We start from the raw sequence: 216981 nt of genomic DNA, 5'->3' as shown, positions 1-216981 counted from the left end.
CTTAAAGCAGAGCGTTTTAGGGTCTAGGAGTAATGACGTTTCAGAGATATCTCTGCTGCCAGCACAGTGTAGGAATGTGCTTTATCAGCCGCTTCCTGATCTCCCATTGTAATAATTGTGAAAGTCTTATCTTGTTCCATGAGAGAGGAATATCCCTCTTAAGATCCATTTTAATGCCTCCCATTGGATGGAAGTGGAACTGGAATCTGACTGGTGATCTGTTGCAAACTTAAATTAGTTTTTTTTTTTTTTAATCAGCCATACGGGCTGCGTTTTTAACTTAATTGTCTTTAAGACGTCACTTCAAGTGTCTTAATCTTTGGCCTCTACATCCAAATGACCCATATACCGGGGTATAATCGAATCATAGGAAATTATCTAGAGAGCATCTTGAAGTAGCATCTTAAAGGTTGTGGGAATGAATAGGTGATCTAATCTGCTATAAAGAAGTTGTGCGTTAGAGCGTGGAAACTACAGCCCTTGGTATTAAAGGGGTTGTCCCGCGCCGAAACGGTTTTTTTTTTTTCAACCCCCCCCCCCCCCCCGTTCGGCGCGAGACAACCCCGATGCAGGGGTTAAAAAAGAACACCGGACAGCGCTTACCTTAATCCCCGCGCTCCGGTGACTTCTTACTTACCCGGTGAAGATGGCCGCCGGGATCTTCTACCTCCGTGGACCGCAGCTCTTCTGTGCGGTCCATTGCCGATTCCAGCCTCCTGATTGGCTGGAATCGGCACGTGACGGGGCGGAGCTACACCGAGCCCCATTGAGAAGAGAAGAAGACCCGGACTGCGCAAGCGCGGCTAATTTGGCCATTAGACGGCGAAAATTAGTCGGCTCCATGGGAACGAGGACGCTAGCAACGGAGCAGGTAAATGAAAAACTTCTTATAACTTCTGTATGGCTCATAATTAATGCACAATGTACATTACAAAGTGCATTAATATGGCCATACAGAAGTCTATAGACCCACTTGCTGCCGCGGGACAACCCCTTTAAGGTGTAATACCCACCAGAGATCTACCAGCCTTAGATGTACCAGGGCTTTCTTCAGTCTACGAACCAACGATCTGCTGGTGTCCATGTCGGGGTCAAATACGAGGTTGAAATCAGCACCTAGTATAATACTAGAGCCCTCACAAACTTTGAGTTCCTGGAGAACTCTGGACCCAAAAGATCTGCCCTATTGGAAAATTCAATGTTAGCACTTGAATATATGCAAACTGAAAGCGTAGTTTTTAGAAAATATATATCTCCCCTCTATCGGCCTATGAGTCTAATATTGTAGGGTTAATCCTTTCCACTCCACTGTCTGACCTCTGAAGACATTATGATTTAAGGCTGTACAGCTCTGATGTTGGAAGACGTCCGTCGGGTTCTCTTACTGTATATTGCCAGCCTCCCTGCTGTCGGAGCCTATCCAACGTGTCACCTTATGTAGTACTGGCTTTAGCCAGCATATAGCGCCGTTGTATAACAGCAGAAAAAGAGTAAGCCCCCTAGGAAAACCAGGATACAAATTGGATTGGAAAGGGTTAAAGGATTTGAGGAATGCCATCGATACTCCACAAGCTTTATAGCATGGATGAGGAGCATGGTGCCAAGACATAGTATTTATTATTGCAAAAGGCAATCCCAGAAGACACAAAATGAGTTTTTTGGAACATAACTAACTTAATTTAATTTATTTCTGTGGAATCTATATAAAATTTGGTTTAATTTTTCTGGTTTATTAAGGCCTGTGGCATTGTATGGACAAAATGTCAGAGGCTCCATTTAATCCTAGTTAAAGAATGGATTATATAGTAAATCGAAGTCTCCAAAAAAAAACAAAAAAAAAAACAAGGCTGTAAACAACCTTACGAAGAGGCAAATATGCAGATACTCAAGTATAGGTGCGCCATCGTAATCATCTCAGAATAGGAGAGCAACTTATTATGGCTGAGGAATTAACATTTTTGATCAGGACAACTTAGCCTAGGAGAATATATATAAATAATGTAGGACCATTCCCGGGCATAGGTTGGAGGCTATTACGTGAAAGGAGAATAGACTTTTAGGGTTCTGCTTTATAGAGGAATTTGTAGGATGCCATAATTCCCTAGGTCGCAGAGAAGGAGGAACCCAGCCAGGAGATCATGGGTAATTCAAGTGTAGTTAGAAACGTAGGTCAAGTTCTTAAGAGTAGCTGATTAGTTGAAAAGGGATAACCCCATTCATAGAGGATCTTTTTCGCTTTTAGAGTGGTGAGCAATGGACAAAGGGCCCTACATAACTAGAGAATCATAGAGTCCAAATCAGGGAGGATGACAAGTTTTGTTCCTTTGAATATAATAGGCCCTTAATCTTTCTCAATATGGCTTCTTTTTCTCTATAAATGTGGATTCTACAGATCCCATTGCGCATCTGGTCAGGATCCCCAGACTTCGGGCCCATGACCCATGGATCCCATCTACCGCCACTGGGTTTTCCACAAGGCGCTGTAAAAGTTAGTTCCCTAAAGCACTTTTGTGTTTTATGCCCAGTCCTCCAGATGTGCAGACTCCACCTTCTCACTCGGCCCTCTAATAGATTTCACCTATTTCGGTTTTCAATGGCATCCAGATGTGTTAATGTCAACGATCATTACCGGTCAACGTTTGAGTGCTCTTGCCGAATATTATGAACATTAGTATGTTCCAAAATCTGGTCTTGGGCGTCTTCAACCTCTGCCATCTGGTAGCCTCTATGTTTGATCTCCTTCTGTAGGGACGACATGGCTTGTTTATGAGAAGTTTCAATCAAAGTGAGTGAATAGGCTGTTTAATTCGGATTTAGTAGGTATGGCCCTTAAATGAGCCTTACAGTTCCAATCCTCCGCGGATGATGAGAGGGGACTTTCCTGGGAGTGATTAAAGCATGGTGGGTTCATGCTTACCGCCTCCATTGCAGTAGGCCCTGGCGTTCCTGGTGGTGGAGTCCCCTGAGCTGTAGACCACTCTGCAGAATGTGATGAGGCTGTAGCTGCCAGCGCCACACCTGGATTTGGACAGACAATATCTTTCAGGTGAGGAGGTCGGTGGCTGTGCTGACAGATTTAAGCGCTGCAAAACTGCGCTATACCAAAGGGATCCTTGCCTAACCTCAGCCGCTGCGGCAGAGGATCTCTTTCGCTGTCCCTTCTCTCCAGGTGAGAGGAAAACAATGGCGAACTGTATAGTTATTTGCCAGGGTGTTCAGAAGAGCAAAATCCTGTGGCTTATTCCACCTTTGGCTAGACCATCCCCCACCCACCCAAACATGCACTTTAGCCAGTGGACCTCGGGGAGAGCTGCTGGAACCTTCTGTTTTATACGACTTAAATCAGATACTCTAAGGGTCAGATTGACTCTTCTACGAGTCTAGTTATATTTCCCATATAGTAACTAGGGAGTTGGGCATCTCTGGAAGTTCGACTCCCATAAACGCGACACAACAGGCACGTTGCAGCATGCATAAAGCATCCTGATGCACCTGGAGGCTCCTGAATTCTTGCCCAGCTACATCATGCAAAGATGGCAGACCAGAATGCTGGCTATAGTGTCAAGTAGGAGGGGGGTGCTCACACAACCATTTCAAGGTTTAAAAGGCATGTATCAAAGACGTAGGGTATGATCACTTGTGGTAGATTTACTGCTGATTTTCCACAGCAGCAAATCTACACGATTGTGTGGATTTTGGTGCAGTTTGCATATGGATTTCACACTCAGTTGAAGGAATTGCCTGAAAACAAGTTCTTTAACCCCCAGAAAAATCAGGTATGCATGCGTCCACGAATTTCCAGACAGCCACCATTACAGGGAAAATGTAGCATGACATGGCTGTTCAAATGAATAGCCAATACATGGACAGCTCGAGTGCGCCACGGTAAAAGCCATTCTACAATGGCACATGGACTACATTGAATATAGTTTATTTAAATCCCAGGCCCACACAGTACATGTATGAATAGTCCCCTCAAAAACAGCTGGAAACTATGAGCTTCAGTCTTTCCTCTGTATTCTGTAGGACTACATGCAGTGGATGATCCAGTGGTCAATCACAGAACAGATTCCAAGCTCATAAATGACCATTTAATGCTCCATTTTTAAATATTTTTTTTATTTAATTTATCAGCTTCCCCAGGTAGGGATTGTAATGGACACCGAGTGTTTGTGTAGATCTCTCCTGCAGTCCCTTTTGCTCTCATGTGGACGATACTGATCAGCAAGCAAAAGATAAAATGAAAAAACATAAAATGACCAAATCCTGTGAGACAGGAGCCCAGCAATAAAACAATGGAGTTTTCTGTCCAAGTGCAGCTTCCACCGTCAGGAAAGGGACTGACACCAGAATCCGGATCTCATTGCCGAGGCCGCTGACATAGAAGAGGAGGGTCCGATGAAAATACAATCATCCGTTTACTTTGGTGGTTTATAGACTATCTTTCTAGACTTGAGCACAGTCCACCGGTGTCTCTTCATGTAGTAGAGAACAGGTAAGATGATGGACGACATCAAGATGATCTGAAGAAAGAAAGGAAGAAGTGAGGAGAAATCCAACTAGAGCCAAGCACTGAAGCAAATCTCAGGGCTGCTGTGAGTGAATTTAAAGGGGTTGTACCAAAATGACAAGTTACCCTTTATCCACAGGATAGAGGATAACTTGCTGATCAGTAGGTGTCCCACTGCAGAGACCCCTGCCGATCCGCAGAATGCGGCTTGTGTGGTTTGATCTGCCTGTTACTCTGGGGGTAGTTTCTGCTCCCACAGTGACGTCAGCATGAAGGGAGAGCTAGCCGAGCATACGTGATCAGTGCTCGATTCGTTTCAATGGGGCTGACAAACAGAGCGGGTGCCGCTCTGGTATCTCCGGAGTCTCACTGAAAGTCAATGAAACGCTTGTGCGACCAGCACTCCCATTCAGTCTCCTACTCACTGCGCGGGTTCAGTAAACCTGCAGTGAGGACGACAAGGAAAAAAAAAAAAAAAAGGGACTGGCATGGGTCTCCATGGTGAGACCAACAAAACAGCAAGTTATCCCCTATTCTATAGATAAGGGATAACTTGTAATGCTGGTATAACCCCTTTAAAATCAGTCAGGAAAATCCATATTCACATACCCTAATAAAGTCTGGCCTAGTCCTGATCATACCACTAAGGGCTTTGTTACACTATCAGTGCAGACAATTCTCAGTACAAGCTCATTTACGGCCCATTTAGACAACGATTATCGCTCAAAAACCATCTTTTGAGCAGTAATTGTTGTGTCTAAACATGCAGCCATCGTGCACTTTTCGCTCATCCTTAACTTTTAGCAAGTTAAAAATCAACGATGAGCCTCATCAGTGCCGCGTGCCGAGTTCTCAGCGGGATACCAGCTGATAGCTCAGAGAACAAAGCAGCTGTATGCAGAAGACAGCGCTCCCACTGTCCTCTGCATACAGCGGGAGCCTTCATTTACACACTAATAAGCTCTTAAGTAGCTTATTAGCTACATAAGAGTTTATGCAAAGTGATTGCTCAAAACTGTCACTCAAACTGCCGTTTGAGCGATCGTTCCGTGTAAAAAGGCCCTAAGACTACCGTTTGTTTCCCCTTTAAATGAAGATTTACCTTCATTAATAAAGGCTCACTCCCCTGGGCGTATGGCTGCTGCGTATTATGTGCATAATATTCACAGACGCAATACACATGCAGACCCAAAAGCCCAATGATTAACATTGGAGCATTCAGGCATGCAGGTTTTTTTTTTTTTAAACACATGTGAAAAAAAATTACAGCACAAGTATGTTCTATGTATATCCAACCATATACTGCATATTACATGCCTGAAAAAAATATAAACCCATACTATGCAGCCCCCAAACGCTACAAAGAGTGAAAGGGGTCAGATCTGCTGCCTCCACTTATGACAATGCCTACATCCATCTCCACACAGAACACTCACTTTAAGGCCCATGCGCTTGCGGTCATCATGTTCTGGCTCGGAAGCCCATCGCAGGAACGTGCAGACATCTTTAGCCACTTGAGACATTGTTGCTGGAGTCCCTGGAGAAGAATACACAAAATCACCACTGGACCCTAATTTTAAAGATTTTCTCCACTGCCAGAATAGCGAGCGCAGCTCTGGAGTACAATACAGGATGTAACCCGGGTCTCCCCACATTACTGTGCTGTAAAAGTAATCACACCTACCATCCTCAAATTCCAGAACCTCATTGTAGATTGGAGGAGCCATAGCGATGGCCTGGCCAGGGAAGTATGGGTGGAAGTACAGTCCTTCCTTTATGTCGACGCCGGCTGGAGGGTCACAGTATCCAGTGAGCAGAGAAAAGATATAATCCTCTCCACCATGCCTAGAAACAGAACAAACAGATCATAGAGAAAGGTCTGTGGCGTGGCTCTGAAAGACTGCCTGTCAGTATAATACTATTGTCTTACATTATACTGAATGAGCAATCAAACGAATTCCCTACGGTGACTACAAAAAAGAAAGAAACGTTTACAAATATAAAAAAGGCAAACCCCACAAACACATTTGGCATCGCTCCATCCGTAAAGGTCTGATCTATCAAATTAATGCATTATTTATCTTTCACAAGTGAACGTTGTCAGAACAAAAGGGGGGGGGGGGGGGCAATCGGAGATGCGCCCCCCGTTGTTAACCACCCTAACTGCCTTGATCTATGTAGATTGCGGCATGGGAAGGGTTCACAGAGGGAGAGCTCTCCCTCTATGAAGTTTCCGGGCTCTTGCGATATAATTGCAGAGAGCCCAGCTAGTTGCTATGGCAACAGGACGCCAGATACCGGCGTCCTGTATTGCCAGAGCCTGTGATCGCTGTATAAGCTATAAGGCATGGCAGGACAGCTCTGCCATGCCTTATCACAGCAATCATCAGTGTGGTGCTTTAAGTCCCCCAGAGGGACACCAATAGTGTAAGAAGAAAAAAAAAAATGTTCAAAAAAAGAAAATGGTAAAAAAAAAAAACCAAAAAAACCACACGTCCTTTTTAGGCGCTTTCTCATATTAGCACAAAAAAAGGTAAAAAAAATCCCACATATTTGGTATTGACGCGTACAATAAGTTGAACACGCTTTTTTATTTGAACACGGAAAAAACAAATAAATACTTAAAAAAAAAACTGAGGCACAATGCTAATTCTTAGCATTTTGCCTCCCAAAAAATGCAATAAGGGATCAAAAAAGCCATATGTTCCCTAAATTGGTACCAATAAGAACTACAGCTCATCCCGCAAAAAATAAGCTCTTACAGAGCAGGACTTTGTAGTGATTTAGAAAAAAAAAAATAGATTTACAAAAAGTTTTTAATCGCAAAAAAGTGGAAAAACCTACAAAAAAAAAAAAGAAGAATTTTGGTATCGTAATCGTATTGTGTCATTTATGATGCATGATTAATGCTGTGTAAAAAAATAAATAAATCTATGGCAGAATTGATGCGTTTTCTCTCCCTATTATCATAAAAAAAATAAACGTTTTCCAATATAGTCTATGTACCCAAAAATGGCACCATCAAAAACTACAGATTGCCACGCAAAAAACAAGCCCTTATACGGCCGCGTCGACGAAAAAGTAAAAAAGTTATGGCTTTTGAAAAATGGAGATGAAAATCCGCCAAAAATCGTTGCGTCCTTAAAGGGGTTGTCCCGCAGCAGCAAGTGGGTCTATACACTTCTGTATGGCCATAATAATGCACTTTGTAATGTACATCGTGCATTAATTATGAGCCATACAGAAGTTTTTCACTTACCTGCTCCGTTGCTGGCGTCCTCGTCTCCATGGTTGCCGTCTAATTTTCGCCGTCTAATGGCCAAATTAGACGCGCTTGCGCAGTCCGGGTCTTCTTATCTTCTCAATGGGGCTCCGTGTAGCTCCGCCCCGTCACGTGCCGATTCCAGCCAATCAGGAGGCTGGAATCGGCAATGGACCGCACAGAAGAGCTGCGGTCCACGGAGGGAGAAGATACCAGCGGCCATCTTCAACCGGTAAGTAAGAAGTCACCGGAGCGTGGGGATTCAGGTAAGCGCTGTGCTGTTTTTTTTTTAAGTCCCTGCATCGGGGTTGTCTCGCGCCGAACGGGGGGGGGGGGGGGGGTTTGAAAAAAAAAAACCCGTTTCGGCGCGGGACAACCCCTTTAAGCCCAAAATAGGCCATGTCATTAAGGGGTTCTCCAGTGACACGACATTCTATAAGACCTCGCTCAGCTTAAAAAGGACAGAATACATAATCACCCTACTGCGCTTCCCCGCTGCTGCTGCAATCTCACCGGTCTCCACTTCCATGAGGGCAGTGATGAGAACCCAAAAAGGGGTCACATTAGCACTGCAGCTATTTACTGGCAGAAGAGAGCTGGCGATTGGCTGCAGTGGTCACATGGCTCTTGTTGGGATGCAATCGCTGGCTCCCTGCACCCAGTAGTGAAGACCAGAGCGCACCGGAAAGCTGGCAGCGGTGGAGAAGCGTGGCAGGGCGAGTATGTACTTTGTTTTAATACTGCAGGCTGAGCAAAGTTTTACAGATTATGTCCTCGGATGACCCCTTTAACCCCTTAAGGACACGGCCTATTTCGGGCTTAAGGACGCAATGATTTTCATCTCCATTTTTCAAAAGCCATAACTTTTATTTTTCCGTCGACGCGGCCGTATAAGGGCTTGTTTTTTGCGTGGTGAACTGAAGTTTTTATTGGTGCCATTTTTGGGTGCACTGACTATATTGGAAAAACTTATTTTTTTTTAATATTAGCGGGGAGAGAAAACGCCTCAAGTCTGTCATGGATTTTTTTGGGCTTTGTTTTTTTACAGCGTTAATCATGCAGCATAAATGACTCAATACATTTTTTTTCTGCGGGCCGGTACGATTAAGATACCAAAATTCCTATATTTTTTAGGTTTTTCTACCTTTCCACAATAAAAACCTTTTTTTGGGAAATTACAATTTATTTCTAAATCGCTGCATTCAAAGTCCTATATTTTATTTTCCATGGACGGAGCTGTAGCTGTGGACTACAGATGAGCTGTAGTTTTCATTGGTACCATTTTTAGGTACATGCAGCTTTTTGCTTTTTTTAAATCACTTTTATTACGTTTTTTTGTATTAATAAAATTAAATAAGCATTTTACCTCAGCTTTTTAAAAGCTTTTTGCCGTGCAAGATAAAAAGCATGTTCAATTTAATTACCAAATTTGTGGGATTTTAATTTGTTTTTTTTGATTATGCTAATATGGGGGGGGGGGGGGGGGGGGGGGAGGGGAAGAGCACAAAAAGGGCTTTTTTTGTGTCCCTGTGGGGGACTTGCACCATAGCACCTATAATCGCTATACTCTGTCCTGCAATGCCTTATTGCTTGTTATAGCGATAATAAACACTGGCTATACAGGACGCCCGTGGCTGGCGTCCTGTTGCCCATGGCAACCAGTCGTGCTTTCTGCAATTACATCGCGAGAGTCTGACGACATCACATCGGTGACAGCCGGCTCCTGCTGCCGGATAGCGCGAGATCAGAAGAGATCCCGCACTATCCTAAGGACATAAATGTACCTCCCGTTGCGTTAAATACCCCTCTGCCAGGACGTACATTTACGTCCTGTGGCGGGAAGGGGTTAATAGTACCAATGAAAAATACAATTTAAACCGCAAAAAACAAGCCCTCGCACAGCTGCGTTGATGGATAAATAAGAGTTGTGATTCTGTGAAAACGGAAAGGAAAAGCGAAAAAGAAAAAAAAAGTTGCGTCTTTAAGGATCCATATTATGGAGGTTCATCTGAAAGCGCCCAAAGACTATGTAGAGACAGATAAAACTGTATTAAGAACTGCCTAGTGGCTGTGCGGTACCTGGCATTGGCGATGTAGCTGAGATCTGGGGGCAGGGCGCCATTATTGGCTGCTCTAGCTGCTTCAGGGTTGGGATACGGCTTTGGAAAGCGATCAGACAGCTTACCAGGACGGGTGAACATCTCGCCATCATCATCGGGGCCATCCGGGATCTGAAACTGTAAATAAAAAGTGGCTTCTGTAAGTCCAATAAAGAGGGGAGCTAGGAAGTACACCGGATGTTGCGCCCCCCAAACTCCCTCAGAAACAGGAAACACACTTACCTCCTCGGCAATAGCCTTGGCTTCAGCTTCTGTATGAGAAACTCCAACCAGGTTCCTGAAGGCGAGGTAGTCCATACTGTGACAGGCGGCACATACCTGTTTATACACCTGATAGCCGCGGCGGACGCTGCAGAGGGCAGAACAAGCGTTATCTCACACCCAATTACATACATGAATGGCATGCTGGGCTATATTTCCAAAGGTACAGTTAACATGGAGCAGCTGCCGCCTACCCTGGTCCTCATTATGTCCAAGCATGCACTGGGAGGGAAGGACCGACATTACATGCAAGGACATACATGGGACAAATCCATCATGTGGCTGCTGTCTGAACTACCCCTTTAAATATCTAGCAGTGCCACCACGAGTCACATGATACACAGAGCTGTAAAAGGAGACGGGGTGTCCAGCCGTAGGGTGTTACCTGGCGTGATCCAGGGAGGAGAGTGGGCCGCCATGGCTCCAGGGGTAGCTCGGAGCATGAAGTTCCATTTCGGTGGCTTTAACAGAATTGTGGAGACCGAAAACCAACCCGACTCCACCGACGACGACACCACCGATGGTGGACAGCGCCAGTTTCCTGCCTCGGGACAGAGAGGCGAAAGACATGTTGGCCTGAAGCGAGAGGGAAGAAAGGGTTAAATAAGTGACACCAGAATACGGACATTTTCCTGTGCGAGGGTACACTCATGGCGGAAATGATTGCAACAAGGTAGATATATCTATTATCTGGTGTGTCATACATGCCGTCTACATCATGTTATACAGTATATATAACTGAAGTAGGGTCAGTATATGTCACCCCTTTAACCCCTTGAGTGGCGGGTTTCCTACCACCCTGTCGTGCCCACCAGGGCAGGTTTTTTAAAATGGTCTAATCATTGAATTTCAACTAATTTTGCAGTTGCGTCTCAAGAGCCATAACTTTTTCATTTTTCCATTGACATGGCCGTATAAGGGCTTGTTTTTTGCGGGACAAGTTATTTTTTTTTAAACGGGGGAGGGAAAAAAAGAAATGGGGAAAAAAGAAAAAAAGGGGCCATGTCATTAAGGGGTTAAATAATGTATTAAGTTCCTTCTCTGGGTCATTACGACGCATGGATACCACATGTGTGATTGTATTTTTGATTTTTTACAAAGTAAAGGGAGACAAGTGTTTTTATTATTTTTTTAAATAATTTTTTACCTTTTTAAAAATTTTTTTGTCCCTTTAGGGGACTTCCACAGGGACTCATCAGGACCCCCTGATCACATTCCAGGGGTCCGATGGTGACAGCCCTTTACATGCTGCAGTGACAGCCCTTTACATGCTGCAGTCACATAGGCTGCAGCATGTAAAGGGTTAACACAGCAGAGATCGGAGGTTTTCTCTGATCTCTGCTGTAAGAGCTAGTACCTAGCTGTCCTCTGACAGCTAACAACCAGCTCTCCCTGCCACAGAGACCATCGGCTTGCTTCTGACAAGCCGATGGTTTTTTCAGAGCCCTTGCTTTGTTCTCTGTGGGTCTGTGCAGGCAGAGCACATTGTCACAGCTTGTGGCATTGTGCTCTGCAGCTCCCATAGTGATACATAGCCCGGAAATCTTCCGGGCTATGTCACTATGAGCAGTGGAGCTGGTCCCGGAAAATTTCCGGGCGTGCCACTCAAGGGGTTAATGGAAAAAGTGAAATCTGATGCGGATTCATGGCAAAAAGTAAATCGCATGCTGAACCTCATTTTCTGCAGTGGAACATCCACATTTTCGCTCCGTGTAACTTTAAGCCTGTAAATCTACTAATCTGTACTTTTCAGACATACTTAGCAACTCAGCTTTCCACAAAACCCGAGATGCAGCACTTTAGTTACACGGTCTCACCTCCCATCGCCGCATCTATGGACCACACCTCTACCACCTATACCCCACCCCATCTACAGCCAGCAAGGGGGACATGCAGGCGCTGAGGACGCATCGCACAAAAACCTGACTTTTCAGAGTGCCGTGTGCGCTCTCCCATAGACATAGGAGAGAGTGCGCAGGACGCTGAAAAGGGTCAGATTTTCATCTGTCATGTGGACTCCAGGGGTGGGCACTAGTAAGTGGAAGGGTAAAGAAGAAAAGGAAAAAAACCTCACCCGGCTCTGTCGCCTCCCCCAACAGCACCATAACTTAGTTTATGGTGTTTTAAGCAGGTTCCCTTTAACGCTCCAGGACGAACAGTTCTGTCCTGCATGTTTGGGGTATGTATGAAGGGAGACTGCGGGGCGACCCCCCCCCCTCCATACATCGCGGGCGCCAGCTGTTTATTACAGCTGACACCTTCCAGCTCCGATCAGCTGTGCCGCTGATCGGAGCTGTTAACCCTTTAAATGCCACCAATTCTGACAGCAGCATTTAAATACCCCCACCAATGTTTGGGGGTCCCACACTGCCCCCTTGGGTTGCCATGGAAAACGGGTGCCTTCTGAAAGGCCCGAGGGCTGTCATTGCAAATTGCCTATTAAATCATGCCTGTGGGGTGGCTTGATAGAATGCTTGTCAGATCGCGGTATGATGTAGTGCTATGGCATTACATCATACTGCTGGAGCGATCAAATCATCGCAAGTTATCCCCTCTGGCGGCTAAAAAAAAGTTTTAAAAAGTATTACTAATTATTAGAAAAATAAAATAATAAAAGTTGGAAAAAAAAAAACAATTTTGCCATATTTATAATAAAATCATATATACAAAACAAAAAAAAAAAACATATTTGCAAACACTGCGTCCGTAAAAGTCAGACCTATCGAAGTAATGCATGATTTACCCCACACAATAAACGTCATAAGAAGAAAAAAAAAAAAAATGCCAGAATTGTGCTTTTTTTGGTCACCATGTCTCCAAGAAAAAAATGCAATAAGAAGCGATCAAAAAAGTCGTATGTATTCAGACATGGTACCAACATAAACTACAGGACGTCCCGCATGGAATGAGCCCCGCACGGTTATGTCGACAGAAAAATAATTATAGTTGTCAGAAGATGGCGGCAGAAAATGTAAAAAAATGTAAATATCTGAAAAAATATATAAAAGTAGTGCAGCAAAAAAACCCAAAAAAACCAACTATATAGGTTTGTATTGCAGTAATCGTACGGACCCAGAGAATAAAGTTATCAGGTCACTTTTGGGGCAGTTTGTGCGCCGTAGAAACGCACCCAAAAATGGCAGAATATTTTTTTTCATTTCACTCCAGTTAAAATTAAAAAAAAATAAAAAATGTTTTTCAATACGTTATATGGTACATTAAATGCCACTGGGAAATGCAACTCGTCCCGCGAAAAACATACAGCCCTCAGACAGCGACAGGGACGGGTAAATAGGAGTTATGATTTTAAAAAAAACAAAACAAAAAGAGGTTGGGGGTGGGAGCCGAAAAGGGGGAGAGAAAAAAAAAAAGTAGTGTCTTTAAGGGGTTAATGATGCATATTCCGTGGTGTGAACACAGATTCATGTCTGTTTCATGTCAAATGTTCTGTACGGGGACCCAACAGTTGAACCCACAGCGCCATTCGGAGATCTGCTGCGGATTGTCACGTGGATCCCCACCCGGATTCAGTCCCGGTCAATGGCACTAACAAGCGCTCGGCCGCCCGCCGCGGCTTCCCCACCAAGGGCTGACACGATTCAGCTTTTATTCCCGCCATGCGGATTTCAAACCCCGTCCCGTATAACCTGCAGCGCCTGCTACTACAACATGTGATAAAAGGCTACGGCCCCGGTTACATTGGGCGATAGTGTGCGAGTCCGGTGCGGCAGAGGGGCGCGTGCCTTTAAAGAACCGTTATTTTCAATGGGTTAATTTACATGAGCGATTTTTCCCTCGCTCCGAATCGCCACTTGTGCCAATTCGGCTGCGAGAATCGCCAATTCTTATGAGTGCGAGAGAATACATCGTCCTGCGCTCACACACCATACAACTAAATAAAATAATAAATGAAATAATCAGAAACGCTTGCGATGGTTTCACGTGTAAAACGCAATTAAATATGATGCATTTTACGCAAAAAAGTGAGCAGGATCCGTCGCAGGCACTTGTCATCTGCGTGTTAAATTGAAGGTAACTGAGCGCAGTATAAATCCGATTTTCTCAGAATAGAAACGGCATCACAATCACCCGTATAAATGACGCCTGAGGGCTCACGTGGGCGTGTGGGCATACGGGCGCCGCGTTTTATGTGCGTATGGGTTACACGCATAATACGCACTTACATGTTAATGCGCCCCAAAATACGCCATGCCGCATTATACACGTGTGAATAAAAGCGCAGGTGTGAGCGCCCAATAGGAATCATTGCGATTTTAGCGCCACGTAATACGCAATGACAATTTTTCCGCATATTATATATGCGCAAATGTGAACGGAACAATGATATTCAGCGTACTTTTGCGCCATTTATCGCTTTATTAAGCATGTAATACACAATGCAAATATGTTCGTATGCGCCAGGCCGGAGCCGTTGGGGTACTTGCAGATGTACCCGAGATTCTCAGGTGCAACTCACATTGGACAGCCCGTCCGCACCTTGGCGTGCGCTATTGTCTGAAAAATCGGACGTGCTGCGATTGTCTTCCCCTCGGGCTTACAGCCGCACACGGACGGGTCGCATCTCTATCCGATTTGGTGCAAAAATTGGATGGAAAACCGTCGGTGTGCGGTCAGCCAAGATGGCGAGCTTTCTGCCACAGATTTGGTCCCAACGACATCCCCCTGTGCCCCTGCGGTCGCGTCCTCCAAGGGCAGACTTACCAGAGATTCGCCGCTACTGCGGGTTTTCCTTGCAGAAATGTCCAAAATCTTGTTGGCAGCAAAAAAAGATTTACACCAAGACCGGCGTAATACGAGGGCCGCAGTGCGTTTGCACAGTGAACATTGCTTTTTTGCGTGCTGTAGCTTACTGTACTCTTTGGCGCACGCAGGGCATCTTTATTTACGTGCGGCAGACAGAAGCACTGATTTAATTGGCTAATTGAGCTCCAGACACGTTTTGCATCACACATCTCGTTGCATGTTGCAGCACATTTGCGCACCCACCATTGGCTTCTATGGGGAGCTTTTTATGCGCAAATGTGCAGGACAATAGCGCCCGCTGCGTTACCTTGTGCGCGCGACCGAAGTGTGCAGAAAAGATAATGGCGAGAAAAAAAAAAAAAAATTGAGATCAATGGATTTCGTAATGCGCAAATCCGCCCGTGTGAAGGGCGCCTAAATCAGCGCAGAAATTGTCCTGCCACGCGGAACCGAAATCCACATCGCACCTACTGTACAATCTGCCTCGTTGCAGGGCGCCGGCAGATGTCGGCCATAGACTTCAACGGAAACCCCAAGATTCACCCCAAGATCTGCACCAGCGCCGCGGATTCAGATCGTTCACGGAAAAAATACCGATACCACGAGGCGGCGGACGCAAATGTTTTTACCAGGCTGCAGATCTTCTGCACAAAAAACCTGCAGTAAACCCCACGGCCGGCGGGTGGCAACGGTACCCAGCTCAGTCCTGGGAGACGAACGGTACAAATAAACGTACGCGGTGGATGTGAGCAGCGCCGGTCACTACAGCGGGGTGTAGGACCTCCAGCATCTTACTGGGCAGAATGGCGCTGCGGGATCATCTTATACACCGTCTGGTGGCAAACTGGCATGAACTGGGCATCAGAAATAGCAAAAGCTCTGACGGGCAGCGGATGGCGCCAATGTGAATAGTGCCATATTACATAGCCCCTCTAGCCCATTATATCAGTATTACACACCACTGGGGGTGACCCTGCGTCGGGGGTCGCTCTAACCCCTCGTTATCAGCCCCCTATTGTGCCCACCGGGCAGACACTGCAGCCCTACCCCCGGTGCCCCTCACGCCCCCCGGACACTTCCTCTCCCAGGCCCCGGACTCCTCCTCTCCCCCATTGACCTTCATTCACCGCCCGGTCACCGGCTCCGCGCTCTACCCACCACCACTTCCGGTCCCCGACTCTCCCCTTCCCCTCTTCAGCTTCCCGCTCACCTGAGGAGCAACGGGCCAGGCCGCCCGTCCTCCCAGCAGCTGACCCGCCCGCAGCGACCTCCGAAGTACTAGACACGCCGCCGCCATCTTTCCCGGCTAGAAGGGAAGTCCCAATAGCAGTGTCCGCCCTCCATGTCAGCTATGACGTGCCTTCCGGTTGCCATCTTACTAGTCTCATTGGAAGGACACCACGCTCAGTGCGGTCATGCTGGGTGTAGCAAGATGGCTGAGACAACCTTGGGTTGTGCGCAGGCGCGGGACGTGTACACTTCTGCTCTATTCAACCCAAACAACCAATCACTGTGAATCAGCCAACCCAAGCAACCAATCACTGTGAATCAGCCAACCCAAACAACCAATCAGGTTGTGAATCGAGCAGAAGTGCTGTGGAATATAGATATATGGGTCCGAATGGAGGTGACCTGCGTGTAGAGAAGGCGGCTGATCACGTGACCCCTTGTAGGCGGGAAACATGTCGGTTTAGATTCTCCACACAGACGAAGCTGCTAGATTTCCTTTTCTGTCAGAGACACATTTTAATATCATTTATTAGAAGGACTAGACCCAGTAGCAGTCGCCATTGATACGTAAGCGGACAAAAAAGTCAAATGAGATGGGCTTATGGCGGCGAAAGGTGAAAGAAACACTCTGTGAGGTAAAATAATGTGAGCCATGAGAGGGGTGAGGCTATAGCGACAACGATTGCAACTGGACATGGAGTAAAAACATTTCTTCACACAAGATATTGCTGACCGCCGTATAGAAGAGTCTTATATTTCAGGACTTGCGCAAATGTCTACGCCTGAGGCCTCTTTCACAGGGACGTCATTTTAACGCTCATCTGCGCTAAAACATTGCAGCTATCTGAGCGTTAAATCGTGAGCGAATAGCAGCCATGAGCGCGTCCGGCTAGTATTCCGAGTACACCGCTCCCCCTCCCGACCGTCCCTTTGCCGTCCGGCTCCCATAGGAGCCTATGGGAGCCGCCGGTGTTATGCCGTGAAAGGCTTGGACATCCTATTTATTGACGGAGAAAAATCTCAGCGTCCAAAAAATGCGCCCGTTGCAATGTCTTCTAACGTGCGTCAAAAATCGTTCATAGGTTTTGTTAGACGCAATTTTTTGAATGTGCTTACTCTGCGTCAAAATGACGCTCATGTGAAAGAGGCCTCTGTAGGGCGCAGGAGGCGCGAATTTACTATTTGGTAAAAGTTGTAAAAATTGTGCAAAACTTGTTGCGCGGGGTATGATAGATTTGGCGCAGCTCTCCGTGTAAGACGTGTTTTTCCGCCGTACATCACTATATGGCAGATTTACATTTACATAAATGATCATCTACAATAACCGGTGAATGTTGCTAATTAATTTGGCGCAGTTTACGGGTTAGCCATAAACTCTTGCCATTTAAAAAAAATGGCAAGGTCCGTAACAAAAGCATCAGAAATCATCTTTGTGACATATTTTGTTCTGTGAACATCCCCCGGCCCCCCGTGACTCTGTTATGTAATATTAAAACTGGGACGTGGTGTCTGACAAGTTTATAAAAGTAGCGCCTGATGCGTAACACTAGTCTGCACTAATACAAACTTTTTCACGCAAATATAAGCAAAGGTGTACGGCGCATGACCGCCTGTGTGAGTAGGCAGTTATGTGCAGTACATTACACGTCCGTCCGTACGCAGGGCCACGGCCGGGCTCACAGCTGGGATCTGCTGCAGGCCTCTGCAAACGGATACCACTTACGACTGTGTGAGCGCCGGCGTTATTCAGATCGCTACTTGTAATACGTAATTAAACAGAAGCCCCGGGAACGCTCGCCTTCATGCAGTTCCAGGAGCAGCTTGTTGAGCGTCTTCTGTGTGAGACCGCCGCACTGCAGCAAGCTTACGGAGACTCACAGAGCGCCACTTTTTACACCCCATCCCTACCGCTGAGGTCAATCAAGCTGAGGAGGAGGAGGGATACCCAGTTTTATAACCAATCCGAACCAGTCTCTGTAATTACCTGTTTGAGACATACCTCAGTTTTACATTATTACTTTTATCTAAGATTTAGGAAATGCTAAAAGAGAGGGGTGGGGGGTGGGGGGGATTATTGTTAGGTAGTCAACTTTTTTGCACAAGGGAGTAATTGGGCCTGGAATTTATACAGTTGTGTCCTGAAATCCAATGGGTGTTCCCTCCATTATAGGCCTAGCCATGTGTCGTGTAAGAAGATTGGGTCTATAATGGGGGTATTGCTGAACACAGAAGTACTAGTGCTCCAAATTTGTGGTTTGTCTCTCCAGTCAGTGTTCCCTGCTTGAAACAAATAAAAGTGACATTTGTGAAAAAAAATGAAATTTTATTTATTTTTCACCTGCTTTATAATAATACTGCTCAACAGCATTTTTACATCTGGTGTGCGATATAGCAATTCTTATAGATTTTTGGGTGTAGAATCCGAATTTACCTTTCCTGGTCATCATCCCAACAGCCCCATTACATATGGGGGTTGCCCTCTGACCTCGGTAGGGACAGGAAGAGCCCTTAAAGCACCTCCCCTTCCACCATCTCCTCAGTGTCTTCCTGTCCCTACGGTGGACAGATGCAAGCTCCAGGGGATAGTACTTACATGGGCACATTGTGCCGAAGATCCCCTGGATGGAAGAGGCTGGGTCTGCACACCGCTCCTGTTCCTGCATTCCTGGCCTGCGCCGCCATGGAGCCGTCAGTCGCCGTGCAGCACAGGTCTCCATGGGCGGGTCAGCTTCTCCATGTCGTCAGCTTCTCCTGGACGGTTGCCGCTGCTGCAGAAAGTCCAGCCTCAGCTGGTTCCTCCTGGCTGCGGGGAAACAGCAGCGTCCTTCTCAGCCGCACGGGGCGCATAGCGATGACGTCATCCGGTGCGGTGACGTCACGCGCACGACGTAGGGGGCATGGCTACCGGACAAACCCGGAAATGGTGCTAGATTTAAATCCTGCCTTCACTGACAGGCTCTGCTCCTGCTGGAGATTACCCTGCAGACCCAAGGAAGTGCTCCAGCATGTCAGCATGCAACAGCTCAGCACGGGAAGGAGAGGCAGATGCCCTACAAACCCTGAGTGGCTATTTGCCAAAAAAGGAATATGCAATGTCACTATGCTTGATTTGAATGCATATTGTTCCGTTCTTTTCTCCTTTCCCCCATTCTTTGCATGGTTTCCTCAGACTCATAAGGACTGATATGGACCCTAAAAATCGGGCTAAGAAGTGCGTTATCTGCAATAAAAAATTGGAAGATAATTATAAAAAGTCGCTATGCGAAGAATGTACGGGGAAAATACTGGCAGGGTGACTTTCTAAGGCACATATTAGGGGTATGATAAGGGAAGAATTAAAAGCTTCTATGGCATCCCTTCCCCATCCGCAGCCTGGTCCGTCCAGACCCTCCAAAAGGTCAAGACCAGCAAGGTCACTGAGTTCTAGCTCAGAGGAGTCCCTGGAACCCCTGTCAGAAGGGGAATTAGAGGACCCGCTGCCACAAGCCGAGGATGAGAAAAAGTATTACTTCTTTTCCGATGCTATGGAACATCTCCTCAAAGCAGTGAGAAAGACTATGCAAGTTGAAGAAGACCGTACGCCCAGAACAGTCCAGGATGAAATGTGCGGGTGGCTCTGGTCCAGGAGGAAAACTGTTTTCCCAATAAACCAGACCCTGCAGCAAGTCATATCTGACGAATGGCAAGAGCCAGAAAAAAGACTCTCAGTCTCAAAAGAAATTGAAAACAGACTGGCATTTACGCCAGAAGATGTCCGCGTATACAGAGAAACCCCGAAGGTTGACATGCAGATAGCCAAAAACCTTGCTACCCTTCAAGGATGCATCGCAACTTTTAGATGCTATGGATAAGAAGGTCGACAGACTAATGAAGAAAGCGTGGGAAGTAACTTCCTTTAACATTGAAGCCAACATTGCGGCAACGTCCGTAGCCAGGTCTATGGTTCTGTGGCTAAACCGAATGGAGACCTCAATAAAAGAACAAGCTCCCAGAGAGGAGTTAGCTAGCTACCTTCCCCTCCTAAAGATGGCTATGGGTTTCCTAGCAGACGCATGAGCGGAATCCGTCAGATATGGCGCAAAAAACGTAGTCCTTAGTAATACTGGAAGATGAGCACTATGGTTAAAATCATGGTTGGCAGACGTGACATCGAAGAACAACATCTGCGCAATCCCCTTCCAGGGGGAATACATGTTCGGACGTGTCCCGGACAATATCCTCGAGAAAGCGGGGGACAAAAATGAAATCCTTCCGGATAGAGGGTCATATAAAAAAACCACCTTTCTCAAGGAAGACGCAGCAGCCACCTCCAGAGACCAAAGGGGAAACGGAGGTGGTTGGACCCCAAAGGAGGTCGGGGTAAGGAACTCCAGCGAATTTCTACCCCCCAAGAGATTCTTCCTAACCTCTCCGGGGTCCCCGCAAGAACAGAAAAATCAGGAACTAAAAGATCTATGTGTCATTATGCAGGTTCCCGAACAGGAAAGGGGTGAGGGCTTCTATTCCCCACTCTTTTTAATCAAAAAATCTATCGGCTCTATAAGAACTATCTTTAATCTCAAGGCCCTAAACAAATTCATTTCCTACAGGAAATTCAAAATTAAAGTTGTTAGATCCATCATATCTCTAATACATCCAGAAAGCGTCATGGGCACCCTAGATCTTAAAGATGTGTACTATCACATCCCAATAACTGCCGCCCACCACAAATACCTAAGGTTTGCTTTGCAAATAGGCAATGCAATTTATCACTACCACTTTAGGGCTTACCATTCGGTATCTCTACTGCCCCTAGAGTCTTCAGGAAAATAGTGATAGAGATAATAGCCTACTTCAGGAGGAATCAAATCCTTATTTTCCTTATCTTGTTGATTTCCTGCTGGTGTCAAAATCAGCAGATATCATACACACAGACTTGTCCGTAGTCTTGTCTACATTAAACAACTTGGGGTGGATAATAAATAGACAAAAGTCAGACTTGATCCCGGGTACGCAGAAGATATATCTAGGAGTACTTCTAGATTTCCACACGCAGGAATCACAGTTTCCCCCGTCCAAAGGGAAGGACTCAATCCAGTCAGTTCCATCCCTATGTCAAAAAACGACAGTATCCATTAGAGATACAGTGAAACTTCTGGGCCAACTAACAGCTTGTATACAGATAGTCCCATTGGCTCAAGCGCATATCCGACAGCTGCAACGCTTTATTCTTGCCCGCTGGGACAAACAGCAAATCTCCCTAGACAAAAAAGTGAGCCTGTCCGTTCAAGTTAAACAGTCCCTGCGCTAGTGGACTTCTCAGAGTAACCTTAGCAAAGGTACCCCTTGGTCACGAGAACCCTCTGTGTCCATCATGACAGATGCAAGCAAGAGGGGGTGGGGAGCGTAAGTAGCTGACCTAACTTTTCAGGGAACCTGGGACTCCCGAATAGCTACATGCTCGTCCAATTACAGGGAGTTAAGGGCAATATGGGAGGCCCTTTGCGCAGCAGAACCCCACCTTAGGGGAAGGCATGTCAAAATCCTAACAGATAATATGACAGCCTTGTTGTTTACCAGGGGGGAACACGACACCTGCACCTTCAACAGCTGGCGGTAAGGATACTACGCTGGACAGAATCCACGGTGCTATCCCTCTCAACGATCCACCTGAAGGGGTCTACAAATACTGTTGCAGATTTCCTCAGCAGACAAAGCATTCTCCCAGGAGAATGGTGTCTGAAACAACAGACCTTCAATCTCCTAACACGTTGGTGGGGGCAACCACTGATTGACTTTTTTACTACAAGGACAAATACCAAATGCCAGGACTTCTATTCCCTCAATCCAAGTTACAATCCATGTAGAGTAGATGCCCTGTCTCAGAACTGGGACGTAAATCGGGAATATGGATTTCCCCCCCTTTCTGCTGATCCCTCATATCCTCAAAAAGGTCCAGGTCATCCGAGCAGCGGTAATCCTAGTTTCTCCTATGTGGGACAAGAGACCTTGGTATCCCCTACTGAAGACCCTAAAAATTCAGGGCCCGCTCCAGCTACCAGTCAGGCAGGATCTCCTATTCCAGGGTCCACTAACTTACTCGGGAGTCTAGGAACTGAAGTTAGCAGCCTTGATGCTGAAGGCATAATACTTCGGAGAAAAATGCTCTCACAGAAAGTAATTACTAATTTAGGCAAAAGCCGTAAACCTGTAACCACAGCTATTTACAACAAGGTGTGGAAGAAATTCTCATAATACTGTAAACTAGATCTGAGTAAGGCCTCAAACATAGATATACCCATAATTCTGGAGTTTCTGCAGGCAGGCCTAAAAAAAGGCTTAAGCCCGAGGACCATTAAAGTACAGGTGGCAGCATTAGGATCCTGTTTGGACTTTCCCTTGGCTGAGCATCACTGAGTCCGCAGGTTCCTTAACCCCTTGAGTGGCGGGTTTCCTACCACCCTGTCGTGCCCACCAGGGCAGGTTTTTTAAAATGGTCTAATCATGGAATTTCAACTAATTTTGCAGTTGTGTCTCAAGAGCTATAACTTTTTCATTTTTTCCTTTGACATGGCCATGTGAGGGCTTGTTTTTTGCGGGACAAGTTGTGATTTTTTAAACAGGGGGGAGGAAAAAAAGAAATGGGAAAAAAAGAAAAAAAGGGGCCATGTCATTAAGGGGTTAAATAATGCATTAACTTCCTTCTCTGGGTCATTACGACGCATGGATACCACATGTGTGATTGTATTTTTGATTTTTTTACAAAGTAAAGGGAGACAAGTGTTTTTATTATTTTTTGTATAATTTTTTAAACTTTTTTTTTTTTTTTGTCCCTTTAGGGGACTTCCACAGGGACCCATCAGGACCCCTGATCACATTCCGGGGGTCCGATGGTGACAGCCCTTTACATGCTGCAGTCACATAGACTGCAGCATGTAAGGGGTTAACAGCAGAGATCGGAGGTTTTCTCTGATCTCTGCTGTAAGAGCTAGTACCTAGCTGTCCTCTGACAGCTAACAACCAGCTCTCCCTGCCACAGAGACCATCGGCTTGCTTCTGACAAGTGGATGGTCTCTATGGCAACCTGTAAACAAAGCAGGAGATTGCCGGCATATCGGCAATATCTTCTACTGGTTTTTCAAAGTCCTGCACTGCTCTGTGTGGGTCTGTGCAGGCAGAGCACAATGTCACAGCTTGTGGCATTGTGCTCTGCAGCTCCCATAGTGATACATAGCCCGGAAATCTTCCGGGCTATGTTGCTATGAGCAGTGGAGCTCCTCCCGGAAAATTTCCGGGCGTGCCACTCAAGGGGTTAAAGGGGCTGGCAGACTCCGGCCCTTTATCAGAGAAACCTTTCCAACATGGGACCTAAACAGCTTTTGTAAGCCACCCTTTGAACCCCTCTTCTAACTCCCCATAAGGTTGCTTACGCTTAAAGTCAGTCTCCTAGTCGCCATAACCTCGGCATGGAGAGTGGGGGAATTACAGGCATTATGTTGTGTTGAGCCACATATGATAGTGTGAGACGATAGAATTATCTTTAACCTAGATCCTGCCTTTCTCCCGAAGATAGTTTCTAAATTCCACTGAGAGCAGGCAATTACCATACCCTCTTTATGCCAGGACCCCCGTAATGACAAAGAGAATTCCATAGCTTAGACGTCAGGAGCGCTCTTTGTCCAATTTCGGAGGCTGGGCAAAGGAAAGACAGCGTCTAAAAGTACCATTGCAAGATGGATCAGGATGGCCATCCAGGAGGCATACAAAGCCAGGGGTCTTGATCCCCCGGTAAATATCAAAGCCCACTCTACACGATCCCTCTCCTCCTCATGGGCAGAGAAAGCCCAGGCCTCCGCTGAACAAATCTGTAAAGCGGCTACCTAGTCCAGTCTGCACACATTTATTAAGCACTACAGGGTTAATGTACAGTTTGACAAAGACCTGGGATATGGACGGAAAGTCCTCCAGGCAGTAGTCCCACCCTAAGTTACTTATAATTTGGTATTGCTCCATATGTAATGGGGCCGTCGGGATGACGACCGGGAAAAGAATGGATTACTTACCAGTAGTCCTTTTTTTCGGGAGTCATCACAACGGCCCATAGTTCCCTCCCCTATAGAATATGTATGTTCTTTTATCAATGTAAGATGTGATCGAATAAAGGGAAATTTTGGTCCAGTATACATTTTCCGCCATGATAATTTAAAAGTCACTGAGGAGATGGTGGAGGGGAAGATGCTTTAAAGGCTCTTCCTGTCCCTACCGAGGTCAGAGGGCATCCTCCATATATAATGGGGCCGTCGTGATGACTCCTGGAAAAAGGACTACCGGTAAGTAATTCTTTCTTTTAGAAATCATGTATCACATAAGGTTTTGATGTAATTTTGATTTTTTTCAATTTTTATAAAAGGATTTTTGCATTAGTGCTCATTTTCTGGTGAATTATTTATATAAAATGAAATCAGTGACTAAGCTAAACTCTGTATTTGAATGTAATACACAGTGGATGAATTTCTAAAAATGGTCACTAGATGGCAGAACAATGTAGCTGAGCAATAAGGTTACCAATATAAGCCTATCTGTACTGCTGTTTAGTGTTTGTTGTAATCTGTATGAAGCACTTCTCTTCATTCACCTCAGCATTTCAGTATTTTTTGAGTTTCATTCACAAATAAATTACCAGAAAAACATTATTGCGTTCTGAGTGTTATTTTTTTTTTGTATTTAAAACCAGACAATATTTGGCAATACCGTATTATTGTCTATGTAATAGTGCTGTGTATCTCAGAGCTGTGATGTGACAGATAGAATCTGATTCTTCCACTGAATTCAGCACCTCAAAATTAGTTAAACCAACCTGTTTTTAAACCAGATACAGAATTTTTTGTAAAATTTGTTGACCAGTGTAATATTTTGCAAATATCTGTGGGTTCAGAATGCTCAGTACACATCTAGATAAATGGGCTAAGGGGTCTAGATTTCAAAATGGGATCACTTGTGGTCGGCGTTCTATCGTTTTGGCGCGTTGATGGCTCTACAAGTGGGCAATGGGGCCTGGAAATTATTCAGTTGTGCCTTGAAAGCCAAAGGGTGTTCCCACCATTATAGGCCTAGCCATGTGTCCAGTAAGCAGATTGAGGCTACAACAGATATGTTTCTGAACATGGGACAAACAGGGGTATCCATTTTAGGGTGCAAGTCTTCATTCATATGAGTGCTGTACAAAAAAAAAACAGGCCTCATATCCACTTGCACGCACGGATTCTACTGCTGAATCCCGCAGCGGAATCCAGCCGTGCCCGCAGACATAGACAGGAAAATACATATTCTTACCTGTCAAGATGAAGCGCGGGTCTCTTCCGTGCTGTCTGGATGTTCCTTCTTCAGCATAGCGGATGCGTCCGGACGCATGCTCAGTGCAATTTTTAAAAAAAAAAATCTGCTTTGCCGCGGATCCACGGCATGTCCACAGTGATAGCTGCTGCGGATTGAATGGTTTCCATTGAATTCAATGGAAGCCGTTCCACGGTATTTGCAGAAAAACGGAGCATGTTGCGATTTCTTCCCATACGTGCAATCCGCATGCCAGGAAAAAATCATATCCACATGCTTTTAACTGTTTTGCAGATGCTAATGCATCCCTATGGGTGGCTTGATTTGGCACTTTTAATAAATATACACAAATTCTATCAGACTATTTTTACCGCCTAAATGAAGTACAATATGTGACGAAAAAACAATGTCAGAATCACTTGGATATGCAAAGCCTTAACGGAGTTATTCTATGTTAAAGTGACACGTCAGATTTCCAAAATTTGGCTTGGTCATTAAGACGCAAACAGGCTTGGTCACTAAGGGGTTAATATTAGTCCAGGTTCTAAGTGAACCCAAAAGGAGGTTTCGGGCAAGTTTTTTTGCCATGCGCCCACTAAGGAGAGCAGATAACGTTGAGTGGGACCCTCTTTTCTACTTCACAAAACAGAGAGATAGAAAAAATAAAAGATTAGATGAATGAAAAAAATTAGGCCACTGTGAGACAAACTTGTTATGGGGTAAACTAAAAGTTCAGCTCTGTGAGTATTTGCACCAAGGATTTTCCAGGACTCTCTTATTTTAAATAGGTGACATTGAAGGCTTGTTTCGGGACACTTTATTCCAGGATCGACTGATTGAAGAAGGCCTTTTTGTTGGCGAATAAAGCAGGTCTTCTTGTGGTAGACTGAGGGACCATTTGGCAAAGCTGTCATCTATCTTCTTAGGGGAGGAAATGCTGTGGGTGATTCCATTCTTGAAGATGAGTATTAGGCTGTGCTGCTGGGATCTGTTGTAGTACAGGGTTCCAGGAGCACACCTTCACGGGTGTGGGATAATTGAGCTGTCTGGGTGTGGAGTTCCTCCTGCCAGCCAATCCCCACAGGTCTGCTGCATATATATTTAGAATACCCTCTGCAAGAGGTAGCTGGTATCCCTTCTCTCTAGGGTTTGTAGTCTTGTATGCCTGTAGATGTGTTAGGTGTGTGAACAGTGTCTTGTCCAGTGTCTGTGCATGTGGCCAGAATCAGGTGTGGACAGTCCTGTTCAGTGCTCATTCTGTCTCTGTTTGTGGTGTGAGTAGGTTCTGTGTGTGGTGGCTGCAAGAAAGTTTTGTGTCGTTGGACTCCTGGTTAGTGTAGGGACTAGCGGTATAGCCAAGAACCGTGAAGTGGCCTGCTAGCTTCCATATTTTGAACAAATGTCAACTAATACCTGGCATTTATAGCTTAACACCTGCTACTAGCATTTGGCTTTTGGCTGCTGTATGGTGTGATTCCGGCTCTGTGTGTCAGCTTACTCTGTCCAGTTGTCCCTGTCGTGGCGGCTTGTTTATGTGTCCTATCCTGGGTGCGTGGTTCCTAGGAGCAGCAAGGGCCCAGATCCGAAGACCGCTGGGCTGCCTTTTATAGGGGCGATGTCCTCGCTCACCTAGGTCTGTGTCACTAAACGTAGTAGTAGAAAGGGAGAGGTGTATATCTGTGGTAGTTCACCTGGTGTTTCCTTAAACCCGTGCTTTCGGGTCACGTTCGAGTGGGCCCGGTGCTTAGTTGGTCACATGAACATAACAAAAATAAATAAATAAATAAATCTTGGTATTTGTATAGCGCCAACTTATTCCGCAGCGCTTTCAGGTAATTATTACTTATTACAATGAGTAGCTTCACTGGAAAACCCCATTTATAAGGGATTCTCTCCTCTCAGTATCCTAGTGTATCTCATGAACTCCCTCCTTGCTAAAGTTGCCGGAGATAGATCAGAGAACAAAGATATCCTTTGAAAGCAATCCAGAAGGTTTTCGGCTTTGAAGGTTGTTTTAAGGAGAGCCTCTTTAAAATGGTAGAAGTAGAGTCTGGCTAGTACATCTCTTGGTGTTCCTGGAGGTAGATATTTTGGCTTGGGCATTCTGTGAGCTTTGTCTGTTAAGAGATCTCATTCAGCTGTTTCAGGAAGAATTGCCACAAAAAGGTCAGTAAGAAATTCCACCAGAGTCGTGGATACCTTCTAGGATGTTTCGGAATCTAATATTATTTCTCCTTGACCTATCCTCCAATCAGCTAGTTTGAGTTTCACAAATGTGATATCGTCTTCCATCGTGTTGTGGGCGTTCACTAGAGAGTTGTGAGCTGCTGCAAATTCCTCAATTTTTTCCTCTAGGTGAGCCGTGCGTTCTCCAATCACTCTGATATCTGTATTATGGCTGAGACGTCATCTCTTATATCTTTTTCTATGGATTCTTTTAAGTCTTGAAACATGGATTTAATCATGTTGGTTAAAATAGGGTCTGATGCAGAGAAGGAAGTCAGGGGTGGGTAGGATTCGCTTGAGAGAGTCTTTTATTGGTCATTTTAAGTAGAATTCCTACAATGTGGGGAGGAATGTGTTACTGTAATGGAGGTAGACAGTGCCTCTTGAGGTAGGACAACTAGTCATTTTTTGTGGAGAGTCAGGCTTGGGTACATTTGCCCTGTCCGGGAGTGGTGGAGTAATAGCTGAAAAGTAGGCTGTCAGTTTTGGTGGGCTATCTCCTTTCTTCTTGCCCCATGTCATTGTGGCCAGTGTACCTTTGAAAATTAATAGACACTGAAAGAGGAGAGAAGGACAAATCGCGCAGGTAGTGTAGTGATTGAGCTTGCTGTGAACACGTCAACTCTGTTGTATGCAACCTGGTCATAATATAGTGTTATATATAAAGCATTGGAAGAGGAGTTAGAAACTTAGAATCTTATTCATATTCAATCTTGCATGACTGCCAAGGAAAAGAAAAAAGAATATGGAAGTAAGTTTGAACACTAGGTGGCAGGCAAGGTCAGTTTCTATCACTGTATTTAAAGCTCCACATTTGTTGCTTTGAGCTGAGCGTGGATCAGAATAATTTTTACAATTCTGTAGCTGCTTATGTAAATGCAAATATGTCTAGCTTTGTTCTCCTGTAAGATACCGCCTCCGTGTGCAGGCTGTGTTCGGTATCAAGCTCACCTTTCAGGATGGAAGGTACAAGAGACCTCCTGTCCGGATGCGACACAAATGCAAAGAATAGAGAACCAACTCTGTGCAAGAATTGTCTCATAAATGGTTACTGTGGCTTTAAATCTTTTCTCGCACCATTCTTTGCTGTTATTGAGGAAGCAAGTACAACAGTGAACAGCTGAGTGGGAGTTAGGGGGACCCTCAGGTATCACGGGCTCCACTAACTATTAGGGCCCAGATAGAACACTTTTATTCTACCGTCTTGCAGTATCTTCAGCTTCACTCACCCCTTCTTAATGCCACTGGGTCTCTGCAGAGTCCTCTGGTAGTGAAGTGAGGTATCCACTTTGCATAGGTCGCCTTGTAAATCAAGGCCTCAGTTTTTCCAACAGGCCGCGGGGGCAAATCTGCATTGCACCGATCTCGTAGAGGTCTTCCACCGCCTCTCCCAGGCTGCAGGAGGCTTCGCGGGTCTCCGTAAAGCCTTTTGCCAGTGGCACGAAGTCTTTGCTTCAACGGTGCAGGTTGTCTCGCAAATTGAGGCTGCGGTTTTAGTTTTCGCGGTAGGCTGCAAGTGAAGTCTATCTTGCAGCAACCTCAGAAAGGTCTTCCTCTTTTTCTCCCAGGATGCAGGGATCACCACCCGGCGGATTTTTAATGACCAAAGGTGTGGAGGCAGTAGATGATCCTTGATGGAGTTCTTGTTTGCCGGAGCTCAAAGAAACTCTGTCTACTCACTTCTATGGTTCGGCCACACCCCCTCAGGGTAGGTTTTACTCTCCTTCTCAATAAGTCTCCACCTTTGATGTTTTTATCTGCTTTTACATAATATATTTTTTTCCTTATAGATTTTTGGTGCTTCTTTGCTGCCTTCTTGTTTTAGTAGCTTAAACGCTTTCCGTTGGTTGTTGATTGTTCCCTTTACATCTTTATTGAGCCACATTGGTTTTCTCCTATTCCCAACCCTTTTATTCCTGTAAGGTATGAACCGCTTGTAAGGAGAATTTATGTGTTTATCAAAGAGAAGACGATCCCAGATCTCGTGCAGAAGTCTGGGCCCAGGAGAAATACAAATCACACCAGTCTGTGCGGTATCAGATGATTTCTAATTTATTCTAAGATGTTCACAGCTTATGTACCATAAATGACATCACAGCAAAAGTATATACCTCCAAGATTAATAAGAATACATAATAGGCTGAAACTAAAATGATTAACATAAGTTACACCTCCTAAGGTGTATCTATTACATACAATAAAACCGTTATGAATTCAGGAGAAAGGAATGCAAGGGAGGGGGTCTTTTAGTCTATCCCATTTCCTGTGGGCCTCATGCATACATGGGTGGTCTAGTAGACTGTCTTATCTCTTATCTGTCTACCTTAGAAGACATGCAGGCCTATAGAAGGGTTTCGTTTAACCCCTTCACTACTTATACTAGTATCATGCTATATATTTCTAGTCTACAATGCAATATAGAATAATTAACTGATACATTGATCTACAATTTTCTTAACATTCCCCACTTTAGATCAATACATCAACACAGTATAATAGTAAATACACATATAAAATGACTCTACCACAGACCCCCTGGTTTCATCAGGCCCAAAGCTTTATTGCCAGGAGATCCGGGTTCACACTTCAAAACTAAGTATGTAATTATTTCATATAAAAATATTTCATTGATGCAAATATATCTATATAAAGTTCTTCCCCCAATTGTATCCACAATTAGGCCCGCCTCCAAAAGAAGCTTGGCCTTGATTTATTATGAGATTGATGCTTCTTTCTTCATATATAAATCATTGTCCATTCTGATATAAAATCTTACTTATTGAAGTATCAATCAGTTATTTAGAGCAATCCTCCGGTACAATGAGGACACACTGGAATCAAAGTGTCACATTTTAGAATCATCAAAGTAAAATGGCGCTTTCTTTGTAGAACTTTTACCCATTACTTGTCATACAGAGGTGGTCACCTGACCCAGTAAGTCATCTTGTTCTTCGTCATCTTGTATATTTTGGAACATCGTTTTGGTGATGGAAGTGTTAATAAGGTTTTGTGGCAGCCCTCGGATACATGGAATACAGCAGCAACCACAGAGTACTAGAATGGAGGCAAATACTGACATAGAGACTAACGTGGAGTATATGACTTGTGACCAGTGTCCGAACAAGTTTTCCAACCAGTCTGCGAATGAATTGTCTATACCAGAGTTCTCAGCTAGTTCATTTGATAATGCATTTAACCCTTCCAGTGCTCGAGTAACACTACCAGGTGCTGTGTTATTAGGAATGAAAGTACAACAATATCCTCCAATCATTTTACAAACTCCTCCTTTTTCTGCTAGTAACATATCAAGAGCCATTCTATTTGCCATGCAATGAGTGAGGTAGGTCCTAGTTGTTCCGCTAGGCCCTTGATTGCATCTCTTGTATAATTAACAAATCTCTGTTGGTTATAATATATATAATTAATCCAGTCTACATTTTTATTTACCATTACCCACCATGCAAGAAGAGACTCAAACCCCGCAGCTACCTGATTCCCTGCCTTATACACGTCCCGTACCCCCCTTGGGACCCCGATAGTGTCAATGTAAACATTGGCGTCAAAGGAACCTTTGGGAGAGGTGTTCCTAGTTCTCCGGCCACGGCCCTTGCTGTTGTCCTCGGAGGTCATGAGGTGCATAGGCATTATCAGTTGTACCAAAGCACAATCCAGTTAGGGGCTGTACCTGGAACCTGTTCTAGGCCCGGTCACCACACAACCATCACACGTCTGTGCATGCTCTCTGTAGCTCAGGCCATATCCCAGAGACAACGTGCCCTTATGATTCTCCTCTCCGCACAGTATCCCTCAGGCAGTCTCCCGTAGTCTGCCTTGGTCCCATTACCAGGTAGCGCGAAGCAAGTATAATCCCAGGATCGGAGACAACAGCAGGTATTTGGTCCATGCCCACAGGTGGAAACAGCAAACTCAATGTATAACATGGATCACTTATCTGTGGGGGGGGGTAAGTGCAGTTAAGAAGCTTAATCACACATTTTACGTTCATCACAGCTTGAAGACTTGTCATTAACTTTTATCTATCGTGGGGTCAAGTCTTTCTATCTCATATAATTATTAACATACAATTCTCTATACACAATATTTACTGCATAACATAAAGATTCACACAACTACTACTACTCTGATCATCTGCAGAGTCGCTTTATCCTCCAACCTTAACAACCCGCCCTCGGGAATTTCTCTTATCAAGGAGAGGTGATGGAGTAAGATAAACAAAGCTTTAACTGTGTCTGGACTCCTACAGATAACTGCAGCATCCTTGGGATATCCTTCCATTAATAGGCACACTCAGGTCTCACATTATCAACAACTTCATTATTATTTTTCTCTTACATGACATTATCACATTGAAAACACCATTTAACAATCAAACTCACTGCAAACCAATTACAGAACTGACATGTACACAAATAACAGCAAGATTGTACGTTCCCTATTCACACAGGTTTATACTAAACTTCATTCCTGATCATCTTCATTACAGGTCTATTCATATCAAGCAAGCAGAGCATCGCTAGAGTCAGTCACACTCCCCCTCCCTTCTTCTCACTGAACTCTAAAGCTGAAAGGTGGGGGTGAGGGTGAAACAAGCATTCCAATGTAACAGATGATTTAACCATTTGTGAGCTGCCCCCACTGCACAGAGCAGCACTCAAGCCATTGTCATCTTCATCTAATACTACTGTAAACTTTCATTCCTCCACTGTCTGATCCCAGGACTATCTGCATCATGTAATCATCCCTTCTGTCCTGCTGCCTACTATCCCTGATCCTTGTCAGCACTACCGTCACCCATAGCACCCCGTGCCTCACTACTTGACACTTATCTGAAGGAGACCATACATATTCCTCTGCTATGACTTATTATCCCGCAGTATCATTCTGGGCCTATCTTATAGCGCACACTTAAGACAGACAACATATCATCAAGACACAGAGGACAGTGATGGAGGCTTCTGACTATTCCTGCACAATTCAGAGAAGGCACTAATCACTGGTGTTGTGTACTACAAGTACAAGCATTGGGATGCTAGGTAAAAGGTACATCTATGGGAGGTAAGAAACCAAGATGGTGCCTGGGCGGCGGCTGAAGGTCTTACAGCAGGTACTAAAATGGCTGCAGGCCATGACTAGCACTAAGATAGCCGCCAGGGACGTGGCCTGACTAAGAGTATGATCAAGCCAGGCAAGCAGCCAGCCACGCCTTACTCCTTTGTGTACAATGCCAACTAGTCCCTCATCTGACACACATCTATAATAATCGTTGTGTATAATGCCAACATATTCCGCAGCGCTTACATAGACAGGGAGATACAAAGACAAAAGTACAAACATTACAGAACCACGGTTACATAGTAATCAGCTGATGGAGACAATAGGGGTGCGGGTCCTGCTCCAACGAGCTTACATACTACAAGTAATGGGGTGATACAGAAGGTAAAGGGGCTGGAGATGGGCACGGTATGGCGAGGTGGAGATGTGCCCGGTATGGTGAGGTGGGAGTGAGGGATGCTATACACATAGACAATGGTCAGACATTTAGCCGTGTGATGGCAGAATCAGTATGACTGCAGGAGCGGTTTATAACGACTAGCAGGGATTGCAGTCAGTAGGTCAGGGAGCAGATCTACCAGTATGGTGCTCGTCACTTCTTCTATAGAAGTTACACTCAGAGCTCTCCCAGTATCCCCCATGTGTAGGATCAGGTATATATGATGATCACCTGACAGTTTCAGGGCTGTCATCAATAGCGTTCCCCAGACTCACCAATCCACCAAAAATAAATGCTATTGCTATCATTTTTGTCCTTACCGAGGGGGCCCTCGGGGAAGGGGTGTGGATTTCTTCACCGGTTTGAGACGAAGACCACCTAATGTGGCCCCCCCCTTTGTAGTGGGCTTTTAAACCAGACCCCCTCGGCACACTGTCCCTGCTCTGCCTGTGTTACCTTATTACAGGTAGATTGGTGAATCTAGATCTGCCATTCATAGTAACATAGTAACATAGTATGTAAGGCTTAATGAAGACAATGTCCATCTAGTCCAGCCTGTCTATCCTCCTGTGTTGATCCAGAGGAAGGCAAAAAACCCCAAGGCCAGAAACCAATTAGCCCTTTTGGGGAAAAAATTCCTTCCCGACTCCCTAATGGCAATCAGACTGTTCCCTGGATCAACCCCTAATAGTTCCTACCTGCCTATATACCAGGATTGACACTTAACCTAATATTTATATCCTGTAATATCCTTCTTCTCCAGAAAGACATCAAGTCCCCTTTTAAACTCCTCTATGGATTTTGCCATCACCACTTCCTCCGGTAGAGAGTTCCACAGTCTCACTGCTCTTACAGTAAAGAACCTCCTTCTATGTTGGTGATGAAACCTACTTTCCTCCAATCGTAGCGGGTGTCCTCGTTACCGTCGTGGTCCTTGGTGTAAACAGATCGCAGGAGAGATCCATGTGTTGTCCCCTCATGTACTTATACATGGTTATTTGGTCGCCTCTTAACCTTCTTTTTTCAAGAGTAAATAGTCCCAATTTGGATAGCCTCTCTGGGTATTCCAGTCCCGTCATTCCATGTATTAGTTTAGTTGCCCTTCTTTGAACCCCCTCAAGCACTGTGACATCTTTCCTGAGCACCGGTGACCAGAATTGTACGCAGTATTCCATGTGAGGCCTGACAAGTGCCTTATATAATGGAAGGATGATGTTCTCGTCCTTCGCCCCTATACCTTTTTTAATGCATCCCAAAACTTTATTTGCCTTTGCAGCAGTTGACTGGCATTGGTTACTCCAGTTTAGTCTATTATCCACTAATACCCCCAGATCCTTTTCCATATCACTTTTCCCCAGCGGTACCCCATTAAGTGAATATTGGTGACATCCGTTTCTCCTGCCCATGTGCATAGTCTTACACTTTTCAACATTGAACTTCATTTGCCATTTTTCTGCCCAAGCCCCCAGCTTGTCCAGGTCCGTTTGTAGCTGTACATTGTCCTTCGTTGCATTAATTATATTGTATAGTTTTGTGTCATCTGCAAATATTGGTATTTTGCTGTGCAGCCCCTCTATCAGGTCGTTGATAAATATGTTGAACAGAGTGGGGCCTAATACTGAACCCTGTGGCACCCCGCTAGCGACTGTGGTCCAATCAGAGTACGCACCATTTATTACCACCCTCTGCTTTCTATCATTGAGCCAATTTTTTACCCACTTACACACGTTTTCGCCCAGTCCGAGCTGCCTCATTTTGTATATTAGCCTATTATGTGGCACGGTGTCAAAGGCTTTAGAGAAGTCCAGATATACAAGATCAATAGATTCAGCAATCCTTATTGCAGTAAGAGTGGTTAGGAGTACCTGGTAAGTACAAGTGGTACCTGGTAAGGTCTTTCTCACTTTGGGGTCTTCCAGTTCTTTTTCTTTATCCCTTGATGAGGACCCAATCACCTGGTATTACTTCCCTTAGTGATGCTTTAGCTAGTGTGGCTTCATCCGCTCACCTGTGGGAAACACTTCTATCCACTTGGCTAAAGCATCCATGATAACTAAGCAGTATTTCCTACCTTCACATTTGTATAATTCTATGTAGTCCATACAAATGTGTTGGAAGGGATACTGAGGTGTAGGACGGCGCCCCCTCCTGGTCTTATACTCCCTTCTGCATTGTGTTTAGCACAAATAATACAAGACAAAAAATTTTTTTTTTTAGAGTAGTTTGTAAACCCCTAGGCTGTGAATACTTTCCATATGAGTGCTACCATCCCCCCTGTTGAGACATGACACAGGCCATGGCTCAAAACTGCTGCACATCTGAAGAACGATTTAGGTAAGATAGTTTTTTTTCTCTTTTTTTCTCTACGGAGATGTACAGCCCATCTACAAAGAGTGTATTCAGCATCCACAAGAGATACATCCTGCAGACCTTATGTGCCATCTCTCCTAGACAGTTGTATGGAGGACCGTCTGAAGAAATAGGCAGTAAGGTAGATGGATGGAGCGTAGTACATCTTTCAGTTGGCAGGTGTGGCTGTGAGCAGTAGTGTCATGCAGGAGGGATGTCTACAAGGACTGAGCTATAGAGTATAACTAACTGCGTTATAATTACTTTCAGTGTGAGTGGGGGGAACAGCACTATAGTGGCAGAAGGTCTGACTACCACTTGTACACAGGGTGGAAGCGCTCGGCCACTGGATCTAGTCTGCAGAGTAGTATGCCAGCGGTCTGTTTCCCACCGTGTTCCAGAGTTAACACAGAGGTGATATATCCTTCTCCTGAGTCAACAGTTAGCACAAAGGGCTTGTTGTAGTTCAGCAGCCCCCCAGACTGATGTGCCCACCAGAGTCTGTTTTAACCTGATAAAGACTTCCTCAGAGGGTGCATCTGACTGGATCCGGTCAGCTGCAGCCAGAGGGTCATCATAGATGAGTCTGGTAAAAAGCGCTGTCAGAGATGCAGAATTTGGGATCCAGGAGCTGCAGAAGTTTGTCTGTTACGATCGTGTGGGCAGGCAAAGCACGGAACCCACACGATCGTGACCAAAGGGGACGCACACGGGTATCACCAGGGTCACACGGGACTCACACCGGTTTCAGGCAACTGACTCTGTGCTAACAAGGGAGGATGACAGTGGCCCTACCTAAGCGGGTACATTGCCCCAATAAGGGCAGCCCAGCGGTCTTCGGATCTGGGCCCTAGCTGATCCTAGGAGCCACGCACCAGAACAGGATGCATTCACATGCCACATGACAGACCCAGAATACACTGCACATAACATGCAACCACTAGTACCAGATTGGAAGCTGAATATAAATACCAGGTATTAGTTGAGATGTTGTACAATATGTTGAAAGCTAGCGGGCCACTTCACGGCTCCTGGTTATACTGCTAGTCCCTACACTAACCAGGAGTCCAGCAGAACCGGACACCGTTCACACCGCACGCTGCAACAGGATAGGACACAGATTGCAGGACACATAGCAAACTAACATAAAACTGACAGAATTTAAACGTACAAACGGACATGAACCTGATCACACTGCAACCCTCACCAGACAAGCATTCATGACTGCTCACCTGAGGGGCCATACAGACTGACCAGGGGCTGGGTTTATATGTGAGCACAGATCCAGGGGATTGGCTAGCAGGAAGTACCACACCCATCCAGCTCAATCATTAACCCTGAGAGTGCTGTGCTGCTGGAAACACAATAGAACAACATATCTCAGCAGCACACGTAACATTGTCATTCCCAAAGAGGACATCATTTGCTCATAGTTTTGGGACCTCCAGAATTGCTTACCTACCTTCATCTGACAGGTTATACCCCAAATATTTAACCGTTTTCTGACCGTATTGGAGTTTCTACCTGTTTACTTTATGGCCTTGCTCATAAAGAAACCTCAAGAGTGCGACTGTGTCCCCCCCACACACACAATTCTCCCCACAGTCTGCTGCTGGCTACCAACATACAGTAGTAGCTGACTACCTCTAAGAGGCTGGAACTGGGCTAAGTGTGCTGACATAGCCTGGGAGAAAATTGTTGGAGGTTCACAGCAGCCCTGAGGTACACTGGTGAAGGTATACCTAATTTTATCATAATATCTCATCTCAACAATTTTACTGTACATATTCGAGACTACATAATTTGACATTTCACAGGCTTATTTGTCTCTAGGTCTGTTATAACTGGTTCAGAGAGGGATTCCCTGTGGGTCCGGCCATTAACCCCTCTTACCAGGATATGACTATTTCTACATTTTACATTGGCTACATATTGGGATGTATTAATGTCCTGGTGGCTCCTGAGCCCACCAGGCAAGTAATCATCCGCCCATTTACCTGGAGATCTATCTCAGGCAGTAGAAATTGCCAAGAGATCCTCTAAGTGTTGTACATCCACCCCTTCTGGTCATTTTTCCCCAAGGTGCCTGAGAACATTGTTTCTCAGGGCACTCTCAGGCAAAATCACTAGACTTCCCATAATTCAAACACACATTTAAATCCCTGAGCTGCATCCCACCTCTGCTTCTATCTCTGCCTCTACTTTCACATCCTCTCGCTGTCCAATGACCTCTCTGACTTTCCTGAACCATCATATCACATTCCTCTCCCCGTCTAAAAACCTCACTTTCTCACCCTTTTCTTTGTAACACTTTTCTGCATGTTTTGCATATTGCAAAACATCCTGCAACGATCCCATCCTCAGGGTAACCATGTACCTCCTATTCCCTTCTTTACTTCACTTACAAACGCATTCTTTAATGGCTGATTATATGCTGCATTAGGATCATCTCTAGAGATGAGCGAACACCAAAATGTTCGGGTGTTCGTTATTCGGAACGAACTTCCCGCGATGCTCGAGGGTTCGTTTCGAACAACGAACCCCATTGAAGTCAATGGGCGACCAGAGCATTTTTGTATTTCGCCGATGCTCGCTAAGGTTTTCATGTGTGAAAATCTGGGCAATTCAAGAAAGTGATGGGAATGACACAGAAACGGATAGGGCAGGCGAGGGGCTACATGTTGGGCTGCATCTCAAGTTCACAGGTCCCACTATTAAGCCACAATACCGGCAAGAGTGGCCCCCCCCCCCCAACAACTTTTACTTCTGAAAAGCCCTCATTAGCATGGCATACCTTTGCTAAGCACCACACTACCTCCAACAAAGCACAATCACTGCCTGCATGACACTCCACTGACACTTCTCCTGGGTTACATGCTGCCCAACCGCACCCCCTCCCCCCCACAGCGCACACCAAAGTGTCCCTGGGCAGCCTTCAGCTGCCCTCATGCCACACCACGCTCATGTCTATTTAGAATTGCGTCTGCCATGACGAGGGACCGCAGGCACACACTGCAGAGGTTGGCACGGCTAGGCAGCGACCCTCTTTAAAAGTGGCGGAGCGATAGCCCACAATGCTGTACAGAAGCAATGAGAAATAGAATCCTGTGCCACCGCCATCAGGAGCTGCACACGTGGGCATAGCAATGGGGAACCTATGTGCCACACACTATTCATTCTGTCAAGGTGTCTGCATCCCCCAGTCAGACCGGGCTTTTTAATTCATAGACACAGGCAGGTACAACTCCCTATTATGAAGCCCCTGTCGACCCACAGCATGGGTGGCTCCCTGGAACCCACCGGCGGTACACAGAAATATCCCATTGCATTGCCCAACACAGCTGAGGTAGTAATGTCGTGCTTAATGCAGGTGGGCTTCGGCCCACACTGCATGCCCCAGTCTGACTGGGGTTCTTTATAAGTGTACAGATGTAGTAAAAACTCCGTGTGCACCTACAGCATGGGTGGGTGCCAGGAAGCCACCGGCGGTACATAGAAATATCCCATTGTATTGCCCAACACAGCTGAGGTAGTAATGTTGTGCTTAACCCTTTCCAATCCAATTTGTATATGGTTTTCCTAGGGGGCTTACTCTTTTTCTGCCGTTATACAACGGCGCTATATGCTGGCTAAAGCCAGTACTGCATGAGCTGACACGTAGGATAGGCTCTGACAGCAGAGAGGCTGGCAATATACAGTAAGAGAACCCCGACGGACGTCTACCAACAACGGAGCTGTACAGCCTTAAACCCTAATGTCTTCACAGGTCACACAGTGGACTGGAAAGGGTTAATGCAGGTGGGTTTCGGCCCACACTGCATGCCCCAGTCAGACTGGGTTTCTTTATAAGTGGAAACAGATGCATTTATAATTCCCTGTGGACCCACAGCATGGGTGGGTGCCAGGAAGCCACCGGCGGTACACAGAAATATCCCATTGCATTGCCCAACACAGCTGAGGTAGTAATGTCGTGCTTAATGCAGGTGGGCTTCGGCCCACACTGCATGCCCCAGTCTGACTGGGGTTCTTTATAAGTGTACAGATGTAGTAAAAACTCCGTGTGCACCTACAGCATGGGTGGGTGCCAGGAAGCCACCGGCGGTACATAGAAATATCCCATTGTATTGCCCAACACAGCTGAGGTAGTAATGTTGTGCTTAACCCTTTCCAATCCAATTTGTATATGGTTTTCCTAGGGGGCTTACTCTTTTTCTGCCGTTATACAACGGCGCTATATGCTGGCTAAAGCCAGTACTGCATGAGCTGACACGTAGGATAGGCTCCGACAGCAGAGAGGCTGGCAATATACAGTAAGAGAACCCCGACGGACGTCTACCAACAACGGAGCTGTACAGCCTTAAACCCTAATGTCTTCACAGGTCACACAGTGGACTGGAAAGGGTTAATGCAGGTGGGTTTCGGCCCACACTGCATGCCCCAGTCAGACTGGGTTTCTTTATAAGTGGAAACAGATGCATTTATAATTCCCTGTGGACCCACAGCATGGGTGGGTGCCAGGAAGCCACCGGCGGTACACAGAAATATCCCATTGCATTGCCCAACACAGCTGAGGTAGTAATGTCGTGCATAATACAGGTGGGCTTCGGCCCACACTGCATGCCCCAGTCAGACTGGGGTTCTTTAGAAGTGTACAGATGTATTAAAAACTCTGTGTGCACCTACAGCATGGGTGGCTCCCTGGAACCCACCGGCGGTACATAAAAATATCCCATTGCATTGCCCAACACAGCTGAGGTAACGTCAGCTGTAATGCAGGTGGGCTAAAAATTAATTTGATTACACTGTAGGCGAGGGCCCACAAAAATTGCTGTATCAACAGTACTAATGTACATCCCAAAAATTGGCCATGGCCAGCCAAGAGGGCAGGTGAAACCCATTAATCGCTTTGGTTAATGTGGCTTAAGTGGTAACTAGGCCTGGAGGCAGCCCAGTGTAACGAAAAATTGGTTCAAGTTAAAGTTCCAATGCTTTTAAGCGCATTGAAACTTATAAAAATTGTTCAGAAAAATTATTTGAGTGAGCCTTGTGGCCCTAAGAAAAATTGCCCGTTCAGCGTGATTACGTGAGGTTTCAGGAGGAGGAGCAGGAGGAGGAGGAGGAGGAGGAGGAATATTAGACACAGATTGATGAAGCAGAAATGTCCCCGTTTTGGATGGTGAGAGAGAACGTAGCTTCCATCCGCGGGTGCAGCCTACGTATTGCTTACGTATCGCTGCTGTCCGCTGGTGGAGAACAGAAGTCTGGGGAAATCCAGCCTTTGTTCATCTTGATGAGTGTTAGCCTGTCGGCACTGTCGGTTGACAAGCGGCTACGCTTATCTGTGATGATTCCCCCAGCCGCACTAAACACCCTCTCCGACAAGACGCTAGCCGCAGGACAAGCAAGCACCTCCAGGGCATACAGCGCTAGTTCAGGCCACGTGTCCAGCTTCGACACCCAGTAGTTGTAGGGGGCAGAGGCGTCACCAAGGATGGTCGTGCGATCCGCTACGTACTCCCTCACCATCCTTTTACAGTGCTCCCGCCGACTCAGCCGTGACTGGGGAGCAGTGACACAGTCTTGGTGGGGAGCCATAAAGCTGTCCAGGCCCTTAAAGACTGTTGCACTGCCTGGGATGTACATGCTGCTCGATCTACGCACATCCCCTGCTACCTTGCCCTCGGTACTGCGCCTTCTGCCACTAGCGCTGTCGGCTGGGAATTTTACCATCAGCTTGTCCGCAAGGGTCCTGTGGTATAGCAACACTCTCGAACCCCTTTCCTCTTCGGGAATCAGAGTGGGCAGGTTCTCCTTATACCGTGGATCGAGCAGTGTGTACACCCAGTAATCCGTCGTGGCCAGAATGCGTGCAACGCGAGGGTCACGAGAAAGGCATCCTAACATGAAGTCAGCCATGTGTGCCAGGGTACCTGTACGCAACACATGGCTGTCGTCACTAGGAAGATCACTTTCAGGATCCTCCTCCTCCTCCTCCTCCTCAGGCCATACACGCTGAAAGGATGACAGGCAATCAGCCGGTGTACCGTCAGCAGCGGCCCAAGCTGTCTCTTCCCCCTCCTCCTCATCCTCCTCATGCTCCTCCTCCTCCTGTACGCGCTGAGAAATAGACAGGAGGGTGCCCTGACTATCCAGCGGCATACTGTCTTCCCCCGTCCCCGTTTCCGAGCGCAAAGCAGCTGCCTTTATGGTTTGCAGGGAATTTCTCAAGATGCATAGCAGAGGAATGGTGACGCTAATGATTGTAGCATCGCCGCTCACCACCTGGGTAGACTCCTCAAAATTACCAAGGACATGGCAGATGTCTGCCAACCAGGCCCACTCTTCTGAAAGGAATTGAGGAGGCTGACTCCCACTGCGCCGCCCATGTTGGAGTTGGTATTCGACTATAGCTCTACGTTGTTCATAGAGCCTGGCCAACATGTGGAGCGTAGAGTTCCACCGTGTGGGCACGTCGCACAGCAGTCGGTGCACTGGCAGCTTAAAGTGATGTTGCAGGGTGCGCAGGGTGGCAGCGTCCGTGTGGGACTTGCGAAAATGTGCACAGAGCCGGCGCGCCTTTACGAGCAGGTCTGACAAGCGTGGGTAGCTTTTCAGAAAGCGCTGAACCACCAAATTAAAGACGTGGGCCAGGCATGGCACGTGCGTGAGGCTGCCGAGCTGCAGAGCCGCCACCAGGTTACGGCCGTTGTCACACACGACCATGCCCGGTTGGAGGCTCAGCGGCGCAAGCCAGCGGTCGGTCTGCTGTGTCAGACCCTGCAGCAGTTCGTGGGCCGTGTGCCTCTTATCGCCTAAGCTGAGTAGTTTCAGCACGGCCTGCTGACGCTTGCCCACCGCTGTGCTGCCACACCGCGCGACACCGACTGCTGGCGACATGCTGCTGCTAACACATCTTGATTGCGAGACAGAGGAGGAGGAGGAGGAGGAGGAGGGTGCTTTAGTGGAGGAAGCATACACCTCCGCAGATACCACCACCGAGCTGGGGCCCGCAATTCTGGGGGTGGGTAGGACGTGAGCGGTCCCAGGCTCTGACTCTGTCCCAGCCTCCACTAAATTCACCCAATGTGCCGTCAGGGAGATGTAGTGGCCCTGCCCGCCTGTGCTTGTCCACGTGTCCGTAGTTAAGTGGACCGTGGCAGTAACCGCGTTGGTGAGGGCGCGTACAATGTTGCGGGAGACGTGGTCGTGCAGGGCTGGGACGGCACATCGGGAAAAGTAGTGGCGACTGGGAACTGAGTAGCGCGGGGCTGCCGCCTCCATGATACTTTTGAAGGACTCCGTTTCCACAACCCTATACGGCAGCATCTCAAGGCTGATGAATTTTGCTATGCGGACGGTTAACGTTTGAGCGTGCGGGTGCGTGGCGGCGTACTTGCGCTTGCGCTTCAACAGTTGCGCAAGCGACGGCTGGACGGTGCGCTGAACTACACTGCTGGATGGGGCCGAGGACAGCGGAGGTGAGGGTGTGGGTGCAGGCCAGGAGACGGTAGTGCCTGTGTCCTGAGAGGGGGGTTGCATCTCAGTGGCAGGTTGGGGCACAGGGGGAGAGGCAGGGGTGCAAACCGGAGGCGCTGAACGGCCTTCGTCCCACCTTGCGGGGTGCTTGGCCATCATATGTCTGCGCATGGTGGTGGTGGTGAGGCTGTTGGTGTTGGCTCCCCGGTTGAGCTTTGCGCGACAAAGGTTGCACACCACTGTTCGTCGGTCGTCAGGCGTCTCTGTGAAAAACTGCCAGACCTTAGAGCACCTCGGCCTCTGCAGGGTGGCATGGCGCGAGGGGGCGCTTTGGGAAACACTTGGTGGATTATTCGGTCTGGCCCTGCCTCTACCCCTGGCCACCGCACTGCCTCTTGCAACCTGCCCTGCTGATGCCCTTGACTCCCCCTCTGAAGACCTGTCCTCCTGAGTAAGCGTTGCACACCAGGTGGGGTCAGTCACCTCATCGTCCTGCTGCTCTTCCTCCGAATCCTCTGTGCGCTGCTCCCTCGGACTTACTGCCCTTACTACTACCTCACTGCAAGACAACTGTGTCTGATCGTCATCGTCCTCCTCACCCACAGAAAGTTGTTGAGACAGTTGGCGGAAGTCCCCAGCCTCTTCCCCCGGACCCCGGGAACTTTCGAATGGTTGGGCATCAGTGACGATAAACTCCTCTGGTGGGAGAGGAACCGCTGCTGCCCAATCTAAGCAGGGGCCCGAGAACAGTTCCTGGGAGTGCTCCCGCTCCTGAGCAGGTGTTATTGTAGTGGAGTGAGGAGGCTGGGAGGAAGGAGGAGCAGCAGACAGAGGATTCGGATTGGCAGCAGTGGACGGCGCAGAACTGCGGGTAGACGATAGGTTGCTCGAAGCACTTTCTGCCATCCAGGACAGGACCTGCTCACACTGCTCATTTTCTAATAACCGTCTCCCGCGTGGACCCATTAATTGGGCGATGAATGTGGGGACGCCAGAAACGTGCCTCTCTCCTAATCGCGCAGCAGTCGGCTGCGACGCACCTGGATCAGGAGCTTGGCCTGTGCCCACACCCTGACTTGGCCCTCCGCGTCCTCGGCCGCGTCCACGTCCTCTAGGCCTACCCCTACCCCTCAGCATGCTGTATTACCAGTGATTTGATTTCACAGGCAGGAAATAAATTGGCGCAAGACTGCAGGCCAAATATAATTTTTTCCCTTTTTTGAAAACGAAAGGCCCCACTGCCTCTAGTGAATGAATAATCTAAGTTTAATAACTGTGCTGTTTTCCTGCTAATGTGTCACAGAACGTGAGGGTAGCAGAGTTATTAACTGTGGCAGAGCAGGTATTTTTTTTCCCAATTAAGGAAAGCAAATGGCGAAGCCAGGAGTAAAACGTAGCTGGGTGCGTATGATTTTTAAAGGTGTCACACGCAGCCGACACGTGTCCACCGCCCTTAGGACGGACAGAGGCCGGACAAATAGAATTATTTTCCGTTTTTTGGCACCAAAAGGCAGCACTGCGTATATTCTATGAACATGAGAAGTTTAATAACTGTGCTGTGTCCCTGCTAATGTGTCACAGAACGTGAGGGTAGCAGAGTTATTAACTGTGGCAGAGCAGGTATTTTTTTTCCCAATTAAGGAAAGCAAATGGCGAAGCCAGGAGTAAAACGTAGCTGGGTGCGTATGATTTTTAAAGGTGTCACACGCAGCCGACACGTGTCCACCGCCCTTAGGATGGACAGAGGCCGGACAAATAGAATTATTTTCCGTTTTTTGGCACCAAAAGGCAGCACTGCGTGTATTCTATGAACATGAGAAGTTTAATAACTGTGCTGTGTCCCTGCTAATGTGTCACAGAACGTGAGGGTAGCAGAGTTATTAACTGTGGCAGAGCAGGTATTTTTTTTCCCAATTAAGGAAAGCAAATGGCGAAGCCAGGAGTAAAACGTAGCTGGGTGCGTATGATTTTTAAAGGTGTCACACGCAGCCGACACGTGTCCACCGCCCTTAGGACGGACAGAGGCCGGACAAATAGAATTATTTTCCGTTTTTTGGCACCAAAAGGCAGCACTGCGTATATTCTATGAACATGAGAAGTTTAATAACTGTGCTGTGTCCCTGCTAATGTGTCACAGAACGTGAGGGTAGCAGAGTTATTAACTGTGGCAGAGCAGGTATTTTTTTTCCGAACGTGAGGGTAGCAGAGTTATTAACTGTGGCAGAGCAGGTATTTTTTTTCCCAATTAAGGAAAGCAAATGGCGAAGCCAGGAGTAAAACGTAGCTGGGTGCGTATGATTTTTAAAGGTGTCACACGCAGCCGACACGTGTCCACCGCCCTTAGGACGGACAGAGGCCGGACAAATAGAATTATTTTCCGTTTTTTGGCACCAAAAGGCAGCACTGCGTATATTCTATGAACATGAGAAGTTTAATAACTGTGCTGTGTCCCTGCTAATGTGTCACAGAACGTGAGGGTAGCAGAGTTATTAACTGTGGCAGAGCAGGTATTTTTTTTCCCAATTAAGGAAAGCAAATGGCGAAGCCAGGAGTAAAACGTAGCTGGGTGCGTATGATTTTTAAAGGTGTCACACGCAGCCGACACGTGTCCACCGCCCTTAGGACGGACAGAGGCCGGACAAATAGAATTATTTTCAGTTTTTTGGCACCAAAAGGCAGCACTGCGTATATTCTATGAACATGAGAAGTTTAATAACTGTGCTGTGTCCCTGCTAATGTGTCACAGAACGTGAGGGTAGCAGAGTTATTAACTGTGGCAGAGCAGGTATTTTTTTTCCCAATTAAGGAAAGCAAATGGCGAAGCCAGGAGTAAAACGTAGCTGGGTGCGTACGATTTTTAAAGGTGTCACACGCAGCCGACACGTGTCCACCGCCCTTAGGACGGACAGAGGCCGGACAAATAGAATTATTTTCTGTTTTTTGGCACCAAAAGGCAGCACTGCGTATATTCTATGAACATGAGAAGTTTAATAACTGTGCTGTGTCCCTGCTAATGTGTCACAGAACGTGAGGGTAGCAGAGTTATTAACTGTGGCAGAGCAGGTATTTTTTTTCCCAATTAAGGAAAGCAAATGGCGAAGCCAGGAGTAAAACGTAGCTGGGTGCGTATGATTTTTAAAGGTGTCACACGCAGCCGACACGTGTCCACTGTCCTTAGGACGGACAGAGGCCGGACAAATAGAATTATTTTCACTTGTTTTACAAGCAAAAGGCAGCACTGCATATATTCAATGAATAATAACTGTGTTGTGGCCCTGCCTATACAATTCTTTCCCTGCAGTATCAATGGAGGGTGCAATGCTCTGCAGAAGCGATTTTGAGAAGCAAAAAAAAAATGCAGCACAGCTAACAGCAGCCTGGACAGTACTGCACACGGATAAATATGGCCCTAGAAAGGACCGTTGAGGTTCTTGAAGGCTACACTCACTCCTAACACTCTCCCTGCCTATGCAGCACTTCTGTCCCTAATGCCAGGTGCAACGGTCTGCAGAGGCGATTTTGAGAAAAAAAAAATTGCCACTGCTAACAGCAGCCAACACACAGCTATCAGTGGCCCTAATAAGGACCTTTGGGGGGTCTTGAAGCCTACACTAACTACCAATTCTTTCCCTACAGCAGCTCCGGTACAAACAGCACTGTCCCTCATCTAAATCACACGGCATCTGAGGCGAACCGCGGGAGGGGCCGACTTTTATGTTCGGGTGACACCTGATCTTCCCAGCCACTCACAGCAGGGGGGGTGGTATAGGGCTTGAACGTCACAGGGGGAAGTTGTAATGCCTTCCCTGTCTTTCAATTGGCCAGAAAAGCGCGCTAGCGTCTCAGGGAAGGAAGTGAAAATAACCAGAACACCGCATGGTGTTCGTTACGAATAACGAACATCCCGAACACCCTAATATTCGCACGAATATCAAGCTCGGAAGAACACGTTCGCTCATCTCTAATCATCTCTCATTCCCCCTGATTATACTATGGAAGGGGTCTACCATCTCCTCCCCTCCCATTCTAAATTCTGTCTACAGAACTCCAATCTGGCCATAGAATTCTTCTATCTGCTCTCTCTATTTTTCATTCAATTGGAACTCCTCATTAACCCTTTGAATTGTTCATCAAACTGTCGGGGGTCTATTTTTATATGGGCATGACAGTTTGGGGCTTCTTTTAACCAGACTTCAGCGGCGGATAATCCGTATTTCTGCTGATCTTTTAAGCTGATTTTGTCCATATTTTATCACATAATTCTTTACAACTAGGAACTTTAATTTATTTATTTATTATTATTTTTTTTAAATCCATATTTTTCCCACTTCTGTCACCATATTTGACATAGTCAGGATCTAACTTGTACTTCTTATCCCCTTGAAGGACTTCCTGTCATTGGCAACAACAACAGAGACATGCGCAGGAGAATGCCTTACAGTTTATATTTCCCATTGTTAGTAATTATGTTCTTGGTGCCGATTTACAAGACAAACAACATAAAACAAGCCTCTGGCCACTAAAATGTTTAGTGAAAACGCAAAGGTCCCTTACCAGAATCGCTGCTTCGCTATATACACGAAGACCCCTTTTAGTTTCACCGAGTAGGGCCTGTGAACATCGAACACAATAAGGGGCTTGTCCGAAAACAACCTGCACAGCGAGGTTGGTCCTTAATGTGTCCTAGAGGTCAATGCCCACGTATCGGATCCACTCATCTCAATCACTCACACATTCGCTTCATGCAATATAAGACAGCAATACAAATATTACATTATGTTACTAGGTGGCCGCCCTCTTTATATTCTTAGTTACACTATAACATAATATCAAAGAGAAAGTAATAGAAAGATAAGAAGTAAAGTTCCTGGACACCCCTGTGTCCCATGACGTCATCTAACCGCTTCTTTTTACGTGTCGCACGGAGTTAATTCTTTCCTGTAGCCTTCTCACAATGGCTATGGTCTCACATAGACTACTGCTATTGCCCCTTGGCAACCCATTCGTCTATACTTCTCATTTACCTTACACATTTCACATAGACTACTGCTATTGTCCCTTGACAACCCATTCGTCTATACTTGCCTCTCATTTACAATACACATTGTAAATTCTACTAACACTAAAGTATACAGAAGAAGAAGAGAGAAGAAAAGTTTAACCATTGTTATACTTACTACACGTTATCTGGGAGGCTTCTAAATTCTCCGGCTAGTTCGGAAAAACGTCACTGTTTCAGACAGGATGCCCGACTGGCCTCTAATGACCTCTAAGCAAGACGGAGGTCTTTTAATGATCGGAGAATACTTCAGACCCACCTTTTCACAGCCAGGCTGTCCTCTCCCTCTGCAGTGAGTCTTTCCGGCTCGAAGGACCAAAAATGTAAGGAGAATTTATGTGTTTATCAAAGAGAAGACGATCCCAGATCTCGTGCAGAAGTCTGGGCCCAGGAGAAATACAAATCACACCAGTCTGTGCGGTATCAGATGATTTCTAATTTATTCTAAGATGTTCACAGCTTATGTACCATAAATGACATCACAGCAAAAGTATATACCTCCAAGATTAATAAGAATACATAATAGGCTGAAACTAAAATGATTAACATAAGTTACACCTCCTAAGGTGTATCTATTACATACAATAAAACCGTTATGAATTCAGGAGAAAGGAATGCAAGGGAGGGGGTCTTTTAGTCTATCCCATTTCCTGTGGGCCTCATGCATACATGGGTGGTCTAGTAGACTGTCTTATCTCTTATCTGTCTACCTCAGAAGACATGCAGGCCTATAGAAGGGTTTCGTTTAACCCCTTCACTACTTATACTAGTATCATGCTATATATTTCTAGTCTACAATGCAATATAGAATAATTAACTGATACATTGATCTACAATTTTCTTAACACCGCTCACAGTAAGTAATCTCCCACTGCCTTTCTGGTGTGGTACATGGTACTGGTAGTATTTCAGAAAATACTACTTTGGATGTCCTTGGCCTAAGGTTACAGCCTAGTTCCCTGAAATTGTTTCTAAGAACCTTCCACCTAACTCTTAACTTTGTCATTGGTACCAATGTGTTCCATGATTGCTGGGTCCTCCCAGCCCTTCCCAGTAATCTGTCAATGTGGTTCGCGATGTGTCAAACTCGAGCACCAGGAAGACAACACAACTGTTAGGTCCGCTGGGCACACCACGCCTCTGCATGGAAGCACTAGTTCAGAGACTGGAAATACTGCGCACACATGGAACACCAAGGAACAATGAATTGTGAACTGGGAACAGGACTCATGGACAGACATAACACAAAGACTGACAAAGGCTCAAGACAGTCACCACCACAATATCTGCTGTTAGGTCTGCTACCTGTGTCTGCTGCCATCTTGCTGTTTCGGGCAGACTCAGGCATCAATCTGCTCCTTCTGTATAAATGTACTTGTTTCTTCTACTTTCTATCAGCACTGCAGTAGTAAGAGTACACACCTTATGTCAAGCCGCCCACTTTTGGAAAGTGACAGGTGCCACGCCCCTTTCCCAGGACCTTTGACCCTCCAGCCCTTCGTCACAGCAGCTGTCCGCCTGTGACGTGTATCAGGGGCCCCCACCCGTATTCTAAGCCTGTGACGCATCACGAGACACACTTTAGAATACAGTGTGTGTCATGATAATCATGGGCTTTTTTATATGTATAGTTTTGTCTTGGTTGTTATTTACCAACCAGCTCGACTTATGAGTATAATGGGTTAATATATAGAATGCATTTCAAGCCGCTAACAGATTTTTTCAGCACCGCAACCCGTCAGCCTAGACAGCTGTTATCTACCATGCAAATCATCCCCTATGAATGGGTTATTATATGTACCATTCATGTAATCCGCAACGAATGGGTTATTAAGTTTATAGGATGAGCTAATGTTAAGTGTAGCCTGCTAGGTTAACCTGCTGTTATATATCAATCATGTAAATAAAGAAGTTAATATATTGAAAGAAAAAAACAGACTAATGTATAGTTTTATAAAAGCTTTATTGAGAGCGCCGAATATATAAACTTGCGCTGTAAGAAAGAAGAAAAAAAATATAGAATATAGTTATTACATAAAGGAATGCATAAGAATGATTACATAGATGTGTATAACACTGTATAATGTTAAAAGAAATATAGTTACATTTTTACAATCTTTTACAAAGGTAGCCACGACATAGGGAGCATTGGTGTCAGTCGCTTTTTTGGCAATAGGCTCCCCTGGGTTATTCCGTGTGGAGATGGGGAGAAAGTCAGGATTTTGTTTTTGGGGGTACCAGTCGCAAAGCCGGGAGCCGAGCCTGTTTTCAAATCCTGGAGAATTTCTCTAGTACTGTGGCTGCCAATGACCGTAGAAGGCATATTAACTTCGGCCAACGCTCGCATAAAAATGTCCCAACCCAGAGGGTGATTTTTCTTGGTAGCGCTACGGCTCTGCGTAGCATGGCGGATCAAGTCCAAAATGTTTTGTTTGAGGGAAGTAACAGTTCAAAAGTCTCTCCGAGTTAAAGTTTTAGATCCATCATGGACTTTATTAAAAAATCCATCTTCAAAGAATCCACCAACTCGCGAGTACTGGCGTCTCCAGCGACATCGCTAGGTACATTAGCCTCCGCTATTGCATGCATAAAAATGTTCCATCCCAAAGGTATACTTCTTCTCACGAAGGTGTGACTCTGCGTCGTATGTCTGATCAACGCTGGGAAATTAGTTCCGTGAATTACGGTATTTTTATATACCAATTCGTGCTTATCGTTCCATGTGATAATATTCCGGTGATTGAGTAGAGCGGCCAGCAATCGCTCCGTGTTTTTCTTGCACGAGTGCGGAAGGTCCCAACGGCGAATGACATCAGCTATTTCAGCTTCATAACGCGAACGGTCGGCAGCATACACGGATGGAATAGCGTAGTCTGACTCCATATTAAAGTCTTTACCACCTCGGTTTAGCCACGAGCTGAGTCTTGGTATGATTCCTCTCGCTGAGTTCAATAGGTCGCTTTAGTGTAACACGCAACTTTGAACTAGATGGGGCATCCGTCAATGATTTCTGTATGCTGACTTCGAGAAGCTCACATTAGTGTGATCAGCTGACTATCACTTATGTCTAGGCCCCACCGGATGTGGGTGTGTGACAATGAACGGGATGTGGCTTGAATTAGTTACGCCTTTTTTACAATCAGTAGCTAATTAGTTCCAACTCGGGAAGTGTGTCAGTATAGTGATGAAAGATGATGTCTATTATTACACACTAAGAATCAAAGATTACGCTGTTAACAGTTAACACAGGTGTCTATCTCTCTATTTTATTATACTCCATGTAATTAACGATTATATAAAGATGCACAGATCATATTGAAAACACACGGTATCCGACATCTGTAATGACGGTCACAAAACTTATCTTTTATAAATTGGTTTACAAAATTATCATTTTTTTTAAAATCTGGCGTAAAGAAACGTAAAACACTCTCATAAGATAACCCACGGGCTATGTAATATAATACAAACACACAGTAATGCCCACAAAATACACTGTCGGTATCCTGAATTTGGTTATCCTGATATATGTACCTAGAGCAGTTTCTTTTTAAAAACTCTATAAAAGCCTCGGGAAAAATGGGACTATCCGGTGCTAGGCCATAACTATCAAAAAAGACCGCTCTCTCCGAGTCATATAGTACAATTAACACCCAGTGTCGTCCTCGCTGAGTTGAATCATCAGTATTAATTATATAAGCCGATGGTCTTTTATCCACAGCGAATTGGGGTAGGAAGTCACTCGGGTATACGCCAGCAAAAATTTGCGAAGTATAACGATCGGATTTAAGGAGATTCGTGAGTTGAAGTGTGTTCATAATTTAATTGTAATCGTACAGAACTTCTCTTCTGTGATTTATTTCCAGAATAGCGGGACTTGACGCGTAGACAAGCATGTTAACCGTGTGAGGGGTAGGGACTGAGAAGCGTACTTCCGCACGCAGGTTCCCGGTTTTAACGAGCGAGAAGTGCGTCCCGGGCTCCATGTCCGGTGACAGATCGAATGCAAAAAATGTGTATCCGCTAACGAACTCATTTCTGTCAATCGAAATCGAGTTGTCTGCTCGCTGCTTTCCAGAGATATGCACGAGAGCCATATATTCCCTAATAGCTAATTCGGCCTCAAAATCAGGCTGAAAAGGCCTGGCCGGAATCTGTTGACCATCCAGATACAAGGCCGCGTGGTTTACGGAATAATGGTGAAAACAGAGAGGATTTTTTTGGAAGCTACCGCTAAAGGCTTCATTGTCCACAAAGGCTAATATCACAGTTTTAGGTATTTGACCCAGGAACAAATTTTCATGGGTTGCTATACGGCTTCCGATTGCTATGCTGAAGACTTTGAGATTCGTCCTATCCAAAGTATATTTAGCGGTGGTTGCTAGTAGCGCCTGGCTGTGGCCTATGCGGACGGCTGGGGATACTTGTACTCTCTTGATGAAAATTGAAGCATGAAGGATTTGAACTTTAAATCCATCAGGGTCTGCTGCCATCAAGCAGAACGAGTCTTTATTCCTTGTCAGTTTTATCTTTAAATCCAGACCGTTCAAGATAAGTTTCGGTTGGTTAAATATATCACCATAAATAGGCCCCAGAAGCTCCACAGTTTTAGAGCGATGTGTTGCTGCAGCTCTTTTAGCGAAGCCTACATTTAGACCGTCGAGTGTCCTTTCATGGTGGTGACCCGCCGAATCCTTGTAAAACAGGCCTGCTGTAAATTGGGATGCGAGCGTTTGACCACTATAATTTAAAATTGTCTCGATGAACGCTCTATAGCTATAAAGATTATCGGATTGTGAGATTAGTCGATCCCCCAATGTGATGTCCACTTGGTTAAAAAGTGTGGCTATTGGGTAATTAATAAAGCCCACACGTGCACCATCGGCGATGGGTGTGTTATCTTGTTTAACTATACGACAGGTTAAGTGCAGGAGGGTGTTATTTAAGTCGTAGTAATATTCGCCGCTACCCGATATGAAGAATTCCAACGGCGTGTTGTCAGTGAGGGCAGCGATAGGCAGGACTTCAACAAATAAAGATTTTTCAATACTTGTCTGCGTTGGCGGTATGGTGAAAATATCCAACTCAGATTTAGTGCACTCTACAGATCCGTCGTGTATGAACGCCATGTTAGAGAATTAAAAGATGTCGTCTGCTGCGCGTCTAGCGGGTTTCTGACGGCGTCGTCTTTTGCGTGAAGGAGTCTTATCCATGAGGAGCGGGTGAAATCGTGCAACGATTCGCCTTTTTCTTTTACGGGGGTTTTTTACAACAGAAACAAGTCCGGAGCCTTGCTGTTCTTGACGCGACTGATTGAGTCTGTCCAAAACAGCCGAGGAAACAGAAGTGACTGCATCTGTAGCGATATTTTTGACAGCCGTCTTTACATGAGGCTTTACTAATTCTAGACCTTTTCTGAAAAGAGGCAAGGCCCTCCGGAAGAGTGACCTGAAGACACCGCCAATTCCAGCGCCATTCATATACTCGTCTCCGTGAAATCCGTCTATTTTTCCATTTCCACTCTGTGCCAAATAATGTTTCACGTAGAGCGTAGGATCACCGTACACCCGCTGAGACAACATGTTTTAATGCTGCGAACCGTTACGCGGTCTAAAGTGTAATCGCACTATACTTTTCCCGTACTTGAATTTAACAGGCGTGTTCTGGTCTGATAAAATCGAGATTGTAATCGTGTCAAAATGTTGTTTACACACCGACACGTAATCAGGGCGATTGTAGTGAATTGTGACAATGTCGCTGTTTTTACCGGTGATTTCGACCGTTCGTAGTAATTGGACGTAATTATTTCCTACAATCTGGTGATCAATTATATCACTATAGATATACAATGTATAAAATCCACCTTTTATGTCCGCAAAATGCCGCTTCTTGTCCGCGATATCCCCAGGTAAAGCAGGGTTATATTCAGGCAGGCCTAGCAGAACGGACAACTTATGACCCGGAGCAAAGTGTAGCGTTGGAGAGTCGGTAACTGTAACAATTCTTTTTACTTCATCATAGCGTAGCTTGAAGAGCTCGTTTGTTAGCCTTAAACCCTCAATTCTGTCATTTATCGTGCGCGTCAAATCTGTTAACGAGGCGTAAAAACCCGATTTGATAAAATACTCATTGTAAGTACTTCCATTTTTAGCCACGAAAAAGTTTCCCTCAGTTGGCGCAATCGTGTCCCATGTGTGCGGGTACTGAATTTCAGTTAGCGCCACATCGTAAGCGCCCGAGAGGTGAATCGGCTTCGCTAGTTTCGTAGTGTAATTAGAAATTGAGTTTTCGGGGTAGATTCTGGACGACGCATTACTAGGAAGAGTTATATAAAAAGAGCCAGACTCCATGCTCTATGCGGGTGACAGTTGATTTTCAGCGACCCAGCTGTTAAATTTTGTAGGGTACCCGAGCCACTTCACAAAATAATGCACCGTTCCGCGGATGCGCCTCTTCTTTAATATTTTCTCGATCCTATAGACACGGTTCTCGTCAGCGGGTACCTGCTGTATTTCCTCTTTATAAAACGACCCCTCTATAGCTTCGCCGTTCAGATCGATTAATTTATATAGCGGTTTTTGAAATCGCGTATTAATAGACTCTATGACGAAAATTTCATCAGTGTAAGTTTGCTCATAGCCTTTCGTAAATGTTCCTTTATGTTGAGAAATCCTCACATGATCGCCTATTTGTAAAGAAGTCTTTTCATGCTTTGAGTTCAGAATATCGCTGTAGATATTTCGCCAAATTGTTAAGGAGTTCTTTTTAGTGACATCCACAGGTCGACATCGGATAATACGGTGGTAAGTTCGGTTATAACTGTATACCAGGGCTGGTAAAATATCGATATAGCGAAATGTGTTATGATGGGTGAGATAACGCCACATTCGTGATTTTAAAGTGCGGTTAAAACGTTCAACCACCGCAGCCTTTACGTTGTTGCTTGTAAAGTAATGGTGTATGTTGTATCTTTTACAAAGGCGCTTCATGTGTTGATTCATGAATTCTTTCCCGCGATCGGTGCGTATTTTTCGAGGTACGCGATCGCTATTCTCAAATATCAGCTCGAAGGCTCTGGCGACGCTTGATCCCGATTTAGATGATAATCCGACGCACCAAGCATATTTTGATAAAACATCTATAACCGTTAAAATGTATTTTATGCCGTCATTTTCTTTAGAGTATTGCATTAAACACACGAGGTCAGATTCCCAGAGCGAATCTATATCAGCAGCGATTATTTTGTTTCTAGCAAATTTCTTTCTGATCGGCTTGTGAAGGGTATAACAATTAATCTTTTGCAGCCATTCTGTAATTTTGCGTTGGTTTATCCCCTTAAGTGCCTTATGCAATTTTTGAATTCCGGCATAAGAACCGGCGCTGGATGGTGTAAAATATTGGCGCTGTAACCGACGTGCATCCCCTGAAGCGACCATAGTGGTAATTATGCATCAAGAGTGGGGATGCAGCGGTTTAATTAGCTCCTAACTTTTTATAAATCTAGTCCGCTTTGATTCTACCATTCGTAGATTTTAAATCAACTGATTACAGCACGTAGAAACCTGGACACTTTAATCACTTTCTGCTTTTTTTTATTTTTAAATAAAGTATCTCGTATATTTAACTTAGCATAGCATTTACAAAGTTTCATTGTGTTGACGAATGAAGGATTTAGGATATTAGATATATGGCTAATTTACCGTGACACCAGCTGAAGTATGACACATTATGACCGGCTGTCTCATACATCCTGATACTTATAGGATCAATAAAATCAAGAGGCTATGTCACAGAACTAATTATTTACCCTGTGAAAAAAGAGGCTATTGAGAGATTAAATCCGTTAGACATATGGCTAATTTACCGTGACACTAGCTAAGTAAGTTTAAGCCTTCTGCCAGCTGAATGGTCTAACGTAACACTAACTGAAGTTTGACACATTATGACCGATTGTCTCATACATCCTGATACTTATAGGATCAATAAAACCAAGAGGCTGTGTCTCAGAAGTGATTATTTACCCTGTGAAAAAAAAAAAAAAGAAAAGTGCCTATTGAGACGTGTGGGACAAGGGGGGATTTGTAAACAACTAGAAACACCTGTTGAGGAATTTGTCTGGACTTGCCCGCCGGGCTGCTGAGAGCCGCGCATATAACTGTCCTTAACTCAGTTAAGGCAGCTCACGAGCCAGTCAGCCCCGTCTTCTTTACAGAGCCAGAAAACATCTGTGTCCATCTACTGAACTCGGGTTCATCGCCTCCAGCCCTTCACAAAGCATTGCAATAAAGGTAATACATTGTTTTTATCTTTTTATTTTGCATTAGTGTATAAGGATAAACATTGTTTTTATTACCGTATTATATTAACGTATTAGCATAATTATTAATATTCACGTATTTGATATACGTACGGTTAATAAAATGCATGCATAAATTAGTGCATTACAATAGATCTATGTTTAATTAGTATAGGTGATTATATATATATTTTTTTAATACAGCCTGACTTTAATTATGCATATAGCGTAATATTGAAAACATTGTTTTATTATCGTATTATATTGACGTATTAACGTAATTATTAATATTCATGTATTTGATATACGTACGTTTAATAACTGCATACATAAATTAGTGCATTACAATAGATCTATGTTTAATTAGTATAGTTGATTACATATATTTTGAATACATACTGTCTTTAATTATGTATATAGCGTAATATTAGTCTTACTGTGTGCGCATTTTACTAATATGTCACTTTGTTTTTAACTATTAGAATGCTTATTAATACCGTATATTTTTAATGTCCGTACCCATTAATTGTTTTATGATGTACTATCGCGTTACATTAGATGTGTTTTATTTTTAATTATAGCAGATTATTAATATTGTTGTATTAAACATTATATATATATATATATATATATGTTTATAATTTTGCTAACCTTACTATGTGTGCAATATACTAGTCTTTTGCTATAGTTTTAATCATTATAATGCTTATTAATAACGTAATAATATTACTGTATCAAATTAATATATTATATGTGTGTATTTAATATACGGATCAGTAATATTTCTACGACACCTTAGTCTATCAGTAAAGATGCATGACCAATATTTTTAAATGACGAACCTTCTAACGAACAGCAGCGGTGCTAGAAATCAGTTTTTATTTTTTATTTATTTTTTTATTTTTTTTATTTTTTATTTTTTTTATTTATTTATTTATTTATTTATTTTTTTGCTGTAGTAATTCTCTATGCATTTTCAGATGGAAAGTCAGGGTGTCGATCATTCCCCCCTTGGATTTACTACCACCCAAATCGGTAGGTGTGCGGCGTTTACGCACTTGATTTCGTATAGCTATCCGTTAAGGCTACATTTTTTAAAAATACGTTAATTTTACCCTTTTTTTTTTTTTTTTTTTTTTTTTTTTTTTTATCATTTGCTGTATAAAGTAGAGAACTGGGATGACATCAGCGAAACTTTTGACCCAGCGCTATTCGATTGTTTCTCACAGTCTGCCAACGGTAGGATTTATCACACCGTATGCGTTGTTTTGTTTACGCAATTGTTGTTATGTGTTATGCTAAATAAACGTTGTCTCAATACAGATGCTACAGATGTAAATGAATCCGTAAATCACGAAAGACCAGCGCAGTCGCTGGGACACGCCAATCACCCATGGAGTCCACTAAGACAGCAAAACGGATGCGTGAGAATGGTGGTGCTATCACCTATATCGGTTGCGCATGGGAGCCAGTCGGGGGACTCCGGTCAAAGCGTCATCGGTAAGATGCTTGCAACAATTTGAGCGAATGTTCAATTATAGTACGGATGTTACATGCGTAAATCCCGCGTAATTCATCAACAGCGTTACACATTTTTTTATTGTGTTTTTTCTTTTCTTCCTTCCAGAGAATACTTGTGTCATCGCTGGGGAAAACACAACATTAGAGATGGCAAACCTGACGCTAAACCCTGTGGAAAATGCGAGTGTATCAGCGGATGCATCTAGCCCTGTGTTACAGACACACAGCGAATCCGTGAGATACCCGATGCCGCTAGAACCACACATAACCATCAACCGCGTCGCCACACCAACTGCTGTCAAACATCGCCGCAACTTATTGAAGCGTGAGAGATACTGTGTGAGAAAAACACCGCTATCCCCTGTTTTGGAAGAGCCCGAAAAGCCTGGGGACAGCAACACTGGTTCCGCTAATGGTAAGCCGCATGCCGTAATGTCAAATGATATTCGGGTTTGTCATAATGCAACACAAACTGATACACAACACCAACTAGACAGTGCTAGTATTAGCGCAGTAACATGTGTTGATACTCAGCAGTCGCTAGTTACCTCACCACACACAACTTCATCTCACAGAAAGAGAAAATCATCTGATGAGTATCAAGTTTCAAAAAGATCGCCAACACTGAGAAACCTTAACGATCCTGTTTACCGTCACTTTGTGACGCGACAGATACAGATGAAAAATACGATACAGATTCTATGTGACGGCGTTATCGCTAAGGCATCAGAATGTAGCGCTAAGGCATCAGAATGGGCCGCTAAAGCATCAGAATGTCTCACTATAGTTTCCCAAGTGAGGACGAGGCAATCAGAACTAGAGCACGCACCTGTAGAGCCCCTTAGTAACGATGAACTTTTAAAACTAGTTGTAAAGTTGCGAAAGATTTCCAACGCGCTCGCTATTACGGAGCCCCACCAGCCCCCCACCTTATGACTATCTATGGTCGGAGGAGGTCTGAAGAAACAGTGTTCTAACAGAGGTTGTGTTTGGCGTAGAGCAAAGTCTGTTAAAAAAGCCATAAAAATGTTGTATATGGCCGCAAGAAGGGAATCCGTCAGAAGACGCAGAAAGAGACAAACCAGAGTTTCCCCACAAAACCCTGACGCACCCCCAGATAGATCTGATTCAGCTCCACATACCGCACAGATTCCAGACATGCCCAATCCATCTGTAAATAATGAACCCTCACCGCTGATCCCCCCGCAGGAACAAGAGCGTATACCGTTTGATCGTGTTGAGCAACCTGCTGACGCTTCTGTGTTTTTACAGCATTTATTCCATATACGGCGTGAAGTTGGTCACTTCAATGCCGTGGAGCACATTGATCATTTCAGCTTTGCAAATCTGCATAGGATACAATCTTTTATTGGTGCGATTAATGCTGTTCACGGTGTCGTTCAGTCTTTGCTCGACAGAATCAGACGAGATATACAACCCGGTGATTTTATACAGCTGAGGATCGATGGCGGTCGATGGTTGGATCCTATTTATTCCCTAAAACAGGCTCGGGATGATTTTAACGCTGAGAGTTTCTTAAATGCTGTGGCCAATGCATTACAGAGTAATGCGGAGTGTTTAGCTGGTGAATTTCTGACTCTCAGAGTGCTAATAGTGCGGAATAGGCGCGGCGGTGGAAGACATCGCAGACGGTTAAAATCAATACTTTACACACAGATCATCAAGCAGAAAAAACGATGGCTGTTTGATTTTAACAATTACGACTCTAACCTCTGCTTAGCCGCCAGCCTATTCGCACTGTTAGAGAAGGGGTCTCCCGATGATAGTGTTTTATTGGCGCGTGCTAGAGAATTACATCGCGAATTGGACATTCCCGACAATCAGTTAGTGAGTTTTAGCGATATCGAGGCATTCGAGAAACACCTGGGGATAACCATAAGGGTTTTATACCACAATCGCGGTGATTGGCGTTATTTTCACACCGGCAAAACATCTGGTGGGAATGTTGTATACATTCTTCACCATGATGATCATTATTACGGGATTACGAATATAAAAGCCTTTATCGGTGCAAATTACTTTTGTGATCATTGTAGTTCTGTTTTCCACCACAAAAATAATCACTCGTGTCAGTATTTTTGCAAGGCTTGTCAATCAGAATCGTGTGTCGAGACCGCAGAATCGATATACCGTTGTTCCAGTTGTCGCGTGTTTTGTCGCTCATCCGATTGTTTAGACCGACACAGGGTCCTTGCTGCGGCGAATAAAGCGTTTTGCAAGACTAAAATCTTTTGTGATAGTTGTTACCGCTATGTGGTTAAAGGCTCTGAGCCTCACGAATGCAAGGGGCTCCGCTGTAACATCTGTAAAGCCAACGTGGTGAAATTTGACAAACATGAGTGTTACATGCAGCCTTACCAAGGGGGACCAGATGAAGATGCGTCGACGTATATTATCTACGACTTTGAGTGCCAACAGGATACAGGTAAACACATTCCAAATTTTATTTTTGCCACCCCGCTGCACGGGTCAGTGTCTTGGGAGTTTAAGGGCGATTTTTGTACTCGCGATTTTGTTAATTTTTTTCTCAGCGGCGCTTTTGAAGATTGCACATTTATTGCCCACAATGCCGGGCGATATGATTCGTATTTCATAGTCAAACAATTGATAATTGAGAAGATTCAAATAGATATGATCACTCAAGGCGGCCGCCTTCTGTGTGTGACGGTACCGTCGATGAACTTGCGGTTCATAGACTCGCTTAACTTCATTCCCATGAAGCTTAGCAAGCTGCCTCAGGCTATGGGTTTTTCAGGGGGCAAGGGACATTTCCCTCACTTTTTCAATACTAAAGAAAACCAGAATTATGTCGGCCCCATACCTGATGCTAAATATTACGGCCCAGAGTATATGATGCCTGATGACCGAAAAGAGTTCATGGAGTGGTATGAATCGCAAAAGGATTGTACTTTTGATTTTAATGCAGAGTTGAAGGCCTATTGTAAGCAGGATGTTGAAGTATTGCGGAAATCCTGTGAGCGTTATAGAGACCGGATAATGGACATGGCCAAGAAAAAGGTTAGAAGGTATTGTACAGAAAAAAGGAAAAACGTTACTGTGACTTATTGCGTTGACCCGTTCCAACACATCACTCTCGCGTCTGTCTGTATGGCTATATAGTGGGTTATCTTATGAGAGTGTTTTACGTTTCTTTACGCCAGATTTTAAAAAAAATGATAATTTTGTAAACCAATTTATAAAAGATAAGTTTTGTGACCGTCATTACAGATGTCGGATACCGTGTGTTTTCAATATGATCTGTGCATCTTTATATAATCGTTAATTACATGGAGTATAATAAAATAGAGAGATAGACACCTGTGTTAACTGTTAACAGCGTAATCTTTGATTCTTAGTGTGTAATAATAGACATCATCTTTCATCACTATACTGACACACTTCCCGAGTTGGAACTAATTAGCTACTGATTGTAAAAAAGGCGTAACTAATTCAAGCCACATCCCGTTCATTGTCACACACCCACATCCGGTGGGGCCTAGACATAAGTGATAGTCAGCTGATCACACTAATGTGAGCTTCTCGAAGTCAGCATACAGAAATCATTGACGGATGCCCCATCTAGTTCAAAGTTGCGTGTTACACTAAAGCGACCTATTGAACTCAGCGAGAGGAATCATACCAAGACTCAGCTCGTGGCTAAACCGAGGTGGTAAAGACTTTAATATGGAGTCAGACTACGCTATTCCATCCGTGTATGCTGCCGACCGTTCGCGTTATGAAGCTGAAATAGCTGATGTCATTCGCCGTTGGGACCTTCCGCACTCGTGCAAGAAAAACACGGAGCGATTGCTGGCCGCTCTACTCAATCACCGGAATATTATCACATGGAACGATAAGCACGAATTGGTATATAAAAATACCGTAATTCACGGAACTAATTTCCCAGCGTTGATCAGACATACGACGCAGAGTCACACCTTCGTGAGAAGAAGTATACCTTTGGGATGGAACATTTTTATGCATGCAATAGCGGAGGCTAATGTACCTAGCGATGTCGCTGGAGACGCCAGTACTCGCGAGTTGGTGGATTCTTTGAAGATGGATTTTTTAATAAAGTCCATGATGGATCTAAAACTTTAACTCGGAGAGACTTTTGAACTGTTACTTCCCTCAAACAAAACATTTTGGACTTGATCCGCCATGCTACGCAGAGCCGTAGCGCTACCAAGAAAAATCACCCTCTGGGTTGGGACATTTTTATGCGAGCGTTGGCCGAAGTTAATATGCCTTCTACGGTCATTGGCAGCCACAGTACTAGAGAAATTCTCCAGGATTTGAAAACAGGCTCGGCTCCCGGCTTTGCGACTGGTACCCCCAAAAACAAAATCCTGACTTTCTCCCCATCTCCACACGGAATAACCCAGGGGAGCCTATTGCCAAAAAAGCGACTGACACCAATGCTCCCTATGTCGTGGCTACCTTTGTAAAAGATTGTAAAAATGTAACTATATTTCTTTTAACATTATACAGTGTTATACACATCTATGTAATCATTCTTATGCATTCCTTTATGTAATAACTATATTCTATATTTTTTTTCTTCTTTCTTACAGCGCAAGTTTATATATTCGGCGCTCTCAATAAAGCTTTTATAAAACTATACATTAGTCTGTTTTTTTCTTTCAATATATTAACTTCTTTATTTACATGATTGATATATAACAGCAGGTTAACCTAGCAGGCTACACTTAACATTAGCTCATCCTATAAACTTAATAACCCATTCGTTGCGGATTACATGAATGGTACATATAATAACCCATTCATAGGGGATGATTTGCATGGTAGATAACAGCTGTCTAGGCTGACGGGTTGCGGTGCTGAAAAAATCTGTTAGCGGCTTGAAATGCATTCTATATATTAACCCATTATACTCATAAGTCGAGCTGGTTGGTAAATAACAACCAAGACAAAACTATACATATAAAAAAGCCCATGATTATCATGACACACACTGTATTCTAAAGTGTGTCTCGTGATGCGTCACAGGCTTAGAATACGGGTGGGGGCCCCTGATACACGTCACAGGCGGACAGCTGCTGTGACGAAGGGCTGGAGGGTCAAAGGTCCTGGGAAAGGGGCGTGGCACCTGTCACTTTCCAAAAGTGGGCGGCTTGACATAAGGTGTGTACTCTTACTACTCACTGCACTAGTTAACCCTGCTCAGTGCTCACAGCACAGCTGCAGCTTAAATGGAAATCATCTTCCTATTTTAGGGAGCTGGGAATCCTCCATCTTGGCCTCAGTATTGATGTGTTTTTGCTTCAGACACCCAGCACATCTAGGTCACCTGTTGCAAGACTGTTTTGTCTGTTTGATCCAATTTCCTATATCAGTTTATCATGTATGTTATTTGCCTTGTGTTTTTGCCTCCGTGTGTTTGTCCATTTCCTTCCAGTCTGTGCATCGTTCACATCTCTGTGGTAAGTCAGTCCTGTTCTGTCTGCCCTATGCTCAGTACATCGTCCCTGTGTTCTGTCAGGGATAGATAGCCCCGAGGTTCCAGCGCGGGGCCTTTCTTATCAGGACTATCACCCTGCTTGAAGGCTGGGGTCTTCCCATTTTCCTAAGTAGCTGAGGGCAAGTTTCCCATCTAAGATTGCCCTGCAGCGGTACATCTGACCACTGGGGTCAACTGCCAGCCCCACCAGGTCTTATCCAAAAGCCAGGCTGGTTGGTGAGCACAGTGGTTCCACACTCAGAGTCCCTAACACCTGCGCCAGATGGAATAACTATCGAATGTCTGAGGTATTGGTTCGTGAATTGGACAAGTCACTTACGCCCGCGAGCCCGCTTCAAGGGCCCTCGTTGTCTCGCGGTTCCCTATTCTAATAAGACAACTAATCCCAGGAAACCTGCCTGCATGCACGATGATCGTCCCGATAAGAACGTCCCACACTGGAACCTAAGGACCTAACTTGCCCAGAAATAGTAAATATTTCACAGCAGGACAGGACACAGTTCACACCAACACACTAGGGATAGCATGCAACGCAGAACACGACAGTTCATACTTAATGTCTGGCCACCTGTGCAGACCCACAGTTCACATAGCTGAGTGCTGTGGGGCCTCAACTCATGGCCACTGCAACAGCATGCGCCCACTCAGCTGATCGGTCGGGGTCCCAAGCAATGGACCCCAGCCAATCAACTATTGATGACCTATCCTGAGGATAGATTATCAGTAGTATTCTCCCTGGAAAACCCCTTTAATTTGGACACATGACACAACTTAGATCCCAGTAGCCTTATTTCCAATTCTAAATTTAAAGGAATACTCCAATATTAAGTACTAATATACAAACTCAAAGTAGCTCAGATAAAATATTTCTTATAAGTCATCAGAGCTGAACCGTGTGATATTTGCAAGCAATCCAAATACTCCATTTGTTCATAAAAACCTGTGTATTATTTAAAGAGGCAGCAATTGGGGATTCATACCAACACTTACTAATGCAATTACATCAGATTTTTACAAACGCAATGATACCAATTTTTTTATTTTATTTTTAATGGTAGAAATAAGGACTTGGACTTCTGTTTATCTGATCGCTTGCATGACATACTGCAGTACTTCAATACTGCAATATGTTATACATTTAACATCAGTCTATTAAGTCACAGGCAGTGATTAACCCTTTCCAATCTAATTTGTATCCTGGTTTTCCTAGGGGGGCTTACTCTTTTTCTGCCGTTATACAACGGCGCAATATGCTGGCTAAAGGCACTACTGCATGAGGTGACACGTTGGATAGGCTCCAAAAGCAGAGAGGCTGGCAATATACAGTAAGACAACCCCGACGGATGCCTTCCAACGTCGAAACTGTACAGCCTTAAATCATAATGTCTTCACAGGTAAGACAATGGATTGGAAAGAGTGAATAGGCTGAAATCCATGGCAGACCCGCAAACTTTTACAAGGCCCCAGGCTGCCACAGAAATTAAACAGCACCCAAGCTGAGTATTAAATGTGTATAAGGATCTCCTGACTCTTTCCCAAAGGCAGATGTCGGGGAAGATAGGGATTGCACATTTGGACTTTGTTAAGTTCGTCCTGCACTGCCAACAAAACCCTGAGATCACTTGGTACAAGAGCAGTCAGGACGGGCGTGTCAGCTTGATATACAGGTGGCTAGATGCTGGAACATACAGACAAAAAAGGCCCTAACATCTGCCTACCAACGGACGAAGGGGACAGGAAATGCTCGGGCGTCTGCCCACCCACCAACAGATGGGTAGGACAAACAAATAAGAACCGGGCATCCAACTACTAACGGACAGGTGGATCAGACATAGAATGAAAAACAGACATAAGCCAGCGACTTACAAACAGCCAAAACACTCACCTAGCATACCTGCACGCATAAACAGATAGAATAGATGTGGTACGAGGTATTTGTTCGTATTTTGTCAAAGATACTTAAGCCCACGAGCCCACCAATAAGGGTCGTCATTGTCTTATGGGTCCCTATTCTCACAAGACCAACTTCCACATGAAACCTGCGTGCATGAGGGACTATCATCCCAATAGGGACGGGCCCACACTGGAACCTATGGACCTAACTCGCCCTAGATGGTAAAATGATCCAAGCAGCACAGGACACAGTTCACACCAGGGAATGCATGCAACATAGAATGGGCCTGTTCACACCACATATACGGCCAACTGCACAGACACAGAACACGTCACTGTTCACACATACAGAACAACATGCATGAAAGCAAAACCCCAGGGTGAAGGGAAACCAGCATCCTCTAGTCAGAGGGGCTGGTATATATGAGCAGCACACCAGTGGGTATTGGGGATCCACTCCCAGCCAGCTCAATTATCTCACCCTGTGAAGGTGTGCGCCTAGAAACTCGTAGAAAAACAGGCTCCAGCAGCACAACCTAACAGACTTTTAAGTAGACCCTTTCGTTCTCAAGCTGTCACATGAACAAGCTTTTAGTCAACAGTTATCTACTGTGTATGGCCACCCTAAAGGTTCGCAGATGCAGCCAAATATATATTAATCCATACCAGCAATTAAGGTGCCCAAACACATTAGAGTGAAATTGATCAAAATGCTCAACATCAACTAAAACGGTTGTTTATCAAGTCAAATTTAAAAACGAACAGTCTGCTATTGACACACCATCATTGTTTGGAAAGAAATTGGGGGTCTTTAAATTTTCTGTCTGATAGTTGGAGGATGGATCCTTTGTCCATCATCGCACGCTCCCAGAAATAGTTTGAACGACTGTAGTGCCGATATGGACTAAAATGTTTATGACTGCATCTGTAAAGTGATAATTGACCAACCATTGAACGAGCGATTGTCTGGTTAATGGTCAACCTACTTCTAGCTAATGTTTATATAGTTCCTGTTTACATGGATTCTACACCAAAATGCGCATCAGAATCTGTGTCCTTTTGCTATCTCATTGATTTCAATGGGAATCCGCTGCACAGCTCATACAGTGTGGATTTTTCTGTGAACAGATTTGAAATCCACTTTGTGGGAAAAAATTGACATCTGCTCATTCTTGATGCGGAAAACTGAATTGGGCTACTCTGCGTGTGGATGCATGTTATGTTGAAATGAAAGTTCACATCACAAATCTGTAGATTTTTTTACATGCATTTGCATTGAAGTCTGCATTAGTTTTTCCTGGGCAGATTTGTAGTAGTGTAAATGGGCTTTAGGAATTCAGAGATCTGGAACTATTAGGGAACGACCACATGGAATGGATTTTTGGCCGCTGATCCTCAATAAAATTTGCATGTGTTAAATGTGGACTTTCCATGAATGTTGCTGTGGATATCACTCCGCTCATGGGAAGGGGTGAAACCCACAGTGAAAATCCACAGCATGAATTGACAAGCCTTAGATTTACAATCTGCACCGCAGATGTAGAAGAGTTTTTGTATGTAAGACATCATAGAAGAAGCTTATGTAGTCACAATTTAACCTGAGATATTCTGACGTCTCATTCAACCCATTTTTTTTGCCTGTACATGTTATAATATTTTTTCCTGATTGTGTTTTTGCTGCATTTACTGTGATATTATATTTTATTATGATTTGCTTTTCAATGTGCGGGCAGCTGGACAGCGGGGATCACTTGGATGAGGAACGAGGTACAGCACATATCTGGCCTGATGCAATTATTTCAGTCTTGTTTAGGTTCAGATATTTCGAGTCCTGACATTCTGTTCCCGGCGGGAGGGTTAAGGTGAATTTCTGGAGCAGAGCGGAGAAGAGCAGGAAGAGCTCCATACGGGCCAGGTTCTCTCCGAGACAAACTCTCTTCCCTAGAAGAATAACACAGCTGGATGTAATAACCAGGTTATTATTATTATCTCTGGGTGTGACTTTGTGCTATTATTCCAGGTTGGCTGGAGATGGTTAACAAAAATGTTCCTACAGCAAGCAAAGGTTGTAAAAAGGTCTGGAATTGAAACACAAAGTCTATGAGAAAGTTGCATAACTTACTATACAATGATTAAAGGAGTTATTGCACATTTTGGTCCTTTTTTTACTGATGGCCTAACTACTGAATATATTCCCCTAGTGACAGGCCTATTTTGTGCTTTAACCCCTTAGTGACCACTGATATGCTTTTTGACGGCCTGTATCAGAGGTCTATGTATGAAGAGAGCTCGTGGTGTGATCTCTCTTCATACAATGCGGGCGCCCGCTGTTTCTTACAGCCGACACCCAATGACAACAGCTCCGATCAGCTGTGTGGCTGATCGGGGCTGTTGAACCTTTAAATGCCTCTGTCAATTCTGACAGTGGCACTTAAGTCCCCCAAACATCCCTTGCTGAATGCTTATCAAGCCATCCCTGTGGGACAGTTGTATTTTTTTATTGGCACCACTCTCGGGTATATATAATGTGTTGTATAACGTTTATCACATTTTTTAGGGGGTTGGGAGTAGAGGGAAAGTGCGTGGAAAAAAACCAAATTCTGCCATTGTCTTTATTTTTATGGTGTTCATCAATTGGTAAAAACAACATGATCATTTTTGGTCCTTTTACATTTGAGAAAATGGTCCCAGTAACAATTGCTAATCGATAAAATTGAGATTCATCTGTCTAGGCTTTACACAGTCCGATTCTGTGGGGTATGAATCATTGGTCATTAAGGGGTTGTGCCATGTTTGAGAATTATGCCTAATCCACCAGATAGAGAATAACTTTCAGATCAATTGGGACTCTACTGATCCCAAAAATGGGGCTCCAGCACGTTCTGAAGTGAAGGAAGCAGCAGCTACACATGTGCACTAGTGTGCAATGCATTTCAGTGGGACTCCCGGTGACAGCCGATTGCTTGAACTCAATCATGGCTGAGCCCTTTTATGAAAAAGCTCTGCTGAAGTAAAATAGCAGTACTTTACTGCACATGTTCAACCGACTAAGAGCAGGACTACAGAAGTCGTAACTTGGCATTTTTTTCAATAATCCACCTTGTAACAGGCAATTGTTTATATAGTACCATCTGATATTCCTAAGTAAGATCTCTCTTCTTCTGGTTACATCTGTGCATCCCCAATTCTTACCTGCTGAGAAAGGCATGAATGCCAATCTGGTGCGGAACTGCCCCTCCTCATCCAAGAAATGCCCGGGGTTGAAAACTTCCGGAGTCTCCCACTGAGATGGGTCAGACAGGACAGATGAGAGGAAAGGGATCACAGCCGCCCCCTGATAATGGGAAATTACACGTTATACAAATGTATCTAGTTTATGAGGGCTGTATTATAGTCAAGGATTCCCTACTCATCACATTTTCTATCACTGGTCGGGTATTATACGTGGCCTATGTCACTGTATGTAACTAGAGTTCAGCTTATATGCCCCCATTATTATATGGCTATTCCCGTCAAGTGACTCGCTATTAATAGGATATTCCGTCATTTTGTGATTAGTGGGACCCCCACCAAACATACAAATGAAGGGGACTCAGTACCACTTAGGGCTCCCACACACTTACGTTTTTTTAATGCTGCGTTTTTTTAACGCGAATGTGAATGGGGCTTTCTAATGTTAAAAACGCATTGCACAAAAATCGCAAAGCACCAACTTGTGATGCGTTTTTAACATGAGAAAGTCCCATTGACATTCGCGTTAAAACAATGCAGTGTTAAAAAGACACAAGTATGTGGGAGCCCTTAGGCACCGCAGCCCAAAGTTATCTATACAATGATATTGAGTCGAAGTGGCATCCTGGTCCTGAGAGATTAAAAATTTTGTCAACCGCTCAGCTGGTTTTCTTTTTTGTCTTTTTTTTGTTGCAATGGGGCCAGCGGCAGGACAGGGAGAATGTGTAGAGAAACGTTGTGGCTGGTAGAAGCTGTCATGACGGTCTGGGCCTGGATAGAGAAGAACATGGACTATTCTAGTCAGGGAAGACAAAACTTGTGATCACTGGAGGTAATAGGTTTGCACTGTAATCACTATCACTGAAGGTAACTGCACTGTATTATTAAGAGGCATAGATTCTTTTTCTTATAAATTAATATATGTATACATTTTATATTCTGTGTAATGTAGAAAGTTCTCATACCTTTGGGATTGTATAACCTCTGAAATTGACGTCTTCAGTGACGGCGTGAAAAAGTGCTGTTGGCGTGAGGTCAAGAACTCTCTGTATTTCGTGGATGACAGCATTTGTATATGGCAGCTGGGGCTTGTCCATGATCTCAGGGGGACGCAACGAGTTAGTCGTCTTGTCTATCTCCTGCTGAACTTTAGCTGTGAAACAATGATTAGGTCAGCTGAGCGAGTAGTCAGAGCTGTAGGAGACATAGGGCCCCTCCATTTGTGGATACACTTATTGACTGTAGTATCAAAGGAATTCAACCTATGTTCATGACCCTGCAAATGATTGAGTGTAGGAATAGCTGGAGTAAGCTGTGGTGTTCACTGTGGCCATTACAGTGTGAGTCACTCTTAATGGCTACATTACAGTGAAATATTGGAATGATGGAAAAGTGCAGGTCTCTGCTCCCCGATATGATGATATGCTTGAGTGCAAACCCCAATACCAGAGTCCAAGGAGACGGGTAAACAGTTCAACTCACGTTATAAGCCCTAAAATATAAGCCCTTCCCCCAAAATAAGCCCTGGCTGCATAAAAAAACCAAAACATCACCTTAGAGGTGCTGTCAGCTCCGACACGCGTCTCCTCTTAAGCTCCCACACTTGTCATAAGTCTTCTGCCAGCCCTTCTTGGATTGGAGGTTTAAAATGCTTGCCTCCTGGAAGCACAGGCTGTGATTGGTTCTCGAGTGCCGCTGCTCTGCCAATCAGAGCCAGTGCTCGATGAACCAATCACAGGCATTCAATGAGTGGCTGTGATTGGTTCATTGAGTGCTGGCTCTGATTGGCTGAGCCGTGGCTTTTGAGAACCAATCACAGCCAGCGTTTCCTGGAGGCGGGGATTTTAAACCTCCAATCAAGGGGGGGGGGGGGTTGGCAGAAGACTAAAGACAAGTGCTGGAGCTGAAGAGGACATGTGTGTCGGACAATGCCTTCTAGGTGATGTTTTTTTTTGGGGGGGGGGTGCAGCTGGGTTTATTTTAGGGCTATTACAGTAGGATTTCCTTCTGTAAAAGTTGCATCGCACCGCACGAAGACCTCGTTTTCATGCGATGCAGCACAAAGGAAGGCTCCATAGGGAAATATGGGCTACAGAGCCTCGGAAATCGCGGCTGTGTAGAGCATGCTGCGATTTTGTATTCTTGTAATATCGCAGGCTAAAAGCATCGCTCATGTGAAACAACTAGAGATGAGCGAGCACCCAAATGCTCGGGTCCTCGTTATTCAAGTCGAGCTTTTTGTAAAATTCGAGAGCTCTACTCGAGTAACGAACCCTATTGACTACAATGGGAGATTCTAGCATTTTAGTATGTGGGATGCTGGGTGCCGAGCTTTTTTTTTTGGGGGGGGGGGGTCGTTCTTTCCCTCTCTCTTTCCCCCTCTCTTTCCCTCCAAGCATTAAGCTGGGAAGAGTACGTTAGCTCAACTCTAGAAAGAACCCATTGCAAAGCATGGGCTCTACATACATACAATTTGTAGCACTGTTACATCGCAAGAAAATCACGCAATTTTGTCACCCGTGTGGAAGTGGCCTTAAAGACATATACACACTCTCCCAGAAATGTCAATAGCATTATGTAGTGACAGTTCTAGGTCATTACATAGCTAACATATTTAATTGGTGTTCTAGGTGTACCTCCTGTTCACTCTGAGTACAGCTCTAGAGTGTAATACAGCTTGTTATTGAGAATGAATACAGGATAAGTCATGTATGTACACAGTGACTCCACAAGCAGAATAGTGAGTGCAGCCTCGGAGTATAATACATGATGTAACTGTGGATCAGTACAGGATAAATAACGTACAGATAGTTCCCGACTTGCGAACATTCGACTTACGAATTTCGCTAGATACGAACTATCTCTTCTGCACAGTACGATGTAATGCTATGGCATTACATCATACTGTGCAGGGACCGGACAAGCTTCTATCAAGCCTGATAGAAGCCTGTCCGGTCACATCGCGGTTGCTGGGCAGCCGGGGCCTTCTGAAAGGCCCTAGGGCTGTCTATGCAGAGCGCCTATCAAGCCGTGCGCTTGATGGGCACTCTGCATAGGCAGCCATGGGGCCTTTCAGGAGGTCCCCGGCTGCCTAGCAACCACACAGCGTCCCGCGATCTCATCGTGGGACGCTGTACGGGTCCCCTGAACGTCGGGTGCAGGCTGTTTCTTACAGCGGGCACCCGGCGGCAGCAGTTCCGACGAGCCGCGCCGCTCGTCAGAACTGTTAACACTTTAAATACCGCTGTCAGAGCGGTATTTAAAGTGTTAACAGTTCCGACAAGCGCCACGGCTCGTCGGAACTGCTGCCGCCGGGTGCCCGCTGTAAGAACAGCCGGCACCCGACTTGTATGGAGCGGGATCCACCCGCGATCCCCTCCATACAACCATTTGTTCGACTTGCGAACAAAACGGACTTGCGAACAGGCTCCCGGAACGGAACCTGTTCACAAGTCGGGGACTAACTGTATGTACACAGCAACTTTAGCAGCAGAATAGTGAGTGCAGCTCTGAAGTATAATACATGATGTAACTGTGGATCAGTACAGGATAAATAACGTATGTACACAACGACTTCACCAGCAGAATAGTGAGTGCAGCTCTGAAGTATAATATCAGTATGTAACTCAAGATCAGTAGAGAATAAGTAATGTAAAGTATTGAATACAGTGACTCTGCTGTTTATGTGGAGTAACTCTACTATATAACCGGTGATATGGTGTTGATCAGGTGCGTTGTTCTGTATTATTGGTCTGCAAAATCAGTAAGATTCATACCTTGCACATCTGGATAATGGGCCATTAGCATTAGGCTGAATTTTAGGGTGGAAGCCGTAGTGTCAGTTCCCGCTATTAACAGGCCAATAACAACCATGAGGAGGCTGGTGTCACAGAAATCTGGATCCATCTCATGTTCCACCTGAGGAAACACAGAACATCAGTTGAGTATGTGAAGATTATACTGCAAGGCTTCATTATGGTGTTACTGACAGATTGGATATGCTTTTTTTCTAAAACTGGGACCAACATGGGATAATCCTGGACAGATACCCGGATTCACTCACCATAACCATGCTCTACCCTTGTCCAGCAGAGGGCTTGTGATTTAGCCATTCTTAGAATAGCTTCACATGAGCGTATGCACAAATACACTTGCCTCAGCACAACATATTTGCATATTAATGAGGTTGGATGAGGCAGATTTGCACTCGTGTTTGTGCATAGTACTATACTTTTAGTGCACACAGGGCCAATTCACACGCACGCGCAACATACCCGTTACGTGGTTTAAAAGGCTGCTTAGCCTAATCAGTTCCAGATTTGCTCTTTTCCTCGTGGTTTTGCACAAATTTTTTCAAGCATCCCCTTGCATATTTGCACACCGCCCATAGACTTCGATGGGCGCCTTTGCTGCGCAAAACTCAGAAAGATAGGGCAGGTTTTTTTCTTAAGTAAAATATACCCCTGCAATGCGCAGACAATAGAACCTATTGATCTCAATGGGTTCAATTTCATAAACTTTTTTGTGCACTCATTTCGGAAGCACGCAGAAAAATAGGCCCTGCTCTATCTTTCTGCATATTGTACAGCAAAGGCTCCCATAGAAGTCTATGGGAGGTGCGTAAATGCAGGCGCAAAACGCAGGAACATGCACAGTATGCTGCGCAATTCAGTGAAAAACAGAACACATCTGTTGGAAGATGTCCGCTCTGAAGCTCATACAATTGTGAATGCGGCAACAGAGCCTGTTTGCAATGGGCGGGGTGGGGGCGGAGCTAATCTCCCACCCCCTATCCACAGCCAGAGATGGGAAGGGTGGAGCTTAGCTCCGCTCCCTTCTATTGCAAACACCCGGAGGGGAGGAGAGAAGCAGAGAGATGACGGGGGGGGGGGGGGGAGGAGGAGGAAAACAGCTCAGATTGTAGCGTATATCGGCCAGACATGAAAACGTCAGCTGGTATATGCTCCTGTGGCACTCAAACTTATTTTTATAACGTTCACCAAGCCATTGAAATAACAAATTTTTTCAATGTTTGGGTCATTACAAAACTTTTATGTGTTGATTTTTTAAACATTGGTATTTTGGGGGTTTTGTGGGGAAAAATTGCTTATTTTTTAACTCGTTTATTTCTTTTTTAATTAAACTTCATTGAAAAGTTTTGACACAGTTTTTTAGTCCCTGGAGAGGTCATGAAAATGTGATCATTCGATTGCTAGGATAGTACACTGTATTACTTGTCATGCATTCTACAGTGCCTATGACATCAGCCTATTAAACTCTGTAGGAGGCGGGGTCTAATAGGCTAAGTTACATGACAGAGATGAAGGCCTTTTCAGGCTTCCAGCTGCCACGAGAACCCAATGATACCTTACAATTGCACTATGGGGTGCCGATGGTTGATGGAGCCCCCTGTCATCTGTGGTATTATTGTATCGTGACGCCACCAGAAGCTAGGGGTTTGACAGGGAGAACGCCCCTCTCATACCCCAAGCTCCCGGTTGGCTCAAGACGGGAAAGTCCTAACTGCATAGTGTGCATTAATTAGTGCTTGGCTGCTGCTGCAGTAACCTTAGCCTGAGGCTGCATTCCCACGAACGTATATCGGCTCGGTTTTGACGCCGAGCCGATATACGTTGTCTCTCTCTCTGCAGGGGGGGGGGGAGGATGGAAGAGCCAGGAGCAGGAACTGAGCTCCCGCCCCCTCTCTGCCTCCTCTCCGCCCCTCTGCACTATTTGCAATGAAAGGAGGCAGGACGGAGGCAGGGCTAAGAATTAGCCCCACCCCCAGCCCGCCTCTCCCCATTGCAAATAGTGCAGAGGGGCGGAGAGGAGGCAGAGAGGGGGCGAGAGCTCAGTTCCTGCTCCTGGCTCTTCCATCCCCCCCCCCCAGCCCATGAGGACGACGTATATCGGCTCGGCGTCAAAACCGAGCCGATTTAGGTTCGTGTGAATGCACCTTGAGGGTTAGTTGTCTTCGCAGGCGTACATTATTAGATGTTAATGTTGCCATTTTTGGCCTGCATTAACATCTAATAATGTAAGGCTCTGAAGGAAAATAACCCTCGGGCTGAAGCTGCAGCCCAGGCACTAATCAATACACACACAGAAGCCGCATGGATGTCTGTCTGTCTGTCCGCTGTGTCCCGGCATCCGCCTGTCACCTCCGTGCGGAGCGCCGCCTCAGGGCTCCATTACGTCAGCTCCCCCGCTCTCCGGTCCCAATTTCTGCGGACGCAGGATGCGCTTCGCCGCCGATCCAGCCGGTCTGTGCTGCGTCCCACTAGCCATCCTAACACCTTCGTGCTGTCTGCTGCCGGCTCGGGCCTCCATTATGTCGGCTCCCCCCGCTCTGCGCTGCTGCCAATCTTTTAGTGTCCTTCCAGGACCTACAGGGCAAGCAGCCATGCAGCCAATCACATTCTGGGGGCGTCACCCCCTGTCAATCTTGACTCCACCAGCAGTGCCTGGTGGCGTCAAGATACATTAATACCGTCATTTGCTTACATGCTGCAGTTGCTATTGATTGTGGCTTATAAAGGGTTAAACTGTCCGGATCTGAGGTTTTTCTGTTCCTGGCAGTTACAACAGGATCCTGGCTGTCAGTAGTCGGCCAAGCAACTGCCTTAGATGTATGTGGAAGTTTAAAGTCTATTAGTGACCACCATATAAAGGCATATTGCTTGTTACTAAGGGGTGAAATTCCATGTTTCATTCTCTTGTATACGTTAGGACGCGGTCACACTGGTCTTCGCCCACATTAACCATTTCCGCTTTTCTGTTTCATTTGTGAAGCAGAGAAATGGAAATAAAATGGAATTGAATCAAAATGTAACAGAGAAATGGAAATGGTTACCGGAGACTAACACCAGTGTGAGCAAGCCCTTATATGGCTACCTATGTGAGTGAGGGGTGAGGATTTGATTGTGATGAGCTACTACTTTGTTACATGGTCAGATATCAAGGGCTCATTCACATGGGCGTATGCACCGATATCACTGCATGTGTATGTGCGCGTTGCATGCATATTTTGTTGCGTATGTGTGCTTTTTTTTAGATTTTTGTGTAATCATTTTTTTACATGCGCAAAAAAAAGGCCCTATTGATGTCACTTTTTTTGTCTTTTGGCAACATATGTAAAAAATATAGTGAATATGCATGTAATGATCTGTGTTCGCTGGATTTTTTTAAATTCACATTCTGTCCGTATTTTTACTGAATACAGATAGTACACGGACCTATTAAAGTAAACTGGTGTATACACAGGTACGTTTTGTATGCGGACTAATGTCGCGTGTAACAAGAAGTGGAATATGTCCTATTTTGGTTCATGTTCAAAGAGTAAAATCGCCTATGAAAGTCTACGGGAGCATTAAAAAGAACGCAGTGAACACAGATATTATGCATGTGTGCACTGTGCTTTTTATGCATGTTGCAAGGGGACAGTGAAAAAACAATGACATCAGTTGGAGCTTCTTGCGTTCCCTTTCTTTAGCGCCTGTGAAAAACGGATGGCATATGGATGGCACACAATTGTAAAAAATATATGCAAGAAAAGCACACACAACACGCATGTGGATACGCATGCAGTGAAATAAGTGTGTTTTTCATGGACTAATATTGCATATGTACGTATGAATGAGCCCTAATAACGCTATCTTTTCTCCTTAGAGAGAGCACCTAGACGGTGAGTGAGAGGACTCAAATGGCCATTCATGCTCCTCTGGGTAATATGCAAATAAGGGAGTGCCACCAGACTCCTAGTGTACAATGATGAAAGGCAAATACCCTGAAACAGCTGTCTGTACATGGAGTCTGGCTTTGCTTTTAATTCCCAGTCATTGTTACAAGGCTAGTATAAAGAGTCTGACTTTGGCTTGAAGGAATGCTGCCTTCCGATAGGTGGCACTGTGGAAGTATTATTCCATCTCCCTTATGAGCCCTAATAGTAATGCGCATCAGATTACTAGAAGGGAGGTCCTGGTGTCCGTTTCTGAATAAAGAATCTAATCCCTAATCACACCAGAGATAACTCATCATGTGTGTCATATAGGGGGCCAGAGAAACAGATTAAGCAGCAGGTACAGAACGTAGGTGATGTCTACGGCTACTCTTCTCAGAAGACCTTTGTGAACGCCATTACCTCCTTTATCTTCAGCAGGTAGTAGTCTATGAAATCCCGCGGTGATTCCGGCTTCAGTGTCTCTTTATGATGCTTTATGTATTTCATCACAAAGTTCTGGAGAATTTGTTTTTCTTTCAAGACTTCCTGGCTGATGACCGAGAACCTCAGAAGAACTGGCACGATATTGCAGAGCTGTAGAAGGGAGGGGGGGGGGGGGGGGGGGGCAGGAAGAAAAGATGACCATGAGGATGAAATATAAGAATAAGCCAACTAAGGAAACAAGAAGAACAGTGAGACTATGGAACTTTATGGCTGAGGACGTGGTGATGGTGAACTCTCTAAAAGAGTACCAAAGGCGCCTGGATGCCTTTCTTGAATGTAACAATATTACATTTTCTAGTCACTGATGACTTCAGAAAGGTTGGTGATCCGGGGATTATTCTGATTGCCAGATTTGGAATCGGGAATTAATTTTCCCCCTAAAACAAGGAAAATTGTCTTCTACCTCAAGGTATTTTTTTTCCCTTCCTCTGGATCAACATTGTGGAATAATAGGCTGAACTGGATGGACAGAGGGTTTTTGTTCAGACTTGCATACTATATTAGTAAGAATACATGAAAGCAGCACAGAAGGATATCTTCAAGAAGAGCAGTAGGAGGCTGATGTGTGTACAGGATGGATATCGGAGTCTGTCTGGCTGGACAACTATGAACATTGGGCTTCTGTTTTCATACCCCATAATAGGTCTTTGAAGAATACCTGTTAGTACTGCAGAGGTGGCCTGGTTAGAACAACCATAATACCTATAAAGGCATATAACAGGAGATGTCTGATAAGAAACATTGGGGTATAGTTCTCCAGAGGCTGTATCGTCAGGACATTATAAACCATAGCAGACCATGTGGTTACCATGAAAAAGCCAAGGAAATCCATAGGCCAATGTAACCCCTTCCACCCTTGTACCATGTAGAGTTGTGAGTATGACAGCCATAATATGGGATATAAATTTGTTGCAGATGCAGAGATCTCACTCTCAGTCACCATCCACACAAAGTTCTTTCATGTTGAGATGAAGGGTTGATGCATTAAGGCCCCACGTTGTGAAAATGTTTTAGTAAGCAATTTCGTTAACAAAATAATTACAAAGATTTCATGTACACGGGGTTCTTATCACCTTTTAATGCAAATCGCAAAAAAAGGTGACAAAACTGCAATATGCAATGATATCTGAAGGCAAAAATGTGTACAGGACCTGATACTATAGAAGGATCTGCACAGAAATGGTTGCTTTATCATACGTGTGCAGATCTAGAACCTGGAAGAAAGGTGGTAGTGTTAGTTGCTATGTGTGATTGTCTGAGACTTGTATTTATTTAGGGCTCTTGTCTGTAATTGTTTACGGGGTCGAGTATGAGGATTATAAAAATCTTGGAGGTCTGGAATCTTATGCCCTGGTTGTGAGGCAGATGTGGATGCACCTTGCCACACATCCGTTTGTCTTTAAGCCATCTGTGGAGGCAGCACCCGAGGAACCCTGGTTTTCACTCTTAAACCCTTCAAGTGGAATACGGTCTTTGCTGTGGGGTCCCCAAACCATTACTCTTTCCAGTAGTGTGGCTGCTGATGCTGTATTGGACTGATGTGCGGTACCTGATGATCTAAACAGGTGAGTAACCAGAAGACTATCTGTGCTCAGGGCTGGCAACTGAAATAACAAGGTCCAAGCTGAAGGTCAAGACAGGCAGGAGGCAATTATGAAGTCTAGAATACAGAGCCGAGGTCAAGGACCACAGAAGTCAGGAATACAAGCAAGGGTCATAACCAGAATATACAACTCATTGGGACTTTACTATAATGGCTAATGGGACCAATAGCTTACGTGTCCTCCATGGAGGGAAGATGCCTAATACAGTAAGAAGTTGCTAGTGGTTAGTGAGAGAACTGATAGGAACATATGCAATGGCACTTTAAGAGGAGGGTTTAGAGTAGGGAGGCAGGCTATGGAGGATGGCAGTGCTTGACCAGGGACCTCAGTAGCAGTCAGTATGAGTACACCCTTAGTTCCATGCTAGAAAGTGGAGAGTTGTTTTCCGACGGGCAACGGGTACTAGTTACGATTAATACCTTTACTACAAGAGGGCATCCGCTATGTTTAGAGGAAAGCAGGTTTCATCACCAACATAGAAGGAGATTCTTTACTGTTAGAGCAGCTAGACTGTAGAACTCTCTGCCTGAGGACGTAGTGATGGCAAAATCCTTAGAGAAGTTTAAAAGGGGACTTGATGTCTTTCTGGAGAGGAAGGATATTATAGGCTATAAATCTAAGATTATTTGTTAATCCGGGTATACAGGCAGGTAGGAACTATTAGGGGTTGATCCAGGGAACAGTCTGATTGCCATTAGGGAGTTGGGAAGGAATTTTTTCCCCAAAAGGGCTAATTGGCTTCTGCTCTTGGTTTTTTTTGCCTTCCTCTGGATCAACAAAACAGGAGGCTAGACAGGCTGGACTAGATGGACATTGTCTTCATTCAGCCTTACGAACTATGTTACTATGTTACCCACCACTCAGTCGCTACCATTCTGGATTCATTCTATGGCTAGGTGTGATAGACGCATGTAGTTATCTGCCTAGGGCACCATAATGCCTCCTCCCAGCCCTGGCCGGCACATCACTTTTCTTTCCATATTAATCATTGCGGATCTCAGCATTCAGACCCCCACTTATCGGAAATTAGTGTCATATCGTAATAGCACATCTTATTCTTTGGTACTGCCTCTCAGTGCTGTGAATGCTGCAATTACATGCCGTCCATAGTGACATCACTGGTGACCCACTGCTATTTATGTACCAACTCGGATTATCCCTTTAAGCAATCCACTCGGTGTCCTACTCTACGAGCTAGTGCTATCATTTATGGTACGTCAATATCAGAGTAAGTTGCTTATCGATGAGCATCTCAAGTGTTCAAGAATAAAATAATGATAGACAACCGTAGATAGTGGAGAAGATAAGATGCGTTTAACATGTCTGGATGTGGTCGAGAGAAGTTCCTGCAGCTGCTTGTCCTGGTAATCAAAGTGCTCCCCAAACAGTACAGAACTGATGATGTTTCCCACAGCCATGGCAAGGGACATCATCGGGTTGAAGGGTTTACCTGCAGAGAGAGAAAGAGAGTCATAATATGGCCTCCAGTCACTGACCAATCTCTGCTGCAGGTCAGATACACCCATGGTAGTGATGGAGTAGGAGGACAGGAGCACATCTGATGTAGTTATACCAAGTAGTATTCATCCTTTATGATGGTACATATGGAATGGTATCTTAAAGGCGTTTTCCAGGGAGAACACTACTTGACTTTAATGGAAAGTATGAACTATGGAGCAAATTATTCTACGGATTTGAAATCCCTGCTGTGGCTAAAAAATGATTAACATGTCAATTCCTGAGGCATAATCTGCATTGGAAAATCTATAGACAGATTAACTCCATTGAATCGGGTTAATCTGCATGTGGATCCATGGTACCCATATGAATGCAGATTTTCTCAGCTGTTTTACCAAGTCAGGATGTTTCAGACACTTTTATTATTATATCATTACTGTCTTTTACTGTTGGACTCGTACAATGAATATAGACTTAGTAAAATATAATAAAATACATCATCGATTAAACATAATCTTCTCTACATCCTAGCCAGCACATCATATGAGGGAAATCCCTAATTTCTGTCAAGACAGGAGTCACGTCTACAGGTCCAGGACATCGTCACATCGTTATTGTTTTTGGTATTAAAAACCATATTTATCCTCTATAAAATGGGGTTTGGGGTGTTTTTTTTGGAATGTCTAGAACTAATTAATAGGATTTATATTGATTTTTATGGAAATAATTACCTTGAGTTTCATTGGTTTTAAGTTTGGCTGATTGCTTTCGGACGAATTACCAATGAATCTAGAGGTTTGACTGTACTATTTTTAAAAAGTGTCTGCATACCTTTGTGCACAGACATTCTATTTTTTATTTGTGCTTACTCATCTTAATATTTTTGTCTATGTTGTCTCATCTTCAAATATTGGCCAGATACCTGGAGAAGTCGCAAACCTTAATAGTCATTGGTCTAGATAGGGCCTGTCTTAGATACACTGAAAATAGACTAAAGCCACTTTCACATGAGATATTTCTCGTTTGAACAAGCGAGCGAGTGTCGTCAACGCTAACTCGTTGGCACTTGTTTGCGCTCTTGCAGCTTATGTAGACATTAATAATACTCTTTATTTGTATAGCGCCAGCTTATTCCGCAGCACTTAAAGGGGTTGTCTCGCGGCAGCAAGTGGGGTTATACACTTCTGTATGGCCATATTAATGCACTTTGTAATGTACATTGTGCATTAAATATTGGCCATACAGAAGTTATTCACTTACCTGCTCCGTTGCTGGCGTCCCCGTCACCATGGATCCGTCTAATTCTGATGTCTTCTTGCTTTTTTAGACGCGCTTGCGCTGTGCGGTCTTCTCCCCTTCTGCTCGGTCCAGGCACGAGCGGCGTTCTGGCTCCGCCCCTTCTACGTGTCATTGCATAGCTCCGCCCCATCACGTGTGCCGATTCCAGCCAATCAGGAGGCTGGAATCGGCAATGGAACGCACAGAGCCCATGGTGCACCATGGGAGAAGACCCACGGTGCACCATGGGAGAAAACCGCAGTGCATCCCTGGGAAAGGACCGGCGGCCATCTTGGGAGAAGATTTTTTAAAGTCCTTATTTCGTCGGATCGGTAAGTAGCAAGTGGCTTAAAAACCGCTTTACTTTGCTATTTTATGCCAGTGGGGTTACAGGCGGAATGGGGTAAGGTAAAATTTTGAGGTTTGCCGCGAGACAACCCCTTTAATTTAATGTGAAACACGGAGTGGGTAGTGCGAACGGTAAGTGAACAAATCAACAATGATTTTTAATTCTGCTGAAAATGAATGAATGACGAGACGTGCATGATTCTCGCTAGTCGTTAGCTCGCATTTAGATGTAACGATAATTGTTTACTTTCGTTTATTTGATCGACAATCATTATATGTAAACGGGCGTTAATGCCTTTTACAAACCGAAACGGTTACACTAAATGTCACAATGGCACCCAAAATACAATATGGAGGACATACAGAGAAAGTCCCCAATAAATCTGCGTAGTACTACATCAGTGTGTCACTGAAGCCTTAGGGTATTTTCACTTGTAGCAAATTTAGCAAATTTTGATACAGATTTCACTTCTTATTTGAAGAGTTGAAATCCATGCTGAAAATAGGCAGCATTAATTCACATGCTTCGGATTTAAAATCTGCACCATTTGTCGTTTCCTCTGTGGATTCCGCATGGATTTTTTCTGCACCATGTGGATGAGAATTGTTTAGATCTCATCCACATGGCTTCTACTGTAAATGCTACAGACTTTTCATTGGAAAATAAACATATGAATATATTGTCCTATTAAAGTCTGGGTGTATTTTTAGCTGAACACTTCGTGTAACTGGTAATTCACACATTGGAATGTTTTCCAACATCAAATCTGTATTTCATGTCCAATCACAGCATCTCTATTGGGCTTAGTTTCAGACTGTGACTTGGGCAATGTAAAACCTTCATGTTGTTTCTCCTGAGACATTTACATGCAGACTTCCTCTTGTTTTGGATGATTTTGCAATAACAACATTTCAGATGCAGTTTATGACTAAATGTTTTTCTCATCTTGTGCAAAATTCTTGGTGTAGCTTCAGATTGTCTAACTGGGGCAATCTGGTATCAATCATGATGTTATATGATGGTCTTAATGGGGAAAGATGAACTTACAGCAGATATAATGGGATCAATGTAGACAACAGAGTTCCACTTCTGACCCTTCCGTCCATTTTCCATATCACATGATGTTCTTTTTCAATATCAGCGCTCTTTTCCAACCATCACTACCCTTGTTGTGCGGTCTCATTCTTATGGTGGATAACTGAGCTCTGACCTATGATGAGGTTGGAAAGGGTGCAGATATGTAGATTTTTCTGAGATGTTCTGTGATTTCATGGATGCATTATTTCTGCATCCAATATTTTTGTCAACTGGTTGCTAAATGTCTCCTCTGAAGTCGGAGATAATTATTCCCATTCAATGACTTGTCTTGTGCATTAAATTTTGCCCCTTGGTTGACTGTTATTTATGTGGAATTTGCATGGATAATGAGTGTTGTGACTCTGGTCTTTAAATAAAAGAGGTGGTTACATCCAATAACTGTTGGCAATGAGAGCCAAAGAGAAATCGATCATTATCATCAAGAAAAGATCACACAAAAGAACCAACTGGCTGCGTTGATGGTGTCATCAGCAAAGATTTGGATTTCTAGATCATGGAGTGAATTACCTATACGATGGACTGCTTGCTAGAGATGGGTTGCCCCGTACAAAAACAGGTAAGCATATATTTGGGGGGCACCTTGCTTCACTCATTAGGAAAGCTTTAAACTAGAACAATATGGGAAGGGAAGTGAAAGTCTAGGGAAAAAATATACAGCTAATTAATACATTTGAGAACCTCACTATTAGAAGTAGAAAGAAAGAACAAAGAAAAGTCCCGAGGGAAATTAGAGGAGCAAGAGACACCAATCACAAACTAAAATGTTTCTATACAAATGCCCAGAGCATGGGAAACAAACAAGAAGAATTGGAGCTCCTAACACAGGAAGAGAAATATGATGTCATGGGTATCACGGAAACTTGATGGAATGATACACATGATTGGAATACAAGGCTTGAAGGATATAATTTATTTATAAGAAACAGACCTAAAAAAGGGGAGGAGGTGTTGTGTTGTATGTTAGGAAAACATTCATCTCCACAGAGATTCAAGCTTCAGAGCTGGGAGTTCTGTAGAAACTGTTTGGGTAAGAATACAAGGAGAGAACAACAGAAAGGACACCATTGTAAGCATTTACTATAGGCCACCTGGACAGGCAGGAGATATGGATGAACTCTTTCTACATCAGATGGCCAAGCTCTCAAAAAAGCACAACATAGTGATCATGGGAGATTTTAACTATCCAGACATTTGTTGGGAATCTCTCTCAGGTAAAAGTAATGGATCTAACAAATTCTTATCCGCTCTTGCTGACAAGTTTATCTTGTAGAAGAGAAAACAAGGAGATCTACTATCTTGGTCCTAATTCTTACCAACAGGGAGGGAATGGTTGAGGAAGTAAGGGTGGCTGCAAACTTAGGAGGCAGTGATCATGTTATCCTTGAATTTTGGATAAAAAGCAGAGGAAGACCTGAGAAGACTCAGACCTCAAGGTTGGATTTCAGAAAGTCAGATTTTAATAAACTCAGAAAGAGGGTAGGAAGAATCCAATGGCTGGATGTTCTTAATGACAGAAATGTCCAAGAAGGTTGGGAAATATTGGGAAATGAGATTCTCAAAGTACAATCGTTAACAATCCCTAAAAGAAGTAAAAATGGGAAGCATTTAAAGAGACCAGGATGGATGAACACAGAACTTGCACACATTTAAAAACGAAGAAAAATATGTTTATCAAATGGAAAGAGGGGGAATATCTAAAGAAAAATATAATGCAGTCTGCAGAAGCTGTACGGCAAGTGTCAGAAAAGCTAATAATGAATTGAGGATTGCAACAGAGGCCAAAAGCAATAAAGGATTTGGGGATATGTCAAAAGAAAAGTCAAAGATGCTATTGGATGCTTACAAGATGAAAATGGTGAATTCGTTAAAAATGATGTTGAGAAGGCCGAACTTTTAAATTCCTATTTTTGTACCTGTTTTCTCTCAGAAGGTAGATAGAACATCAACTTATCTTCCCTGTGCTATTGCGGGAATAAAAGAATGCAGGCTATCTATAAGCAGAGAGATGGTGAGAGAACACTTAGCTAACTTAAATGAATTCAAGTCTCATGGTCCTAGGATATTAAAGGAAGCAGCAGAGGTAATTGCTGAACCATTCGCCTTAGGCCTCATGTCCACGGGCATGCACGGTGGAATCCCGCAGCGGTTTTCACCCGTGCCTGCAGCCATGAGGCCAAAAATGACAGCATACTCGCCTGTCCGGACGCTGCGGGTTTCCCCTCTGTTGTAGCCGGATCTTCTTTCTTCTGCTTGGCAGATGTGCTAGGCACGCCGGCAGTGTGCCGTGCCCATGCCCCGTGCACACTTTTAAAAAAAAAATCTCCTGCTCTCCCACGGATCCATAGCACAAAAACAGTTGCGGATTTTCTGCAGGTCCAGACGGGCTTCCATGGACTTCAATGGGAGCCGTCCGTGTGGGAGATCTGTGGGAAAATGAAGCATGCTGTGATGACTTACCGTGCGTGCGACCCGCACGCCGGGAAAAAAAATCACATCTGCATGCATTTATTTAACCTGTGGATGCTAATACATCCCTATGGGCTTTTGGAGGTGCGGATCCCCCGCGCAGGAGACACGTGTGGATTTTATATTTAAAATCTGCATGTGGACATTGGGCCATAATCTTTGAAAATTTCTGAAGAACAGCAGAAGTCCCAGAAGATTGGAAAAGGACAAATGTTGTCCCTATCTTCAAAAAAAGGAAGAAGGTGAATCCAGGAAACTACAGGCCTGTGAGCCTGACTTCTGTACTGGGAAAGATCTTTGAACAAATTATTAAACAGCATGTATGCAAGTACTTGGATAAAAATAGATTAATTAACCAGAGCCGGCATGGGTTTGTAACAAACAAGTCATGCCAGACTAATCTAATTGGTGGATATAGTTTATCTTGACCTTAGTGAAGCATTTGACAAAGTATCTCATACCATACTTATGCAAAAAATGACCAAATATTGGATTGACAAGGCAACTGTTGGGTGGATTCACAACTGGCTGAGTGATCGGACTCAAAGAGTGGTCATAAATAGCTGCATATCCAAGTGGAAGAATGTATCAAATGGGGTACTACAAAGCTCTGTCCTAGGCCCAGTGTTGTTCAACATTTTTATAAATGATCTGGAGGAGGGAATTGATGGGAAACTGATGAAATTTGCTGGCCACACAAAGCTAAGAGGGATAGCTAACACTAGGGAAGAGAGAGAGAGAGTATTCAAAAAGATCTAGAAAAGTTTGAACAGTGGGCGTCGACTAACAGAATGGTATTTAACAAGATGAAATGTGAAGTCCTACATCTGGCCAAGAAAAATGAAAAAAGCACATACAGAATAGGAGGAATTGGGCCAAGCAGCTGCACATGTGAAAAAGACTTGGGTATACTAATAGATCATAGACTGAACATGAGTCAACAATGTGATGCAGCAGCCAAAAAGGCAAACACAATTGTGGGATGTATTAAGAGAAGCATAGAGTCTAGATCACATGAGGTAATTATCCCCCTCTACTCTTCCTTAGTCAGACCTCATCTGGAATACTGTGTCCAGTTCTGGGCACCCCACTTTAAAAAAAGACATAGACAAACTGGAGCAAGTTCAGAGAAGAGTTACGAAGATGGTAAGTGGTCTGCAAATCATGTTCTATGAGGAACGGTTAAAGGATCTGGGAATGTTTAGCTTGCAAAAAAGAAGGCTGGGAGGAGACTTAATAGCAGTCTACAAATATCTTAAGGACTGTCACAGTGCAGAGGGATCAGCCTGTTGGTGAAATTTAGTTTAGTTCTGTAGTTTGGTTCGAATGGCCATTGCCTTTAAGCAAACAGAGAAGATTAGCTTGCCTCTCCATGTGCCTTGAGTTAATTATAATTATGTGCTTTTGTTAGAATTTTGAAGGCATGTAATGGCGCCAGTTTATTTCAGAAATGGTCCCAGAATCTGTCTGGGTTGATTTAGTAAATCCTGCACTGAGCAGAGGGTTGGACCCAATGACCCTGGAGGTCCCTTCCAACTCTACCACTCTATGATTCTAACATGTTTCCAAAAAACCTTGAGAACTCACTCATTGGATGACAGTCGATTTTTAAATGTGACGAGTATACTCACCTCCTGTCTCTGATACAGCCTGAATGAGATACTTGGACTCTGCTAATGCTCTCTTCTCCATGGTCGTTTTTCCCATCCCAAAATTCCTAAGAGATGTCATCGTGAAGCGGCGGAGTGGACGCCATCGTCGTCCTTCAAAACCTGGAGAGAGAAGAACATTGTTAATGGCTGGATACATCACAATATATTGTTCTAACCCACATGTGTCAAACACAAGGCCCGCGGGCCGAATCCGGCCCGCTGCCTCATGTTATGTGGCCTGCGGCATGCCGACGGCCGCTCACCACTGTAGTGATTTCCAGCTGGGGTGCCGCAGCTCCCCACTTGTAATCACACTGACAGCGCTGCTCCTAGCGCACACTCTGACATCAGAATCCTTCTCCCCTGAGTCCCCTGCTCTTCAGTTCCGCAGGAGAGGACTCAGGGAGGAAGCGTGCTGTGCTGCACACTGTGCACCCGGGCGCATAGGAACTTTTTCCACAAGACTTTTGCACTATTGAGCAATTCCAGCAACGTGATTGGTTGTCTGGGTTGGCTGATTCACAGTGATTGGTTGTCTGGGTTGGCTTATTCACAGTGATTGGTTGTCTGGGTTGGCTGATTCACAGTGATTGGTTGTTTGGGTTCGCTGATTCACCAAGCAACCAATCAGGTTGCTGGAATTCCTCAATAGTGCAGAAGTCTTGTGGAAAAAGATAATATGCCACCCGGGCTCAGCACGATTCGAGGAGGAGCGGCGCTGACCGCAAGGAGGAGGTAAGCATATGGCTGGGGAAGGGGGAAGTCAATATTGCTGCTGGGGGTGGGGGGTTAATATTGTTGTTGCTGGGAGGAGGTTAATATTGCTGATTGCTGCCGGGGGTGAGAGGGTTAATATTGCTGGTGTGTTGGGGGGGGGGGGTATTTTGCTGCTGGGAGGGGTTAATATTGCTGTGGAGGTGGGGTGGTAATATTGCTGGCGGGGTGGGGGTTAATATTGCTGCTGGGTGGGGGTTAAAATTTCTGCGGGGGGGAGGGGTTAATATATATTGTTGCTGGGTGTGGGGGAATAATATTGTTGCTGGCAGGGGGTTAATATTGCTGCGGGGGTGGGGTGGTAATATTGCTGGTGGGGGTTAATATTGCTGCTGGGTGGGTGGGGGTTAATACTGTTGCTGGGAGGGGGTTAATATTGGTGCGGGGGGAAGGGGTTAATATTGCTGGTGGGGGTGAATATTGTTGCTGGGTGGGGGGGGTTATATTGCTGCTGGGAGGAGGTTAATATTACTGTGGGGGTCGCTATTGCTACTGGGGCCACTGTGGGGTACCCTGTTACTACTGGGGCCACTGTGGGGTACCCTGTTAATACTGGGGCCACTGTGGGGGTCAATATTTTTACTGGGGCCACTATGAGAGTCACTATGACTATGTGACCACTATAGGGGTCACTATTTTCACTGGGGCCACTATAGGGGTCACTATGACTACTGCGACCACTATAGGGGTCACTATGACTACTGCGACCACTATAGGGGTCACTATGACTACTGCGACCACTATAGGGGTCACTATGACTACTGCGACCACTATAGGGGTCACTATGACTACTGCGACCACTATAGGGGTCACTATTAGGGTTCGTTCACACGGACGTAATTGCATTTCGGTCGCACAAATGCGCTACGTATTTGCGCAATCGAAAATCGCTTATACCTACGTATTTGGGCATGCAAAAAAGAACCCAGACGGGCCCACTGAGATGGTGCGCTAATATGCAGTGAATACATCGGCTTCCTGCGCGGCCCATTCACTTCAATGGCCTATTGCGGAGCATAGTACGCAACAACATAGGTCCTGCTGTGTGACAATATACATCATGTGAATGAAATCACTGAGACCAATGTCTTCTATTCACTGCATATTATGTACGCAAATACGCTTGTGTGAGCGAGCCCTTACTGTGCTGTCTTACAATCGGCCCTTTGAAGGTCACCATAAGCCCGATGTGGCCCTCGGTGAAAATGAGTTTGACACCCCTGTTCTAACCCCTCAGCTGTCTCCTAGGATGAGTAGAAAATTGTTCCTCTCACAAATGAGTTGTATCAGGTGTGCTCGATCATTTGATACGACACTCGAAGTTTAACTCTGGGAGCCTCCCATTTCTCTTGGTCATCCTTGAGATATTTCTACACACTGAAACCTGTCCACCCGTGGTAAATTCAGTTCATTGGACATCATTTTAAAATACGCAAACCTGTATATGTAAGGTCTCACAGCTAGTCCACAGTGCATATCAGAGCCAAAACCAAGCTATGAGGAGAAGGGAACTGGCTGTAGAGCTTAGAGACAGGGTTGTGTGGGTGCACAGAACTGGAGAAGGCTGCAAAAAATTTGTGCTGCACTGAAAGTACCCAAGAGCGAAGTAGCGTCCATAATTCTTAAATGAAAGAAGTGTAGAATAACCAGGACTCTTCCTAGAGCTGACCAACTGAGCAAGTTTAGAGTACATTCACATGGGCGAGAAAATTCTATGAGTTTTGAGTGTTATAAGATGCACAAAACTTACATCCAAATAAAACCCATTATTAGCAATGGGTGTATTTATATACGGTAGGTGATTTTTCTCTCGTCGTGATGCTGCAAGAAGGAAAAATCATAGCATACAGCCAAGACAACACAGGAGTTGCAAAGTTAAAGAAACACTGGCTACATTACCTGCACCTGGCAAAAAAGCTTTGGGGGGCAGCAGGCACTGAGGTTTTTATTTGCACAGTAAGGGCTAATGCCCACGGCCGGATTTCTGCTGCGTTTTACGTGGCGGAAATCCGCGGCGTTGTCCCGCAGCGATTAGGTTTTATTGAGCCTAAAAGCTCAAAGCTCGTGCTGTGGAATTCTGCAACGTGAAATAAACCGCGGCATGTGCTAAATGCTGTGGAAATACACACGGCCAGCTTCCATTGTAGTCAATGGAAGCCGTCCATCAAGCTATATTTCCGCTGTAGCACAGCAGAAGTATAGCGTGAATACACTTCCCCGTCCACCGCTGGCTGCTTCATAGAACAGTGCTGGCGCGTCATGCGCTGTACTGCGCATGCACGCCGGCGCGTCATGCAGAACTCACACAGTGGATCCGGGAGGTGAGTATGGGGTCTTTGGGGGGGCGCCGTGACGAACTCCGCTGTGGTAGTCCGCTGCGGGGTCTGTCACGGCCGTGGGAATGAGGCCTTAGGTGCATATTAAACACTGAAGATCTGTATGGCAAAACAAGGTTGTACACATCTATTGACTCAAAATCACAAGAACATTTGGCTTCGATATGCTTAAAACCATAAAAATAATCCAAACCAGTTTTTGGATTCTGGTCTGTGGAGCAAAACTGGAACTTCTGGCCTATGATTTGTTTTGTTTTTGTCTGCTTCCCCCAGCACTAGAAAACTGCAGCGTGGAGAAAATGTCATGACTTCTGGGAGGAAGCTGGCCTTTAGGCTAGGGTCACACGGGTCTAGAATGACCCCCACATGTAAAATCTTTATTGGGATCCTTTGTGGGCTGCAGTATACAAACCCAAGAATATTAGTGAACTGGAGGTCATTGCCATGAGGAATGGGCTAAGATTCCTCAGGAACGCTGTCGGAAGCTGCTATCTGGCTGCATGTTTTCAGCAGGTCATAATAGCAAAGGTGCTCTGCTAAGTAGTAAAGACTCTAATCATGAAAAGGTGAATAATTTTGAGACTGCAGTCATTAGGAATGGCATTTTGTGTTGTGTTATATTAGTTGTGTTGAGCTATTTAAATTGTTCTTTGATTGTTTTTTTTTGTAAAAAGCTAAAAGTTTGAGGTTGAAGAATTTTTATTGCTGTTATAGAGCAGATACAATAATGTGTAACCTGCAGATTTTGGGTCTTTTCCCTTATATTTACTGGTTTCAGAAAATGTGTCATTTCTATCAATTCGGTGTGATGTTAGACCTGTGCTGTGTGTACTGTGACCAATTGTATGTCTTCCTTGCTGCCGCCCCCTCTCTCGCGCTCTTATGCTTCTTTTACCATGAGCGTATATCAGCTGTCCATTTTCACGGCCGGACGCTATATGCTGTGATCTGATGCATTGGATTCCAGTGCATCAGATCACATGGCTGTATTCCTGAGACGTAAAAGCGCCGGTCCAGCCTAATATAGCGCCGGGCGTTTTTTCTTTCGGGCCCAAAAGATAGTCCTGGAACTATCTTTTGGGCCGGAATATGTCGGCCACTACATGGGCTCCTTTAGGTGCCCATGGCAGCGGCTGCAGGTGGGAGGCAGTTTAGCAGCGTGTCTGCTAAACACCCTCCCTCTGCTTTTCTCCCCCCCCCCGTGCAGGCTCACCTGTCTTCTCCGCCCCACTGGCTCTCTGCAATGGGATGGGGTGTGAAGGGGGCAAAAATAAGTGTCGTCCCGCCTCCTCACATTGCTGGCTGTAGACAAGGGGCAGGACATGGATGGAGCCAAGCTCCTGCCCTCTCCCCACCCCTTGTCCATAGCCATCAATGGAAGGAGACGGGACATGACTGTGCTTAGCTCCGCCCCCTTACATTGCAGAGAGTCAGTGGGGAGGAGAAGACAGGGGAGCTTGCGATGGTGAGGGAAGGAAAAGTGGCCACGGCATGGTAGTCTCGGCACATATGTGCCTGGACCCATGCCGTCTGAACGGGTGCACAAGCGTTTTATTTGTGCGCCCGTTCACCAATTTTATCTCTCCCAACATAGCGTATATCGGCCGGCTGATATACGCGCGTATGAAAGAAGCTTTACGATGTTTCCCTACAGCTCCGTGCCCCTCCTCCCTGTCTAGTATGTACTGTATTACTCTAGACCAGTGGTTCCCAAACTTTTTCAGCAATGGAGCCCTTTTTAAAGCAAAAGTTTCTTGTGGAGCCCCAAAGCGGGACAGTGGGTGTGGTCGAGGGAGAGGTTAGGGGCATGGCTTATCACAACATATGTTTTTTTTACCTCCATTGTTATAAAAAGGACAGGGGCTTTAAAAAGAAAACAGGGAGGAATGCTGGAGCACTGCAAGAACTATTGATATACATTATATTTAAAATGATCCCCTTAAGGCCTATTTACACTGAAAGATGATTGCTAAAGAATCGCTCAAATGACAGTTTGAGTGAAAGTTTTAAGCGATCATCTTTGCGTAACTCTTAAGTAGCTAATTAGCTACTTAAAGAGTTAAATGCAGGTGGAAAGGGACACTGCTGAAATCTCAGAGAACAACAGCTGCTTTGTATATGCAAACAGCTGCTTTGTTCTCGGAGCTGTCCGCTGGTATCCCACTGAGCTGATAGCGCCGAGAACAGCTGTAGCTTGAAAAAGACATTATATGTCGAAACGCATAGCTTAAACAATAAAAAAGGATTTTCTTTATGGCACGGGAATTTTTTCATTTTATACTATAATATTTATCCTGCTGACTGTGCCTGCAAGCACGAGACCTGGAACTCCCTGGACGCCGCTCCTGGTATACACAGCCAAAGGAGAAAAAGAAACCCTGATACCGCAGACCAGGACAACAGGTGCCGAAGGGTTAACTCCTTAAACTACGGTTTAACCCTTCGTGCACCAGGTAAGTCTTGCATATTATGCTATTTTAGCAAGTTTTTATAAAGCATGAGAGGTGCATCGATAATACTAATTACATTTTTTAAGAGCTCCGTGCAGGATACCAGCTGAAAGAATACTATCAGCTGGTATCCCACCGAGAACTCAGCGTGCGGCGCTGATAAGTGACATCACTGACTTTTAGCTTGCTAAAAATCAGTGATGACCGAATTGTTCATGATAAATGCACGATGGCCACGCGTTGTGGACCTAAAATGGACCTTTAGTGACGGCCTTAGTGTTTTTACAGCCTACAGCTGAAGGTCGTGTATGGAATGAGATCGTGGGGCTATCTCCCTTCATACATTGTGGGTGTCAGCTGTTTCTTATAGCCCCAGTAATATTAACCCCATAGTAGCCCCAGTAGTAATTTTAACCCCACAGTAGCCCTTGTAATAAAATTAAGCCCACAGTAGCTCCAGCAGTAATATTAACTCCCTAGTAGCCCCAGTAGTCATATTAACCCCACATTAGCCCCAGTAGTAATATTAACCCCACATTAGCCCCAGTAATATTAACCCCACATTAGCCCCAGGAATAATATTAACCCCACAGTAGCCCCAGTAGTAATATTAACCCTACAGTAGCCCCAGTAATGTTAACCCCATAGTAGCCCCAGTAGTAATTTTAACCCCACAGTAGCAACGGTAGTAATATTAACCCCACAGTGGCCCCAGTAATATTAACAACACAGTGGCCCCAGTAATAATATTACCCCCACAGTAGCCCGAGTAATAATATTGCCCCCACAGTAGCCCCAACTAGTAACAGTGACCCCCACAGTGGCCTTAGTAGTAATAGGGACCTCACAGTGGCCAAAGTAATAATATTAACCCCACAGTAGCCTCAGCAGTAATATAGCCCCTACCCCTGTAGCCCCAGTAACAATGTTAACCTCTCAGTTGCCCTAGTAGAAATGTTAACCCCCCAGTAGTAATATTAACCCCACAGTGGCCCCAGTAGAAATATTAACCCCATAGTAGCCCCAGTAGTAATTTTAACCCCACAGTAGCTCTTGTAATAAAATTAAGCCCACAGTAGCTCCAGCAGTAATATTAACTCCCCAGTAGCCCCAGTAGTCATATTAACCCCACAGTAGCTCCAGTAGTAATATTAACCCCACATTAGCCCCAGTAATATAAACCCGACATTAGCCCCAGTAATAATATTAACCCCACAGCAGCCCCAATAGTAATATTAACCCTACAGTAGCCCCAGTAATGTTAACCTCATAGTAGCCCCATAGTAATTTTAACCCCACAGTAGCAACGGTAGTAATATTAACCCCACAGTGGCCCCAGTAATATTAACAACACAGTGGCCCCAGTAATAATATTACCCCCACAGTAGCCCGAGTAATAATATTGCCCCCACAGTAGCCCCAACTAGTAACAGTGACCCCCACAGTGGCCTTAGTAGTAATAGGGACCTCACAGTGGCCAAAGTAATAATATTAACCCCACAGTAGCCTCAGCAGTAATATAGCCCCTACCCCTGTAGCCCCAGTAACAATGTTAACCTCTCAGTTGCCCTAGTAGAAATGTTAACCCCCCAGTAGTAATATTAACCCCACAGTGGCCCCAGTAGAAATATTAACCCCACAGTAGCCCCAGTAATATTAACCCCATAGTAGCCCCAGTAGTAATTTTAACCCCACAGTAGCCCTTGTAATAAAATTAAGCCCACAGTAGCTCCAGCAGTAATATTAACTCCCCAGTAGCCCCAGTAGTCATATTAACCCCACATTAGCCCCAGTAGTACTTTTAACCCCACAGTAGCAACGGTAGTAATATTAACCCCACAGTGGCCCCAGTAATAATATTACCCCCACAGTAGCCTGAGTAATAATATTGCCCCCACAGTAGCCCCAACTAGTAACAGTGACCCCCACAGTGGCCTTAGTAGTAATAGGGACCTCACAGTGGCCAAAGTAATAATATTAACCCCACAGTAGCCACAGCAGTAATATACCCATACGCCAGTAGCCCCAGTAACAATGTTAACCCCTCAGTTGCCCTAGTAGAAATGTTAACCCCCCCCAGTTGCCCCAGTAGTAATATTAACCCCACAGTGGCCCCAGTAGTAATATTAACCCCACGGTAGCCCCAGTAATAATATTAAGCCCACAGTAGCTCCAGTAGTAATGTTAACCCCACAGTAGCTCCAGTAGTAATATTAACCCCACATTAGCCATAGTAATATTAACCCCACAGTAGCCCCAGTAATAATATTAACCCCACAGTAGCCCCAGTAGTAATATTAACCCTACAGTAAACCCAGTAGTAATATTAACCCCACAGTAGCCCCAGTATTAACAGCACCCCCCCCCAAACCATATACTTACCCCCTCCTTGTAGTCAGCATTACTCCTTCTCCTATTCTTGGTACTAATCCCGGGTGCTCACTGGTGGAAGTGTGTGAGCGTGGAACTTTTCCTCCCTTGGCCTCTCCTGCGGAGCTAAGAAGGAGATGTCAGGGGAGGAGACATCAGAGTGTGCAATGGAATCGGCGTCACTGCGTGATTACCGGCCCGGGAAGCTGCAGCACCCCGGACGGTAATCACTACCATGGTGAACAGCTGTTGGCACGCATGCCATAGGCTTGCCACCATTGACCCAGACCCTTTGTCGGAGCCCCTGACTATAGTTTTGGGAACTACTGCTCTAGACTTATTTGTGGGAGGAGGTTTGTGGACATTTATTTTATAGATCTTGCATGATTTGTTAATCTTACCATATCCCTTGTTAGAGAGGTGCATCACTGGGATCATGGGGCGCTCACTGAACTGCTCGGCATGATTTACTAGGGCCTCTTTTACTGTCTCATATCCGCACAGAACAATCACAGGTTCCGACATTTTCCAGATGGTGAATACTGAGCCGTATTTCTGGCTGAGCTGATGGAGAAAAGATAAATGTGAGAAAATAACAAATCATAGTAACAGTTCGTAATATAGTTTGTAAGGCCGAATGAAGACAATGTCCATCCAGTTCAGCCTGTCTATCCTCCTGTGTTGTTGATCCAGAGGAAGGCAAAAAACCCCAAGAGCAGAAGCCAAATAGCCCTTTTGGGGAAAAAATTCCTTCTCGACTCCCTAATGGCAATCAGACTGTTCTCTGGATCAACCCCTAATAGTTCCTACCTGCCTGTAAACCCGGATTAACAATTAACCTAAGATTTATATCCTGTAATATCCTTCCTCTCCCGAAAGACATCAAGTCCCCTTTTAAACTCCTCTATGGATTTTGCCATCACCACGTCCTCAGGCCGAGAGTTCCACAGTCTCACTGCTCTTACAATAAAGAACCCTTTTCTGTGTTGGTGATGAAACCTGCTTTCTTCTAGACGTAGCGGATGCCCTCTCATTACCGACGCAGTCCTGGGTATAAACAGATCCTGAGAGAGATCCTTGTATTGTCCCCTCATGTATTTATACATAGTTATTTGATCACCCCTTAGCCGTCTTTTTTCCAGGGTAAATAATCCCAGTTTTGATGCCTCTCTGGGTATTCCAGTCCCTTCATTCTGTTTATTAGTTTAGTTGCTCTTCTTTGAACCCCCTCCAGTACTGTAACATCTTTCCTGAACACTGGTGACCAGAACTGTGCGCAGTATTCCATGTGGGGCCTGACAAGTGCCTTATATAGTGGAAGGATAATGTTCTCGTCCTTCGCCCCTATACCTCTTTTAATGCACCCCAAGACTTTATTTGCCTTTGCAGCAGCTGACTGGCATTGGTTACTCCAGTTTTGTCTACAATCCACTAGTACCCCCAGGTCTTTTTCCATATCACTTTTCCCTAGTGGTACCCCATTAAGTGTATATTGGTGACATCTGTTTTTGCTGCCCATGTGCATCACCTTACATTTATCAACATTGAACTCCATTTGCCATTTTTCTGCCCAAGCCCCCAGCTTATCCAGGTCTGCTAAATCAGCTAACGTACGTTTATTTTAAAGGAAAAAACTAACCATCTGCAACAGTAAATGTTGTTCTACACAGAATAACTGGATGCATTATCTTTAGTAGCAAACATTATAGTTGATTCTTTTCCTATAATTCAGTGTCATAGAGATAATGGGGTTTATTTACTCATACATTTTTTTAAATTTACTAATCTATCTATCTCCTATCTATCTATCTATCTATCTATCTATCTATCTATCTATCTATCTATCTATCTATCTATCTATCTATCTATCTATCTATCTATCTATCTATCTATCTATCTATCTATCTATCTATCTATCTATCTATCTATCTATCTATCTATCTATCTATCTATCTATATCTATCTATGTGTGTATGTGCCACCATAACTCATGAACGCCTGGAGCAATTTCAACCAAACTTGGTACATATATAACTCATCCCATGGGGACACATTTGGTGGAGATAAGACAGCCCCACTACCTCTGGGGGAAAGGAGGGGAATGCCAGAATTGCACTTGAGCAGATGGTTTTTATTTCACAGTCTTATTATTTTGTGGTGGACACAGTGGGGGAATTATTACTTAGTGGTGGCACTGAGAGGAGCATTGGGAGTAGCGGCAGAATGGGGAGAGTATGCAGAGGTAAGTCATGGCTGGAAGAAATAATCATGGTGATCTGGGTCAGATGGAGAGTGGGGCTTGTTCAGAGTATTGGGGTGAACAGCTGGATAACAGTGGAGCAGACTAACAGCAAATAAGGGAGTCCTGTGAGGCATAGGGCAGTTCCACTGAAGGAAACAGCAGCTGCATCCAGAGAGACGGACTATCAGCATTGGATCACGTCAGGAGAGCACAATAGCAGGTGAGCATAACTGTATGCAGGGGTATGTTGTAATAATTTTTTTAAGGCACAGAAAAATTCCTTTACACTGTGCCAACCAAGGTGTTAAAAAGGCACTGGGTGATATACCTACTGAATCTAAATATGGCACACATAGCAGGTGAGAAGCCCTGGATGTCTACATCTCATGGCAAACAGGCTATACAGCCGCTGATCTCTATGTCCATGATGTATGAGCAGCAGAATTCAGGATATCTGCATTATCCAGCGTGCACTGCACCATTTTTACCTGTAGACACTTACTTTTGGGAAGTTCTTGGTGGAGGCTCTCAGGTCCATGTATTTGGGGGTTCCCAGCACAGGAATTGGAGTAGGTCCTGGAGGTAATGACTGGTTCTGATGTTGTTTGGACCATGAGAGGAGAATGTAGATGGTAAGGAGAAGGATGAAAGAAAGAGCGAGGATGGTGAACAGATCCATTGCTCCTAGGATTAGAAGCAGACAAGGGGTCAGACTATTGTTTCTACCATGTACTCCCTGAACTCTAAACTCAGTTTTTAGGATGAAAAAAGACATTTGTCCATCAAGTTGAGCCTATTGCCTGCCCCCCCCTCCCCCAATGCTAACCCTTTGCAATCCAATTTTGGATTCAGGGTTTCCTAGGGGGCTTTCTCTTTCTGCCATTATACAATGGCGCCATCTGCTGGCTAGAGCCAGTACTGCGGTATGAGACATGTTGTAGAGGCCCCTGACAACAGAGTGGCCAGTAATATACAGTAAGAATACCCTGCCGGACGTCTTCCGACATCAGAGCTGTACAGCCTTCAATCAGAATGTCTTCGGACGTCCTCTGCACCCCCTCTCTGCCCCTCGCCACTATTTTCAATGGGAGCGGAACGGGGGTGGTGCTACGCCTGGGAACTTAGCTCCGCCCCCCCATTGCAAATAGTGACGAGGGGCGGAGAGGAGGCAGAGAGGGGGCGGGAGCTCAGAGCACTGCTCCCGGCTCTTCCAGCTTCCTCCCCCTGCAGAGAGAGACGCCGTATATTGGCTGGTCGTCTGAATGCGCCCTAACCCTGTAAGTTGACCTCCCAATCACAGCTTTTGCCTATTATCATCCTTTAACTCCACCTTGACTACACATTTCCCTCTGCGACATGGAATTTGTTGTTCAGATATAGAGTAATGTGTTAACGTGAAATAATACACCTGTCACCATTACATAACTTAATCTGTCCCTAAGAAAGGAGCAACTTACGCATGAGTCACCGATAAATAGTCCAAATACAGAAGTCATGATATATAAGTCACTTATAGAGGAGTCATCGATAGAGTAGTCAGCAATTTAGGATTCACCGGTACTGGACTCGCCAATATATGAATCACTGATATAAATGTCCAGAAACAGGAGTTACTGTTAAAGGAAGCCACCAATACGGGGGTCACTAACATGGGCGTCTTTTAGGGGGACCAAATTTTGGAGCCCTTCTAAACCTTTTTTTAAGGCGCCATTAGACACAGCTGGGGCACAGTTGGACTTGAGGCTCACCAGTGGATGGAGTTGGAGTTGTTTGCGCCTAATGTATGAAAAGTCTTTTAATAAATTTGCCACATTTAAAAATAATACAAAATTAAATCTACGTTGACATTTAGCTGGTATAGATTTCTTCCAGAATTTGTGCCCCTTTTAGCCTTTTGACTTAATAAACTTTGCTAAAATCTCTCTCACTCGACATCACGACAACTGTTCTCGTCGGTATTTTAACTGAGCGAGTGACGAGAAAAGTCATACATTCTTCCTAAAATGTCACCTTTTTACCAGTGTAGGCATCATTCACATCAGCATTATTTATCACTTTCTAACATATCCGTTATAAAATTAAAGCAAACGGATGAGAATTTGGTGCATTTTCTAAGTGTCCATTTTTAACGGACCCTTTGCTTTATGTTTTTTTGTGTTATCCTTCCGTTTCTCATCACTCTCACTCAGCCTCCACATGTGCAATTGAGGAAAATAAGAGAGTTAATTGGAATAAATATTGCACAGAAACCATTCTGTTTGCATCCATTTCCCATTGACTTCAGTGAAAAAAAACTAAATCAACCATTCCATCATGGTTACGTGATTTTGAATGGAATAAACAGTGCTGAAGACTGCATTCTTTTTTCCTGTCCAAAAATGGGACCATGATGGAACGAATGCATATTGAAGTGAACAGAAGAGATTTTTGTCCCGATTAAAATTAATGGGACTTTTAACATTCCATTCCAGTTTTTGTGGTCTAAAAAAACAAAAAAAAAAAACAAGTGCTGATGTATATTGAGTCTTACAACAAAAATTGTCATAAACTACTTAATAAATTCAGTTTCACATAAGCGGATTACAGTCTATGGACGAGTGTCTGAGCCTGACCGTGGGTCTACTCTTCCGAACTCTGAACATCATAGGATTGTGATGCTCCGTGTTAAGGTCAGTCTACCAGTGGTTGGGCTAGGACACTTCAATTAGTCAGTTATACTCCCGTGTGAAAACTGCCTAACTCTGATCCACTTGAGAGCAGGCAGCCTCATCTTATATGAATTTAAAGCCCTATAATGGTGTATTCATATGCCGCAGGTCTTGGATGCAGTTTTAACCCCATCTCAACCACACCATGAGAATATTACCTGCCTGTATCCTTCCAGTCCAAGCTTCTCACTGACCTGTGGCAATCAGCACCTCTGCTCCGGTGAACCGCAGAAGACTTCTCTTTGGTCAATGTGTCAAGAACAGAATGTATTCTACAAGCTAATGATTAGCCCCTCTGCATGGAATCTAAATGTGACATATTTCAGTGTCTGCGTTTATCTAACAGCAGCCCCTTCACTGCAGACATTCTTGTTTTTTTTTTGCTCTTCAATGCTTGCAATATAATTATATACACACTGTCCTATCACGATTGGCGCTTCCCTGTATGAAAATTGGAGCCGTGACCCTGTAGTGCAGCATAAAATTATGTGACAAGTTTTCCGTGGATCAGTTTGAATGTGAATTCACATTAAATGGAAAAAATCCAGCAATCTGAGTAACTTCCAGTGAGGCCTGGTCATCGGTACTGGACCAGTTGAGGCCAGGACTTCACTGCCAGCTTTGTGGGGTTTTCTTGTGCAGCAATGTGTAGAGTACACCGAGAATGGCATGATCGAAGAAAACATTCAGGGAAAGGGGATCCTGTGGATGTAAACAACTCATCACTGAAAGGGGTCAGAGGGGGATGTCAAGAATCATTCTGATGAACAGGCACTGCACAGTCAAGAGCAGCCAAACACAATGCTACTGATCGAACGAATGTGTTTAAAGCACAACTCCTTGTTCCTTAGCACAGATGGGCTATATCAGCAGATGACCAGTTCCATCAACATTCCATCTCCAGAAATCTAATGTGCATATTATATTACAAGTTTAGTTTCAGGAAAGGCATCCAAATTCCTCCTTAACCTATTCAATCTTTAAGGGAAAAGTTGAAAAGTTGATTTTTGTTCTGTCCAACTTGGACATGCTGGATCTGTCACCCGCAGATATCCCATAACTGCAAACAAACAGTGATAAAACAAAACAGAATCAAAATACGGGAAACTCTGTCCCTATATAACTAAACACAGAGGATAAACCTGCCTGAAAGCAAGCCGATTGTCCCTTTGGGTGTCCTTCAGCCCCTAGTTGACCCCACGTGGGAAAGGGAAACAACACAAGAAACCAAAAATAAGAATGCAAAAAGCACAGTACTTAGCTCTGAGATGCACAGGCAACAGAGATCCAGGACCAAGCTCTGACAACTAGCCTAGCCAGAGAGAGCCTAAAAAGCAACAGCAATTCAGCTCAGTATTAGGCCAAGCTAAATAGCCCTGATAATTACCCACAAGTGCGACTAAGCACGTCACACCTAATACCACACCCACCTGAGCCAGAAGATGTAGAAACATTTCCAAAACCAGTGTGAGACTAGCAGCAAAGCAGCAATTCCAGAATAACCACAACAATTTTATTTCTCTTTACAGCAGTGATAGAAATGAACTGCTTGATAATTGGCATTATAACCTTGATGTTACGTTGTGCTCCTGGGACCTGTAGTTCTATGGCAGCACACTGCCACAGATGTGGGATGTTTGCGCTGGCTTGCTGTGGAGTTCTCAAGCAAGCCAATCACCACCGGTCTGCTGCACATAAATACCAGCCCCTCTGGCTTGAGGGTGCTGGTTTCCTCATTTCCCTCTCAGTACCCTTGTGTTTGCAGTCATGCATATTGTTCTGTTGTTGTGAACCGTGATATGTTCTGTGTGACTGTGCAGGGGGCTGAACATGAGGTGGGGAATATAGTAGGGGATTGGGAAGAAACGGGAAAAGGCGACTGCTCAGCAGAGGTGCCTGGAGGTGTGCAGATGGAGCAGGGAGCTGACAGGAGTTCACGCTGGCAGAAGGGCCAATGATGGCCCTGTTCCAGAAGAGAATTTTGTGGCTGAGCCTTTAAAGGACAGTGAGTTAGATGTAGAGGACAGGAGGGTCAAGAGGGAGGAGGATGAGACCAACTATTCAGATTACTCCAGCTACAAAAGTGTGGATGAGGAAGGTAAGGGGTGGCTAGAGAAAAGCTGTAAACTAGGTGTCACAAGGAGGAAATAAAAGGGGGATTAAAGATCCTCTCCTACCCTGTAGCAGGTGCTGGAAGGAGAAACTTGTTTGCCTCCAACTGGACTCTCCAATGGGTTCCAGGCCCTCTGAGACATCTCTTCCTACAGTAACTTTGACTGTAGGAAATCCTACTGTCAAAGCCATAACCTAAGCCCTAGCTGCAGGGAAAAAAAAGTATACATCACCTTAGAAACGCTGTCCGGCGCCGCTACATCTTCCTCCCGGGTCCCGGCACTATTCTTCATCTCTTCTGGCCGGGGATTGAAAAATCCCCGCCTCCTGGAAGTGCTGCCTCTGATTGGCTGATGCTTAGCCAATTGTAGTCAGTGTTTGATGAACCAATTACAGTCATCCATCGAGTGCTGGCTCTGGTTCTAAGCATCAGTTAATCACAGTCAGCACTTCCAAGAGGCAGGAATTTTTCAATCCCCGGCCAAAAGAGATGAAGAACAGTGTTGGGGACTGGGAAGAAGCTGTGTCGCTCGTGTGAGCACGGCCTTAATAGCATAGCTAGTCAAGCTCACCTTGTGGATGTCCACATGCTGTACATGAGGCCACAAGGAATTCACATTTTCTATAGGCAATAGCAGGTCTAGAATAGGCAGGCTTTATTTGAAGGAGGAAGCCATCTCTTCGCCAGTCTCCGTGGTTAGGTGGAATTCTCATACCACTGTCTAATATTGTTTTTTCTGAATGTTGCAGAAAAGCTGTAAACTAGGTGTCACGAGGAAAAAAAAGGGGATTCAAGATCCTCTCCTAGCCTGTATCAGGTGCTGGAAGGAGAAACTTCCTTGCCTCCAGATGGACTCTCCAGTGGATTAATCTTTTCTGGAGGTAGCAGCAGGTCTAGAATAGACAGGTTTTATTTGAAGGAGGAAGCATCTCTTCGCCAGTCTCCATTGTTAGGTGGAGTTCTTTCTACCACTGTCTAATATTGTTTTCTTTGAATGTTGCAGAGACCTTTCGGATGAGCAGAGGCACAATTGTGTTCACTTAATTCATCACTCCTGGAGGAATCAGAGACTGGACGGTCCTTTGAGGATTTTCTGCAGAACCAGGTACCATTAATGGATCTATGTAGTAGTAAGTCAGAGTGGTGGGAGATGTTCACGAGGAGGGCAACGAGGTTCTTCTGAGAGCTCTCCAACCACAGGTTCCTGGACAGGGCATGAGGAGGAAACTCAAACATCTCGCTTTGACTGGGATAGCCATGAGAAGATCTCCAGGGTGAAATCTTTACTCAATAAGTGCCAGTACGATAGACACACATCTGTGGTTTTTGAGAGGGATTTTGGGGAGTACCCCTTGCCTGACCCTTACAGAAACAGTAGGATGTCAGTGGATAGTAAAGTGGTCACTGGACTGAATGATATCATGGGGTCCCTGAATCGATCCAGATTAGTGATTCCAGAGATCATGAAATCTTACTACTCACAACTCTTGGGAAAGAGGAATCTTAATTCAAATCGGATGTTGGCTTTCCTGTCGGAAACTGTCCCTGACCCAGGGGTAGATACCTCTCTTGATGTTTTTACAGAAGAGATTAGGGAAAAGAAAGATAGACTGGTGATTGATGTGCACCAGCGCCAGGTCCAGATGGCTTAACATCTGAGTATTATAAGACCTTCAAGGACCTCTTGAGTCTCCTCTTGATGAAGGTATTAAATGAGTGTCTTTCCTTGATCACTCTGCTTAGGTCAATGAGGTGGTCAGCCTTGAACATTCATTCAAAGGGTAAAGATTCAAAGCATATTGAAAATTGGCATCCCATAGTGCTTCTTAATATGAACAGGAAGGTTCTGGCAAAAGTGCTGTTTAATCAGCTGGTGGAGTTTGCACCCCAGCTCCTCTCGAGGGCCTAGCATTGTTATTCCAGGCCATAGAACTTTTAGTGCTGTTATTGGTGTCTGGGAGGCAGTGGAATAGGGTAGGGCTGGTCATTGGGAGGAGTACTTGTTGTCTCTGAATCAGGCAATAGCATTTGATCATGTTAATCACAATTACCTATGGTCAGTCCTTTTGAGATACCACCTGCCAGGGGGTTTGTTTTTTGGCTTTGAACACAGTATTGTTGGAGCTGAGGCTCTCCCACTGGTTAACAGTTAGCTTGGCCACCCTTTTCAGGTGGGGTCTGGTGTCCATCGGGGCGGTACTCTAAGTCCCCTGTTGTATGTGTTTATGATAGATCCCTTCCTTAGGAGGATTGATCGTGGACTTGTAGCTAGAATCAGAATGGACCGGGTGGTGTCTGGGGCCACTCTGATGGGGGGAGCATATGCCAACATCATGTTCTTCATGTCCTACAGTGGGGATGTGGTGTGCTGAATTGTGCCACTCAGAAGTTGAATTAGTGGATGTGTTAGTCTTTGACTCTCCGGGAAAGAGTTACCCTGATCAAAACATATCTACCCCCTTTATTCATCTACCTGCATTTTGCCAGAATTTCTCTGGACCCAGGTATACAACCTGTTCTTCCCAATGTTGTGGGGAATAAGTTGAACATAATCAGGAGAGATGTTACATACCACATGAGACGACTAGGAGTTCCTACCTCCCTGTCTTAGGCACACCTAGCCACAAATTGGGACTTCCTATAAAAGCCTGTCCATGACACTCCTTCTCTTCATGATTATTGTGCTCCACTAGTCGTTGTTCAAGCTCCACTTCGACCTGCTCCTCTGCTATTCAACTCAGACCTTCTGATACTAATCTTTGGCCTTCCTTCTGACAACGCTACCCGCCTCCTTCATTTGATCCGACCATCAAGAAACAATAAGCTTCTATCTCTCTATCAACTGGGAATCAAGGACCATTACCTTCCATTCAGAGTACTGTAAAAAGAACTGCAAGATGACATCATCCGCCCCTAAACCAATGACATTAACAGACGTTCAGGAATGTCTGCAGCAAGAAGAAAGCTGATCAGCTGTCACCTCATTGGCCATATTATTGCCCTGTGGAGTTGCTCCCCGATGCTTCAATTCTGTTCGGGTGGATCTACAATTAGAGATAAGCGAGCACCAAAATGCTCTGGTGCTCGTTGCTCGAGTCGAGCTTTCCGCGATGCTCGAGAGTTCGTTTCGAGTAATGAACCCCATTGAAGTCAATGGGCAACTCGAGCATTTTTGTATATTGCCGATGCTTGCTATGGTTTTCAATTGTGCAAATCTTCAAAACCTACGAAAGTGATGGAAACGACACAGATACAGATAGGGCAGGCGAGGGGCAACATGCAGGGCTGCATCTCAGGTTCCCAGGTCTCACTATTAATTCACAATAGCAGCAAGAGTGGACCCCCCCCTAACAATTTTCACTTCGGACAAACCCTCATTAGCAAGGCACACTTTAGCTAAGCACCACACTACCTCCAACCAAGCACAATTACTGCCTGCGGGACACACCGCTGCCTCTTCTCCTGGGGTATATGCTGCCCAACCCCCCCCCCCCCCGCATGACCCTGCGTCCGCAGCGCACACAAAAGTGCCCCTGCGCAGCCTTCAGCTGCCCTCATGCCACACGCTGGACTCATAGCCACACCAACCTCATGTCTATTTATAAGTGCATCTGCCATGAGGAGGAACGCACTGCAGAGGGTTGGCAGGGCCAGGCAGCGACCCTCTTTAAAAAGGGGAAGGGGGGCGATAGCCCACAATGCTGTAGAGAATTGATGAGAAATTGACATTCGATCTTCATTCCAATCCTGTGCCACCTCCGTCAGGACCTGCAAACGTGGGCATAAAGGGGACTCAGCTGCCAACCCAGCACTTCTACACATCTCCACAATGCAGCAATACTCGGTGTGGGAAGTATGTGAGCGGGCCCTGGGTCAGCCTCTGTCACAGCAAACACCTTGTGTGGCCCAAGGTGCTGCGAGTGACATAGTAATGGGGACTCCATGTGTCCACACACTACTCATTCTATTTGGGTGTCGGATACCTCATCGACAACGCAAGGGGTAAACCATCTGCACTCTGCACCCTACCTAAGTCTGTCAGTGTTTTGGCGACAGACAGGTAAAACACCTCAATAGGAAGTCTGTGTGCACCCATAGCATGGGTGGCTAGCAGGAACACACAGACAGTACATAAAGAAATCCCATTGCAGTTCCCCCGGATAGCTGACCTTACATGAGAGGAAACACATGTTGGCTGCGGCCCACAGTCCATGCCCTAGACATTCTGGGTTTTTTAAAAAAGTGCCAGGCAGGTACAACTCCGCTGTGGCAAGTCTGTGTGCACCCACAGCATGGGTGGCTAGCAGGAACACACAGATGGTAGATAAAGAAATCCCATTGCAGTGCCCCGGATAGCTGAGCTTATGTGAGAGGAAACACATGTTGGCCTCGGCCCACAATCCATGCCCTAGTCAGTCGGGTATTTTGGGGGGCCAGATAAGTAGAACACCGCGATGGAAAGACTTAGTGCACTCATCGTATGCACAGACCCCTGTAATATTCCTGTAGCAAAGGTATAAACAGACCCCAGTAACAGTTATGTTGCAGAAGTCTAGGGAGACCCCAGTAACATTTCTGTAGTAACAGTATAGACAGACCCCAGTAACATTTCATTAGCAGAAGTTTAGGCAGACCCCTGTAACATTTATGTAGCAGCAGTATTGGCAGACCCCTGTAACATTTGTGTAGCAGCAGTATATGCAGACCCCTTAACATTTCAGTAGCAGCAGTACAGGCAGAGCCCAGTATTTGTAACATTTCAGTAGTAACAGTCAAGACGGATCCCAGTAACATTTCTGTTGTAACAGTATAGACAGAGCCGAGTAACATTTCTGTAGTAACAGTATAGGCAGACCCCAGTAACATTTATGTAGCAGCAGTATAGGCAGACCCCTGTAACATTTGTGTAGCAGCAGTATAAGCAGACCCCTGTAACATTTATGTTGCAGAAACATAGGCAGACCCCTGTAACATGTCTGTAGTAGAAGTATAGGCAGACCCCAGTAACATTTCTGTAGCAGCCGTATAAGCAGACCCCCTGTAACATTTACGTGGCAGAAGTATGAGCAGACCCCAGTAGCATTCTTGTAGCAGAAGTATAGGCGGACTCCTGTAACATTTATGTGGCAGAAGTATAGAAAGGGAAAAAGGGGTCAGCACTACCCATTGGAAATATATCCCAATAGAAATGTATAGGTGCACGTTAAACCATGGCTGCAACACACAGTAGAAGCAGAAACCAAAAATGGCAACAGCACGCAAAATAAATTTACTATCAGAGGTATACATACCTATAATCTAACCACATTAAATAATGCAAGGTTCTTAGTATATAATTTGATCAAATTACATTGGCCCATCTACCAACGTCCAGGTGACCAAGCTCTCAGATGGATCCTAACTAGACATGAGCGAACGTACTTGTCCGAGCTTGATACTCGTTCGAGTATTAGCGTGTTCGAGATGCTCGTTACTCGAGACGAGTACCACGCGATGTTCGAGTTACTTTCACTTTCATCTCTGAGACGTTAGCGCGCTTTTCTGGCCAATTGAAAGACAGGGAAGGCATTACAACTTCCCCCTGCGACGTTCAAGCCCTATACCACCCCCCTGCAGTGAGTGGCTGGCGAGATCAGGTGTCACCCGAGTATATAAATCGGCCCCTCCCGCGGCTCGCCACAGATGCATTCTGACATAGTTCAGGGAAAGTGCTGTCTTGCTGGAGTTGCTATAGGGAGAGTGTTAGGAGTTATTTTAGGCTTCAAGAACCCCAACGGTCCTTCTTAGGGCCACATCTGACCGTGTGCAGTACTGTTGAGGCTGCTTTTTGCAGTGTTGCACATTTTTTTTTGTATATCGGCCGTGCAGAGCATTGCGTCCTCAGTCTGCAGTAATTTTACATAGTATAGGGCCAGTAGTGCTGAGGCAGGGACAGTGAAAAAGGTGAAAGACGTATACTGTCTATATAGGCAGTGGGCTTTTCCAAAAAAATTTGGGACAAAAAATATATTTGGGCTGCCTGTGACCGTCCTGACTGTACTGCATCTCTGCTGGGCGTAGTAGTCCTAATTAATACGCAGCCAGCTAAGTGTTACAGCAGGCTTGCGCAAAATTCTTTCCTGGCTTTGCTGTGCGTTCCGTAAGCGAAGTCAGCCTCCAACCACAGGCCAATAAGCGGCACATTTAATTACAGCGTTCTGTTTCTGCACTACTGGTAATACACCATGCTGAGGGGTAGGGGTAGGCCTAGAGGATGTGGACGCGGGCGAGGACGCGGAGGCCCAAGTCAGGGTGTGGGCACAGGCCGAGCTCCTGATCCAGGTGTATCGCAGCTGACTGCTGCGGGATTAGGAGAGAGGCACGTTTCTGGCGTCCCCAGATCTCACAATTAATGGGTCCACGCGGTAGACCTTTATTAGAAAATGAGCAGTGTGAGCAGGTCCTGTCGTGGATGGCAGAAAGTGCATCCAGCAATCTATCGACCGCCAAGAGTTCTGCGCCGTCCACTGCTGCAACTCTGAATCCTCTGGCTGCTGCTCCTCCTTTCTCCCAGCCTCCTCACTCCATTACAATGACACATTCTGAGGAGCAGGCAGACTCCCAGGAACTGTTCTCGGGCCCCTACCCAGAATGGGCAGCAATGGTTCCGAATCCTCTCCCACTGGAGGAGTTTGTCGTGACCGATGCCCAACCTTTGGAAAGTTCCCGGGGTCCGGGGGATGAGGCTGGGGTCTTCCGGCAACTGTCTCAAGAGCATTCAGTGGGTGAGGAGGACGATGATGATGAGACACAGTTGTCTATCACTCAGGTAGTAGTAATTGGAGTAAGTCCGAGGGAGGAGCGCACAGAGGATTCGGAGGAAGAGCAGCAGGACGATGAGGTGACTGACCCCACCTGGTTTGCTAAGCCTACTGAAGACAGGTCTTCAGAGGGGGAGGCAAGTGCAGCAGCAGGGCAGGTTGGAAGAGCCAGTGCGGTGGCCAGGGGTAGAGGCAGGGCCAGACCGAATAATCCACCAACTGTTTCCCAAAGCGCCCCCTCGCGCCATGCCACCCTGCAGAGGCCGAGGTGCTCAAAGGTCTGGCAGTTTTTCACTGAGAGTGCAGACGACCGACGAACAGTGGTGTGCAACCTTTGTCGCGCCAAGATCAGCCGGGGAGCCACCACCACCAGCCTCACCACAACCAGCATGCGCAGACATATGATGGCCAAGCACCCCACAAGGTGGGACAAAGGCCGTTCACTGCCTCCGGTTTGCACCACTGCCTCTCCCCCTGTGCCCCAACCTGCCACTGAGATCCAACCCCCCTCTCAGGACACAGGCACTACCGTCTCCTGGCCTGCACCCACACCCTCACCTCTACTGTACTCGGCCCCATCCACCAATGTCTCTCAGCGCAGCGTCCAGGCATCGCTAGCGCAAGTGTTTGAGCGCAAGCGCAAGTACGCCGCCCCGCACGTGCACGCTTAAGCGTTAAACGTGCACATAGCCAAATTGATTAGCCTGGAGATGCTGCCGTATAGGCTTGTGCAAACGGAGGCTTTCAAAAGCATGATGGCGGCGGCGGCCCCGCGCTACTCGGTTCCCAGTCGCCACTACTTTTCCTGATGTGCCGTCCCAGCCCTGCACGACCACGTCTCCCGCAACATTGTACGCGCCCTCACCAACGCGGTTACTGCCAAGGTCCACTTAACAACAGACACGTGGACAAGCACAGGCGGGCAGGGCCACTATATCTCCCTGACGGCACATTGGGTGAATTTAGTGGAGGCTGGGACAGAGTCAGAGCCTGGGACCGCTCACGTCCTACCCACCCCCAGAATTGCGGGCCCCAGCTCGGTGGTGGTATCTGTGGCAGTGTATGCTTCCTCCACTAAACCACCCTCCTCCTCCTCCTACGCAACCTCTGTCTCGCAATCAAGATGTGTCAGCAGCAGTACGTCACCAGCAGTCGATGTCGCGCGGCGTGGCAGCACAGCGGTGGGCAAGCGTCAGCAGGCCGTGCTGAAACTACTCAGCTTAGGAGAGAAGAGGCACATGGCCCACGAACTGCTGCAGGGTCTGACAGAGCAGACTGACCGCTGGCTGGCGCCGCTGAGCCTCCAACCGGGCATGGTCGTGTGTGACAACGGCCGTAACCTGGTGGCAGCTCTGCAGCTCGGCAGCCTCACGCACGTGCCATGCCTGGCCCACGTCTTTAATTTGGTGATTCAGCGCTTTCTGAAAAGCTACCCACGCTTGTCAGACCTGCTTGGAAAGGTGCGCCGGCTCTGCGCACATTTCCGCAAGTCCCACACAGACGCTGCCACCCTGCGCACCCTGCAACATCCGTTTAATCTGCCAGTGCACCGACTGCTGTGCGACATGCCCACACGGTGGAACTCTACGCTCCACACGTTGGCCAGGCTCTATGAGCAGCGTAGAGCTATAGTGGAATACCAACTCCAACATGGGCGGCGCAGTGGGAGTCAGCCTCCTCAATTCTTTACAGAAGAGTGGGCCTGGTTGGCAGACATCTGCCAGGTCCTTGGAAACTTTGAGGAGTCTACCCAGATGGTGAGCGGCGATGCTGCAATCATTAGCGTCACCATACCTCTGCTATGCCTCTTGAGAAGTTCCCTGCAAAGCATAAAGGCAGACGCTTTGCGCTCGGAAACGGAGGCGGGGGAAGACAGTATGTCGCTGGATAGTCAGAGCACCCTCCTGTCTATATCTCAGCGCGTTGAGGAGGAGGAGGAGGAGGTGGAGGAGCATGAGGAGGAGGGGGAAGAGACAGCTTGGCCCACTGCTGAGGGTACCCATGCTGCTTGTCTGTCATCCTTTCAGCGTGTATGGCCTGAGGAGGAGGAGGAGTTGGAGGATCCTGAAAGTGATCTTCCTAGTGAGGACAGTCATGTGTTGCGTACAGGTACCCTGGCACACATGGCTGACTTCATGTCAGGATGCCTTTCTCGTGACCCTCACGTTACACGCATTCTGGCCACTACGGATTACTGGGTGTACACACTGCTCGACCCACGGTATAAGGAGAACCTTTCCACTCTCATACCCAAAGAGGAAAGGGGTTCGAGAGTGATGCTATACCACAGGACCCTGGCGGACAAGCTGATGGTAAAATTCCCATCCGACAGCGCTAGTGGCAGAAGGCGCAGTTCCGAGGGCCAGGTAGCAGGGGAGGCGTGGAGATTAGGCAGCATGTACAGTACAGGCAGGGGAACACTCTCTAAGGCCTTTGACAGCTTTCTGGCTCCCCAGCAAGACTGTGTCACTGCTCCCCAGTCAAGGCTGAGTCGGCGGGAGCACTGTAAAAGGATGGTGAGGGAGTACGTAGCCGATCGCACGACCGTCCTCCGTGACGCCTCTGCCCCCTACAACTACTGGGTGTCGAAGCTGGACACGTGGCCTGAACTCGCGCTGTATGCCCTGGAGGTGCTTGCTTGTCCTGCGACTAGCGTCTTGTCAGAGAGGGTGTTTAGTGCGGCTGGGGGAATCATCACGGATAAGCGTACCCGCCTGACAACCGACAGTGCCGACAGGCTTACACTCATAAAGATGAACAAAGCCTGGATTTCCCCAGACTTTTCTTCTCCACCAGCAGACAGCAGCGATACCTAAACAATACGTAGGCTGCACCCGCGGATGAAAGCATCGTTCTCTATCACCATCAAAAACGGGGACCTTTTAGCTTCATCAATCTGTGTACAGATAGTCCCCGACTTGCGAACATTCGAGTTACGAATTTCGCTAGATACGAACTATCTGTCCTGCACAGTATGATGTAATGCTATGGCATTACATCGTACTGTGCAGGGACCGGACAAGCTTCTATCAAGCCTGATAGACGCCTGTCCAGTCACATCGCGGTTGCTGGGCAGCCGGGGGCCTTCTGAAAGGCCCTAGGGCTGTCTATGCAGAGCGCCTATCAAGCCGTGCGCTTGATGGGCACTCTGCATAGGCAGCCCTGGGGCCTTTCAGGAGGTCCCCGGCTGCCTAGCAACCACACAGCGTCCCGCGATCTCATCGTGGGACGCTGTACGGGCCCCCTGAACGTCGGGTGCAGGCTGTTTCTTACAGCGGGCACCCGGCGGCAGCAGTTCCGACGAGCCGCGCCGCTCGGCGGAACTGTTAACACTTTAAATACCGCTGTCAGAGCGGTATTTAAAGTGTTAACAGTTCCGACAAGCGGCGCGGCTCGTCGGAACTGCTGCCGCCGGGTGCCCGCTGTAAGAACAGCCTGCACCCGACGTTGTATGGAGCGGGATCCACCCGCGATCCCGCTCCATACTACCATTTGTTCGACTTGCGAACAAAACGGACTTGCGAACAGGCTCCCGGAACGGAACCTGTTCGCAAGTCGGGGAGCACCTGTATTATATTCATCCTCCTCCTCCTGCTCCTCCTCCTGAAACCTGACGTAATCACGCCGAACGGGCAATTTTTCTTAGGCCCACAAGGCTCAGTCATATAATTTTTGTAAACAATTTTTATACGTTTCAATGCTCATTAAAGCGTTGAAACTTGCGCCTGAACCAATTTTTATTTTAACTGGGCTGCCTCCAGGCCTAGTTACAAATTAAGCCACATTAACCAAAGCGATTAATGGGTTTCACCTGCCTTCTTGGTTGGGCATGGGCAATGTACTGTTGGTACACCAATTTTTGGGGGCCCTCGCCTATAGTGTAATCCAATTAATTTTTTGCCCACCCGCATTAAAGCTGAGGTTACATCAGCTGTGCTGAGCACTGCAATGGGATATATTTATGTACCGCCGGTGGGTTCCAGGGAGCCACCCATGCTGTCGGTCCACACGGAGTTGTAACTGCATGTGTCCACTTCTAAAGAACCCCAGTCTGACTGGGGCATGCAGTGTGGGCCGAAGCCCACCTGCATTAAACATGACATTACCTCAGCTGTGATGGGCAATGCAATGGGATATATTTATGTACCGCCGGTGGCTTCTTGGCACCCACCCATGCTGTCGGTCCACACGGAGTTGTAACTGCATGTGTCTACTTCTAAAGAACCCCAGTCTGACTGGGGCATGCAGTGTGGGCCGAAGCCCACCTGCATTTAATCTGACATTAGCTCTGCTGTCCAGGGCACTGCAATGGGATACATTTATGTACAGCCGGTGGGTTCCAGGGAGCCACCCATGCTGTGGGTGCACACGGAATTCCCATTGCGGAGTTGTACCTGCCTGTGACTATTTATAAAAAACCGCGGTCTGACTGGGGCATGCAGACACCTTGACAGAATGAATAGTGTGTGGCACATAGGTTCCCCATTGCTATGCCCACGTGTGCAGCTCCAGATGGAGGTGGCACAGGGTTGGATTTCTCATTGCTTCTGTACAGCATTGTGGGCTATCGCCCCGCCCATTTTAAAGAGGGTCGCTGCCTAGCCGTGTCAACCCTCTGCAGTGTGTGCCTGCGGTTTCTCCTCATGGCAGACGCACTTATAAATAGACATGAGGGTGGTGTGGCATGAGGGCAGCTGAAGGCTGCGCAGGGACAATTTGGTGCGCGCTGAGGACACTGGGCTGTGCAGGGGGGGGGGGGGGGGGGGTTGGGCAGCATGTAACCCAGGAGAAGTGGCAGCAGAGTGTCATGCAGGCAGTGATTGTGCTTTGTTGGAGGTAGTGTGGTGCTTAGCTAAGGTATGCATTGCTAATGAGGGCTTTTCAGAAGTAACAATTGTTGGGAGGGGGGGGGGCACTCTTGCCGCTATTGTGGCTTAATAGTGGGACCTGGGAACTTGAGATACAGCCCAACATGTAGCCCCTCGCCTGCCCTATCCGTTTCTGTGTCGTTCCCGTCACATTCTTGAATTGCCCAGATTTTCACAAATGGAAACCTTAGCGAGCATCAGCGATATACAAAAATGCCCATTGACTTGAATAGGGTTCGTTACTCGAAACGAACCCTCGAGCATCGCGAAAATTTCATCCCGAGTAACGAGCGCCCGAGCATTTTGGTGCTCGCTCATCTCTAATCCTAACATTAATACCAAGTGGATATCTTAACCTGGGAAAGCTGAGTTCCTACCTTTATAAATACTCCTCTCTTGGGACTAAGCCTGCAAATAAAACCAGGGAGGGTAGGATACCATATAGATGTTCCAATAGGAGGGACAGGAGGTAAATGGGCGGCAGGTGTGCACGACCCAGTGAAGGCAGCCAAAACTTCACAATATTTGTACAGAAAGGAAAAAAGGGGTCTGCACTACCCATTGGAAATATATCCCAATAGAAATGTATAGGTGCACGTTAAACCATGGCTGCAACACACAGTAGAAGCAGAAGTATAGGCAGACCCCAGTAACATTTATGTGGCAGAAGTATAGGCAGACCCCAGTATATATATGTAGCATCAGTATAGGCAGACCCCTGTATCAGTTCTGTAACAGCAGTATAGGCAGACCCCAGCACCATTTCTGTAGTAGAAGTATATGCAGACCCCTGTAACATTTTTGTAGTAACACTATAGACAGATCCCAGTGACATTTCTGTAGCAGAAGTATAGGCAGACCCCTGTAGCATTAACGTGGCAGCAGTATTGGCAGACCCCAGTAACATCCTTGTGGCAGCCATATAGGAAGACCCCTGTAAGATTTACGTGGCAGAAGTATAGGCAGACCCCTGTAACGTGTAAGTGGCAGCAGTATAGACAGACCCCTGTAACCTTCTTGTAGCATAAGTATAGGCAGGCAGGCAGACCCCAGTAAAATTTCTGTAGCAATAGTATAAGCCAACCTCTGAAACATTGGGATACCATGAGCGTAGGCGAAGGCCGAAAAAATTAGATGGATAAGAGCGTAGGCGTGGGCCCCGAAAATTTGTGTACCAATAGTACAAGTGTACCTCTGAAAAATTTATCAACCGAGGGGGCAGGTGAAACCTATAAAAAAAATTTTAAGATACAGCTCACTGTTGCTTAATTTGTAACAGAGCCTGGAGACAGCCCTGTTGGAAAAATTGGTTCATGTTACAGTCCCAATACTTTTGAAACTTAGAAAAATTGTAAAAACATTGGTAGATGTAGATGAGCCTTTTGAGGCTGCAGAAAAATTGGCCGTTCAGCGCAATGACATGTTGTTTCTGGAGGAGGAGTAGCAGGAGGAGGACTAATGTCAGAGACAGATTGACAAAGCTAAATGCCCCGTTTTACCGGTGACAGAGAAGAGTGCTTTTATCTGCGGTTGCAGCGAAAAGAATCTTTAGGTTCCGCTGCTCTCCGCCGGTGGAGAAGAGAAGTCTGGGGAAATCCAGGCTTTGTTCATCTTTATGAGTGTAAGCCTGTCGGCACTGTCAGTTGACAGGTGGGTATGCTTGTCCGTGATGATTCCCCCAGCTGCACTAAACACCCTCTCTGACAAGACGCTAGCGGCAGGGCAAGCCAGCACTTCCAGGGCATACGGCGCAAGTTCGTGCCACGTGTCCAGCTTTGACACCCAATAGTTGTATGGAGCAGAGGCATCACGGAGGACGGCGGTACGATCGGCTGCGTACTCCCTCACCATCTTTTTACAGTGCTCCCTCCAACTCAGCCTTGACTGGGGAGTGGTGACGGAGTCTTGCTGGGGAGCCATAAAGCTGGCAAAGGCCTTGCACAGTGTTCCCCTGCCTGCGCTGAACATGCTGCCTGATCTCCGCGCCTCCCCTGCTACTTGGCCCTCGGAACTGCGCCTTCTGCCGCTAGCGCTGTCAGATGAGAAGTTTACCATCAGTTTGTCCACCAGGGCCCTGTGGTATTGCATCACTCTCGAACCCCTTTCCTCTTCGGGAATAAGAGTGGAAAGGTTCTCCTTATATCGGGGGTCGGCTGAATGCTTCAGCTAGGAATAATGGAATAGGACCCCGGTTCTATTTTGTTGGTTTTCGGAACTGGGGCCATGATTAAGAGGGACGGCCGGGGGCATTCGTATTGTACCACTAGAGGTAAAATTCTTGGACCGGCGCAAGACTGACCAAAGCGAAAGCATTTGCCAAGAATGTTTTCATTGTTGGAGGAGGAGGGGGAGGGTTTAGAGGAGGTGGCATAGACCGCCACAGATACCAGAACCGAGGAAGGACCCACAATTCTGGGTGTGGGTAGGACGTGTGAGGTCCCAGGCTCTGACTCGGTCCCAGCCTCCACCAAAATCCCCCAATGTGCCGTCAGGGAGATATAGTGGCCCTGCCGGCCAGTACTTGTCCACGTGTCCATGGTTAAGTGGACCTTCCCAGTAACCGCGTTGGTGAGGGCACGATTGATGTTGCGGGAGACGTGCTGGTGTAGGGCTGGGATGGCACACTGGGAAAAATAGTGGCAACTGGGGACCGAGTAGCGCGGGACCGCTGCTGCCATCATGTTTTTGAAAGCCGCCGTTTCCACAAGCCTGTACAGCTGCATCTCCAGGCTGATCAATTTGGCAATGTGCACATTTAATGCTTGAGCGTGCACGTGCGGGGCGGCGTATTTGCACCTGCGCTCCAATGCTTGCTCTAGCGACAGCTGAACGCTGCGCTGAGAGACATTGCTGGATGGGGCCGAGGACAGCGGAGGTGAGGGTGTGAGTGCAGACTGCGAGGCGCTCGTGCCTGTGTCCTGAGAGGGGGCATGGATCTGAGTGGCAGGTTGGGGCACAGGGGGAGAGGCAGTGGTGCAACCCGAAGGCGGTGAACGGCCTTTGTCCCACCTTGTGGGGTGCTTGGCCATCATATGCCTGCGCATGCTGGTGGTGGTGAGGCTGGTAGTGGTGGCTCCCCGGCTGATCTTGGCGCGACACAGGTTGCACACCACTGTTCGTCGGTCATCCGCGCTCTTACTGAAAAACATCCACACCTTTGAAGTCCTAGGCCTCTGCAGGGTGGCTTGGCGCGAGGGAGTGCTTTGGGAAACAGTTGGGGGAGTCTTCGCTCTGGCCCTGCCTCTACCCCTGCCCACCCCACTGCCTCTTCTAACTTGTCCTGCTGCTGCACTTGCCCCCCCCTCTGAATACCTGTCCTCAGTTGGCTTAGCGAACCAGGTAGGGTCAGTCACCGTCCAGCGGTTCGTCCACCATCCTCATCGTCCAGCGGTTCTTCCTCCGAATCCTCTGTGCGCTCCTCCCTCAGACTTACTGTCCTTACTACTACCTCACAGATAGACAACTGTGTCTCATCATCATCAACCTTCTCACCCACCGAAAGCTCTTGAGACAGTTGCCGGAAGTCCCCAGCCTCCTCACCCGGACCCCGGGAGCATTCCAAAGGTTGGGTATCGGTCACGACAAACTCCTCAGGTGGGAGAGGAACCATTTTTTCCCAATCACGGCAGGGGCCCGAGAACAGTTCCTGGGAGTCTGCCTGCTCATTAGAATGTGTCATTTTCATGGAGTGAGGAGGCTGGGAGAAAGGAGGAACAGCAGCGAGAGGATTCAGAGTTGCAGCAGTGGATGGCATAGAAGACTGGGTGGTCGATACATTGCTGGATGCATTTTCTGCCATCCACGACAGGACCTGCTCACTCTGCTCATTTTGTAATAAAGGTCTACCACGTGGACCCATAAATTGTGATATGAAGCTGGGGAGCCCAGAAACTTGCCTCTCTCCTAATCCCGCAGCAGCCGGCTGCGGTTCACCTGGACCAGGAACTCAGCCTGTGCCCACACCCTCACTTGGACCTCCATGTCCTCGCCCGCGTCCACGGCCACGTCCTCTAGGCTTACGCCTACCTCTCAGCATGGTGTATTTCGAATAGAGCAGACAGAGCGGTGTAGAAAATTAGGCAATTATTGGCCTGCACTTGAAGGCTGACAGTGGTACTATAACGCACACTGTAGGCCGAAAAAATTATACCCTTGCCTGCAGAAAGGCCAAGCTGGCTATTAGTGAGCCACTACAACTCACAGCAGCCACAACAGTAATGCACACGGTCACAGGTAGCCCTAAGGAGAATTTCTTTTCAGTTAAAAAAAAAAAATCAGCAGTCTACATAGCGTGTATATGTCTTTACCTCTATCAACGGCTGTGGCCGTACGCTGTGCGGGAAGTTGACGGGACACACAGAGCGGTGTAAAAAATTAGGCAATTATTTGCCTGCACTTGGAGGCTGACACCGGTTATGTTACACACACTGTAGGCCAAAAAAGTTATACGCTTGCCTGCAGAAAGGCCTAGCTGGCTAATAGTGAGCCACTACAACTCCCAGCAGCCAGAACAGTAATGCACACAGTCACAGGTAGCCCTAAGGAGGATTTTTTTTTCAGTTTTTTTAAAAAAAAACAGCAGCCCAGATAGCGTGTATATGTCTTTCCCTCTATCAGCGGCTGTGGTCGTACGCTGTGCAGAACGTTGACGGGACGCACAGAGCGGTGTAAAAAATTAGGCAATTATTGGCCTGCACTTGGAGGCTGACAGCGGTACTGTAACGCACACTGTAGGCCGAAAAAATTATACGCTTGCCTGCAGAAAGGCCAAGCTGGCTAATAGTGAGCCACTACAACTCACAGCAGCCACAACAGTAATGCACACGGTCACAGGTAGCCCTAAGCAGGAGCTTTTTGGGGGTACTTGTTGACAGGATTCTACACTAGCACTGTCCTTGCCTCACCAATACTTCCCCTATACTCTGTATAATTGGCTGCAGACTGAGAACGCAATAGTCTGCAGAGCCCAAGATGAAAAAAAAAGTGGTGCAAAACTGCTCCTAGCAGCCACAACAGTAATGCACACGGTAAGATATGGCCCAAAGAAGGACCGTTGGGGTTCTTGCAGACGCAAACAGTAGCCTAACACTCTCCCTATAGCACCAGCAGCACTCTCCCTAATCTCTGCCAGCGTGTGTCCAAGGCGAGCCATGGGCAGGACTGCTTTAAATACTCGGCGGTCACTTGATCTCACCAGCCACTCACTGCAGGGGGGTGGGATAGGGCTGGAACGTCACATGAGGAAGTTGTAATGCCTTCCCTGCATGTCTATTGGCCAGAAAATGGCGCAAAACATGCAGGGAAGGAAATGGAATTGACTCGAGTAACCGTGTGGTGCATGTCTCGAGTAACGAGCATCTGGAGTAGCCTAATACTCGAGCGAGCATCAAGCTCGGACGAGTACGTTCGCTCATCTCTATCTAAAATCCTTCAGAACGGGAGTTGAATGTACTCCGAGAATACCTGGACTAAAATTTATATATCGATTATAGGGAGTTAAGTAAGATTATGCTCAAGAATCTCTACCCCCTATTCCAGAATTATCAGAGAGACTCTGCTCTGAAGACCTACTAAAAAGTTTAAGGGAGGATACGAAAATTACCCTTTCTTGAGTTGTCTTTCTAAGGATGTGAAGCTTTATTTCAAAAATGGACTTTGGAGATGAGAATGCCAACTATGTGTTCCTAAGGCATGTCGACTCGAAGTGCTTAAACTAGAGAGTCGCTAGGGCAGAGGAATCAGACATATTCTCATTTATTTCACTGAAATTACTCCTAAATTTTAATTATCTTAAAACTGGTAGACTCCAAAAACAAACATAACTCAAACAAAATTAGTGATGAAAACACCAAAACACCCCCTTTTCGGTATCTGCAGTTATATAGACCCTGAAACTGCAGAGCCGAAAAGTACACCTATTAAAGTGTATATTAAAAATTACAGATGGGTCCTAGTCCGTAAGAAAAAAATGAGGATTACAACAGCCAGGATATGGTATCTTATCAGGGTCGTCAACAATAATGTGTTGAGGTACTGGACTCTGGACAAGAGAGGTAAATTATAGTACCTCGTGAAGTGGCAGGGATATGGTCCAGAGAAGAACTCCTGGGAGCCGGAGAAAAATGTACATGCTCTAAGGCTCACAGGAGTTTCACAGGAAATACCCAGAGAAGAGGGCACCTAGCATGGAGGAAAAAGAGAGGTTCCCTGAGAGTGTATGTTCCAGAGATGAAAAAGGAGTGAGCCCTAATTGAAAAAAGAGAGCGTGAGGAAGAAGCAGGTGCCATTTCCAAGGCCGAGTGCAGAGGTACTCTTTATTCATCTTTTCCTACACGTCCGTCCTGAAGTCTGGGATTACTGCGTAGGGGTATACCCATTTGCTTTTCAAATCCGGACGCCCTGAAGTCTTGGATCACCAGGTAGAGGTACTGTCAAGTCTGTCTGATACCTGCACTGCAAATCATTGTCATTTGTGCCTTGTATACAAGAAGTTGTTCCAGTAAAGTTTTTGCCAGGCCTTGACTGTTCCCAGGGACCTGAGGTACGTTACTTCGGTTTGCGCCTCCATTTATTTACCTCCGAGGGTTATAGCGGTGGGTAACGGAATGGTGGCGTCACCCGTGACATCCGCTATCCCTGTTCTCTAGTTTATTGAAAATAATATATATATCAGGACAGCGCAGGCGCCGTAATTAGGTGCTGTGAAGCGTGATGACGTCATCGCGCTTTAACAATATGCCGTTTAGTCAGGTATGGCAGTAAGCAAGGACAACTCTTTCTCCTGTGCGTTCCGCCGGCCGTAACGGAGCGCCGCGAGCGTAATGACATCATCGCGCTACGTAAGCACACGTGATACGTCACGTAAGCGACCCGGACCAGGACGCCGGCACAACAGCAGAATGACCCGCATGTTAGGAGGAGGGAGGAGTAATAAGGTAAATGACATAAGGAGATATGATTATATGTGTGTATATATATGTTAAATTAGTGTGTTTTTTAAAACTGTAATTGAGAAAGTCGCTATATGCGATGAAACGCGTTGCACTTGATTATATGGAATAAAGGAGGACTTTTATATCTATCTTTGCGTTGGTAACTCCATTCCCTGATGAAATTGGATCCAAAAAGGAGCGCAGGAACTTTTTTATTTTACTATATAGTGCTCTAGTTTATTGGGCATCCCTATCGTAGGGGCTCAGTGCTGCTCTGGCCGAGGCTATGTGTGTCCCTCCGGGAGGGAGCCTGGTAAGTGCCACCGTGACAAGTGACCACTCCACCCTTCCAGCTCCTCAACGTGTGCCTTGTGTCTGGGGTCACCCTACGGAACGCTGCACTCGCATGTTTTTCATTTTTATTTTTAACAGTATTCACTATGCAGTATAAATAATATGGTTAATTCTGCAGGCCAGTTCAATTACACCAATAACAAATTTATATAGGTTTTTTGTGTGCAACACTTTCACACTTTTTATTAAGAAATAATTTGTTCACTGTTGCATTCAAAGAACCCTAACATTTTTTTCGTCAATGGTGTTATGTGAGGTTTTTATGTTTTTGCGAGTATGATTTTTAATAGTACCACTGGTTGATCCATGCCATGTTTTGATCACATTCTATTCTGTTTTTTATGAGGCAAGATAGGCAAAAGTGACTATTTTTAGCCATTTTTTTTCATGGCATGCACTGTGCGGGTTAAATATACAAACGTTTCTTTCTGGGTCATTACGAATACATCAATACCACATTAGTTTAGAGGTCTGGTTTTGGCTCAGCATTTATTTTGGGGGTCTGGTGTGTGTTGACTCCAAGTTTAGGATTTGTGGTATCTTTATTTCGTCTAGGCTGGGGTCTATATAAGTTTAGGGTGTAGTATCATAGAATCGTAGAGTTGGAAGGGACCTCCATGGTCATCGGGTCCAACCCCCTGCTCAGTGCCGGATTCACTAAATAATCCCAGACAGATATTTGTCCAGCCTTTGTTTGAACACTTTCATTGAAGAAGAACTCACCACCTCCCATGATAACCTGTTCCACTCATTGATCCCCCTCACTGTCAGAAAGTTTTTTCTAATATCTAATCTGTGTCTTCTCCCTTTCAGTTTTATCCCATTGCTTCTCATCCATCCTCCCAGTGTATGGCTATTGAATAAAAAGATGGAACAGGAGTCTTGAGTTGAACAACTGGCTACGTCAGTGGTGCCATAAGCAAAGATTTAGATTTCTAAACCATGGAGTGAATGACCTATATTATGGACTGTTTTCTGGAGATGGGTTGCATCTTAAAAAAACAGGTAAGCATATACACCATATGGACAAAAGTATTTGGACACTGCAGGAAATCAGCAAATATGCAAATACTGAGTTTGACAAATGGTATGCTGGGAAGGGCATAGGTAAAATAAAGGGCTGCTCATTTTGTAATAACCATTCATCCAATCGAGCACTTGTGGGACGAACTGGAGCGACGGATACGACACCGCCATCCACACCCATCTTCACAATAATATCTTCTCATAGCCTTGCACAAGGAATGGCGGCTATTCCTGCCCAGACTTACAGAGAACTTGTGGAAAGTCTGCCTCGACGTGTTACCATTGTAATACAAGCAAAAGGAGGGCATGCACGTTACTAAATGGAATAATGAAGCACTTTTTCTGAAAAACATGCAGTGTCCAAATACTTTTGTAAATATAGTATATTTGGCAGGCGCCTTGCTACACTCATCAGAAGATCGTTAAACAAGAACAATATGGGAATGGAAGTGAAAGTCCAGGCAAAAAAATATATAGCTAATTAATACATTTGAGAACCTTGCTATTAGACGTGAAAAAGAAAGACAAAAGAAATCAGATTTAAAGTAGAGGTACAAGAGACACTGATCACAAACTAAAATGTTTCAATACAAATGCTTAGAGCATGGGAAACAAACAAGGGGAATTGGGGCCCCTAACACAGGAAGAGAAATATGATGTCATAAGCATCATGGAAATTTGGTGGGATGATACACAACATTAAAATACAAGGCTTGAAGGATACAACATATTTTCGCTCAGAACTCGGACACAGCGTCATTGTCCTGATCAAGAGAAACAAAGTAATCTTGTACCACCTGTCATCTTGTAAATAGAAAAGGCTGGATCCTTCTGATCGCACTAACTATGGGGCCTCCAGATGTTAGGGGACCTCTTGTCCCTTAATGAGAACATCTAAGATCAGGCACATCCCCATTTCTAATTTGATCACTTTTCTGCATTCAACCTGTAAAGTCTTAAAAAGGACTGCTACTAAGCTATACAGCTTGGCTGCAAGGGACCAATAGGAAGACCCGTGCCTCCATTACTGCTTTACCTTCTGCATGGGCACCAAATGTGGCAGCTTGGTCTCTTGCAAAAATAAAATGGTGGTTTAAATGTGGCCTAAAAAAATCAAAGGTCGTAAATCTATCTGCAACTAACCTAATGCTAGTACCATTAATGGTCCCTAGTGTCAACGGGAGGAGTGACGCCATCATGAGTGATCACATTAAATGACTTTTTTCCTATTATGCCTATTAGCCTACTTCTGATGAATAATTTGCCCTCTTAAGCAGAATAGTTGTATCCATTGTAACTTTATTGAGGTCATTGTCTGCTGACACTGGGCTTGCCTCCCCCCTTCCTCTTGAGGGCTTTGCAACCCCCAAAGACAGAGGATCAGAACCTTCCTTAGACCCTGCCACCACCTCAGGCACCTCACCTCCCCTTCCAAAGAAAGGGGTCGGGTTACAACAAGTACCTGTTGGAGAGATTGACCAAAGGGGAGCTAGCAGGGCCTTCCTCAGATACTAGGATCAGGGTGAGTGAGAGAGAGTGATCTTCTACTGTGCTGCAATTTGAGATGTGTAGTGGCCCATAAATGTGTCCTACAAAGCACTTTGCCCAATATGGCGACATTTCTAAATTGTCCTGGGCAAGCAGGGTTAACCACTAAGTTAACCTGCCCTGCAACCAAGCTAATAATGGTCTGCCGGACAACCAGCTATTTCTAATTGGTTGCCGCAGACTCAGCTCCAATTGGTCAGCTTAGCTACAGGATTGAGCCTAGCACACTGAAAGGCTGACAAAGCTGTGGGGTGACAGGTTTAAGGGCTTCTGCTATTGGTGCGCTCTGCACAACCGAGGAGCCGGCACGGAAAGTGAAATGGAATGTTGATGGAACTGTGCCTGTTCATCAGAACAATTCTTGACATCCACCTCTGACCCCGACTAGAGTGGTACAGATGACCAGGCCTCATTGAAATGCACTCAGATCACTGGATTTTTTCCATCTATTATGAATTCACAGCAAACGTGTTACATAATCTTATGCTGCACTGCTGGGTGATGGCTCATTGAAAAACAAAAATGTTTGCAGCGAAGGGGCTGCTATTACATAAACACACAGAGACTGGACACACAGAGATAATATGTCATATTAAGATTACAGGCCAAGGGGTTAATCATTAGCTTGTAGAATACATTCTGTTCTAGACACACTGAGTAAAGAGAAGTATTCTGCAGTTCACCGGAGCCGAGGTGCCGATTGCTACAGGTCAGTGAGAAGCTTGGACTGGATGTTTTTTTTAATTGTCTTGGTCACAGAAGCAGTAATCTATTCTCAATTACTAAGCCCTTCACAGTCTAGGCTATTCGAAAATATTTATATTTTATTGAAGATTCATTAAAAAGCATATAACACCACTGCTTATATATTGTGTAGATTGATGTGCATATTTCAACTTCTTTTCAACTTGGACTTAGACCCATTTCCCCGTGAATTTTCAAAAATTTGTTGACAGGTGTGTTAGCAGCCTTTATTGCCTTATGGCAGCCTATTGGTCTCAGGAAATTTGCTGGCAGGTGTGTTAGCAGCCTTTATTGCCTTATGGCAGCCTATTGGCCTCAGGCACATTTGCTGGCAGGTGTGTTAGCAGCCTTTATTGCCTTATGGCAGCCTATTGGCCTCAGGCACATTTGCTGACAGGTGTGTTAGCAGCCTTTATTGCCTTATGGCAGCCTATTGGTCTCAGGAAATTTGCTGGCAGGTGTGTTAGCAGCCTTTATCGCCTTTTGGCAGCCTATTGACCTCAGGCACATTTGCTGGCTGGTGTGTTAGCAGCCTTTATTGCCTTATGGTAGCCTATTGGCCTCAGGCACATTTGCTGACAGGTGTGTTAGCAGCCTTTATTGCCTTATGGCAGCCTATTGGTCTCAGGAAATTTGCTGACAGGTGTGTTAGCAGCCTTTATTGCCTTATGGCAGCCTATTGGCCTCAGGCACATTTGCTGACAGGTGTGTTAGCAGCCTTTATCGCCTTTTGGCAGCCTATTGAGTTGTAGATACTTCACGAACGATTACTTCTTGATGATCCGTGTCATTCACGGGACAACGTGTCGAAGTCCAAGTTGAAAAGAAGTTGAAATATGCACATCAATCTACACAATATATAAGCAATGATCTTTGTCGCTAATTAGACTTTAGGATGTAATCCAAAGTTTAAACTGTAAGGCTGGGTTCTTACATGCCGGATTCCCTGTGGAAATCTCGCGGTTTGGCCGCAGCGAAAAACTGCAAAATTTCCGCCGGGAAAAGCGCTGCTTCCAAACCCGCGGCACTTGAAGCGGCCTGGCCGCTCGCTCTTCCACTGCAGCCGACACTCCCATAGAGAAGAGCACGGCAGCAGTGGAAGAAGAAACAAAATGAACATGATGCGGCCGCCGAAGCCGTGCCGGCTTCTGTCGGCTTTGCCGCGGCGAATTCGCCGTCCCATGTGGCCGAGATTTCTGAGAAATCTCGTCCACATGGCTGGCTAACCCCGGGATTAGTGGCCGCAGGCGGATTTGCCGTAGCGAAATCCCAGATGGAATTTCCGTGGCAAATCCGCCCCGTGTGAACCCAGCCCAAAGAAGTCTCAATACGCATATCAGTTTGGAAAGCAAAAAGGTTACAAGCAATCATTACCTTTGCTGCTCCTTGTATGCCTGACCCAATGTATGAGGAGAGGTGCTTGGTTTAACATTGAGCCCGCCTCACTAGGGGGCTAGGGTAACATACTAGTCAAAACATCTGAGCTGCTACAATAAGCTTTCGAAAACCAATGTTGGCGACTCACTAGTTGGACACTTAAGTGACGGCCAACGATTTCAGTTCAAAATACATCAGTCAAAACATTTGAGCTGCGATATCAAGTCTTTGAAATCTATGGTTAGTTACTCACTAATGAGATACATTAAGTGACAGCCAACGATTCTAGTTCATTTTTTGATTTGTGTTTTGGTTTGTTAGGTGTGCCCTATGGTGCTATATGTTTTTAACGAATCTTCAATAAAATATAAATATTTTAGAATAGTCTAGACTGCGAAGGTTTTTTTTAATTGTCAGGTGAAATGCAGATTTATAAAGTAAGCTCTCCACAAAATGCAATCAGTTTAACCCAGGAATAAGTACAGAGCCGCCTTAAAAAGATTAAAATAGACAAATCGCCAGGTCCCGATGGGTTTTAAGGGAATTCAGTGATATGTTAGACAGACCATTGTTTCTTACATTAAAAGACTCTATATTAATGGGTCTGTTCCACTGAATTAGGGCACAGCAAATGTGGTGCCAAAATTCAAAAAGGGGTCAAAAAGTGAACCTGGAAACTACAGGCCGGTAAGTCTTATATTGTGGGTGAAATGTTTAAGGGGTTTCTAAGAGCTGCTGAGTACCTCAATGAAAATATGTGTATAACTCCATATCAGCATGGGTTTATGAGAGATCGCTCCTGTCAAACCAATCTGATCAGTCTCTACAAGGATTGAAGTTCTAGACTGGACTGGGGAAAGCTATTGGATCCGGTATATCTTGAATTTTCCAAAGCGTATGATACTGTACCACATAAAATATTGCATATAAAATGGTTTGGTCTGGGTGAGAATGCGTGTGAGGAAGTAAGTAAGTGGCTCAGTGATAGAAAGCAGAGGGGGGTTATTAATCATACATACTCTGACTTGGTCACCATTATAGTGGGATACCACAGGGGGTCCTATTCTTTTTAATATAGTTATTAATGGCCTGGTAGAAGAATTGCACAGTAAAATATCAATATTTGCAGATAATACTAAACTGTAACTAAAGTAACTAAATTAAGAGAGGACAGAATGCGATTGCAAATGGATCTTAATAAGTTGGGGCCTTGGGCACAAATTAGTTTTACACTAATAAATGTGCGGTTCTGCACATGGGCAGGGAAATACACATCACCATTACACACTAAATAGGAAACCACTGGGGAACACTGACATGGAAAAAGACTTGGGGGTTCTAGTTTATTGTAAGCTTAACTGGAGCAACCAGTGTCAGGCAGCTGCTCCCAAGGCAAATCAGATCATGGGGTGCATCAAAAGTGGTCTGGGGACATGACGAGAACATTGTTCTTCCTATTTACAAATCACCGGTCAGATCACTCATGGAATATTGTGTATTGGGCACCGGTACTCAGGAAGGACATACCAGAGCTGGAGCCGGTGCAAATACAGGTAACTAAAGTAATAAATGGAATGGGCGGATTGCAAAACCCAGAGAGGTTATCAAAATTGGAATTATTCACTTTAGAAAAGATAGCTGAGGGGTGACCTAATAACTGTATATACACTACCGTTCAAAAGTTTGGGGTCACCCAAACAATTTTGTGTTTTCCATGAAAAGTCACACTTATTCACCACCATGCGTTGTGAAATGAATAGAAAATAGAGTCAAGACATTGACAAGGTTAGAAATAATGATTTGTATTTGAAATAACATTGTTTTTACATCAAACTTTGCTTTCGTCAAAGAATCCTCCTTTTGCAGCAATTACAGCATTGCACACCTTTGACATTCTAGCTATTAATTTGTTGAGGTAAGCTTGAGAAATTGCACCCCACGCTTCTAGAAGCATCTCCCACAAGTTGGATTGGTTGGATGGGCACTTCTGGCGTACCATACGGTCAAGCTGCTCCCACAACAGCTCAATGGGGTTCAGATCTGGTGACTGCGCTGGCCACTCCATTAACGATAGAATACCAGCTGCCTGCTTCTGCTGTAAATAGTTCTTGCACAATTTGGAGGTGTGTTTAGGGTCATTGTCCTGTTGTAGGATGAAATTGGTTCCAATCAAGCGCTGTCCACTGGGTATGGCATGGCGTTGCAAAATGGAGTGATAGCCTTCCTTATTCAGAATCCCTTTTACCCTGTACAAATCTCCCACCTTACCAGCACCAAAGCAACCCCAGACCATCACATTACCTCCACCATGCTTAACAGATGGCGTCAGGCATTCTTCCAGCATCTTTTCATTTGTTCTGCGTCTCACAAACGTTCTTCTTTGTGATCCAAACACCTCAAACTTGGATTCATCCGTCCACAACACTTTTTTCCAGTCTTCCTCTGTCCAATGTCTGTGTTCTTTTGCCCATCTTAATCTTTTTCTTTTATTGGCCAGTCTCAGATATGGCTTTTTCTTTGCCACTCTGCCCTGAAGCCCAAAATCCCGCAGCCGCCTCTTCACTGTAGATGTTGACACTGGTGTTTTGCGGGTACTATTTAATGAAGATGCCAGTTGGGTACCTGTGAGGCGTCTGTTTCTCAAACTAGAGACTCTAATGTGCTTATCTTCTTGCTTAGTTGTGCAACGCGGCCTCCCACTTCTTATTCTACTCTGGTTAGAGCCTGTTTGTGCTGTCCTCTGAAGGGAGTAGTACACACCGTTGTAGGAAATCTTCAATTTCTTAGCAATTTCTCGCATGGAATAGCCTTCATTTCTAAGAACAAGAATAGACTGTCGACTTTCAGATGAAAGTTCTCTTTTTCTGGCCATTTTGAACGTTTAATTGACCCCACAAATGTGATGCTCCAGAAACTCAATCTGCTCACAGGAAGGTCAGTTTTGTAGCTTCTGTAACGAGCTAGACTGTTTTCAGATGTGTGAACATGATTGCACAAGGGTTTTCTAATCATCAATTAGCCTTCTGAGCCAATGAGCAAACACATTGTACCATTAGAACACTGGAGTGATAGTTGCTGGAAATGGGCCTCTATACACCTTTGTAGATATTGCACAAAAAACCAGACATTTGCAGCTAGAATAGTCATTTACCACATTAGCAATGTATAGAGTGCATTTGTTTAAAGTTAGGGGTAGTTTAAAGTTATCTTCATTGAAAAGTACAGTGCTTTTCCTTCAAAAATAAAGACATTTCAATGTGACCCCAAACTTTTGAACGGTAGTGTAAATATTTCATCTATTTATACACAGGACTGTGACTATATCATGGGGGCGCCCTCTACGTCTAGAGGAGAGAAGCTTTCTACTCCAACACAGAAAGGGGTTCTTTACTGTAAAAGCAGTGAAACTATGGAACTCTTTGCCTGATGATGTGGTGATGGTGAACTCACCAAAAAAGTACAAGAGGGGCCTGGACGCCTTTCTTGTGTGATACAATATTGCGTGTTATAGTCATTAATTACTTCAGAAGGGTCGGTGATCTGGGGATTATTCTGATTGCCAGGCTTGGAGTTGGGAAGGAAATATTTTCCCTTAAATTATGAAAATGTGGCTTCTACTGCATAATTTATTTTGCCTTTCTCTGGATCAACATTGGGGTGTAATAGGCTGAAAAAAACACATGTCCATCTAGTTCAGCCTAACATAATATGCTACTGTGTTACGATGATCAACTTCAGAGTTCAGGGAGTACATTGTAGAAACAATAGTCTAACCCCTTGTCTGCTTCTAATCCTAGGAGCAATGGATCTGTTCACCATCCTCACTCTTTCTTTAGTCCTTCTCCTCACCATCTGCATTTTCCTCTCATGGTCCAAACAACATGGAAACCAGTCATTACCTCCAGGGCCTACCCCAATTCCTGTGCTGGGAACCCCCAAATACATGGACCTGAGCGCCTCCACCAAGAACTTCCCAAAGGTAAGTGTCTACAGGTAGAAATGATGCAGTGCACGCTGGGTAGAGCACATATCCTGATGTCCTGCTGCTCATACATCATAAACATAGAGATCAGCGGATGTATGGGCTGCTCCAAGGGTGTAGCTAGAGGCTCATGGGCCCGGACGCTTCTTGTACATAACTTTTAGCTACATTACTGATCTTTAAAAAGACCCATAAGGCCAGTTTCACATGGGCGACAAAAATCACATGATCTTTTGGCGATGTGATAGCGTAAGAAAACGCATGTTTGTGAAACCCATGCTTTCCAATGGTTTCCTTCACATTAGCTATGTTTTCACTGATGCAATGCAAGAAAGAAAAACGGCGCATGCTCTATCTTTCTGCGATGTGCTATTTTTTAACCCCCATGTTTCCCTATGGAGCCTCCTTGTTTATCGTATCGCATTGCACGAACTTGCAATTTTTCATGCGATGCAATGTGTTTTTAACATTAGCAAATCCTGTTGACTTTCGCAATAAAAAATCACGTGATTCTATTGCGGGCGGCAGTAATGTAAGGTTATTCTCAAGAAAAAGCATTGCTGACCCTGTAAAATCACGTGAACAAAGAATCAATTTTGCGGCGATTTTCTCACGGTAAAATCGCGATCACCTGTATGAAATCGGCCTCAATGCACAATTTGTAATCAGGAGCTTTGCCAGAGTCGTAGGCTGGGTTCTCACAGAACGGAAATCTTGCGTAATGTCCACAGTAAGAAATTCAGTGAGATTCCCGCAGCGGAAAGGCCGCTTCAAAACCCGCGCCATTTGGCACGGGTTTTGAGGTGGCTTTTCAGCCTGTTTTCTGCTGCGGAAATCTCACCTTATAGAGATAAGAGAGTTCGCAGCACCATAACTGACATGTGGCGGATTTGAATTCCACGCCACATATTAGCTTTTTCGCTCTGTGGGAACGAGACTTTTGTAAATCTCGTCTGTCAGGGTAATTCTAAGTACAGCACCAATCAGGCCCACCCCACTTGCCCCGCTGCCGGCGATAAGAAGAAAACACCACACGGAGGTCTGGTATAGTTTCTCACACGGGAACATGGCTGCGCTTCGCTGTATTTCTCTGCATACCACGTAGCATGAACCCTATACACTTGTATAGGCTACATATGATACGCTGCCCATACACAATACATTGTGTATGGGCAGCGTTTTCATATGCACTGCCACTCTGAACAGAGTGGGGAATTACAAAAAATATAATATATTGTGCATACACGGGCTTGCGCTGTGCCATACGCAGTCAAACGTGATCTCTCTTGGCATAGACTCGCAGTGCTGTTCTCATATGCCCATGTAAATGAGTCCTAAGGGCTAATGTCCATGGACGTTTTTTCACCGCATATTATGCACACATGATATGCGGTGAATAGAATCAATCAAAGTCAGTGGACTTTCATTCTACCATGCACACCAGCGTGTACATACGGCAGAGAAATAAATCGCAGCATGCTCTTTTTCTCTACATATGATACGCCGCCCTTCTATGGGCTCTATATGAAACGTTGTCCCTACGCAGGCATTGCGAGAGGGCAGTGTTTCGTAACAAATTTGAAAAAAAAGAATCACACTGCGCATGTCTGTGACGTCAGATTCCTGGACATGCGCAGTGCATACTCAGCCCATACGCGGTCTCTGCTAGGTCTCTGCCAGCAGAGAGCTAGGGCTGTGTATACACGAGTGGGAATGAGCCCTTAGGCCACTTTCACACATGGCGTCGGCAAAACTCTGCGATTTTGATGGCGGTGTTTTTTACCGGTTTTCAAACGCATGTCACAGCATTCACAGCACTTTTTAACGCACCCCATCATTGTGATGGGCAATAAGGTGTGTTAAAAAGCGCAAAAACAGCCACAATAAAGCAGAAAGCGCTTGAATTGTGGCATTAGAAAACACTTTGTTCGAGCACAGGTCTGCGAGGCCTCATTGAAATCAATGGAAGCGTTGTACCATGATGCCAGACTAATCTAATTTCCTTCTATGATAATATCACTGACTGGGTTGATCAGGGAAATGCAGTAGATATGGTTTTCTTGACCTTAGTAAAGCATTTGACAAAGTATCTTATACTATACTTATTGAAAAAATGACCAAATATGGGATTGACAAAGCAACTGTTAGGTGGATTCAGAACTGGCTGAGGGATCGTACTCAAAGAGAGGTCATAAATGGCTGCACATCCAAATGGAAGAATGTATCAAGTAGGGCACCACAAGGCTCTGTTCTAGGCTCAGTGTTGTTGAACACAAATGATCTGGAGAAGGGAATTGATGGGAAACTGATCAAATTTGCTGATGACACAAAGCTAGGAGGATTAGCTAACACTAGGGAAGAGAGAGAGAGAGAGAAAAATAGTATTCAAAAAGATCTAGAAAAGCTTGCACAGTGGGCAGCGACTAACAGAATGGTATTTAACAAGAAGAAATGCAAAGTCCTACATCTGGGCAAGAAAAATGAAAAAAACACATACAGAATGGGAGGAATTGGGCTAAGCAGCAGCACATGTGAAAAAGACTTGAGTATACTAATAGATCATAGACTGAACATGAGTCAACAATGTGATGCAGCAGCCAAAAAGGCAAACACAATTCTGGGATGTATTAAGAGAAGCATAGAGTCTAGATCACGTGAGGTAATGATCCCCTCTACTCTTCCTTAGTCAGACCTCATCTGGAATACTGGGTCCAGTTCTGGGCACCCCACTTTAAAAAAGACATAGACAAACTGGAGCAAGTTCATAGAAGAGTTACCAAGATGGTAAGCGGTCTGCAAATCATGTCCTATGAAGAACGGTTAAAGGATCTGGGACTGTTTAGCTTGCAGAAAAGAAGGCTGATAGGATACTTAATAGCTGTCTGCAGATATCTGAAGGGTTGTCACACTGCAGAAGGTTCAGCCCTATTCTCATTTGCACAAGGAAAGACTACAAGCAATGGGATGAAACTGAAAAGGAGGAGACACAGATTAGATATTAGAAAAAACAGATTAGATATTAGAAAAAACTTTCTAATATGATGGTGAGGGTGATCAATGAGTGAAACAGGTTACCACAGGAGGTGGTAAGTTCTCCTTTAATGGAAGTGTTCAAACAAAGGCTGGCCAAATATCTGTCTGGGATGATTTAGTAAATCCTGCACTGAGCAGGGGGTTGGACCAGATGACCCTGGAGGTCCCTTCCAACTCTACCATTCTATGATTCTATGTTTGTATTGTCTTTTTGCAAAGAGTCTGTTGTAACCACTGTTTAGTTTAAGCACTCTATGCTCTGGCACTGGGTGTGGCACTCTGTGTCCTGTTTCCCTGGAGCCCAGAAAATAATATAAAAGCTGGGATGGTGCCCACCCCCTCTCAGATTAGGAGTGTGCTAGTCCAAACTGGTGTGTAGTGAGTACTGCGAGAGTAAATCCAATATCTACCAGTAGCGAAAAAGGTGCGGACGTCTTCCTGACTCCATTGAGTGTGTCACCCCTGGGCCCATTGAGAAAAGCCACATATCATTGAATAAAATACTATTAAGAGTTACTAATAAATGTGGACTCAGTTACTACCCACGGTGATGAGGGACAGAAGGTAAACTGGTTATCAAAAGCAGAGGGCAAAATGGTTGCTGAAAAAATGGTGGTGAGCTGGGCGGATAAAGTGGATACTAGGTACCCAGAGGAGGACATTGCATCATCTGACTCAGGTATGCCCCTGACCCCGATGCCTACAACACCTGTCGGCCAATCTGGAGGACTCTGCTGTAGCGCCCTATTCCACATTTGGCATCATGAACAGGAACATTCACAGCAACACTTGTCCTGTCTCACCTTTCTATGTGCCATCCTTGGACATAGAAGTTGTTGTACGTCTGAGAAACTCTGTTTCTTCCTCTCTTCTATGCCTTGAGTTTAGCCTGATGTCAGCTGGTGTCCTATTGGCTGAAAGTCAGCTTCAAACTCACTAGTGCAGAGTCCAAGGGCGTTAAAGAAGACATAAGTCCCTATGCAGCAGAGGGAGGAGTTAAGAAAGTGTGGGAAGAATAGGTTACAAAAGGAGGATAGAATGAGCAGTTAGAGGAGAGAGTTGGAGGTCATGTCCGAGTAGGAGGAGGTACTCATGCCAGAGAGAGAAAACAGTTATCTTTACATTCTTCCCAAGGTAGAGCAAGGATTCATTCTGCTCTCTTGGTGTTTCACAGCAGAGAGGAGGAGGATCTTTCAGAGGTCAGTCTTCCACCAAAACAGTGAGTCTGAAAGCTACCCGGTGAACTCAAAGCCAGGATTAGTCTAACAGCTACCTTACACTCTGCTTCATCAATACTTTATTTAATTTAATCATCCCTTTAGCCAAAGCAAATGGTGGGAAAATTGTATTTCAGAATCGGTTTCAGTTCTGTGTCAGTGAAATAGAACAGGAAAGGAAAGGGCGTTGAAGTTAGTTTCTACACAACTAAATATTGCTTTATTCTACAACATGTTGAATCTGCATACTGCTGTTTAGCCCTGTAACACCAAGTACTGTATTGGAGATTTTGCACTGTTCACCTGTTTCCAATTTCAGCTTAGTAAATCTGCATACTCCCAGTTTACTGCCACAAGCTACCAGACTCATCTCATTTATTTCGTCAGCATTCCATCCCGAGAGTCCTGGTTGGAGTACTGCTGTCAAGAGTGACAAAACAGGCCTTCCTGTAAGTGTATCACAGTATGTTCCTTGGGTCGCTGCACAACCCCCGAGCACAGCATTTTTAGCATCACTGTCTGGAGGGACCACAGAGCCACCTGACAACCCTTCTGCAAACCTCATAGTCTCACTCACTTTGGCGCGCTTGACTCGGTCATTGCAATTATGTTTATTCAAAAGCTGGAAACTATTTCTCTTTGTTCTGCTCACACAACTGAGGGCTTATTTACGTGAGCAAATGCACATCTGTGTGCTGTCTGTATTTACCACTGACTGTATGTGAACAGCACACTGTTACAGTCCCACCAGTCATTGTTACATGTCCTATTACAGTCATCGGGGGTATACAAACATGCATTTTTCATATGGACTGTAAAAAAAAAACACAGCATGTCGATATTCTTGTCCAACTTCTCAGATGATGGTCACTCATGAAAGTCAATGGGTGCACAAAAAAGTGGAGAGCATCAGCTGTTTTTCTAGAAAAAATATTAAGCCTCCTTCTGTGTTTGTTTGCACATGAGAAACACATGACACAAGATCACACACTCACTTTAGTCTGCATCTTCTAGTTGCTGGGGTCTGCAGACCCTCTTTCTTCCACTCACTGAGGTCTGCAGCCCATCTCCATCACTCACTGGGGTCTGCAGCCCCTCTCCATCACTCACTGGGGTCTGCAGCCCCTCTCCATCGCTCACTGGGGTCTGCAGCCCCTCTCCTCTGCTCACTAGGTCTGCTCACTAGGGTCTGCAGCCCCTCTCCATCGCTCACTGGGGTCTGCAGCCCCTCTCCTCTGCTCACTAGGGTCTGCTCACTAGGGTCTGCAGCCCCCTCCTCTGCTCACTAGGGGCTGCAGTCCCTTTCCACTTCTCACTAGGGTCTGCAGCCCTCTCCTCTGCTCACTAGGGTCTGCAGCCCCTCTCCTTTAATCACCGGGGTCTGCAGCTGTTCTCTCAATGGGGACTGCAGCTCCTATCCTCTGCTTACTGGTGGCTTGAGCTGCTCTTTTCTCACTGGGGTCTGCAGCCACTCTTCTCCTCTCACTGGGATCTGTATCACGTCTCCTCTGCACATTGGGGTATGTAGCTCCTCTCCTCTCACTGGGATCTGCAACCACTCTCCTCTAATGTTCAGACTTCCTCAGTCACTACATGCAGCTTGGTTTTGCTTGTCTCTGCTCCAGCTATTCACACATTCTTGCATTTTTTTTACCAAGTAGTATTAACACATGTTTCGTATTATTGTTAATTTCAATGTCCAGATATTACATAATTTGGCTCTACTGTAAATCCTGGGGGTATCTGAGTGCCAAGAGACACTATTATACCAAGAAAAGGCGACTGCTATAAGCGAAGTCCAGTTCTCTAATCTTTTGTCCAGCTGGCCTTGTTACACTTCCAGCTGGACACAAGATTGGCTTTATTTGCCAAGTGAAGGCCAGGCGGAATTAGGATTAGGGAATGTCTATCCTTTAACATGAAGTCAGTTGACAGCTACCTATTGTCTTTGCTTGTTCTGTATCTACACTGCATGAGTTAGGTTTAACTGGAAGCACTTGCTTGTCTTTACATTGTTAATAGAGATGAGCGAACGTACTCGGATAGGCACTACTCGTCCGAGTAATGTGCCTTATCCGAGTACCGCTGTACTCGTGCAGAAAGATTCGGGACGCGCTGCGGAGCGGGGAGCTGCAGGGGAGAGCGGGGAGGAACGGAGGGGAGATCTTTCTCTCCTTCTCTCCCGGCCGCTCTGCCCCGCTCCCCGCTGCGACTCACCTGTCAGCAGCGGAGCGCCCCGAATCTTTCTGCACGAGTACAGCGGTACTCGGATAAGGCACATTACTCGGACGAGTAGTGCCTATCCGAGTACGTTCGCTCATCTCTAATTGTTAACAACAATTGGTCTTATTTACTATTCCAAATACGACAGTTTTCTAGCACAAATTATGCCAGAAAACTGTTTTATATGCTTGTGGCGTATTTCTCATGTGCTTTTAGACACTTTTAGGCAGTTTTTCCAACTTGAACAAAAAATGGGCGCAGCTAACTAATAAGTGGTCTAAACTTAGACTAAATAGTCTTAAAATTCAACAGATTTATCATTCAGTCTAAGTGTGCACTGTCTAAATTTTAGACAGTATTAGTAGATAAGCCCCATTGTCTCTATATAATCAAATTATAGGAAGGAGTCTATTATAATTTTTGCTACTAAAGATGATGCATCCAGTTATTCTGTGTAGGACAACACTGTTGGAAATGGTTAGTTTTCTGTAAAAAAAAATGTACGTCAGCTGATTTGTTAATTTCTCACATTTTTTTCTTCCATCAGCTCAGCCAGAAATACGGCTCAGTATTCACCATCTGGAAAATGTCAGAACCTGTGATTGTTTTGTGCGGATATGAGACAGTAAAAGAGGCCCTAGTAAATAATGCCGAGCAGTTCAGTGAGCGCCCCATAATCCCAGTCATGGACCTCTCCAACGAGGGATATGGTAAGATTAACAACTCATGCAAGATCTATAAAAGAAATGTCCACAAACCTCCTCCCACAAATAAGTCTACAGTAGAGATGAGCGAACACCAAAATGTTCGGGTGTTCGTTATTCGGAACGAACTTCCCGTGATGCTCGAGGGTTCGTTTCGAACAACGAACCCCATTGAAGTCAATGGGCGACCAGAACATTTTTGTATTTCGCCGATGCTCGCTAAGGTTTTCATGTGTGAAAATCTGGGCAATTCAGGAAAGTGATGGGAATGACACAGTGACGGATAGGGCAGGCGAGGGGCTACGTGTTGGGCTGCATCTCAAGTTCACAGGTCCCACTATTAAGCCACAATACCGGCAAGAGTGGGCCCCCCCCCCCTCCCAACAACTTTTACTTCTGAAAAGCCCTCATTAGCATGGCATACCTTTGCTAAGCACCACACTACCTCCAACAAAGCACAATCACTGCCTGCATGACACTCCACTGACACTTCTCCTGGGTTACATGCTGCCCAACCGCCCCCCCTCCCCCCCACAGCGCACACCAAAGTGTCCCTGGGCAGCCTTCAGCTGCCCTCATGCCACACCACGCTCATGTCTATTTAGAATTGCGTCTGCCATGACGAGGGACCGCAGGCACACACTGCAGAGGTTGGCACGGCTAGGCAGCGACCCTCTTTAAAAGTGGCGGAGCGATAGCCCACAATGCTGTACAGAAGCAATGAGAAATAGAATCCTGTGCCACCGCCATCAGGAGCTGCACACGTGGGCATAGCAATGGGGAACCTATGTGCCACACACTATTCATTCTGTCAAGGTGTCTGCATGCCCCAGTCAGACCGGGCTTTTTAATTCATAGACACAGGCAGGTACAACTCCCTATTGTGAAGTCCCTGTCGACCCACAGCATGGGTGGCTCCCTGGAACCCACCGGCGGTACACAGAAATATCCCATTGCATTGCCCAACACAGCTGAGGTAGTAATGTCGTGCTTAATGCAGGTGGGCTTCGGCCCACACTGCATGCCCCAGTCTGACTGGGGTTCTTTATAAGTGTACAGATGTAGTAAAAACTCCGTGTGCACCTACAGCATGGGTGGGTGCCAGGAAGCCACCGGCGGTACATAGAAATATCCCATTGCATTGCCCAACACAGCTGAGGTAGTAATGTTGTGCTTAACCCTTTCCAATCCAATTTGTATATGGTTTTCCTAGGGGGCTTACTCTTTTTCTGCTGTTATACAACGGCGCTATATGCTGGCTAAAGCCAGTACTGCATGAGCTGACACGTAGGATAGGCTCCGACAGCAGAGAGGCTGGCAATATACAGTAAGAGAACCCCGACGGACGTCTACCAACAACGGAGCTGTACAGCCTTAAACCCTAATGTCTTCACAGGTCACACAGTGGACTGGAAAGGGTTAATGCAGGTGGGTTTCGGCCCACACTGCATGCCCCAGTCAGACTGGGGTTCTTTACAAGTGGACACATGTAGGTTAAACTCCCTGTGGACCCACTGCCTGGGTGGGTGCCAGGAAGCCACCGGCGGTACATAGAAATATCCCATTGCATTGCCCAACACAGCTGAGGTAGTAATGTCGTGCGTAATACAGGTGGGCTTCGGCCCACACTGCATGCCCCAGTCAGACGGGTTCTTTAGAAGTGTACAGATGTATTAAAAACTCAGTGTGCACCTACAGCATGGGTGGCTCCCTGGAACCCACCGGCGGTACACAAAAATATCCCATTGCATTGCCCAACACAGCTGAGGTAACGTCAGCTGTAATGCAGGTGGCCTAAAAATTAATTTGATTACACTGTAGGCGAGGGCCCACAAAAATTGCTGTATCAACAGTACTAATGTACATCCCAAAAATTGGCCATGGCCAGCCAAGAGGGCAGGTGAAACCCATTAATCGCTTTGGTTAATGTGGCTTAAGTGGTAACTAGGCCTGGAGGCAGCCCAGTGTAACGAAAAATTGGTTCAAGTTAAAGTTCCAATGCTTTTAAGCGCATTGAAACTTATAAAAATTGTTCTGAAAAATTATTTGAGTGAGCCTTGTGGCCCTAAGAAAAATTGCCCGTTCAGCGTGATTACGTGAGGTTTCAGGAGGAGGAGCAGGAGGAGGAGGAGGAGGAGGAATATTAGACACAGATTGATGAAGCAGAAATGTCCCCGTTTTGGATGGTGAGAGAGAACGTAGCTTCCATCCGCGGGTGCAGCCTACGTATTGCTTATGTATCGCTGCTGTCCGCTGGTGGAGAACAGAAGTCTGGGGAAATCCAGCCTTTGTTCATCTTGATGAGTGTTAGCCTGTCGGCACTGTCGGTTGACAAGCGGCTACGCTTATCTGTGTTGATTCCCCCAGCCGCACTAAACACCCTCTCCGACAACACGCTAGCCGCAGGACAAGCAAGCACCTCCAGGGCATACAGCGCTAGTTCAGGCCACATGTCCAGCTTCGACACCCAGTAGTTGTAGGGGGCAGAGGCGTCACCAAGGATGGTCGTGCGATCCGCTACGTACTCCCTCACCATCCTTTTACAGTGCTCCCGCCGACTCAGCCGTGACTGGGGAGCGGTGACACAGTCTTGGTGGGGAGCCATAAAGCTGGCCAGGCCCTTAAAGACTGTTGCACTGCCTGGGATGTACATGCTGCTCGATCTACGCACATCCCCTGCTACCTTGCCCTCGGTACTGCGCCTTCTGCCACTAGCGCTGTCGGCTGGGAATTTTACCATCAGCTTGTCCGCAAGGGTCCTGTGGTATAGCAACACTCTCGAACCCCTTTCCTCTTCGGGAATCAGAGTGGGCAGGTTCTCCTTATACCGTGGATCGAGCAGTGTGTACACCCAGTAATCCGTAGTGGCCAGAATGCGTGCAACGCGAGGGTCACGAGAAAGGCATCCTAACATGAAGTCAGCCATGTGTGCCAGGGTACCTGTACGCAACACATGGCTGTCTTCACTAGGAAGATCACTTTCAGGATCCTCCTCCTCCTCCTCCTCCTCCTCCTCAGGCCATACACGCTGAAAGGATGACAGGCAATCAGCCGGTGTACCGTCAGCAGCGGCCCAAGCTGTCTCTTCCCCCTCCTCCTCATCCTCCTCATGCTCCTCCTCCTCCTCCTGTACGCGCTGAGAAATAGACAGGAGGGTGCCCTGACTATCCAGCGGCATACTGTCTTCCCCCGCCCCCGTTTCCGAGCGCAAAGCAGCTGCCTTTATGGTTTGCAGGGAATTTCTCAAGATGCATAGCAGAGGAATGGTGACGCTAATGATTGTAGCATCGCCGCTCACCACCTGGGTAGACTCCTCAAAATTACCAAGGACATGGCAGATGTCTGCCAACCAGGCCCACTCTTCTGAAAGGAATTGAGGAGGCTGACTCCCACTGCGCCGCCCATGTTGGAGTTGGTATTCGACTATAGCTCTACGTTGTTCATAGAGCCTGGCCAACATGTGGAGCGTAGAGTTCCACCGTGTGGGCACGTCGCACAGCAGTCGGTGCACTGGCAGCTTAAAGTGATGTTGCAGGGTGCGCAGGGTGGCAGCGTCCGTGTGGGACTTGCGGAAATGTGCGCAGAGCCGGCGCGCCTTTACGAGCAGGTCTGACAAGCGTGGGTAGCTTTTCAGAAAGCGCTGAACCACCAAATTAAAGACGTGGGCCAGGCATGGCACGTGCGTGAGGCTGCCGAGCTGCAGAGCCGCCACCAGGTTACGGCCGTTGTCACACACGACCATGCCCGGTTGGAGGCTCAGCGGCGCAAGCCAGCGGTCGGTCTGCTGTGTCAGACCCTGCAGCAGTTCGTGGGCCGTGTGCCTCTTATCGCCTAAGCTGAGTAGTTTCAGCACGGCCTGCTGACGCTTGCCCACCGCTGTGCTGCCACACCGCGCGACACCGACTGCTGGCGACATGCTGCTGCTAACACATCTTGATTGCGAGACAGAGGAGGAGGAGGAGGAGGAGGAGGGTGCTTTAGTGGAGGAAGCATACACCTCCGCAGATACCACCACCGAGCTGGGGCCCGCAATTCTGGGGGTGGGTAGGACGTGAGCGGTCCCGGGCTCTGACTCTGTCCCAGCCTCCACTAAATTCACCCAATGTGCCGTCAGGGAGATGTAGTGGCCCTGCCCGCCTGTGCTTGTCCACGTGTCCGTAGTTAAGTGGACCGTGGCAGTAACCGCGTTGGTGAGGGCGCGCACAATGTTGCGGGAGACGTGGTCGTGCAGGGCTGGGACGGCACATCGGGAAAAGTAGTGGCGACTGGGAACTGAGTAGCGCGGGGCCGCCGCCTCCATGATACTTTTGAAGGACTCAGTTTCCACAACCCTATACGGCAGCATCTCAAGGCTGATGAATTTTGCTATGCGGACGGTTAACGTTTGAGCGTGCGGGTGCGTGGCGGCGTACTTGCGCTTGCGCTCGAACACTTGCGCAAGCGACGGCTGAACGGTGCGCTGAACTACACTGCTGGATGGGGCCGAGGACAGCGGAGATGAGGGTGTGGGTGCAGGCCATGAGGCGGTAGTGCCTGTGTCCTGAGAGGGGGGTTGCATCTCAGTGGCAGGTTGGGGCACAGGGGGAGAGGCAGGGGTGCAAACCAGAGGCGGTGAACGGCCTTCGTCCCACCTTGTGGGGTGCTTGGCCATCATATGTCTGCGCATGGTGGTGGTGGTGAGGCTGTTGGTGTTGGCTCCCCGGCTGAGCTTTGCGCAACAAAGGTTGCACACCACTGTTCGTCGGTCGTCAGGCGTCTCTGTGAAAAACTGCCAGACCTTAGAGCACCTCGGCCTCTGCAGGGTGGCATGGCGCGAGGGGGTGCTTTGGGAAACACTTGGTGGATTATTCGGTCTGGCCCTGCCTCTACCCCTGGCCCTGGCCACCGCACTGCCTCTTGCAACCTGCCCTGCTGATGCCCTTGACTCCCCCTCTGAAGACCTGTCCTCCTGAGTAAGCGTTGCACACCAGGTGGGGTCAGTCACCTCATCGTCCTGCTGCTCTTCCTCCGAATCCTCTGTGCGCTGCTCCCTTGGACTTACTGCCCTTACTACTACCTCACTGCAAGACAACTGTGTCTGATCGTCATCGTCGTCCTCACCCACAGAAAGTTGTTGAGACAGTTGGCGGAAGTCCCCAGCCTCTTCCCTTGGACCCCGGGAACTTTCGAATGGTTGGGCATCAGTGACGATAAACTCCTCTGGTGGGAGAGGAACCGCTGCTGCCCAATCTAAGCAGGGGCCCGAGAACAGTTCCTGGGAGTGTTCCCGCTCCTGAGCAGGTGTCATTGTAGTGGAGTGAGGAGGCTGGGAGGAAGGAGGAGCAGCAGACAGAGGATTCGGATTTGCAGCAGTGGACGGCGCAGAACTGCGTGTTGACGATAGGTTGCTCGAAGCACTTTCTGCCATCCAGGACAGGACCTGCTCACACTGCTCATTTTCTAATAACCGTCTCCCGCGTGGACCCATTAATTGGGCGATGAATGTGGGGACGCCAGAAACGTGCCTCTCTCCTAATCGCGCAGCAGTCGGCTGCGACACACCGGGATCAGGAGCTCGGCCTGTGCCCACACCCTGACTTGGCCCTCCGCGTCCTCGGCCGCGTCCACGTCCTCTAGGCCTACCCCTACCCCTCAGCATGCTGTATTACCAGTGATTTGATTTCACAGGCAGGAAATAAATTGGCGCAAGACTGCAGGCCAAATATAATTTTTTCCCTTTTTGGAAAACGAAAGGCCCCACTGCCTCTAGTGAATGAATAATCTAAGTTTAATAACTGTGCTGTGTCCCTGCTAATGTGTCACAGAACGTGAGGGTAGCAGAGTTATTATAACTCTGGCAGAGCAGGTATTTTTTTTCCCAATTAAGGAAAGCAAATGGCGAAGCCAGCAGTAAAGCGTAGCTGGGTGCGTATGATTTAGCAATGTTTTTCACGCAGCTCACACGTGTCCACCGCCCGTAAGGACGGACAGAGGCTGGACAAATAGATTTGTTTTCACTTGTTTTTCCACCAAAAGGCAGCACTGCGTATATTCAATGAACATGAGAAGTTTAATAACTGTGCTGTGTCCCTGCTAATGTGTCACAGAACGTGAGGGTAGCAGAGTTATTATAACTCTGGCAGAGCAGGTATTTTTTTTCCCAATTAAGGAAAGCAAATGGCGAAGCCAGCAGTAAAGCGTAGCTGGGTGCGTATGATTTAGCAATGTTTTTCACGCAGCTCACACGTGTCCACCGCCCGTAAGGACGGACAGAGGCTGGACAAATAGATTTGTTTCCACTTGTTTTTCCACCAAAAGGCAGCACTGCGTATATTCAATGAACATGAGAAGTTTAATAACTGTGCTGTGTCCCTGCTAATGTGTCACAGAACGTGAGGGTAGCAGAGTTATTATAACTCTGGCAGAGCAGGTATTTTTTTTCCCAATTAAGGAAAGCAAATGGCGAAGCCAGCAGTAAAGCGTAGCTGGGTGCGTATGATTTAGCAATGTTTTTCACGCAGCTCACACGTGTCCACCGCCCGTAAGGACGGACAGAGGCTGGACAAATAGATTTGTTTTCACTTGTTTTTCCACCAAAAGGCAGCACTGCGTATATTCAATGAACATGAGAAGTTTAATAACTGTGCTGTGTCCCTGCTAATGTGTCACAGAACGTGAGGGTAGCAGAGTTATTATAACTCTGGCAGAGCAGGTATTTTTTTTCCCAATTAAGGAAAGCAAATGGCGAAGCCAGCAGTAAAGCGTAGCTGGGTGCGTATGATTTAGCAATGTTTTTCACGCAGCTCACACGTGTCCACCGCCCGTAAGGACGGACAGAGGCTGGACAAATAGATTTGTTTCCACTTGTTTTTCCACCAAAAGGCAGCACTGCGTATATTCAATGAACATGAGAAGTTTAATAACTGTGCTGTGTCCCTGCTAATGTGTCACAGAACGTGAGGGTAGCAGAGTTATTATAACTCTGGCAGAGCAGGTATTTTTTTTCCCAATTAAGGAAAGCAAATGACGAAGCCAGCAGTAAAGCGTAGCTGGGTGCGTATGATTTAGCAATGTTTTTCACGCAGCTCACACGTGTCCACCGCCCGTAAGGACGGACAGAGGCTGGACAAATAGATTTGTTTTCACTTGTTTTTCCACCAAAAGGCAGCACTGCGTATATTCAATGAACATGAGAAGTTTAATAACTGTGCTGTGTCCCTGCTAATGTGTCACAGAACGTGAGGGTAGCAGAGTTATTATAACTCTGGCAGAGCAGGTATTTTTTTTCCCAATTAAGGAAAGCAAATGGCGAAGCCAGCAGTAAAGCGTAGCTGGGTGCGTATGATTTAGCACTGTTCTTCACGCAGCTCACACGTCTCCACCGCCCGTAAGGACGGACAGAGGCTGGACAAATAGATTTGTTTTCACTTGTTTTTCCACCAAAAGGCAGCACTGCGTATATTCTATGAATAATAACTGTGTTGTGGCCCTGCCTATACAATTCTTTCCCTGCAGTATCAATGGAGGGTGGAATGCTCTGCAGAGGCGATTTTGAGAAGCCCAAAAAAAATGCAGCACAGCTAACAGCAGCCTGGACAGTACTGCACACGGATAAATATGGCCCTAGAAAGGACCGTTGAGGTTCTTGAAGGCTACACTCACTCCTAACACTCTCCCTGCCTATGCAGCACTTCTGTCCCTAATGCCAGGTGCAACGCTCTGCAGAGCCGATTTTGAGAAAAAAAAAATGCCACTGCTAACAGCAGCCAACACACAGCTATCAGTGGCCCTAATAAGGACCTTTGGGGGGTCTTGAAGCCTACACTAACTACCAATTCTTTCCCTACGGCAGCTCCGGTATAAACAGCACTGTCCCTCATCTAACTCACCAGGCATCTGAGGCGAGCCGCGGGAGGGGCCGACTTTTATATTAGGCGAACACCTGATCTCGCCAGCCACTCACAGCAGGGGGGTGGTATAGGGCTTGAATGTCACAGGGGGAAGTTGTAATGCCTTCCCTGTCTTTCAATTGGCCAGAAAAGCGCGCTAACGTCTCAGGGAAGGAAGTGAAAGTAACCAGAACACCGCATGGTGTTTGTTACGAATAACGAACATCCCGAACACCCTAATATTCGCACGAATATCAAGCTCGGACGAACGCGTTCGCTCATCTCTAGTCTACAGTAATAAGTACATACTAGACAGGGAGGAGGGGCATGGAGCTGCAGGGAAACCGCGTAAGAGTGTGAGGGAGGGGAGGCCGCAGCGGAGAATACATATAACTGGTCACAGTACACGCAGCACAGTTCTGACATCACACCAGGAAGAGCCCGTCCACTTAGATGGAATTGGGAAAAAGTTAAACTTTTCTGAAACTAGCAGATTTAAGGGAAAGACCCAAAATCTGCTGGTTACACGATATTTTGTATGCTCTACAGCTGCAATCAAAATTCTTCAACCCCCATTACAAATTACGTTTATTTGCCAAATGAACAAACTTTCAGCTGTTTACAAAAAAAAGCAAATCCAACAAGAACAATTTAAAAAGCTCAACACAACTAATATAACAAGAGGTTTCTCCAGATCTTACGCAAAATTCCATTTCTAATGATTCAGAATTATTCAGCCCATTCATGATAAGAGGCTTTAGTAGGCCGGTCTCACACGAGCAGATTTGAATTGGGTATTGCACAATCGCCGTCCGCACATATAATACGTGGGCATTGAAAGGCATTCATTTTTGAAGTTTTGCTAACACTTGCGGGTAGGAATTGTTGATTCCACTAGAAAATGAGAAATCACAACATACTATATTTTACAGCATATTCCGTGCCTATGAGCTCCGTTAAGCATGTACGCAGATTTGTATGCAAGTTGCTAGAAGACCCGATACAAATGGAATAAAGCAGGAATTTGTGGGCAGACAGTGCAGAGTCTAAGGAGCTGTCTGCAACCTCCACTTATTCTTCTGGGCACTTCCTCCAGAAGAATGTGTGTGTTTTTTTTTTAATGCTTTATACTACTTTCAAAAAGAGTAGTATAAAATCAGCCCCTTGGGAAAGCAGATGTGAAACATGCATTAGGGCTCAGGATACAGGTCTTGACTAGCATGTGGTAACATTTGCATTTATATTTTGTGTGATCTGACAGTCTTCATTTATTGCCTTGCTTGTATTATATATGACTATTATATATGATCCACTATTGTATTTATTGCTATCCTATTTATATCATGAATATATTTTTATTCCATTGTTCAAGTCCTGTTCCTGCAATCCAGATACTCATTTTCTCCCACTATATATATGTTTTAACTAGTATTTTGTTTTGTAATGAAGGTTATCTATTTTAATTATTCTAAACCCTATGTGTGGATCCCTTTTTGTGTTCTAAATTCAGTCAAGCCTAGAGATCAGTATCCCATCTTGAAGGCTCTTAGAACAGCTCTCACCACGTCAGCATAAGAAAATGTCGCCTGGGCGGTTGCCTGAGCGATAGAAGGGTGTTTCCAGGGCGGTTGGTCAAGTTCCTGATGTCATTCCCTGCTTGCGTTCGATCTTCTGCACAGACTATATGCTTTCATGCATGGAAAACCGCGCGTATATGTGACCATACGCAATTCACTTCAGCGATAATTCGTAGGTCTTCCGTTGTGAGCCGAGCCGTACTTAGAGCATGTTTTTCTGTTATGACCTTCTGCAAACACAATGCACAGCATTCCTGAGGAATCTTAGCCCATTCCTCATGGCAATGGCCTCCAGTTTATGAATATTCTAGGGTTTGTGTGCTGCAGTTACTTCTTCACATCCCTTTAAAGATTTTCTATGAGGGTCAAGCCAAGCGACTGTGTCACAGTCTGGTTCGGAGCCTCTTGTTGCAATCAGTCCGGGCCAATAGCATAGTTAGATAAAGCCAGATGTCAATACACAGGAGTAGCAGTATCAGTTCAGAGGAGCAGGTCGATAGAGAAGCTTGACTACAGGTGGAAGGCACAATAATCTTGCAAGGAACTGGAGGAAGGGCTAGGTTTAATAGGATATCCAATTAGGCAAGCAGGGTGGAGCCAAACCAGGAACTGGATCAGAAGCAATGAAATGGTTATGCCGGGGAGCTATTCAGAGCGCTAGATAGCTCAACAGGAAAAGCTGCCTGGAGCACAGGAGCTCTTGAGTTTGAGTAGCCCCCTCTTCCCAGGATGGGCTCTGGACATCTCAGGGGCCAGTTTCCCTGAATATATCTGATGGAACTTCCCTGTGAGCCAAGAGACATGAATGTTGCAGTCTGTTTTCCACAAATTTGTCCATACCCCTTCCATTGCACCAGATATAGCAATTTCCCTCTGAACATTCTGGAGTCCAGAATTTTCTCAACAAGGTATTCCTCTCCAGCACAGTAGTTCCTGAGTTCGCGTCCTGTGACTCCATTCCAGACTCCTTCAGCAACCAAGTCTCTGTGGACTCTGAGAAATGCTTGGGATTATTGTCCTGTTGGAAGGCCCAATGATGCCCAAGCTTCAGCTTCCTCACAGAAGACATGACATTTTCTCCTTGAATGTCCTGATACTTGATTGAATCCATCTTGCCCTCCACATGGTACAGTTTTTCAGTGTCAGAGGAAGCAAACCGTCCCAGAGCATCACTGAGCCACAGCCAGGTTTCACTCTAGGCAGGGCTATTTTTCAGCATATACTTCATTCTTCCCCCCGGTATACGCTACTATCTGATGGACCAGCTCTGCGAAGCTGTCTTCCCCTTCCCTCCCCCTCACTGGCTCTTTGCAAGGGGAGGAGGTGGGACAGGGCAGGAGCTAGTGTTAGTTGCACTGCTAAAATCCCTCCCACCTCCCTTCTCCAGCCGCTGCCATTGGCTCCCATAGGTGTCAATGGCAGTGGCCGTAGTCAGATAGATAGTTCTAGGATTATTTTTCCTGGTCGACGTAAAAGTGCCCAGCGCTATATATTGCCTGTCCGGGCACTTTTACATCACACTAATACACCTGTGTGATCTGATGCATTGGATTTCAATGCATCAGATGGGAGCGTATATCGGCCAGCCGTGAAAACGCCGGCCAATATACGCTCATGTGAATAAGCCCTGAGAGTCCTTTAGCTGCTTTTTGGAAAACTCCAGACTGGCTTTCATGCATATTTTACGAAGATGTTGTGTTGTGCACCTGGGACCTATAGTTCTATGGGTTTCCAGGAGCTCACTTCCACAGGTGTAGGGTGATTTGAGCTGGCTGGGTGTGTATTGCTCCAGTTAGTGTAGCAGGGTTAGAGGTGAAGTGAAGGATGGACGATATATATCACGCAGGTTACTAGCATCCGTGATGTAGATCCGGTCAATTCCTCAGAGCGGTACAGAATTCCACCTCAGCAGGACAGGTGGGGGGGGGGGGGGAATAAATTGGTGCAGCTGACCAGTGCAAGAGAGACATGTCCTGTGTGAGCAGCAGAGGCTGACAGAGAGTGCTTCGCTGTAGACACTGCACCACGCTGCAGGGAAGGTCTGCTGGAACTTTGCCGAACTGGAATTTAAAAAGACTGTTGTGTTTGCTAATACTGAACTGCTGATTTAAAAGGCCTTTCCTTAAACTTTACATTATCCCGAGAATGCCAGTGTTGTTTTGGTATGTTATGCAAGCATGAATAAAAGAAAAGACTTTCAGCCTTTAGTTGTGGCCTGGTGTGTTTCCCCATGCACGGCTACATTAGCCTATCATCTCATAACTGGAAGTGTGCTCCTGTAAACCTATAGAACTACAATTCCGAAAACACAACACAACAGAATAGTCTTCTTTCTAGCCACTCTGCCATAAAGCCCAGATTGGTGGAGGCTGCAGTGATGGTTGACCTACTGGACGTTTCTCCTATCTGCACAAGGATCTTTGGAGCTCAGACCTTCTCCCCTGATTACTTAGGATGCATTCACATGGGCAACACCCCATCCGTGTGCTGTGTGAGGTGCAGGAGACATCTGCATGTGCTATTCTCGTACGAGACTTAGATGAAAACATAAGATGTTATGGGTTGCATTTTCATGCGAGTTCTGTGGATCTTGCAATACTCACACGAGTTTGTTCCAAACTTCTTCCATGTAAGAACAGTGGAGGCCGCTGTGCTCTTGGGATTTTTTGCAACCTTCTCCAGTTCTGTGCCTTCACACAATCCTGTCTCTGAGCTCTACAGCCAGTTCTTTCCTCTCATAACTTGGTTTTGGCTCTGATATGCACTGCGAGCTGTGAGACCTTATATAGACCTGGGGGATGTCTTTTAAATTTATGTCCAATGAACTGATTTTACAACAAGTGGACTCCAATCAGGTTGTATAACTTTTATTAAACAGATACTAAAATATTTGTCAAATGCGAAAAAGCAGTATGTAGAGAAAACGTTATTCACACACGTTCTAGGTAAAGGCAGAAACACATCGCACCTGAACAAATAAAAATTATTTTTACAAATTTAGTCTCTCTCTGATTTAAAAAAATAATTTTTATTTGTTTAGGTATGATGTGTTTCCGCCTTTACTAAGAACGTGTGTGAATAATGTCTTCTCCACATACTGTTCACTTTTTGTATTTGCCCAACCTTATTTCACCGAAAATAAGACAAGCTCTTATATTAATTTTTGCTCCAAAAGATTTTACTTTTTTACACGTATAGCTGCCTGGACACTATTTAAATTGACTTTTTTTACTAACTGTAACTAGGGCTTAATTTTGGGGTAGCACTTACAAACATCCTCAAAAATCCTGAAAATCACGCTAGACCTTATTTTCAGGGTAGGCCTTATTTTCAAGGAAACAGGGTAATATCTGTTTAATTAAAGTTATAGTTTAATAGGGAACTTTTCCAGTGAATTTGAGGTTTCTTACTGTCTTCAGTGATTTCCAATCAGGATCTAGAAACATCTCAAAGGTGATCAAGTGAAATGGGAGGCCCCTGGAGCTGGAGATTTCAAGTGTCATACCAAAGGGTCTGAATATTTACGTCAATGCAAAATGTTAGAAATCTTATTATTTCATTTTAAAAAATGTACAAACATCCTGTTTTCATTTTGCCATTTTGTGGTATTGAGTGCCGAGTGATGGAATACTTGATTTTTTTTTTAATTTGCACAAATGTAAAAAAAAAAAAAAAGGGGGAGGAAAGGTATGAAAACAAGCAGTCAAATGTCACAGGCAACAAAGCCATCGCCAGTTCAGGTATTTAATGTTGTATCTCAAACAAGCCTGATACAATTTTCTACTCCTCCTGGGAGACAGCTGAGGGGTTAGAACAACATATTGTGATGTACCCAGCCATTAACCATATTCTTCTCTCTCCAGGTTTCAATGGACGACGATGGCGTCCACTCCGCCGCTTCACGATGACATCTCTTAGAAATTTTGGGATGGGAAAAATGACCATGGAAAAGAGAGTATTGACAGAGTCCAAGTATCTCATCCAGGCTGTATCAGAGACAGGAGGTGCGTGTACTCCTCATATTCAAAAATCAACTGTTAGCCAATGTGTGAGATTAGAGTTCTCAAGGTTTATTGGGAACATATTGGTTCTTCCATTTGATCTTTTCTTGGTAATGATGATTCATTTCTCCTTAGTTTCCATTGCCATCAGTTGTTGGGTGTATCCACCTCATTTATTTAAAGACCAGAGTCACAACACTCATCATCCATGTGCAAATCACCCATAAATAACAAAGTCAACTAAGGAGCAAAATTTGATGGATAAGACAAATCAGTGAATAGGAACCATTATCTCCAACTTCAGAGGAGACTTTTTGCAACTAGATGAGAAAAATATTGGATGTAGAAATAATGCATCCATGAAATCACAGAAAATCCACAGATCTGCAGCCTTTCCAACCTTATCAGAGGCCAATGCTCAGTACTCTACCGTTAGAACCAGACTGTACAACAATGGGAGTGATGGTAAGGAAAGAGCACTGATACTGAAAAAGAACATCATGGCATTTGGAGAATAGATGGATGGGTCAGAAGTGGAGCTCTGTGGACAACATGGTATATTTGATGTAAGTCCAACACTCCCCAGTAAGACCATCGTATAACATCATGATTAATTACCAATTGCCCCAGATAGACAACGTGATTCTATACCAAGAATTTTGCACAAGATGTGGAAATCGTTTAGTCATGAAGTGTTGTTGGATTATAAAATCAACCAAAAAAAAAATCAACTGAAATCATCTAAAACGAAAGGAAGTCTTCATGTAAATAGGTCAGGAGAAATAACACGAAGGTTCTGCATTGTCCGAGTTAGTCTGAAACTGAGCCCAATGGAGATGCCGTGGTTGGACATACAATACAAAGTTCATGTAGGAAAACCTTCCAGGGCTTGAATTGCCACAGTTACAGGAACTGTTCAGCTGAAAATACCCATAGACTTAAGTAGAGAAAATGCTGCAGAACTCCAACGGAGGAAATGATAAATGATGTAGATTTGAAATCCAAAGCATATGAATTTATGCTGCGTTTTTTCAACATGGATTTCAGCTCTTCAAAAAAAGAGTGGTTAAATCTCTGTCACAGTTTGCACCAAAATACGTGTCAAAATATGCTTTTAATGCAGGGAGATTTGGACATGAATTTGCACCAAATCTGTTTTGCATTTTTCAACAGCAGAAAACTTGCTACAAGTGAACTTATTCTAAGGCCTCATTGACACACCGATGTAGTACTAAGGAGATTTATTGGTGACTTTCTCTGTATGTCCTCCATATTGCATTTTGGAAGCCATAGTGACATTTGGTGTAACTTTTTCTGCTTGTAAAAAGTCTTAACAATGTACACTCTTTGTCAAAAAAAAATCAAGCACTTAGAAGTTGCATTTTGCTGCAAAACTCGGCATGCAGTTACATCTCAGAGGCTACTTGTGTTTAGTAGACCTCTTTTTCCTCTTTTGTAGAGCTTGTAGACCACTAAACACCTCTACAACGCAATTGAAGAGATTGTGCCCATTATTGGGTCGCATTATTGGAATGTGAGAAGCTGGATGGTCGTATCAATAAATTGCCCTTCACCTGGGCCGTTCTGATCAAACTGTTAGGAGGTGTTGGGACCAGTGGATGTGTGAGATTACACACACAAGGCGACCGTGCTCAGGACTCACTGCACAGACCACCAGTTGAGAGGATAGTCTGATCATCTGCCAAGCACGAGCAGCTCCAACTGCTTCTTTGTTTGCCACCCAGAGACAGGTGGTGCCATTGTTACTGTCTCCTGTGTTTGTCAGAACCATTATTAGGTGCTTGGCTGAAAGACATTTGGTCTCATGGTGCCAATATACATACTGCCGTAGACACCCACTCATCGTTCCCTCTGTTTGCAGTGATGTTGTGAACGACAAAACTGGATTGCTATGGAGTGGAACAGAGTTGTCTTCAGTGATGAATCCAGGTAGAAACCCCACTGAGGACTTCATGCATGTATAAATAAAGCAAGAGCTAGTTCAAGTGTCCGCACACTAAGAAAGGGGAAAAAGATTAAGACTAGAGATGAGCGAGCACCAAAATGCTCGGGTGCTCGTTACTCGAGACGAACTTTTCGCGATGCTCGAGGGTTCGTTTCGAGTAACGAACCCCATTGAAGTCAATGGGCGACCCGAGCATTTTTGTATATCGCCGATGCTCGCTAAGGTTTTCATTTGTGAAAATCTGGGCAATTCAAGAAAGTGATGGGAACGACACAGAAACGGATAGAGCAGGCGAGGGGCTACATGTTGGGCTGCATCTCAAGTTCACAGGTCCCACTTTTAAGCCACAATAGCGGCAAGAGTGCCCCCCCCCCTCCAACAACTTTTACTTCTGAAAAGCCCTCATTAGCAATGGATACCTTAGCTAAGCACCACACTACCTCCAACAAAGCACAATCACTGCCTGCATGACACTCCGCTGCCACTTCTCCTGGGTTACATGCTGACCAACCACCCCCCCCCACGACCCAGTGTCCACAGCGCACACCAAACTGTCCCTGCCCAGCCTTCAGCTGCCCTCATGCCACGCCACCCTCATGTCTATTTATAAGTGCGTCTGCCATGAGGAGGAACCGCAGGCACACACTGCAGAGGGTTGGCACGGCTAGGCAGCGACCCTCTTTAAAAGGGGCGGGGCGATAGCCCACAATGCTGTACAGAAGCAATGAGAAATCCAATCCTGTGCCACCTCCATCTGGAGCTGCACACGTGGGCATAGCAATGGGGAACCTATGTGCCACACACTATTCATTCTGTCAAGGTGTCTGCATGCCCCAGTCAGACCGCGGTTTTTTATAAATAGTCACAGGCAGGTACAATTGGGAATCCCCAACTCCGCAATGGGAATTCCGTGTGCACCCACAGCATGGGTGGGTGCCAGGAAGCCACCGGCGGTACATAAATATATCCCATTGCATTGCCCATCACAGCTGAGGTAATAATGTCATGTTTAATGCAGGTGGGCTTCGGCCCACACTGCATGCCCCAGTCAGACTGGGGTTCTTTAGAAGTGGACACAGATGCATTTACAACTCCGTGTGGACCCACAGCATGGGTGGCTCCCTGGAACCCACCGGCGGTACATAAAAATATCCCATTGCATTGCCCATCACAGCTGAGGTAATAATGTCATGTTTAATGCAGGTGGGCTTCGGCCCACACTGCATGCCCCAGTCAGACTGGGGTTCTTTAGAAGTGGACACAGATGCATTTACAACTCCCTGTGGACCCACAGCATGGGTGGGTGCCAGGAAGCCACCGGAGGTACATAAATATATCCCATTGCATTGCCCATCACAGCTGAGGTAATAATGTCATGTTTAATGCAGGTGGGCTTCGGCCCACACTGCATGCCCCAGCCAGACTGGGGTTCTTTAGAAGTGGACACAGGTACATTTACAACTCCCTGTGGACCCACAGCATGGGTGGGTGCCTGGAAGCCACCGGCGGTACATAAATATATCCCATTGCATTGCCCATCACAGCTGAGGTAATAATGTCATGTTTAATGCAGGTGGGCTTCGGCCCACACTGCATGCCCCAGTCAGACTGGGGTTCTTTAGAAGTGGACACAGATGCATTTACAACTCCGTGTGGACCCACAGCATGGGTGGGTGCCAGGAAGCCACCGGCGGTACATAAAAATATCCCATTGCATTGCCCATCACAGCTGAGGTAATAATATCATGTTTAATGCAGGTGGGCTTCGGCCCACACTGCATACCCCAGTCAGACTGGGGTTCTTTAGAAGTGGACACATGTAGTTACAACTCCGTGTGGACCCACAGCATGGGTGGCTCCCTGGAACCCACTGGCGGTACATAAAAATATCCCATTGCATTGTCCATCACAGCTGATGTTACGTCAGCTGTAATGCAGGTGGGCAAAAAATTAATTGGATTACAGTGTAGGCGAGGGCCCCAAAAATTGGTGTACCAACAGTACTAATGTACCTGAGAAAAATTGCCCATGCCCAACCGAGAGGGCAGGTGAAACCCATTAATCGCTTTGGTTAATGTGGCTTAATTGGTAACTAGGCCTGGAGGCAGCCCAGTTAAAATAAAAATTGGTTCAGGTGAAAGTTTCAACGCTTTAATGAGCATTGAAACGAATACAAATTGTTTAGAAAAATTATATGACTGAGCCTTGTGGGCCTAAGAAAAATTGCACGTTCGGCGTGACTACATCAGGTTTCAGGAGGAGGAGCAGGAGGAGGAGGATGAATATTATACACAGATTGATGAAGCAAAAAGGTCCCCGTTTTGGATGGTGATAGAGAAGGATGCTTCCATCCGCGGGTGCAGCCTACGTATTGTTTATGTATCGCTGCTGTCCGCTGGTGGAGAAGAGAAGTCTGGGGAAATCCAGGCTTTGTTCATCTTGATGAGTGTAAGCCTGTCGGCACTGTCGGTTGACAGGTGGGTACGCTTATCCGTGATGATTCCCCCAGCCACACTAAACACACTCTCTGACAAGACGCTAGCTACAGGACAAGCAAGCACCTCCAGGGCATACAGCGCGAGTTCAGGCCACGCGTCCAGCTTCAACACCCAGTAGTTGTAGGGGGCAGAGGCGTCACCGAGGACGGTCGTGCAATCGGCTACGTACTCCCTCACCATCCTTTTACAGTGCTCCCGCCAACTCAGCCTTGACTGGGGACCGGTGACACAGTCTTGCTGGGGAGCCATAAAGCTGTCAAAGGCCTTAGAGAGTGTTCCCCTGCCTGGGCTGTACATACTGCCTGATCTCTGCGCCTCCCCTGCTACCTGGGCCACGGAAATGCGCCTTCGGCCACTAGCGCTGTCGGATGGGAAGTTTACCATCAGTTTGTCCACTAGCGCCCTGTGGTATAGCATCATTCTCAAACCCCTTTCCTCTTCGGGAATGAGAGTGGAAAGACTCTCCTTATACCGTGGGTCGAGCAGTGTGTACACCCAGTAATCCGTAGTGGCCAGAATGCGTGTAACGCGAGAGTCACGAGAAAGGCATCCTAACATGAAGTCAGCCATGTGTGCCGGGGTACCTGTACGCAACACATGGCTGTCCTCACTAGGAAGATCACTTTCAGCATCCTCCTCCTCCTTCTCCTCTGGCCATACACGCTGAAAGGATGACAGGCAAGCTGCATCTGTACCCTCAGCAGTGGGCCAAGCTGTTTCTTCCCCCTCCTCCTCATGCTCCTCCCCCTCCTCCTCAACACGCTGAGATATAGACATGAGGTTGCTCTGACTATCCAGCGACATACTGTCTTCCCCCGCCTCCGTTTCTGATTCCAAAGCGTCTGCCTTTATGCTTTGCAGGGAACTTCTCAAGAGGCATAGCAGAGGAATGGTGACGCTAATGATTGCAGCATCCCCGCTCACCATCTGGGTAGACTCCTCAAAGTTTCCAAGGACCTGGCAGATGGCTGCCAACCAGGCCCACTCTTCTGTAAATAATTGAGGAGGCTGACTCCCACTGCGCCGCCCATGTTGGAGTTGGTATTCCACTATAGCTCTACGCTGCTCATAGAGTCTGGCCAACATGTGGAGCGTAGAGTTCCACTGTGTGGGCACGTCGCACAGCAGTCGGTGCACTGGCAGATTAAACCGATGTTGCAGTGTCCGCATGGTGGCAGCGTGCGTGTGGGATTTGCGGAAATGTGCGCAGAGATGGCGCACCTTTCCGAGCAGGTATGACAAGTGGGGGTAGCTTTTCAGAAAGCGCTGAACCACCAAATTAAAGACATGGGCCAGGCATGGCACGTGCGTGAGGCTGCCGAGCTGCAGAGCCGCCACCAGGTTACGGCCGTTGTCACACACGACCATGCCCGGTTGGAGGCTCAGCGGCACAAGCCAGCGGTCGGTCTGCTCTGTCAGACCCTGCAGCAGTTCGTGGGCCGTGTGCCTCTTCTCTCCTAAGCTGAGTAGTTTCAGCACGGCCTGCTGACGCTTGCCCACCGCTGTGCTGCCACGCCGCGTGACACCGACTGCTGGCGACGTGCTGCTGCTGACACATCTTGATTGCGAGACAGAGGTTGCGTAGGAGGAGGAGGAGGGTGGTTTAGTGGAGGAAGCATACACCCCCGCAGATACCACCACCGAGCTGGGGCACGCAATTCGGGGGGTGGGTAGGACGTGAGCGGTCCCAGGCTCTGACTCTGTCCCAGCCTCCACTAAATTCACCCAATGTGCTGTCAGGGAGATATAGTGGCCCTGCCCGCCTGTGCTTGTCCACGTGTCTGTTGTTAAGTGGACCTTGCCAGTAACCGCGTTGGTGAGGGCGCGTACAATGTTGCGGGAGACGTGGTCGTGCAGGGCTGGGACGGCACATCGGGAAAAGTAGCGGCGACTGGGAACCGAGTAGCACGGGGCCGCCGCCGCCATCATGCTTTTGAAAGCCTCCGTTTCCACAAGCCTATACGGCAGCATCTCTAGGCTGATCAATTTTGCAATGTGCATGTTTAACGCTTGAGCGTGCGGGTGCGTGGCATCGTACTTGCGCTTGCGCTCAAACAGTGGCGCTAGCGACGTCTGGACGCTACGCTGAGAGACATTGCTGGATGGGGCCGAGGATAGCGGAGGTGAGGTTGTGGGTGCAGGCCAGGAGACGGTACTGCTTGTGTCCTCAGAGGGGGGTTGGATCTCAGTGGCAGGTTGGGGCACAGGGGGAGAGGCAGTGGTGCAAACCGGAGGCGGTGAACGGGCATCGTCCCACCTTGTGGGGTGCTTGGCCATCATATGCCTGCGCATGCTGGTGGTGGTGCCTCCCCAGCTGATCTTGGCGCGACAAAGGTTGCACACCACAGTTCGTCGGTCGTCAGGCGTCTCTGTGAAAAACTGCCACACCGTAGAGCACCTTGATCTCTGCAGGGTGGCATGGCGTGAGGGGGCGCTTTGGGAAACAGTTGGTGGATTATTCGGTCTGGCCCCGCCTCTACCCCTGGCCACCGCACTGGCTCGGCCTGTGCGCACACCCTGACTTGGGCCTCCGCGTCCTCGCCCGCGTCCATGTCCTATAGGCCTACCCCTACCTCTCAGCATGGTGTATTACCAGTAGTGCAGAAAGAGAACGCTGTAATTAAATGTGCCGCTTATTGGCCTGTGGTTGGAGGCTGACTTCGTTTACGGAACGCCAGGAAATAATTTGGCGCAAGCCTGCTGTAACACTTAGCTGGCTGCATATGATTTTGTAGAACTACTACACCCAGCACACACGGATCCAGAACACTGAGCACAGTGGCAGGCAGGCCAAATAATTTTTTTTCCAATATTTTTTAGAAAAGGCCCACTGCCACTGCCTATATTTAATCAATAATATATGTCTTCTGTCCCTGGAGTGTGTCACAGAACTGCAGAGTGTTGCACTGTTATTAACTGCAACAGAGCGGTGATTTCAGAGCCAGGAAATAATTTGGCGCAAGCCTGCTGTAACACTTAGCTGGCTGCGTATGATTTTGTAGAACTACTACACCCAGCACACACGGACCCAGAACACTGAGCACAGTGACAGGCAGGCCAAATAGATTTTTTGCCCAATATTTTTTAGAAAAGGCCCACTGCGTATATTCAATCAATAATATATGTCTTCTGTCCCTGGAGTGTGTCACAGAACTGCAGAGTGTTGCACTGTTATTAACTGCAACAGAGCGGTGATTTCAGAGCCAGGAAATAATTTGGCGCAAGCCTGCTGCAACACTTAGCTGGCTGCGTATGATTTTGTAGAACTACTACACCCAGCACACACGGACCCAGAACACTGAGCACAGTGACAGGCAGGCCAAATAGATTTTTTGCCCAATATTTTTTAGAAAAGGCCCACTGCGTATATTCAATCAATAATATATGTCTTCTGTCCCTGCCTACACACTTCAGTCCCTGGAGTATTACTGCAGTGCGCAATGCTCTGCACGGCTGATATACCAAAAAAAAAATGTGCAACACTGCTAAAAGCAGCCTCCACACTACTGCACACGGTTAGATGTGGCCCTAAGAAGGACCGTTGGGGTTCTTGAAGCCTAAAATACTCCTAACACTCTCCCTACAGCAGCTCCGGCACCAACAGCACTGTCCCTCAGCTATGTCACAACGCATCTGAGGCGAGCCGCGGGAGGGGCCGATTTTTATACTCGGGTGACACCTGATCTCGCCAGCCACTCACTGCAGGGGGGTGGTATAGGGCTTGAACGTCGCAGGGGGAAGTTGTAATGCCTTCCCTGTCTTTCAATTGGCCAGAAAAGCGCGCTAACGTCTCAGAGATGAAAGTGAAAGTAAATCGAACATCGCGTGGTACTCGTTACGAGTAACGAGCATCTCGAACACGCTAATACTCGAACGAGTATCAAGCTCGGACGAGTACGTTCGCTCATCTCTAATTAAGACGCAAAAGCTGACATAGAAGGCACAGTGTAAGATATCACCCACCCGACAACATGCAAGACATCAGATGACTAGAGGCCGCACCTGATAAAAGGGAAGGGGAAAAGGCCCACAGAACATGCAGATTATAGGTGTGCAGACCATCTTCAGGGAAGGCGGTGTCTTGCATGCTACTAGTGTTAGTTGCTTTCCCCCAAGTACGAACAGGAAAAGGAATAAAGGACAGATGACCAGCACCATCTAGTAAGAGGCACTAAAATTTATATGCACAGGGCGATGGTGATTGGCTGGCTGGAGAACTCCACACTACCAGCCATCCAAATCAGCCACACCTGCAGGAGCGTGATCCTGGAAAACCACAGGTCCTAGGAGCAAAAACATGACAAAATGCAGCAGGCTTTTTGTTGATTTCTTTCATTTTTCATGAAAAAAAATAAAAAATGAGGAAGTATTTACAGTATGATGATCTTCTCAGGGCAAGAGATGTGGACTCTTTTACATGCATCAATTGTATACAACTATTTAAAGATCCGTCATCTATATTGAAAGATTTCTTCAACTTGGGCATCATTGCCCTCTGTAGGGCGTTTTTACTTCTCAAGGGGGTGGTGAAACGAAAAAAGGGCAGCAGGGAGGCATTCTGTTTGCTTCGTAGACTTTTTTGATCTAGTAACTACATTTTTCAAAAAATTTTTAGTGATACCTCGATTTCTTTGATAATCTGTCTGAAATCAATCTATGAAATCCAAAGCTGATGAAGACCAAGGCAATTATTTCCATATGAATCACCCTTCATATAATGGGAGCTGTGTGCAGCCTGTGCACCTTTTATATACATTACATGACTTTTATAATTCCATGACTTCACTACAGATCAATCACTCTTCATAATCCTGGATAACCTACAGAACATCCTATCTCACTGTATTCCATAATGCCACTGATTGGCTGGAACTGCTTCAAACTTTCACTTGTGTGGGTCTCTGGGAGTTGTAGTCTTAATGGACGCCAAGTGTCTTTTCAGAACACTGATATAAACTACAACTACCAGAGACCCACACAATTGAAAGTTACAGCCAATCAGCAACATTATGGAATACAGCGGGTTAGGTTATTCTTCAGGTTATCTATTGTGATTGATCTGTAGCGGAGTCATGGAATTATAAAAGTCATTATTGAAGCATACTTTATAAAAATGTCTGAGAAGAAGAAATGCTGTCAATATACAAATGAATACTTGAAATATGGCTTCATCCTTTCTACAAAATGGACAGCTTCCCTTGTGCCAGTTAAAAGGTATATTCAAATGAAGCTATAAAGTCTTCAAGAGTGGGCGATCACCTTGCAAAAATGCATTCAGACAAAGTGGGTAAGCCCATTTCATTTTTCCAAGGTTTAAAGTTAAAGTTTGAGAACCACGGCACTGTAGGCAAGCTATTTGGAAAATCTGCTCTCAATGCTGACAAAGGCCTCTTTGCTTCCTATAAAGTTTCTTTATTAATAGCGCAATGTGGCAAATCACATACTATTGGGAAAACACTTGTGTTACCCGCAGTTAAAGAGATTGTCAGTACTATGCTGGGGCTTGATACGTGTCCCATGGTGAAATCGATTCCTTTGAGTAATGACACCATTTCAAGAAGAATTGAAAAGATAGCTGCTGATGTGGAAGAAACATTTTTGGATGTGTTAAAGAACACTGAATTTGTAATGCAAATTGACGAGTCAATGGTTAGACAATGAAGCATTACTGCTTGCTTACAATCATTTCATTAATCAGAATGAAGAGGTAGTGGAGGAACTGCTGTTTACCAGAAATTTAACCACCGACACAAAAGGCTCCTCTATATACAAAACAGTGGAAGAATTTTTCCAAGAAAAGAACATCCCTTTACCAAATGTACTTGCTTGTGCAACCAACGTAGCTGCATTCATGATGGTCCAATATCGTGGATTTAAAGCCCATTTAAAATCTGCTATACCTGGCATTATGGCAGTCCACTGTGTGATCCATCAGCAGCACCTTGCTGCTGAACATTTATGTGAGAGCTTGCATGATTCTCTGCGCTATGTAATTAATGCTAACAAGATAAAAGCACACTCTTTGAACGAACATCTTTTCCCCAAGGTCTGTCAAGACCATGACGAAGAATTTGAACGTCTATTCCTACACCCCAAAGTGAGGTGGCTTGTAGATGCTTCTACAAACTTTTCAACACAGTAGTCGAGTTTCTTTGGCCAACTGACCCACTCCTTTGTGATGCAATCGAACTACGACGTCTTGACGTTGCCTATCTGGCAGACATATTTGACAAACTCAACACAAAGCTACATGGAGATAAAATTAATTTCATTAAGGCTAACTGGACCTTCATACCAATAACCTGAGTTGACAAAAGCTCTGCCAATTTCCGAGTCTTCAAGAAATCGCACGTGAAGACAGAGACAAACTTCAAGATGCAGACTTATACGTTTTTTGCTTACACCTCAAAGAAGATATGCAAACTAGGTTTCATGATCTATGTACCCTTGAAATACTAATCTTGGTACTTGATCTATTTTTAGTAGACACAGGAGAATTTTATCCCACATTGCAAGAGCAATTGATGGACTTGAAACATGATAGCAAAGCCCAAGCACTTTTCCAACAATGTGGCTATGAATGTTTTTGGGTGAAAGTGAAGGATTCCTATCCTATCCTGTGGCAGGAAGTTAAGTTGCTTTTGTTAGCTTTTCCATTTATGTACTTAGTGAAGAGGGGCTTCAGTGCAGTTCAGCAGCTCCTGACAAAAGCGAGAAACAAATTTTAGATATGTGTAAGGGACAAAGATAGAACCAGATATCGCGAAATTGGCGTCTGCTAATCAGACCCAAGGCAGCCATTAATGACACAGATTGATTGTGGCAAACATTATTACTAGAATTTTATTGTTCTTGCGTTTTAATTAGTCTTTTGACCATTAAGGATTAAGATGTATCTTGCATTTTCTTTATACATTGTATGTTTCAATCAAATGATAATTCAAGATGGTGTTGCTTGCTTCCCCCAAAAAATTATCTTCTGCAATGAAACCTATTCATTATTGTATCAACAATTAACCTGTTTTTAAATATTTGGCACCTACATTTTAGCAGCTAAAATTAAGCTGACTAAAATACTTCTTCGGTAATTTTTACAGACATGTTTTCACAATTAATGTTAAACTATTACTATCAAATTTTCCAAAAAAGTATTCCATATTTTAATTTGTACTTTTAACTTTGACTGAGTTTAAACTAGTAAGGCTCAGGGGGCGCTGGCCACCATCCCAATATCTAAGGGGGTGCTGGGCTGAAAAAGGTTGAGAATCACTGCTTTACATCATCAAAGCATACTTTTCTGGGGCATGTACATTTCTGGGAGGGAGCATATAAGTTTGGGGGGCACCTAGTTTTTAAGAAGTGAGTTCTCTGCAACATGCCTTGCCTTTTATTTATAAAGGATATTTGTATAATTTGAGATAACATTAGGTGTGTGTAATATGCCACAATAAAGGATGAATACTACTTGATATGTTCATATTGGATGTGCTCCTGTCCTCCTACTCCATCACTACCATGGGTGTATCTGACCTGCAGCAGAGATTGGTCAGTGACTGGAGGCCATATTATGACTCTCTTTCTCTCTCTGCAGGTGAACCCTTCAACCCAACAATATTTCTGGCCATGGCTGCGGGAAACATCATCATTTCTGTGCTGTTTGGGGAGCACTTTGATTACCAGGACAAGCAGCTAGAGGAACTTGTCTTGTCCTCATCCAGACACGTTAAAAACATCTTTTTTTCTCCACTATCTATGGTTGTTAATCATTATTTTATTCTTGAACACTTGAGATGCTCATCGATAAGCAACTTACTCTGAAATCGACGTACCATAAATGATAGCACTAGCTCGTAGAGTAGGACACCGAGTGGATTACTTAAAGGGATAATCCAAATTTGTATATAAACAGCAGTCACTATGGACGGCATGTAATTGCAGCATTCACAGCACTAAGATGCAGTACCAAAGAATGAGATGTGCTATTATGATATGACACTAATTTCCGATAAGTGGGGGGTCTGAATGCTGAGATCCACAATGATTATTATGGAAAGAAAAATGATGTGCCGGCCAGGGCTGGGAGAAGGCATTATGGTGCCCTAGACAGATAACTACACGCCTCTCTCACAACCAGCCATAGAATAAATTCAAATTGGTAGTGACTGACTGGTTGGCATGCAAGGTAGTAATAGTAATTAGTACCCATTGTCCAGCAGATGACTCAACTCTCCACTTGTCAACACTCTTCACAAATAGGCTGGCAGGAGCTGAAGCTGAGAGTGTACCCATACTGACTGCACAACAGACTGGTACTAGTGCAATATGTCACCACCAGAACTATGGGTCGTGACATGGGTTGGCCGGCCAAACAGACAGGGAATGCCCAAATAGCAGCTTAGTAGTGATCAACACGGCCTCTGGCACTATGGTGGACGGGCCTCCCGAGGACTGACAGCCCGTGTTCTGACACCCCCTCACCTGGAATGTGCCTTCCCCATGTGCTGCTTCCACAGATTTGCCAAAGTGCACTGACAGCCAGGGCATAAAATCTTAGACCTCTAAGATCTTTATAATCCTCATACTTGACCCCCTAAACAAATATAGAGAAGAGCCTTAAATAAATACAAGCCTCAGACAATCACACAGCAACGAACACTACCACCCTTTCTTCTAGGTCCTGTACACGTATGATAATTCGACCATTTCTGTGCAGATCCTTCTATAGTATCAGGTCCTTTACACATTTTTGCCTTCAGATATAATTGCATATTGCAGTTTTGTCACCTTTTTTTCATTAGTACACAAATCTTTGTAATTATTTTGTTAACACATCTCCAGCTGGCCAAGTCTCCTTCCTGCCCAGCAATGTACGTTATGTCACAGTTCACAGCCTGTCTCTGCAATAGATCAGCATTCAGGGACGTGACCTTCATAGGAGGAGAAGATCAGCCTTAAGAAGACTGTTTGTGGAGTATAGATTTTTTTATGACCTTTTTAAAACCCCTTTAATGTGTCAACTCTTAATCCTGGGTCTGGCTGTCAGGACTTGAAGCTGGGAGCTCCCGTACTCCAGGCGGCACCTCTTCTGATTGAGCTATCAGTCGTCTGGATAGCTTCCAAGCAAAACCTTGCCCTTGTCCCTGTGTTTCCCTGATGATCCACCCTGTGTTTTCCCTATATAAACCTGTCCCTCCCTCCTTTCGAGATTATTGTGCTTCCAGCCTCTAATCAAGCTCCTCCACTTGCCTGCTCCTCTTACTAAAGATAACTGCTCCTGTGTACTGACCTCTGGCTTAGCTGACTACTCACCTTGCCTGCTCCTTTTGTACTGCAAGTGATACTACCTGTGTACCGACCTCTGGCTTGCCTACGTTACCCACCTGCACCAGCTACAACTAGGGACTCCGAACCCCAACACTACACTGGCTCTCATTGACTTTTTAATGGCAACCACATGGTCAGGTATTGTTTATAATGGCCTGATGATACAGCCTCTGAAGAAAATCATGCAGAGCTAACATAGGGACAATATGGAGCCCTATACCTCAATGTTTTTTATGAGACATCTCTTGTTACATGCCTTGATAGTTGTTATGACTGTCTAAACCAGGCCACCCCTGTAATGCTAACAGGTATTCTTTTAGACCTATTATGCGGTATGAAAACAGAAGCCCAATGTTCATAGTTGTCCAGCCAGACAGACTCATATATCCATCCTGTACCCACATCAGCCTCCTACTGCTTTTCTTGATGATTTCCTTCAATGCTGCTTTTATGTATTCTTAGTAACACAATATGTTAGGCTGAAAAAAGACCTATGTGCTTTCAGTTCAGCCTATTATTCAACGATGTTAATCCAAAGGAAAGAGAAAAAAACGAAGTAGAAGTCAATTTTAGTTCCTGATTCCAAACTGGCAATCAAAATAATCCCTGGATCACCGACCCTTCTGAAGTCATCAGTGACTATAACATGTAATATTGTTACATTCAAAAAAGGCGTCCAGGCGCCTCTGGTACTCTTTTAGAGAGTTCACCATCACCACATCCTCAGCCATAGAGTTCCATAGTTTCACTGTTCTTCTTGTTTCCTTAGTTGGCTTATTCTTATATTTCATCCTCATGGTTCTCTTTTCTTCCTGCCCCCCTTCTACAGCTTTACAATATCGTGCCAGTTCTTCTGAGGTTCTCGTTCATCAGGCAGAAAGTCTTGAAAGAAAAACAATTTCTCCAGAACTTTTTGATGAAATACATAAAGCATCATAAAGAGACACTGAAGCCGGAATCACCACGGGATTTCATAGACGTCTACCTGCTGAAGATAAAGGAGGTAATGGCATTCACAAAGGTCTGCTGAGTAGAGTAGCCATAGACATCACCTACGTTCTGTACCTGCTGCTTAATTCGTTTCTCTGGACTCCTTATGTGGCACACATGATGATTTATCTCTGGTGTGATTGGGGATTAGATTCTATATGCCGTTTCACACGTGTGACAAAATCGCATGATTTTCTTGCGATGTGACAGCACTACAAAATGCTTGTATGTGAAGACCCTGCTTTCCAATGGGTTCTTTTACATACATGATGTTTTGTAGCATGCGACTGTCAGGAGGGGACTTGCGGAATTTTGTAAATTCTGAGTTTGTCAAATAAACAGCTTCTGAATTGCTGGACTTAAGTCCCAATGTACAGGTCTCTGGAATTGATGCCACCCCGCTAGCTGCAGGTCTGATAAAAAAGATTACACCGGAACTAAGGTTTATGGTGGGAGCTTTACATACTGAGATCTGTACATTTTTGGCGATGGAGGGTCTATCGGTCGATGTCGTGTTGGGGCTACTGTGGTTGCAACTTCATAATCCCGTTATCGATTGGGCTGCTTCCGAGTTGATACAGTGGGGTACAGGATGCCAGGACCATTTGACAACTGTCCAGTTGCATTCCTCTGGTTGTAAGGCGGTCGGCCTACCTAAGTATTTGGAAGGATTTGCAGATGTCTTTTCCAAACAACTTTCAGAAGCTTTGCCCCCTTATAGGGAGTGGGATTGTAACATTGATCTCCTTCCCGGAAGTAAGATTCCAAAAGGGGGTATCTACAATGTTACTGTGCCAGAACGGGAGGCTATGGAAGAGTATGAAACTGAGAGTTTAGCCAAGGGCCATATACACCATTCTGAATCTCCTGCTGGGGCCGGTTTGTTCTTCGTGGAGAAGAAGGATGGTAGCCTCCGGCCTTGTACTGATTATCGAGCGTTGAATAGGATTACTGTAAAAAAATCAATACTCTCTTCCATTGATTACCGATTTACTTAATCAGGTCGTGGGGGCTAGATGGTTCTTCAAGCTCGATTTGAGGGGAGCTTACAACCTGATTAGAATCCGTGAAGGGGATGAATGGAAGACCGCATTCAATACCCCATTTAGGCATTGTGAATGTTTGGTAATGCCGTTTGGATTATGCAACGCTCTGGCTGTTTTCCAGGGCTTCATGAATGCCATTTTTCACAATATCACAGGGGAAATCAATATCAATGGTATCTTCTTTATTTTAGCATGGTGACAGGCATGTATTGCTCGCGTTGTATTGAATTTCCCTTCCCATCCTTGGACAAAACCCACTCGGTCGGGTCAATCAATTTAGGGAGGTGGGGGGCTATTCTCTGGGCGATCAGTTTCACCCATAGTTTGATATCTTAATTTAGTAAAGAAATAGGGCGGTAATTGCTGCATTGGGTCGGGTCTTTACCCTCTTTGGGGATTAATGTGATATGAGCCTCGAGAGATTGTTTAGGTAGGTGGGAACCTGTGAGGAGGGAATTGCAGAGTCTCGTAAGGTATGGGACGAGGGTTTTCGCAAACTTTTTATAGTATAAGATTGGAAGCCCGTCTTGGCCCGGGCTTTTCCCGTTGGGGATGGAGGTGAGGACCCTAGTCACTTCCTCCTCTGTGACTTGTTGTAATATTGATGAGACGTCTTCTTCGGACAAGCTTGGGAGTTCTAAGGCGTTAAGGAATGCTAGGGTATCCTCGGGTGTCGTGTTTGACTCCCCCTGTAAATTGTACAGTTTGGCGTAATATTTCTCTAACTCCTCAGTCACTTCTTGATTAGACATCACCGCGTCTCCCGTGGGGGTTTTTATCTCTGAGATAAAGGCTTTTTCTTTCTGTTTTTGAATAAGTCTCGTCATCGTTTTTGAGCCTCTGTCTCAGTGTATGTAGATTTTGTATTTAGAAGTGGAGAGAGTTTTTGCTGCTTTTATATTCAGGACATCTTTAAGTTTTACCTCAGGCTCTTTAGTTTCTTGAAAGTGTCGTTGTTGGGTCTATCTTTGTGTTGGGTTTCAATGTCGGATATTTGGGTTAGGAGTTTGTTGGTTTCCTCGTTTCTTTGTCGTTTGACTCTAGTTCCTAGAGATATTAATTCCCCCCTAATGAAGGCTTTATGAGCCTCCCACAGGATAGGAGTGGATACCTCCTGGGAGTCGTTGATTTTGAAGAATTCATCTAGTTTCTCTGTCAAGAGGGAGCAATTTTCGCTACCGTTTATAAGCGTACAGTTGAGGTGCCAGCTCCAGTCCCTCCTCGACAGGCTGTCTACTATCAGTGTAGCAGAGACGGGGGTGTGGTCTGAGATTGTAATTGAGCCGATGTCTGTTGAAGTGATTGAGTGGATATGCTTGCCTGATACCAGTATGTAGTCAATTCTGTGATATGTGGAGTGTATATGAGAGTAATATGTGTATTCTCTCACTCCTGGATTCAGAATCCTCCAGGCGTCCTGTAAATTTAGTTCTGATAGGAGACTTCGTACCCTGTTGATTTGCTTTCGCTTGAACGGCTCAGAGTTCGAGGTGGTGTCTAATGAGTGGTTCAGTGCTAGGTTGAAGTCTCCGCCAACCACACACAAGCCCTCTGCAAATTCGCTGAATTTGGTTAGGACTCGTATTAGCCATGGGATTTTATTTGGGGCATATAGGTTGGCAAAGGATATTTTACTGTGTGCCACCATGCCCTTTAAGAAGATGTATGTACCTTGCGGGTCTAATTCCGTCTGTTCATGGGCAAAGGGGACTTTTTTATCTATTGCAAGAGAGACCCCTCTGGAGGCTGAGAAATGGGTGCTGTGGTACCATTGGTTGAAATTAAATGTTGGGAGGATGGGGACTCGATTATGTCGGAAGTGGGTTTCTTGGATGAACACCACCTCAGTTTTAAATTTTTTCAGTAGGGTGAGGGACTGGGTTCTCTTTTGTGGACTATTCCAGCCTCTTACATTGAATGAGGTCATTTTAAATTCCGCCATGGATCGGTTCTGGGTCATTTTCTACTATTTACCGAGCTGCTCTCTCTCTACCTACATTTTTGCTTACACTCTTGCCATATAAACATTTACAAAAACATTTGTGAACAATAAACACCACATAAAGTGGTAAAGTGAGGAAACTTAATTTGCACTGGGCAGAGAGAGGGTCATGCCAGTAAGGGTCTTGCGTCCGTTCCTCAATTGGGCCCAAGAGTGGGGAGGGGCCCCCATGGTTCCTCTCTCTCCCCGCGTGGGTGGGGGGTGGTTGGGCGCACACCTCTAGAGGTGGGAGCAACCAACGAGACCTCTATTAACGAACATTGCTATGATTTTTTTCTAGGGCCACTTTTTGTGGTCCTGGTTCAGCAGTTAAATGGCAAGTAACAGACCAAACGTAAACTCGATCCCCAAAGATGGGGCATCGTCTAAACTAGCACAGAAACTTTTGCATAACAGTTTTGTACCTATCTGCGTTTATATGGGTTGGTATCCGGTCCAACGTGGACTCGATTCCCAGAAGTATAGGGTTGTTGGGACGGACACAACACCATTCACATAAATAGTGACGATTCTGTGTCCATGCAACGGGTTTCTTGAAATAGTAAAATAAAAAAAGGAATATGGGAGGGGGTGGGAAGAGAGTGGTGGTGAGGGAGTAGCCCCACAACCAGGTCTCCTGTTCTCAAAATAGGTTATTTGTGTCCTCCCAGCCTCTCTCCTCTTGCCCGTTACCTGGTCAGGGCGTCCCGTCAGCGAAGCTGCGAATCGTGCTCTCCGGCCTCCTACCCCCTTCCCGTCTCCCCCTCCACGACCGTCAGCATCAAACTGTATTCTATAAAGGAGGGAAGAGGAGAGGAGGGTGCAGAAGGGGGAGGGCAAAAACAAAAGTGGGGTGACAAAGTCCCTCAAGATGTCCTTCTACTCAATGGTGGTGGTGGTGGTGGGGGGGGGGCGGAGTCCATTTTCTCGGTATCAGTCAGCAACCTCTTCTTGTGTCTTGGTGTTTTTGGGATTCGGCCCAGTATCCAGGTCTCAGCTTTCTTCAGTGGTGGTAGCTGGTGTTTGATATGGACAGGTAGCCACGAAGGGATGTCTAATGGAGGCATCTCGAGCTTCTCCCATGGTTTTTCAAGGTCGTCTGGAGTCCTAATAATTATCTGTTGACCGTCTTTGTATGTGGATAAGCCAAACGGAAAGAGCCATCGCACAGGCAATTTTTTCAGGCGCAGAGCCTCTGTCAAAGGTTTGAGTAATCGCCTTTTTGCCAGAGTACTAGGTGCAAGGTCTTGGAACAAAAGGATACTGTTGTCTTCAAAGATTATTTCATTTGCTTCTCTGGCTCGTTGTAGAATAGCAGCAGTGTCTATGTAACTTAACAGTCCACGGATTACGTCCCTGGGTGGTTCTGCTGGCGAGGGTCGGAGTCGCAGAGCTCTATGAATGTGTTCTATGACTATTTTATCCGCTTTGTCTTTATCCAGCAGGGATTGGAAAATCTGTGTAGCGGTTGAGTTTAATGCTTTGGTAGCTATAGACTCTGGCAGGCCTCTGAAGCGGATATTTTTTCGTCGGCTTCTATTCTCTTGATCTTCTATTAAGAACATGGCTTGGTTCAGGTGGTCTTGTTGTGCCATCATGTTGGATCGGAGAGCTAAATTGTGTTGTATTAATTCCTGTTGTGCACTCTCCAGATCCTCCACTCTATGGCCGATTTGTTTAACTTCTGATTTAATGTCCGCCAATTCTTTCATGACTGGGGAGATGGAGTGAGCCAGCAGTTTCTTGAGGAAAGCTCGTGATATCGGGCCTCTAGCTGTTTCCTTGTTATGTTCTGAGGTGACTGAGGCGCTGTCTATATCCGAGTCTTCTGAGATATGTTTGGTATAGTTTTCTTGAGGTGCTCTCTGTTTTTGCGCCGCTGGAGAGTTGTGTTTTTTCTTTAGGTATTTATCCATCTCCGCCTAGTTTTTATTGGTTCTTGGTGTGTCTGCGTGTTCTCTGTTCTTATTCTTTCCAATCTTCACCATTTTCCAATTGTAGGCCTGTGGCGCTTCGTTCTGTGCTGTTATCTTAAAATTAAGCGATTTCTCGTTGGTATGTTTGGTCCGCTATTTTAAGAACGGGGGTCTCGGCGTCGCCCCTTACATTGTGACTATTCAGTTTTCCATCTCTGGTCTCCCACTCTCCGTTCTCTTATCAGTTTGATGTAGCAAGGGTGGGTCTGTCAGGCGGCGTAGCGCAGCCTTCTGCTTGCCCTGTTTCACCTTGTTAGTTGAGGTTGTTGGAGCTCCAAAAGAGGGGATCCGGAAAAATTAGAGCCATGCTCTTAATATTGTCTCTTTTCAGCAGTGGGCAGCTTGCACGATAGTGGTTGGGGGAGGGGTGATTGTTGTGACCCTCTGTGTATCTGCTGCTTATCCTCTTGCAGCCTGTAATCTAGGGTCTGTAGCCTACTGTCTGTAGCCTGTAGTGGGGCCAGTGGCTGAGTGTCTCTGGGTAGGTGATATCCCCCTCTTCTGGCACAGGGGTCTTTTAGGTGCTCTGCCAGGTTCTGGTGTCTCTGCACTTGTGGGCCCCCCTCCTTGGGTGTCTCTCACCTCTTGCCCGATGCTGCCTCTTCCTCCGCTCTTCTGCTGCCTCCGGCAGGTAAGCCCCGTCTTCCGCTGCCCCCCGGCCGAGTATCGCTGCAGTCAGCTGTCGATTCTGGCTGCTGGGAACGGCTGTGCATGGGTCGTCTCACCTGCTTCCGGTCGGCCGGGCCCAGCACTTTAGCCCGAGGATTCTGCTGGAGGAGTAGGCCGCGGTGCTGTTAATGTGGCTAGAGACCTCCGGTTGGACTCTTTCAAGAGCTCTCTCTCCTGCAGTGTCAGCGATGTGCTTTCCGCCCTTGGGTATCGCCTCTGGCAGGTACGATCTCCTCTAGAAGAGCATCCAGCTCAGGAGCTTCTGAGATGGCGCCTGTTCCCACTGCTGGCCAGGCCACCTTTGGGCTATGTTATAATCCAGTCCACTATACAGATGGATTCCGATAAGGTTCGCGCCATAACTGAATGGTGCCAACCGACCAGTCTAAAGGCACTGCAGCGCTTTCTTGGTTTCGCAAATTTTTACCGTAAGTTTATCAGGAATTTTTCTGTCATGGCCAAACCATTGATGGATCTAACCAAGAAGGGCGCTGATTTAGTGAGCTGGTCACCTGAGGCAATAGAGGCTTTTGTAGGTCTGAAGAAGGCATTCTTGGCAGCTCCTGTATTGATACAACCTGATCTTAACCTGCCTTTTGTGGTGGAGGTAGATGCATCAGAGCAGGGGGTGGGTGCATTTTTTTCACAAGGCTCCACCTCTCTTGCCAAATTACAGCCATATGCTTTTTTTTCTAGGAAGTTCGGTCTGGCAGAAAGAAGCTATGATGTTGGCAATAGAGAATTATTGGCCATCAAATTGGCGTTTGAGGAGTGGAGACATTTTCTGGAGGGGGCTAAACATCAAGTGACAGTATTGACTGATCATAAAAATTTGACATACCTAGAGTGTGCCAAACGTCTTAATGCGTGACAGGCCCGATGGGCCCTGTTCTTTTCGCGATTTAATTTTGTTGTGACATATATCCCAGGGTCTAAGAACGTCAGGGCTGATGCTTTATCGCGTGGTTGTGGAGCGCCTGAATAGGAGGGTTCCCACTCTGAGGGCATCTTGCCACCCAGGATAGTGGTGGCAGCCTTGACATCAGACATATCCAGACAGATTTTGGTGGCTCAGGCGGACGCACCAGTTTCTCTTCCTGAAGGGAAGCTTTTTGTACCAGGTGCCTGGTGGTTGCAGGTACAGAAGGAGGTCCATACTTCAGTTTTTAGCAGGTCACCCGGGAATCCGTAGAACGTTAAAATTAGGCAGACGTTCTTACTGGTGGCCACGGATGGCCCGGGATGTCAGGAGTTTTGTAGAGGCCTGTTCCATCTGCGCTCGTGGGAAGAGTGTGAGCAGATGCCCTGAGGGACACATACTGCCACTGCCAGTTCCATCCAGACCATGGTCGCACTTATCCATGGATTTCATTACCGATTTGCTGGTTTCTCAAGGATATTCGGTATATGGGTGGTAGTTGACCTTTTTTCTAAGATGGCACATTTTGTTCCATTGAAGAAATTACCGTCAGCCTTGGAATTGGCGTCCATTTTCATTAAGGAAGTGGTACAGTTGCATGGCATCCCCGATGATGTAATGTCTGATCGGGGGGTACAATTTGTGGCCCGGTTTTAGCGTGCGTTCTGTAAGAACCTGCGGGTGGGGTTGTCTTACTCTACAGCCTTTCACCCCAAATCCAATGGACAGACAGAACGCATGAACCAAGAACTTATTAAGTATCTCAGGCTCTACGTGAGCGTTCAGCAACAACAGTGGGCATAGTTTTTGGCGTTGACTGAATTTGCTATTAACAATCATTGCAATTCTGCATCTGGTACCACGCTGTTTTTCTGTAATTTGGGTTATCACCCCAGATATGTTTGTTGGGGGTTGCTTCTGTTTCTGAGAACCCTGCAGCTGATGCTAGAATTGCTAAGCTACAAGAGATTTGGGATGAGGTCTGACAGAATTTGGAGCAGGCCAGGAGAGTCATACTGAAGGGTGTTGCTAATAAACGCACCATCTCGGATTCTTTCTCCGTTGGTCAGTTGGTGTATCTATCCTTCAAGAACTTGAGATTGAAGGTCCCCGCATTCAAGTTAGCCCCACGTTTCGTGGGACATTTTCCTGTTACTAGAGTCATCAATCCGGTGGCGTTTGAGCTGGTGCTTCCGGAGTCATGAAGGATTTACAATGTGTTTCATAAATCTTTGTTTAAGAGATACGTTCCTCCTGTGGTTGGTTGGTCTCTCCTGTCCCGGTCCCCGGGGTCCCTTCAGTGCAGAGTAGAGACTGCCGCCCAGTCGTCACCCTAGGGTTCAGCCCAGGGGGGCAAGTAGGTAGGGACAGGGGAGAGGGTTGGTTGTAGGGACTTCCTGTCATCTGTTCCTAAACCTGTCCTGACAGCGACATTGCGAGACCAAAAAAAAACGCAGTTTGCTAAAGACGCCTGTGACTTGCAATGTTTTATAGCCCATATTTCCCTATGGAGCCTTTCTCTCACGCGGTTTTCGTGCGGAGCGATACAACCTTTACAGTAGGAAATCCCATTGTAAAAGCCCCAAAATAAGCCCTAGCTGCATAAAAAAAACACATACATCACCTAAGAAGTGCTGTCCGGCTCTGCTGCATCTTTCCCTATGGCACTCAGCCAATCAGAGGCAGCGCTTCATGGGGGCAGGAGAGAAGAGGCGGCAGCGCTTCTTAGGTGAAGTATGTGTTTTTTTTTTCATGCAGCTAGAGCTTATTTTTGGGGTAAGGCTTATATTACAAGGTCCCCTTCCCGAAAATCCTTGCACATGGTGCTACAAAATCGCGATATCGCTGCAATTTTCTCACGGCAATATCGTTGCGGATGTGAAACAGGCCTTATTCAGATATGGAGACCAGGAATATCTTGTAACAATCTGATGTGCATTACAATTAGGGCTTATTTATACGGACGCATGCAATAAAAGTCCGTGAAAAATACATTGATTTCACTGCATGTGTATCCACATGCATGCAGCAGGCGCGTACACATGCAGTAAAATCAGCGCATTTATCACAAACCAAAATTGCATATGTCCCTATGGTGAATGAGCCCTAAACATCTGACCATGTAACTTAGATAGGTAACTGTATACGGGCTCGCACACACTGCCGTCAGCCCCCGGTAACCAATTCTGTTTCTCTTTTACATTTTAATCGAATTCCATTTCTCTCCCCCAAAAATGGAACAATGATGCAGAAATGGTTAACGGGGGCAAATGCCAGTGTGAACGCGTCCTAAGAAGAGAATAAAGCATGAAATGTCACCCAAGTAACCACTAAAATGCCTTTTTACGGCGGTCACTAATCCCTGTGTGACATGGGAGTATTTACACACAAAAATTTTGCGCACATATTATGCATATAATAGAACTTGGTGATTTCACTGGGTTCCTTCGAATGCGCATATTTTGCGTGCGCAATTACATCGACCAAAAAAGAAAATGCAGCGCGCTCGATCTTGAAGTCATTAATCTAATTGGACATTTCAATTGCAACTGCTCTTTTTGTTTTTGCACATTTGCGCACCAAAAGGTCCCCATAGAATTCTATGGGAGGTGCGCAAATCCATGTAAAAAAATATTACATTATGGCCATTTAAATCAGGATGTGTTCGTGGGCCGCACGCAAATAAACATGCCTGCGTGCAGAAAACGTACATTAAAATGTGCCGATACGCACGCAAATCTATCTCGTTCATAGCACAAATATATTTTGAATAGAGTTGAACGAACGTACTCTGCCGAGCTTGATGCTCGTTCAAGTATTAGCGTACTCGATGGTGCTCGTTACTCGAACAAGCATCACGCTGTGTTCGACCCCGCCGTTTTTGGCTCCTCCCCACTGTCACATGCCTATTTTGGCTCCTCCCCGCCGCGACGCAGCACGCGCGTCAATGGCAATTTTTTGGGAGAGAGAGAGAGACACACGAACCAACAACAACAAAAAAATGGCTCGTGACCCGGCGTCCCACATACAAAAATGCTCGAGTCTCCCATTGTAGCCAATGGGGTTCGTTACTCGAGTAGAGCTCTCGAATTTTACGAAAAGCTTGACTCGAATAACGCGGACCCAAACATTTGGGTGCTCGCTCATCTTTAGTCCTGAAGGCTCACAATAGGCCGGTCACTGAGGGGTTAACAATATCCTGACTTTAGCAATGGCTCCCATACCTGTGATAAGTTATAAACATGAATCTAACATAGAGGACTGGCCTCCTTCTTCTAGTCACCTGGTGTGCATTCTAATAAGTGTCCTCCCAGAAACACTGCACTGAGGTAGATGGTTCCCCTCTGGTGTCACATGACACAATCTGTATACTGTTGTGTTATCACATATTACCATGCATGTTAATGGGGTATGGTGTGGGGTCTCTCTACATACCTCACACTTAGGCCGAATGCACACGACCGGGTCAGATCCCGCAGCAGAATCTGACCCTGTTCCCGGCCGGTGACTCCCATGTACCCATCCGGATTCTTCATAATCTGTAGTGGGGATGTGCCAGCCGGCGCACATGCGCTGTACAAGTTATGCAGCAACGGCACTAGGCAATGGCGCGGATTCCGTGACCTTTCCGCAATGATGATTGCTGAAGGGACGCCGATCGGACGGCTTTCTTGGACGTCAATGGTAGCCGTCCACACAGAATCCGCAATGGAATGGAATCTGCCGCGATTTTCCCTCAGCGAGCGGAAAATCACAATCGATTTCCGCTCGTGGACAGGAAAAAGTGATTTTTATTGCATGTTTATGGGCAGTATTTGCTGCGGTATCCGTAGGCAGACGCCCACTCCGGATATCGCAATGCAAATACGCTCATGTGCATTCGGCCTTGGTTGCAGGCTCTGTTGCCGCATTCACAATTGTAGGAGCTTCAGAGCCGACATCTCCCAGCAGGCTCTCCTTGTGGTTTTCTCCTTTCACTGGTTAGCTGGATTCTGGAAAGTGTCATCTTCACCCCAGGATCTGTAAAGTCATCGGATGTAGATAAAATGACCTGCCGGCATTATATTCCAGAGCTGCATTCGCATTCTGCGGGTTTTCAACAGCCACCCCCTAAGGGCCAATTCACACAGCCGTATTTTCTGTCAGCGTTCAGTCTATATATTTTACTGACCGCGGCCGGCGACCCTGCGTAACAGGCATTTCTTTACTGCAGATTACCGTGGACGCTTACCGTCAGTCATGAGCAGTACACTTTTTTTAATGTATCCTTTTCCTGCGCCGTCGCTAGGCGATGATGCGGGTACCTGCAGCCTATCCGTATCGTCAATTGCGGACGGGCTGCGGATCGGACAGCTTCCATTGACTTCAATGGAGGCTGTTTGCGCAGAATCCGCAGCAAAATAGAGCATGCTGCGTTTTTTCCTCCACTCATGGAAATCATAATTTGTTTTCACAAGTGTGAAGGAAAAAGCAAGTTTACGTACCTTTCAGTGCATGCTATTTGCTGCGGATCACTTCCGCCTTCTTGCATCGTTTTATTACATGTGTGATAAACAATGAACACAGACATAAAAAACTCCACGCACACCAAACACACACTAAAATGTACATGCACCGAGAAAAGGGTATGTTTTTCACAAACTAATATTGCATTCTCCTGTGGGAATGGAGAGAGAATTGCTGCTATAATAAGGGCTTGCTCACACGGGCGTAAACGTATTTCAGCCACGCAAATATGCTGCGTGTTTGTGAAGTTAATATGTGCTTACGCCTGCGTATTTCGCCTGCTCAGTCGTATATTTGTGTGCACAAATGCTCCGCATGTTTGTTATTTTATGTTTTTTTTGTGTGCGCATTGATTTTGTGCGTATATACAGGTGTCATGCATATTTGCGCACACCCATTGATTTTGGTAAGCTCTTGTGGTGAATAAAAACACACAAAGACTGGTCAGGCAACGTATTTTTCACTCGATCGCTCATCCCGTGAAAAAATAAGCTCATGTAAAACGAACCTATTGACGTCAATGGGTTCTATTCATTGCGTATAACATGCTGCGCAAATACATTCATGTAAACAAGTCAGGGTGTATTTACATGAATGATTTTACGGAGCGAGTGCTATATGTTACCATGCGGCGGTTGCTGGTCCCCCCGGCTTGGTATCCGGTTGGCGGGGGCGCGGGTGCCTGGCCGGCATGGTGCTGGTGGCATGCGGCGCTGTGCGCGTGCACCTGTGAGTGCAGCTGCTATGCATGAGCTCCCTTTCATTATGATCTGTTGGGAGTAGGCTGTCTCCCTCTCTCCGCCCCTGGGCGGAGGCTTTTGTTTAAAGGTCTGGCAGGGACTTGCAGTGCGCTAGCTAGTCTGCCTCTGTAGGTCTCCTGTCTGCCTCTGTTGCTACCATCTGCCAGGTTTTTCCATCTGCCTCGGTTGTGATTAGTTTGTTCATGTTGGTTGCTTTTTATCTGCCTTTTCTGTCAGTATTGTACCCTTCCATCAGGTACGCCAGCATCCCTTCTCAGTCCCTAGTGAGAGTAGGGACCGCCGCCCAGTTGCCCGCCTGGGGTTAGCCAGGAATGGAGGCAAGCAGGCATAGACAGGGGTTGTGGGTGAGATCAAGGGCAACCCGGGCTGGCGTATCAGGAGTGGTATACCGTAACATAATAACTGGCCCTTAAAAATTGCTCAGTGGGTTTTTTTGCTCTCCAATGGAGGCCATGAGTACCCTCGCAAGTCAGTTGCAGGATTTGGTAGTTGTAATCCCAGACCTGTCTGGTCGTATGGTGGCCTAGGAGCAGCGGGGGTTAGTGCATGTTTCTGCCGCCCCTTCCATTCCTGAGCCCAAGTGTCCTTTTCCTGAGGTGTTTTCAGGGGAGAGGAGCAAGTTTTTTGTTTTTCAGCAGGCATGTAGATAGTTTTTTTTTGGATGCGGCCCCGCTCATCTAGCTCAGAATCCCAGAAAGTTGGATTGATTATGTTCTTACTTCGGGTCCCCCCCCCAGACATGGGCCTACTCCTTACCCAAGAGTTTGGCTTGCCTGCACTCAGTTGATTTGTTTTTTGGGGAACTTTAAGGTATTTTGATGAGACGGACCATGCGGGGTTGGGGGTATCTCATCTCATGTCTCTACGTGAGTGACAGCAGTGGGTAGAGGACTATTGCTCTAAATTTAGACTGTATGCAGGTGAAACCTCTTGGAACGATAGCGCCCTTGAAGACGTGTTTTTGTTGGGTCTTGCTGACGCTGTCAAAGATCTACTTATTTCTCATCCCGCCCCCCGTGACACTCAGTGATGCAATGGAATTGGCAGTCAAAGCTGACAGGAGGCTGAGATCTAGAAAAGAGGAACGTCAGGCCCGTAAAGCTAGGGAATCAAGCAGACCCATGCCCACTTCTCCTATGCCAACTTCTGGTGCCGTCCCCATGGAAGTGGACCACCTAAGTCCCGAGGAACGGCGGCAGTTCCGGATGACTCATCGTCTCTGCCTCTATTGTGGGAAAGTCGGACATTGTGTAGCGACCTGTCCTCAGAAGCATCTGCAACATCAGTCTGAACTGGCGCAAAACTTCAGATCCTAGGCGATTTTTGGAAGGATCGCCTAGGATCAAGGTACTCCCTAAGTTGTTGGCGCCTTGTCAGATTGGCTTCCAGAATTTCACTCGGACCGGTCAAGCTTTTATTGATTCGGGTGCGGCCGCCAATTTGATTAATTTAAGTTTTGTCAGACCTCCCATACACTTCACTAGTATTGATTCTACCCCTCTGTCTGCAGGGGTTGTACAATGGAAGACTCCCATTTTACAGTTAACTGTGCGTGTTCTCCATTCTAAGAATCTGTCGTTCTTGGTAATGGAAAGGATGTCCGTTGATGTAGTGCTTGGCATGCCCTGGTTGGCACTTTACAATCCCGGTTTGATTGGTCCACTCAGGAATTGACACATTGGGGATTGTCCTGTCATAGTCTGATTTTCATGATGTATTTTCCAAAAAACTGTTTGAGACTTTGCCTCTCCATAGAGAGTGGGACTGTGATATTGATTTGATCCCCGACAATCCCATCCCTAAGGAAGCCATTTTCAATTTGTCTGGGCGTGAGCACGAAGCCCTTAAGTCCTACATCTCAGAGTCTCTGGCCAAATGTCATATCAGGCTGTCCAGGTCCCCTGCCGGGGCAGGTCTCTTCTTTGTAAAGAAGAAGGATGGGACATTGAGGACTTGTGTGGATTATCGGGCTTTGAATAAAATTACAGTGAACAACCAGTGCTCTTTGCCCCTGATTCCTGACTTATTAAATCAGGTGATAGGGGCCCACTGGTTTTCCAAATTGGACTTAAGGGGGGTTTACAATTTAATTCGCATCCGAGAGGGAGATGAGTGGAAGACCCCGTTCAACACCCTGTTAGGACATTTTGAATGTCTTGTCATGCCCTTCGAACTTTGTAATGCCCCCGCTGTGTTCCAGGGATTTATTAACGCAGTCTTCCACGACTTCCTGTGGGTATTTTTGGTGATATCTCGACGACATTCTGGTGTACTCCCCAGACTGGGATTCCCATGTGCGGCACCTGAGGCTGGTCCTGACCCGTTTGCGTGAGTACCAACTTTTTGTCAAGTTGGAGAAATGCATTTTTGTCCTTCCTTGGTTATCTGACTTCTCCCATGGAGATTCAAAGGGAGTCTGATAAAGTAGCAGCAATCTCTCAATGGGTCAGACCAGATAACCTGAAAGCTCTCCAGCGGTTTCGCAAATTTTTACCGTAAATTCCTTAAGAATTATTCTGTTATTGCTCAACCCCTGACTGATCTTACCAAGAAGGGGGCCGACTTGGTAAGATGGTCGCCAGAGGCTCTAGAGGCTTTCAGTCGTCTCAAAAGGGCATTTACTGCAGCCCTGGTGCTTGTACAGCCTGACGTGCGGCGAACGTTCTTTATTGACGTTGATGCGTCTGAAGTGGGGGTGGGGGCTGTATTGTCTCAGAAAGTCAACGGGAGATCTGGGTATAGCCCATGTGCGTTCTTCCTGTGGAAGTTCAGTTCGGCGGAACGTAACTACGACGTGGGTAATCGTGTTAGTGGTCTCTGGAAGAGTAGCGTCACCATCTTGAGGGGGCAAGGCATCCCATTACCGTGTATACTGATCATAAAAACTTGGTATATCTCACCAATGCTAAGAGACTCACAGCTCGTCAAGCCAGGTGGGCGTTGTTTTTCGCCAGGTTTAACTACGTCGTTACATATATTCCAGGGGAGAAGAACATGAAGGCAGAAGCCCTTTCACTGAGTTTCGGTTCGCCGGAAAATGAGACAGTGGCTCCCGAGAATATCTTGGCACCTGGGGTGGTGGTAGCAGCTGTAGAATCTGATCTTGTTTCTCATCTACAAAATTGTCAGCAGGACGCTCCCTTGGGGGTGCCAGAGGGCAGATGGTTTGTGCCATAGACCTTGCGTCTCAGAGTCATTGAAGAGTCTCACTCATCTGTTCACGCAGGCCATCCGGGAGTTTAGGGGACTCTGGATCTTTGTACTAGACACTACTGGTGGCCAGGCATATCTCGGGAGATCTGCGACTTTGTTAAGGGATGCTCTGTCTGTGCACGCAGTGAAAGTCGTTGTCGTCTGGCGGGGCCTCTGAGACCGTTACCGGTGCCTTCTCGTCCATGGTCGCATTTATCTGTAGATTTTATCACCGATCTACCTAGTCTCAGAAGTTCACCACTATCCTAGTTGTTGTAGACCGTTTCTCAAAAATGGCACATTTCGTGGCACTAAAGAAGCTACCTTCTGCTACAGAGTTTGCCAAGATTTTTGTGAAATAAATCATTCGTCTACATGGGGTTCCCGAGAACATTGTATCTGATCGCGGGGGTTCAGTTTGTTGTGCAATTTTGGCGAGCTTTCTGTAGAAACCTGGGAACGTCGTTTTCCTTCTCGTCTGCATTTCACCTGCAAACTAGTGGTCAGATTGAGCGGAAGAACCAGGATTTAGTGCAATATTTACGGTTGTTTGCTAGCGAAAAGGCTCATCAGTGGGCAGAATTCCTGCTCTTGGCAGAGTTTGTGCTAAACAACCGTACTTGTTCTTTCACTGGGGTATCTCCATTAATTTGCGTATATGGTCAGCATTCTCGCTTTCTTACAGCTATTTCTACTCAGTCTGCCTGTCCTGCAGGGCCACAGATGTGCTGCAGGGGGTATGGAAAGAAATACAGAAGAACCTGTAAGCAACGGGGGCTCGTATGCAATTGAGTAGTGGAAGGAGTGTGTCAGTATCTGAATCTTACAGGGTGGGACAGAAGGTATATTTGTCTTCTAGAAATCTAAAATTGAAGGCTCAGTTTTTGAAAATGGCGCCGCGTTATGTGCGTCCCTTTGTCACCATGCGTGTAGTAAATCCGCTTATGAACTTGATTTGCCAGCTACATGGAGGGTTCATAGGGTTTTTCATAAGTCATTATTGAAACCTTTTGTCCCTTACCATTGCAGGAAAAAAACCTGCAGGTTTACAAGTACGATATTGGTCCAAGATTCTTGGATTGATATCGCAGTCCCATGTGTAAATACTGCCTAAGGGCTTAAACAGACGAATGTGATTTTGTCATATTTGGCAGGCGTGATTTTCGCAACCCGTAAAATGTGATGAAATGAAACCATTGATTTCAATCATTTAATTTTGATTAATGGGATTCTCATGCGATATTACTAAATATGAGAAAAGACAGGCCTTGCCCTACCTAGGACAGGACCTAGCTTTTTGGATTTTTTTTTTCATTAAATCACGCAATAGCGCAAAATTTAAATGGTGAAAAGAAAAAATTATTTTGACTGATTTATGCGCTAATGTGCTCCGTAGCCCGTCTGTTTAAGCTCCAAGAATGACTCAATTACAAGCCCTGTGCTGGACAAGCCTAGAGCATGGTTACCCAGATCACCATGGTCCGAGTGCATCTGGGTATCTGCCCAGGATTGTCCCATGTTGGTCCCAGTTTTGGAATAGAAACATATTCATAATGAAGCCTTCCAGTATAATCATCACATACTCAACTGATGTTCTGTGTTTCCTCAGGTGGAACATGAGATTGATCCAGATTTCTGTGACACCAGCCTCTCCATCATGGTTATTAGCCTGTTAATAGCAGGAGTTGACACCACGGCTTCCACCCTAAAATTCAGCCTGGTACTAATGGCCCATTATCCAGATGTACAAGGTATGACACTCACTGACCTCCCCTTTAGAAACACTCAAAGTAGTATTCAAAGAAAGATCAGAACCCTGATTTTGCAGACCAATAATACTGAATAAAGTGCCTGATCAACACCATATCACTGGATATAGGGTAGAATTACTCTACATAAACAGTGGAGTTAATGTGTACATACATTGCTTTACTTATTCTGATATTATTCTCCAGAGCTGCACTCACTGTTCTGCTGGTGAAGTCACTGCGTACATACATTACTTATCCTATATTCATCCTCAATACCAGGCTGTATTACACTCCAGAGCTGCACTGAGAGTGATGAAACAGGAGATGCACCTAGAACATTAATTAAATATGTTGGTTATGTACTGACCCAGAACTGTCACTACATAATAATATTGATATTCCTGGGAGAGTGTGTATATGTATGCAGTGTATTGATGTCTTGCCTTGAAGGTGGTGGCTTGGTAGAGTACAGTACAGAGAGGGATAGAAGAGCCCAGTGATTCAGCTTCTCACAGTTACAACCAATGAATCTTGAACAATGGGAGGAGCAAAAGTTATAAAACGTTCTTTCAATTATCTAGAAAGTTTAGAAGAGAAGAGAGTGCAGTGTAAACAAGTAATCTGGTGGATTTAGTTCTTAAGGAGTAGTAGTGACTCTGAAAGCTGTAGACTCTAGGGCTGTGGTGTGAAACCCACGACAGGCGGTACAGAGATACAGGGAGGCTACAGACTCCAGAGCTGTGGTGTGAAAACCCACAAGTGACAAGGTAGCAGGTACGAAAGCCACTACGCATAGGACCAGATGTTGGACTGGACTGAAAAGCTTGTGCCTTCGATAATTGGAGATTGAACTGATAAGATTCAAAGTCAAGTAAATGTGAGTTAAATCATTTCTTCCTGTCTCCTTGGACTCTTTTATTGGGGTATGCACTCAACCATATCACCCCAATATTTCACTGTAGTGTATCTATTTGGGGAGTGACTTACATTGTTATGGCTACAGTGAACAACTTCCCTATCCTGGCTTACTCCAGCTATAACTAACAATCAATCATCTTGCAGGCCGACGAACAGAGGTTTAATTCCTTTGATGCTACAGTCAATAACAACTGTAGCACTAAAGGGTGTTTGCAACTTCAGGGCCCCTATGCCTCCTCCTACAGCTCTGACTACTCGCTTAGCTCATCTGATCTTTGTTTCACAGCTAAGGTTCAGCAGGAGATAGACAAGACGACTAACTCCTTGCGTCCCCCTGAGATCATGGACAAGCCCCAGCTGCCATATACAAATGCTGTCATCCATGAAATACAGAGAGTTCTCGACCTGTCGCCAGCCGCACTTTTCCACGCAGTCACTGAAGACATCAAGTTCAGAGGTTATACCATCCCAAAGGTATGAGAACTTTCTATGTTAAACATATATAAGGTATATTTTATATATTTATACATTCTTATATTTTGTGTAAGACAGAATCTATAAAACTTGTATAGGCGGACTTGGATGCAGTGGCTCAGTTCTGGTATACCTCTAAATAATACAGACACCATATAATAGAAACAAGTTTTACATAGTGATAGTGAATACAGTTACCTTCACTTATAGAGATTTCAGTGCAAAACCTGCTACCTGCCGTGATCACAGGTGATGTCTTCTCTGACTGGAATAGTCAATTTTCTTCTCTATCCAGGCCCAGACCGCCATAATAGCTTCTTTTTCTCTACACATTCTCTTTATCCTGCTGCTGCCCCCATTACAACAAAAAAGAAAACTAGCTGAACAGTTGATATAGTCTTTCAACTCCCAGTAAAAGGATACCACGTCAACCCAATATCATGATACATGATCAAGCACATCTCCAGTGCTCAGCATAAAAGACCATCTAAATTTTACTAGTACAAAATAAAACAACATAGAACAGCTATTAAAATAACGGCACCTGCACATTTCAAAAGTACAGTTGTGCCATGGCTAAGGATGCTTGCGGTCCCTGAAACACGTAGGTTCTGCCATTTTTCTAGATGCTCAATGCTTTTTCATTTGAAGTAAAGATTAATCCTGAGCGTTGGCTAAAGTTCTGCTTTTTATACTACGCTTGTAAGGCCCCTCTCCGTGTTCGCTGCACAATAAGAGTGCCCCATTTATAACCCCTACACTATTGCTGACTTTCGTGCCTCACAAAAATGCCTTCACAAGGTAATGCCCCTATTATGCCCAGTACAAAATATATTGTGGATAGGAGATAATTTTCATTCACAGTACAACCCCTTTCTGTAAATGATTCCAGTTTCAGTTCTCTGCACAGCTGATTGCCACAAACACCACTTTACTGGGAGAGACTTTGGGCTGAAGTGCCTAAGTGGTACTGAGTCCCCTTAATTCGTAGGTTTGGTGGGGTCCTACTAAGAAAGGATGGCATATTTTATTGAAGTGGAGTCACTTGTTGGTAATAGGCATATAATAACTGGGGGTATATAAGCTGAACTCTAGTTACATACAGTGACATAGGCCACATATAATACCCGACCAGTGGTAGAACGCGTGATAAATAGGGAATCCTTGACTATGTTACAGCCCTCATAAACTAGATATATTTGTATAACACTTTATTTTTTCATTATCAGGGAACGACCGTGATTCCCTTTCTCTCATCTGTCCTGTCTGACCCATCTGAGTGGGAGACTCCAGAGGTTTTCAACCCCGGGCATTTCTTGGATGAGGAGGGGCAGTTCCGCGTTAGATCGGCGTTCATGCCTTTCTCAGCAGGTAAGAACTAAAGATACAAAGATGTTACCAGAAGCAGAGGGAATACAGACATTACTTTGGGATATTCGACCTGCGGTCAGGTCAGAACTTCCAAAATGCATGTTGATGGTACTATATAAATAATCACCTGTTACATGGTGGATTATTGGAAAAATGCTAAGTTGTGACTTCTGTAGTCCTGATTTTAGCTGGTTGAGCAGGTGCAGTAAAGTACTTTATTAAAGTGGAGCTCCTTTGTAAAGGGGCTCAGCCATGATTGAGTTCAAGCAATCGTCTGTCACCAGAAGTCCCACTAAAATGAATTGGACACTAGTGCGCATGAGCAACTGTTGCTGCCGTTATTTCAGAACATGCTGGAGCCCTATTCTTGGGATCAGTAGAGTCCTAGTGGCCAGACCCCCACCGATCTAAAAGTTATTCCCTATCTGTGGACAGTTAGTAAAGCAAATAGGACAGAGCCTGCAGTTGGATGTCTAATCACAAAAAAATATATATATATGTGAATACACACATATATATATACATATACATATATATACAGAAGGAAAGGGACTTGCCTGACATAAACGTGAGCTCCTGGGGGAGGACTGACCCGCTAGTGCCTGAAATCCTGATGTGCTCTGTAGTGGATGGCCTTACATCCCACAGGACATCCACAAATATATGTGCAGCACGGAGAAACAGACCCCACATTCAAAAGGGGCCAGAAGCAAGGAGACTTTAAATTTCCCAGACTCTCCCCAGTTTCTGCTCTTGCGTCCACCACTTTGCCGCTGGCACATGCGCTGTAGTTGGGGAAAGGTCCACAGATAAAGATATCGGCGGGGAACATCGCCAGAGGTCTTAGGTAAGTAATTTCACCCCCCTCAAAAATTGGATCTGCTACGGGAGGTGAAATTTTAACTTTTTTTTAACTTTTACGTGATCGCCAATAATAATAATAATAATCTTTATTTGTATAGCGGCAACATATTCCGCAGCGCTAACAAAGACGGGAATACAGAAAGACAAAAGTACAATAGCAAAACCACGGTTATATGTAGTAATCAGTTGATGGAAACAATAAGGGTGCGGGTCCTGCTCCAACGAGCTTACATACTACAAATAATGGAGTAATACAGTAGGTAAAGGGGCTGGAGATGTGCGCGGTATGGCCAGGTGGAGAGTGAGGGGTGCCATGCGCATAGACAATGGTTAGACATTTAGCCGTGTGACGGCAGAATTGGTATGACTGCTGGGGCAGTTGATGATGGCTAGTAGAGATTGCAGTCAATAGGTCAGGGAGCATGTTATCAGGTGCCGTACAGAGGCGTTTGTTTAGGGAATGCGGTATGCCTCCCTGAAGAGGTGCGTTTTTAGAGCCTTTATCTATTGAATTAGGTCAACGGATAAATCCGGGGGCCTTGGGTACATAATTTCATCTTCCCTCATGGATATGATCCGTAAGGGGAAATGAAACGTAAATATTAGAGATGAGCGAGCACCAAAATGCTCGGGTGCTCGCTGCTTGAGTTGAACTTTTCGTAATGCTCAAGAGTTAGTTTCGAGTAACGAACCCCATTGAAGTCAATGGGGGACTCGAGCATTTCTATATGGGACCGATGCTCCGCATAGCTGATGACTTGTCAAACATCAGAAAGTCATGGAAACACCACAGAAACGGATAGGGAAGGGCAGGGGCAGCATGCATGGCTGCATCTGAGGCTCCCAGGTCCCACTATTAAGCCACAATGGGGGCAAGAGTCTGGCGGTCACCCCCTAACAATTTACTTAGGACAAACCCTCATTAGCAAGGCACACGCACTGGCACATCTTAGCTAAGCACCACACTACCTCCAACCAAACACAATCACTGTCTGCGGGTGACACCGCTGCCTCTTCTCCTGGGTTACATGCTGGCATTGCTGTCCAACCCCCCCGCACGACCCTGCGTCCACAGCGCACGCAAAAGTTTCCCTGCACAGCATTCATCTGGCCTCATGCCACACGCTCACTTCATAGCCACACCACCCTCATGTCTATTTATAAGTGCGTACTGGATGAGGAGGAACCGGAGGCACACACTGCAGAGGATTGGCAGGGCCAGGCAGCACCCCTCTTTGAAAGTGTGGACGATAGCTGTTGAGAATTGATGATAAATTGACGTTCGATCATCATTCCAATCCCGTGCCACCTCCGTCACAAAAGTGTTAGGAGCCGCAAATGTGGGCATAAAGGGGACTCAGGTGCCAGCACTTCTACACATCTCCACAATGCAGCAATACTCCGTGTGGGAAGCACGTGAGCAGGCCCAGGGTCAGGCTCGGTCCCAGCTCCCACCTTGTGTGACCCAAGGTGTCGCGAGTTACATAGCAATGGGAAATCCATGTGTCCCCACACAATTCATTTTGTGTAGGTGTCACATAGCTCAACACCTCAATGAGAAGTCTTTGAATTCTTTGGGCTTGCCTATGGCATAGTTTCACCCAACCAAGGACCTCGGCCCACATTTCTACCCTAGTCAGTCAGTGTATTTGTGCCAGACCGGTAAAACACCGCTATGGGAAGTCTTTGGGCATCCACAGCATAGGCGAGCCCAAGGAACTTAAAGAGGGTATTACACATAAAGAAATCACAGCACACAAACATGGCAGAGTTTTACCCCACCAAGGACCTTGGGCCACATTTCTATCCTAGTCAGTCAGTGTATTTGTGCCAGACTGGTAAAACACCGCAATGGGAAGTCTTTGTGCACCCACAGCATAGGCGAGCCCAAGGAACTTAAAGATGGTATTACGCCTAAAGAAATCACAGCGCCCAAACATGGCAGAGTTTCACCCCACCAAGGACCTCGGCCCACAAGCCTGTATGGCAGCATCTCCAGGCTGATTAATTTGGCAATGTGCACGTTTAAAGCTTGTGCATGCGGGTGGGTTGTGGCGTATTTGCGCTTTCGCTGCAACGCTTGTGTTAGTGACAACTGAGCGCTGAGAGACATTGCTGCATGGAGTGTAGGACAGTGGAGGTGAGGGAGTGGGTGCAGGTCGGATGGTGCTCGTGTCTGTCCTGGGAGGGGGATTGGATTTGTGTGGCAGGTTGGGGTACTGGGGAAGAGGCAGTGGTGTGACTCGGAGGTAATGAATGGCCTTCGTCCCAGCTTGTGGGGTGCTTGGCCGTCATATGCCTGCGCATGCTGGTGGTGGTGAGGCTGGTAGTGGTGGCTCCCCGGCTGATCTTGGTGCGGCACAGGTTGCACACCACTGTTCGTTGGTCATCCGCGCTCTCACTAAAAAACATCCACACCTTTGAACACCTAACCCTCTGCATGGGGGCTTGCCGCGAGGGGGTTCTTTGGGAAACAGTTGGGGGATTCTTCGCTCTGGCCCTGCCTCTACCCCTGTCCACCCCACTGCCTCTTCCAACCTGTCCTGCTGCTGCACTTGCCTCCCCCTCTGAAGACCTGTCCTCAGTAGGCTTAGAAAACCAGGTAGGGTCAGTCACCTCATCGTCCAGCTGCACTTCCCCTGAATCCTCTGTCCGCTCCTCCCTTGGACTTACTGCACTTACTACTACCTCACTGACAGACAACTGTGTCTCATCATCCTCACCCACAAAAAGCTCTTGAGACAGTTGCCGGAAGTCCCCAGTCTCATCACCCGGACTCCGGGAACTTTCCAAACGTTGGGCATCGGTTATGACAAACTCCTCAAGTGAGAGAGGAACAGTTTTTCCCACTCATGGGAGGTACCCGAGAACAGTTCCTGGGAGTCTGCCTGCTCAGAATATGTCATTTTCATGGAGTGACGAGGCTGGGAGGAAGGAGAAGCAGCCAGAGGATTCAGAGTTGCAGTCCCTAGGCCGGGAGTAGTGGACTGCGTAGAAGACTGGGTGGTCGATACATTGCCGGTGGTGTTTTCTGCCATCCACGACAGGACCTGCACGCACTGCTCTGTTTGTAATAAAGGTCTACCACGCGGACCTGTAAATTGTGATATGAAGCTGGGGAGCCCAGAAACTTGCCTCTCTCCTAATCCCGCAGCAACTGGCTGTGATTCACCACGACCAGGAACTCAGCCTGTGCCTACACCCCCACTTGGACGTCCGCATCCTCGACCCTTACCCCTACTCCTCATCATGGCGGATTACGAATAGAGCAGGGGCCAAATAAATTACCCCACTGTACAGCGCTGACAACTGTGGCTTAATTCACCGCACACAGAGACTTGTAAATAGCGGAGGCTCTATGCTGTGACTTGAAAAAATTAACCCGCTGTCTTGTGCTGATACCTAGGGGTAATTTACTGCTCACAGAGACTTGTAGATAAGAGAGGCTGTATGGAGTGGGAGAAGACGCTAAAGCCAGTGGATAGTGCTGGTAACTGCGGCTATCTCAACCCCAACAAGCAAAGGGTATTGTGAGACGCTCTGCACAGTGGCAGAGCTGAAATACTTTGCAGTGGCCCAGGAAATGGCTGTGCCCCAACACTCTGTGTTATGCACTGCAGACACAGGATGGTATAACTGAAGTAATTTGCAGTAGGCTAGGAAATATTAGACAACAATTTCACGGTGAGAGCTGGTTGTACGGCACTGCAGGCTGAGAAGGCTATTGGTGAAAGGTTGGGAACAGGCCTAGATGCGTAATACAAAAATTGATGAACTACTACTACCAGCAAGCCACAACTATAATGCACACGGTCAGATGTAGCCCTAAGAAGGACCGTTGGGGTTCTTGAAGACAGGACCCTATTCTAACACTTTCCCTATATAAGCAGTTCTTTCTCTTAACTTTGCCTACAGAACTGCAGACACAGAACAGTATAGCTGAAATGGCCTGCACAGCCCAAGATGCTTAAAAAATAAAAAAATAAAAAAAAATTGGTGCACTACTGCTCCCAGCCAGCCACAACAGTAATGCACACTATGAAGAGTAGCCCTAAGAAGGACCGTTGAGGTTCTTGAAGATCGGATCCTACTCTAACACTAGGATGGCGGTCACCTGATCGGCCCAGCCACTCACTACTGTGGGGGAGGGGGGGGGAGGGCTGGCACGTCACAGCAGGAAGTGGTAATGCCTTCCCCGCCTGTCTATTGGCTAGAAAATGGCGCTAAACATGCAGGGAAGGAAATGCAATTGACTCAAGTACCGCGTGGTATTCGTCTTGAGTAACGAGCATCTCGAGTACCCTAATGCTCGAACGGGCATCAAGCTCGGACGAGTGTGCTCGCTCATCTCTAGTAAATATTTTAAACTTCTTTTTTTTATTTTTTACTTTACATGATTGCCGTTATCCAATGAGTAACGGCAATCATGTGACCAGGAACCACATACTGTAGTCACTATAACAAAAATAAACAAACGCTCACCCTCTTTCCTGCATACACTTGATCCTTGTGGCTCGGCTATGCATCCATCCATTCGTGTAGTCCTTTACGATATCCAATAGGAATTTTAGTAAAAAGAAAGCCCGCCTTCATAGGGATGGAAAAAAAATCTTCAGCCTTTAATAATAATCAGTATCACAGCATAATAAAAACTAGGAATGCGTTTTTGGTCAGCGTTCAACCTTGTTCACCCTATGCTATACAAGAAAACACTGAATCTATTTATTATACATATACAATTAAAAACATTAGAAACATGTGAGATGAAAATACAGCGGTCCATGGTGATATCTCTCTGCTTTTGGCTACACATGCTAGCCAGGAGCACAGAGATTTTAAATCTCCCGGGCCGCGAGCCATTCTGTGCACACGCCCCACGTTTACATCTTCTGCGTGGGATCTTGGAAGGGCCAGAACATAACAGAGGGTGGGGGTGAATACTCTCAGCTCCCCTCATGGATAAGATCTGTGAGGGGAGCTGCATCTTTAACTTTTTTAACTTTGTGTTTAAATTGGATAACGACGATCGAATGACTGGGGGTCGCTCCCTGCCGCCACCCCATGACAGCTCCAGGTTGTTGGCAGCTGACAGCATGGAGCTGTCACGTCCACAGGCATTTCGGCTTTAATCCTCAGGGCCTGCGGGTTTTTACAACCCTGAGAATTAAGACCCACTTTCCTGGTTATTACATCCAGTTGTGTTATTCTTCTAGGGAAGAGAGTTTGTCTTGGAGAGAACCTGGCCCGCGTGGAGCTCTTCCTGCTCTTCTCTGCTCTGCTCCAGAAATTCACCTTCACCCTCCCACCGGGGACAGAACGTCAGGACTCGAAATATCTCAACCTAAACAAGAATAAAATCCTTGCATCAGGCCAGATATGTGCTGTACCTCGTTCCCTGTCCAAGTGATCCCCGCTGTCCAGCTGCCCGCACGTTAAAGAGGAAATCATAATAAGATATAACATCACAGAAAATACAGCAAAGAGCACAATCAGCAAAAAATGTTATAACATGTACAAGCAATAAAAATGGGTTGAATGTGATGATGGGAAACGGCAGCTGAGACGTCAGAATATCTCATGCCTCAGTGTGACTACAGGAGCTTCTTCTATCATGTCCTATGCACAAAAGTTCTTCTACATCTGCAGTGCTGTCTGTTAATCTGAGGCATGTTGATTCATGCGGTGGATTTTCACTGCAGATTTCACCCCTTCACATGAGCGGAGTGATATTCACAGCAACATGCATGGCTAATCCACATGTAACACATGACAATTTTATTTTGGATCAGCGGCCGAAAATGCAGTCCTTATGGTCCTTCCCTAAAGGATCCAGATCTCTGAATTCCCAAGGACCCATTTACACTATAAGAAACATGCACAGGAAAATTGCAGTGCAGACTTCATTGAAAATCTATATAAAAAATGAAAGCAGACCAATTCATTTTTCCGCATCAAGAATGAGCAGATGTCAGTTTTTTTCCTGTTCACAGAAAAATCCACACCGTATGAGCTGTGCAGCGGATTCCCATGGAAATCAATGAGATAGCAAAAGGACACAAATTCTGATGCGGATTTTGGTGCAGAATCCACACCCAAAAGCTCCATGTGAACAGGGACTACAAAATTAGCTAGAAGTAGGTTGATGACAGAAGAACCATTGAACGAGCGATTGGTGAATGATCACTTTACAGATGCAGTCATATACATTTTAGTCTATATTGGCCACTACAGTCGTTCAAACTGGCCGTACGTGTTCACTGAGATCGGGCGACTGATATTTCTGGGAACATTCGATGATGGACAAAGGATCCATGCTCCAACTACTGGACAGAAAATTCAACACACCCAATTTCTTTCCAACCATTGATGGTGTGTCTGTGGTAGAATGTTCATTGTTAAATTTGACTTGACAAACAACTGTTTTGGCTGATGTCAGTCATTTTGATCAATTTGACTCTTATGTATATAGGCAGCTTAACAGCTGGTATGGATTTAAATATGTTTGGCTGCATTGGTGAAACTAGGCTTGTCATACACAATAGATATCTGTTGCATGAATAAGCTTTTAGTCGACAACTATCCAGTCCCTCACGTACTTATGCATGTTTGACTCCGTTGGTCGTGCATACAGTAGGAAGAGGAGAGGAGACCACTGTCAGTGTCCTCTCGCAACTGCTTAATTTGAGAATGAAAGGGACCAATTAAAGTCCAACTGCCCAATCACTATCTCCCCAACAACTGACTCTGGGGAAGAGTCAGGAAACCCTCATATACATTTTAATAGTTAGCTTGTGGCCTTGTGAAAGCCTGAAGGCCTGCCACAGATTTGAACATATTCTTAATCACTGCCTGTGACTTAATAGACTGATGTTAAATGTACAACGTATTGCAGTACCACAGTATGTCATACAAGTGATCAAATCATCGAAAGTTCAAGTACCCCATTGGGATTTTTTTTAAAAGCAAAAATAAGTTTAATAAAGTTTAAAAATAAATATTTTCCTATTTCTAACATTAAAAAATAAACATTATTGTTATCATTGTATTTGTAAAAGTCCAATGTAATAAATTATTGCATTAGTAATTGTTGGTATGAATCCCCAATCGCTGCCTCTTTAAATAATACACTTTTATGTAGTTTTATGAGTTTTATGAACAAATGAACTATTTGGATTACTTGTAAGCATCATACGCTTCAGCTCTGAGGTCTTATAACAAATATTTTATCTGAGCTACTTTAATATTCAATAATTTTTTATTAAAGATATCAGCTTTATAACTATACAATCACATTAAATGTTATTCCTTTAAATGTTGAATTGAATGCAAAACACGAAACAGTTCTAGGAATTACGGCTCGTGTGTCCTATGCCGATTCTTCGTAAACATAGAAAATTCTCAATTTTCAATTAAACATAAGGGAGGGAGTGGGTAGGTGAAAAGGAAAAGGGGGGGAAGGAAGGGAAGGGGGGGGGGGTAGGAAGGGGAAGGGGAAGAAGTGAAATAGGGATGCATACTGTTCATTATATACGTCCACCAGTAATAGTTTCGTTCATTCCGAAATCCTGCTCATCCAGAGTTATTGAACAAACTGCCACTTCGTCGACTGCTTCTGGGTTCCATGGGGTGACCCTAAGGCCAGGTACTTGGTTGAATAAAGTTCTATATTTTCAGATTTAGCGTGGCCTGTTGAGGGTGAAAATGTTTTATCCATGGGTCCCAGGTCTCCGCAAACCCGGGAATGTTGTTTCCTCTTATAGCATAGATTTTTTCCATGCCCATGTGGTCTGTCATCATTTGTATGATATCCGATAGGGAGGGTACATGGGGGGTCTTCCAGTTCCTTGCTAACAAGAGTTTGTAAGACATTAGGCTGTGGAGAATAAGTTTCCTTACTGTGTGGGGTATGTGTTCTGTGTCCAACAAGAATATGACTCTGTCTGGGGTCGGGGGGATCTTATCTGAGCTACTTTGAGTTTGTATATTTAACCTTCCTAGTAGTTAAAATGGGAATATTCCTTTAAATTTAGAATCGGCAATATACCTGCCAGGATCAGAGTTCTCTCATGTGTTCAAATTAATTAACAATGATCATCTGAAAAAAAACAAGAGACACCAACTGTGTAAATTTTTGGTACTACTTGCCTGTAAACCTATTTAGTTTTCTTTTTGTAATACTTTCAAAATGTAACAAATAGCAATGGTAAAAGAAATATTGCATTATTTATCCTACACAGCAAAAGTCATCAATAAAATATACACAATGCCAGAAATACTTTTCTTGATCACCCGTCCCTTTAAAAAATGAATTAAAAAGTGATCAAAAAGTCACATGTACTGGAAAATAATAGTAGCAAAAACTGCAACTCGCCTCACAAAAAAACAAGTCTTTATATCGGCTAATTGACAGAAAACTAAAAATGTTATATGTTTCACTACATGGTGACTGAAAGCGATTTTTCAAAGGGTACATTTCAAAATCTAAGAGCAATGTGGTCAACTTGGATCACCGGACCAGGACCCCAACATTTTGTGAGTTCGTAGTTCTATGGGAATGAAGTTGGGTACTGCAAGTGAAATTAATATGACTCCATGTTCTGTCCTATGCGTAGCCATTTTGTGAACATGTAGCCATCTTGTATGCCTCTTTTCATCATATTCATTTGTCCTCTTTCTTGAGGATTTATAGATATTAAAAAGTTACTCAAAAAGCCTTGAGTGAAGAACTGAGGCCAGAGCTGCAACAGATAGTTATATAGCATTCAGACTGACTGGCGGGTAAAGATGACATGTTGCTAGCTGTTTACATGTGTTCCAAAACATTCTCTCTAAACAACTTATTGTTTATAATTACTGTACTTTTACGTTCTGAGAAGTTAATCACATATGATTCTTCTGCACCTGCACTGCGCTTGTTTGGCATTTTGGATGTTAAATTCCTTATCTTGTATATTCATATTGTGTTTATGTTTCATCAACCTATTGTAATAAATTAATTATAATACATTTGAATTACTGTAATTGAAGCTCCTATAAAAACTGCTGCCTGTTAATCAATAAACAGATAGCGTGATCAAAGTTAAGTGGTGTTGTGGTGAGTTATTTCCCAAGCTCGGCCATCCTCTAACTAAAGATTTAGGCATCAAGTAATATAACCTGTCATGCAGACGTATGTCAATTCGCTTTGCCATACACCAGTTTGGCTGTGGGCTATTTGAGATGGCAGCACCTTGGGGACCCTGGTTTTCATGCTTAACCCCTCCAAATGGAATACTGGCTATCTTGTGGGTTTTCCAAATATTGCACACAGAAGAATAGTCAGGTGGGATAGCCAAAGTCTGGTACATAAGATGGCAGTTGCAGTACAGCAGGCTTAGGCAGAAGAATAGTCAGGTGGGATAGCTGAGGTCTGGGACACAGAGTAGGGAGTAGGTAAAGATAGGAAAAGTTTATAGGCTGAGGTACTGATTGTCTCGTAGCAGGGCGAGGGAAAGGAAGAAAGGCTCTTAGATTATGGAGTGACTGGTACCCAACTTACCGAGACTCTGCTCGTTAACCAGACAAGCGACCATGAGACACAGCCATAATTCTACAGCAATCCGCCTGGCCCTGTACTGTAAACCAATTTGTCCTTCACTGGGCAAGAGGTGAGAGGAAAAGGGACGATACCTATCGATCCTGGCTCCGTCCTCCAACACTCTGCAGTATTGCAAGCTGGCAGTCGCTAGAATACAGGCTGATTTGTATCCAGCTTTTCCAGACTTCTGTGCACATGCGAAGCGAAAGCTCAAATCACCCAACTACAATATGCATACAAAATGCTGCCACCACCAATTTCGTAATGGTAAATTGGAACTCGATTTATGAATACAATCTTCAGAAAATATGTTTTCGTGTAACACAGACGAGGCTAATTATTTTAAAGTTTAATTCTGAAAGAAAAGAGCCGTGCTTATTTACAGAAAAATTACAAAAATTATGTTACAAGATAATTGGCAAGAGACATACATTTGATATTACAGACAGTAAAATAACAGGGATTAAAATAGGAGTGTTACCATTCTTTGGCGTGGAGTCGCCCCAGAACATCGGACACAGACCTCCAAGGGGCTGACGCCGAGCACACGTGTGCGACTTTTAAACTCTCACTGGGCTAGCTCCCATTTAGTTCCTTCCAGCCCCCGTGGGGGCTGGCTTATCTTGAGCACATAATCCCTGAAATACATAATTCTTTCATAACTCCGTGTGGGTGTGACCCACCATGAAAATAGGACGAGGATGTTTCCTCATTATTTTACGCACGTTTTAAGCCCACACATGAGCAGTTTCAGACATATCTGGTCCGAGATACGCAATTCTCGGTTCCTGAGTATTGTGCAAATATGCGAGACCCTGCATCTTATTCGCGGCGATGCAACATCTCACAAACTATCCTTGTTAGCGGGCTGCAACGTACAGATCTTTCATAACTTCTAAATTACATTTTTTTCGTTGTCTTGAGGGATTGTCCTTTGTTAACTTTGCCTCCAAAAGTTATCAGCTCTGGCTTTTAGCCTTCAGGAAATGGGGCGGGAAGTTCCCAGTCCTTATCATTTAATATAAACAGTTTCTGCTCTGGCTTCAGAAGGGCTGTAGGACATCAGAAACCCCCTGGGGGGGAGTGTAACAGCCTTTGCTGAAGTCTACTTCAAAGGTATTTCAGCACTCAGCTTTCCGATATGCGGAAAGGCATCTAACTCTTCTCTCTACAAACTATACAAAATGACTGGCAGACTACTGCCTCCATATCACAATACATATCTATCCGTCTCATATATTTATCTATCTACCTGTCTAATATCTAACTAGTAAGGGTAAAGGATGTCAACTCAACTTTACTAGTGTTCTGAACAGCAGCTGATTGATACTAAACAGCTGGGGGGACACTCTATTTGTCTCCTTATATTACACTGATCACAATAAACATGCAAGGAAAGAGGGAAAAGGGCCAGGTTTATATAGAAGACTAATTGGGGAAGATACAAGACACGGGGTGGCCTAGACAGAGAAGAAACGGAGCTAAGACATGGAACAGGAGACATGGAACGAGGAACACAATACTAGAATTCCAGGGAACTATCCAGCATGCTGAATAGCTAAGTATGAAGGCCTGCTGCTCAGGGTGCAAGAGGTCACAGGTTTGAATCCTGACAGTGCACCAGCCCTACAGGCAGATCCCAGAGCAGGAGAACGTTAGTGACCCCTCACGGCAACAAGAGTAGGTGAGCAGTAACGGACGTGTACTATGACATAACTTCTCCACCTCCAGATGTGTCATTCTAATAGCTGCAGCTTTCAAGTACTTGATAGTTGCAACCATTAAAGTTATTATGCCATCCTGTGTGTTTGTAACCATCATGCATTAGTGTCACTGCTGTAAAGGAAAATAAAATCAACTTTTTAGCAACTCTATTCTTTAATTACTCTTAAAGGGGAACCCACTAACTACCCCTAATAGATTGAAGAGAAGAGTCTGCATGCATTTCTTGAAAGTAATGATATGACAAGCTATAGGTACTACATTTTTGGAGATAAAATGTTAATTTATTCCGATTTGCTAATTTTGTCAAGTGTTCAAAATGATCCATTAGTACAATTTTATATACAAAAGTATATCCATCAATAATCAAAGTACAACATAATTACAATTCATTAAAACGCCTGTAGTGCAACAAATCACAAAACATCTTTCATCTTGGCAATAAAATTATCAATCCCCACAGTCCATCCTAGCAGCAAACTGTGCTCTACCTCCATCTCCTTGGCTTTCTGGTATATCCAAGGTGCCAGCACACCTGTCTTCATGCCAGTCTTCCAGTACTTGATGACATCACTTCTGGTTCTTCTCAATACATTATATCCAACTACTTCCCATACAATAACAATATAATATTGTTAAAGCGCATGCTCACATTCGCCTAATCACAAGTAGAGCTCTGTCTCCTCCCCTATACCTACATCACCGCAACAAGCCGAGCAGCAGCTGGCATGCTACCACAGCAACCAGCTGTCAGAATAACTGACACTGCAAAAGGAAAACACTCGCCTGTCGGAAGTGATCACCAGCATGCAGCAGTGTTGAGCATTCAACTTTGGGGCACCATAGAAACCATGAATCATGTATTATACATTTTTACGCACTAATCTTAACAATTCAGGGAAGTGCCATGTCAGAGAATGAGAAGGAGACCTCGATCGATCCCGTCTTTGTCACCAATTTGTCATGGATCGACTACTTTGAGCGCTCTGGCCAATAACAATTGTCACGGCAGAGTTTCGATTGATTACTCTAGCGGGGTTGCAAGTGCAGAGTCACTAAAATACAGGTGGATTTGTACCCAGCTTTCCCAGATTTTCTGCACGCCTGCAGAACGAAAAGTCAAAGCACCCCCTGGGTGGTCTAACGTCTCCAACACTCTACAGTATCCACACACACTTGCTGCCACCACCAGCTTTTAAGGGTAAGCTGGAATCCAGAATTTGAAGTATGAACACAATTTTTGGAGTTCTGGTTTGTTTTCAAACAGACAAATACATTTTAGATTTATTCTAAACAAGACTAGCAGTGCTAAATATTTATAAGTATACAAAACTATAGAGAAAAAGATATTACAATGCAGGTATGGTTTACAGGCATACACAACAGACAGTACGTAAAATAAACAAGGGAGAAAATAACAGAAAGGTACCAGATTTGAGGTGCTCGGCCCAAGGTTCTGATTTGTGTGAAGTCACCGAAGCAAATGGGAAAGCCTTACGTCGTAGCATATCTCTGAAGTCTGACGATAGGGGTTAGTCGAGGCCGAGTTACAGAAGATTCCCCAGAACACACCTCCCCCCCCGCCCACTCTGAGGTCATTTAGGGAGGGATGGGTAAGATGTCTATGACTTCTGAAAAACTATAATTCCCCATTTGGCCATATCTCCATAAGACATCCTTGCCCAGTATATTTGTGATCATGATTTTATCTATTCAACAATATCAAGCATGACACGTAAATTATAACCAGGTATGCGGATATGCCATTTGGGGGGGGTACCTCAATGTGAGTAGGTATGCTTTAATCGCCTGGTCCGCCCCCTATTCCGAAAATATAGTTCATATTGGGCTAGGAGCTTCGCACAATCAGTAATCCTTATTAAAATATTTTCTTCTGGTTTGAATCTTGGAGCTAGGATGTCTGTGGGAAATACCTGAGCTGTCAAACCTCCCTGGCAGGGGGTAATTAATATTCCCCTGTCCCTGGCTAATTTTATTGCTATCATGATCAAAAACATATTGAAGCCAAATGCATATCAGAGACCTCTCAGATGTTAGGGAAGAAGGGGAGATTAAAAATATTGAGGAGTTGAGCTTTCCCAGTATCCTGTGGGGCAGCTGTTAGACAGTTGGGTGATACTTTATCAATATCATTATATCACATGCCATAATAGCATCTATGAATGACATAATTACAAAGTAATTCAACATAAATGAATATTTCGGATCCAAAACAGGCCTCCTGGTCACAGGACAACCTAAGGAAAGGACACAGAAAAAGACCCTTTTTAACATAATGTTACCCAGTTCCAATATCACTAGTAGTAAAAATAGTTTATTGGAATTAAAAAAAAAATCACATTAAAAACTGGAATATGCATAAAGAATATCCAAAGCCTAAATTATCTAATACAGAGAGGACAAATACAGATAAATAAATTAGACAGGCTAAATTCCAAGTTCAAACTCCAAAGCTGCATAGAATCATAGAATGGTAGAGCTGGATGGGACCTCCAGGGTCATCAGGTCCAACCCCCTGCTCAGTGCAGGATCACTAAATCATCCCAGGAAGATATTTGTCCAACCTTTATTTGAACACTTCCATTGAAGGAGAACTCCCCACCTCCCGAGGTAACCTGTTCCACTCATTGATCACCCTCAAGGTTAAAAAGTTTTCTCTAATATCTAATCTGTGTCTCCTCTCCTTCAGTTTTATCCCATTGCTGCTAGTTTCTTCTTGTTCAGATGAGAATAGGGCTGATCCTCTGCACTGTGACAGACCTTCAGATATTTGTAGACGACTATTAAGTCTCCTCTCAGCCTTCTTTTTTGAAAGCTAAACATTCCCAGATCCTTTAACTGTTCCTCATAGGACATGATTTGCAGACCGCTCACCATCCTGGTAGCTTTTCTCTGAACTTGCTCCAGTTTGTCGATTGTCTTTTTCAAACTGGGGTGCCCAGAACTGGACACAGTATTCCAGATGAGGTCTGACTAAGGAAGGGCAGAGGGAAATAATTACTTCACATGATCTAGACTCTATGCTTCTCTTAATACATCCCAGAATTGTGTTTGCGTTTTTTGCTACTGCATCACATTGTTGACTCATGTTCAGTCTGCGATCTATTAGTATACCCAAGTCTTTTTCACATATACTGCTGCTTAGCTCAATTCCTCCTATTCTGTATGTGCTTTTTTAGTTGTCTTGCCCAGATGTAGGACTTTGCATTTTTCCCTGTTAAATACTGCAGCGTTTGTAAGGTATGAATCCACCTTAATTCCTTTTCTACAGTGACCCATTGACAGACTGGAGATCTTCTGGCATTGTACATTCTCCAATTCCTTGGCAAGTTTGCCCCTGTTTCCAAGGGATTTGTAACACTTAGTGGCTGCACCCACGAAGCAGTTGATAAAGTTATGTCTATTCCTAGCATGACTTAAGAAGGTGAGTGAACAGGAATTTGATTTATGTACTTACCCCACGAGCGCCTTTTCGCTTCTTTTTCCACCAATCACTTTTAGAAGTTTATTGAGAGGGAGTAGGGTGAGAAGGGTGTAAAAATGGCACAAAAGCCGCGAAGTAGGACTTACACAAAAAGTTGTGACTTTTTAACTCCAGAAAACTGATCTAAAAGGGTCTCTGAATTTCTCCCATCTTTAACCCCTTAAGAATGTGTCCTAATTTGGTACTTAATAAGTGACGATTTTGTTTTTTTCCATCTCCTCTTTTAAAAAGCCATAACTTTTTTACCTGTCAATATAGCTTTACGAGGCATTTTTGCATGATGTTATATTTTTTAATGGAACCATATTGCGGTTAATCTTAATAATGTATTATATTACTTGAATTGATTTTTTTGAGCAGGGTGAAAAACACAGTAATTCCACAATTGTTTTTTGGGTTTGGAATTTACAGCATTCAGTGTGCGATATAAAAGACTTGATAACTTTAGTCAGCAGGTTATTATGATTCCAGAGATGCCAAGATTATGTTTTTAAATACATTTTTATACTTATGCACAATAAAAACATTATTTTTTAAAATAAGATATTTTTGGTGCCGCTGTATTTAAAGACCCAGAACTTTTCATTTTTCCATTCATGGAGCTGTGTGAGCGCTTGTTTTTTGCAAGGCAACTTTTGATTCTCCTTGATGTCTTTTTGCAATACACATGACTTTTTTGGGGGGAAAGCTGATGAACTAAAAAAAAAAAAAATGCATTTTGGGGGGCGTGGCCTAGCAGTCAAAGGGAGAAGTCGCAGGGCTCCGTCAATCCTGCTATCCACGCCAGAAAATGGAGTTGCAGCACCTCTACTGACCCTAAAAGAGAACATTTCAAGTCAACCTAACCCTCTTCAGCCTGGGTGAGTGTCCGCAGAGCTGCACCTTCTACCAGCCTGTGGCACTGGCTTGTGGTCTGTTCTGGCCTGCTGTAAACCAGGAGCCTCCTGCCTACAACCACAGCCCTCCCTCACAACCCGACAGAGCCCGGACCCTCCCACATACCGGTCTGCAGGGGGCGCCGCTTCTGCTCCTCTCCGCCGGAGTGAAGGGCATTCCGCTGTGACACTGGAGGCCTGTGCAACGTCTGGGGCCTCTGCCCACAATGCCACTGACTGCCAGTGCTGAAGAGGAGGCTCCTCCACACAACATTCTGCTGCCAAGCGTGCCCTTGCAGGCACCAGAGACGGGGTGAGGGATTGCCTCCCACGACACCCCCCCACCTCCACCGAGACTGGGACACTGATAAGGGGCTCTGTAGCTGTCCCGGGGTGAGGAGGCTCCCTGCACACTAGGCAGCCGCCACCCTGTGTGGGGGCACTGATCAGCAGGTTCTCTCCTGTAGCAGCAGAGGAGAATAGTGATAACAGGAGGGGAGAGAAACTTTAAAATAAGGTTAAAAAAGTGAACAAAAACAATAGAAGAGTAAGGGGAGAAGTAAAAATAAGAGGGGAGAAGGAGATAAAACTGAAGAAGAAGATAGCCCCAAGCACCAGTGGCCTGGGAGCCCCCACAGCCCCCACTCTCCTGTGACAACGGCGGCCATCCTGCAGGGAAGGAGAAGAATAGCAGTCAAGACCCCAAATACTGGAGAGGACTGCAGCAGCCCCTGGGGAAAAGAAGAATATCTGCTCCCAGAGAGCCCATCTCAGCAGCATCACACATACTCCCAACACCCCAGAAGCTCCTCCACCAACATACCTCTACATTCTCCCTGCCTTGTGCTCCACTATCCCATGCCACAGACCACTGGCTGGAATAAATGGAAGACTTCCACTGCAGTCCATTACATATTTCCCTTCTGATTAGGATTACTTTTAGAGATGAGCGAACGCGTTCGTCCGAGCTTGATATTCGTGCGAATATTAGGGTGTTCGGGATGTTCGTTATTCGTAACGAACACCATGCGGTGTTCTGGTTATTTTCACTTCCTTCCCTGAGACGTTAGCGCGCTTTTCTGGCCAATTGAAAGACAGGGAAGGCATTACAACTTCCCCCTGTGACGTTCAAGCCCTATACCACCCCCCTGCTGTGAGTGGCTGGGAAGATCAGGTGTCACCCGAACATAAAAGTCGGCCCCTCCCGCGGTTCGCCTCAGATGCCTTGTGAGTTAGATGAGGGACAGTGCTGTTTGTACCGGAGCTGCTGTAGGGAAAGAATTGGTAGTTAGTGTAGGCTTCAAGACCCCCCAAAGGTCCTTATTAGGGCCACTGATAGCTGTGTGTTGGCTGCTGTTAGCAGTGGCAAATTTTTTTTTCTCAAAATCGCCTCTGCAGACCGTTGCACCTGGCATTAGGGACAGAAGTGCTGCATAGGCAGGGAGAGTGTTAGGAGTGAGTGTAGCCTTCAAGAACCTCAACGGTCCTTTCTAGGGCCATATTTATCCGTGTGCAGTACTGTCCAGGCTGCTGTTAGCTGTGCTGCATTTTTTTTTGCTTCTCAAAATCGCCTCTGCAGACCATTCCACCCTCCATTGATACTGCAGGGAAAGAATTGTATAGGCAGGGCCACAACACAGTTATTATTCATAGAATATACGCAGTGCTGCCTTTTGGTGGAAAAAAACTGAAAACAAATCTATTTGTCCAGCCTCTGTCCGTCCTAAGGGCGGTGGACACGTGTGAGCTGCTTGAACAACATTGCTAAATCAGACGCACCCAGCTACGCTTTACTGCTGGCTTCGCCATTTGCTTTCCTTAATTGGGAAAAAAATACCTGCTCTCCAAGAGTTATAATAACTCTGCTACCCTCACGTTCTGTGACACATAAGCAGGGACACAGCACAGTTATTAAACTTCTCATGTTCATTGAATATACGCAGTGCTGCCTTTTGGTGGAAAAAAACTGAAAACAAATCTATTTGTCCAGCCTCTGTCCGTCCTAAGGGCGGTGGACACGTGTGAGCTGCTTGAACAACATTGCTAAATCAGACGCACCCAGCTACGCTTTACTGCTGGCTTCGCCATTTGCTTTCCTTAATTGGGAAAAAAATACCTGCTCTCCAAGAGTTATAATAACTCTGCTACCCTCACGTTCTGTGACACATAAGCAGGGACACAGCACAGTTATTAAACTTCTCATGTTCATTGAATATACGCAGTGCTGCCTTTTGGTGGAAAAAAACTGAAAACAAATCTATTTGTCCAGCCTCTGTCCGTCCTAAGGGCGGTGGACACGTGTGAGCTGCTTGAACAACATTGCTAAATCAGACGCACCCAGCTACGCTTTACTGCTGGCTTCGCCATTTGCTTTCCTTAATTGGGAAAAAAATACCTGCTCTCCAAGAGTTATAATAACTCTGCTACCCTCACGTTCTGTGACACATTAGCAGGGACACAGCACAGTTATTAAACTTAGATTATTCATTCACTAGAGGCAGTGGGGCCTTTCGTTTTCCAAAAAGGGAAAAAATTATATTTGGCCTGCAGTCTTGCGCCAATTTATTTCCTGCCTGTGAAATCAAATCACTGGTAATACAGCATGCTGAGGGGTAGGGGTAGGCCTAGAGGACGTGGACGCGGCCGAGGACGCGGAGGGCCAAGTCAGGGTGTGGGCACAGGCCGAGCTCCTGATCCCGGTGTGTCGCAGCCGACTGCTGCGCGATTAGGAGAGAGGCACGTTTCTGGCGTCCCCACATTCATCGCCCAATTAATGGGTCCACGCGGGAGACGGTTATTAGAAAATGAGCAGTGTGAGCAGGTCCTGTCCTGGATGGCAGAAAGTGCTTCGAGCAACCTATCGTCAACACGCAGTTCTGCGCCGTCCACTGCTGCAAATCCGAATCCTCTGTCTGCTGCTCCTCCTTCCTCCCAGCCTCCTCACTCCACTACAATGACACCTGCTCAGGAGCGGGAACACTCCCAGGAACTGTTCCCGGGCCCCTGCTTAGATTGGGCAGCAGCGGTTCCTCTCCCACCAGAGGAGTTTATCGTCACTGATGCCCAACCATTCGAAAGTTCCCGGGGTCCGAGGGAAGAGGCTGGGGACTTCCGCCAACTGTCTCAACAACTTTCTGTGGGTGAGGAGGATGATGACGATCAGACACAGTTGTCTTGCAGTGAGGTAGTAGTAAGGGCAGTAAGTCCAAGGGAGCAGCGCACAGAGGATTCGGAGGAAGAGCAGCAGGACGATGAGGTGACTGACCCCACCTGGTGTGCAACGCTTACTCAGGAGGACAGGTCTTCAGAGGGGGAGTCAAGGGCATCAGCAGGGCAGGTTGCAAGAGGCAGTGCGGTGGCCAGGGCCAGGGGTAGAGGCAGGGCCAGACCGAATAATCCACCAAGTGTTTCCCAAAGCACCCCCTCGCGCCATGCCACCATGCAGAGGCCGAGGTGCTCTAAGGTCTGGCAGTTTTTCACAGAGACGCCTGACGACCGACGAACAGTGGTGTGCAACCTTTGTTGCGCAAAGCTCAGCCGGGGAGCCAACACCAACAGCCTCACCACCACCACCATGCGCAGACATATGATGGCCAAGCACCCCACAAGGTGGGACGAAGGCCGTTCACCGCCTCCGGTTTGCACCCCTGCCTCTCCCCCTGTGCCCCAACCTGCCACTGAGATGCAACCCCCCTCTCAGGACACAGGCACTACCGCCTCATGGCCTGCACCCACACCCTCATCTCCGCTGTCCTCGGCCCCATCCAGCAGTGTAGTTCAGCGCACCGTTCAGCCGTCGCTTGCGCAAGTGTTCGAGCGCAAGCGCAAGTACGCCGCCACGCACCCGCACGCTCAAACGTTAACCGTCCGCATAGCAAAATTCATCAGCCTTGAGATGCTGCCGTATAGGGTTGTGGAAACTGAGTCCTTCAAAAGTATCATGGAGGCGGCGGCCCCGCGCTACTCAGTTCCCAGTCGCCACTACTTTTCCCGATGTGCCGTCCCAGCCCTGCACGACCACGTCTCCCGCAACATTGTGCGCGCCCTCACCAACGCGGTTACTGCCACGGTCCACTTAACTACGGACACGTGGACAAGCACAGGCGGGCAGGGCCACTACATCTCCCTGACGGCACATTGGGTGAATTTAGTGGAGGCTGGGACAGAGTCAGAGCCTGGGACCGCTCACGTCCTACCCACCCCCAGAATTGCGGGCCCCAGCTCGGTGGTGGTATCTGCGGAGGTGTATGCTTCCTCCACTAAAGCACCCTCCTCCTCCTCCTCCTCCTCCTCTGTCTCGCAATCAAGATGTGTTAGCAGCAGCATGTCGCCAGCAGTCGGTGTCGCGCGGTGTGGCAGCACAGCGGTGGGCAAGCGTCAGCAGGCCGTGCTGAAACTACTCCGCTTAGGCGATAAGAGGCATACGGCCCACGAACTGCTGCAGGGTCTGACACAGCAGACCGACCACTGGCTTGCGCCGCTGAGCCTCCAACCGGGCATGGTCGTGTGTGACAACGGGCGTAACCTGGTGGCGGCTCTGCAGCTTGGCAGCCTCACGCACGTGCCATGCCTGGCCCACGTCTTTAATTTGGTGGTTCAGCGCTTTCTGAAAAGCTACCCACGCTTGTCAGACCTGCTCGTAAAGGCGCGCCGGCTCTGCGCACATTTCCGCAAGTCCCACACGGACGCTGCCACCCTGCGCACCCTGCAACATCACTTTAAGCTGCCAGTGCACCGACTGCTGTGCGACGTGCCCACACGGTGGAACTCTACGCTCCACATGTTGGCCAGGCTCTATGAACAACGTAGAGCTATAGTCGAATACCAACTCCAACATGGGCGGCGCAGTGGGAGTCAGCCTCCTCAATTCCTTTCAGAAGAGTGGGCCTGGTTGGCAGACATCTGCCATGTCCTTGGTAATTTTGAGGAGTCTACCCAGGTGGTGAGCGGCGATGCTACAATCATTAGCGTCACCATTCCTCTGCTATGCATCTTGAGAAATTCCCTGCAAACCATAAAGGCAGCTGCTTTGCGCTCGGAAACGGGGGCGGGGGAAGACAGTATGCCGCTGGATAGTCAGGGCACCCTCCTGTCTATTTCTCAGCGCATACAGGAGGAGGAGGAGGAGCATGAGGAGGATGAGGAGGAGGGGGAAGAGACAGCTTGGGCCGCTGCTGACGGTACACCGGCTGATTGCCTGTCATCCTTTCAGCGTGTATGGCCTGAGGAGGAGGAGGAGGAGGAGGAGGAGGATCCTGAAAGTGATCTTCCTAGTGAGGACAGCCATGTGTTGCGTACTGGTACCCTGGCACACATGGCTGACTTCATGTTAGGATGCCTTTCTCGTGACCCTCGCGTTGCACGCATTCTGGCCACGACGGATTACTGGGTGTACACACTGCTCGATCCACGGTATAAGGAGAACCTGCCCACTCTGATTCCCGAAGAGGAAAGGGGTTCGAGAGTGTTGCTATACCACAGGACCCTTGCGGACAAGCTGATGGTCAAATTCCCAGCCGACAGCGCTATTGGCAGAAGGCGCAGTACCGAGGGCAAGGTAGCAGGGGATGTGCGTAGATCGAGCAGCATGTACATCCCAGGCAGTGCAACAGTCTTTAAGGGCCTGGCCAGCTTTATGGCTCCCCACCAAGACTGTGTCACCGCTCCCCAGTCACGGCTGAGTCGGCGGGAGCACTGTAAAAGGATGGTGAGGGAGTACGTAGCGGATCGCACGACCATCCTTGGTGACGCCTCTGCCCCCTACAACTACTGGGTGTCGAAGCTGGACACGTGGCCTGAACTAGCCCTGTATGCCCTTGAGGTGCTTGCTTGTCCTGCGGCTAGCGTCTTGTCGGAAAGGGTGTTTAGTGCGGCTGGGGGAATCATCACAGATAAGCGTAGCCGCTTGTCAACCGACAGTGCCGACAGGCTAACACTCATCAAGATGAACAAAGGCTGGATTTCCCCAGACTTCTGTTCTCCACCAGCGGACAGCAGCGATACGTAAGCAATACGTAGGCTGCACCCACGGATGGAAGCTACGTTCTTTCTCACCATCCAAAACGGGGACATTTCTGCTTCATCAATCTGTGTCTAATATTCCTCCTCCTCCTCCTCCTGCTCCTCCTCCTGAAACCTCACGTAATCACGCTGAACGGGCAATTTTTCTTAGGGCCACAAGGCTCACTCAAATAATTTTTCTGAACAATTTTTATAAGTTTCAATGCGCTTAAAAGCGTTGGAACTTTAACTTGAACCAATTTTTCGTTACACTGTGCTGCCTCCAGGCCTAGTTACCACTTAAGCCACATTAACCAAAGCGATTCACCTGCCATCTTGGTTGGGCATGGCCAATTTTTACTGAGGTACATTAGTACTGTTGGTACACCAATTTTTTGGGGCCCTCACCTACAGTGTAATCATAGTAATTTCTATGTTCTTCGCCTGCACTCATGGTACAGAAAGGTGTGTGGGGTTGGCCTACACTTTAGCTACATAAATGTCACTTGTGCCTTGGCTATACTAAGGCTACTGAAATGGAACTAAGACTGCGCTCCCGCTATACTGCTGCTTCAGAATTGTTACTGGGGCCTGTCTTGAGTGCTACTATTGCTTACATGGAACGAAGACTGCGCTCCCGCTATACTGCTGCTTCGGAATTGTTACTGGGGCCTGTCTTGAGTGCTACTATTGCTTACATGGAACGAAGACTGCGTTCCCGCTATACTGCTGCTTCAGAATTGTTACTGGGGCCTGTCTTGAGTGCTACTATTGCTTACATGGAACGAAGACTGCGCTCCCGCTATACTGCTGCTTCGGAATTGTTACTGGGGCCTGTCTTGAGTGCTACTATTGCTTACATGGAACGAAGACTGCGCTCCCGCTATACTGCTGCTTCAGAATTGTTACTGGGGCCTGTCTTGAGTGCTACTATTGCTTACATGGAACGAAGACTGCGCTCCCGCTATACTGCTGCTTCAGAATTGTTACTGGGGCCTGTCTTGAGTGCTACTATTGCTTACATGGAACGAAGACTGCGCTCCCGCTATACTGCTGCTTCAGAATTGTTACTGGGGCCTGTCTTGAGTGCTACTATTGCTTACATGGAACGAAGACTGCGCTCCCGCTATACTGCTGCTTCAGAATTGTTACTGGGGCCTGTCTTGAGTGCTACTATTGCTGACATGGAACGGACACGTGGAGAGGACACGTAGTGCCTCAAAAACATCCCCCTCCTCCTCCAACAGGGAAAACATTGTTGGCAAATGCCTTTGCATTGGTTCGTCTGGTGGCAGTCCAAGAATTTCACCTTTACCGACACTACAAGAGAGCCCCCCCACCATCCCCCCGCCACGGCCCACTTAATCCTGGCCACATTCCGAAAACCAACAAAATACAACCGTGCTACTAGGTCCGCAGTCACCACCACATTACCACCAACGCGGTTACTGTTAAGGTGCATATAACCACGGACACGTGGAGAGGACACGTAGTGCCTCAAAAACATCCCCCTCCTCCTCCAACAGGGAAAACATTGTTGGCAAATGCCTTTGCATTGGTTCGTCTGGTGGCAGTCCAAGAATTTCACCTTTACCGACACTACAAGAGAGCCCCCCCACCATCCCCCCGCCACGGCCTACTTAATCCTGGCCACATTCCGAAAACCAACAAAATACAACCGTGCTACTAGGTCCGCAGTCACCACCACATTACCACCAACGCGGTTACTGTTAAGGTGCATATTACCAGTCTGACTGGGGCATGCAGACACCTTGACAGAATGAATAGTGTGTGGCACATAGGTTCCCCATTGCTATGCCCACGTGTGCAGCTCCTGATGGCGGTGGCACAGGATTCTATTTCTCATTGCTTCTGTACAGCATTGTGGGCTATCGCCCCGCCCCTTTTAAAGAGGGTCGCTGCCTAGCCGTGCCAACCTCTGCAGTGTGTGCCTGCGGTCCCTCGTCATGGCAGACGCAATTCTAAATAGACATGAGCGTGGTGTGGCATGAGGGCAGCTGAAGGCTGCCCAGGGACACTTTGGTGTGCGCTGTGGGGGGGAGGGGGTGCGGTTGGGCAGCATGTAACCCAGGAGAAGTGTCAGTGGAGTGTCATGCAGGCAGTGATTGTGCTTTGTTGGAGGTAGTGTGGTGCTTAGCAAAGGTATGCCATGCTAATGAGGGCTTTTCAGAAGTAAAAGTTGTTGGGGGGGGGTGGGCCCACTCTTGCCGCTATTGTGGCTTAATAGTGGGACCTGTGAACTTGAGATGCAGCCCAACATGTAGCCCCTCGCCTGCCCTATCCGTCACTGTGTCATTCCCATCACTTTCCTGAATTGCCCAGATTTTCACACATGAAAACCTTAGCGAGCATCGGCGAAATACAAAAATGTTCTGGTCGCCCATTGACTTCAATGGGGTTCGTTGTTCGAAACGAACCCTCGAGCATCACGGGAAGTTCGTTCCGAATAACGAACACCCGAACATTTTGGTGTTCGCTCATCTCTAATTACTTTCTTACTTTGAAATACTATAGGGAAGCTCTAGTGCCACCTAGTGGTGGAAAAGCAGTATAGCAATTTATAATTACCTATAGAGGCAGCGATGATAATGATTATCCTTTCAGTCGCATCCGATCCTCGGTCACTCTATGGATCACTGTTCTTCATGCATTGCTGTCTTTCATGGCTTCTTTCAGTTCAGTGATTGACATGTGCATGGTTCAAGCACATCAATTTTCCTTCTGTCTGTTTTTCTTAGTGTCCAACTTTTGCAACTATATGTCATTATGGGAAAGACGATTGCATTGACTAGTCTGGTTTTTGTTGCAATACGAATATTCTTGCTTTTCCAGATCTTCTCCATTCCTTGCATTGCAATCCTACCAAGTGTAATCCGTCTCTTGATCTCAGGTGCAGATTGCCCGTTGCAATCGATTTTGGATCGAAGGCAGATGAAATCTTGGCCCGTCTCAACTTCTTCATTGTTAATTTTTATGTTCACTGTCCCGTTGCCTACCGCGGTCATGACTTTCGTTTTCTTGCTGTTGAGATACAGTCCCATGTGTTCGCTTTCCTTTTGCACTTGTTGGATAAGGTATTGCAGGCCCCTTTCCCTTTCTGCACGCAGGGTGGAGGCACTAGACCTGAAGAATCTGCTATAATAAAACTCAGTATGTGAACACAATTCATTCCCTTCTCTCCCAGTGTAACGTTATCCAGACAGGCAATATGGGAAAGCTAACAAAAACAGCAAATACTGAAAACACCAGAGAATCTAAGACACCAAAAAGACCCCAGGATCCTGTGAAAAACTGGAGAAAACCCTCTCACAATATCCTTTATATAAACCAGCCCAAACAGATGCCACCTGAAGAGGATAATAAAATCTACTCCACCTCCTCTCCAGGCTCAGAAAGCAAATCTGAAAATGACTCGCTGATATCTTCAGACGCAGATATAGAAAAATAGATCAAAGCCCTGCTTACCAAAGATTGTATCAAAGATCTTGTTAAAGAATTTAGGCAAACAGTTAGGTAAGAGATGTTAGATCTAAAAAAAAAAGACATAAAAAAACCATTCTAAAATCAGTACCCTCGAGGTTAAGGAGATCTTGATCGACAAGCATAAATAACTCTACCTCCAAAAAATCCACATGGATATTCTGGAGAACCACTCCAGACAGAACAACATACGCATATGAGGAATCCCCGCAAGTGTACCTGACAAAGAGATCTCTACTACCCTTTGCAGATTTTTAATTGCATATTGGAGAGAGACAAAGACATGGATCTTGGCCTGGAAAGGGCTCATAGGGTTTTTAGGCCTAGGTCTGTGGAATCTGACAGGCCAAGCAACGTTCTCTGTTGCCCCCAAAGTTGCAAAACTAAAGAAGAAATTTTATATAAAGCCAGGATAGCCAAAAGAATATAATACAATGATAAAGAAACCTAGATCTTCCAAGACCTCTCTAAATTTACAGTAGATCTAAGAAGGCAACTTCAACCCCGTACAAGAGCACTGAGAGAAAACGAAATACCCTATAAATGGCTCTTCCCTGATGTGAACAAATTTGATTTTGCCCAATCAGTTGATCCCATCAAAATTTGACAATATAGGAGTGTAAACGTTCCTACCTTTTTTGCGGCACCCCTCGCCCACAAACTTTAATTACTTGCTTTGGAAACTGAGCAGGAAAGAACATTGTCCATAATCTCCTGCCCAGCTGCAAAATGTTTCCAATCGTTGTTTCTCTCAAATTATTCTCATGTTAATGATGAATCTTTTCCCTGTTGTCCTTCATCTTCGCCCCCTCACACGTGGGCTGCATTCACGCCGAGCCAATATACGTCCTCCTCATCTGCAGGGGGGGGGAGGATGGAAGAGCCAGGAGCAGGAACTGAGCTCCCGCCCCCTCTCCGCCCCTCTGCACTATTTGCAATGAAAGGAGGTGGGACGGGGGCAGGGCTAAGTTCCGAGAATTAGCCCCACCCCCGTTCCGCCTCTCCCCATTGCAAATAGTGCAGAGGGGCGGAGAGGAAGCAGAGAGGGGCCGGGAGCTCAGTTCCTGCTCCTGGCTCTTCCCTCCTCCCCCCCCCCTGCACATGAGGACGACGTATATCGGTTTGGCATGAAAACCGAGCCGATATACATTCGTGGGAATGCACCCTTAGCAAGCGCTGCTGATCCTAAAATACAACAAAACTAGTGATGAGCGAGCATACTCGCTTACAAGAACCCCTCAGTCAAAATTTAAGTTAATGGAAACCTTTCCCCCTCCTTCAATATTAAGAACGGCACAAGGCAGGGCTGTCCACTTTCTCCCCTTCTATTTGTTCTTTCGATGAAAGTCCTCTTGGAAAGAATTAGCCAAAAGCAACATATCACAGGTTTAAAATGTGGGCGAGCAGAACACAAAACAGCATCCTTCGCAGATGATGTTCTGTTATTTATATCCAACCCCTTCTCCATTCTCAAACCACTCCTAAGAGAATTTGAGCTTTTTGGTCAAATCTCAAATTTTTTTGGTCAAATCTTAATTTCTCAAAAACAGAGCTTCTCAATAAAAATATATAGACTATGTGGGCCCATCTATCAAAAAAATCCCCTTTGAAAAACACCTGCTCCCACATAACATATTTAGGAACCAAAATCCCCTCAGACTTGTCCGACCTATACAATCGGAACTTTATTCCGCTATTAGATAAAATTAAAAAAAGATTTAACTGCATGGATAACGCTCCTGACCCCATGGCTAGGAAGAAAGAATCTAATTAAAATAATAGTTTTACCAAAAGTCCTCTACTTGCTACAAGTCCTTCCTATAGAAATACGCTAATCCTTCTTTATTAAGCTGAAACATCTGATTACTAAATTTATCTGGCAGGATAAAGGGCACAGAGTTTCTAACTAAACACAGAAATCTTGGGAGCATTGACTTACCTGATTTTGAATCCTACAACAACGCTGTTCATTTAACCCGAATAATTAAGCTAACACACCTCTCTAACAACAAACTTTGGACTGAACTAGAATGCCAACCCTAGGGACCAAGCTCCACTTATTATCCTGGTTAACCCGGCATAATAATCCCTTGCTGAAAGAAATCTCTAACCCTCTCACCGCAACCTCCTTTAAAATCCTGCATAAATTAAACAAAAAACACAGATTTATACCATACTAGCTGATATACCCGGCCTCCCCCGAGTTAATATGATACAGGTGTTTACGTGTTGTTTGCACAGACAATTTTATGAAGTCAAAGTTACTTTGAAATAACCAAGGAATAAAATATGTATACACATAGAGGAGCATTAGATTCTCCTCGGGCAGCATGCACCAATGTCCCTCTGCTGAATGTGCCACCCCTCCACTCTCATCTTTTAGGGCCTAAAGACTGCTCGCGCCAAAATTTCACGCTTGTATGACACAGAGAAGTTATATTACATAAGGGTGCACTTACTTTTGCACTTAGCATTGAATAATCGAGTTGTGACCCCTTTACTTTACCTATTTAGGACCTAAAGAATGGTCATGCCAAATTTCATGTTTGTACGACACCAGGAAGTTACATTACATAGGGGTGCCAATACTTTTGCACGTAGCAGTAAATAATCAAGTTGTGACTATTACTTTTTTCACTTAGCATTAAATAATCAAGTATTGACCCCTTTACTTTTTCTATTTAGGACCTAAAAAATGCTCGTGCCAAATTTCATGTTTGTACGACACCGGGAAGTTACATTATATTGGGGTGCCAGTACTTTTGCACTTAGCATTGAATAATCAAGTTGTGACCCCTTTACTTTTCCTATTTAGGACCTAAAGAATGCTTGTGCCAAATTTCATGCTTGCACGACACCGGGAAGTTAAATAATTAGATTAGGTACATTACATAGGTGTGCCAATACTTTTGCACTTAGCATTGAATTTTGAAGTTGAGACCTCTTTACTTTTCTTATTTAAGACCTAAAAATGGTCATGCCAAATTTCATGATTGTAGGACACCGGTAAATTACATTATAAAGGAGAGCCAAACCTTTTGCAATTAGCATTGAATAATCAAGTTGTGACCCTTTTACTTTTCCTATTTAGGACCTAAAGAATGCTCAAGCTAAATTTCATGTTTATACAACACCAGGAAGTTACATTTCAAAGGGGTGCCAATACTTTTACACTAAACATTGAATAATAGAGTTGTGACCCTTTTACTTTTCTTATTTAGGATCAAAAGAATGCTCCTGCCAATTTTCATGTTTGTACGACATCGGGAAGTTAGCTAATTAGATTTGGTACATTACACAGGGGCGCCAATAATTGAAAGAGCTTTCAAGCTGATATTTGAGCATGGCAATCGCGTATCACGAAAAATTTGTACAGATCTCGGCAGAAAATTTTCGAATCAACACATGAAATGACTTTGTAAAAGCTAAAACATACAACATTACTTTACAACTAACAGTGTAAAGGCTGCATTAGTTGAACGTTTTAATCGCACTTTATAATCAGGACTGTGGAGTTATCTCACGCATCATAACACATTTGCTATATTGACATTTTAGCAGCGCTTGTATCCAGTTATACCCAATCTTACTATTGTACTATTCAGTGTCGTCCTGTGAATGTGACGAAAAAGAACTCCTGAAGAATATGGCGGAATATCTAAAGTGATATTCTGAACTCAAACCTGCCAAGCCTTCTTTAAAAATCGGGGATCATGTAAGGATTTCACAGTATAAAGGAACATTTGCGAAAGGCTACGATCAGACATACACTGACAACATTTTTGTCATAGCGTCTATTAATACACAATTTCAGAAACCGCTCTATAAATTAATCGACCTGAGCGGTGAGGCTATAGGGGGTTAATTTTATAAAGCGGAAATACAGCTGGTACCCACGGATGAGGACCGTGTCTACAGGATCAAAAAAATACTGAAGAAAACACGCGTCCACGGAGCGATGCATTATCTTGTAAAGTGGCTCGGGTACCCTACAAAATTGAACAGCTGGATCGATGAAAATCAGTTGACAATCACATAGGCCATGGAATTGGGGTCATTTTATATAACGTATCTTCCAAAATCTACCCTGAAAACACAATTTCTACTTACACCATGAAACTAGCAAAGCCGATTCACCTCTCGGTCGATTACGATGTTGCGCTAACCGAGATACCGGATTTCCATACGTGGGACACGATCGGTCCAAGCGATGGCAACTTTTTCATCACTAAACATGGCGATGTGTTTAAGGAATATTATGTGAAGGCTGGTTTTTATTCTAACGCCAGGGAGCTCACGAGAGCCATCGATGACCGAATTGAAGTTTTAAAGATAACAAACAAGGTCTTTAAGCTGCGTTATGACGATGTAAAAAGAATCGTTACAGTTACCTATTCACCAGCGATACAGTTTGCACCGAAACATAAGTTGTCGGTTCTGTTAGGCCTGTTGGAGTATAACGAAGGGTTTGCTGGTAATATCCACGAAAGAAGGAGACAATACGCTGACATGAAAGCGGGGTTTTACACATTATTTGTGTACACCGATATCAATCAACATCAGTTTGTTGGCGATAATTATGTTCAGCTTTTAAGAAGCATTGAAATCAGTGGTAAAAACAGCGACATTGTCACAATACACTACAATCGCCCTGATTACCTGCCGTTCTGCAAACAATATTTTGACACAGTTACAATCTCCATTTTATCAGACCAGAACCTGCCTGTTAAATTCAGGTAAGGAAAAAGCCTAATGCGATTACACTTTAGGCCGCACATTGCTTTGTAACGCTAAAAGTGCTGTCTCAGAGGGTATACGGCGATCCAGCCGTGTATGAGCGTTATTATGTTGCTCAATGAGGGGGCAAATTGGAAGGATTTCTAGGCGATGAGTATATGATTGGCGGTGGATTAGGCGGAATTTGTAGATAGTTTTTTCAAAGAGCGGTTCCTCTTTTCAGAAAAGGTCTAGAATTAGTAAAGCCTCGCATAAAGACAGCTGTCAAAAATATAGCTAAAGACGCCATAACTTCTGTCTCTGAGGCTGTTATGGATAGGATCAATCAACCCCGGCAGGAACAGCGTGGTTCAGGCCTTGTTTACGTTGCAAAAAATATGTGCAAAAGAAAAACATGACTGGCTGCGCCATTTCACCCACTGCTCATTGATAAGAGCGCTTTGCCTAAAAGACGACGACATCAGAAACCCATTGGACGCTCAGCGGTGACATCTTATAATTCTATAACATGGCTTTCATACAGGACAAATCTGTAGAATGAGCCAAATCTGAATTGGATATTTTCACCATACCGCCGACGCAAACAAGTATTGAAAAATCTTTATTTGTTGAAGTCCTACCTATCGTGGCTCTCGCCGACAACACCCCATTGGAATTCTTCATATCGGGTAGCGGTGAATATTATTACAACTAAGGGTGGGTTCACACAAGGGTGTTTTTGTACGTACTTAGGTGCGTACATACGCGGGCAACTAGGTACGAGCAAAAACACGCGTGAACACAGCTGTGTGCTTGTTGTCAATGGAGCCGTGGCTGCTGCCGGCGCTTCCATTGAAAACAATGCTGTTCCGGAACTCCTGCGTTCGTTATCAGGGAAAGACTTTACATATAAATCCTTCCCTGAAAAATAAATATTTTAGTGTTAGAAAAAAGTTTAAAAAAAACTTACCTCTCCACCGCTGCCATGTCTCCCGGGGATGCAGAACACATCTACCGCATGCGGCAGATGTTTCCTGCATTCCCGCAAGGAAAAAAAATCCCTGCTGCACCTGCCAAATCTGTGACAGATGCAGCAGAGGAATTCTAAATCCCTGCAGGAAATTAAGGGTTCCCTACCGCAGCTGTCACACATGACAGCTGCGGTAGAGGATCCTGCTGCCGGCACCCCTGAAATGTTTTTCAGGGAAGGGCTTTTAATATAAGCCCTTCCCTGAAAAACAAAGAAAAGTAAAAAAAAAAAAAGAACATATTCATGGAGCTGTGTGAGCGCTTGTTTTTTGCGAGACAACTTTTGGTTCTCCTTGATGTCTTTTTGCAATACATACGACTTTTTGGGGGGGAAAGCGGATGAACTAAAAACTGCATTTTGGGGGGCGTGGCCTAGCGGTCGAAGGGAGAAGTCGCAAGGCTCCATCAATCCTGCTATCCAGCACCTCTACTGACTCTAAAAGAGAGCATTTCAAGTCCACATAACCCTCCATAGTCTGGGTGAATGTCCGCAGAGCTACACCTTCTGCCAGCCTGTAGTACTGGCTTGTGGTCTGTTCTGGCCTGCTGTAGCCCAGAAGCCTCCTGCCTACAACCACAGCCCTCCCTCACCGTCCAACAGAGCCTGGATCCTCCCACATACTGGCCTGCGGGGGGTGCCGCTTCTGCTCCTCTCCGCCGGAGTGAAGGGCATTTACCTGTGACATCGGAGGCCTGCGCAAGGTCTGGGGCCCCTGCCCACGATGCCACTGACTGCCAGAGCTGAAGAGGAGGCTCCTCCACACAGCATTCTGCTGCCAAGCGTGCCCTTGCAGGCACCAGAGAACGGGGTGAGAGATTGCAGCAGCCCCTGGGGAAAAGAAGAACATCTGCTCCCAGAGAGCCCATCCAAGGAGGGTGAGCGAACTTCTGCAGCAGCATCATACATACTCCCAACACCCCAGAAGCTCTTGCACCAACATACCTCTAC

At 45.7% G+C, this 216981-nt stretch overlaps 5 protein-coding genes across 14 annotated transcripts; 2 read left to right on the top strand and 3 right to left on the bottom strand.

Moving 5' to 3' along the window:
* Positions 1–4098: 4098 nt before the first annotated feature.
* On the bottom strand, positions 4099–16259 carry CYC1 (cytochrome c1). The gene is made up of 7 exons (XM_066578663.1): positions 16128–16259; positions 10539–10729; positions 10115–10241; positions 9852–10009; positions 6195–6355; positions 5947–6047; positions 4099–4523 (listed from the first exon to the last, which is right to left on the bottom strand). The coding sequence occupies exons 1-7, from the start codon at positions 16212–16214 to the stop codon at positions 4419–4421; spliced, it is 930 nt and encodes a 309-aa protein (XP_066434760.1). The 5' UTR covers positions 16215–16259; the 3' UTR covers positions 4099–4418.
* A 33768-nt stretch (positions 16260–50027) lies between these two features.
* LOC136578527 (uncharacterized protein F54H12.2-like) lies at positions 50028–53210 on the bottom strand. The gene is made up of 2 exons (XM_066578662.1): positions 50187–53210; positions 50028–50074 (listed from the first exon to the last, which is right to left on the bottom strand). The coding sequence occupies exon 1, from the start codon at positions 53208–53210 to the stop codon at positions 51903–51905; it is 1308 nt and encodes a 435-aa protein (XP_066434759.1). The 3' UTR covers positions 50028–50074; positions 50187–51902.
* Positions 53211–55683: 2473 nt separating this feature from the next.
* LOC136578526 (uncharacterized) lies at positions 55684–62540 on the top strand. 10 transcript variants are annotated; one of them, XR_010786642.1, is made up of 6 exons: positions 55685–56369; positions 57358–57412; positions 57545–57616; positions 57701–57877; positions 58005–62381; positions 62494–62540. XR_010786642.1 is itself a non-coding variant. In XM_066578656.1 (6 exons), the coding sequence occupies exons 5-6, from the start codon at positions 58841–58843 to the stop codon at positions 61037–61039; spliced, it is 1698 nt and encodes a 565-aa protein (XP_066434753.1). In that variant the 5' UTR covers positions 55685–56369; positions 57358–57412; positions 57545–57616; positions 57701–57877; positions 58005–58840; the 3' UTR covers positions 61040–62540. The 10 variants fall into 10 exon arrangements, 9 of the variants coding, with proteins under 9 accessions (XP_066434750.1, XP_066434751.1, XP_066434753.1 ...); XM_066578656.1 differs by having other exon boundaries at positions 58005–60344; positions 60846–62540; XM_066578661.1 differs by having other exon boundaries at positions 56063–56369; positions 57337–57412; positions 58005–58313; positions 60846–62540.
* Positions 62541–66960: 4420 nt separating this feature from the next.
* LOC136578872 (cytochrome P450 2C39-like) lies at positions 66961–97505 on the bottom strand. Its single transcript, XM_066579053.1, has 9 exons — positions 97329–97505; positions 94986–95148; positions 86634–86774; positions 79640–79803; positions 76666–76839; positions 72302–72443; positions 69491–69678; positions 68487–68628; positions 66961–67235 (listed from the first exon to the last, which is right to left on the bottom strand). The coding sequence occupies exons 1-9, from the start codon at positions 97503–97505 to the stop codon at positions 67042–67044; spliced, it is 1485 nt and encodes a 494-aa protein (XP_066435150.1). The 3' UTR covers positions 66961–67041.
* A 26330-nt stretch (positions 97506–123835) lies between these two features.
* LOC136578524 (cytochrome P450 2C39-like) lies at positions 123836–192191 on the top strand. Its single transcript, XM_066578651.1, has 10 exons — positions 123836–123884; positions 129094–129275; positions 136299–136461; positions 149764–149904; positions 161957–162120; positions 164519–164692; positions 181339–181480; positions 182685–182872; positions 184102–184243; positions 190321–192191. The coding sequence occupies exons 2-10, from the start codon at positions 129099–129101 to the stop codon at positions 190512–190514; spliced, it is 1485 nt and encodes a 494-aa protein (XP_066434748.1). The 5' UTR covers positions 123836–123884; positions 129094–129098; the 3' UTR covers positions 190515–192191.
* The last annotated feature ends 24790 nt before the right edge of the window (positions 192192–216981 follow it).

The sequence above is a fragment of the Eleutherodactylus coqui genome, chromosome 9, assembly GCF_035609145.1.
Source record: "Eleutherodactylus coqui strain aEleCoq1 chromosome 9, aEleCoq1.hap1, whole genome shotgun sequence".
Classification (NCBI taxonomy): domain Eukaryota; kingdom Metazoa; phylum Chordata; class Amphibia; order Anura; family Eleutherodactylidae; genus Eleutherodactylus; species Eleutherodactylus coqui.
Note: the sequence above shows the minus strand (reverse complement) of the source record. Positions and strands in the feature narration are given on the sequence as shown.

Excerpts from the sequence above, each read along its gene's own strand:
- CYC1 (XM_066578663.1), bottom strand. The coding sequence starts at position 16,214 with ATGGCGGCGGCGTGTCTAGTACTTCGGAGGTCGCTGCGGGCGGGTCAG. Across the intron at positions 10,730-16,127 it reads CCTGGCCCGTTGCTCCTCAG|GCCAACATGTCTTTCGCCTC; the intron begins GTGAGCGGGAAG and ends CTCTCGCTTCAG. Across the intron at positions 10,242-10,538 it reads TCCTCCCTGGATCACGCCAG|CGTCCGCCGCGGCTATCAGG; the intron begins GTAACACCCTAC and ends TGCCCTCTGCAG.
- LOC136578527 (XM_066578662.1), bottom strand. The coding sequence starts at position 53,210 with ATGGCGTTCATACACGACGGATCTGTAGAGTGCACTAAATCTGAGTTG.
- LOC136578526 (XM_066578653.1), top strand. The coding sequence starts at position 58,841 with ATGGTCGGAGGAGGTCTGAAGAAACAGTGTTCTAACAGAGGTTGTGTT.
- LOC136578872 (XM_066579053.1), bottom strand. The coding sequence starts at position 97,505 with ATGGATCTGTTCACCATCCTCGCTCTTTCTTTCATCCTTCTCCTTACC. Across the intron at positions 95,149-97,328 it reads CCACCAAGAACTTCCCAAAA|CTCAGCCAGAAATACGGCTC; the intron begins GTAAGTGTCTAC and ends TTTCTCCATCAG. Across the intron at positions 67,236-68,486 it reads ATTCATGCCTTTCTCAGCAG|GGAAGAGAGTTTGTCTCGGA; the intron begins GTAAGAATTGGG and ends TTATTCTTCTAG.
- LOC136578524 (XM_066578651.1), top strand. The coding sequence starts at position 129,099 with ATGGATCTGTTCACCATCCTCACTCTTTCTTTAGTCCTTCTCCTCACC. Across the intron at positions 136,462-149,763 it reads CCTCTCCAACGAGGGATATG|GTTTCAATGGACGACGATGG; the intron begins GTAAGATTAACA and ends TTCTCTCTCCAG. Across the intron at positions 184,244-190,320 it reads GTTCATGCCTTTCTCAGCAG|GGAAGAGAGTTTGTCTTGGA; the intron begins GTAAGAACTAAA and ends TTATTCTTCTAG.